This window comes from Chelon labrosus (genome assembly GCF_963514085.1).
Source record: "Chelon labrosus genome assembly, chromosome: 13".
Taxonomy (NCBI): Eukaryota; Metazoa; Chordata; class Actinopteri; order Mugiliformes; family Mugilidae; genus Chelon; species Chelon labrosus.
In genome coordinates, this window is record NC_140346.1 from 4,903,408 (window position 1) to 5,191,765 (window position 288,358).

At 40.8% G+C, this 288,358-nt stretch overlaps 9 protein-coding genes and 1 pseudogene across 22 annotated transcripts in view; 7 read left to right on the top strand and 3 right to left on the bottom strand.

Moving 5' to 3' along the window:
• Positions 1–12,776: 12,776 nt before the first annotated feature.
• On the top strand, positions 12,777–132,889 carry dscamb (Down syndrome cell adhesion molecule b). 12 transcript variants are annotated; one of them, XM_084558362.1, is made up of 34 exons: positions 12,777–12,955; positions 30,615–30,932; positions 31,641–31,787; positions 92,317–92,463; positions 93,232–93,510; positions 94,399–94,674; positions 96,108–96,404; positions 97,302–97,574; positions 99,969–100,247; positions 100,456–100,575; positions 102,605–102,784; positions 112,674–112,870; positions 113,347–113,443; positions 113,699–113,827; positions 113,925–114,092; positions 115,538–115,608; positions 115,972–116,215; positions 116,973–117,119; positions 118,162–118,317; positions 118,412–118,545; positions 118,725–118,878; positions 119,038–119,155; positions 119,250–119,416; positions 119,621–119,719; positions 120,884–121,072; positions 121,456–121,746; positions 123,059–123,235; positions 123,666–123,696; positions 123,935–124,050; positions 124,135–124,344; positions 126,637–126,837; positions 127,252–127,554; positions 132,090–132,143; positions 132,273–132,889. In XM_084558362.1, the coding sequence occupies exons 1-34, from the start codon at positions 12,913–12,915 to the stop codon at positions 132,620–132,622; spliced, it is 6,162 nt and encodes a 2,053-aa protein (XP_084414488.1). In that variant the 5' UTR covers positions 12,777–12,912; the 3' UTR covers positions 132,623–132,889. The 12 variants fall into 12 exon arrangements, with proteins under 12 accessions (XP_084414488.1, XP_084414491.1, XP_084414490.1 ...); XM_084558365.1 differs by having other exon boundaries at positions 124,135–124,299; positions 132,090–132,170; positions 132,300–132,889; XM_084558364.1 differs by having other exon boundaries at positions 124,135–124,299; positions 132,255–132,889.
• Positions 132,890–210,573: 77,684 nt separating this feature from the next.
• igsf5b (immunoglobulin superfamily, member 5b) lies at positions 210,574–221,458 on the bottom strand. The gene is made up of 5 exons (XM_084558269.1): positions 220,411–221,458; positions 217,709–218,017; positions 214,249–214,376; positions 211,300–211,465; positions 210,574–210,774 (listed from the first exon to the last, which is right to left on the bottom strand). Exons 1-5 carry the CDS (start codon positions 220,457–220,459, stop codon positions 210,602–210,604), a joined length of 825 nt encoding a protein of 274 aa, XP_084414395.1. The 5' UTR covers positions 220,460–221,458; the 3' UTR covers positions 210,574–210,601.
• Positions 221,459–223,691: 2,233 nt separating this feature from the next.
• Positions 223,692–235,213, bottom strand: sh3bgr (SH3 domain binding glutamate-rich protein). Its single transcript, XM_084558121.1, has 10 exons — positions 234,922–235,213; positions 233,564–233,749; positions 233,253–233,333; positions 231,948–232,013; positions 230,007–230,219; positions 229,443–229,472; positions 228,421–228,444; positions 225,753–225,788; positions 225,146–225,208; positions 223,692–224,226 (listed from the first exon to the last, which is right to left on the bottom strand). The coding sequence occupies exons 1-9, from the start codon at positions 234,964–234,966 to the stop codon at positions 225,191–225,193; spliced, it is 699 nt and encodes a 232-aa protein (XP_084414247.1). The 5' UTR covers positions 234,967–235,213; the 3' UTR covers positions 223,692–224,226; positions 225,146–225,190.
• Positions 235,214–236,113: 900 nt separating this feature from the next.
• Positions 236,114–242,655, top strand: LOC311498014 (annotated as a pseudogene). The gene is made up of 8 exons: positions 236,114–236,342; positions 236,422–236,696; positions 237,897–238,139; positions 238,254–238,391; positions 241,534–241,603; positions 241,683–241,810; positions 241,919–242,024; positions 242,193–242,655. The product of its transcript is annotated as an uncharacterized misc_RNA (transcript).
• Positions 242,656–242,796: 141 nt separating this feature from the next.
• get1 (guided entry of tail-anchored proteins factor 1) lies at positions 242,797–245,363 on the bottom strand. Its single transcript, XM_084559170.1, has 5 exons — positions 245,177–245,363; positions 244,572–244,737; positions 243,661–243,728; positions 243,321–243,435; positions 242,797–243,151 (listed from the first exon to the last, which is right to left on the bottom strand). The coding sequence occupies exons 1-5, from the start codon at positions 245,264–245,266 to the stop codon at positions 243,078–243,080; spliced, it is 513 nt and encodes a 170-aa protein (XP_084415296.1). The 5' UTR covers positions 245,267–245,363; the 3' UTR covers positions 242,797–243,077.
• Positions 245,364–245,794: 431 nt separating this feature from the next.
• On the top strand, positions 245,795–249,007 carry hmgn1a (high mobility group nucleosome binding domain 1a). Its single transcript, XM_084558564.1, has 6 exons — positions 245,795–245,961; positions 247,018–247,047; positions 247,853–247,882; positions 248,004–248,054; positions 248,151–248,273; positions 248,361–249,007. Exons 1-6 carry the CDS (start codon positions 245,947–245,949, stop codon positions 248,412–248,414), a joined length of 303 nt encoding a protein of 100 aa, XP_084414690.1. The 5' UTR covers positions 245,795–245,946; the 3' UTR covers positions 248,415–249,007.
• A 4,649-nt stretch (positions 249,008–253,656) lies between these two features.
• Positions 253,657–275,612, top strand: brwd1 (bromodomain and WD repeat domain containing 1). The gene is made up of 44 exons (XM_084559224.1): positions 253,657–253,843; positions 253,955–254,013; positions 254,133–254,162; positions 254,367–254,426; positions 255,051–255,201; positions 255,456–255,554; positions 256,626–256,786; positions 256,933–257,154; positions 258,459–258,559; positions 259,241–259,311; positions 259,478–259,578; positions 259,700–259,740; positions 259,865–259,966; positions 261,755–261,908; positions 261,999–262,133; positions 262,537–262,665; positions 262,854–263,002; positions 263,249–263,325; positions 263,432–263,659; positions 263,790–263,973; positions 264,867–264,948; positions 265,102–265,224; positions 265,315–265,382; positions 265,609–265,834; positions 265,990–266,106; positions 266,521–266,628; positions 266,774–266,898; positions 267,122–267,204; positions 267,433–267,544; positions 268,309–268,370; positions 268,484–268,639; positions 268,799–268,919; positions 269,082–269,207; positions 269,312–269,378; positions 270,157–270,207; positions 270,342–270,467; positions 270,551–270,703; positions 270,823–270,977; positions 271,381–271,550; positions 271,904–272,029; positions 272,110–272,262; positions 272,355–272,678; positions 272,776–272,919; positions 272,997–275,612. The coding sequence occupies exons 1-44, from the start codon at positions 253,807–253,809 to the stop codon at positions 274,457–274,459; spliced, it is 6,732 nt and encodes a 2,243-aa protein (XP_084415350.1). The 5' UTR covers positions 253,657–253,806; the 3' UTR covers positions 274,460–275,612.
• Positions 275,613–276,156: 544 nt separating this feature from the next.
• Positions 276,157–277,875, top strand: LOC311498573 (bromodomain and WD repeat-containing protein 3-like). The gene is made up of 3 exons (XM_084559229.1): positions 276,157–276,476; positions 277,296–277,346; positions 277,488–277,875. Exons 1-3 carry the CDS (start codon positions 276,432–276,434, stop codon positions 277,620–277,622), a joined length of 231 nt encoding a protein of 76 aa, XP_084415355.1. The 5' UTR covers positions 276,157–276,431; the 3' UTR covers positions 277,623–277,875.
• Positions 277,724–279,542, top strand: LOC311497752 (uncharacterized protein; the record flags this gene model as incomplete). Its single annotated transcript, XM_084558124.1, has 6 exons — positions 277,724–277,849; positions 277,969–278,056; positions 278,262–278,558; positions 278,911–279,036; positions 279,117–279,269; positions 279,362–279,542. The coding sequence occupies 6 exons, from the start codon at positions 277,724–277,726 to the stop codon at positions 279,493–279,495; spliced, it is 924 nt and encodes a 307-aa protein (XP_084414250.1). The 3' UTR covers positions 279,496–279,542.
• A 2,951-nt stretch (positions 279,543–282,493) lies between these two features.
• The window catches only part of LOC311498571 (mitochondrial intermediate peptidase-like), a 30,033-nt gene continuing 24,168 nt past the window's right edge, over positions 282,494–288,358 (top strand). The window contains exons 1-10 of one of the 2 annotated variants that reach the window (XM_084559226.1): positions 282,494–282,991; positions 283,146–283,319; positions 284,647–284,735; positions 284,833–284,919; positions 285,071–285,134; positions 285,259–285,441; positions 286,023–286,179; positions 286,765–286,813; positions 287,372–287,432; positions 287,610–287,740. In XM_084559226.1, coding sequence (XP_084415352.1) covers positions 282,845–282,991; positions 283,146–283,319; positions 284,647–284,735; positions 284,833–284,919; positions 285,071–285,134; positions 285,259–285,441; positions 286,023–286,179; positions 286,765–286,813; positions 287,372–287,432; positions 287,610–287,740 — 1,142 coding nt within the window. In that variant the 5' untranslated portion in view covers positions 282,494–282,844. The remainder of the gene's footprint in view (positions 282,992–283,145; positions 283,320–284,646; positions 284,736–284,832; positions 284,920–285,070; positions 285,135–285,258; positions 285,442–286,022; positions 286,180–286,764; positions 286,814–287,371; positions 287,433–287,609; positions 287,741–288,358) is intronic. The other variant, XM_084559227.1, reaches the window with a different exon arrangement.

Consider the following 288,358-nt stretch of genomic DNA (forward strand, 5'->3'; position numbering starts at 1 on the left):
AGAGCTGATTGTGAGATTGTCTGTCTGCATGTGTATATTAGTTACGAATAAAATGTTTTTCTCAAGAAAGTATAGTGATGATCATAGAAGTTACCTTCTAAATCTGTGACCCAGTTCCATGGTACTGGCTTCTTGCCATGACCCATCAAAACTTTTATTTGCATTGCAGCATTGTTATTAATTGTTATTAAAGTGCCTCTCTCTCATCTGTGGATTCAGGGATTCTAATGGGGCCTTGCAGCATCATCCTGCAGTTCCACCCTCAGCCACAGCAAGGCGCTCCATACCATTCCTGTGCATTTAATCCAATCTGAAGGAGCAGGAGCATCTGTGGATGAGCAAATTAGGCAGTTTAGGGGAGCCAGTGGTCCTACATTTGGCTTTGCAAAGCTCCTTTACTGGGACATCGGTACTTAATCCTCACAGCTCTGATCATTACTTATGATGAGACTAGGAGAGTGCTCCACATTGTCTCATATGCCCCTGCTGATACGCGCCCAGACAGATGCAGGCAGTGCGGATTTGGCTTTGTGGTCACTCATTATTGCAATTATGGCTAAGACGTGTGTCAGCCCCATGTAGTGTGGGCTGATTTTGAAGCAGCAAGGTGATGATGTAACAACACAATATGTATATATTTATCTAATCATATTAACCTGCTGACTAGGACCAAAGAAAGTAGATCACTTCCTTTACTGATTTTTATTTTATTATAATAATATTATATTTTTTAAAGTTTTATTTTGTCTGACCAGCAGTCAAATGATAATAATATCTACTTTATACAGATAAGGAACAGGGGTAGTCTGTAAATACTAATACACCATTTTCGCTAGTGCACCTAATGAATTGACAAGTGACTTTATGTTGGTACAAATGAGAGCGAATGAGTGCCTTCTCTCTTAAGTGGCATGCAAATATAAATTGAAACATGTGATTCCATAAACATTTTTATGAAAATGTCTTAAAAAATTAGTGTGCTGTTTTACAATTAACAAAAAAGATTTCCGAGTTTATTAGTAATGTTGATCATACAAATAATGTATAATGATGTTATGAATTAGCTGTATTGCTTGTTCAGTGACACCAGCTCTCACACTTTTTTTTTTTAGCATCACTCAGAGCTATGATAATCACCCCCACAGACAGCCCAATCACTGTAAGTCTATAATGCCGATCAGAGATTTGCTGAATCTGCTAGCATTTTGGATGCAGTGTAATTACAGCACAGACGTGATGGAGCTGGATGAGCAGTGAATGGGGATCACAGCGAGGCAGATCATAACGATCAGGGCCGTCCGCGTGTCTCTGAGGCCAGTCGCGTTTCTGCTTTCCAATCCACCATACTGTTTTATTAGCAGAATGCCTCCAGTCAATTAGCAATTAGAGGATTCGTGTGGATTTTAAAGAAGATCTCTTGTTTGTCTGTTTTGTGTTTCTTCTCTGCACAGCAGAGATTGACATATAGTTAGCCTGTTCTTCATAACAAGCTACTTGCCTGTCTCTCGCTCTGCCAGAACTGTCAGCCCCCTAACAAGGTGTACATATTCACAGCTGCTGCTGCTGCTGCAGGAGAGGAGCCCAAATGAGGAGAGTCGGGATAAGATGAGAGGGACGAGCCAGACAACAGGTGCATGGATACATCACTGCTCATTCACTGGTACCACACTGAATGTTTCCAGCCATATAAAAGACAGCTGGTTTTGATTTATTTAGTTTTTTTTAGATCAATTACTTGTAACTGTATGGCAACTCTCACTGCTCAGACAGGCGGGAGTATGACTAAGGGTGTCTCATCCCAGTCTCTCAGGCTATTCACACTTACTTTTCCCCCCGCGGTGGTAGCGTTGCCTCTCTGCAGTGTATCTGTATCTGTTTGTTCATTCATAGGAAAAGCATTAGTGACACGTAGATGAGTCATAGAGGCTAGTGTCTAAACAGGCCGTGGTGGGAGTCAGAAAGCCTGCCACCCTTCTGCTCCTCGCCTCAAGGCTCTACTCATACCCTCACCCAGTCTCCCTAGTTACTTGCAGACACGTACATATGCCTTCCATGTTTGTTCAAACACCATGAATCCCACCTGGTGCGTCGGGTGCCACGCAGCAGATGCTGCTGTGGTCGTGGGCCGGAGAGCGGCAGTAGGCTGTGGACGTCCTCATTAGCGAGATGCCGTTAGGGCACAGCTCTCCAGTGGGATGTGTTTAATGAAGTGGTTCTTATAATCACTCACTACAAGACACACATGAAATCTATTAAAAAAAATACCCCGTAAAAAGATTCATCTGAATGCACCCAGAGCTAATATTGCTCTCAGGTGAGACGACGTGGCTTAGACAGAGATGTTTGTTTGGGTGTGGAAATTTGTTTTAGACTTTGTTAAGACAGAAAACATTTAACTACCAACAATTTTGCTAGTTTGTGGTATTTTTTGTGCACAAAACTAAACAAACTTCCCAACTCTTCAAATCCACAGCTGAATAGATGATCTAGAGTTTCCAGATCTTTGCTCTGTGAATCCTGACATACTATGGCCTGGCGGTGTTAATTGTAGCACAGGCAGATGGAGCGTGTGTGTGTGTGTGTGTACAGTATGTGTCACACTCCCCCTGTGACTTCCAGAGGTTATATCAGGTGCAACACCTGGAGTTTGTTTCCTCATTAGGATGGGCATCTCCAAGGTGATACCCAATTAGAAAGGCTGAACCTGGCTCTCAGGACTCATGAGTGGCTAGAGATCAGATACATCTCATCTCTCACCAGCAAATTGCTTTCACAAATATACCACATTTGTGATGCTCATTGCGGAGATAAGCCTCTTGTATTCCTGTTGTTTCCTTGTACAGTGAAGCACACTTTCTCACACTCTGGCATGTTTCTCTTCTCCCACAGCAGCCTGAGCAGACATTCCACTCTGAAAGAATATTATCATGAAGGCTGGTGCACCAGCTCACCTTGCGGTGTGGTATTGAGTCTCCTTTGCGCTTGACTGTGTCCCTCTATTCTTACAGCTATCTATCAGTTTCATAGCATGCAATCTTCATCCTTCCTGCCTCCCACTACCCGCCCACCAGTGCTGTATCTGCTGTGTTCTGCGTGCATACAACCGCATTGTGTTTTTGCAAAAGGCTCATGTGTGTTCACGTCCCCCTGACTCCTCCATATGAAAAGAGAGGTGAGCTTCTGGACAGCCCACCACAGAGCTGCCCTGGTAAGGGTAGGAGAGTGTGGAGGGTGCTTGCTCCCTGGCTGGATGCTCCTCAGAAAAAAAAGCTGTGAGGTTGGTGGTGGGGTTGTAGGAAGGACTGAAGGAAAGCAGGCGAGGAGGAGGTTGGAAGGCGTGTGTGCGTGTGTGTGTGGGGGGGGCTTCTTCTTCATACATTTTTATGACCACATAGATAAGGTCAGTAGTGTGCCATCGTTACTAGGCAACACTGCGACCCTGAGTTGGATTGAGTTGTGAAGCTGAGAAGTCAGATATTCTTATTACAACAGCCCCGCTTAGGTTCGGCTGTGTGCATTTGTTAACAAGCATCCTGTCTCCGTGCGGCGCTGTGAGAGTCAAGGCTGGAGGACTGCTTTAACTGGACGATTAACCAAGGCACTGAAATAATTAGAAGGCCATTGATTGGGTTATTACATTGTTACAGCTGGTACGGTGATATACTGATATCTGTGGGCCGTTGCGTTCAGAAACGTGATGATGGTAATGGTGATGAAAAATGACGACGGGGTGTTTGATTATATATTTTTAATGATCCAGTTCATGTGGGGATACACTAGACTGTGGGTGTATTGATTTTTCCAGTTTTCAAGCAGAGAATGGAGGAGATGGAGACCAGGCGCATATGCAGCCGGAGTACAAATCACCCAAACCCACCCTATTCTCTCCCTCCCTTTACTTTCCTCCTCACCACCTTCGCTCCCTTCTCTCGCCGCTGCTCCTTTCTCTGTCCCCTCTTTTCCATCACCCTCTCAGCTCTCCATCCTCACTTCCTTATTCCTGCCACTCCTCCAGCAGCTTTTCATTACGTTCCCCCCCCCCCTCCTTTTGCTCGCTCTCCTGCCTCTACTACTCTCTCCTCCCATTTCTGTCCCCTTCAGCGTCCTAGTTTAGCACGTCAAGGTTGGCTACAGATATGCTCCTCTGTGCCTTGGGGCTAACCAATGGGAAACTGGCTTGGGTTGCTGTTGCAGGCTGGGGTGCGGGTATCATGAATTGAGAGGGAGATGAGAAAAGGTTACTGTAGTGCATGTGCTGTGGTCCACTCTGCAGAGTGGAATTGAAGCCTGCCCTGAAAAGCTGCAGGGTTAACAGGAGATATCTGGAATAATAGCTGAATCATGTGTTCAGAATTTATATATATATAAATATATATATAAAAAAATAGCAACAAAAAAATAAACTTTTTTCACCAGAGGTGACTCTGATATCTCCATGAATCACTATAGCAACAACAAATGCATCCAAGTGAGTTCATCACTTTTTAGTGTCCCCTGGAAACATTCTTGTGTTACTTCTACTTACTACTGCTACTTGCACATGTTTTGTCTATTTGCCCATGTTTTCATAAGCTGCCACGCATTGAGCTCTCAGGGTGATCTCAAGGCCCCCGACCCATCGACCCGACATCAAAGATATATGGAGGCTGATGGGATTTTTACCTCACATCGCCTGTGCCTGGATAAAAAAAAGTTGTACTTGAGCACACCAGCTGGCACATATGTTCTGCTCCTGCATGACAGCAAAGAGCTCTTCAAACCAGCAGTTGGCAGTAGTCCGTATTTGCCACTCAAAAGGGGAACGCATAAGAGCTAGGACTAGCTTGTAGGCTAGGAAGTTAGGTGGAGCTACAAATTGTTGTAAAGAGCTGGCCTCCGCGAATCACTCTGATAAGCTGGTCTACAGCTTATTCATTCCATTCATTCTTGGACCATTGCCGCTAGCCATCGCAAGGTAGTGGTGTGGAACCCTTGCAAAACAAGGATCATGGGCAAACCACTGTCATTTTAGAAAGCAGTAACTCGGCTCTTTCCATCGTTCAGTGTGCAGCTGTGTCCTGATTTTATACGGCACATGCTATGAATTTGGGAAGGGCAGTAAAAGAAGATGTTTGCCTCACCGATGCCACTTTCACATCACGACAAACACCGTTATAAAAAAGCCAAGCGTGGCCCCCTGCAGTAACTACTGAAATGTTCAGAGTTGGAAATGTTGCTCAGCTCCTTCTTTTTCTATTACTCAAACTGATCAATCGTCAAAAAATGACAAAGATTACCATCAATGAACAAAAGCACTAAGTACCAACTCACTGACTCAACACATATGGTGAATACATACATTACAATAAAAGTCGACTCTTGTTTTTCCAGTTGGATGTTGTTAATGTGAAGCTGCATTCATAATCTGTTTCTGGGGATTACATTAGCAATTTTTCCCAGTTTATAATCACTAAAATATATTTTCATAAGGGCCATAGTCACCATGACTTAACCTTTCATGACTCAACAGAGTTTTAATTAAATGAAAATCTTCAAGATTGACATTTTAAATATTTGATCCGTGGCTTAAAAGCTTTCTGGATGTGGGTGGTCGCCCAAAGAAGGTAATGAAACCCCTTACCCCTACCTCTTTGCTCTATCGTTTGACCTCAGCAGAACCATCTTAAGTGTCTTATCATTAGTTCCTTTGACTTCTTCAACCTTGATGCCACAGTTGGCACATTCTCCAGTGATGGCAGTCCTAATTTAAAGGGTGTGCATGTGTCCTGATGCTGATTGACCTGCAGGTGTCTTTTCATCCCAGTGGGACCGGCAGAGAGTAAGAGTACACTGCCCTGAACTCTGTTTAGGAGTCACATCACTCTGGCCCTGGCAACATGTAACCTTATACACACTTGTTTCAGGAGCCACGAGCGGTGGCTTGTCTCTTATCAATGTCATTGTCTTAGCAAACAAAAGGGATCATTATACCGGCACTGAGAATGTTTCTATTCTGAGTTAATGGGTCGCATAGTGTAAAGGCAACCTGATCCTCCTTTGGGTGACGAAGGAGTGAGCTGAGGGCTGACATTTTGCTGATGATAGGCCAGTCTGTGTTTTGTTGTAAGAGACACTGGGCTTCACAGGAGTTGTCAAAACAAGAGGCCCCATCCCGAGGGATTACCCTGCCTGAGTGCACACACGCCAGGGACAGGGTCGGCCACAGGGACAGGGAGGGGCGCGCGTGTGTGTGTGAACATGGGTGGTGTGTCAGTGCCCTGCGGAGAGGAAGACACTGCATGGATGAGGAGACGTAGTTGAAGGAGTGTGCTCTGTCTTGTAATTGTTAATATATTTATATAGATTATATAATTTTTAATATTTTGGATCGACAGCAGTTATTACTGAGAGGCAGAGTTAATCAACGCAGAGCTGGTATATGTTTCAATTACTCACAAGAGGAACTGACTTGGTGCAGCTATTGTTGTGATCATAATATGGTTACCTACCTACTATTTGGAATAACAATACCACTTGATAAAAAGTAGTGTTTCAAGAATATTATGGAATATTGCAATACTCGGGACCACTTCACTGGAGTTTCCTTTTCTTTTTTATATCTATCTTGCCTATTATGATTATCAGAACTATCTAACATTTGTATTTGAGATTTAGACATTCAAACCTAGAAGAAAACATTTTTAATTTCAAGAAGGGACAATTTTATTATTTTTATCTCTAAAGCTTGTCATGAAGTCCAAGTGATCCTTGAAGTTGAGTTGAGTGAGTCATCATGACCAAACTTTTAACTACAAATGCTGATCATTTAATGACTTCTACTTAAACTTAATCTTGATCCAAGTCATAGACGTATCCATGTACGGTATATATAAGACTAATATGCTAATATTTCTAGGATAGACTCCAACCCGAACACAACCCTCTAAGGATAAGCAGTAACAGAATGGATATATATTAGTGGTGGGACTTTACCGTGTTAATTACGATGAATTAATTACAAAAAAAATGAGCGCGTTAAAAAAGATTAACGCATTTAATCGCAGTTTGCATTCCAAACAACGCAGAACTTTTGTCAGTGCACGATTTCCTGGTACACCGATTTCACTGATGCACACGTCAGAACTCGGCTAATGGCTATTGAAATGGAGGAATCAGATAAAAGCACATTGCTAGGACTGATGGAAGGCAAATTTTGTTTCAAAAAAACTACCTGATGGAAGCCTTGATAAAAGCGGGGTTTTGCAAAAGAGTTTGCATACCACCGAAGCACTTCAACCCTACGGTACCATCTAAATATATATTTAAAATCTAAATATATATATAAATGTAAATATCCAAACTAATGACTGAAATGAGGTACAATAGTGTTGTTGAGGCATCGACCCTTAAATTGTTAAATTGTACCTCTGCCACCGAGGCACAGGTCATATCTCAGTTTAAAACCCTTCTTTAACTCATCTGCTCCCATGTGTCAGTCTCCTCCTCTTTAAAGAATTCTTCTTGGATTCATATACCTAGAGTTGACAGCATCCTGCATCTATAAAGTTGCTCTCTGATGTTTTTGTTTCTGAAGCCTATGAATGGCCTGTTTCGCTTGTATTGAGAGCTCCTTTGACAACAGTTTCCAATTTCAAATGGCACACTTAGGATCAACTGCAGACGTTTTAGTTGCTTAATATAAAAAACAAAAAAAAACAAACAAAAAAAACCGAATGAATGAATATCTCGCATCTGTCCATGTCCTTGAGACTCTGCACTTTAAGCCCACATTACATGTATTTAATTTTAACTTGAATATGTTTTAATGAACAAACAAAATAACAAAAGATGTGTCAGTGTCCAAACATACATGGACCTAACTGTATATTGTAGGAATTCATCCACTGACATCAACAACCACAACAGTATAACTCAACAACTGGGACAAGACACATTATAGTCCTCAGACTGCTATGTGTGAGATAAATTATAATAACTTTCACTGGCATAACTGCTACCATGACTCCGATGAATATCTAATTTTATCATCCACAGCGCGGTTGGCAGCAAGATAAAGAGCGTCAACAGATCCCGTGCCAGTGTGAGCATTACGGTCGGAGGAGTCACGACCTTGGCTGTGTGGCGTTCATGAACTGTCTCGTATGTGCTCCGCTTCCTTCCTCTTATCCGCACACAGATATGGTGGCGCATGCAAACACACCCACAGGAGGAGGAGGAGGAGGACGCGCACGCATGGCCGCACAAGCAAAGCCAAGACGGTCCGCAGTGGCTCAGGGGCCTCATTGTCACATTCGCTTACCGCTGTTTAGGCATCGCGCTGGGGGGCTAAAGTGAACTACTCTCATTTCCTCAAAACTACCCACGCAGTAAATTTAAACCCCACCAAAAATCCACACTGCTATAGATATTGTACTTACATGTTTATGTCATATATTCTCATCCATGCACGAAAGTCATATGTAATGAGGCTTTTCTTTGTTGTAATTTATGGAAGACTGCATAAGTGGCAAAGTTACATGGTCGAAATGAATATCATAGTGATATACTGAAGCTTTAACTTCAGTATATCAGCCTTATAAGTACATACACACATTGGTTTGACAGTTATACAACATGTGTGTCTCTCCTACAGGCCTGAATGGAATCTATTATGGTTGACCACTGGATGCCTCAGCTCTCTGGTCACAAGGTCACGGCTCTTGTCTTCAGAGTGAAAATCAAGGTATTGTCTTTCACGTAGCAAGTAGCCTGTTCAGTCGTACAGCTGTTGGCCTGGTGTAAGTGATCAACTCTAGCACCTGTTCTTTCATAAGGATGGTGTGCCACCAACGTGAACATTTGATCTGTGTGTGTCTCTACGGCCCGCGGATGCAGTTCTGTGCACTCAGATGCTCAAACTGGGATCTTTTTGTCGTCTATTATGTCTCGGGCGTCCCTGCACTTATATTAGATTACATCGTAGTGCAAAGCTCCACTCTCAGATTCCCCCATTTTTAAAAATAGACAAGAGCGAGGAAATTACTTTTTAATTATGGTATTTAATGTGAAAGAGCAATTAGCTGGTGCTAACCAAATATTAAACACTATAAGGGAATCATACATAAAGTGCTGTAATTATAAAGACCAATGTTATTGCTTATTTTAACCGATAATCCACTACTCGGGTCAGACGACTGCGATAGGAACCGTCCACCCACACCTGCTGTCAGCGGTTCGTTGTAAGGTCATTCTGCGTTTGTTTGCTGTCAAACACGCTTTGGGAAACTGCGCTCATTCTGGAAAACCCCCACACGTGGAGTGTGTGTATGGTGGTGTGACGGTGTGTGTACTGTACACACACGCCACGTGCAGTGGCCCCACCTTGCAGATGACAACGTGGCCTGCGCGCCGGGGTGAAACGAGCCGTCGCACCACCCTTATATGACACCGAGCATTAGTTTTCACATCCCATGCAAACAAATATAACCTTTTGATTTGCATTCCTTTATTTATTCCACTTTTTTTTTTTTTTTATATTTAAGCTTCTCATGAAATTTTGTTTGCTGAGCTAGATGACACCAGTGCTTCATTTCCCCTAAAATGTCAGATGGCTCCCTCTAATGCCGTGTATCCCTCTCTCAATCCGTTGAACCAGTCAGATCTTTTTTTCCCTCCATCTTTGGCAGTGGCAATCCTGGGTTCTGTGGGGCCCCAGGCAAAGATGTACGTGTGCTATCCCTCTAGTCCAAAATAGCTAAATCAGTCACAAGGTAGATAGAAGGGGGCCCGGGGAGGGGGGTTATTAGCCTGGCGTAGACTCTGGTGACACGTCATTTGGATTTCATTATGGGGCGTGGTTCAACCGATACAAAGAATAAAATAGCTCTGCACGCTGTCGGATTTTCCTGCAAACAATCAGAGTCATTTTGTTGTAAACAAATTCAACTCCACTGCGATCAGATGACATGTATGACGTTGCTGTAACTTTTCTGTCCATCACCACATGCAGCCTATGCGGGGCATAATCAGGTCCCAACGGTCAGACTCTAGACCAGGTCCCCCTCCAGAAATATTTTGTGTGCAAGGAAAGTTCAGGCTGGCCTCCAGGCTTTATGGTGGTTGGAGTTTATGGTTGTCATTGTAGAATGGCAAAAGGTAGCCTTTTGTTGCCCCCTCCTCTTTTCATTTTATTTTCACTATGCCCCAAACTATTGCTTTGTTTGCCTGTCATGATGGTGTGCCCCTGCTCTTTGGGGATTGTTTGTCTCTGCAGGTTGTGAATGTCACCTTTAGTTCCTTTTAACACTGGCATGAGAAGCTACATGCAGTTCTGGTCTGTTTGACTACCTGTAGGGCCAGAATGGGCTTTGCCTTTGGCATCACACACACACACACACACACACACACACACACACACACACACGTACTCCTTGAACTTTATAGAGAAAGTGAGGAAACAGAGATACCCTTGAGCAAGGCCCCTCACTTTGCCTTGTAAAATTTCTTAGTGGGAGCAGAGGCTTTCGTTATGCAAAGTGCAGTATGTAACCAGTGGGACAGGGCAATTCTGAGAATGCTTGCATATTGGGAGGGAAAAAAACAAAGCTCTGATGAAACTGCAGTCAGGATGACGTTACAAATGATCATATCTCACAGCCTGCAGCAGCTAATGAACTTACTCACTAGTCAATGCCAAGACTTTTAGAGTCTAAACAGCAGCACAGTGCTCTTAATCCACTCTAACTGACAGGCAGGATCTCTGACCCACTGCCCTGATTCACCAATGCTTTCTCCTTACCACCATGAAGACTTCAACTTGTTTAGGGTTTAACTTACAGCTTAGGCAAAAGAAAGTAAGCAACATTATCCTTTTACTGAATTAAACATTTTTTATTTTTTCACTATACCTCAAAGAGCTGATGAAAGAACATTTTCATTCGGGGAAATTGCCGAATAAATCAAACAAAAGTTAAAAGAAGGAGCCACTTAAATCATTTTGAGGCGAGCGAGAACAGTGTGTTCTGGTACAGACTTCAAGCTAATGCAGAGCAGTGTTCCTGTTTGTCTGCTGCACCGGAGTGAACGCTGAGAGAGACAGGCAGACAAGTGGGCAGAGACTGTAGACAAACATACAGTAAGAAAAGCAGGGAAATGCACTGATCAAAACCTCGGCATAGAAGCCACGAAACAGTACCGAATAAATCATGCATCCTCACCAAAGAAACACACAATTATTGACTCACTTTGAAAACACATATACTGGTATGTAGAACTATGGATTCACCTGCATAAAAATGCTCTCTTTATTTTTCTTTGTACACAACCAAAGTGGTAAAGATATTTGCTTATATCTAAATGGAACAAAGCCATTTAGATATAAGCAAATACATATCAGTATCCTGGGATACATAACCAGGATTTCACTCTTAGTATATTCTGTCATAGAGAATGAGCTGCACACTGTGCTGCTGGTTATATCACATTCAGTGTAACCCTGCTCTGTGGACAGGCCCACAGGCTTCCACAGCCCACTACGGCTCTACCCTTGACTTCAAGGCAGGCATTAAAATGGAGGGGTGGTGGTGGTGGTGGTGGTGGTGGTGGATTATGGGGTTGAGGGAGGCGATATGAATTGTGTACGTGTGTGTGTGTGTGTGTGTGTGTGTGTGTGTACGCGCCTTTGGGGTGAGGGACGCTTTATGTTAACCCTTTTCTCCACCCACTCACAGTGGAGTGTTGCCTTTTCTTTCCGTTTTCTCTCCTCTACGATTATTAAAACCATTCGATCAATTCAAAAGTGTGCTTCAATTAAACAAAAACTGCCTTGGCTCGCCCACGTCAGTGAACACAAAACGTGCGTCATTGGATGTCCTTGTGGATTTCCATTCCTACTGGGATCTCTCATCTGTTGTGATCCAGAGGAGAAATGCCATGTTAAGTCAATTCAAGCTAGATCTGCTACCGAATGCTTCTTTTCTGGGTACACCTGCGCACCGGCAGACAGCGCTTTCTGTTTGAGCCGGCGCAACTCCGTGCGTAAAAATCCTTGGTGCCTCGGTGCGTCAGGTGCAGCTCATTTCCTTAATGCAAATGCTCCACTCGCTGCGTGCTCTCGCGCTCTCCCACCTCCTGCCCTCAGGACCGACCGGTAGCCGCCTCTGCTCCTTTAAGGCAATGAGGAATTAAAGCGTCTGCAGGGGCAGGGGAGAGGGTTATTCTGTGTAATGCTCAGAGAGTCAGTGTGGTGCGATTAGAGAGCGGCAGCGGGGAAAGATGCGCTTGCTCGCCTCTTGCTGGACGCTCAGAGGCGATGAAGATGATCTGACTTTGGAGTCTGAGAAAAAAGCGTGTTTTTCATTCTTATTCTACCACCCTCTCCCCTCTGTTTGCTTCTTTGCTCTTTTAGTTATTTTAATTTCCTAAAGAAATATCTTTTTACTCCACAGGATGATCCGTCAGTCAGTGTTTTATTTAGGAAATCGGAGCTTTTGACATTTTCATTTTACCAAAATTTTGTTTAGCCAGTTCTTTTTTTTTTTTTTCTTTTTCGGAATTTATTTATTTTTTTTGGTTTCAGGATCCGCTTTCACCCGGCTCTGACTCAGCATCACACACACCTGGGCTTCACCCCTTCAGCATCCTCTTTGAATAACGGGGAGAAGCAGCAAGACGCGGAGCAGAGGAGGAGAGTCTGAGCACAGCTCTCCCCAAGACAATCACTGAGGATCATTTATGGTCCGAGCGCAGAAAAAGACAGCTGAGAAAGAAGAAAAAGTAGGGAGGAGATATTAAAAGTAGAGACTCGGACCGGTTTGCTTCAAGACAGTGGCAAATGTTTAACCTTACCCCAAGCGCTCAGAAGAGAAACCCAGGGAGGCACCGGTCGGAGGAAGACGAGAAAGCATAGCTTGGGGGGATTGAACGGAGCAGGGCATGTGGATATTGGCTTTTATCTTTTTCCAGAGCATCTTGAATGGTAAGTTTCACCTTTTCACATTTATTTATTAGCGCGCATCCCCTACTGCGGAATGCAAATCACTGGTAGACAGCTAAGTGACTGGAGAGGGAGGATGGAGGTCACCTGTGACCCACATGAAATGGATTTTATATGGTTGTCAAAAGGCTGACACCCTTGATAGAGGGAGAGACACGGGCGAGGCATGAATTGCGTTTTAAATCCTTCAGGCTCTCCCACAAACCACTAAACACATCCCTGGCCTTCAGATATACCTCCTTAGCCAGATTGAAAAAATACATTATGTTTGTTTTTAATTAATTACTTTAATTAAATTGGTTAGATTTGATTGTTTGAATTGTTTTCAGTTTGCATCAAATGAATGTGATTTGTTTTCATTTTCTGTCTAATGATACTTATTCTGTCACAACCTTGCTCCTCTGTGGCCCTTAGTAATAAGTGACGTCTTGGATATAATGGACATTTGGTTTAACCCTTTCCCCCTCCCCCACAGCGAGCTTATTTTTCAAGTTCAAAATGGCCTAAATGAATGGAAGGTATTAAAATGGCCACTTTATATACACATTTTCAAGCCAGTAAGCTGCATTTGTGTTTTGGAATGGATTTGATTTCAAATTTTGCATCGCACTCAGCGCTCTGGCAGTATTTTTGCATCAACTACACAACCAAATTTGAACACGGCTTTACGTTAGTCACCTTTAAATGGAGACAAATCAGAGAATCATTGGTACAAACTGTAAAAAAAAAAAAAAGAAAAAAAAAAGTGATGTCTTTTGATGAGACACATTCCACAAAGGTCACATATTTGTAAGGAAATGCAAAAGAACTTCATAAATACACGCACACAATAAATGTGAGATAAATTTTTGAATTTTCCATTCAAATAGCCAGAAGACATCCACCATTCAAATGCAATAGCCCAACACATTTGATTGTGCATCTTCTCCTGTATTTTCTTGCACACTTGCGTAATTGCATGCATGTGCACCGCTGCACGCATGCGAGTGTCCACACGCATTTTGTGTGCTCATACAGTGTATCCATAATCAATAGTGGAAAATTGATACAGTTTATTGCATTCACTTATTGGCCAGAGTCCCTTCTACAGGGAGGGATTATGGCTGACTGGGTGTGTACGAAAACAGGGAGAGTTGGGGAAGGAGATGGAGAGGGAAAGAAAATGGAAACATGTCTGTAAGGAAACACGTCGGGGTGACAAGATGGGGATTGTTGGCGTGTTTAGAATTCAGGCGGCTGGTTGAATTTGTGTGAAAGGGTAAAAAAAAAAAAAAAAAAATGCGGAATTCATAAAGCAAGAATTGGGGAAGTGAGGATTTACAGGTACGAATACATTTAACCGCATCAGGGGGTTTTGATATGATATGGTGTGTCCCCAAAATGGATTTTCCCTTCTGGCCGGATGATAAAATAAGGCTTTGGAAATGGATTTTTGTTTCTGTGTCGACGCTTTTTCATTGCTGAGGCAGCCCTCAGCCGGTGCCGTTTATTGACACTGACTCCATATAAAATGGTATCTCCCTCAGCCCAGCTTGTGCTGAAACTCATAAAGGAACAATAAGGAATCCTCATTAATCATAATCATCTGACTCTGACATTAGATCAACTGCCATGCAAGATTGTGTCCGTTTATTGCATAAGGGATTATTGAGGAGGCCTGTGGCAAACAACCGATAGGGATTAAGCAGTAGACGGCGTTGAGTACAGACGCCACACTTTTTTGTGTTCGCCATTTGTATGGCAATCTTTTTTTTTTTTCTCTACACGTTCTTTTTTTTTTTTTTATCTTTTGCATGTTTTTTTATTTGATTCCTTCATCTCTGTACCGGAGCTGTAGCTGTACGACTTTGTCCTCTGTGGCAGGATGTTTTGTTGATTATCATGAAAATGAGGTGTTCATCGGCTGAGCAGTCGTTGTCAGAATGAATGAATGACCTTGTAGATAGAAGCCGGCGCAGAGATTGGATTCCAGACAATTCTTGCTGTTTCAGAGTTAGGCCTATCACGTGTTCGCTGGCCTGTCTCTATGGTAACCTCCTTAATGGATGTCAGGGGCTGCGTCCTAAAACGTTCGCCCATTCACTCTTCGCTACGTGGGGTAGAAAGCTATATGTGGGGTGCTGCTGTCTGGTGTCAGAATCTATGACGGTGGTTGGTTAAAGTCTGGTGTTTGTTTACGCCATCATTTTTATCTGTTATGTTGAGAGTAGTAATTCTTCACAAACTGGACATCTCTACAAAATGGCAGACCCACATGACTCCTGACATGGAAGTGTGAGTTTGGCTGCAAACTGAGTTGGCCCGGAAGTACTTGATCTGGAGCTAATCACATCCTGTTCCATCAGTACGTCCACAGGTGTATTAAAGCGACCAAGCGACAAGCGAGCTGCTCAATGGATTCTGGGTTTTCCTTTGCATTGTGGTTCTGCTTAACGAACCCTGCAACCAATTATAAACAGATACACACCTGCACAATGCTCGCAAATGTCAAATTTTTATTTTCTCTGTGCAAACCGTTGAAATTGATTGTTCATTATCAAATGAAGCAAAAGACCTTCTCAGTCCTTAGATTACTCTGTTGTAAGAATCTGCATACTGAAAAATTAAATGTTGAATCTGACAATTATTATTTTTTAAATTCTATTTAAGACTAGTCTTTTGCACTTATCAAAGCAGGATCTATAAATTCAGTCATCAGAAACAGGAGAGGAAGCATTAAATATCACTGCCTGAAAGCTGCCTCCAGGCAAAAACCACAGCGAGCTAAACTGGCCTATTCAAATTCTCATTGCAAAGCTGTAACGAGACAAGTCTTTCCCACAGCGTCCCCTCCAAGACTGTGATGATTTGTAGACATGCACACTGTGGCTTAACCTGATGCTTGTGTCTTAAAAGGGACTTCTCTCTTAAATAAATGAACATTTGTGCAGAGGTCAGGAAATCACGCAATCAAATTCTGATCTCAATTAGCTGTGACCTTTCTAAACACACATCCAAGTTGAAATAAGGAGGCACCTACGGAGCATCTCGCCCAGTGTAGCTTACGGTGCAGCGAATAGCTGCCAACATCAGTTAGCCTGCCAATTTTACATGACCCCACATTATTAGCAACCTGAAACACTGGATGGAAATGCTACGGGGGCTGGGGTGGAGAGATAGATTGAACTTGGCTGCAAGTAGAAATGGGGAACTGGTGTTTGCTTGGTAATAAATCTACATGAAGGCGATGAAGGCAGTGCACTGATGAGAGCCTCGTTTGTAGGAGCTGTGACGCGGATCTCAAGTCTGTGTGGGGATGTCTGAAGATCAGCGGCCTCCCTGGCCGTTCATAGGTTGTAAAGCAGAGGAGTGAAACCCGACCAGCTTTCCAGCTGCACTCAGCCATTAGTCTGTTTACTAATTACCAATTAGGGTTTGGTTGCACAAGCAGTATCGTAGCTCATGAAATTAAATTACCCCATGAAAACACGCAGCGTACAGTCAAGTGATAGATCATCTTGTGCAGTCTTACTCTGATATGAATATCTAATGGGCTAAATTAAGTTTACAAACCCACTTAACTCTTGCTCACTTGTGTGAGTTATAAGAGGGTTTGTTGGGTTACATTTTGAACTCTGAGCGTGATTCCAGTTGAAAGGGCTGCTAATGTTGGGTAATGGATACCCTGATGTGTGATCATAATAGATATCCCCTTGTTCATACATCCTAGCTGTATAATGAGGGCTACTCTACTGTACCGTACCTCCTCGAGCCTGTCTAGCTCTCTAATTAGGAGCAAGCTTTGGTGACTTGTGTGCGTGCCTGTGTGTGTGTATGTGTGTGTGTGTGTGTGTGTGCTGTGTTTCACCCGATGTAAAATCTAATTACCGATCACACAGTGTCTGTCTGGATTTCACTGAATCAGAGGTGTAATTGCGCAAGCCGGCGTGTAAATGTCTCTTGCATTAAAATGTTAACGATATCATTTAGCATCTGCGGGGAAGAGCAGAAAAGCCCTCAGCACCCAGATGTAGGTGTTTGATCATGCGTGCAAAGTGAGGTTGTAGTACATCTGGCGGGGGTTTCCCTCTCAGACAGGGTTCTCAGTAGAGAGGATGTTTTTAATTCACTCAGCACCTGTCAAAGTGACATGTTATATTACTGTGCTGCGCTGCACAGGTACTGTAGTGGAGGAGCTGCTATAAAAGCTGCATTTGACACTTTAAAAACAGACTAAGTCAAGTTGAAAGCACTTCTGATCTCCTGTGCAGAACGCATCTATTTAGATTTGGTTTCAAACAAGTTTAGAATACGCCTACTTACAACATGATTTTTGAGATTTTTGACTTATGGCTTTCTGCATGACTTCTCAACAATTTCATAACTCCTCCCTTCACCCAAGAGCCAAGGTGTGAAGATGTGCGCAGATTCTGATATAACAGACCACTTTCACAACAGAAACTTTGACTTGGCACAGTAGGGAAAGCACGAGTACTTTAATGATGGCTCAGTTCCATTAAGTGCCACAATAAGCAGTAAGTGAACAAGTATGCACTGACCCGTGTGGAATCTGGCCACCATTAATATACCTGTGCTTACTGTTCAAATTTCCTTACTCCAAAGCTTTTGTCTCCATTGAATTGATTCCAAAACTCAAATACATATTCTAGTTGCAGACAGACTGACTGGCTGAACTGGGGGCTGGCAATTTGGATGTGGCAGTTGTCTGCCATTGACATGTAATTTTATCCATCGTGTTATTGATACATATGAGAAAAGCTCAAGAGAGCTCACTAGTGGTGTGTCAGTTGCGAACGATGCGGGCAGGGGTGGGACTTTGTTTTGATGGGTATTTGATACGGTGACCAGTGTCATAATGTTAACACTTTCCTGTATTTACTTGATTTGTTTGCCGTGGTTCAGTTGTAAATTTTAAGCTTTGATTAGAATGTTAAACAATAGTGACTGTATTTTTTTTGTATCAATAAAATGAGGATTTTATGAAAAGAGCAAATCGAAAATTGCTTAGCATCACACACACCATTCATAATTGCTAAATTAGGCTAAAATTGAAGGCTCAGAGTGAAACTGAATGAAGAATTATTTGGGAACTGTTTGGGAGCCATAAGAGCCGACTCTTCTAAGGGAGCCGAGCCAAAAGAGCCGAATCTTTGGAAAGAGACGAAACTCCCATCACAAAGCTCAACATGCTGCCACTTAAGAAAACACATGCAAATAGATAAAACACAAGTAATGGGTAAATGCCCTGCACTTATGTGATTTGGCATTTGGCAACATAGATGCAGCCCTTCATTCAGAAGAACTGAATGATTATGTTTTGGTTAAAAACAAAACTGCGGACAAATAATATCAATACAATATAAATGTCATTTCTAGGAGACATTAGCTGCTGCTACCTTTTTTCATTCCAGAAGAAGATTTCTGATTAACTGCTCTCATTGGATGCGGTCTGAGCTTAAGGTTTACATCCACAGGCCTGTGTAATCAGAACATCTGTGTGATGTGCTACAAAGCAATGAATTTATCATTGCATTTGTCTTCCTCATCTCATGCCTTTGGCAAGAGTTCCTATTATTTCTTTCATTGAAAACAATCTTTCTGCACACGACCACTTCATCTTAGATGGCGCCATTTTTGGGAATTGGCGAAACAGGATGTATATCTCACGCCTTCAACTAAATTTCTGTCTGGTATCATTACATTTCCCCTGTATTCTGATTTAGGCGTCTATACGGATCATTTTCATCATGCATAATCTGAATATTAGACTTCATTAAAATGTTACATGCTACACTTGCCAGTAGTCCATGCTGCGTTCCATCTGTTGGATGTCTGTTGTACGCTGTGCACCAGGCCACACTCCTTTTGGTGAGAGTCCCACCAGAGCTTTTGTTCATTGTGGAAGACAGGTGGCAGAGGTGTGATGAGTTCCCTATCCATCACCCCCCAAGACAAACATCCATGCTGGACCTCATAAATACTGGCTCTTAATCCAGTCCTCCACATACCAGGGCCAGGCTTTGAACTCGACACACTCGGTGGCCCAAGGCTGAATTGATCCTCGCGACTCCGGCCTGAGCATGATGCATGCGCCTGATGTATTGTGGCTCGCTAGCAGTCTGCCAGCCTGTCTCTGTCTCTGCCTTTGAGCTTGGCTTTCCCCTCCCGCATTTCATGGGATTTTCTTGTATATGCCAATGTTAAAAAAAAAAAAACAAAAAAAAAAAACACAACACATCTCTTTGACCTCTCTGCTATTTTCCAGCCCTTGCGTCCTGCTGCATATTTCCCATCCGCATTTCAATCAGACTATTCAAGGCTGCGTTTCCAGTAGACATTTCACCATCAAGTCTGCCCCTGAGTCTCAGGCTCCACGGTCCGAATATTAAAGTAGGCTAAGGGATAACGAAGGAGGCAAAGCTGGATAGACAGAATGACAGAAAGACAAATGGGTCCAGCTTGGTTTCTCGACACTGCTCTTTATTTTTAAACCAGGCACAGATGCTAAGATTTAAGACCAAGTTAGTGGCGGTTATTTTTAGCCGGCCATTTTTAAAACGCTGTCATCTTGTTGGTAAGGTGTGTGTTTATGTGTGTGTGAGAGAGATGTGCTTTATTTGTGTGTTTGCTGGTGTTTGTGTATCTATACGTGTTGGGAGGCTTTACAGAGTGCGTGCTTTTGCGCCCATTCGAACTGAAGTGCGTGTGTGTTTAATTGGGGGAGCTGGGTGGGTGGGTTAGGGTGTGACATGGAGTGGAGCCACAGGAGTCTGATTTATGCCCTTCCAGCCACTCATCGATCCCCCGGCCCGGTGTGAGACTGAGTGCATTGTCAATAATCTTAGCACTTTGTGGTATTCCTAGAATTCCCAGACCTGCTCTGCCTAGACCAAGGTGCGATGCTGCAGTAAGCCATCTTGTCCAAGATCAAATAAGAGGGCACAGGGCCTGGCAGCAGTGCATTTGATTGTAGGGCAGTCTGGCAGTGAATAGATCATTCTGCAGAGGCTGCGCTGTTAAAGAAAAAGAGAATTGGCTCCATTGTTCATACAAAGGGAAGTAATTTGGACAGAATTCTGCATGGGCACCTGGAAGCATGTAGCAGTTTTGTATGTGTTGCTAAGTGTCCCGTAGACACTTAGCAACACGTAGATGAGGTCTATTATGTGTTGCTCTGTGTCTCTCTCTATCTAGACCATCCATCCCCACAAGTGATTATGCTAACTAGTGTTTGATCAGATGATTAAATTAAAACTCGATTCATCCAAAGTGCTAAATGCTCAGAATACATTTGTGCCTGCCTAGAGTCCCCCGGCGTCCCAGCCATGGGAGGAAAGGATGACCGGAAAGGAGAAGGAAGAAACTGTACAAAAATGCCTCTGCTTTTTATCCAGGCAGCGGCACTGAGGTTGTAATAAAGCAAGCCGGGGGGCTGAGGGAGAGAGGAGGAGAAACGGAGAGAAACGAGAAAAGGAGAAAATAAGGATGTGTGTGTGTGTGGATGTGTGTGTGTGTGTCGTGGCGGTGGGAGCAGGGAGGGTGGGGCGCTGAAAGGAGCCGTGCTGTGGTTCCCTAAGTGTTGAATAAACATGCTTGGTTTAGGGAAATGGCTGCGATAAATGTTTAATATGATAAGTCCATAAAGACGGTCAAATGAGTCTGGAGTATTAAAATGAGCATGGCAGCAGTTGCAGCAGCTTTGGAGGAGGAGGAGGAGGAGGGGGAGGAGGAGGAGGAGAAGGAGGAAGGGGGGGTGGGTGATAATGGCAGGCAGAGCTAACAGGATGAGAGCAGCCAGCTGCTGTGACATCAACATTAACACACTCCACCAGCTGCTGGTCACAGACGTCTCTTGTACAAAACAGGGACAGCGGTGCGTCTTCAAAGAGCCACTGTGGCTTCATAATGGTATTATTACCTGTACAATGTTAACAGCACATTCACCAAGCACTTTTCAACACAGAGTTCAAGAGTGCAGTGAAAAAGGTAGAAAGGAACCAACAAACAGCTGGAAGAAAGGGAGAATTATGCCGGCAACACCACTCTAGCCAGCAGCTCATTAAAAGCAAAGAATAATAAAAAAAAATCTAAATAATAATCAAAGAGAAAGCTGGGATATGATGTTTATGCATCAAACAGTTAAATTATTTGGAAATTATATTAAAATTCTTTAGACACCAAACCAGCATCCAAAACCTAATAACAGCAAAGGCCCGCTGTGACGTTGCCTCACGTTGCCTGTTTCTGGAGCAAAAAAAGTTGCACTTAAACACACCGCAAAGGCAACAGCCAACTAACAAATACCTTTCCATAGCAGCAGGTGGCAGTAGGCTGAATTTGTCATCCAATGAGGAAACTGGACTACTATGCGACATACAAATTGTTGTACGTCGTGTTGACCTCTCCTGAGTGATGCTGATCAGTCGGTTTACAGTTTGTTCATTCTCGATCATGAAGTTGTAAAATATCCGTGCATTTAAACGTTCAGAAGAGATGAAGATGAAAAATGAGAAGAGCCTCTTATGTGTGCTCTTTGCTCTTTGTTCTTTTTGCGTTCTTGTGCACTGGTTCACTTCACAGCCAGTCAAAGTGATTTCTCTGACTGACTCATTCTGAAAAGTCAACATGCTGAATGGTCGGAAAAGCCGGCAACAGACGTCGTGTGGCAATGGTCACGGCTAGGTGTGTCACAGCCTTTGGCGAAAGAAAAGCTAATACAGACTTAGTTTCAGAGATAAAATGCCTCATGTAACCACCTCAGTTGGGACATACCTGTAAGGAAAGAGTGGTGTAAACCAGATAATCCAATCAATGGGGAAATGTTTGAACCTAAAATCCACGTAAACCCTTGATTTGGTTGTTTCTCTCAATGATGCTTGGGGGGAAAAATCTTCTTCTTCTGTAATATTTCTGCCAGATTTGATGCTCCAGAGCTGGTCGAACCATTTTGCACATGTCAAAATATCTGATTGATGTTTTGGGACATGCAAGGCATACAGTATATCTTTATCATTAGTGTCCATGTAAACGGTTAAGATGAGTTTTTTTCGTTCTTTTTGCTTTGGCCTATCAACAGAAAAAGTTCTCACTGCCACCATTTCACCAAGGTGTGCCGTGTTTACCAAACTGATTCAGGTAACACAGGTGAAATCAAATCCAAAGCCAAAGACTGTTTGTGTCGGGTCATTCTGCCTCACAGCTCTATGAACACCAAACAGCCTTTGGACGTAGCGTTAGCTTACGCGGCATGCAGGTGGACAGCGGCCGCGTTAAGATGGCCGACAACAGAAACATCTCCGAGGGCCCTTAACCTTAATGTCTGGTGGCATAATAAGGTTGGTTGTCCAGCATGTGCCACGTCTGCTCGTCTAACTGAGGTAAGGCCTCTGCCAACAGGCATCTGTTCAACGAGAAGGCTGCTGCTTAATCATATTATGAAGAGAGACAGTGTATGCTGACCATTAGATTAGTTTGGAGGCTATTCGATTATGTCCACTCAAGTCTCAATCAGACCTGTTTAAGTATAATAGTAGAGAATCTTAAAGGATGTCTTAGTGTTCAGAGCTTACTGGCAAAACTGAGCTACTGTATATACTCATCATAGCCACTGGTGCATGGAGCAGAGCTGAGTCCAGCATCTGAAATAATTCTTTGTGTGTGTTCAGTGGGAGACCAGGTTACTTAGACACAGAAATATTTGTTAGAAAGTAGTAGCTAGTTATTGTTTTCAGTTCCGTTCATGCTATGTGCTCACCTGCCAGTTCATTAGGTACATTAGTGGAAACAAATGCTTTCTAATATAGCAGTCTACATTAAAATTTACCTTCATGAAGGTTGTGGTGTTAGTTTCAAATAACTGACAGAGCTGTTGATTCAGCTGTGTTTTCATTTTGTAGGCTGTGGTTTGTAGAACTATTGAATTATACTGCGTTGTACCTACACGTGTTTTTATTATTTCGGCAACCCCATTTAGTCAGCAGCTAGGTTAAATAACAAAAACACTTCCAGAAACACCTTCCTTATGCTGATTTATGCTGATTCAACATAAACTGTACAATGTAACAGTTGAGAAGGACTGTAATATTAGAATGCATTAATTTTCAATAGTGTACCTAATAAACTGGCAAGTTGTTTGCCACGTATAGTGATCACTCTGTTCTTACTGCAACACAGATGACTTAAAATCACGAACTTGTTTATCTGACAAAAAAAATACAGTTTACCACCACCGCCACTGCCATACCTACATCACGCTCACTTCTTCTTCCTAGCTGTCTCTGTATCACTTTATGTGGAACTACCGTTGCACCTCACCCCCAAAAAATATATTTATAAATGTATTCGCCTAGGCCTGTTTGTCAAAGGGATTAGCATTAGCTGTCTATAAATACACAGTTTTTATTCCCGTTAATTAGGTTGAGGAGAGGCAGCACCGTGGCGCTGCTCTCTTCAGTTCCTGGTAAAATTAGAAAATGATTTTAATTAATAGGTAAAACTGCGGGTGTTGAAATTTTAAGTGTAATAAGCTCTTTCTAATTGCAAAGGCTGCTGTGGTTCAGCTGCAGCGTTGTTTGGGTCCACATGGGGGAATCTAAGTCATCGTAAATATGCAAAGAGTCTATGTGACAACCTTGTTTTATTTACTTTATTAAAGACATGGGTTTCCCTCCACTTTCTTGTTACATCACATAGCAATGTCAGATTAGTACGAGCGGAGGTTTTTATTCATCATTGGCAGCAGCAGAGGGAGCCGCTATAGTTTGCCACATTATAATCCCTCATCAGATCCACTCTCATGCACTCATCATCACCATCAGCAGCAGCATAATTTAGACATCACAGTCTTTATTGCTCAGTTTTACTAACTGAGAAACAGACCAGGGTCCCTGGCTTTCCCCTTGATGAGACAGGCAGCCACACTGGCCCATTTAAGACATGAAAATAGACCGGGGAGGGGGAGGCTTCATCTGCCGTGGGGGCCTCGTTTTAGCGGTGCCCTCCCCTCCTAGACATCAGAGGACAGATCTGTCGGTGTGGATCAGCAGCTTGCGTACAGCCAGCCCTTTCTACTGTCACAGCACTGCTTAATATTCATGAGAGCAAATTGGAAGACAGTCATTTAACTTCCGTGCATGCTGTATTGCCTCTGGGCAGATAGGATCAGTGGGAATGCTTACTCACACTGGACTCCCCGGCCATAGCTGGTTATCGTCCGCCTGCATCAGAACTTCTAGCCACTTTCAAGTTAATGGACTTTGATATGCGACAAATTCTACTTTGGTGAAATATGATTTCCACATTAAATGAAAGTCAGTAAACCTGTACAGTGCATTTGAAATCTGGGTCATGCACAGGTCAAAGTCATATTTTTAGCTGCTAGGAACACAGCTTGATCACATGCTTTAGCACTGCATACATCAGTTCTGCTATCCCTGAATCTGCAGAGCAGGAATAGGAATTTGTTAGGGTGGAAAATTGCTTTAGCTACTGTTAGTCTTGAATGTGAGTGAGCCAGGTATGATCTCCACATCCCAGGCAGACTTGCCCTGAGGGCACAGAGCAGAGAGCTGCTTTAATTACCCAAGGTTCCCGCTGTCACATTGTCACTGTGAGGCACCCGGTGCCACGCTACCGTGCGGTGCAGAGTCCCCCTGCCGTGGTGGCGATGACAACTCAGACAATGGATCTGCTCGCTCAACAGATGCAGCACAAGTGCCCTGTGAAATATGGGAAGCTGAATCAATCCCACTGTCTCTCTGATTCTCTCTTTGCCTCCTCTTGTTTGCTCTCTGCTCTTCTCTTCCCGTGTCAGGAGTGTTCAAGAAAAAAAAAAAAGCAGCTGCTTGAAAGACGTAATATGCAACTATGAAATGAACATTCCCACATGGCACCAGGACCATGCATTCAAGAGTTAAATGTCTCACAAACTCCAAGAGACACTTATATGTTTTGATGGGACATTTGACTGGGAATTTCCGTAAAAATTCACTAGACCTTAATTGTTCTCATTAGCTGTGATCGCTGGTTTGTTTAAATTAGGAGACCCAATGGCTCTGAAAACCCACCTTCGTGGTTGGTTGGTAATCATTCAGTAGCCAAGCAGTACGACATTGTCAGTTAAGTAATGTATTGTAAAGCAGCATTATTCTTATGCACATCTTCAGGATTGGTAGTCAGAAGTCAAATATATTAATCGCTGCTGGATTATCCAAATGTCAGATTATTTGTCTTTGATATTAAAAAAACAACAACAAAAAAACGGTTTATTATCCAGTAAATCCTGGCAGCTTTAAGTCATGTCATTTACACACATTTTGTAATATTCACAGATATCTGTTGACGTGGGGGCTTGTGAAAGGTTACTGGTTCATTCACTGGAAATGACAAATGCTGCCCTTTTAGAACAGCAGTGCCGTTAAGCAAGGCACTGCTTGAATTCTATAACTGTACACATATGTAACAAATAACACTGACCTGTTTTGTGTTGAAGGCAATAATTAACCCAGTATTCGGCAGATTAAAAACCCAGTCTGAACAATAATGTATCATGTGACCACCTCAGTTGGAAAAGAATAATCATAATACTCCAACCATTTCGTGTTGAAATGACGTCTGCCTGCACACATTTGCCCCATGTGGGTTAAACATTGATGACGTGACAAGTGTCTGGAAGGGACAGAAACATGGAGGTAGCAAAATAATCATTTGCTGAAATAAGTGTTTGAAAAGATGAACGGGGACGAAATTGATGTGGGCAGTGTTGTTGAAAATGTGGGCCTGTCTTGGTTGTGTTCTTCCACTGAATAAATTCAGTATTTTTCATAAAGTTTTGGGAAAAGCAATCCTCTTTTCCTTGTCCTGTTATAGTTCCAGTGGATTAAACTCTCCAGGTCATGTAAATACATATTTCTTAACCAATGATTTTTTTTTACCGTCCATGTAAACAGTAAATTTGGAATCTGTAATCAGAGCGATTTCAGTCAGGGTGAAGAACCATTGTCCATGTGTTGTTTGTAGAAAGCAGTTGTTTCCAGCACAATAAACTGACATAAACACTTTTTTTTCCCTCCACCTGGCCAGTATTAAACCGAAGTCTGACTTAAGAAGCAACTATGGTGAACATGGTGAGAGGTGTTTAGCAGCTGGAAAGCCAGCCAAGTTGGTGGAGACCAAAACAGAGCAAAAAGAAAGCGAATGACGTACTTACATTCATAAAATTTGGCCCAAAACAACTAAAACTTAATAATAACAATAAGGTTCCATATTTCTGTTAATGTAAAGGATCGTAATATGTAATTTTCAATACATTGAAGCTGCTTTTTTTGTGATAGAGTCCTCTTTGATCTATCAATGTACATCGCCTGGTTGTTCTGGTTGTTTCTGATCTTAAAGTTCATTAATAATGAATATGAGTGGCAATTAGTTTTGGCCATTTGGTCAGAAGTAGCTACTTCTGTGCTTCAACCATTAACAGTTCTTTCACCAGTATCTACAATCTATCTAAGCCAACAGAATGCTATCGGAAATTGGAAACAGCACTAAACACAAATGGACAGGATAAATTAAAAAAAAGCAATGATTTCTAGCTCTTCATACAGCCCCCCTTCTTCCCTATTCTCCCTGAAGATATCCTGGTGGAAAAAAATCATAGTCAATTATAGATGCATATAATGCATTATTGAACAGTGTCATTTATTTCACCTTTGCAGTTGAGCTCATGAAAAATTATGCCAATTACTGATTTTCTCCCGGGCAATGTAGTAAGTGGTTGGGCCCTGAGGCCATTTGTTGGGGCATGACATGGTGCTCTTTGTGAGGTCTACGGGGGTGATGTACCTGCGTCACTGGACCATTTGTGGTCTGGCTCCTGAGCTTAGTCAATTAGGAAAACGAGTAGCACAGTGATATGCGCCCTTCCGCCAGAGTCCGTTTCTTTTTTCTTTTCTTTTTTAATTAAATCAATCTCGCTATCACTCAGCCGGTCTAAATTGAGTTGCTCTCGCGTGCTTTTCATATGTGAAATAGACGAATATCAAAACAGCCGCAGCATAAATCCTAATCCAATTTCTCCGATGCTCGCACAGAATAGAAGCTTTCAGAGCAACCACACGCTTCTTTGATCTATACTTCTCTCAAGCCATTTGCTATTGTAGCACTGTAATGTTCAAAGTATCAATTAACTAAGTAACCAAATAGCATTTGCAGAAAACTTTGACGTGTGCCAGTTGTGTGCTGGATTCTTTTAATTGAAGAAAATATTGTGGTGTTTTTTAATTTGTGAAAATAATTTTTGTCTTTTGTCTTCACTTAGTTCCCCAGAAAGTACAAACAAACACTTACCAATAATGTACAAGCCACATTTATTCTTTAGCATGCTCAGCAGCACATTTCAGGTTTCACACAAAGAATTCCTCTGCTGGATGGAAATCAATAAAAGCTGTGTGATTTAAAAAATATGGACATGAGTGATTTCAGTGCGTCTTCTCCTCCTCGCTAACCTTGAGCGCCATCCATCCACGAACAGGTGGGGCTTTGACCCCCCACCACCCCCACTTCCAGTCTGTATTATCAACAGAGCACTGAGAAGATTGATACTCTCTGTGCCAGCTGAAAAAAAAGAGAATGAATCAGAATTTAATATGACTTTGATGTATTATTTTCATCTCGGCTGGGGCCACAGATTCATCGAGAGCCCAGTACGCTACCCTGCTGCATTTTAAAAGATTCAAATCGGCTAAAACTTTTTTATGTGAAAGACTGTATGAGAGTGTATTCAAACATTTCTCTCCTGGAAGACTACAGTCTGTACTGCACTCCTTTACATTTTATTTTGAACAAACAACTAGTCTTTTATATCCAATATGTGGAATTTAGGCTGCCTTGAATGGGGCAGAGGCCATGTATCAAACACGTATTGTTCACTGATGGGAACATTTTGTTAAAAAAAAAAAGAAAAAAAGAAAAGACAGCAGTAAGCACAGTGAAAAACTTGTTAAGACTTTTAAGTCATAAAAAGTATACATTTAATTTATTCTGGGACTAAATCTGTTCAAAAATAAATGTCACTCTGTTACAGTATATGTACAGAACTGTACACTTAATTCATGCATTATATAGCAGCATTCAGTGCTGACATTATGCAAAAAGATATATCTAATACACTTTTCTATGATTGAAGAGTGCTAGCATCTACAAAAAGTCATACATATTAAGGGCTGCTGGATTTCTCAAATTATTGGTCTTCAGCATCAAGAAAATTCAATATATGGCCTCGCTTCATGCACATACTGACAACTGCAACGTAAACACATGCTTAGCATTGGTATAGCCTATGTAATACAGACACAGCCTTTTTGAACAGGTTGCTGATTCAAACACAACAAATGAGTAATGCTGCTCTGCCCTTTTACAGCAAATGTTATACGACCTGTTAAGGTCGTTTAACATTTTAGGCAATGTGTTTCCCTCTTAAAGTAGCCAACCCTGAACATTGGATGTGCATAGCTTAATAAATATGTGGCTTATGGTACTCAAAATTTACAGCCTTGAAACAAACTCAATACTAAACATGGCTCTGATAGATCAAAAATCTGGAAGAATTTCAACTGGCTCTGGCTAAAAACTGTCAGGGAACCAGAGGTACTATACTGTCACAGACAGGCTGAGTCACAGCTGACATGTTAAAGAATATGATTTTATCACTGCACATAGATCTAAAAATAAAATATGGTATGGCATTGTATTATGTGTTATTATTATTATTATTATTATTTTTAACCCATATGTAATTAGAAGAAACTGTACTGCCAGCTGTTGATGGTACTCAACAACATTTAAATATAAAGTTGTTGCTTAACTACAAACTACGTATAATGTTTAAAATATCCTATACTAATATAAAATAAAAAAATAAAAAAATAAATGATAACATGATAAAGCCTTTAGTTCAGTAGTCATCCTTTACAGATTACATTTCTAAACAAAACGTAAGCTGTTTAATTAGCCACAGACATGCAGCTGTTTGCTAACACAACGTCGTCCTTCCCAAGGAGCGACTGTTAATTTAAAACAACTACAGGTTTGTTTGTCTCTTTCACTTAGCTACTCTATAATAAACCCAGCAGACATTTTAGAGCTCGAGACGCTAAATACAGATTAACGCATTTTCAGTTTTTGACCTGTTTTGGTTGAAGCTAAAGTTAACGTAAACTCGTTAGGTTTTAAGCTAGCGTTAGCCCAAAACGTCAGTTTATATTTTCAGTATTGCTCGAAAAAAATAGTCGTACTTGCATTCTCTTTGCACTACTACACCTTAACTCGTAATATTAGATAGCTGACATATGTAAAGACAATTTTCAACCCATACTTTAAACAGTAATGACGTATTTGCACAGCATAGTACATCCACTCAGGCGTTTTCACTCATTGAGAGTTTTGTAGTATTTGTAGGATAATTTTCAGTACGCCTTTCTCATACTATTAAATAGTTTCAGAGTCATCACTGAAAACTTGCAAGCCTAACAGTGGTAATTATTGATCATGACTCTGTTTTCTGCTGTCATTCGAATGAAAACACCCCACGTTAGTCTAATATTATTATTTATGCCAGAAGTGCAAAGTATTTCAGAAATGGTGCAGTTGTCCAGATCTCCAATATGTCAAATAAATCTTCTAGAAAATAGTTGCTGTATTGATCTGTAGCCTGCTAATAATTTTCTCTGAGCATTCCTAATCTGTGACAACAAATAAGCATTGTGTGGATGTGTGTGTGTGCAGTACATGAGCAGGTCACTGGAGTGTCTCATTGCTGGTCTAGAGCTGCTGGAGCAGAGAAAAGGGTGGAAACGTCTGCAATTTGAAACCTTGTTAGGAATTTATGAAGTGCTAAAATGTTTTCTCCCCAGGGAGGGTCCAAGCCAGCTGCCAGTGCCACTGTAAGCCATTTAGTGCAGAGCCTCATCACAACGCTGTGATGGCAAGCGAGATACACTAACATACAAAATACCAACAAACTATGGGTCCGTCACGCACTGGCCTTCAGATTACAAACATCTGCTGGGATCTTCAACCTGAAATCAAACAGCTGTAGATTTCTATGAGGCTAATTGCACCGACATTGACATTTATTACCCTCGTCTCCTCTAGAGAATGCTCCCGCACAAACTGCATTTAATGTCATTCGCTTTACTGTGATACTGGCTTAAATTGAAGCTCGAACATAATCAAGGCAACTGACCTTATTCCATAATTGATGGTAGTTTATGTTAATTTAATGTTCCCAAGATCCCAGGGATGGGAATACGTTGATGAATCCAAAACGACTGATGATCATCTATAAATAGAAGCACTTACGTGGAACGACTTTTGAGGAATACTAATTTGAGCTTTTCTAAATTTAACTAATCAATTTTCTACTCAAATACCAAAATACCATAAACAAGAAGAATTTTTGAGATGTTAACATCTCAAGGTCTCATCAGATTTTCATTGAGAACTTAATTCATGGTGTTGCATACAAACTTTATTTGCTGGAAAGCAGAGGTACAAATCGACTGAAATATCAGTCCAATGTGTAACTGTGATAATAATAAAAAAAAGTCATAGTTCTAACAACAAACCTCCTGTGTTTTCTCTTTTCCAGTTTTCAGTGAGGACCTACATTCCAGCTTATACTTTGTCAATGCATCTTTGCAAGAGGTAGTATTTGCCAGCACCACAGGGACCTCGGTGCCCTGTCCTGCTGGGGGTGCTCAGCCGGCCTCGCTGCGGTGGTATCTGGCTACCGGCGAGGAGATCTACGATGTCCCAGGCATCCGTCACGTCCACCCTAATGGAACCCTCCAGATCTTCAACTTCCTGCCATCCAGCTTCAGCAAGCTGATCCACGACAACACGTACTACTGCACTGCCGAGAACCCTTCTGGCAAGATTAGGAGTCAGGATGTCCACATCAAAGCTGGTGAGTCCGGCACATACAGTAGTTGTACTAAATGTTGTTTGATGTAACAGTTGCAACACTACCAGGATTAAAGTGGTAAAGTCTGGTCAAAACTGATTAATCACCACAAAATTAATGTGTGTAAAGTACAGTATGTCTGTCCAAAAATAACTCTGGCATGTACCAAATTTTCAGTGGAAAAGTGTACTAAGTACTAAAAGTTTTAAATTTGCAAGAACCAGAATATTATAGACATTATCTGATGTACTATATATATTTTTATCGGTCCGGTAACGCGCCATTTGGATTTCATTATGAGGCATGTTTCAACCAACAGAGGAAAAAATATAGTCCTACAACCAAGCAGAGCCATTTTGTTGTAAACAAATTCAAACACCCATGTTACCTTTTCTGTCCATCACTGCATAAAGCCCGCCCAAATGATTTGATTGGTCAGGCAGATCTTTGCTGGGGAATCATTTACCTGACCTCAGACCAGTTTTTGACTGCCAGAATTTTGTGGGCAGTGGAAGTTGGACTGGCTTCTGGACTAACCCTTGTCTCCCCCAAGTTTTGCAGAGTCTTGAGTAGATTTCCTCACTGAGTAAACTGTTTATGCGGCTGGTGCTGTAAGTTTCCATTTGTTTTCGGAAACTGGGTCCCTCCAAAAAAGTGTTCAGTAATGTAATAAATTTTTCTGTGTTCTGTATTTATTTATTTGTTCAACAGTTTCACGGGAACCCTACACAGTGAGAGTGGCAGACCAGAAGGCTATGAGAGGCAGTGTAGCCGTCTTCAAGTGCATTATCCCTGCTTCTGTGGAGGCCTACGTCACTGTTGTATCATGGGAGAAAGACACCGTTTCACTCAGCTCAGGTATGACTTCAATACTTCGCATAAAGACATCAGTCATGTGCTAAAGGTTCTGTCTCTAGCACACAAACCATCCAACCTGTTAAAGAGCAAGATGATGTGTTAAATCTGAAGGTAAAAAGCCAAAGCCGATGTTAAAATGAAATGAAACGTCCATATTAATGTGTTTTGACAAGGTTTTTTAGTTATTAAAGAGCACAAAGTGAAGCCTTTTTGCGCCCACTCTGGTTACGACAAATTTGCAGGATTAAATTTGTCGAAGGAAGAAGTGTGCTGCCTTTTTTGTGTGTTTATCCCAGCCCCCCTCCCTGATTTGCTCTGCTCTGCACTCTTTGAACACTATGTTCTGTTTAACTGTGAGTCATCTTCTTACCTGTTTACTGTCGTAGTCTGCCATTACTTGGGCTCTGCAGCTCTGTGCAGCTCTGTTCCCCCACTGGCCAGAGGATGTTGATAACTGTCACATTGAATCACTGGGCTTCTTTTACCCTTACACTCTCCACCTCAGCCAACTCCATTTTGAGTCCAGCAAGGGGTAAAGTGGAACAGTTTACATAGCATTATATAGCATTGACCTAGTTACCCTCCTTGTTTGAATACAGGGGCACTAGATACCAGAATGTTCTCTGGGTCCAGTTTTTACTCAAGTCAAATGGAATGGTTATCTGTTTGATTGCTCGGTGTACTGCCCGCTGGCTGATTTTGCTTCATACTGGGCGTTCAGGGACCTGTAAGTGAGCACTTGATGTCATTTGACTTAGGGCAGAATCTGGGACGGTGTTTTGGTGGCATTTTAAATGTGTCTGCTCAAGCATGAAGATGTGTCTTCTGATCCATGCCAGCGACTTATTTACTTGAGGTTACTCGAGTTACTTGCCGCGAGCTGCTGGTCGAAGACATCGCCTAATGTCATGGAGAGCGAGCAAATATGTAGCATGCAGATATGATTAGGTTGTGCAAATGAAATGAATCGTGTAGACAAGGCTCAGAAATTACGTTTATCTCAACTGTGGCTGAAGACATTGTCCATTATGAGGATAAAATAATTTAACACATGTCCTCTTTTTAAAAAACAAAAGCCTGTTGACCTGAATTATGAAATGCAGAAAAAAATATCTCTTCACACAGGTACTGTAAGTATTATGTGGGCCATTTCTTTATACTGTAATCCAATCATTGCTAATCATCTCTTAGACAAGCTCTCATTGTCCTGTATATCGTGATATCTTTTCATTTTTTCAAGCAGGCCTGACAGCCTATAGAATATGCAGTGAAGTTTTGATGGATTATATTGTATGCTCGACGTTCTTTTGAGTTCTTTCGCAAGCGTTCAAAAGAACAACGATATTGGATTGTCCGTGTTTACTCCAATAAGTATTGCAGCAGGCGAGTGCTGTCAAAAGCATGAGCACACGGTCAAAATCACTGCTGCTCGGTGATAAATATTTGATGGTAGATTCTGATGCATGAGCGGATTCACCTCACACTGTTATGGAGAGGGTATGTTTACTCTAGGAGCGAGGGTTAGAAGGAGGTGTGTGTGTGTGCTTGAGTTTGTGCATGAACAAAGACACTGCAAGGAGTACCAACAGAGCTTGACAATGGCAGCTGGATGCAGTTTGACCCAGCCTAGTTTTTCTGACTTCTTTTCCAGACCCTCTTTTCTTTTCCTTTCCAGTTTTTCATAAAAAAATGTCTTTGGTCTCTATGGACACAAAATAAAGCTATCCCACAGCCACACTGAATTATTAATCTCAGGTTTTTGTTGGGAACAGTAGCATCAAGCACACGCCGCTACTCTTGCATTGTGCATCAGAATGAGACGAAAACAGGTCTTGAAATATTTCTCTTAGTAGACACCGAAATAACCAGGATGGCTAGAAAAATATCAGTTGTGGATGTCACTTTCTTATTGAGCAAACGTTAATAGAGAGGTAATGGATTATGTGCCTGCTTGATATTGTCAGGTGTAAATGTGATGTGAATGTGAAAACCAGCAACATGTAGAGAAGATAGTAGCTTAAATCACAGCAGCTGAAATCTCTGAATATCCAGTGATTCACATTAGGGTCAAAAATAGATGCATAATTACAGACTAGGGCCTGTCTTAATTAATCAGCTGTGATTGAAAAGTTAATTACAATATGAATTACCTTTCAGAATGAGGACTGCTTAGTAGTCATTTGAAGCGGCCTGTTTTCAATGTGAATGAGCACGATGCAAGCTCACCGGGTCCTAATGTTGTCACTAACATACCATTAACCCGTCATGAATTTTAAAATGGATCTTGCAGCACAAGCTTTCAAATGCCCGGCACCGATCGCCTCCACGCTGCTTTTGATTAACAATTGACAGAGCTAATAGAGAGATGAAAGAGGCGAGGGAGAAAAAAGAAAAGAATGAAAGTAGAGAGGAGAGGGGAGGAGTCGCTCCGTGTCCTACTGTGTTCCTGCCAGGATTTTATATGATAAACCTTTATTTGAATTCATGTGTGTCACACTCACCTTTGTGTGTCAGTGTGCACTCGTTTGAGTCTATGTAGTTGTGTTTTTTTTTTACACGCCCCTGTGTTTTCATGTCAAGTGGTCATGCTTTTGTAAAGGGATGGAGCTGGCATGGTGTGTGTTTTTTAGTGTTCTTCCATCTAACTACCTTTTGTCTCTCATCATTCATGATATGAGGCAGCGTAATGAGCTGGACGGCCTCGGATGCAGACAAGAGCTTCAGCAAAACCAGTGCTTGGATATTGAATGAGCTGCAAACAACATGCTGTCACAGAGACCTTGTACTCTTCTTTAAGATACATGCTGCTGAATGTTGTGCAGTTTGTGCATAACTTTTGTGTCTTGGGATATCAAGTGTGCCATCACTTATTATTAACCCTTTACACCTAAGGCGCAGTTTGTAATTAACATTAATGTCAGTGTTTGTGCTAATTAAATTTATCAGTTGACAAATAAATCCATTTGACCACCAAGCCAATAGTCAGCTGTCTGCTGGTGTTTGGCCATTGGTGGGCATCTGTGGCCCTGACACTGGCTTTTCAACCACTTCAGCAGGTTTAATTAGCTTGCAGTCTTGCCAGTAGTTGTTTGATGGCATCACTCCCGTGATATGGTTTTATAATCAACCTTCATCATTATTATCAGTAATTTGACAGCAGAAACACAAATGGATATTTGCTGCCAGGTTGGTCATGGAAAAGACACAGACAACACGACAGTTAATATTATGTTGAAAGTATGATTACACCTAGTGTATTTAGGCTTAGATACAATTAAACAGTAAGTAAGTAAGTTGTTGTCTAATGGTAGCTAATCTGGCACATTCAATTTGTTGACAGAGCAAAAATTATTTGTATACTAGCCTGGCATAACTTTGCATATTTATTTCACTTTTGGTGTGTTTGAACCAATACAGAAACCATTACACTCAGTTGGATAGTCCTAATAGTCGGAATCTTGCTTCTCCGACGTCAGCTATTTTGTTGTAAATAAAACTCAACAGTACTCAGATAATGAGTATGACTACACTGTTACTCCTCTGTCCATCATGGCATAAAGCACGCCAAATAATTTGATAGGCCCAGCACAACTTTGCTGACCATAATGAATTCCCCATGGAGCGACCCCAGACCAAAATTTCTCCACTAAAAGTTTTTTAGTGTTATGACTTTGGGCTGGCTTCTAGGCTACATTTATACAACAGCAATGCAACATTATCCTTTTGACTACACCATTTGAGCTTCTCAAATTAGAGTGTGACATCAGAAGAAAATCGAGGAAAATGTGCAGCTGTCTTAGACCCTACAGTTTCAACATTGTTTACATTCTTGTTTTGCTCACGTGGATAACCATTCTATTAGAATTAGATTATGTGACAATTCAGAAAACTTGATCTTGTGACATTAAAGCTGTATATTTTTTTGTTTGTCGTCTAGATATGACAAATTATATTTATTTTGAGCAAGACATAAATAAAAAAATCTTGCTTCTGTTTAAGGTGACATTCTCACTCTTTCAAGTTTTGATTGTGAGATTCTCACAATTTATCCAAATGAGGAAAAAAGTTTCTCAAAAATATTTTGATGTGGGATTGATTGTCATTTATCAAAAATGCCAAAAATTGTCTGTGGTTCCACAATCTCAAATGGGAATATTTTTTGTCTCTTAGTAATTCTCATAGATTTGTATGGCTAGACAATACAAGGCATTTTAAGATGTGCCTATGGGAAGTGTGAGGGGTATTTTTACTATTTGCTGACTAAATGATATATCTATCAACCAAACTGGATATATAGTGATATGATTATTTTCAAAAGACCCATTTGGCCAAATGCTAACTGTACTTCGGGTAAGGAAACGCTGCACTAATCCACGGGGAAGTCTGACACAGCCACAGATAAGGAATTGTTAGCCAGACTGACAACTTGCCCCCGTAGAGGGCAAGAAAAGAGGGAAGAGGTAAGGGGAGGTGAGGTGGAATGGGAAAAAGGAAGGAAAAAAAGACAAATGGAATGCAGGTGGGGATATCTCTCCTCTGTCATGGAGAGATAGGGTCTCCTCCTTGGAACGAACATGCAGGCTTTTTCATCTTTTCAGGCTGGAGATTACGATAGAGATGGAGGACAGGAAGCTTTACTCTGTATTAAGACACAGGCTTAGAGCGTGGCCGAAGGAAAGGGAGGGGTGGCTAAGCCATTCTTACCCCCTGGATGCGCTGCCATCTTGCCATTCCATCCTTTTAATTGCATGTAATGATTTTAAATTTTTTTTTCCTTTATGTTTAACTAAGGTTTGAGTAATATACACCCACTCCGCACCCACTCTATGATGAAACTGAAGGGTGTAGTTTGAGATACTTTTAAACTGGACTGAATTAAACATTAAACTGTTTCTGTTATTTAGCCTAGACCCCTGACTAATATGGGGTTGTCAAGATCACAGTACAATCAATCGTACTGGAAATGACACAGTTGAATAAGCACCTTATTTGAAGCTAATGCTAAATATCATAACCTTCCTGAAGCTAAGATTTAGTGCAGGATGGTTATACTAGAATGAATTTGTTTTCGCTAGTGTACCTAATAAACTGGCAAGTGAGTGTACATTGTGAGGCAATATACATTTGCTTTGTGCATAATGACATCTAGTGTAATATTTTTATATGGCTATTGTTTTTGCAGCCATGCTTTGATTTGTTTGATATATAATTTGCTTACTGTTCTAGTGTATACCCCTTATAACTGTAACAATCAGGATTTTTTTTCTCTTCTCTTCTCTTCTCTTCTCTTCTCTTCTCTTCTCTTCTCTTCTCTTCTCTCCTTCTCCCTCCTCCTCCACTGGCCTTGCCTATCAGACTCTTTTCCTCTTGTCTCATTGCATAACCTGCTTGGCACACTGCCCCAGTCAATTTCCTCCTGCGTGGGAAATGCTGTTTTTTATTTGCTTTATGCAAATAAGTCGGTCCAATACTCGCAGCATCAGTGAAAAAAATCTGTAGTTACATTTTTCAGTCACATTTGTGCTGCCTTCCAACTGGCGAAAGTGCTTCTTCACTCTGGCATTCTGCTCACTCCTCTCTCATGGGTTCTTGTGAGTGCTTATAGAGGCTAATTAAACAGTTTGCTTGCTAATCGAATTGCAGTCTTAACCAGCCACTGGCCCAGGTCACGGGAATGTTAAGGATGTCTTCAAAGGGGCTACTGTAAGGTGTTTGGTTTACAGCTCCACTGCTCAGTGGGAATTTATCATGCCAAGCGATGTGCCACCGTCTCCATTTTTCACAGAGACTGACAGTGAGGGCACTAAGAGACAGGCAGAGATGGGGCTGTAAATTCAATACGCCCAAAGTCAGACCAACCTTGAAAGGAGGGCACAGTGTTAGAAATTAGATTGTGAGGAAAGAAGATGCAATGAAATGCAGAGAAGGACAGGGCAGATTAGAGGGAAGTGAGAAGAGAGTTGGGGAAACAAGAGAATGAGATGAAGGAGTGTGGGTGAGGCTTTTTCTTTGGTAAACACGAGACTGCGTCACGTTAGCCACACGATCCTTTTCCTCTCTCTTCCTTCTTTCCTTCTTCATACAGTCTTCCCTCACTTCATTCTCCATATCGCTCAGATTTCCGTTCTCTCACAAACATGGTTTGTTGATCTTGTTGTTCAGGGGTTGGAAAATGGGTCATGGCTCAAGCAAGGAGTGCGTGATCTCTGCAAGTAACCGCATAGCAATTCAGAGGACGATCATGTATATGTGCAAATATGCTGTACATGTATGTGCGTGGGTGTTTGTTAGTGGGTGCCTGCTTGTGTTTTTTTGCATGCTACTCCACCCATCCTGCAGTGAAACCCTATGAAAACAACACAGCCTATCATTTTGCTCCCCCCCTCCTCCCACACAGATCAGCAGTTAGTGAAATGCTGACCCTTGTCTTTCACTGCACCCCTTTTCCCAGTCCACTCACACACAGCTGCCTGAAAGCTCACGGTGATGGGGTGCTTATTGTTTGTACTGTACTGCTTCTCTGTTATTTACTTTCATTTACATGCATATTCACTGTCTGTACACATGAAAGCCAGTGTTCAACTTGTGATGATGTCAAGAAGGAGGTGTTTGGGGTTGGGGGAGCTCCTGAAAGAAATGAAAAAAAAAAAGAGCAAAGAAAGAAAAAAATCAATAGTTGTGTGCATTAATCACGTTGCTGCCACAGAGAATTATGGGAACATGAGCTGAAGGATGCATTTTGTGCATTTGCAACATATGAGTGCTGTGTGAAGGGGGATTTGGGGAATTGGAAGAGGACGAGACGAGACCCTTTTAGCAAGGATTGAGGTTAGAGCAGGGAGAGTTGGAGGGTGTTTTCTTCTCATATTGTGTCCATAGTGTTTTCCTTTTGTTGAAGTCTCAACCCTCTGTCTTTTGTAAGGCTTCCGTTCAGTGTTAATTTGAAAGCTTTGATGTCGCTTCTTTTAAAATAGTAGAGATATTAATTTTCTTTTTTTTTTTAAGCAGCAGTTTTAGGGTTTCTTTGTCTTTTTATATTATTATTGTGTTTCACGTCCTCCCTCAGCTATGAGTTTTGCATTTGGAAAGAATGTTGCTCTCCTTTGACTTTCCCTTTGAGCAGCAGTTGTTTGAAGTCTCCATCTTAGCTGCGGTGAGGGCTTGAGGACGTGTTACATATTTGATAAGGATCGATAGAAGGGTTACTGAGACTGAGATGGAGGGAAATCGATCTTGGACCGGGCTTCCCAAAAGCATCTTAAACTTAAGGTGATGTTTGGAGCATCCTTCTGGCTCAGCAGCTGTAGCACTTGTAATTTCCACAGAAATACAATTTGAATTCTTCCTTTACTGTCTCAGGCAGAAATACTGAACTATTCTCAGCTCTTAAATTTGTTGAACGTTTTAAGCTTTATGTATTATATTAAGCCATCTGACCGACATAATTGCTATGCACATAAAACAATAAAGCAATCTGTTTAGTGACGGGAGACTGAACAGCCGACATTCTGGCATGGTGGCTGTGATTCCCAGCTGATACTCCATACGGATAGACAAAATCAACAACTGTTGAGGCGGGCACTCTTCCATCAGTGTTTACTAATAAACAGTAGCAATATGGCAGCCATTAGGCTGTTTAGGCAGGGAATGATTAGGGTGGTGATGGCTGGGCGCAATGGGAGACTGAACATGCTCTCATCTTTAATAGGCAATTTGGCTATGGGGATGCCTCTTTGTTTTTGACTTGGACTGAAGTCAGAAGCTTAAATAAGCGCTGATTTGGAAGAGTGTGCCGCCAGTTTGCTGCAGACACAGACCAATGAGAGCCACTGAAATGAAGTGGAGATTTTCACCTAACTTAATTGTGGCTCACGATTTGTTATGGAATCAGGGTAAAATTGGGACTTTACACTCACTTGCGAATGCATTCTAATAGAACAGTCCAGCATTAAATATAAGTTTCATGAAGGTTATGGTATTAAGTACTTGTTTAAACTAACTAAGAGAGCTGTTAATGCAACTGTGTTTTCATTTTAGAGGCTGCAGTTTGTAGTATTATTGAATTATATTGTCTTGAACCAATGCATGTTTCTATTATTTTGGCACCCCTATTTCAGTCAGTGGACTAGACTAAATAACAGAAACACTTTTTTGTTTGGTTCAACTCAGTTTAACAGCACCACAAACCACACCCTTCAGAATGATCATAGAGTTGAATTACAACCTTTCTGACTCTGTTTCATCATAAAGTGAACATTATAACAGTTATGAAAGGGGATTTAGTACAGTGAAAGACAGGCTCATTTTTTTGCGTGTAAAATGGTCTGAGGTCATTCTGCTGGGAACTGATTATGCTCTGGCAAATCTGCTGGCCTGTCAAATTGTTTGGGTGGGCTTTATGCAGTGATAGACAGGAGATGCAGGGGTATGTTTTCTCTGTATTGGTTGAAACACGCCCCATAATAAAATCCAAATGACGTGTTACCGGACTTATATTCTAATAGTCTGTCTAAGGCAGGCTGTGGTTTGTACATTTTTTTATGCTATCGTAATAGGAGGAGGTTACTGACAACATGTGTTTAGAGAAAAGTTAGAAATGTGGCTTAATAGTTGAGGGAGGCTCAGCTGGAGGAAAAGGTCCATCCTGCCATAGCTCATGGTTTACTGTAGAACAACTGCTGAAAATGGACTGGAGCTGGGCCAGAACTAGCCTGGCATCAGTCCAAAACACAGATTAGTAATAAGCATGGTGTGAGCTAATTACAGCCGGAGCAAGCAATTAATTTCTGTTTATAAACTCTTCTGGATGTGGGCTGTAGAATGGCTGTGTAGGTGCAAACACCCCATGTTCATGCATGTTTTGCGTGTGTCTGTGACAGGTGGTGGGGTTCACGGAGGAATGTGTCCATATGTTCCCAGCTGAAGCGCTGGGGTATAGAGAGACAAACTGGTGCGCTCAGTCACATCCCATAATGCAGCAGTGTCTGATCCCATCTTAAAGTGACTGATTAGAGTAAAAAGGCACTTAATAACTCAAATCGCTCTGCTGACCTAATAAGGATTTTTAACTCCATTATTTCTCTCTCTCGTCTTCCATCCAATCAAGGATTAATACATGGTCTTATTCTGCTCCCAGGGTGGTAAATCTAGAAAAATACAGTAAATCACCCTGAGCCTCTTTAAACTTTCACACAGAGCCGCGGAGCCTGTGGCCCCATGCTGATTATCTGTAACACTGATTAGACATGATCATGGTTTTAGAACACCTGCTGGACATTAATCAGAAGAACACATCTAATTAAGTTTTACATTTGTCTCAGAACACATTATTATACATTTTTGGCTTAGTCATAACAAAAAGCACTAAACATCCTGAGAAAATAGGATCATGTGTTATGTGGCACTGGAGGGAGTTGTTCAAATCTGAAAGAATAACCCTGATCGCCATTTTATCTCAAACTGGAGACAATTTCATTTACCAGCTTGTATGACGAGCACGGAATTCAGAAGAGATGGGCACTTATGAGGAGGATTGTCATTGAGTTACATCATGGAAAACAGGATCAAGTGTTTTCAAGCTAAAAGTCAGGGTGTCTGTATATCTGGTGGATCAGTTTTTAATTGTCATGGAACCACGCCACTTTGCAGTTTAGATCAACCTCACCACACCACAGATGCTGCTGCTCACCATGTATTATGCCTACAGTGGATAAACATTTGGAATTATAGGTTAATTGCAATCACTTTCAGCAGTAACGAAATACTTGTTCAGAAGAAAACTACTTACTAATTTGGTAGAGTGAACAGCTTTGGGGTGTCAGGAACTGTAATGCACTGAACAGATGCAAGAATATGTAATGCATGTGTAAGTCAAGTGGTATTCAGTGGTACGTCAACGTGTGTGCCATTCCCTGTCTACTGATGTCAGCAAGAGAAGCAATGTGGTTCCTTGACAATATGAAACATAAATCTGTGAATTTAATCTCAGAGAATTTCCAATGCATTTCTCACATTTCTGACTTTATAATTTGAGAATGTTTAGTTCAGCCAATATCAGACCCGTTATGGCTTTAATCTCATATATCCTGTGTGATATTACCTCTCTCCCCTATCTTCATCTATATACTGTATATATACTGTATATTTTAACTTACAAAGCCGTAATACACAATAATTAACTGCAGTGATTCTTTACTTTTAATAATTCACAATGTACTTAGCTCACCATTTTACCTGAATATTTTTAAGTGTGTTGAATCATTTTAATAAGAAAAAGGAAGAAAGGTTGCCTGACTTATTTTTGCTATTTTGAAGTTTTTGAGTGTGTGATCATCTGTGTCAGCATCAACCCACAGTAAGTGAGCATTTCAAAGATTAATTATAGCTTTGATATTTTTATTTGTAATATAAACTCTACTTATTTGGTTGTGATTCATAAAGCCATCTGTACCTAGATGACCTGCTGTTCTTGTTGGTGAAAGCAGCACTTTTAGAACAATGGAACATGACTGAATACAGATTGGCTTTCCGTGTCAAACCCTAAATGCCTAAAATTAATGAAATTACTGCAGTCTTGCTGTGCTACATCAGTTTCAGTTGACTTCACCTGTAATTTCGACAAATCGTTCTCCAGACTGAACCCTTCACTAGCAAATGACCAGCTGACTTCTCGGCAAGGTGACCCTCCGTCTTTTTCTTGATGTATGAGGCATCAAGCATCATTATTTTTCTTCAAGGCTCGTTTTCTCTCCTCCTGCTTCTTCTTTGGCATGAGCCTTGAGAACACACTCAGACACACACACACACAGAGGATACTTGCAGCCTGTCTTTGACCTCACCTTGCCGTCGTGCAGCCAGCGACAAAGATCCAAACACCCAAACTCCCTGCAGACGGCCGCTAAGTGGCTGTGGTGAAAACAAGGAGGCTGGATGGGCGACAGGCAGTCAGTTCCTGCCATAACCTCACAGTGCGTTAGATGATCAGAGCATCTATGTGTGCGGGAGTTTAAAAGCAGCCTAGGCTGTTTGTTTGAGGCATTTATGATTATGCTTTTATGATGTTATTACAGTGAATTTCTCATTTAGAGATATGCCGAGCACCGTTTCCGTAATAGGTTCTTAAATCTGCGGGGATGCGTTGTGCAGAAACACTGATGGTGGAATGATGTAAATCTCAGGCTTTGTGCTGTGAGTGTGGCCAGTCAAACTGTCATTTGCGGCAGTGACGCCACGAGGTGACAACCACGAGCAGAGTGGCCTTTTGACAGACGCAGCCTGCAATCTTCACATCAGCGTAGGAGTTGAGCCAGCCAATCAGAGCCCAGCGCCCATCACTGCACACGCTTATCACCTGCATACAGCTGCTGTTGCCCCTCTGAGGGAGCGAGTGAAGAGGACAGAGAGAAAAGAAAGAAGGAGCAAGAATGAATGGTGTGCCTAAGACAGAGGGTGATTTGTGTTGTGTCGTAGCGCGTTCAAGCCTGCCTCTTTCTCTCACGCGATTACAGAGGTGTGCAGTTTGGTTTTCTAGACACTATAATCCACATTTGTCGTAAAAGGGGAATGAAAAGAATAATATTTGTTCTGATTAGTGCTGCATCAGCCTAGCAGTAGTTAAAATGTAATTGAGAGTGGAATCATGCTTTGTAGCCCTATGTGAAATGAGAAGGGAAAGAGAGAGAAAGAGGGAGAGATAAGCTCAATCCGAATTGATTTTCGTGTTACTTTCTGCTGTACTTGAGTTTCCATAGCAACGTGGTCAGGTTCCCTCGGCCTCCTAGGGCAAGTGTAATTGTTGTCTGTTTCTCCCAGCCAAACTCTCAGCTTCTCTCCCTTGCATTTTCATTTCCTTTCCTTTCCTTTCTGTTTCCTCTCAACAATAGCAACATGGTGTAGATAATCTTCTTCTCTGACTTTTCCATAGTTGGCTCAGATATTAGTAAGTAGTTTCACTAACCAGCCAAATCAAAAGCTGTCATGTTCCCTGGAAAGGAGCTTTGCATATATTGCCAACATAAAGTTTATGTTTATCCAACAAATGTGGCTGAAAATCTCTCTCTCTATAGGCAGAGGTTACGTTTTCCTTACTTAACAATTGATTTAAATGGCAAATCTGTGTATTCATTTATTTTCAAGTAAGACAAAACAGAGAAGCATCTGAGACAATTGAGTTTAGATTTTTTTTTTTGTGGTTTTTGCTTGACTTTTGGTTTGATAAATGATCCCACATGTAGTTTATCAGTCATAAGCGCAGGCCCTAGACAATCAGTGTTTCTGCAGTGTTATTTTTTTTAATGCAAAGCCAGTTCAGATTATGTTTAGCTCAACCATATATTCCATTAAAATTTACAACACCTATAATAATTATAATAGTTATGTATTCATAGATTCATTATTTCATCTAATGCTCCAAAGCCTAAAATTAAATGCTCAAATACTGCTCAATCTGACCAATTTCAGAGTAAGATCAAGGACAGAAACATCTTAGAAAACTAAGCATACACTCTGTTTGTGGGTTTTGCTTTGATAAATGGTGAATCCGTTATCAGAATTAATGAATTTATTCACAATGAATGAAGCTCAGCTCTAAATAGGTTCATGAGGTAAATGTTTTGATTGGTGTCTGAGAGTGAGTTGTGTTGCTTTTGTTTTCTGCCGCCTGTGATTTATTGCTGTTTCTACATTATAGTCAGTGAATTAATTTTTTTATCCTCATAAAAAAATCTTTGCATTTCCAAAAATAAAATGCAGCTGTTGTCCTTGGCTGACTGAATACCACTGAGTCACAAGTCCCAAGGATTTGAACAAAAGCACAAAATGTAAGTGGAATAAGAGACATAGTGGTGACGTAGTTGATAAAGAGACACAGGAAGGAGGAGCGAGGTGAAGAAGAGCAGAATAATCTTAATCTCAGTTTGTTTCACATGCAAACATTTTCTGGTGGACTCTTTTTTATCTGAATTACATATTACCAGCTCTCTCTCTCCAATGATACACCGCTGTGCGCATAACAAGGCATTCACAGCTGTTTGGAGCCTAATAGCTCAAAGAGGCCTTGCCTGCTCAGCAAGAAGAGGATGGAATGCATCTTGGGTCTACGATTAGGACTGCTGATCTAGAAACATTTACATTATGACTTTCAGGACATTACAGAAGAAAAATGGTCAGAAGGATCCAGGTGAGGGAGCCTGGATCAGCACTATGACCCTGAGTAATGGATAGTATGTTAGAAACAAAGGACTGAGGGGGACAGGAAAAGTTTGTAGTCTGAAGTCTCCCAGTTAAGTAATTGTATTAGTAACATATTGTAGTGTTAATATATGACTGCATACAATCCAGATCAATATTTCTACCTGGACATTGTTGCACCGCTGCAATGCTCTGGATGTCAGTGAGCTACCTACAATGTAAAATGTAAATGTATTCTGTGGCGTATTTCAAGTGAGCTCCTGTGTCTGTGATAGCCTTGGACCTGCCCCAATCTGCTCTGTGTTTTCTTGTTCCAGATCAATGCTAATTAATACACATCTCCCTCAGGGACGCTGGGAAGGCCACGCTGAGAATCAGAAATTGCCACGATAGGCCCGACTTAATCTGGACCATATATGTAGAAAAAGAAACCTTGACAAATATTTGCATACAGGAAGTAGCTGCGGCCTTGTGTTCTCTGTACTCACATGTTCCCACGTGTAATTTATCAGTCATAAGCTCAGGTCCTAGACACTAAATGGACAATCAGTGTTTATGCAGTGGCAGGTGTTAATTGGTTGTTAGCTTGTGGTTGCACTTTGTTTAATAATGTGCCTTAACGTAAATCCAGTTCAGATTATCTTCAGCCGCACTCTTCTTTCAGCAGCCATATATTCCATTAAAATATAATAGAAAGGTTTACTGTACAATCAGCTGAGTGACACAGAATGGCCATGCTCATACAGTAGACACACCTTTAGGTTTAGTGCATGTTTTTTTTTCTTCTCCTGTTTCTCATTCTTCTCTTTCCCCTCCATCTTCCTCTCTTAAAACAAGCACACACGCACAAAAAAAAAAAATTAAGAAGGGAGACATGTTTTTGTGCATGCCTGGCGGACAGATAGGCGCTGCATAACTAGCAGTTTCCTCTGAAGTAGGGAGAAATCTATTTGCTTGTAGAAGCTGCTTGCATAATCCTTTAGTTACACTTGCCAGCTGTGAGCAAAGATACGGCACTGTGGGATTTGGCATGAATATCATTGGGAGGACAAAGAAATGAAACTGATAAGTGTTTGTGCATGGGTTCTTTTGCATAATCCAGGATAACCCATAATCTGAGTTCTTTAAAATCATGCCCAAATAGATGTAGTGAGAAACCAGTAATGAAAGCAAACTGTTTGGTTTTATCAAAAATAACTTGAGCATTTCAGCTACTCAGAGATCAGGAGTGACATTTTTAACCATCAAATATTAAATAGAATGACTGATGGTTAATTTAATTGGAGAAAAAATAAAATATACTGAAGTCATTGTTGTACTTTGTCTGTTGCATTTCCGTATATACAGTACAGCCTGGTCTTGTTTTGGTTAACACCAAAATGAAAGGATTCTATTCTTGCTGCAACACTTCACCTCTCTCTTTCTGCTGCATGTCCTTCTTTCCTTCTGTCTCAGTCAACAGTGTGCGCAGCAATAAAGAAAAAACACATCACTCAACAGCTTTCAATACATCCCTCCTTTCTCTCTCTGCCTCTTAGAGTGTGTGTTTGCTCAGACTCCTCTGCCCCAGCACCTGCATTTTAGACCTCTCTCAATGTGTTATCAGTCGGTAATAGACAGCTACTGAAAGCTTGCATGAAATAGTTTGAATGCTACTGTGTATGAACCCCATATACTGTATGTATAACACACAGAGCTCTTGGATGTAATAAAACAATGTTATTGGCATGATTTATGAAAATCATTTAGATCCACCACATTTCTAGAAGCTCAATTTAACAATGAAGACCTGTTAGTAACAGCAGACAAAGAGTCCTTTGACTGCAAAGGTTAAATTATAATTACTCCACTAACCCAAATTACAGTCATTAAGAACAAATAGGTTGTGATATTTTAAATGAATTTTGTGGTCCCAAACATTTATTATATTGTTCTATTTCTTAAAAGCTATTGTGCACCGTAGATGTTAGTAATTGTTTGTTAAACAGGTATAGATGAGGGACATGCAGATTTTTACATTGGTGTTGGGGAATATTTAACGGCATTCACTGATGCCAGTGACCAACAACCCTATTTATGTTTGTATTTATTAACTTAAATTTTACTTTATTTCATTTTATTCATTCATTTATTCATTCATTCATCTTCTGTAACCGCTTGTCCTGTGAAGGGTTGCAGGGGGGCTGGAGCCTATCCTAGCTGTCATCGGGCGAGAGGCGGGGTTATTTCTTTTCATTTGGGTTCAAATTTACGTTTCATTTATTGTCACTTGCTAAAACATTAGGTGAAAATGAATGCATGCTTCCCCTAATGCATAATTAGGGATGCACCGAATATTTGGCCGCCGAAAATGGCCCAAAAGTGCATTTTCGGTTTTCGGCCGAAAGACTTTTATCGCCGAAACAACACGGCCGAAACAGGATGTTGTGATGATGCAAGCAACAACCGCAGCCAGCACAGGCATGTCTGCCGTGTGGATGTATTTCAATACATAAAGTATTATATAAATATATAAAGACCCACTGATAGCGATTTGCAAAACGTGTGATGCTGAAATTTCAAGAGGCGTGCATCTGCAAAGTCGGGTTTCATTTATCACCTGAAATCCAAACATCCAAGCAAGGTTCCCAGTGATGGTGCCGGTGCCCATTACGTCGATCGTGATCGACCGGTAGATCGCGAAGGCAGTGCGGGTAGATCGTGTGCCATTGGGGAAAAAAAAAATAAATAGTCTAATCATTTATCTGCTGCACTTCCAAAACAAACAGCAAGACAAATGTTCATCTTTTTGTTTAGTTTTTTCACTTTTTATTGTGACATGCCTGTTCAGCGGCACACATCCACAGCCGTGCACAGCTTCAGTTAAGACTACCGTCTTTCTTAAAGGGACAGCGCAAGTTTCCTAAAGGTGCAGTGTACCAATTTTCTTTTATAAAAATAAAAACAAATATGCTCAGTCTAACAGCACAGTGGATCGATGCAGATTTCCAGCTGCAAAAGCTTCTCCATTATTATTTAATGTACACATGAGTGGGGTCCAGTGTCAAATTGTATTTTGAATTTTATTTTATTTTATATTGTGCATTGTTGGAATGTGCTAAATAAATATTTTCATAATTTTGTAATTGATTTATTCTTTGAAACATTAATATTAATTTATGCAATTGCAATGCCTTGATTTTAGTGAGGATAGTACACAGTCATAGCCATAAATGCAATGGTATTAATAATTGTCATAATAATTTCTTTCGGTGTTTAGGTTTCTGGCCCCGGGTTCTTCATTTTCGTTTTTTGGTTTTGGCCAAGAATTTTCATTTCGGTGCATCCGTAATGCTAATATAATAGTCCTGTGTTAAAGTACGTTCATGACTGTTCTAAAGTTGTCAAAATAATAGAAACGTGTCGGTACACACAGTTCGATCAACAGCTCTCTCAGTTATTTGAAACAGAAAATTAATTTTCCTGTCAGAAAAAGGTGAATAAATAAGTATTGATAGTTACTTTGTTGGGTCTATTTTCAGAGGTGGAAAGATACAGATTTGCTGCACTAATGCCTACCCACTGCCAGAGAACAGAATAAGCAGGATCAAAACACAAATATGTTTTAGGAATGATTTTTTTCTGTTTTCTTGACAACAACAAAACCAGTGCTGGTCTGAAAGGATCTGCCCATGCAGATGGCCTTAATATTCTTGGTTTTTGCAACATGGCTGCCATGGTTTTCCTCAGCCTCTGTTTATGTCTCTCAAGCCTGTGCAACATTAACATTTCATTATCCAGAGCAAACAATAGAAATTTACAAAAAAATGGAAGTCCACGCATCCAGAAGGACTTAAATATTGATGTAGTTGCAGGTAAATGACAAAAAAATCTGAGCGAGAGGGTGAAAATGGGAGCTATGAGGAAAGTGAGCAAGGCGAAGAGGGGAAGACATCGCTTGTAAAACCGGGCTCCGAGGGGCTTGGGCGCATAATCAATGAAGTGAAGTGTGCGTTGTATCTGTGGTGTTGAGTCTGCTTCACAGAAGCCAATCCTATTTTTACAGGGAAGACAGGTCTGTTGCTATGCTCTTTCAGAAAGTCTCTTGCAGCTTGAAAAAACACAGGGAACATCCACTTAGGGTTCATATCACACCTCCAGAGTGGACAGAAGAAAAAAAAGAGCGGCCAAAATGAGGGGAGCTGCCTCTACTAGGTGACAGATTCAATTGATTATTGATGATTTGATCCATTACACACTCAAAGGAAAGTGTTGACACCAGCAGAAATAGACTCTGTACTTATTCATTTCTTTTTAGGCAGAGGTGTGAATGCAGTGCAGACGCATGCTGTCTAATAAAAGAAGAAGTATACATTAAGAGCGTGTTTTAACTATTTAGTAAGTATTTCATTATTAACAATTGAATTATTTACGTTCGAAATCCCAAACTAAGAGATACAACCTGAAATTGCATTTTAAAAACTTTGTAGTTCAATGAAAGTACATTATGGTCACATTTTTGGGTTTTAGTGAAACAAATTGATTAAAAATGTAATGCCAGACCCCTGCCAGGATGGGTCCTTGTACTGGAAGCTTGTCTCTTAAAAAAGATTGTTTTTATCTGTTGTAACATGCTGGTAAACAAAGTTACTGTATAGAGAAGATTATTGTTCCCAAACAAGTCAATCAGATTGTCTCCGGGCTGTTTTTTTTTTTTTATGTCATCTTGTCCAGATGTCGTCTATTAGACATCAGATTAGGAAGAGTGGTGTTGGATTAGCCAATCCAGAGCCAGAATCATCTTAGATTAGATTATATTATATGGACATGTGGGTCGCTGCAATGGCTCTGCTCATCCAAAATAACATTAAGTCAGTGTTACGCAGCTAGACAGTACACAGACTGTAATCAGCAGCCGAGCAGAAGGAGGATGACAGCATTAGGACATAGATGGATGAGAAATCCTCTGGTTTTACAACTTCCCAATTACAGTACAGAAACAGACTGCATAACAAAAGCGGTGGTGCTCGCAGTTGTCTGTATGAAGTCAAAATTACAAGGCGAAACGGGAGGTGTATGTGTGTGGGTGTGTGTGTGTGTGTGTGTCATCTGATTGCATAAAGCCCTGAAAAATCTGAGCTTGTGCAAAGAAGGTGATCAGGCCTCCAGTACAGACAGCCCCGTCTGCTAATAATAATGGTGATTTTCTCTTCCTCTCTCTCCTGCTCTCTCTTTGCTCAGCGTTTGTGCCCAAGCCTCCTGGCAGATAGATGTGCAGAGATTACACCTTCTAATTGGTGCTAGCGGCTGTGGGACAGTGTGGTTCACTGTACTTTAGTGCTGTGTAGACTGGTTTTTATGTGCTGTGGATTTGTAGTAATGACGATAATGACTTTAGAATGGTATGGTTGTCGAACGGCAGTGAAACGTAGTGAAGCATGTGTATGTGCTAAGCAATAATAATACAGTTTTACTTAAACACATTTCTGATGAACTAAATCTTCATTTTTAGGACAAATGAAGTGAATGTTTAAACTGTTTTAACTGAGACTGGCAGTTGCTGGCAATGACTGACTGGTACAGTATAACATGAGAGGGCCCCTGTTTGCAAGTTAAATGTAGCTTTATTGTGGCTTAAGTAGTTGTCTCTGGATTTCAGATTTGGTGCTGATATTTGGGAACTATTTAAACTAAAGACCTTACATAAACATTGAAAACAGTATGAGTTTTTTTAATGATCACTATGTCAGAACAAGCATCAGTACTTACCTTTCACTGAAAGCTATCATTCAGTTTTAAATTATAAATATATAAATATCTAACATGTTTGATTAATCATGGTAGCCCAATAAATCTGCAAGTGGTTCAAAAAGTTTAAAAGCAGATCTGTTAACCATCACATTACCAGATCAAGCAAGGTCCAGACCGGATTTCTCCATCGATTGTCGGGAGGGCCAAATTTGGGGATAAATCTTCCTGAAAGACTGTAGTGCACAGCTAAAAGAAGTTACTTCCAGATTTTCCAGCGTGTCACATATAATTATATATTAGAGCAGGTAAAATACTTCTATAGCAGCATTACGACAGTATGTTTTTACCATGACTTTCTTCTACTTCAGTGCTTACGGAACACACATATAAATTAACTTGGCCTAAATTAAAATTAGGAACTGTCATATCAAACAAACACAAAGAATCGGAAATTACCAAATTATAGTGAGGTTTGACAAGCAGTCCTAGTTAACGCACACATATACTGCGCATACATGCGTACTTAAAGCTTCAGGAATAATATACTCAGCATCTGAATGAATCAGGCTGAACAAATACCTGACACGACCCATATGATGAATGATAAAGTTGTTAATGTGTGACGTTATTGGAGGTGACAGTGTGATCTGGATGACGGTGCAGTGGGCCTGGCTATGGGAAGGCATCGCTATCTCAGCCGTTTGCATCAGTGGCTTTTCTGTCTTTCTCACAGTCCGTAGAGAAGTGAAAGAAAATTCTCTCAAAATGAAATATGATGTGTCATTTTTTTTGTATTTGCTGCACATTTTGCAAAGGCTCCCATGATGCTCATCGGCAGGAAAATGACGCCTCCACGCACACACAGTATGTCTGCTGTATGTCATTTGTGCATACAGTATGTGTGTGACAGTCTGTCTCTCACTGTGCAGCTGTATCTATGCAAGTATGTGATTCTAGTTGCATTTGTCACTCCTTTTTCCTGGGGTGTGTGTGTCATGTCTGATTAAAGTTAACCCCTGTGAGACGGCTGGTGCACCCCTCCTCTGTGTCTCCCATCCCCCCTCAGTCTCTCCTTTCCCCTCTCCCTCCACTCCTCCACCCTTCTATCACTCCATCCTCGTTCTCCTTCCTCCTGGCACTCTGACAGCACAGGAGAATATGCTCCCTCAAGGTCCCACCCTCCCTTTCTGGCTCCCGCGGGTGGCGTTTCCGTGGAAACAGTGTCAGAGTTGACTGGGCGGGTGCAGATAGATGGCTGCCCTTTATCGGACTACACCACTGGTCCATTAAAAGCAACCAGACAGGACCTGTATGCACACATGCACCCCTCTGTTCTCACCCCGAATGGACCGTTCCACCTGACACGCGTGAATATTAGCTCGACCCAGGCAGAGTGTGTATGTGTGCGTATGTGTGTGCTCTTTTCTTTTCTGTGTGTATATTGAATGTCAGTGTTTCTGCCTTTTGTGTAGCTTGTGTGTGTGTATTTGTGTGACTGACTGTCAAAATCTCTCATTGAATTAGACGTATTTGGGGAGAAATTCTGTGTAAGTGTCTTCCCTCCTCTCTGTCCTTGGGAAAGAAACAAAATGGAGACTGTTTTTTTCCTCTGCTTTGTCTCCCTCCTCTTCAAATGATATAGCTAAGAAAGCCAGATCCCTCCACTCCTAGCTTTAGTCAGAGCGAATGCCACTAATCATTTCAAACAACTGTATTACACTCCCAGATATATGACTACAGTAGATGGCTGTTTAATTATTGAAATGCAAACGGTTGAAACTGTGTCGAGGCCACACATAGACAAATTGATGTCACCGATTTCTTCATTTAAAAAGAGGTTGATGTAAATACCTCATTGTTGGATGTGATCATAATTGCCCTCAATATTAAAGCAATCTACCACAGAGAAGATCACACTAAATGTGCTTTATTTGAGAATGAGCACAACATTTAATGTGGCTCCAAACATTAATGAACAATTAGTAAACAGATATTCTGTCATTTATGAAACGATGTCAGAGATCTGGTTACTAGAGTTGCATCCTCAGTGGAAGGGTGTTACTAGTTTTGATGACAAATTCCTTAACTTTTTTTGATGTGATTTGAGAGTAATGCCTGCCAAAAATTGTATGTCTTATCAGAAAAATTTAAACCATACCAGCAAATAAAAAAGTTTGTTATCCTGAACCTACCTTCTGAAGGAGACACAAGCAAACATTAATCAAAGTAACAGTAATGTTGCTTAAAAGATAACCAATATTATTATCAGTTAAAATAATGTAAAATTAACCATAATAAAATTACAGTTGTTCCTAAATGTGTTGGTTTTAAAATTATTTTACAAACATCTTCAACTGTATCAAATGTTGACAGCTTGTCAGTGTACATATAATTATTTTACAGACTGCCGTTTTAGGAGACACATAATTCACAAGCACATGCATACATACGTGTGTTTAACCTTGCTGCAGCTGTATGTGAAATCATAGTATGAAATTGATAAGTATTGACAGGAAATATACTTATTAATAATTACCAGATCTAACCAGCACAGTTTTTTGTCATGAACATGGTGTGGCTGACTTGCAATGTAGCAATGCACATCAGGGCTGCAACTTTCGAGCCTCTCCCTCTCTCTCTTGCTCACACACCCTCACACACACAGTATTATGTATTTAAAGTAATTACCTCAGGCCTGATCCAGACTGAGTTTAGTAGCATGTGATAATCCATGTAGGCAGCATATGGGAGGAGGGGAATTAGAAGTCCAGAAGAAAATAAAGAAATTAAAGTGTCCTGGTGGCTGTCAGCAGGAGGGAACATTAGGCGTCTCTGTGACACTCCAAGGGTGGGGTTGTGTGCCTGTGCGTGGAGTCTTGTAGAGAGAGTGAGATAACTTCGATGGGACAGTTACACATCTGAGCGATCATGTGTGTGATCAGCACTTGGATGCAGGAAGAGGTAAAAGAAGACGTTGCACACCAGGTAATTGAGTATCAGACAGATGGTGTAATTAATGACATCACTGGTAACAGAGCGTGTGACTGCATGCTGCAAAAAAAAAAGGGTCATCATAATATCATCACAGGAAACATCACAGGAAACCTCATCCTCTTGATAACAAGATGATGAAAAAATCAACTCCATATTGTCAGAATCACATACTAATTTGGATAACCTCCCCCACAGAGGCTTTGTAAATTGATTGAACTGCCACAGAGCCTGTACTTTCGACAAATTCTCATCCAATTTCACCTCCTGTTTTTTTGGCACCAGGGTATCTTTTCCTGGTTGATTTGCATCAATAAACCTCAGTAAGCAAGGCATTGTAATGCCTAATTGGGCGGTAATGAGCTGTCGCATTATGCAGAGTGCTGAGGTTCAAGCTTATTAGTTGCTTGGTTGCCCATAACATTTTCCTGTCTTCCCTCTGCTACTTCAGTGTTGCATGATTGTCAATGCAATCTCCCTGTCTCTCTCACCTCCTTTTCTCTCTCTCTCTGCTTTACCCCTGTACTTACTCTTAGTCTCTCTCCCACTCCCCCCCCTCTCTCTGTGCTGTTCTAAAAATAGTCTCCTATTATCCAGAAGGCCTGGGCCATGTACAGTGAGGCAGCAATCAGCATGGCGGCCATGCACATCAAGATTCACAATAGCTGTCATTCTGCTAACGCTAGCTAATATAATTCTCTCTGCATTACTAGGAGCCCTGCTGGACTGAGCAGAGGGTTATATTCCAGGCTAATTAAAGGTCTTGTATTTTTTTGACAAGTTAATGCACTTCCCTGAGGTTGTGAAGTCTCTCTAGTGTTTAGAGGAAAATACCTCACAAATCTAGCATTTTTTGTGCTTGTCTTTTCATCTCTTTGTCACAGATAGCCAAGGATATTCTGTAGTTATTGCTTTAAATACAGATGTGCCACTGTTTGCCAGCCTCCTTACCTGAAACAGGTGGACGCAAGGGACCTGGATACCCACATTTAGGATTTCCTGAATATAATTGAAATCCTAATTGGATATAAATGGCATACGTTAACTAATTGGGAGAATTAGCTGCATGAGGATCACAGTGCTTGTTAGTCAAACATTTTCAAACCCAGAAGACGCCAGCCAGCATATTGCACAAATCTCCCAGGGCTCAAACCATCCAGCAGCCTTATGGGGCCAGCAATTAACGCTGTAAGAAGATGGGTGTTTCTGTGTTAGGGTGGCAGTGGAAGGTGTAGGGGGTGAGGGGTGGTGAGACTTTGTGAAACATTTTCATCTTGCAATCTAAACGCAGTAAGGAAGAAAAACGTGGCCTGGGGCAACTGTTGACACTGCGTTCAGAGCGCTCTGTTGTGAGCTCCTGCTCAGTATTGTTCTAATGTATTTATATAACGCTGCTAAATGGCAAGACCTGTTCCACATTCATCTACATAAAGCAGCACTGTATTGCCTACGGCTTGGAATAGACACACACAAACATAAAGACGCACAACTACACACAAGCAGATGAGATTGTTAAGCAAAGCCCTCCCATTGTAACTCCCAACCCCTCATTGCACCCTGCATTCATTCTTGATTCTCCTGCTCGCTTGTCACTCGTGATTGCCAAAAAGCAAGGCACCATATGCCATTCTGTTTGTAAGCGCGACCACCCCCCGTGTCATCTTAAATACACACACTGCTGACACATACATCTACATTCATGAACGCTCCTATGCACACACACAACACAATTTTCCAGTCGCAGTCAAAGACAGCGACAAACTGCAATTCCCCTCAGCAAACGGCTCTCAGATGATGAAAGTGAACGTTTTCTGCCGCTGATTCTTGGTGTGCAGCGTGGATGTGATCAGAGAGGCCTCACATTGCCACTCTACTCTCTCTGTCTCAGCATTATGCAGTCAGTTCCACCCCCCTGCTGTAACAGAAAACACTCACACTACAGAAGAGCAAACAGTTTCCAGCTGCTTGCTAATTTTTGATCTGTTAGTCTGGCTAGCAGGTGTTTTCCAGGGAAATGGTGACTTTTCCTCCAGCGTCAATAGGGGGTCAGCCATTCTTTCATCCATCCTTTTACTGTAATTTTTTGTGGCAAGATAAGGGATACTGTATCCATCAGCCTTCCCAGTGTAATTCCCATCTGACAGTTTCAGTGGGCTGGATGTGTTCACATGTTGACACATTCTTAAACAGCAATAAAGAAACATCTAGCTGTGATACTGTCTGACATTATCCTTCATGAGCTGGTGTTTCATCATTATCACACTGACTGGCTGACTGACAGCAGTCACTGATTAACATATTGACTGTAATTGACTGTCTGGCTGGCCATCTAAATGACTGACTTAAGTGGAGACTTACTGACTGGCTGGCTGGCCTGCTTACTAACTAATACACCCACATGGCTGCTTCACTGACTCACTAATTAACTGACTGACCCACTAAAATCCTGGCTCTCTACTGACTGACTGATTGACTTACGATCTGCAGACTGACCAACTGACAGTCGCCCTGACTCATCTGTCTCCGGATGTGTTTTCATCTCTGCAGTAGGGGAAGCCTCACTCCTGATATCAGCACCAGGACTGCCTGACTGACAGGCACATTTCCATTTTTTCCCATTAACTCTGATGTGGAAAGAAATGTGAAGAAATGATGAGATATGAAAAGAACCTGGGAAGAAATAGACTGGTAGCTCTGCCTCTGCCTGTGTGTGTGTATGTTCGTGTGTATTTGTGTTTATTCAAATGAAAGAGACCAACCCCTCAGGTCTGTTTCTTCCTTATTGACAAAGTTCTATCTAGTTCTGTTGCATTTGTCCATAATGTGCAATCAGTGTAGAAAGGATTTGGAGTTGCTGATATTGAGTTGCTGCCTGATTTGCACATTCAATTTCTTACTTGCATTCAGGCTTGCAGTTTTTTTCCTCGGCCTCATCTCTCCTTTATGTGCATCTGTCCTTTATGACTGAAATGGACCCCATAGGTAAGATTATTAAGTGATCTGCATTTTACATGAAATCATTTAGTTATACAATTTTATACAAAGCTATTCCTATAGCCTGGTGCTGAGATAGCTGTGTTTGTATATTATTAGTGCTTCAACAATAGCTTTTTATTTCAATTACTATATCAGTTATTTTTACAAGTAGTCAAATAGTTATTATGATGAATAATACTTTGTTTAACTTACTACTGAAAAGACAAATGCTTAAATTTTCCCTATGATACTATTCATCACAGACGTTTAGATTTATGCAGTGTAGCCCTAATTAGGGAAGGTGTTCTTAACTATATTCTGTCATTAGTTAGCAAAGACAGTGTTGAGTATGACACAAGTTTAGAGGCTTGTACTGATTTTAACTGTTATGCCCCTTTTTAGACTTGGAGCGTAACGTTAATGGAAAGGTTTTTTCATTTTATAGGTTTATACTGTATGTGCATAACAGACAAGGAAGCTACAAAAACACCGGGGCACTGAACACCAACCATCAGTCAGACAAATGTCACTGTGTTTAGGTTGGAAACTTTGGATGTTGTTTGTTGAGATGCTTATGCTTAGCGTATGCTGTCGTGGTAGGGCAGCATCTATTTTATTAGGTCTCTGTTTAAGGAATTTCCAAATTGTTTCCACTTTTTTCTATGTTTAAGTAATCAATTGCGTTGTCATTGCAGGCCTAATTATTATTATGAATTATGTTATTTATTATTAGTTATTGTTTTCTAATTTATCTGACTTGCCTGTCTACAGATTTTATTAGGAAGCCAAACTATACAGAAATGGGAGGACAAACTTAATTTCATACAATTCTTCGCTTAAAATAACAGCTGACTGCACAGGAAGCAGGTGTCACTTTTATAAAGAAAACAGTAAGATGTAAGGGTGTGGAGGTCACCTTTGACCTTTGCAATCCTGTCTCTTCTGTTGTTGCTTTTCTCACTTTAACCTACACTTTAGTTGACTAAAACAAACCTAAATAATACCTAATTTTACTAATATTAACATTCCAATCTCAATCTATCTCTTTCAATAAAATAGTTTCTTTACATTAAGGTCTAAGGTCTTGCCATATCATCTTTATTTTGCTTAGATGTCGATACAGGAGATGCTGTTTATGAGCATGTGAATGTGTAAGTGTATGTACAGCATGTGTTTGAACACATGCTCGTGTGTCTGTGAATGTAACCAAGTGTGCGTAGTGACTCATAAAACATGGCAATGAAAGCTGACTGTGACAGCTGCTACATAATCAGATTACTACTGCTTCAATTTGGGTTGGTTTGTGTGTGTGTTAATGTCTGGTCATTTGGACAGGACCCATCTCCGTTAGCAGTTGTGGCGTATGTGGCCAGAACACATTCATTCAGTCTGATCCTTTTACCTCCTCTGTACTTCAGATAGTCCAGAGACAGCGTCACCACTCCTGTGCGTATGCACGTGTGTTATAACATTCACGTGCTTCATGTGCTGCATGTTTGTGGGTGCACAGAAGGTATCTGACCCAGAATAGCAGAGATTAATAGGAAGCGTAGCATGTCAGTGTGTCACACAAGCTGTGCTTTTACATATTCTGCTCCATTTAATGCAGACACACCAGCCTTCTCATCTTTGCCTTTCATCTTTCATTTTCCACATTCTCTCTTCTCACTTTCTGACTCTTGCTGAATTCTCTAAAGCTAATTAATGATGAAAAGGACATTTTTTAGCAAAGTCCTGGAAATGCTTTTCGGCTTTCCCTTGGGGCCATCTTATCACATCCAGATTCTGGTTTTTCATTATTAATTTAAATTTCTTTTCCCGGGTCTTTCGTTTTTTTTTTCTTTTACTGTTGAGTTCAGTATGTGTGTATCCAGACTTACAGTACATGCATATATAATTTAATTCATCTCTGATCACTGATCAGTGCACATGCTGTTCCCTGTCTTTCAACACAAGGTCATCAGTAGTGTGTTGTTATCATTGACTGTATATAACTGACTGTTAAATTCAATTCAATTCAATTCAATTCAATTCAATTTTATTTATATAGCGTCAATAACAATACAAATTGTTTCAAGGCGCTTTACAAAATCCGGTCTAAAACCCAGCCCGACACCCCCAGAGCAAGGCTGAAGGCAACGGTGGCAAGGACAGAAAAGGAAGAAAACTTGAGCAGAACCCAGCTCATATGGTGGGACCCATCTGCCTAAGGCCGGCTGGGTAGAGACAGAAAAGAGAGAGAAGAGACAGGACAGGAGGAACGAGATAATCTATGACATACATCTGTCATGGATACATACGTCTGACTACAAGCATACATGGAGAATCTGATGATGATACAAATACAAGATATAGCTGAGAGGGTGAGGGACACACATCAGTTAACATGCTATACAGTAGTAGCGTAGAACTGTATAACTAGTAATAGAGAAGGAATTAGATAAGAAATTAGAAGATAGTAGCTCAGTGCCAGAGAAAAGAAATGAGAGGATAGGAGCTTGGTGCGAGAGAGAAGAGAGAAAAGGACATATGCTCAATGCATCGTCCCCCAGCAGCCTAGGCCTATTGCAGCCAGACTTTTTCATTGTCTGTCATTTTGACTGACAGGGTCATAAAAATCCCGTCATAATCTATTTTTACCTGTCACTTCAATTTTTAAAAATGATAATAATGACATATTCAATAGCATTTAATTTTCATTAGCTTTAAGTACTTTTTCAGAACAGGAATACAAACTGTGATTAGACAAGAGCCAATTAATAACGTCACTCGCCACCAAGTGGTCAGGGGTGTGAATTGCAGTGAATTGTTCCGTCACGGTTTTAAAAAAAACGGTCAGTGACGGAACATATTCAGTTAACGCGACCCCTGATTGCAGCATAACTAAGGGATGGTTCAGTCCAGCCCTAACTATAAGCTTGATCAAAAAGGAAAGTCATAAGCCTGACCTTAAAAGTAGAGAGGGTGTCTGTCTCCCAAACCCAATTTGGGAGCTGGTTCCACAAAAGAGGAGCCTGATAGCTGAAGGCTCTACCTCCCATTCTACTTTTTGAAATTCTAGGAACCGCAAGTAGGCCTGCACTTTGAGATCGAAGTCATCTTTTGGGATAATATGGTACAATGAGGTCTTTAAGATATGATGGAGCTAGGCCTTCAAGGGCCTTGTATGTAAGGAGGAGGATCTTAAATTCTATTCTAGATTTTAAAGATAGCCAATGAAGAGAAGCTAAAACTGGAGTAATATGATCTCTCTCGCTAATTCCCGTCAATGCTCCTGCTGCGGCATTTTGAATCAATTGGAGGCCTTTTACAGTGCTATTTGGACAGCCAGACAGTAAACAATTACAGTAATCCAGCCTGGAAGACACAAATGCATGAACTAGTTTTTCAGCATCACTCTGAGACAGGATGTTCCTAATTTTGACAATATTATGCAGGTGAAAGAAGGCAGTCCTGGTTGCTTGCTTTATATGCAATTTAAAAGACATATTCTCATCAAATATAACACCAAGGTTTTTCACAGTAGTACTGGAGGCCAAGGTAATGCCATCCACAGAAACCATGCGATTAGATAATGAATCTCTGAGATGTTTAGGGCCAAATACAATGACTTCTGTTTTGTCTGAAGTTAAAAGTAGAAAATTACGGGTCACCCAAGCCTTTATGTCTTTAAGGCATGCTTGGAGTTTAACCAGCTGATTCATTTCATCTGGTTTCATGGATAAATATAGCTGATATCTGAGTAGCAATGGAAGTTAATGCCGTGTTTCCTGATAATATTGCCTTAGGGAAGCATATATAATGTGAAGAGTATTGGTCTCAGCACAGGACCCTGAGGAACTCCTTAACTTACTTTTGTATAAACAGAAGAAGCATTGTTGACTTGGGCTAACTGCAATCTGTCTGATAGATAGGATTCGAACCAGTCTAATGCGGTTCCTTTAGTCTTGATCACATTTTCAAGTCTCTGTAGTAAAATATTGTAATCAATAGTGTCAAATGCAACACTAAGATCTAGAAAAACAAGTAGAGATACAAGTCCATTGTCTGAAGCCATGAGGAGATCGTTGGTAACTTTAACCAGAGCTGTTTCCGTACTATAATGGACTCTAAAACCTGACTGAAACTCTTCAAACAAACCATTCCTGATTAAATGATCACACAACTGATTAGCAACAACTTTTTCTAGAATTTTAGAAATAAAAGGAAGGTTGGAAATTGGTCTATAGTTGGCTAAAACATCTGGGTTTAGAGTGGGTTTTTTAAGTAAAGGTTTAAAAGATTCAGGGACATACCCTGTTAATAAAGATACATTTATCTGGTTTAATATGGAGGTGTTAACTAATGGAAAACCTCCTTGAGCAATTTAGTTGGGATGAGATCTAGAAGACAAGTTGATGGTTTAGATGCTGTAATTGTTGAAGTGAGCTCTGAAAGATCTATTGGAGAGAAGGGTTCCAGATATTGATTAGGTCCTACAGAAGTTTCTAATGCCACTGTACTTATCTTTGACAGCTGTCGAAAAAATGCCTTGATTTTTTTTCTCTAATGCCTACAATTTTATTAGTAAAGAAGCTCATGAAGTTATTACTACTGAGGTCAAAAGGAATAGATGGCTCAACAGTGCTGTAACTCTTTGTCAGCCTGGCTACAATTGTGAAAAGACATCTGGGATTGTTCTTGTTTTCTTCTATTAATGATGAATAGTATGCTGTTTTAATATTAAGGATAGCTTTTTTTATAAGATGTTAACTATCTTTCCAGGCTATGTGAGCTTCTTCAGAATTAGTGGAATGCCAAATTCTTTCCAGCTTTCGGATTGCCTGCTTTGAACTGCGCAATTGTGAATTATATCAGGGAGCTAGCCTCCACATTCATGACCTTCTTTTTCAGAGGGCCAACTGAGTTTAGAGTTGTACTAAGCAATGCTGCAGTGCTATCAACAAAATAATCTATATGTGTAGGAGTTAAATTGTGGTTGCTGTTGTCCACATCATTGGCACATGGCACTGAGGAAAATAATGAAGGAATTAACTCCTTGTAGCTACAGTTACAGATAAATGTCTACTGTAATGAAATGTCTTTCCGATTTCTGTGTAGTCCATTATTGTAAATTGAAATGTTATGAGGAAATGATTAGACAAAAGAGGGTTATAAGTAAATACTGTACTGTATGTTAGTACAAGATTTAAGGTGTGATTTAAACAGTGAGTTGATCTGTTTACATTCTAAGAAAAACCAATTGAATCTAATAATGACGTAAATGAAGAGCTAAAGCTGTCACTGACAACATCAACATGGATGTCAAAGTCACCTGCAGTAAAGACTTCATCTGTTCTAAGCACTAAATCACATAAAAACTCAGCGTAAGGAGCAGGTGGGCAATACACCACAACAAAAACAATTGTTTTTTGTGTTTTCCAGTCTGAATGAACAAGACTAAAAGTAAGGCTTTCAAGTGAATTAAAACTCTGCCTAGATCTAGGATTAATAGATAAATCAGAGTGGAAGATTGCTGCCACTCCTCCTCTAACTGTGCTTCGAGGAATGTGATAATTGCTATGACTGGGTGGCGCAGAGTCATTTAAACTAACATATTTTATCATGCTGCGGCCACGTTTCAGTCAAACTGAATCAATCTGATAGTCAGTTACCACATCATTCACTAAAAGAGATTTAGACGAGAGAGATCACACACCACATTTAATTTTCCTATTCTTCTGTTGTACCAGTGCATTTTTATTGATTTGTATAAGGTTTCTATGAATAACTCCTCTTTTGTTGTTTTTTGATTTAAAGAATCTGGGAGCAGACAGAACATCTATGGAGTTTGGAAAGTTTTGGGAGCGAGACAGTCCTAGGGAAGTGGCAGAGAAGTGTGTAAAACTGCAACTCTGCCTCCTGGTCTGAACTCTGCGTTGTCATGGGGGTTAATAAAATCAACCATATTCCTAGATATGAGAGTAGCACACGCTGAAGTGGGGTAGATGCCAACTCGCCTAATCAGAACAGGCTTTCCCAGAAAGGGTTCCAATTATCAATGAAGGCCACGTCACCACACCACCTAGATAACCAGTGATGGAATGACAACATGCAACTAAACATGTGATCATTGGTCAGAGTGGGCAGGGGTCCAGAGAAAACTACGGAGTCTGACATAGTTTTGGCAAACTTACACACCGATTCCACATTATGTTTAGTGACCTCCAACCAGCTGTCATTACTGCCGACGTGAATAACAATTTTGCCATATTAAGCCTTAGCCTTAGCTAGCAGTTTAACTACGCATCTAACCATGGTCGCTGGATTCTCTATCTTCACGTTCTGCAAAATAGAGTGGCCAGTTACCAGAGTTGGTTTCTTAGCGGGTGTGTCATGTGGGGATAACTGGTTCGAAACATGAAAAGGTTGGTGAGCCGGGTAGGACTGCGCTTCCTTCATACCGTCACGTAGCCGCCCTGGGACGGCTAACAGGAGCTGCGCTAGCAGGAGCTACTCTCGGTTGGTCCGCACCGGCTACAGGGCCAGGCTAGCTACTGTGGGCCGGAGCTGTGCTTCCAATTCAGAGAGCCTCACCTCCAATGCTACAAATAAACTACATTTAATACATGTACCATTACCGTTATAGGAGGCAGAAGAGTAACTAAACATATGACAGGACGTGCAGAAGAGAGAAGGAGAAGCAGAGGGAGACAGAGTAGCCATGGCTAACTGCTAAAGTTAACAGACCAAAGTTGATGAAGCGAGAACGAGATGTGAGGTTCAAATGCTCTGCTGAGATTGACTCGACAGCCTCAAGTGGCCATTCAAGGAACTGTAGGTTTTTTTTCAGCCACAGGGGTTGTCAGTTGGTCCTTATGAGTGTAAGGGGCTCAGTATCTTTCTTCACAGCACCATAGCATTGTTGCAGGGCATTACAGAATTAATGCCAACTATCTCCTTGCTGCCATGCCTGACCTTGAATACACTCTGCTATCGGAAAGTAAACCTGTGACCTCCGTCAAACTATATTTCTAGGCCAGCTGGTTGCCCCTGTGTGTGTTTTACCCCTGTGTATGTCTCCAGTGTGGGTATTGTGTCTACCACAAGGACATTTTGTCACCTCCCAGCTGGTCTTATCAGAGTCTTGCAGCGCTACGTGGTGTTGGAAAGGTCATCCCCGCCACAGGAGGCAGCAGACAGCAGACTCCCTGCTGTGTTGTTTGCTCTGTCTCTTCAACTCCTCACAGGCCTCTGAAGATCATGAGGAACCTCTTTTTTTGATGTAGATTTTCCTGTGAAATATGCGTGTTGGTTTTTCACTCAGGTAAAGAGACAGCCGAGGTTAGGGGTCAATGCCACAGTTCCAATGCTCCAAGGACATTTCTTGTTGTTTATTTCAGTCCCTGAGAGAGAGGAAGGATTGCACAAAATGTCCTCAACTTCCTCATTATCTCCTTGACTGCTTATGCCCTCATGTAGAGCTGGCTTACTCTGCTTCATTACTGTAAGGAGACTATCTTAAGGGAGGAATGGCAGGCTTCCAGTTGGCTCTATCGACCTGTCAATCACTCTGGTCTAATCTTAGCTCTGCCCCTCAGTGCTGCCCATCATTTCCTGGCACTGTGGAGCAGTGAGCAGATTCTATGTGCCTAATTCCCCCTGAAATAGATAAGGACTTTAATGGATGGCCTACTCAATTATGCAATGGTGTTTTGTTGTGTCGCGTCTTGCTGTTTGCCGTGGTGCTTCATACTGCGCCACTCTCTTCTCTTCTTTTCTTTTAACTCAACTGATTAAGTGTATTTTTGGACAAAATAGGTGATGTTCACCACTGAGCTGCAGTCAACTTCCAACACATATACTGCACAATACACATACAATATTGGTTACTTCTGAAAAGCTTCCTGTAATCACACATATGCACAACTGCACAAACACACACACACACACACACATAGGCTGCTCTCTGCCACTCTGCCCGTCATTCTCTGCTGTTGTCACAGTAACCATCTCACCTTGCCTTCACAGTCCCGCCCTAATGAGACCACTGGAGGACAGAGAGTGAGAGAGAGAGATAGAAGAGCAAGGGGGTGGAAGGGAGATGCAGCCACAGAGAAAAGCAGAGATATATCACAGGGAAGATAGGCAGCATGGAGGCAGAATTGCCATTGTCTTGTATCACACAAGAAACCCTCTCTGTCAATTGGCCAGGATCGTTCTAGAAACAAAAGCCACTGCCCTGCCAGCAACATCTGCTGATTACACTGTCTGCTCATGACCACACCGCAAGTTCAGTTTGCTGCCTGCGCATTTCCATATAAATCCAATAACATTATCGTTAATAGATAATTACCCTGCACTGCATGATTTGTGACCGCAAACACAGATTAAAATTCAATTAAAGGTAAAAGAGTGTGTGGGTGCAGCCTGTTCCGCTTTGCTGAGTGGCTCCATTTAAACCCGATGAATCAGTGATTATATCTAATGTACATGTGTGTAGTGAGACTAAAAACGTGCTTTCACGCAATGGAAGTGTGTTTTTAATATCATGCTAGTAGGACTCTGCCACATGAAGGTTGATAACCAAATAGATACTGTACAGCATGTAGACATGAAGAGAGAACAAGGCAGCAGTATGACGTTAACATCTGTTCCTTTATGTACGTTTAAACTCTCTCCGTCTGCTGCAGCGCCATAAAAGCTCTAAATGAAGTGAACGAGGCCTCTGGGCTCGGCACAGATTGGCAATTATGCACCTCAACATTTCAGGAGACCTTTACTGGTTCAGACCTGAGTATTTCATCTGGGAAAACACATCTGCCAAATGTTAATAGGTAGGCCACTTGGATTAGAATATGAGTGTGCGCAACAGGTTAAGAGACTGTTGGTTGAAGACATATGGTGTACTCATTTGAGACCAAACATAGGGTGTGTAAGTATATAAGGATGCATGTGCCTTAATTGTGCATATACAGCGATCAGCCACAGCATTAAAACCACCTTCCTAATATTGTGTCGGTCTCCCTTGTGCCTCCAAAACAGTTGTGACTGGACAGTTGTGAGAATGGACATGGGTCTTCTGAGGGTGTCCTGTGGTGTCTGGCAACAGAATGTTGTTAGTGGGGGCCTTTGGGTCCTATGAGTTGAGGGGAGGGTTCTCTGTGGATCATCCCACAGATACTTGATCAGTTTGGGATCTAGTGAATTTGGAGGCCAGGTCAACACCTTGTGCTGTTCTTCATGTTTTTTGAGTTGTCCCTGAACTGTTTTTGTGCTTGTGCCTGTGTCAGGCTGCATCCTGTTGGGGATGGCTGCTGTTTAGAGACTGGGTAGCTCTTGCATGTCTTTTAGCCAAATTACTGTGTTTTGAGAACTAAGCGCTAAGGAACTGCCTGAAAAGGAAGATGCTAGTACCAGTCAGTGCATGACTGTCAGCTAACAAATAAAGCAGAGTTGTTAACTGTACAGTATGTAACTTTAATTCAGTTAGTTGAAATGTATTGGTGTTAATAAATCCTGCTTTCTTATAACGTTTTATGAGCCTGTGGTGGAGCAGTTCATATTAAGGGAGCATATGGTTATACTCAGGTGGATGTTAGAAGTTAGGTTGAGGATGGTTTGTTGTTGGCAAGTTTGCATGTAAAAAATCACAAAAGTTGAACTTGGCACCAAATACCTGGATGGATTTTCCTTCACTGGTTACAAAAGTAACCTGCTGGTCTCACAGATTCTATGAAAATGAACTGATTTGTATCTGATTCAATTTTTTCATTTTTAATGTTAGGATAACTGGGACTATACAAGGTCTGATACCGTAAAGCAGCAAAATCATTTATTCTTTAGGACAGAGACTCCAGTCTGTACTGTCATCACATCAAATCAAAATAGAATCACAGCTAAGCTGTGGATGAACGAGCTCTCTAATATTTTTATTGGCTCCCTCCCTGTGTTTCAAAATACGGTCTCACTTGAAGCTTTGAAAATCTACTAATGATATCACTTCACACATGGTACTTAGATTCATTTAATGAATTATCACATTTCTGAGTATAACTCACTTGTCTCTTCACTTCCAAAACGAGGTGCAAAGTCATTTGCACATGTATGCCGCAGACCGTGCTCATACAACACGACACATGCAGTGCATTCACACTATCTGCAATGAATGATGAATACCCTTACAACCCTAACAGGCCTCGTCCTGTGATACGTTCGCTCCCTATCAACTTCTCTTGTCAATATTTACTATCGTCTTGCATTACATCAGCTGCTTTTGCCGCTCTCTCGTTTCTCTCCGTCAACTTAATTAGTCACATCTCTTGGTTTAATTACATCAAGTGGAAGGAGGTTGCAATCTCAAGTAGATCAAATTAAGCCCTATGCAAATGCTGGAGTGTCTCGTTCCAGGTCTCTGTGGCAACAATGTCTCTATCTCCCTTATTTCTGTTGGGAGAAGTCACGTAAGGGTTGTCATCAGTTTCTAAATGAAATCCTACACTGGAAATCACCCCTATTAGACTGGTTAAGTGGTTGACTGTCTGTTTAAGTTCCCTATGAGAAGTGACTAATCCCCCGTGTGTGCGCATTTGTGTGTGAATGTGAGTTAGAGAGAGAGAGAGAGAAACAGGGGCACAATTTAAGAACGAATCTGCTTAAATTTGTGGGTTGAATTATGTTTGGTTAATTTTGTATTGACATGCAACCTGTATGCTCATCAAATTCAGGAGCTTGAAATATCACCGGCACGTACACTACCGGTCAAAAGTTTTAGAACACCCTAATCTTTCCAGTTATTTATTGCAATTCAAGTCGTGCAAGTCCAATGAATAGCTTGAAAAGGTTTGGTAAAAATGTATTCCGTATTTATACATTTATTTATTTATGTATTATTTTACCAGCATATTTCCCTCAGATTGATTCCCCAAATTAATTTATTGCTCTTTTTCTTTTTGCTTTCTTTATGCAGTTTTCCTTTATGCCAGTGAGGGGAACTGTCATTCAAAGTGTGTAATGGGGTCATCTTTTCACCTACTTGTTTATTAACATCTGTTGATACCAACAGAAGACGTTGTCTTTAAATAGTAGACCTGTAAAAAATAATTTTATCACACATGTATAACATACTGTATGAGCATTCATGTGATTTACATTCATTTCAGGAGACAGTCATAATTATAAAACTCTCAAAATGTAATTCCTGATGGAAATGGGGAGTGTCACACAGCTTTATAGCCCAAAACTGAAAATTGTGACGGCTGCAAGACAATGAAACATGACCTTTTGTTTCATGTACACCACCCCAGAAAGCAGCCATATTTCTTAAATGCAAAGCTGTGACCTTGTTGCATGTGGATTTCTTTCAACAGTCCCATCCACGCCGTCATTAAAATTCCAGCCAGCGTCTTCTTTTTTACCTCATCAGCCGAGGCCCTTTCTCCCTGTCCCACCCTTCCCATTCTTCTGTCCTCTCTCCACACATGAGAAATGCATTAACCATGTGATACCGGCAGCACTCACAGCCACATATAAAGATTATTCCCGGCCTTCCTCTGTTTAATGCTTTACAGCATTTTAAAATATTTCATGACAAAGGCAACATATACAAGAAATGCCATTTATTTAGAAAAATATAGAGACACCAAGGTAATTATGCGGCTTATGCTTCTTAACCTTGCTTACATTGGGATTAAATTATGCCATGTGAATTTACGTTTGTAAATGTACACATCATGTATGGGGCTTTAATCTCCACCACATGCTGTGTATTAATAGGAAGATTTTCATTTTCATTTGTAGCGGTTGCTGTTTTGTGTTTTGGTGGACATGTGGTCGTCTATAATCCCGTCCTATGAAACAACTGCTCATTGTTCACTGGTACCCCTGGATGATCCCTGAACATTAAATAATGTATTATAAGGCCAGCTGTACAAAACATCTCTGGAGGTCAGCAGTATTTCTGTGTACCACACATTGGACCAGAGATAGAATGGAGGCTAAAACTGACTAGCCTTTATTTACCTGCCTAATTGCGAATCTCAGTAAAGAGAGCAAGAAAAAAAGTACAAAAAGTCATAACTGTAGCTGACAATTTGCTATACATAAAAAGCCACTGAGGCTGTGAGTGTGTGAACTGCCCTATTTATCCATAATGAAAACCTCAGATTTACTATTATTGTTGCTTCAGCTCATCACTAAGCTTTAACAATGTCCATGTAGCCGTGCGCATGAATCAGGGGAAATTATCACACATAAAGCACAACACAAAGTATTCGACAAAGATTAAAAACTGGGGCACTGTGTGGAGCAAAAAACCCCCCAAAAAACTGTATGCCTACAATTCCTTTGTAGGTATAGTGTGCGACTTTTACATGTAAATGAATATTCTCTACATTCCAGTAAATCTCTTTCAATATCACGCTTTACTGGAGGTTTAAATCAGTTTGCAGTGGCAACATTCCTATGCTGTTGCACTGTATTTTACATAAACCATGAATGATTGTCACTATAGCAGCTATGGTATATGGTGAAGCCTATGGCAGAGAACCAAGGGTTACAAATGTAACCAAGGTTCTATGACTTCACTAACTACTGGTGTGGCTTTTTGTCATTGGAGAATGCTGAAAGAAGAGAAACGACTGAAAGACTGTAGAATCTAGGCATACGTCATTTGTTTGCGTTGACAGTGTATGTGTAATTATTTTTTTTCCCTGCCAGGAGGGGGGGACAAAAGTTCTGCACCGTAGCTTTGATTAAATCTCCAAATTATCCATGGCGTAGCTATTGCTATGTATCGTGCAGTGTGCATTAACCAGTAGCCTGTGACTGACAACCTGTCCACAATGTACAGAATGCCAGCTGAAAAAGGCTCTTCCCCCTTTGCAAATCTACAAGAATAATTGCACATAAAAAATGGATATGGACTGATTGGTGACAGATTGGTGATATACTATAAACCTAAAGAAATATGAACTGAAATGTGAAGTATAAAAAGTATATACTGTGTAGTATAGTGTAATTTATTTTATTACAGTAGTGCTGTTAAATGTTTTTCCTGCATTTATTTAAATTAAAAGTTGACAAAATCTATAACTTTGCATAGAAAGTAAAAAGTGAGTATACAGCTTAGTATGAGTTCACAAGTCATGCATGCTGTTTTTATGTATATTATTATTAAGTACAGCTTTTGCCTGGTTTGATGAGTAGCCTCATACTTGATTGTGAACACACAAATGTTAATATAAATTAGTCTATGCAGGGTAAAGCTGAAGCGGCCACTATGGAACAAACCTGATGAATAATTTTTCATATGAATTTATATAGTAGTTAATATGGTGGTAAACAATAGGTGTTTTTCAATTGTATCTGCATATTAAGGACTACTATGATCAGTACGAAGCTGCATATTCCTTGTTGCTACGGGATTATAGTTTAGACTGAAGTTAAAATCCTTCAGTGTAGCATTGGTTGACACTAAAAGGCTTCCATTACCGATCAAATAGAGGTAATTTGTGTCACAATCTGACATCAGTGATGGGCTGCATCTGGCTGCACCCTCTCTGTATATTCAGATGAGAGGCAGAGGGAGGGCAGACAAGGAAGGAGGAAGGGAATCAGACAGAGGAAGAGGAGAGAGAGAGTGCAGCTTTCTCAGACAGCTGGTGATGTGCAGCTGTCTGGGAGGCTGGATTACTCCCTAAAGTCTGCCCTCTGAGGGAGAGGCGAGAGGGAGAAGAAAAGAGGGAGAGAAAGTGAAATAGATAGCAATGGAGACTGAAATGGGACTGAGAAGGAGATGGATGGAGAAAAGTTTCGGACAGGCGAAGATGAGGAAAGCAGTAGGGAACAAAAGAAAATGGATGTTGTAAGGTATTGAAATGGAGGACGAGAGTGGGAGAGACGTGATAAGGGAGATCATCAGATATAAAAAGCAGACAGAGGAGAGATCAGAACTCATCAAATCAACCCTGCACCTGATGATCTTTGAATGTGTTCAACCTTCGTCTTGTATTTCAGTGAAGTTACACTTTGTTACAGCATACTTATAGTTAGATAGTTCAGTGTTTTTATTGTTTCTCTGCACTACAACCACCAATACTATGGAATTAATACAATTTTACCTCAATATTATTCCTTTATTACAATAGTAATGCTAAGCAGCAATCTAAAGTGCCACTGTCTGAGTTAAAGGTCACCCACCCGCGGTCACAATGGACTATCATTATAGGGATTATAGGGAAACCTTTCAGGCTGTGACCCATATGGTTGTCCATTTTCCAGTGTTGGGTAGCTGATGAGTGTTTGTGGCCCTAGTTTTTTTTGTGTATCTGGCACCATTGCCACTACTCACTGTATGCTGGCTTTTCAGGAGATTCAGCATTTTCAATAATTCAGTAGGGGCCAGCTTTACGATGATAGCTTGCAGCTCCTCCTAGTTTCCTAGTCTCTTAGCTAATAGTAGCTCTTTCAGTTTCACGTTTTTTGCGGTGTGATCAAATGCAACTTTTTAGTTCAGACTCAGGTGATGTGAAGTGACGTCACAGTCTGCCTTTGTTGCCCATGGTTCTTTGATTGTTGGAGTGTTTTTTATTTGAGGCTAAAATGACATTCTTGAGCGTGAAAACCGCAGTTTACACAATAATCTCAACACATTATTCATTAGGAGCTTGTAATTATGTGACTGGAAATTTCCCCACAGAGCCTGTGAATAGCGATTGATTGAGAAGTTCATGTAGAAGAAGAACTTCAGAAAATGGATGCATCTTTGTTCTAAGTGATACAGTTATCCACTTTAAGCAGCAAAGACCAAAGCATTAAGGATATTACATTAGGTTTCTAGGCCTACAGATCTATACAGCCTACTGAATGCTGAATATTAATATGTGGAGTCACTTTGTGTCATTGCACTGCTCATATGCAAGGTTGTGTTTTCTTTGAACCAGTTACCCATTGAACCACTGGTCTACATGATGTCTATTTCGGAATATTACTCTGCACCATGTCACCAGGAACATTTCCTGTGCCTTTGCTGTCAGTTAAAGTGATTTTTGATTCTGATCAAAGTGAACATGGTATCCTGTCTAGCTCAGAACATAATAGAGGAGTGAGCGAGGCCAGTAGCAGCTGGAGATCAGTTGCAGACGCTGCCAAAGAACAGGAACAGTAGCTGGCTGGCTGGCAGGCTGGTATAATAATCAGACTGCCTTCTGCCCATGTGTTCCCCTCAGACTGAACTAATATAGTTTTTGCTGGGTAATGATACTGAGACGCAAGCTCGCATTCCCCCATAATTGATCCTGCCGGCTACCGCCACACACTAACGAGCTAAACGAGGAGGAAAACCCTCCCAGCAACTGGAGGGCAGGAGAGGTAGAGAGAGAGAAGAGGGATGGTTTAGACAAGCAAATAAATGCATGCGAGTCAAACTAAGTTAAAAGAGGGAGAAAATCTTCTAATACAAAGACACTGAGATTTTGATCCGTTACTATGACGGCGGCATGCTGTAAGGAGATCAAAGCAGTAGTGTAAAATGGTTGAAGAGTGCAGGAGCTACTTGAGCATTCACTTTCTTTTTTCTCTCTATTCCAGAGAGAATGAGCAGAGAGAGAAAGAGAGAGCAGTGCGGACAGAGCACCAGAGCATGCTGCCTCTTTCATCTCTGACAACATCCATGGGGGGATTGGGCTATTGTGAATTTGGAGTGAAATATTTCAAAGGGGTGTTGGAGTAGAGCCGGGGCTGGGCTTCTTGGCTGGGTTCAGGCTGTGTTTCAGAGAGATGAAACACACCTGGTTCCCAGCCTTTCCTCTGATTAGACGAGGGTTCGTACCCGAAGCCATGGACGCTCACTGATTAATCTGCTCTTTATTTAATGACTGACTGATAGTAACAGATGATATGCTCCAAGTGCATTTATCTATGGAAAAGCCATCAAAGGCAGACCATTGTATTTTTAAATTGGCTTGTCTTTGGTTTTTAATGGGTTAGGTCTTTCATAATTTTACTTTTTAGAAGAACAAATGGTTTGAATCTGACTTCTGATCAGTTGATTTCAGTGCCAAAGGTTGCATCCTATAAACATAGCTTAATTAATGTTGATGGATGTCAAGCACATGAGTGATGTGAAATTATAATCAATATGCCTACATACTGTATAAATATACACTACTACATGGGTCTGGTACTGCAGTGCATAAATCTAATCTTTCTCCCTCTCTCTGTTTCACGCTTTCCCGTCCTGGATCCAGGTAAGTGTTACAGATACTCTAAAGTGAAAAACGTTGATTTGGTGTCCGCAGAATGGGCGAATATCTGCGCATTGTGAGAACTGCACTGCTGGTTCTCCCCTGGCTTTTAATCAATATCTCTCAGATATACACTGTTCGTACTGTAGCAAATGAGGGGAAAGAGACAAACGAGCTAAACTCAGCAAAGCGTAAACAATGCCCGTTTGGAAATGGTGGGTGCAGAAGAAAGGCCATATCTCTGTGTGTGTGAATGTATATGTGTGTTTATGTGTTCTCTCTGCACGTGTGTGTGTGTGTGTGTGTGTATGTTGGCAATTGCGTGCATGCGCCTACTGTTGTCTGCTGAAACGGAGATGGAAGCTGCTGAATATTCATGGCGTCTGTGCTCGGTTGGGGCCGAGAGATAAGACGTTTATGTTCTGGCAGCCTGAGAGGAAAAGACTGTGTGTGCGTGCGTGTGTGTGAATGGGGCTGTGGGGGGGGGGGGGGAATGGGCGCGGCGAAGATGTGTCGACATCAGTGGTTTAATGGTTCGAATCTAACTTGGGCCAATTAAAAGGCATGCCGCGTGCACAAGGGTGGGCTCCCATTCATTTCGGGGGAAATTGAGGTTGAAATGAGCCATTGTCGGGCCACGTGGCCACTGTGCATACTGAGTGGCAGGCCCGCAGTGGCTCTCCAAAACGGTGGATAGAGGACAGAGGAGAGTCTTTGACTCTGGACAAGGAGAGGCAGTGTTTGCTTTGAAACCAAGAGGAAGGAGAAAGGAAGGCATGCACGGAGAGAGAGAGAGATGAGACAGATGAGGTGAGACAGAGGGAAAAAGGAAGAACTAGGGAGAGAATGACAAGAGGCTTCAGAGGAAGGCGCAGAATAAATGACAAATATATACTGTAACAAAATAAGACAGAAGTCGACAAAGAGAGTAGAGGTAGAAACAATTAGAGAGGCAGTGGTGATGAAAGAGGAGGGAAAGATAAGGATAGAAAGAGGCCGAGAAAATCTCATATCAAATGTAAGGAAAATGAGACAGAGCAGAATGACAGAGCCATATGGATGCAGACATTGAAAGCTTTCACAGGGCTGTGGATGGGGGTTGCCTGGCTGGTACAGTAGCTCTTGCCCTCCTGACGTCAGCTGGACAGCACCGTGTGGAAGTGCTGACTGAGCCCGAAGCACACACAAAAAATGCCTGCCAAGACAATGCCTGAATATTGTACATCACAGCATATCAACCAAATGTGTACGTGCATATGCTTGTGTGCCATAGACGAGGAGCTCCAAAATAACAGATGCCTGATCAGATCCCACACACAGACAGCATTCCTATTCGTGCCATTGCTCTCTATCTTCAGCAGTTTACAGCATACATATTCCCAGATGAGCACGCATTTCTGACAACTAACAAGCCCCTTGTCAAATAAAACAGCCCATTTCTCATCATCATCATGAGTCCTTGGTATCCAAATCCAGATTTGAGCTGCCAGAGGCGCTTATGTCACAACACTGTCCAATCGAGATAGAGAGCCACACAGCTCAGAGTGTATCACTTCCTGTTTGGCTTTCCTCCCGTCCAGATGATTGGATGATAGCACGTATCCCTTTGAGGCTCATCGCCATTCTGGCTGTAGAAGGAGTCTACATGCGACCTTTGGTTAATGTCACACGTCACTGAGTTTTATGTCACTGCTGGATGACGACGTGACTTGACAGGAGTCTTTAGAGTGTGGTCTCCTTCACAGAGGAACGCAGGGCCTCATCAAGGATATTTCAGAGCAGCCCGGCAACATTAATTATCCCTGGGAGTGCTCTTGATGGAAGAAGGTTCGTCGTACATTCACAAGCGACAGTGGTCAACTGTGTTCTTATGAGTTTATACACCGAGGTCTACTCTGGAGAACATACACATCGGTTTGAACTTTCAGCATCTCAGAAGCTTTTGTTTTCTTCTTTCTGACATGCATCTCTTTGAGGAAAGTCTACCAGATACGAAGCACTTTGCTCAAAGCACAAAGAAAGGCCCTCCTTTATTGCAGAAGCTTTTGAGTGTGTTTGATGAAGAAAATGGACAAAACCCACTGAAGTTCACAAAAAGCTGCATTAATATTTCAAACCTGAAAACTTTGGGAGAAGAGACTGAGGGCAGGAGGAGGAGGAGGAGGAGGAGGAGGGATGTGACACGAGGGAGAGTGAAGGTGGATATGATATTAAAACTAAACCTTGCTCAGGAATTCCTTCATGTTATTGTAAGACTTGTCATGTAGACAGACAGATAACGAAGCTAACCAAGAAACTATTACCTTTTATAATGGAACATTTCTTTTTAGGTACAAAGTTAATATGGATAGACTTTTAATGGAAGCGTTCAGTATTGTGGCTAGAATACTAGCAAACTTAACTTGGTTGTGACTGATATCTTTTTATGTGTAGTGTCATCTGTATCTTATGAGACTAAATGTAACATACTGTGCAGAGGGAATTTTGTCAAGCTTTGGCGTTAGTTCTGTGCTGTGCTATGGGCAGTTTCTGCACTGTGTGAAATAATCAGGGGGCGGCACAGTGGCGAGGTGGTTAGCACTGATGCCTCGCAGCAAGAAGGTCCCAGGTCCTGACTGGGCATTTCTGTGTGGAGTTTGCATGTTTTCCCTGTGTCTGCCTGGTTTCTCTCCGGGTACTCCAGCTTCCTCCCACTGCCCAAAGACATGCTCATTAGGTTCATTGGTGATTCTAAATTGGCTGTAGGTGTGCATGTGAGTGTGAATGGTTGTCTGTCTCTCTGTGTTAGCCCTGTGATAGACTGGAGACCTGCCTCTCGCCCAATGACAGCTTGGATAGGCTCCAGCCCCCCTGCAACACTTCACAGGACAAGCGGTTACAGAAGATGAAGATGAAATAATCAGGAAGTGCTTATTAACATTTAGCATATAATATAGTGTTGAGAGTTGTTGAATTGTTTGCCCATTCAGTGCAGACAAATGGTACAGTGAAATACTAATGATGTGTTTGGGCACCTGCAAAACTACTACTAGTTAGAAGGCTAGGAACCTAAATCGAGTTATGAAACATCTTTAGAGAGGGCCCCTCCTGAATCATGCTGATCAGTTTGTCTGTAGTTTGTTCATTCCAGATGATCAAGGTGTGGATTTGTGGATTTGAACGTTCAGATTAGATGAAGAAGAAGAATGAGAAGAGACTTTGGTTTTGTTTTGTTCACTTTTGTTTTACTTGTTTTTCTTTTCTAAGCTGAACAACTGATCAGAGTCATTTCTCTGTGAGTGACTTGTTCCAGTGATTAGACATCATTGTCTAAAAAGCCTACTACAAGGGTCCAACTAGTGACGATAGTGCAGGACATACAGTAAAAACTACAGACTTTTACGGATGTTCTGACGCTGGCTTGGTGTGTCATGGCCCTTAAGGGGAGCAAACTTTGTGTATTCCCACTTGTATATTCAGCATATGTAATACTTACACTGAATATATTATTCTGTTGTTATATGTTTTGCTTATTAAAAAAACAGAATCTACAACTACAGAACTGAAGCTATCAGACATTGCATGCACACTGTCACATAGATTAATTACAATGAATATTGTGTCATTTTTCATAAAATAATGCATCTTCTGGCACTTACATGACACAGATTAAACTTAATACGGTCAAAGTACAGTAGTGTTGGCTATAATCACTGCTTCTCGTCAAGGGTAGAAGAAGCATCACAACATATTCCTCTTGGTCTGTTTTCACCACGTCATTGTGAGGGAAATCATTCCAGCCATGGATGTGTATTGTCCCTGTCACGGACTAGCTATATCTGTATAAACTGGTGTTACAGTGAACAATGAAAATTCAGTGCGTGTCTTTCAGTTTAGCATTTAACACATGCCATCTTACAGCAGAGACATTAAATAGAGGTTAAAGAGAGCCAGCTTCATTAGCCGCTTACATCAAAGGCCCCACGCACGTTTGGTCCACCCACACAGGTGTCTTCATCTATTGTGTCTGATTACACCTTGTGTGAGGACTGTGTGGGTGTGTGCAGACTGTGCTCGACTGACAGCTGCGTGACCATCTTCTTGTTGCATATGTTCGTAGAGGGACTCATTCATTTAGGACTTTGTCATAGCAGATATATTGTCTGACTGATAATGTTACCTTAGCTTTGTTCGGAAGAAGCATGCAGCCACCATTTGTTTTATTATTGACACTGTGCATATCCTTACAGTAGTTGGAAAAATGTCTTGCATGAAAAATTCATATAGGTGGTGACCTCATGTAATTCCAGTCCTGAGCGGAAGCGTAATTGGCAAGAGTAAGTGAAGTAAAGAGTGTATACAAATATTGATTACATGGAAGTCGGTTTTCTTATTTTTGCTACTTTCCTTTACCTTCTGTGTCTACGTTGTACATCTGTGGAAAGTGTCAGACTTTTGGTCACGGTGGTGCAGGGAGTGAAATCCTGTATGTCATTTGTCATCTGTTTCTATGAGCTCTAATACTCGCCATTCTGTTTTTTTTTCCTTTCTCTGCAAACACTGATTTTTATTAGCGCCAGCCCATAATAGAGCACACTAATACTCACTCCTGCAGGGCCTGCCTCTTCCTAACATCCCTGAGACCTGATCACTCAGGTAAATTAGGCCCTGAGGCAAATTTGCAATCCAGAGCAAGTTTCTGACCCTGTTACATGCTTCATTAAGTCATTCTCGTTAAGAACAACAGGGCCGCATTGTGAAAAGGATTTTATTGTTGCTCCTGTTGCTTAAAATCAAAAAACAGTCATGATAGTTTTGCCGGTGGCCACATCCGTCAAAAGCGTGATATGTGGGTTATTTCATGTTGTCATGTTCTGTTGTCGACATTTAGTTTAGATTCTGGATCATTCATCTGGTTTCACCCTGTTATTGTTCCATAATGTATGTGTAGTAAACTCATGTCCTTTTTTTGTAAAGGAATGACTGTGTGTTGTAGCCGCAACCAGAAATGAGAAATTTGTCACAAAAAAAAGCAACAGAAACGTCTTCATCACTTGTGATAATCACTTGTGATAAAGCTGCATAAATAGCCTTGCAACTTTGAATATATTGATTAATATCTTTTATTACTACGTCTAAATGTGAACTATTCTATTGTTTTGTATGATCTTAACGCTGCACACAGTATGTGCTGACCTTTTCTGAAAGCTTTTTAACGGGTAGCCATCAATAACAATACGTTTTCTAATCTCAGCCTAATTTATGACAAATGCTGTCAATACTTTTGATAGCATTTCTTTTCTCACCGAAACAATCAATAGACAGATTTATATCCTGTTCTACTTCATGGTGCACAACTTGAAATCCATTCTGTTTACCTCTTTGTATCACAGAGGCGTATGTGCAGTTCCTTGAGAATGTCTGTATTTTTAGAGGTGCTTGTTTGTCTTGTGCTGATCAGTGACTAATCCCATCAGTTGCTGCTGTATTATTATCTCTCAAAATGGACAGCTATTACTCACGGACGACTCATGCTACTTTTGATTATTGTCGTTGTTGATTTTTGTTGACATGGATTTGAAAATAATGGAAGATTGTGTCGGGGACTGTGTTGCGTATTGTTGATGATTGACCAGCAGCTTGATAGTGTGTGTGGGTGGATCGATGGTATTGTTATAGCTTGGGGCAGGCTTACGAGGTGTGACGTTGTGTGTGTGTCTGTAAAAACTAATAAGTCTGCATTTTGAATCCCGCTCTCAGAGACAGATGGACAAGCTTAACAGTGTCATTAAATAATTCTAAATAAAAAATGATGCACCAAATTCTTTCCTGCCATATTGGGTTTGGTTAGCTGCACTGTAAATACATAAGAGTTGCTCCTAGCAATTGTGGCTGGTCAAGGTCTGCTTGCTGCAAGCAGCACTGGGTCTTAAAAATTAAGTACCACAAAAGTGCAGCTCCTCAAATAGCCGCTTGAGGCTAGCTCCAAAAGTGATCAAGTCCTCATAGACCTTCTAGTTGAAATGCACAGCTTTACAGCAGGAATAAATGTTTAAAACTTGGTACAAAAACAGTTCTGGTCTCTATAGTTAATTTTGACATTCGTGACAACCCATTTTGATTATATTAAGGCCTAAACTTTTTGTAATTTTAAGGCGTGGCCAATTTGCACCGTCTCAGGTTGCTCATTATCAGCTTTGTCATCACCCACCCACCTCAGATCCAAGAAGACTTGAACTCTTTGCCCATTTTTGAATTAGCCAGCTGTCAGGCACTGCCAAGATGGGCACTGCCAGTCATCCTATGGGCAGGAAGAGCGTTTAGTCAACTTAATACATGGTCAGTAGTTTGCTGCCCTCAGCGGGTGACAGGTGACATTTCAAGCAGAATCTACAGTATTAAATTCACTGACCATTATTGTCAACAGCCAATGGTATCATCAAAGCAACTGACATCTTAAAGATTATTTTAATGTAACACTATGACATTGCATGTGCACATACTTGATTTAAACCTGAAAATGGGTATATTCTCAAAGTCTTCAAATGTTTAGTGCGTTTCAGACACTAAAATTACAAAAGCTGTCAGAAGACCTCACTGAAGCACTATAGCTTGCACAACTGCATTTTGAATGAATCGCTAATGTGGATTCCTTTTAGAAAAAGGCTCAATGAGATGGATTGGAGGGTCAAGATCTTGGCATTGCTTGTCTCCCCAGCAATGAGTGAGGCCTGCACTCCTCTCTCATTAATATATTTTTTATGCTTCCTACCCTGCACCCTTGCAGACTTGATGTAATGACACTGACTGCTTTAGTTGTGTCACTGTAAGAGTGAGGTTTGTAAGTGTGTACCATCTCAGTATTGGAACTGAAGGTGGGCTTTAGTTGTGACATTAATGTACTGTAACTGCTGGTTGAAGCACACATTTATCTTGTGCTTTGTTGCAGATATATGTGTAAGTTTTGCATGCACCTTGAATGTTTATAGGTTGTGTTTGCATGTCGTGTAGCACTGCACCACATTCAGGCGGTGTATGTCTATATTATAGTGTACTGTATATCAGTATGTCATAGTATGTGTGCTTTTGGCTGTGCAGAGCAACCCAAGGAATCGATTACTGAGGGGGCCTGACAGCTCTGCACGCCGGATGCAGTAGAATACATACTGTAGCAAGGGAGCGCCATCAGTTGCCCTGACAACACCAGTGCCTGTCAACACCTCCGTCTTAATAGTGACAAATTGTACTTATTACATCAGCGTTAATTCCCCCCGATCTCCCTCAGATGAAGATACTTAGCCCCGCGCTGATCAAATTGTGTCAGCATAATTACTGGGAACAGAACCCTATTAAAAACCAGGGCCTCAGACGCACTGTCCAGACTCATCCACAGGCCTATCACTCAACATGCATCTCTGCGTAGGAAGAAAGGGGGGGGGGGGGGGGGGGGTCTGAGGGTGGAGGAAGACAGGGAGATGGGGAAATGAGGGGGATGAAGAAAAAGGAGGGGTGCGGAGTGTTATTCAGAGGCAGTTGCATACACAAAGACTGCTGGAGTTGTTCACCTTAAACAGTTTTTGACTGATGTTGGTGCATCCACAAGGGAGATTTCTTCAAAAATCCCAGAATACTGAGAAATATTAGGGCAAATTATCGTTGTTGTCAAATTTTGGCAGTGCTGTATATCTTTAAAGCAGTGAATACGGCTTCTAGTAGAGATACCTGCATTGTCCACCTCTACTAGCGTGTTTTTAATAAACATTTTCAAACCTTGAAGGCACAGGCCAGCACAGTTTTAGGTTACTGAAAACAAGTCTTTGGGGTATCTCATCTCTTTCCAGAGAAGTGCTATTCAGTTAGCTTTATGTCATCACCTATGTTCATGCTTGTGTGGATTGTGAGTTTTATGAGCACAAAGCAGGAAAAATATCTTTTTAAAAAATTACCATTTACCCGTGGACTACAGGTCGGTTGATTGCTGGTCCCCCTCAGTCAGAGTTTTTTTAGCATCTTTTACTGGCCGTTGCAGCTTGCCTGTCATGTTTGTTCACTCTCAGTTTTTTTGTTTTCATCTCCTGCGCATATGTGTGTGTGTGTGTGTGTGTGTGTATGTATATATATATATATATATATATATATATATATATATGTGTATATATGGGGTGTGGGTATTGCCAAAATGGGATTCTCCATTCCCTCCAGAGTGAGATAGAACAGTTTCATTTATCTCAGGGAGCTGTCGGGGAGAGCCATTTTATTGGGAAGTCAGATGAGGAAACATGGAGTCCTTCGGGGGAGCAGTCAGTAAATGCGGACAATACAAAAAAAAAACAAATGATTAAAATTTGAAATTTCATTAAAGCGTCAGCCTAGTTTTACAATAACTGCAATTACCATAAGCAATTTTCACAGCTCTATAGATATGGATTTAGCATTGCCAGTAGCTCAACAGTGAATTAAGTCCCTCTCTTTCCCAGTGTGTTGGTCCTGAATGGAGCTGGAATGGAATTCACAAATTAGTGTCGTCTGATGGAAATGTGCTAATTGCTGTTGTTAAGCTGCTGCAATAATTAGGTTATGACGGCAGACTGCTACACATGTTGCGTACACGAACACATAGACACACATATATGCGTGCACACTACTGAACAGCCCAAAGCCAACATCCCCTCTCTCCAGTATGGAGGAAATAGAAGGCTAGATTTAATTACTCATTTTACTATCCATCTACGAGTATAATTTTCAAGAGTCAAACACAGAGTGCATCAGTTGACAACAGTTTCTCCTGCTGTGGCTTAGAGAGACTCTTTTTTTTTTAAACTATAGTACTGTAATGTAGTAACACTAAGTAAATGATTAGATTATTCTGCAGGCCATTTGGCTGTGGAAATATCTGCGTAGTAAGATAAAATGGACATCTCAGAGGCAGGAGGATAAAGGTTGGTGTAATAAGAGCTGCGATTGTCTTTTGGCTTGAATCTTTTTTTGTTTTTTTTTCGCAGATAAACACGTGCTTTAGTAGTTACATATGTAATAGAGCTACTTGAGCGATGTGCCACCTTACTGCAAACAGCCTGGTTACTTTTCTCAGTGACCACTGTCAAAATTTTAATGTCTATGACTATATTCGCATTGCAGGCCATTACGATTTGTTTCTCAAATCATATCTTCAGGACACACTGTCAGCACTGTTCAGATTGTATTTACAGAGCATATCCAGGCATCAATAATTTATCTACCTGGGTTGTCGGGGTAACAATGTGCTGTAGGCATCATTAACTACTTACTTGCACTAGTGTTGCAGCTTTAAATTGTCTTGTTCCAGTTGGTTCCTTGCAGTTTTACCTGCGCAGAGGCCTCCCCCTATGTGCCAGTAGAGAAATGATTGCTAATCATGTCATTCTGGATTTTACGGCGTTGTTTTGTGTGATGTTGCAAATGAAATCACCATTGTTTTAAAAGATACAGATTTGTGTGGCAGTAGCATAAAACGTGTTACGGATACTGGATTTTTACTTAACCTTTGGCGCCTTGTCAGTTTGATTGCAATTCACAAGGTCCTAAATCGATTTTACTCAATTCAGTTTGCAGCAGATTCATTTAGAGATATTTCAGTTTCAAAACAACTTTGCTTAGTTATTATTAGAGGGATTTTCACAAAGCTGATGTCGGTTTTGGAGATTTGTGGTATTTCCACAATGTTTTACCTCTATTTGGCACATCTTGCACATGACTTTGCTTTTGTCCAGCTCTTCTCTGATATCATACGTTTTAATTCCAAAATGTTGCTAATCTTGTTGTCCAGTTTCGTGGGGTTTTCTACATTGAGAGGATGCAAGAAATGGCACATATCTAAAACAAAATGGAACCAAGGTTTCAAATGAAGACTTGTATCAGACAGTCAAATTTTTAAACCCCGCCTTGGATCGAAACACCAGTAATATTAAATAAAAATTCTATCACCAGTGTGAACACTCTGCTCAGTCCTTAATGTGAATAAATATGAATATAGATGAGACTTACTGGTTTCATATTACCTGCTTTTTGCTAGCAGTTATTATCTCTATGTCTGGATACCATCATGTTTATCCTCTTCCTTGCTGAACAACTGCCTCAAACTTGTGTTGCTATTTTGATGCTGCTGTCCTGACATTCTTCAACGCACAGATCTGCTTATCAACATGCTGTTTAATGGCTCTGTGCTTCAGCAGAGATTACTGGATTGCTAACCTCATCAAAGACATCAGCAGCAGCAACCCCCCCACCCCAGACTCTTTAACCTTGGAGACCTGACTCTCTTTTTCAGCAGTTTTTGTGATGTGTGTGTGAGCAGGTGCATACCTGCAGCCTAGCTCAGCAAGCTACTATACATTAATGTAAAATTAATCCTCTCTCCATGCAGTCTTGTACAAAGGTGCTCTCCTGTCGTGACATAAACCTTCTCTTTACTGCGGTGCAGTGTGCTGCTCCTTCTTTGCCTCCATCATTGTACCATAATGTAATTTCACATTGTGGGCTTGGATTTATGTTGAACATAATGTTGATTTTGGCAATACTGGTTCAAAACATGCCTGTTTGGAAAAGGATGTAAACAAAAAAACAAAAGTAAAAAAGAAAAGCTTGCAGCTTTCTTGAGAACTCTTCATCCAAACATGATGTACCATATGTACCGAAAATAAGGTAATGATGAGATGCATTGCATCTAAGTCATTCTCCATTTTATACTTATTTTCTAGCCTGGTAGAGCCAGACGCAATTCTTATCAGAATATAAGTGTAGTAACACACCACTGGAATTTCATTATGGGGCATGTTTCAACTGTTAGAAAAATACCTCTCCACACATTTGCCCAACAACAAATCAGAGCCTTTGTGTTGTAAACAAATTCACAAAGATCTCCGTTTTATTCTCTTTGGCAACCCCTTTGGCAATATGTTTTAATTGCAGGTGTGTCTTTGAACCTACCTTGTCAGACGGTTTAATTTCATTACTGGGGTCGTAAGCTCAGTCACTATTTTGTCATCTCGTTTGGCAAGTGACAGTGAACATTTTATGTGCAGTTTTGAATGTCCTTTGTCATGATATTGCAATAAATGTTTATTTATTGTGTTCAATTACAACACACTATTTTCACTAAATCTGCTGCCTGATACAGAAGCAACCTGACCAGCACATATTCTGAAGAAGGGTAGGAGTCATGATTTATTAAAATGACATCTTTCACTTGTTAAGCTGTTTATTAAATATGAATTGTTCATCTCATGGCAGTTGGCCATTTTTTGCATGAATTGTAATGCACAAATTATTTATGATAAATGAAAATCCATGTTTAATTAAAACCAGTGGTGGTATAACGCTACCAATCACTGGCTTTCACTCTGCCCTCCTTGTAACAGTTCCCTACTTGGAAATGCCTCTTAAAGGTAAAGATAAAGTGGCTGGCATTTGAGTGTTATTTTAACAGATTTAACAGTTTGAATGATGGATCCAGACTCATGGCATTAAGTGGTGTTTTGTTGTAGCCGCAACACCAGGAAGTGGAGCAAAATAATGCCAACACACATAATGACACATAAATTTACATTTGTTGTTGATGCTCCAGTGACTCTTTGACATTAGATAACTGATTAGATTAGGCATGATACAAGAAGAATGATACAATCATTATGATAGAAAAACAGGTGTTTTTCTATCATAATTTACCAGAGAGCCTTTAATTATATTAAAACGAATATTCCTAAAACGAAGATTTTTTGTTCACAATCCTTTAATCTCTAATCTTTTACAAGACACGATTACACAAAAGGATTATATAGTATATAACTACACATTTCACAAAATTGAAATGCTGCTTCTGTGTAGTTTTGCCCTGAAATTCATTCATTCATTCATTCATTCATTCATTCATCTTCCGTAACCGCTTGTTCCTGTGAAGGGTCGCGGGGTCTGCTAGAGCCTATCCCAGCTGTCATCGGGCGAGAGGCGGGGTACACCCTGGACAGATCGCCAATCTATCGCAGGGCTAACACAGAGAGAGACAGACAACCATTCACACTCACATTGACACCTAAGGCCAATCTAGAATCACCAATTAACCTAACCAGCATGTCTTTGGATGGTGGGAGGAAGCTGGAGTACCTGGAGAGAACCCACGCAGACACAGGGAGAACATGCAAACTCCACACAGAAAGGCCCAGTCGGCCCATGGATTCGAACCTAGTTTTGCCCTGAAATTTCAGGGAAAAATAATTACATGTTTTCATTATCATGGTTATAGTTCAGTTGCACATACTATTTCTCTTACTGGCAGATTTTGTTGCACTTGCAGGTATATTGAACACTATCATCATCAACACATTTAAGGTATAGTTTAAACCTCGTTTCATCTGCTCTGGGAATAAGCATAGAAGAAAGCATAGAGAAAATCCACACACAGATGGATGTTTTATATGAATTATCAGGAGTAATAATTAGTTAAAATCTTATCATTTGTGGCATAACAATCGTTAAGTTCAATCGTTAAGTTCAATCGTTAAGTTCAATATATCGGAACCAAAAATATTGTGCATCCCTACATTTGGGGTCAGTGTCTTGGTAAAAGAAGGAGTTTACTCGATGTGGGCGTTTGAGACTGCAGGATTTCATTGCAGTGTTCTGACACAGCCAGCCACTGTTTTAGCATTCAGGACACAGAGGGGGAGAAAGAGAGAGACCGAGCACTAGAGAGCAAAGAAGCAGGAGAGGAAGTAGAATGAGCCAAACAGGAACACAGAGGTTTTTGAGGCTGAATAAGAGACAGAGAGTTTCTTAGCATTCCAGCTCTGATGCCAAAACTTCCACTGAATCAAGGATGCCTTCTTCACAGAGACTTCAATGGCAGCTCTGTCATTTACTTGTATTCTTGAAATCTATTCACACTGCAGGTGCATTGAGAGAAAGAGATTTTTATAGGTGACTTTTACAGGTGCTGAAGATTTGTCCTGAGTTTAATATAAGCTCTAGCTTTTGCAAGCTAATGCATTTTTTTGTCCGATGATAGTCCACGTTCTAATGCTTTGTTTCAGAACAACTGAGTTACGTTATGAGTTAGTTGATGAAAGATGACAATATTCAACTTTATATTTTAACTTCTGCCTTGTTGATGTTCTTCTTCTTCTTCAGCTTTCGGGCCTAAAGACAAATCCTCTCCACACTCTTTTGTGATTATTATCTCACGTCTTAGGATTTTCTTCAATATTCATCTTTTTTGTTTTTCCCACCAACTTAATCAATTCTTCTTAAAATTGTAAACATGATAAAATGCAAGGCAAGGCAAATTGACCACAGTTTTAATCAAATGTGTTGGGTGTGAAACAACACCATAACTTTTAGGAGATTTTAGCTGAGCACTTTGAATTACAGATAATTCCTCATTACACACTGTACCCCCAGGGCCTTAGTTCACCTAATTCCCTGCACTTCCCTTTATCTACCAGATTATGTTGCTTCATCACACCTGTAGTAACCTACTTAACTCATTCTGTAATTTACTTACTGGTACTCTTCACAGTAGAAAAATCCACTGGGCGTCCCATCTGCACTCTCCTGTATGTGACTACATTTCCATTTCCCTTTCAAGTACACTGCGGTAGTTAGGATAAGGAAGCTTTATTCCCATTTCTTTGTCAGGCTAAATTTGGAGACCTTAGTTCAGTTCATTGTCATTTCTTTTCTTGATGTCATTATTGCTGCTGTGTACGGACATTTAAATAGCCGGAGAAGCTGATTAACTATAGATATTTCCTGGTTTGGTGTGCTGAATAGTCATATCAGTGTCTTCAGTTTCTCTCCATGTAGCCATGCAGCCCAGAGGAGCTCTGCAGTGGAGAGTTCAGTGCTGCGATCTGACCTCAATCAGCTCAGATTAAAGCTGCGATCCAACGTCCGGACCCCTGCGACCTGTTTCGTGATGCAGCGTACCCGGACTCTGAACAGGCAGAAATTAGTCTGAGAACACAATGTTCACTTTTCACCACCACAGGCGTCAGTGCAGTGTTTCCCCCCCTCATGTTTTTAGTGTAGGGAGTTTTTAATATGGGTAGTAAATGGTATTGTTTCTTTGTCAGATCCCACCATATTTGATGAAAATAATTAGATGCATCTTTTTCAACATACAATAGGTAGTGTGCAGCAAGCCAATGACAGAAAGCTGTCTGTTTTTAATTTTAATGTAATATCTGCAGTGACACAGGGGAGCTGAAGTGGGCCAAAGAAGGAACCACACAGACCTAGAACATTCATAAGCCCATTCATCATCCCTCTGTCTCTGCTGACCCGACTAGAACTGGGTCCCTTCTCAGTGTGTCTGACTCACAGTTTACTGAGAGCCAGTCCCACCTTCATCTTTAAACAATAACAACACTGACTAACCGAGTCAACCTTTTTAGAAGCGAATACCCACTACTAAACATTGTTAACCCTTTACATTCAAACCAGGAGCACATACAGCATAGACTGTATGTACATGCGCATCAGTATGCCTGTACTATCCTCTTTTGATATGACATTTACATAGAACACAGAGAAATCTGATATTCATATCATCATATAATGTACATGATAAATAATAGTATCCTCGTAACTGATTCATGGAACTTGTTTGTGCAGATGCAATGAAGGAGTGAAAAATAGTTGAGATGTATTCTGCTAACAAAAGCAAAACTAAGCCGCTTACCAGCTCACCACTCTCTTCTTTAGCGGCCAGTGCGTGGTGGCTAAACATGTCGTCCAGAATCTGGTATGATATTGAGGTTTGTGGATCAGAGCTACAGTACTTTTTTGGTTTTGATATTTGGTCACAATAGTGATTCTTTAGTGTTTTGCGCCATCAAATCAATGAGACAGCACCATCAGAATTTGGGCTGTCACAGTGAGTTTTGTCTTCAGTGCTCAACTCGCAAAATGAAAAAGTAGTTTAAAAGTTCAGTGAAGTTTCTGATATGTCACTTGGCTGAAAGCGTAGTCAGAAGTTGTCAGAAACTGGACTAACACACATACATCGTCCTGGTTTCTTTATGAGTACTTTAACTAGCATGACTGGGTTTCTCAAAAGCAGGAAAGGGTTTATCCAGGCATCTCAAATCAGGATATGATGTCTACATAGGCGAAGAAATGCCCTTGTAATGTCAGTTTTGCCGTCAGTGTAACATTAGAGTTTAAGAACATTGTTTCTTTTATTTCTATGTCTTAGAGTTGTCTTTTACAGTGCTTGAAAAAATAATAGTAATCTGCTATTTATGTGGGCAGATGCTGACTGCATGTCCATTTGGAACAAACTAGTTCAGTTACTGAAATGCGCACTGTCCGCTAAGATCCGACCAGCTCGGGTCTCATTTAAATCACAGCGACTCCAGAGCGCGTGGATGCTGTGACACTAGCTCATCTGTACATCAAGGCTTATTTAGCCTGCTGAGAGTGAGAGCCCGCTGTTGGTATTAGATTCTGTGTCTGGCAAAGTGGGGATGATTAGATAAAGTGTGTCTGGTGGAGTGGAGCACTTTTTCACTTTACAGTAGCAGTGCCCGTGAATGAATGGAGAGAAGGACTGTACTTTCTGACGGTAACAGGAATCTCTGTCCACGGGATGTTTAATGCTTCTGGGAACTGAGGCCTCAATTACTGCCTTTAATTAATCCACAGCGGTTTATATACTATGCTGCACTGCTCTCCACTATAAGTTTACAGTCGTTACATTTTAGTGTTTAAATGTCATTGTACAAAATTTCTTACTTACTGGCTTTGTGGACAGAAATGACTCCTAAAGATGATGCAGTCAGCGAGTCAAAGACAAAGCAGAGGAATTAAAGAGGAGCAGGTTGCAAAGAAGAAATACAATAGAATACAATTCAATACAATAGCTCTCATTTTGAATCTCCACCCTCTGTAGTGTCCCCTTTTCTTGCACTTCATTCTGTCATAACACAATAACCCAGCTCTGATGTCTTAAAAGGCATTGCAGGAGCATAGAGGTGCTTGAAGAGAAAATTGCAGCAGCTCACAGCGGCTGGAGTGAAATACCATTTTGTCTCACTCAAGATGGATTCCACAGTGAGATTTCAGAGGACCAGTACAGAATCAAAATGGAGAAAGCCAGAAGGGAGGAGAGAAAAAAGGGAGAGAGGCAGTGTGTGGAGTGGACAGCTTCGGAGGAGATGTCTGAATTTTGTTGTTGCGTTAGTTTTCAAGGTTTTCACCATTTTCAGATGCGTTGTTATTTATTGATGAAACATATCAAGTCTTTTTCCAGTCTTTATAACATGCAATCTGTGACAAAAAGAGTTTAATATTAACAACCTAGAGGAGCATTTATAAAATAAAGATGCACAAACGGTCAAATACCCACTGCAGATGTTTACCCAACAATGAATGCAAAAGTAGCTAAAAAGCAAAAACAGTGATTAAAAAACAGTTCTGTTTTTTCTTTCTATTTTGCATCTGGCCTCCTCGACCTCTGAGAAGATTTCTTCTTTCCAACCGTCTCGCATACCGGCATACATGCATGCATGGCTGCCGGCGTCTCCGTGCATACACAGTTGCACCCTCCCTCCTTCTCTTTATAGATTCCACTTGCTGGTTGCCCATCTAGCAGCCCTGTATGTAAACCCGTGAAACCCCTTCAGGACATCAAATCCGTGGAATCTGTCTGTCGTTTCTATCTAGGTCAATGCTTACAATAGCTGTGCAGTTTTGTTTTGCTTCTCCCGCCTCTCTCTGTGTTCCCCCCGGTTTCCTTAACCCCACAAGGTTGATTTTCCTTTGCTTGTATAAACATCAAAAATGCAAATAAAATGTAAGCATATTACGAATGCTTTGCTTTTTTTCCATACATATTAGTCTCTAGTGGAATATTAAACTGTAGCGGCTTGATGTTGACATTAGTGTGTAATCTAAAATTACATTTAGGTTGTTTCTCATACATTTTTATTTACAGCTAATAGGTTTGGACTGACTTATTATCAAACAGTTGGGTCTGGTAGCACAGTAACTCTACGCGACACTGAAGCCGAGCGCTGCAACATGAAATGTAGGAGAAGGGCCGCAATTATAGTGTGACATACCGTTGTTTTCTCTCTGATCTATAGGGGATGATGTTACGTGACCTAAGGGAGGTTGCATCTAATTTGTTAACCCACACAGAAAAGAGAATCCTCTGCACCTGCTGGTCCATGCATTTTTCATAGGGTTGTCAGATGTACTGTGTGTTTGGAAAGCCGCTTCGGCCAAAACCACAACAATAAGTATTCTGATTCTATTGTCCAGAACCTTCTAATTATTTTACTCTTTTTATCATAGATTTAAAAATACATCAAATATAGGGATGCTGGGTTTTACACAAGAAAACACACACTCCCCCTGTTCAACTTAAATTAATTATTCGCTGCTAATCTGCTAGCAGCTCCCACACAGTTGGTTCTACTTTGGGATAAATTGCTGATATGTCTGCCTTCAGACATGGGATGCAATCAAAGTCGGATATGCAAAAAGATTTTTTTTTGGCTAAACCAGGCAGTTAAAAACATGCAACTTTAATCAGAGTCACTCTGGACTATGCTATACAGTATTGTAGGTTGCTCTCACTTTTAATAATTTCCATGCACATTTATAAAAAAGTCCCCGCTTGATAATTCATCACAGTATTCATCACACAAAGCTTTCAATTGCTTTTGTCTAAGTTCCCCTGTTCATTATTATTTTCTTGTTCCAGTGTATCAAATGTGTAGATCTAAATAACACACAGCAAGTAACAAAGAAACTCCCTCCAAGAACTATATGTGTATATCTGTTCTGCTTAGCGAGCAGGTCATTTAAAACTAGAAGATCTTTGTAGAGGGAAATGATGATACGCTCTAAACTGTAAGTGCTTGAGCACATTCAATTTGAAATAAAATTATCAATAAATGCCAGTGTATCAGTTCCACTGACAGCCAAGCATTCATAAACACACTGCTACGTTTGACAAACAAGTTGCTTACTTTGGTCAATCAACCATTCTTTGTCTTCTCTTTTCTCTTTCCTCTTTTCATCATTTTGATAGAGGTTGCTTTTTATTGCATTAGTCTATCAGTGTTTGTACCATAACTCTGCATTATGTTCTCCCTCCTGTTTCTGAGGCTTAGCAGGCTTTGCATCTTGTGCTGAATCATCAGAGATTCAAATATTTGATTGTTGACAAAGAAACATGTATGTCTGCATTCCAGAAAGCATTCTTGACTTTCTGTAAAGTCATAGAGGTTTTTTTTTTTTCTTCTCAAGCTCATCCACAACATTTATTTCTGTCCTCTGTCTGTCAGTTCTTTTGCCATTTTCTAATTTCCCTTTGCTGACCAGTGTTTTTTTAAGAATGAATCCAAACCAACTCTCAGTCAAATCTCAGTATTTTATTATTATTAAATACCTTTGATTTATTGCAATTTTGTCTCCATATGTTTCAAGCTATATCTATATATTTAATAAGCTTACTCAAATTAAAGCTGATGATGAAAGAAAACAGTCCTAATATTTCTCTTTAAGTTCTGCTCTTTATATTTACACACATCGTACATGTCACAATCAGAAGAGGAAAGTTTTTTTTTTTTTTTAAATGTGCCAAACTCAACAACACAATTTCCTCAACCCTGTGATATGACTCTATGATATTTTGCTTCTTCCCTGTCAGCAGTATCTATGTATAGTTGTGTCTGCTCTAGCCTTAAGGGCTCCCCATGTATACGCAGCCTTTGTCTTAGCATGCCCACCACTGCACAGAGAAGACAGTCTCCTGTAAATTGCTTTTTCAATCAGTTTTGACATCAATCTGCTCCCATGGGAATGTGGCCATCCATTTGATGGCGGAGAGGAAGGTTTCCTTCCTTATGGATGTTGACAACCCCACTCAGCCTGGTTTGATCTGCAGAATTAACATAATATTACCGTACTTACAGAACTGGCTGTGACAGCCAAAGAGGGATTGGCTTTCTGTAGCAGACACTGGCGCCAGTGAGGTTACTGCAACAGCACAAAGACAAGACAATAAAAGCTGTTAAAGGTCAAAGACGTACATGATATGCAGATCTGAATGTATTAACACGATTTGTCCACTGTATGTTTGTTTATGTTGTTCCACTGTGATTTCAATTCAGTGGTGCAATTATTTGTGGTACAGTTAGCCATTTTGTATCTATTGTCTATTTACATGAGATATGGTGTCTTATCTCTTGTAAACTCTGCTATATGTTTAATTAACAAATAATTATGAAGGTTTTGTGTGCTATGAGCTTCAAACTTCACCAGCACAGTAAGGAGAAAGAAATCATTCAGTTGTGCTTGGGGGAGTGAATTCTTTATACTGTAAAAGTCTTTCTATATAACCAATACACAACTGCCGCCTTTCATGTGTTTCCACTCCCTCTTCTTATCTGCTCCAGGACAAAGATATCTCATCACATCCACGGGAGCCTTGTATATTGTCGATGTCCTGCCTGAGGATGGGTTGAACAACTATCGCTGCACCACGCGCCATCGCTACACTGGTGAGACTCGCCAGAGCAACAGTGCCCGTCTCATTGTATCAGGTCAGTGCTGCATTCATACTGGAATTGAATTGTAAATGTTCATGTACAATACTTTTTTTTTTCTTGGATACTTGGCTGAGACCATCCTTACATATAAACTTTTGATTTGGATTTAAAACCTTAAGAAGATTAAATCTCACTATCTCACTTCCAGCACCTTGCTGACATAGTTTTGCCAATTTTTTCATTTACACTCTATTAGCCTTCAGCTTTTTTTTTCTCACAGCAGTTGCAGATTTACAGAAAGTTGTTTGACCACAGTTTCTGTTTTGTTAACATTTACTTCCCAGGGTGGTGCATTCAGTGTTCCCTGTCATGATAATCTAAAAAATATCCTATACTGTTCCTATATCCTATATCCTATAGTATCATTTTTAAATCCTGTACTGTGTGCAAGTTTGGGATTAGATAGAATAATATCTGTGGATTTCAGGTGCGATGCAACCTGATTTAAAGATTCATGCAGTCCCTTTTTGAGGCCATAGCAAGTAAACAAACACTGCAGAGTCAGGTAGTTCGACAAAAGAAACTCATTTAGCACACGATGGATAGAAAAGGACCAATCCATGGTGCCATCTCTGATTTGACTGTAGAAGACACCCTCCTGAAATTACAGCAGCACAGTCTGTTTCTGTGCTCTCCCCCCACATAACAAAATATACAGTATACAGAAGTGAATGTTGACCCCAAGAATCAATATTGGATTATACTGTCAAGCGCCTGGCAATGCTCACCGCTAATTAACACTAAATTCTCTGCTCCTTCCAGACCCCACCAATGCTGAGCCAGGCATCTTGGATGGCTTTGACCACCGAGAGGTGATGATTAATCATCGGGTGGAGCTGCCCTGTAAAGCTTCAGGCTACCCAACGCCCAAATATCGCTGGCTGAAGGACAACAGCCCTCTGGAGCCTGACAGCCGCTTTCGCCAGACCATCTCAGGGTTGCTGATAGAGAGCGTGCAGCCCAGTGATGCAGGAATATATGTGTGTGAAGTGTGGAACAGTTACGGCAACGCTGAGGTCATGGGGCGCCTCTATGTCAAACGTAAGTCTTTTATTAAAAGGGGAGGCTCCTCTAGAATATCTATAAATGAAGCTGCTGTACTACAGTAAAAAATGCTTGTTAAAATAGTGACGTTTGTGATTATGTTAAGAGTAGATGGCTAGCATGATTTTATAGGGGTGAAGTGGGAATGACATGCCAGCTAAATTAAGCGATGGATTTGGCTGACAAACATGTCTTGAGGATTATGAAGCAACTACAAGAAAGATCCTTGTAGATTGTCGTAACTTGAACTGAAGCTACACTATTATATACATGTGAGGTAGAAATGACAGACATCTTTGAAGGTCAAGTTTACAGGCAGGATACATGTGACCTTGTTCAGGAATTGTAATGCTCTATCCTCAGTTGGGTCAACAGCAAACCCAACCCCAAAGTTGTACTGTACATTTGCAGAAAATGATCATTTAAAATTGATTTTCCTTTATCTCAACCATCAACTCTTCAGTGGGCAATGTGGTGGTGCAATGGTTAGCACTGTCGCCTCGCCTCACAGCAAGAAAACTCAGGTTCAGTCCAAAAATGTGTTTAATTGATGATTCTAAACTGGCTGTTTGTGTGCATGTGAGCGTAAATAGTTGTGATGCTCCATGGTGTACCTTGCCAGCTGGGATAGATTCCCTGTAACTCTCAACAGGATGCAGTTTGGGATTACAGTTACATATGGGATTGATCGATAAATCATTAAACATTTTCAGCTCTAACCTAGAAATAGAGACGACAACCTCTGAAATAAAGCCATGCTGGTCAAATCCCACGTCGTGAACTTTCCCTCCTATCTTCCCTAATCTTTGACAGCATTACTGTTACTATAACAATACAAAATACATACAAAATCCTTCTTTGAAAACAATATTTCTTTGTCCACAGAGCCCTTGAAAGCGGTGATCAGCCCTCGAAAGGTGAAGGGCAGTGTGGGTAGCAAGGTGTCTCTGTCCTGTAGCGTGAGCGGCTCAGATGAGTATGAGCTGTCATGGTACCGCAACGGGGAGATCATCTACCCTGGCAACAATGTTCGTTTCACTGGGCTCAACCGGGAGAACCTCATCATGGAGGGAATGTCGAAAAGTGACGGCGGAGCTTACCAGTGCTTCGCCAGGAAGGGCAAGATGTCTGCACAGGATTTTGTGCAGGTTATCCTTGAAGGTAATGCAGCTGTAGTATAAAGTTATCCTTGCACACAAATGCTGACCAAAAGCCACAGTGCAGCAGCTGTTCTATGCATAATCAGTGAGTTAGCAGAAACACATTCAGGCCTCGAAGATCAATACATGGTTTATGCATTAATGGCACGCTGCTGTGCTTCTCTGCCACCACTAGTATGATCGTCCCAGACTTCACAAACACGTACAAAAATACACGCACACACTCTTTAATCCAATAGCTTACCTTGGCAGCGTTGCTTAGGCAACTGTCTCCTGTGGCCACAGAACTGTAAAAAGAAGATATTGATAATCTATAATCATGTGGAATAGACTTAGATTATCAAAGAGCAGCAGCAGGCAGCCATAGACATTTCAAAAGAAGAAAACACTCCCTGTGTCTGAGAGGAAGGCTCCTGGATCACTGTTTATAATGAAAACTCTCGTATGGTGAAGCCAGTCCTGACAAAAGTCATGACCATTTTCCTTTCCTTTTGATGCCACACTATTATTTTAATATATACATAAAAAAGAGAAAGACAAAATATTTCCCCCACCAGTAGATACACTGTAACATAACTGTGTCCATTCACAAACTGCCTGTCAGACACTGTGATGAATAACTGCTGAGCAAATAAACTAGTTTATGACATGGTATGACATAATTTCATCAGGGTGATCTAGCCATTGATTTTACTGTTATTATATGCAATCCAAAACCTTTATCATTCTTGTGGCCTCAACAAATTTACACTGCAAATTAAGGACCAACTCCCTGAGTTTGTCTCAAAACACCATACCTTACCCAAAAAAATCAGTCCTTTGCGGAAAGGAATCACTTTGATCAAATGCCAACTGAATAACCGTCAATGTAATGTAAAATCCACCAACTGGTTTTGCAGCTAGAAACAAAATAAAGCAACCCACTGCATTTGTTTAGTGACATTTAAGGCATTTAATTTTTCATTCAAGTTATTTTTTATCCCTAATAATAAATGGGAAGCCCTCCGCTATCATCTTGCAGTGATGACGCAGCTGATGTTTTGTTGTTTTCAGCCAGGGAATTGTTAGGGCCAGCTTTTCTCCCTGTGGTCGCCCACACTTTCAGTCAGTCTGGCCATTTATGCTTTACTGCCAAAGTTAGACTAATTAAAAACTATATATGTATATATATATATATATATATAACACCTTACTGAACATTTTACTGTGAATAAACTGGGACTACCAAAGCCCGAACATAATAATACCAGGCATCTGATATCTTCTCCTTTCTATGTTCAGTAAAAAGCTACAATGACCATCAAATTCTGATATTTATTAATTTACTCTACCTGTCTCACTGTAAAACTATGAATTAATGCTTTCTCATATATATGTGTTTTTAGTTTGATTTTGGCTTCTGTTTCATTCATACCACCTTGTCCCCAAATGCAGATGGTACTCCAAAAATCTTGTCCTCCTTCAGCGAGAAGGTAGTGAACCCAAACGAGCCCGTCTTCCTGGTCTGCAATGTCAAGGGCACGCCGCCTCCCAGGTGCAGCTGGTCGCTGGACGACGACCCCGTCATCAAAGACAGCCACCACCATCTGGGCCACTACGAGACCCACGAGGGCCATGTGGTCAGCCAGCTCAACGTGACCCACACCCAGGTGCCGGACGGCGGGGTGTACCGGTGCACGTGCAGCAACTCGGCCGGTGTCGTGTACCACCAGGCTCGAATAAACGTAAGAGGTGCTTGTCAAATCAGCTCCTCCAAGAACAACAATACACATACCTGTCTGTCTCTGTGTGTGTCTTTGCAGTACATGAGCGCTGGGTGTTGTTTGCCTGAAGATTTATGTTTTTTCGTTGTTTTTTTTATGTTTAGTTTTATACAGAAATTTTAATTGTAATATGAAATCTTTAATAATAGTTACATCTCTTGTTAGGTTGTTAGTTTATTCCTTTTTATGCATTTTTGTCTTTTTTTCTCTGCTCCTTGTAGAATTTTTAACATTTTAGCTTTTTTATTTCAAATTATCTCTGCGCCTTACCACATTTGCTGTATTTTTAGGTCAAACAAATTATCCTTGCTGCTCATAAGCGTATCTGGATAGAGTTTGTAAATAGCCAGAAGAAAAATATATTTTTTTAGTTTGAATATATTTATCCGTAGCAAGCTTGTGTGTGCGAGTGAATGTTCATGTGTGTCTGTGTGTATTTACTCAGGCAGCCAATTCAGCTCTTCAGGATCAGATGTTAAAGCGATTACTGTGTTTCTATTTTATGAGACACAGCACGTATTACAGCCCAGGTATAAGTATCACAAGTGCAGTGTTATTTTAGTGTTCTGTTTTCCTTCAGAAGGTTAGTACAGTTTAATCTGCTTGTCAGTTCACCAGCTTCTACTTTAGATCTAGCAGTAAAACAAACAGAAAGAGCTTTAAACAGCAGTTTCCTTGCATATGTAAGTATTCTGGTGGCAGGTACCATATGTGAAGCTGTAGAGAGAAACGTTGTTATGTTTAAATTCAAGATATAGTTTGAAAGTTATAGGCCTATTTATAAAAACAACAAAGCAAACATCACTTCTCTTATCATTTAAATGTTTTTATAGACAATCCCTTCTCAATCTCTGTCCCTTTTTAGGCCGCGCCAGCATCCGTCCAATGAAAAACATCACAGCTATTGCAGGACGGGATGCCTTTGTTCACTGTCGTGTGATCGGCTACCCTTACTACTCCATAAAGTGGTACAAGAACTCTGCACTGCTGCCGTTTAATCACAGACAGCGAGCGTTTGAGAACAACGGCACACTGAAGCTGACCAACGTGCAGCAGGTTGACGCTGGCGAGTATAACTGCAAGGTGATGGTCCAGCCTAACAAGATGGACTCCCAGAGCGTCCATGTTCGCGTGAGAGGTAAACTGGCGGATATTAACACTGAGACATTCAATACTGAGCATGAAATGTGTAAATCTTTACAGATAATATTAACATTTAAGGATGCTGGTGGAATATATGGAATATATATATTGTATTTTCTACTGACTATAGTATTATTAATATAGTGCAATTTGAAATATAGCATCACATCTGGTTATTTTATTGAAAGAACGGATTAGCACTTTGTGAAACGTACCTGATTTCTTGTTAAGAATAGGAATAATTAGTTACAGAGAACAAAACTATTTACTGTACCCGTAAACAAGTTAACATGGAGGTCTGTGGGGATTGACTCACTTTTGAAGCCAGCCTCAAGTGGCCATTCGAGGAACTGCAGATTTTGGCAGTTAGTTTTTCAGCTGCAGAGACTGCCACTTGAAAATAACCCTAGAGACACAGTGTCAAGTAAATATATACTCCTTCTACCACTGAGTATGCAAGACACAGAGAAAAGCTTAAGTTTGGCCTCAATAACTCTACTCAGCATTCAGAGGCGTCTCATCTGGACATTCATTTTTACCTTACTGAGTCTCGAAGTACAAATTAACAGTGAAATATTTCACTTTTTAGTCCTGTTGCACAAATTGTATGCTAGCTAGCAACAGTGCTCTGATAACTGACTACGTTATGTTTTTATAGCCTGGTTAGCCTATTCTGAGCCCCACCCTGTAACTGTTAGTAGCCTAGAATTAGGGTCACACTGGAAAATATCCTTTATATAAATATAATTCCTAGGTTCCAGGAAGCTATCAAGTTTTGTACAAAATTTGTCATTAAAGTTATTTCGAGCTGTTTAATTCCTATCAAAACAAGGCTGAAGTGTGTTCCAAGTTTCTTGATGTGCCAGTGTGTTGTATTTTACTATCCTCACTTTTAATATAAGGTTATGGCTAGCAGTCTTTTAGCTAGCTTAGCATAAAAATTGGAATAATGGTGAAAAAAACTAGCCTGAATTCATTGAGAAATAATGAGTATTGGCACCTCTAAGGCTCACTAATGTTTATGTTACCTAAAATATTTAAAAATAAGTACTTTTTTACTTTTGAACAGAGCTATCCAGCTGTTTTTATTTAATGCAAAGTCAAATCCTTATCCTGTGTGTGTGGTGCCAATCTACTTATTTAACATTTAGCCAGAAAGCAAAGATTTGTTCCCCAAACATGCTGACATAAACTGTCCCACTTGTAACTTTGATTTTTACAGATGTGAAGAAAATGATAAATGATTTCATGCCAAAGTCAATTAATTTATAGTGGTGGTGATGAAGGTTTAAATGATAAATGACTTGCATCCCCCTGCAATATATATATATAAACACATCCCACCAGACATGTGAATGAATCTAATATTCCTCAGTACAAAAGTGAGGCCTATGAAAACTGAAAGATTGCCAGGGATGTTACAGGGCAAAGTGACTGATCTCCATTGAGATCTTACAGCTGTAATCGGTAATAATAAAATAGGGCTTCCCCATTATGCCCTTATTTCCTTCCCTTCATACGGTATGTTTGGTTGTTGTCACTGTATTACACATTCCCATGGAGGCAGGGAAACAGAAGGAGACAGAGAGTGAGAACGAAAGAGGGAGCGATGATATAGAGCAACACTTCCCAGTGGTGCTATAGTGAGTGAGTGCATTTGTTAATTTACTCTGCTCATGCTTAAAATGCGGAAGTGTCTTTGGGGATCCCTGGAGTCCATTATCTCCACTTTGTTGTGAATTAAATAAGCCGCTAAAGTGCTGCTTATTTCAGTGTTATTTGAACTCACTGGACACTCACACAGATGACTTGTGTGATGGCTGGAGATTTCCCAGAGAATATAGCACAGACAATTTGAATAGATATGATTGTAAATGTGTCATGATATTATGGAGGCTTGTTTCTGGATTTAAGTGTTTTAAACCAGGAAGAAAACAAGATGATGCATCTCAAGGAGCTTATTCTGTATTTGTATTATGAAATACATGAATATTCCTGTAATTAATATTTTAGGACAGTAATTAAAATACTAGACTTCCAGGATGAAAGAAAGATACTTATAGGTTATAAGATCAATAGATAATAATTTAAAGATAAGCAAAAAAAAGTTCTGAACAACCTGAATGAGTCACCTTTTCTGTTGTTCTGTTTCAGTATGCTCATGTAGCTTCTTGAGCTAAAAGGACAAAATGTTGAGGCTGACAGGGAGTTATTGCTGAATGTTTTGCTATTCAGGTCTTTTGTGTTCTTTCAGTGACCTCTTTAAGGATTGTGGGACACTTTTAAGATTACTCTGAAAAAAGGAGACAGTACCTGCCACAGAATCCAAGGAACTAAGATGATCCTCACTAAAATCACATTTGATCCTTTTTTCTCCTCCTGTCTGCAGTCCCTCCCTACATTCAGCCCTTTGAGTTTCAGCGTTTCACCATTGGTCAGCGTGTGTTCATTCCCTGCGTGGTCATGTCGGGTGACCGGCCGTTGGACATAACATGGCAGAAGGATGGACGGCCAATCCCCGCCAGCTTGGGCGTAACTGTGGACAACATCGACTTTACCAGCTCACTGCGAATCTCCAACCTAACGCCTGACCACAATGGCAACTACACTTGCATTGCCCGCAACGAGGCCGCTGCTGTGGAGCACCAGAGTCAGCTTATTGTTAGAGGTGAGAAAGCACAAAGAAACTAATCACAAATGTGATGGTACCTAATGGAGTGCTTTAAACCTTCCAGACAGTTCCTTCTGTCTGGCTGAAGGTAAATCATAGTGCTGGGCTGGAATGAAACCCATGAAACAAGTGCTTTATAGTAAAGACACCACAGTGTCATGTATCACTGTCAACTGCTTATTTGTATTTTTGTGTCTATGCACAGTTCCTCCTCAGTTTGTGGTTCAGCCTGAGGATCAAGATGGGATCTATGGGAAAACTGTGACTCTTAATTGCTCTGCTGAAGGCTATCCACCACCCACCATTGTCTGGGAACACTCCAAAGGTACTTTAAGCACAGTGGAAGTAAAGTTCTTTCCAAGTATACTTACATACTGTAAATGAAGTTTTGTAATACCACAGCACAAAATGATGTTACATGTGAGTGTGTTCTATTTGGTTCAGTGTAGATGTGTGTGAATTCACAAACACTCACATCCATCTGCACTGCAAACACGGGGGCTGGGGTATTACAGGGTTTCCACCTGCATTATCAGAGAGGGAGACACAGACAGACTGAAGCAGACAGACATGCACAAGGTAGCAGGTGAGTTCATCCACTTGAGCAGGGCAGATGAAGAGGGGCCCCAGGTGTTTGCTCCATCATCCATATAACCAGGGATGAAAGCTTCACCAACTGAAGGACAACAACCAATGAGGAACAGAGTGCATCTGTGTGTGTTCAGCCCCATGATCAAAGGAATGAAAGAATCAGATCTGTTTTTCACCCTTTAATGGGATTTGTGTGTGCGCATGTGTGCGGGTGTGCGTATGTAAGACAAGCAGGCCTCATGGCTGATTAGCGCTGTCTGACCAGTCCTGATCAGTATGTATGGAGAGATCAGGCTGAGCAGCGTGTGTCTACTCACTTGTTGTGTTTGAAACAAGCTTTCGGTCCAAAGGAAAGCACCACGTGGTTCAGCTAAGCTGCAGGTCAACTTTATGGCTTTTGGACCTCCTTCACATATTTTTACAGTATATTCACACCCCTACAGCTCTGTAATATGCTGTTGCACTGAATATCAATCAGAGCAAAGGGGGCAATAAAAATCACCTCAGAAAAAAAAATGTTTCCAGGGCAGGTGGCTTGGGAAGCTAATGTGTAATTTGTTGTAAGGCAGAGTGCAGTTTGTCCAGAGAATAGCTGCGTGGCATGCTTTTAATGCAACAGAAGTAGCTAAGATGAGTGTCTCTGGGAGATATGAAACAGTAAGTAAAGGTCAACTGCTATTAGCATAACGACTAGCACTATTTGGATATGCAAAATCCATAATTCAAGGAAGAGCACATCTGCCTCCCTCTCTCTCATTCTCAGAGCCAGGGGAGCAGGAACAAAGTCACCACTTGACCCTTCGCTAGCAACGGCCACTTGACTGCATTTTAATTAAAAAGCAAAAACCCACAGCTCCCTAAATGGCCTAATCGCTACACGCTAACTTTAACACAAGCTAATGCTCAGTTCATATGTGTTTAATACTAAAGGAACAAGGCGGAATACAATGCTCTCAACGCTTTGAGAACACTGAGGCTACTCTAAAGACATTATTATTCAGTGTTGGTGCCTACAGATTTAGTTGCCAGATGATATATTGTTTAACTGAGAAAAGGATGGTTATATCCTTTACTGTTTAAAAAAGGATAGAGATTATTTGCAATTTTAACATCTTCACTGACAGATTTCAAATGTGAGTGATATTGAACTTTTGAGAATTTAGAATAGTGCAAATCATTACTGCACTTGTTCCCAAACCAGACAAATCCATGCCTTTAGGATTAGTCTGTCCTCGACTTCGATCATATAGAAATATGTTATAAGGCCATTTATGAATGCGTTATTTTGAATCTCAAATCACACAAAAATAGAGAGTCAGAGAAAACCCTGGTTTGACTTAAGTGGACATCTTGGACTCTTTGTGGACGGTCTGAGGGCTGAGTGACAAAGGCCTCTCTGCTCTCCTTCTCGACTGCACCAATCTGACATCTTGTTAAACATGAGCATTATGTCTGTTCTGATTGCATCACACCAGCAGCTCAGCCTGTTTTGCTCTACTCAGCAGCTGTTTGGCGATTTAAGGATTTAGGCCTGGTGTTAAGAAACATGTTTACAATCCTTCCTAAATCTGACGGGCTTTGTCATCAAATCCGTAAACACAGACGCATGGTCAAATGAATGCACACACAAACACTTTAGGTCTGCTGTATGTTGTTTTAGCTTTGTACATATGTTCCTCCACTGAACATTACATACATGTAGTCACATACTGTATGAGTTGGACATTAAAGTGTTTATTTTCTCCATCATCTACTTGCGCCAGGTGCGGGCGTCCCCCAGTTTCAGCCCATCCTCCTGAACAGCGGCTCTCGTATCCAGCTGCTGAGCAATGGTTCGCTGCTCATCAAACACGTGCTGGAGGATGACAGCGGTTTCTACCTGTGTAAGGTCAGCAACGACGTGGGAGCTGATGTCAGCAAGTCCATGTACCTCACCGTCAAAAGTAAGAGCCTGTGTCTGATGCGTTATCAATAACAGCTGATGTCGAGCAATCGATTTGTATTTCAGTGTCTGGCCTGGTGCAAAGATGGGGAAACAATTACAAGTGACTCATAATACATTCAGTCGATGCGCTCTGCAGATTATGTGGAAAATGAGTGTGAGAGTTACAATTTTTGGCCTTTGGTTAGCCAGGTCAATTTGAAAACACGTTAGCAGTAATCATTTCTATAAAACAGGTTACAGAGACTTCTTATCCACATCAGCACTTATAACCCTGACAGTAGAAACACTAATATTTTTCCGTACAAATCTATTTGTATAAAGAAAATTGCATCCTTATTCAGACCTCCATCATATACTTGTACTGAGGACATGTGACTGCGTTTTCACTGCTCTCTTCAGTCGGTATGTTAATGTCCCTGACTACAGGTCTCCAGCCTCCACTGAGCATTAGCATGTAGCTCCCCTATAGCGCTAGGAGTGGCTCCTCATTTTCATGGTGCTTAGATGTGAGTGGGGCTTATTTTCCCTTTGCCACTGTTATCAAACTGGAGCACAAGGTTCCCCGCTGATGGGCAGCTCTCTTTCTGTCTCTTCCTGCTCTGTTTCTCTCTCTTCCTCTTTCTCACTATATATGGAAACATGCACAGTACGTAATTACAGTTCAACTTAATTTTAAGGCAATATGATACGACATGACCTCTAACCTCTTTGTCGAAGGGGAGCCAAGTAATTTTTTTACCCGGGACTGTCCTTCTGGGTAAATCAGTATTTTTTATTATTAATATCAGCAGACACGTCATGGATATTCATGTGTCACTGTAATTAAGCCTTGCAGTGTACCAGGCTGAGAAGCTGTCAGTAATACAGCAGCAGCCTCAGACAGGAACATACTCTGTTTTCATAGGTCAGCTTGCTGACTGTGGCACCCAGTTGCTATGCAGCAAGTTGACCTATTGCTGTGCTAACCTTTTTTTCTTTCATTTTCTGCCACGCAGAGAGCAAACACTGACTGCAGCTACAGTAGACTCAACTCTCAGTAGCAAATCAAACTCCACACTTTTTAAGAAATAGATATAAAATTACGTGGGGCCAATACATGTGGCATATAGCATGTTATAGCTGAAAACTACAGATAATAAATTGGACTTGTATTTGTTCATGATGGGCTTGTGCTGTATCTGTTGGACTCCATTATAAGTACCAATATGCGTCCTTCAGGGTCAAAGAGAAAGCTAAACAGGTTAGACTAAGATGATATAGCTCAGTAATCTAATCAGTGCTGTTGTTGCATTGAACAACAGTACAGTTCCTCTCCTTTTCTCTCCTCTCTGACCTTTTTGTTATTGGTCCAGGAGGCCTGTTAGTCCCTTTGTGAGGTCATCTTACAAGGACAGGAGTCTACTAAGAAAATGCACAGCAGTCAGAGGAGTGTCACCTACATACTGTATACCGGTGACTATGTCGACATGAACTATTTCTTCAAACTGATTTATATATTTCTGACCAGAGTTTCCAACTGAACTGTTTACATGTACACTAAATAAAATCATCCCTTAAGATGTAGGTATTTACATGTCCCAGAACAGAACATCCCAGTAAGAACAGAATTGTTTGACATATGCAAATGATAATTTGTGCAGATTGGACCGGTCAGTTCAGATTGCAACGGTTACATGAGGCATTTTTATTCATATTTGAATATTCTGCCAAGAAGATTATTGTCCGAATACTAGTGTTAATGTCAGTGCAGCAAGAATTTAGCAGGTGTATGTGTGTGGTCCATGTCACAGCATAGAAGGGGTCAGTAGAAGCATATACCAATACATATTGGTATTTGCATGAGGTTATAGGCCCAATCATCTAGTATCGTAGTCCACTTTCTCCTGATGTGTGTGTATGCACTTTTCACAGATGTGAAGAAGATGAGATGGATGCTGAAGCGTATTTTCCTCACTCTGCCGCCATTGCCATGACACCAATCATTGTGTGATCCACTCTGCTGAGCCCCCTTTGCCGTTGGACATTCAGTATAGTGTATGTGTGTGGGTGTTTGGAGGGGATGGACAATAAATAATAAATACCCATACCGCAGGATGGAAAGAGCAGTGGTTTGTTGATATAGCTTTACTGGCATGCATTTTGTAGTGATGTAGGAAATGAGTTGTGTGGGAAAAGTAAACAGAGATTGCACGCATAGTTTCAGTTTCACTGGTCAGTTGTGTCATCTTCCATAGTAGTCGTGGAGAGAGAGAGAGAGAGAAGAAAGAAAAGAAAGAAAAGAAACTGAAGGGAGAGAGAGAGGTTTGACCTATCAGATGCACTCTGCTGTTGCTCCAGGCTCCAGTTTCATGTTGTACTCGGCTCTATCAAAGGGAATTTTGACAGCCTCTGTGTTGAATTATGTACACTTACTCCTCAGAACTAGTAGTTTCACCAGCATGAATGTGATAGTAATATTATTTACAGCTTCCATGATTTAAATAACAAAAAAACATGTTTTTTCAGTAATTAAATGAAAATTCATTTAGCTCTCATTTTCATTCAGATTCCTAAGTTGATGGTGAACCGTGCAGGTAACTTTTATTCAGTCAGTATCCGTAGTTAGATGCTAGTCACTGGATTAGACACATTAACTGGTGATTCTGAATTAGCTGTAGCTGTACACAAAAGTGTGAATGGTTGTTTGTCTTTCTGTGCTAGCCTCGTGATTGACTGATGACCTCTTACCCAGTGCTGGCTTGGAGAGGCTCCAGTCTCCCACAGCACTCATAAAAGGAGCAGTTATAGATAATGAATGGATGAAATAAGATGTATGTCAAAGTTACCAGCATATGTACTTGCATATTTACTTGAACATTGTTGAATGCAATTATTTGCTATACTATGAATTCACTTTTTCGTCAGTCTTGACTGCCTTTGTCTTTTTTCCACCTAGATCAGAAAAAAAAAATCTTTAACAATTTGGTTCTTTTCTTTGTTGATACTATAAGTGCTAACCACCTCACACTTAAAAATGCAATGGTTTACATAAACATCTGAAATTTTTACTCAGGGCCAGATGATTTTTTGGCCAGAATGGACATGAATTTTTCATTTTTCATTGTACCTCTAATAAATAATAATAACAAAAAGCTGACATCATGTGAACATGCATTGTCACATCAAATGTAGGCACAGTTCTCTTTAAATGTTTTAAATTTTTATGTTTTTCTTTTGGCTTATGACTCAGTTGGCATTGATGCATCATCTTCACAGTTTACATTACAGAAAACAAATATGTTCTCTGGGCCTATGATAATACTTTGTTTGGCTATTTTTCTGCTGCTTAGTCATTATATGCTGCCACATATTCACTCTTATGTCACTCATCAACAGATCACATTTCACATTTTAAGCTCCAAAATGTACTCGTACACTCAATATGCTTTCTTAAATGCATACTTACTCGCATGAGTGCTTTGATAGTGAAAAACTCACTATTCACTAACACCGTTATGTCCGTAGCTCAGTGTTTATGTGTGCTTGTGTGTAATTACACATTTCATATACATTGCATTTATTTTTATATATAATGATGCCGTATTTTATTACGTGTGTGTATTTGTGCATCCATGCATGGTGCATTGTGGGCATTCTGCTTGAATGCAGCGGGTGCAGGTGTGTGCATGTGTGTATTCGTGTGCGTGTCTGTGAGAGGCGGCATTAGAACTCTTGAGTGCATTTCTGCCTCATTTAAATCCGTCAATACCTCAATTACAAGCCGAAGTGCAGCTTAAGAAAAGAGCAGTGTGCACGTTTCTCAGCTTTATTTGCACTCTCGGTCTGTCTTTGTTTCTTAGACATTCAGCACTGAGATAAAGATTAAAAGCATAAATTAAACAATGTATTTATTTCAATTTAAACACTTGGTCATTTGCAGGCAGCTGTGTACATCATCCAACTGTCTAAATCCGCCGTCACTGCCAACAAAACATTCAAGTTATTTACTGTCACAGATCGACTGCTAACTAGATTGTTTATATCTGATTGATATTTGACTAATACATGATATTTCAAAATCAGTATGCATCATTTGACTGATAGTCCTTTTTATACATCTGAGCTGACAATTGTTGTACTAAAGTGTATTTTATTGTATGAAATGATACTATAAACATCATAGTGTCTAGTGCAACTGAAGAAGAACTATGCAACTCACAATTATTTGTTGGACAATTATGTTCTTGATCAGATCTTTGATTACTGAGTCTATGAAATGTCCAAAAAATAGTTAAATATGTCATGATAAATATATCATATACCATTTTTATTTGATATAACTTATTCTGCAAAAATTGAACACGCTATTGAACTAGAATGCAGCATTATAGGTAAATGGCAGTTAGGGACATTGTATTCATATAATCCCACTTCTTTGTAATAATTAAAATGATCCACGCAGAAATAATGCGAGGTGGACCAAGCATTTTTGCTTGAAGCTTCACTTTTATAAATTATTAATCTCCTATTAACCAGTTACTAGTTACGTTCTCTAAAATCATCAGTTTGTTTGTGTCCAAGGGGACTACATTAAGAAGTGCCCATTTTTATACGGAAGATGTTGTGAGAGACTAACCTGACACACCATCTCAGAAACCATATGGAAAGGTAACTGCCATTTTCAAAAGAATTGATGATTTGACTCATTTTAAGCAATAAAGTCAGCAAACCGGACGGAAGAAGAAAACAATACAATCCACTGTCTGAGGAGCTTTGAAAGCTGGCAAGCAGGCCAGTAGACAATTCTTGCCATCTTTGTATGGACATTTTTAGGTTTAAAAAGTTTACAGCATTGTTACTTCTGAGCAAAATTTCTTCTCACCATTGTCATTATAGATCGTCCATAGAAAACATGCGCATGGCTGTCAGGGATTCCACACAAGATGCTGTGAGCTAGCATGAAGTTTCCATGATCTCGTGAACTTCACGCACTCTGACAATCCAGCTGCCTTCCAAGCAAAATGGCGCCACTCAAATTGTTCATACTGTTTTAATATACAGCATTTATCTTTGTAAGAGTAAATTCCACAATGTCTGGTGGCAAAGTCTGACACAATGAGGAGAACATGACAACATTGTCAAATGATCTGAAGGGGTCCACTTCTTTTCACTTCTTCTCCTATCTCTATACCTCCCATTATTCCTTTTCTACACTTTGCCGTCTTTATTTCCTCTCTTTTCCTCCCCTTTCTACCCTCACAGTTTTCTCTTTCTCCCTGTCTCCCCTCTTCCCACTCACACTCACACTTTCTCCTCTGCCTGTCCGTGTTTTATTGCAAGGCCCCTGTAATATTGCTGGATATTAAAAAATATACATCAACCGAGCAATTACAGGCTATCAAAAAGAATAGGTTTAGCCCGGGGCCCTGCAAGTGCTGCACGGTAGATGCATAGAGATGAGAGAGGAAGCGAGCGAGAGGTCTCACCATAGCTCGGGCTGCTGAAGCACATCCATGATCACTGAAGGTTGTAGAAAATTTTAAGCACTGCAGTCGACTTCACATGCTTTATTCACACGCATGCACAAACTCACTGATACAAGGTCAAAGACAGATGTACTATTTCCAGCTACATACAGACATATTTATATATGCATATTCATAGACAAGAACATACTGTTCACGTACCTATGCAGACAGTCATCTGCTCAGTCTTACAAACATAAATCTATCATTGTAATTTCATACAGAAGCTTTACACACATATACAGATTCACTGTGTGCCCTTTCTGAAGCTTTTTTAATGAGCAAACATGATCTTCGTTGATGTAAACTTTCTTTGTCAAGGCCTCAGATTTAGGTGTAGAAAATAACCCCTGTTAAGGAGCAATAACATTTAGAGAAGGAGCTGAGGAGACTCTGTTAATAGGACTCACTTAAAATTCATAGTTGCTATGCAAAATAAATCAGCGGTTTCCTGCGCGGGGGCAGTGGGTAGGGGAATGATGGTGTGGGGAGCGAGGGAGAGGGAGGGGCTGCAAGTGAATAAGAAATGAGGTTTAAACGTTGGCAGTCCCAAGTCTGACACACACAAAGACGCACAGACCAACGTACACACCCGTACACTCACACACAAACACATGCAAGCAGCTCCCTCCTTCTGATTGTTGCTGGCTGCTTCAAAGAGGGAAATGTACTGTGAGAAAAAAAGACAGAGAAACATGTTGAAGGAGTCTGTGTGTATGCATTTATTTGTTTGTGTCGGGGGTTACTGTATGTGGGATGTGTTAGTGTGTATGTGATTGTTAACTCTCAGTTTGAATCTACAAGATATGAAAGATACAAACTAGAAATCATGGCTGATTTTACTTCCAAATATTTAATTATCATATAATCAAATATGGGCATCAACATTCATATCTCCTTATGGTTTATTACTAGATCCATTTGGGAAGAAGTCCTTGAAACAGTTTGGAAAAGCCAAGAAATACTTGGCAAGTGATTCGATGCACCCATCACCATCTATCATGGGCTGACTTCAACCTATCTGATCAATGAAAGATATGAAAGATAGAAGTAGGAAAGGTTAAACAGGAAACGCAACATGCTGTTAGCTGAGGAGCTTTGAAAGCTAAAAAAACTGTCAGTGTAGTTACCATGATGGCATGACAGCCAAAAACGCAAAGCTTGAAGCCTGGCAAGAGTGATTGTCATGTGATCTCAAATTTTGCAAGACTGTAACTGACTTGCAAGCAGCATGGCTTAGAAATGGTGGCCTATTTGTGAAAGTATTGATGTGTAGAATTTTACATGAAAGTTTTCAACAACTATTGGATGGATTGCCATAGTGTTATGTCCGGATGTGCAGACACTCCTCAGGACTAATTCTTATTAGCTTGGTAATAACTTAACCTTTTCATCTAGAGCCATCATAAAATCTTTTTTTATATATTATGTTTATTCTTCCAGTCTCTTAAAAACTAAAACTCTTGACATTCTTATCCACTATAGGTTGCTGTTTATTGTGTTTAGTGCAAAATGAGTAAAGTTAGCATGCTAGCCTGCTTTGTATCTGTTAACTACAAGTATTTTAACTTTGGTATTGTTAGCACATTAGCATGTTGATTTTATTTAACTTAAGGACCATTGTCACTGAAATGACTATATAGGCTTAAGCCTTGTTCACATACTATATAAAGCTATTCACTCATTGCCCAATTTTTTCATAGCTAATATTTAGTTGCTAAGGTTCTAGGCCATGGTTGTCTGGCTACCGCTTTATATTGCCAGACATGTATTTGTGGAGTTGGGGTTAGCTGAAGACCATAATGATAAGCTGCTCTTCCATTTAGATGTGGTTAAAATGGTAGGAACCAAAGGAAATTTGGGAAAATTACTCTCTGGTCTTTAAAGTTTCAGATACTTTCAGTTTCAAATACTGACAGAAATTGGTCAGGCTCTAATATGTGTTTAGGATGTAGCTCCATCTATACTACATGCACCACTAAATGTTAGATAACAACTAAGAAGAAATAATCTGCAGCATTTGTCAGCCCGTTTGAAGTTTAACACCATCAGGGTATTTCAAACAGGCAAATTGCCATCCACACAAGTACAGTATGAGAAATGATTAATTATAACTTAAAGTCCTTTAATTGACTTGTGATGGTCTAACCTTTCTGGCACTCAATCAAAGCGGATCAGTGCTTTTATGGAGCCAAAACAAATGATTACAAAGTTATCTACAGATGCTGTTTGACCCAAGGGAAAGCTGTATGTGTGGGAGGCATGTAACTGTTGCTACGCTGAGTTTTCTGTGGCTTATGTGTGTCATTGGTTCTATTTTGCATTTGTTTTTGTGAACATGCATCCCTTTTCTTTCCAACAGTGTGTACAGATGAATGTGTGTACAAGGCCAGAATCTCTGTTTTATGTCTTGACTTGTGCATTTCTGAATGTGAATGTGTGTTGTTATGTGTGTGTGTCTGTATATGTTTGAAAGCGCGTGCTTGCCCGTGTGAGACAACAGCACGGCCAGCGGACTTGTCTGCTGTGTGTGAATAATCAAAGTGGTCTCTCTCATCATTAAATCATCGCTGTCCTGGTGGGAGCCTGAGGAGGGAGATGGAGTGAGAGAGCGAGGGAGAGAGCGAGGGATCATAGTTAGCGCTGCAGGGGTACATGCTCTCCCTCTCTCCTCCATCGTGTACTGTGGCTGAGATGTGTCATGAGCACAAGTCTTTTCTGCTCTCTGTGCTCGCCCACTTAGCTCCCCCAGACACAGCCGCTCTCATTCGCACACATCCTTACATATGCACGCACAGTAAAACAGTCATGCACACAGACATGTTACACGGGAGAAGGTACAGACATTCGCACACTGACTCAACACACAAATTGCATATCTTCTCAGAAGAGAAACCCTCCAACCTCTGCTACACTAAGTATTTGCCACATGACGCTGCCATTACTGTTTGGTTCAGTGACACAGTGCTGCCTACACTACAGATGCCATAAAGCTTATAATAAATGTCATGTTCTGTCCAATGTAAGAAGATTTGTCTTTTGATAGAAGAGACCGTGTAACTGATGACTGTCTACAGCTGCCCAAGACTATTCACGGACTCTGACGTTTCCCTTCAGCTTTGCGTAGCTTTATAGCATCTTTCCACATATTGTTTTGGTTGTAAACCCACTATTTTCCTTTTATTAGACTGAACCGACAAAGTTAGCTCTTAGCCAGAGATCTCAGTGACATTTAGCAGCTGAAGGGCCAAACATTTCCATCAGGATTCACTGAAAATCAACAAGATCCAAATGAAGAGTAAATATTGGACTTATGGATATGTTTATGAGCTACTATTTAATACACCCATTCAAATTGTTTCCAAAATTGTCTGCTTATGCTTGTGTTTTATATTCCTGCCTAAAAGCAAATTACAAACCATAAGAAGGACATTACAAGGGTTGTTATAATTGCATTCCCTGCATGTTGCTTTGAAAGGACTCCAACAATTGTTTTCACCTAAAAATGTGCCTAGACTCACAGAGATATCCTTAAGATTAGAATGACACAAGTGGCAATCAGATAGTTTGAAGCTGAATTAATTGCATTACAAGGTATGTAATAATACCTGAGATAATGTCTACAATGATGAAGATTAACATACTCATTCAGTCTGCTTAAACTGCAGAAGTTAATACAGTGTAATCCATTCACTTCCACACTTCCACACTTTAGAGATCATTATACAGTGACTAGCACATGAAAGTCTCTGTGAGCGCTATGATGGGGAGACAGCTTCATGTAGAGAGAAAAAGAATTAAACAAAGTGTGAGTACGAGAATAGCGTGAGTACACACTGTGGGTGAGAGACGTTCACAACATATACCCGTTCTGCCGAAAGACCCACTCTTGCACACGGGCTAGATGTGTTGCTAATGAGCCTGGTGTGCGGTTACGGCGTAGAGCCAGACGGCTCCACACTCAGACCGATGGGAGTTCAGTTAGGAGTCACCGCTTTTTTCTCTTTTCCTCTGCCTCATCTTCAGAAAGCAGCACGTTACCGTTCGCTGTCGTTATCAAAGCAGGCGCAGGCTTACCTGAAGGGCTGCTTTGCAATCTCAAAGTATTGAGGGAGACAGGTAGACTCAAACATGAGTTCATGATGCTCCCTGGAGTCTTTAAGCGGTTGTCATAATTTTCAGAGAAAAACAGAAGTGGAGTTTCCTCAGAGTATGACAAGAAATAGAGTCGTATGTGTCGTTTTAGAAAATATTATTCAATTTTGCTATCAACTGTCATGCTATCAACTCTTTTTTTTTTATGTAAATGTGTGCCAACTACAATTCTGATATGACTTAATAATTATCCAATGTCATTTATTGCTGTTTGTCATCTCTGTCCAGTCCCAGCCATGATCACCTCCTATCCCAACACCACTCTGGCCACACAGGGTGAGGAGAAGAGGATGAGCTGCATAGCTCACGGGGAGAAACCCATCATGGTGCGCTGGGAAAAAGAGGAGCGCATCATCAACCCAGAGACCAGCCGATATGTAGTCACTGTCAAAGAAGTGGCCGACGAAGTCATCTCTACTCTGGTGGTGAGTGCTCGGTTTCACTGTAAATTGAAGGCATTATGAATCTTCGGGGAGCTCGCCAGCTTTCAGTCATTTTTATCTACACAGACAGATGGAAAGTAGAGAAGGAGATAGAATCGGGGAGGCAGGGCAGAGAAAATTCAGCCTAGAATACATTCACATAATATTAAAATCTGAAAGTAGAGTATGAAATATTAAAGAGGAACCGTCCACTTCAATTTAATGGTGGTTAAAACACAGTATGGGTACATATGTAAAGCAGTAAATTCATGAAATATGTGCCAAGAGTTAATGTAGTAGTTAAGTGTCTCACATGGTTTGGGACAGTTCTGTCTCTCTCTTTACTTCATCTCAAAGTAAAGGATGAATGTGTTGAGTGCACTGTCCTTCCTTCTTTTTTGGAAGAATCACTTGCAGTGAAACAATATTTTATATTCCTTACTTATTGTGAGCCTTAAATATGGTGTATTTCTCCGTAGATTATGCCAACAGTTCGTGAGGACTCTGGGTTCTTCTCCTGTCATGCTATCAACTCCTTTGGCGAGGACCGAGGCATCATACAGCTGACAGTGCAAGGTAAGCCTCAACTCAGACTTAGCTTGGCTTTTTTTTTTTTCGACCAGTCTGAAAGAAAACGGGGAGTGGTAAAGTTTTCACTCATTTATTAATTTACCTGCTGCACAGTGTGATTCCTGATCTTTATCCTGTCTCTCACTGGGGAGGAAAACCAATACACCAGCCTTGTGTGCCTGCCATGCAGTTCTGTTTTAAGATAACCACTCCACAGTCTCACTCTATCTCAAACTTTCTGTTGTGTTTACGTTTCCTCAGAACCTCCCGACCCTCCAGAGGTAGAGATTCGGGAGGTTAAAGATCGAACCATAGCTCTGCGCTGGACAATGGGCTTCGATGGCAACAGTCCCATCACAGGATATGATATTGAATGCAAGAACAAATCAGGTAGACATGGGGCTAAAGCAAGAAGACCCAAAAAGCACGAAATCCAGAAATGTGTTGCTATCCATTGCCAACTATTCTCCTGTTTTGTTTCCTCTAGCTTCATGGCTATCAGCGCAGGTAACCAAAGATGTGTCACCACAGCTTAACCAGGCCACTATTATTGACCTCCATCCTTCCTCCACGTACAACATTCGCATGGTTGCCAAGAACATCATTGGCAATAGCAACCCTAGCAATGAGCTCACCATCACTACTGATGAAGCAGGTCAGTGAGCTTCTAACGATGTTATATTGCTCTCTGACATAGTCCTGTGTTATGTTCCCCAATTGACTAGGGATTAATCAAAATTAACCAAAAGGAAGTCCAACAATGTATTTTATTTACAGTGAAAACAGCTAGCCAAACAACAACTAAAACCAAATAAAAAACAATCTAAACACCAAAACCAAACTGAAACAGCCCCCTCTTGTAATATTGTAGCTTGTAAGCTTGTAATGTTTTCAGAATTAGCAGAGCTGGATGTTGATTTAATTTCATCACTTCTTCAACATTTTATATTATGACTGAGGAAAATGCTGATATTCCCAGTTGCCTCATATTTTCATTATGACTTGGCATTTCCCACATTAAGTTTTGCGGCTGTTAGCTTGCTAAACTGTTTGCCTCATTGGCTTCTAGACGGCATTTGTCCAGCAGCAACATTTTGCCGACTTGATGTTACTACTTGAATGCCAAACATTTTGTGTACATGGCTTCCTAATGATTAAACACAAAATTACATGGCAGTATGAGGTACAAAAAAACACACACAAAAGCAACTTAAGTTCGGCTAGACATTGGCAATACATCAATTGCCCAGAATGGTCCACTTGGCAAATCACTGTCTTCTCCCTTAGCCTTAATGCTCCCTTTATTCATTTCCCTTCATGAGAAAGTGGCATCACCTGCTGAAGCATGGGAGAATGGCAGCAATTAAAAGCAGAATGGAGATACAGAAACACTCAGCACGTAACAATTTGTAATAGTCTTCAACAACTCAAAAGTAAAAACTGTGTAAATTATATTGTTCATTGAAAAATGTGTAAATGAATTAAATCATTTTGCTCACCTGTGTGCTGATTGAACTCTCATTGATTTAACATTATCATTATAAGTTATTTTACCCCTTAAGCCTTACTCTCTTGATAATGAACACTACAGTAAATGATAGTCTAAAAAGAAATTCTTTGGATATAGAGTCTGTTTCCTCCCGGCCCATATACCTGTTGAGTCATCTCTGACATAATTATTATCTTGTAGTTGTAGTAAATGGAAACCATCATGTTTTATATGTCATCAGTTCGCTGTTGCAGCTCTATCAGCACTATCTGGTGTTCGCTTATCTTTCATTGCCTATAATGGTCTGACCGCAGGCATTCCAGCACATTAAAATGGACCATTTTATCAAATTCATTGCTAAAATAAAGTAATAATCTTCGAGTGTCAAATTATTTAAGGTTAAACTTGATGATGTTCCAAGTTTTTTTTCTTCATAATTATTAAGTTAAATCGAAACATCTGCAAGGCTCCCAAATAGGCAAGAGCATGAAGGCAAATAAATTCTCAGCTCGACAGCACCATCTAGTGAATCTAAAAGATCTTTATGGTGGATCATCTCTTCCATTTTAAGCACAGAGGTAGTCATGTTGAATGATACGGTTCATTTACAGCTCCTGATGGCCCTCCTCAAGATGTCACTCTGGAGCCCACCTCCCCACAGAGCATCAAAGTTTCCTGGAAGGTAGAATCCAAACTTTTAAATGTCACATAATGAGCCAAAGCATTGAAACAGTTATTAAAAAGGTATATTAAATCCTGATACACAGAATTGATTACAATGGTTAGAAACAGAGAAATAAGCATGCTTATTCAATTTAAGCTCCATTTAAAAAAAAAAGAAAAAAAAAAGGTGTTATATCTCAGTGTATATGGTTCTGGTTTGTTATACATACATAGAGCTGACAGAAGATAAAGCATAAAGAATCAATAACAATACAATCAAGCTGAATAACTTTACATAATTATCCAATACCAGCATTTCTGTAGTCCGCATATTAGTTATATTCTTCTGACCATGTTTCCTGTACTAATCCTCATTTTGCAGCCCCCCCACAAACACCTTCAGAACGGTGTGATCCGTGGCTACCAGGTGGGCTACAGAGAGTACAGCCCTGGTGGGAGTCACCAGTTTACCATCATCAGCGTGGACACTACAGGAGACACCACAGAGAGCATCGTGCTGGACAACCTGAAGAAGTTCACTCAGTATAGTGTGGTGGTGCAGGCTGCCAACAGAGCCGGCACCGGGCCGTCTTCACAGCAAGTGGTCACCAAGACGCTGGAGGACGGTAAGCAGTGGATGTGGATGGCTCAAGTCTATTATATATACATATACAGTGTATTTGTAATATAATTGTAGACTATATGCAGTTTAGGTTGTTACTTTGAAATGGTTGTGCTGGGCCCTTTAGATGCAGTGAGCCTGAGAAAGCACCACCATATTTTTGTGAAAAGGTTTCCATCTCCTGGATATTTTTTGAACTACAGTGTATCATATCAGTAAATTTCATGCCGTGGAGCTAAAATGGATGTGTATACAGATTCTCCAAGTAAAAGGTGTTGCTTTTTCTTTTAAAATTCAGATTTTGTCACCAAACCACACCATATTATTCATATTGAAATTATAAATTGAACCCTCTTATCAGTAATTTTGTAGTGTCTACAATAATGTCTTTCATTTGTTCTCATTAATATATTTGACTTCAGGGAACTTTTCAATCAGAATAATGACATTTGTTGGTAAATGCGAGTAGCCATTAAAACATAGTAGAATTAAACTATACCTTTCGCTGATGTTGCTTCTATTGAATTTAAATAAAGTTTTCCTTTTAAAGAATGTGCTTTTTTCAAAGATAGTATTCGTTATTAGTTAAAAATTATTCACAATTTAAACTGAGGCTTGACTCAATAATTGATGTAACTCATTTTGGGTTCTCACTAAATTGCCTACATGAGTGTACTTGGCCTGATAATCACTGCTATTGACACTGAAAAAAATCCTCCATTAAGCCTCCTCTCCAATGCCTTTCCTCTTGTCTATGTTAGTGCCATCGAGGCCTCCTGAAAATGTCCTGGCCGTGGCCAAGTCTCCAGAGGTCATCTCACTGTCCTGGATGCCTCTGCCCAGAGAGGCTCTCAACGGAAACCTGCAGGGCTACAGAGTCATCTACTGGGCCAACCTGCCAGATGGAGGTATTAACAGATAGACACAAACATTGATATCACTTGTTAAAGGATGCTATCTAAGCCAGTGCTCATTTATCATTAATGCTTTATTTAGTTGCTGTTCCTCGTTCATCCATCCACTAGGGGAAACTGTGCTTTTGTGTTTCTGTTCTCAAGAGGGTCACGGGAGGGGGCTAGAGCCTATCCCAGCTGCCTTTGGGCAAGAGTCAGGGTACGCCCTGGACAAGTCACCAGTTTATCAGAGGGCTAACACAGAGAAAAACAGCCATTCACAATCCCATGCACACCTATGGCCAATTTAGAATCATATTGTCATGTCTTCTTTATTTTTACTGTTGTGTGTGGGTTTTTGTTGTTTTGTTTTTAATTAATGAAAAATACCTACAACAATTCCTACAAAAAGGGACAATTGTAGCTGATTCACGACTGTGAATTAAACTTTATGTGACTCATCCTGTTTGAAGTTTACAGAATGAGACACTGGTAACATGTTTGTACATTTTTCAAGGTTTAAAAACCACCTATTTTGCACTTACAGTATTGATGGGTTTTTAATTGCAGGTTGTCTTTTCTCACTGGACCATATAAGCTTACGTACATATTTGGTAAACATTTCAAACTATACGAGCCGCATTACATTATAAGGTGATTGCTTTCTAATGCTGATGAGCAGTGGAAATGCACAGAGGGAATATTTGTGGTTGTTTTTCCTTCGACTGCGTAGCAGCAGTGATCCAACCTGCAGCCTGGCTGGTCTCCATCAATAATTCACAATGCAATAACCCCAACCAGGCTCGATGCTTCAGCTCTGAGTGACAGGGCATAAAGAGAGTGGAGGAGAGGAGTAGGAAGCAGAAAGTAAAATCCCATAGTACCTGTTTTGTTGGGTTAAAATACTTTATTGTACAGTGGAATGTTAACCACCATCTTTTGTGCTTTCATCAAATGGGAAACGTGAATATTGGAACTTCTCATTTCTGAATGAGCTGTTCCTCACTGATCCCGTTTGATATCTAGACTTATTTTGATATCTCCTTTTCTGTGTCAGAACTGGGAGAAATTAGAAATGTGACGACAAGTCAGCCTTCTCTGGAGCTGGATGGCTTGGAGAAGTACACCAACTACAGCATCCAGGTCCTAGCTTTCACAAATGCTGGAGATGGTGTCCGCAGTGAACAGATCTACGTCCGCACTAAAGAGGATGGTATGACAATCATTGACAGATATCACAAATTGGTACTTTTTAATTTTATTTGGGATAGACACTAGAAGTTTTGATGTATTCATTTCCTCCATAGTTCCTGGTCCTCCAGCAGGAGTGAAGGCCGCAGCCTCCAGCAGCTCAGTAGTGTTTGTCTCCTGGCTGCCTCCACTCAAACTCAATGGCATCATCAGGAAATACATCGTCTTCTGCTCGAACCTGCATCCGATGGTAATAGTATTTGTATACCACAAGATTTTCACGACCTTCTTCTTCAAATTTACCTTCAAAATTTTCACAGTTGGTCTGTCAGTTGTGACCTGTATCACATAAACAGCTCCATCTCTGCACTTCTGGACACTGCTGCTTCCCAATGATACATTAATCCTTTCTCTCTCTCCGGTTTACAGGTGATGAGTGAGTTCGAGGCGTCTCCAGATGCCTATTTCTACAGGATCCCAAACTTGGCTCGTAACAGACAGTACAGTATTTGGGTGGTGGCTGTGACTGCTGCAGGTCATGGCAACAACAGTGAGAAGATCACAGTGGAGCCTCTTGCCAAAGGTGCAACATCCTAACTCTCCTCCAGCTTTTTCCCTTGAACAGAGATTTTCCCAGACTTTAATAGAATTGCAAGGATCATATGCCTCAATATTGATACTAAAATCACATAACGTCTTTGCTTATAAGGATCGCAGTGAACCTGTTTTGTGCTGCTTTTAGCTCCAGCTAGGATCCTGACATTCAATGGTACAGTCACCACGCCCTGGATGAAGGACATTGTTTTGCCGTGCAAGGCTGTTGGAGACCCTCCTCCTACCATTAAGTGGCTCAAGGGAAAGTAAGCCACAACGAACATCATGTAGTGATCATCATCATCTCATCATCAGTGAAGATACAAAACCTTCACATACATTTTCCTGTTTTTTTCCCAGCACCAATGGAACACCTACACCTGTGCTGGTGGATGGTCGACGTAGTGTCCATGGCAATGGCAGCTTCATCATCCGTACAGTGAAAGCAGAGGATTCTGGGAACTATAGCTGTGTGGCCAGCAACAACTGGGGTTCGGATGAGATCACACTCAACCTGCAGGTCCAAGGCAAGTAGTCGTTGTTCTGGAGATACTTCACTGATCGCATTATTCTGTGAAAGAAGCTACATTATCTACAGGAGAAAAAGAAAACTACACAGTGAACTATGTGCAGTACAAGTGTCTGAAGTGAACCTTGACAAGGAGACAAGAAGCAGTATAACACAAACACCAACCATGCAATGACCTTTTTGTTTGTCCTCACATTCACAGTCCCCCCTGACCAGCCACGCCTCACAGTTACAAAGACTACCACCACATCTATCACATTGTCCTGGATACCTGGAGACAACGGAGGGAGCTCCATCAGAGGTGAGGCTGTCACACATGCACATCCAACCAATGAAACAGCAAAGTGGACAGTTTCATCACAGTTAAATGGGACGTACGCACCCACACTAACTACATATATTATCCATTGTATGAGAGCAATCACCTCCCTTGAGCTGTTTGTGATAGCCAATGTCACCTCCTGCGTCACTGCGGTCGATCACCGCTGTTCTTGTGCTAGCGTCTCATTATCCGCCGGTACAGCACAATACTCGAGACCAAAAAGGTAGATTAAAAAGCAGCAGGGAAGATTAGGTCTGTTTAAGTGAAAGATTAAAGCATTCCATCTTAAAGAAAGCACAATCACACTGAGACTGCTTGTGGTGATTTATCATTGCTCCTAATAAAGCTGTTCTTGTCTCTGGAGTTATAGTCACTGTAGAAGCTTTGTGATATTTATTTTGCTTCCCTGCTTACAGCATCATCATCATCATCATCACCGGAGCTAAGCATTGTCTATTTGTAGCCATGCTGGCAGCATGCTCAAGGGATGCCCGTGAGGGCGGGCTGTCAGACTGTCACCACAAAATTTATGAATGAATATTTTGTATTTATTCACATCATTCTTCCTGTAAAAGAAAAAAAGAAAAAATAGTACCAAATCTATATGAAAAAAAAAAAAAATGTTGCCTTCATTGCTGGCTAATAAGAGGCAACTTGATTTGTACACCTCTGTTTAAACTGTAGGTTATTTTGATGCATAGGTGATGTCTTCACCATCTGACACATCGGGAACATTTTTGAAAAGTGGGAAAATATTCCAAAGTCAATGTTTCATAATATAATAAAACCAACAGACACTTAAACTAAGTATTAGTTAAGCAGCGCACACACTAATGTAATTTTTCAAAGTTCATTGGTTTTTTTTTTAATTATTTCTACATATCTTTTCTTCTCTAAAATGTTTTCATTGTCTTGACTTAGGTTGTAATTTCTTTATGTTTTTTCACAAAAACTTGCTTATTTAACAAGCATTTTCACTCTTTTTATACTCATTGTTATAGATGCTTATTATAATCATGTCATGTTAATCTAATGTCTGAGCAACATTTTGGACGTGGAGAACAATAAACTTCCTCCTTATATGTGTTAAAGGACAGATGACTAATGGCTCCAAATTTAATGACCTCACTTTTCTCCCCACAGGTTACATCCTGCAGTACTCAGAAGACAACAGTGAGCAGTGGGGCAGTTTTCCCATCAGCCCCAGCGAGCGTTCTTACCGTTTGGAGAATCTAAAATGCGGCACCTGGTACAAATTCACCCTCACGGCCCAGAATGCAGTGGGGCCGGGGCGTATCAGTGAGATCATTGAAGCTAAGACCCATGGGAAAGGTAAGGAGAGCTGAATTAGTTTAGTAAGTTGTGAGCCTTAGAATGAGACAAAATACAGTGCTGTGATAATAACTGTGATCAATCAAGGCAACTTTGTTTGGGAGCCAAACTCATATATGCACAGTATATTACTGTTTGTCTCTAATAACTCTAGAGAGAGAATCAAAGAACTTAGATAGGGGAATATTTTATTTTTTCCAGCTAGGTCAAGATTACATTTTCATTGATTTAAGAAACTCATAAGCCAAGAGAGTCATTTTACATGTGTTTACTTGTAAAACTTACTATGTTGCTATCAGTTTAACCGTGACCTGATTGTTTGGCCTGTTTTTGTGATCTTTTTGAAGTCATAGCTTCAACTTTCTGTCTATTTTTTTCCTCAGAACCACAATTTGCCAAAGAACATGAACTCTTCACCAGCATAAACTCCACAAGGGCCAGACTCAACCTGGTTGGCTGGAACAACGGTGGCTGTCCAATCACCTCCTTCATACTGGAGTACCGAGCAGTGGACTCGGCCACTTGGACCACAGCCCAGCGCACATCGCTGACCAAGAGCTACATCCTGTATGACTTGCAGGAGGCGACCTGGTACGAGCTGCAGATGAAGGTCACCAACAGCGCCGGCTCAGCAGAAAAGAGGATCACCTTTGCTACTCTCAATGCTGACGGAAGTGAGTTTGGATTACACAGAACGCCTGCACAGTTACTGAAGATATTTGGATCAGGACAGAATACAACTGACAGTAGAAACTCTGAGATCATTTAAGATCATCCAAATTGAATAAAACTAGATCCTATCAGATTTAAATAGGTGTTAACATTTTTTATTTAGGGCACTGCAATGTTTCACGTCAACACAGTAACAGAAAGAGTTCCATTTCTGTTTATTAGTTTAAGTTAAGAATCAGTTCAAGAAAAACAAGTTATTGTAAATCATATTAAATGGTAAACAATATAAACGCATGCATAAAGAAGGATCATATCTTAATAAAAATGGTATCAGTATTGCATCATGAAGTGCCATTTAGCAGTTCTACCTGCAGCACAGTATGTGTTTAAAGATTATTTGTGTACCTGACATCCTTTAAATAAACTGAATAGTATTCTGACGGCTAAGCTGAGTAAGAGAATGGGGATGGTGTTCAGATTCTACACAGGCCAAGGTGTAGCACTGTTTGTGTTGGGCTACAGATTGTGTCAGTCATGCACAAAGGAAGCGTATAATCTGTGAAGAAGGATAGGAGCTGGTTAGGGCTCTGAGCTGCACTCCAGAGTGTTAATTCATCTCCTTTTAAGAGTTTTACTGGGATGTGTAAGCTGCCTGTCAGCAGATGATGTGTTTGTGTGTGTGGCCAAGCAAGCATGTGTGGATGCTGTTGTCAGTGTAGCTCATCTCAGCTGCTGAGCCTCAACCCTGGAGACTAACAGCACACATTCAGTCTCCTACAAACCTGGTGCCCCAGCCTCAAACCACTACAGGCTTTTCTGTTATAATCATTGTGAAAAATATGTAGTTTAACCATCAAATTGAGAAAAGAGCAGCCATTAGGAAAAAAGTTTAAGATCATTGGAAATCATTTTTTCATAATTCAAGAGTGTCAGTAAAGGTGGTGTGGGTTTAAATCTAAAAGTTGGTTTGTTATTTCTAAGTCCAGGTCATCTGACATCCTGCAGACTTTCTGTAGAAGTGAATGTGTCTGTCTACATGTTATGTGCTAGATCAGATACAACCAGATAGAATTGGCTAAAAATACTATAAATATCACTGCTAATAGTATATGTGTATTCTACTTGCTTTGACTTTGTTGTACAAAACTAAATCTTCCATCTTTTTTTCACAGGAATACACCATATTTTGGTGTTGCATGAAATGAGCAAAGTGTTGTGATTTTGAACGAATGTTTAAAAAAAAGTGTCTGAGCAATATTCAGATGAGTGTATTAATTACCCAAAAATGACTACATCATGTTAATTTCCATCAAGGTACCATCCCTCCCCTGCTGAAAACAGGAGACCCCATCTCAGACAACATGTCAGGCAGTGGAGGTCTGAAGATGGTGGTGACCATTACCTCTATTCTCGTGGTGGCCGTGCTGGTTTTTATCATGCTTATGGTGCTAAAGAGGAGAAGGAGGGAGCAGAGGCTCAAAAGACTCAGAGGTGGGTTGTAAATTAAATTTTGTTGTTAGTATATTTTGTATAAAGAAGCCCAAACTTCAGCTTGTCCCTAATGTGTGAATCATTCCCTGGATGAATCACACATCGAGTGTATAAACCCAATATGATTGTGTGCAAACACACCCAAAGCACAGAGACAGCAGGGGAGAAAACATTCAGAGTACCATTGGATTAAAATCTTGTGATGTTCAAGAACATCTGAACCGATTAAACTCTATTATGCACAAAAGAAAGGCTAAAGTGTGCTTTTGTAATTCACTAGTTGTCTCTGTGTGTAACATCCTTAAACATCCTTTAGTTGCCTTATTTGTAAGAGGAATTGTCAGTGATTGTACAGTCTTTCCACTGCTGTAGCTTATCAACTTGGACTTGTGCTATTATGGTATTAACTACCTCTTTGCTGACTTCACAGATGCCAAAAGCCTGGCAGAAATGCTGATGAGGTATGTATTCTTAATTTTAATTTATGAACACTGCTTTCCTTTAAGCGGGGGACATAAATCACAGCGTTGCTCAGAGTTACGGTGCCTATCAGGAAAAATCTAATATATTGCACTCTTGCTGTCCCTCTTGCCTTTTCAGCTACTTATCAACTTAAAAGGAATTGAATTAGCATTTCTGCGATGCAATGTAAAATTGCACAGCTGAAAAGTAATGAATTCTTCTCATTAATCTCCCCAGTAAGAACACGCGGACGCCGGACACAGTGAACAAGCAGCAGCAGACGTTAAGAATGCACATCGACATCCCCAGAGCCCAGCTCCTCATCGAGGAGAGGGACACCATGGAGACAATCGGTAGGATACTCAGAGTGATACCTTGCCTTATCAGTTACCATATCCGGGATACTTACAACTTCATTCCTGCGTTCCCTCTCTCAGATGACAGGTCCACTGTGCTTCTGACCGACAATGACTTTGGTGAGACCAATAAGCAGAAGTCCTCCACAGTGACGCACACAGTCCACTACCAGTCTCTGTCCCAGGCCACTGGACCGCTGGTGGATGTGTCCGATGCTAGGCCTGGAACCAGTGAGTCCCACCACCGTCAGTGCCCAACATTTATTTCCTTTACTACTAATACTAATGCTAGTACTGTGTTACTAACAATAACTATATAGCTAAAGGTTTAACTGTTTCTTTTTTATTCTGCAGCTATAAATCTTACTCTGCTAATTTTCTTCCTGAAGATGTCACTTTAAAAAGAAATCTGCCTGAGCAGAATTAAATACAAACACTGGAAACAGCGTTTCATTGCACATTCATCTGATTTACAGGCAAGGCAAATAGCTTTTCCACCCCATCTTAGTTTAACTGTAGGCAGCCCGTCATACAGTATGTGAGCCAGAGATCACAAAGAAGCAGCAGCTGTGCCTTAGAGCCGCTTCCGGGCTTCTGGTGTTTGAGCTTCAGTGAAGCAGAACTGATGAAGAGTAGTGATCTCTGTGCTTCTTCTTGACACATTCTCAACTGATTGCCCTCCTCCAACTGGCCATTTGGGCCTGAGCGTAGATGTAGAGTACAAGTGATGTACTCAGATGAGTTTGTGCAGACAGCTGGTCAGTACACATTCAGATAACATGGTTAATTTGCATTTTTACTGCTCATAGACATGCAGTTGATCTGGTGCTGATACAACGGCTTGAACTTTATATCCTGCTTCTAATTACAGTATGTGGTTAAAAATATCACTGTAATAGCTTTCAAATATCAGGGCACAACATTATATAAACAAATAGAAAGGAATTGAATGCATAGAGAATTATCTGTGCCAATGCACACTTTCATACACAAACGTTATGGATACAAGCATAACGTTCATAACAGTGAAACACACATACTTTTGCGCACAAGCAAACTGTCACACGATTGGTTCATTTAACCTGACCAGTGGAGCATCAACCCAGATTGCTGACTCAGACTTTTTTTTTCTCCCTGCTGTTGGCCAAACACCTCCATCATTTCATCTCTCCACCCCCGCTGATAGAATTACTGTCTGACCTACTACAATTACCAGCGCCATTCTTTTCTGCACAGATCCAATCCCGGCCTTTTCTAAAGGGTCTCATTCTGAATTGGCCCATCAGAGCACGGAGCAGCAGCCTGTCTGGGTCAGGCTGAATGTGATACTATTTATATGTCTGTGTGGAGACAGTTGGAGTTTGAGATTGATGGGAATGTTCAGCACTAACAGAGAGAGAGAGTAAATTGTTGATTTGTACTTCAACACAGCAGGAAACCCTCCCTTCCTTCAAATTTAGCTTCAATCTGTGTAGTTTTGGTTTTTGATAGTCCACATAAATGCAATTTCAACTTTTCTGATTGTGTGAATGATCGAGAAACAGTATAACTCTTACTGTTGTCTAGAGTTGTTTGTGTGTTAAAGATTAGACTGCATCTGTTGGATTTAAATGTGTCCCTGTGGAGGTTTATTTCTTCAATTCTTTCTTTATGAAAGAAATTTTTATGTTATTCTGGTATTGACAGAGATTTAGAAATGAAAATCTCTCTGAGAGACTAATGTCATTCTAATTTAAAATTAGATTTCAAGAACAAATCTCAGTGGGCACTTCATAATAACATCCCAGGTACACATTTACTCTACCAGCAAACACTGATCTATAGTATACTGAATGGATTAATGATTTACTCTTTTGGTCAAGCAAGATTATCTGTTAATTCACAGAGAGGAAGCTCTCGTTGAATCTGTTGCGGAGTCATTACCAGAACCCAGATCAAGATGGTAAGGCTTAGTATCATGATAACTGACAACTGAATGAAAAAATAATCCAGTCAGACCACAGACTGTAAATGAAGATGCACACACTTTGAACCCCCTGAAGAGTGGTTTTGATGCTCAGCAAGGTGGCTCTGGCTGGTGCCATCTTGGCCGTGCCTGACTCCACCCTACTCCTGGCTAATTCAAAAATGATCATACAGGTAGAGGCAGACGGAGGACACTCTGCCAATCTGTGAGACCACTTATCTGTCACTCAAAGTGGCTGATGCTAGTACTGAACTATACTAAATTTAAACCTTGAGATTACACAGATGTACATAGATGAGTGGCATAATAAATCTCTACCATTCAGTTGCCATGAACATGGAAATTAGAAACCTAAATTGTTTTTTATTAACCTGTAAGCGGATTTTTTCTGTCCTCTAAAGTTGGACATTTTAACATTGAGGTCACTTTTAGAGCCATACACAAGTGATCATTTGAGGAACTGCAGTCTTGACACTTCTTATTGGGCCTCATTTCTCAGCCCTGGAAATCTGCTTGAGCCAGACTGACAAGTAGTTAATGTTGCCTAGAAATTAAAGTAAGTTATTTTATGTTATAACCTCGGTTCACAAACATTTTGCCCACTCTGTCTCTACTAGATCCCACTGCCAGACGCACTGCCAAAGCTGGTCCTGCCGCAGCACGGAGCCGCTACGCCAGCCAGTGGACTCTGAACCGGCCACACCCCACCAGCTCCTCACACACCCTGACCACTGACTGGAGACTCCCCACGCCACGTGCCACTGGATCTGTGGACAAAGAGAGTGACAGCTATAGTGTCAGCCCCTCACAGGATACAGGTAGAGGAAGGGGTTGCAGTGGGTTTTTTTTTCTCAGGTTTCTAAAGTTGGTGAATTTGAAAGAAATCATGTTGTTTTTGTGAGTTTGTCAAGCATGAAGAAAGTCTCCATGTTTCTAATGCTGGCTTCTCTACAATCCAAATATGTTGGCCCTAGTTTTATCCTTTCAAAGTCTAACTGGGGCATACTGTAGGCTGAAGGCTCAACACTATAAATCCAGCTTTAAAACACATGCCATTCGCCTTTATTTCTCCCATGCTTTTGTATCTCTCACTCTGCAGTGCTATATGAAAACAAAATGCACCAAAACGCCACAAAGTGTGACTGTATTTTAAAATGTATATTTCAACTGTTGTAGAAACACAAACTGCAGGATGCATTACAATAATATGTGTCACAATGTGTAATCATCAGATCGTGCACGGAGCAGCATGGTGTCAACAGAGAGCGCCTCCTCCACCTATGAGGAGCTGGCTAGAGCCTATGAGCACGCCAAGATGGAGGAGCAGCTCCGCCACGCCAAGTTCACCATCACCGAGTGCTTCATCTCTGACACCTCATCTGAACAGATGACAGCAGGGACCAACGACTACACCGACAGCCTGACCTCCAGCACACCGTCTGAGTCGGGCATCTGCCGCTTTACCGCTTCACCGCCCAAACCTCAGGATGTCAGCAGGGTCATGAACATGGCCGTGCCCAAGGCGCACAGACCTGGTGAGGAAATGGACTTTACACCAAGCACGCACACAACTCATTTGTACTTTACATGCAATAATTGATTCCCCCCTGCCCTTCTTTTCCATTCCTGCAGCATATTGTATAATTAAAATCATAGAATACTCTAGGTTTAAAACACCTTTACACATCAATACAGTTGAGGATCTCTTCAGGATGCCTTCACCTGCACCTTTCTCAGCTGTTTTCTCAATGATGGACCTGATTGGCCGAATCACATTTGATTGGGCACATTTATGCATAACATAACATAAGAGGAAAGTGAGATTTTACTCCAAAATAGTTTGGTGTACATTAAGCATATAACAAGATGTGGACAGATAATCTAAATCAGAGACATACAGTAGAATTGGAACTTAGAAAATGTATTTGTTGTACATCATTACTCTTTTTAGTACTCATCAACCTTTATTTTCTCTCATGTAATGAGAGTGTTATGTTTTTCAAATTTGACAAAAACATTTAATTGGACTCTACAATGGAGTGATTTTGGTGGTCAAAGCTAACAGCAATATTATTATTGTCCATAACTCAAAACATTCATACATTAATTATGAAAAGAACATTTTTGCACAAATGTTCTCAACTAAATCTACATACATACATTATAAGTCTGGATAGGAACAGGAACTTGACCTGGTAGCGGAAGCTTTCTCAATTAACCTTTTATCTAAATTGTGTCTCAGTTAAACTTTGGTCAGCTTTCTGTTCTGAGTTTTCATCCTATTAGTATTCACATTGCTTCAAACTAAACCATTTCACAGTATATACTAGTTTTGTTCTTGTTCTTGTGTGGAAGTAGCTGCTTGTTTTTAATAGCCCATCACACGTCATGAACAAGGATTATGAGTTGCACCATCTCCTACAGCACCCCAGGGATGCTCTTTATTGTTAGAAAACCGAAAACTTTTTTTGCAAGTAAGAGATTTTATTTTTTTGAACTCTATAAAGAGTGTCTCAAAAGCCTTTCGTCACATCTGCAATGTGAGGAAACTGTGCTGTCTCCTCTCAGGTTGTAGTCTTACCTTACATGACCCTCTGCTCCTCCTGGTAGCACTGTGGATCAATTACGAGGTCTAGCAGAGCACGCTGACGGCCTGCAGACCACACACGGAAGCACAGACACCATTCTCCTCGACACATGTACACAACTCATCCATTATCTCTTCTGCTGTCAGGTTATAGTGTGTCAGGGCCTCTAATAATTAGCAATGTTGGAGGTGTCTGTGCGAGTACCAGAAATGTGGGTGTGTAGTGTGCTCAACAAGGGTAAACTGTCCCAGAATCCTCACTTTGAACAGACCAGAGTTGAGGCCATCAGATCTTCTTAAGTTTCAGACCTCATTATGTTTTGAACAGTTGTGTGCTGGACAGCAGACTCATATCACCAGTTGGCCAGGCAGAGGGGGCAACTAAAGGCTATCTGTCTGAAACTATTGTCAGTCATTACAAAACAGCACCTCACTGCTACAGCAGAGACCTTTCAGTGTAATACCAGACTAGTCTTTCAGGCTGGTGTTGCAGAGTACTGAATGCTCTGACCCTGGTGTCAGTTACACTGGACATACAGTACAGGCATGAGAATCAAGCTGTGTTAGCTCAATGGGAATCAGTTGGCTGAATATTAAATAAAAGACGTAATATGTACTTGTATAGAAAGTGAGGTTCAAGCAGAAAATGTTGCATATATTTTAGAGTCAGACCTAAATGTGTATTTATGTATTTTTTTCAGCTGCGTCAAACTCTGTGTTTTTCCGCTGCCTCTGGAGTTAGTGGGCTGTAAATCTGTGAATGTGGTTTTCTGGAAGGCATACAGTACAACTAACAGATACTTGTCACAACTTTGATAATAAGCAGGTATTCGGATAAGGAGGGACTGCTGGATGAATTGAAATATAGGACTTCAGTGAAAAGCCTAAACATATAGTACTGTATATTGCTGCTCTGCCCAGTGTTTGTACTTGTACTAAGAATTAGTTTTTGCATATCACATGTTGACTTGTACTTCAAGCTACTTGACCAAGTATGTTACTTCTTGCCCCTGGCAGCTCTGTGGCACCTTGTGTCAGGTGGAGTGATGTGGCGCCAATTCTTGAAGACTAACTGATCTGTGGTATCACAGATTGTTGCCTATGTTTATGTTGTCTGTAAATATTAACGGGAAAGGAGCAACTGTTGTAAACTAGTATAGTTGCCAGATATTATGTTCTATAGCATTAAGAGTGCAAATTCAGGCTGTATTTGGAGTACCAAGAAGAAGTGGTTTTACATTCAGTTGGGGATGTTACAGACTGGTGTTGCCACCTATATTTATGCTAAGCTAAGCTCATGCTAGCTGCTTGTCCTAGCCTTATATTTTGCACACAAAGGAAAGTGGTGTAAAGCTTCTCATCTGACTCTCGAGAGAGTGAATTTTCCAAAATGTCTCCATACGTGTTTATTCCAAGTGGGGTGCATTACAGTGTTGACACCCAGGCCCAGTGTGGAGGCCAGTGTGCCTCACTTCAACCCCATGTTTGTCTCTATTACATCCAAGTGACCTGAGCTGACCTCGTCTGTCAGTCACAGAGGTCAGAGGCAGAGGTGCAGCCTCTCCTTTTGTAGCTGAGAGAAGAGTTTATGTCTCTTCATTGGCTCATAGGAGCACATCCATTGAGCCTGTGTCCCATTACAACTCGTTCATCAACGCTTACAGGGCCGCAGGCAGGAGTCATCGTATGATAGTCCTGTAAATATGTTGTATGTCTGGATGTGTGTGTCTCCCTGAATGTCGCACACATTATAGAAATACACACAAAAGGCAGAGCTGATGATGCAGCAGACACTTATACAGATTAATGGTTTAGCAGAGAGTAGCTGTTGTATTCTTGTTACACACACTGTCCCATTACTGTACAATCTGCAATTTACTGGCTGATGAATTTTCAAACTACGTTTCTAATGAGCTCCTGCAGAAACACTTAAATCTATATTTAATTCAATTAACACTCCTAGCCATTCATCATCTTTGCTGGCACTAATAGGGCTTATTATTAAACACAGTGAATTATTCATCCTCGCCCGGAAATCCATTCTCCAAGGTCACATGTTGGAGGGACTCTGCAGAGATCACCTCGTCTGTGCCGGCATTATTGGGCTGGCAGAGAGTGAGTGTGTACATAGAGTATGTGCGTACGTTTGTGCATGTGTGGGCTGTGTACATGTGAGAGTGGAGGAGAGAAAGAGCATGTGTTGAAAAGTGATTTTAGCAGCGGATCGTATGTACACCTGTAGACACTTGTCGATCTCTGGAAAGCTGGATGTTTCATTACTAACAAAACAATACAGATGTTAGTCCAGCAACCATACACTCTCCTATGATGTGTTTATTTGCTCTGTTAAATATGTAACCTGTTCAGTAGAATAGATACAATAGTTGTAAACTCACTGAATTTCTCCCTCTCATCTAACACCTGAGAGAGAAAGACAGCATATAATGATGGTTTATCTATCAAATCTGACCTTGTTTATCTCTCTAAAGGAATTTATAGGTTATTTAACTAAACGTTCAGAACAGAGAGAGAGAGAGAACTGGCAATTGACAAATGTAATCAAGAATTTATGTGTGTATGGACTGGTCACAGAGACATAGAACGTCATTCAGGAAGAAACCATAACACATCACTGCAAACGTTGTAATATTCAGCTTCCCATTACATTATGTTCTGCACATTTGTCCTGATAGCAACTATTAAATGAAATGGATCCACACTTGGGGAAGATTGGTATTACATTAAAATAATAGTTATGTGAATCATAATTCCAGAAAGGCCCGAGGTGCACAAATGAAACAGTGTGCATGGGAGTTAAATATGGATTTTCAGCTCTCCATGCAGTTAATTTAAACTGAGGGGAAGGACAAATATAAATGGAGTCTGTGGAGGACCTGTTGAGAGCACACAGTGTACCCACAGTGGGACCACAGAGAACTGCTACACTGTCTCAGGGGACGAGCAGGAAAATCTCCTGAATATTACTATAGCACCAGGTTGACCTCAAAGGAACATTCGGATCATGTTTGCAATCACATCGTATCCTTACAGTCAACAACTATCTGAAGGCAAGTTTTCAAGGTTAAAATTGAATAAAGTTCTGTTTTCAGTATTGTTATTTGCAGTGAAATAAAAGCTGCACAAATCAATATTTTTATATCAACAATGCGTCAAACATCAGTGTGTAATGTTACAGGGGATGCATGGCAATGAACCAAAGACAATAAATACTCAACTTAGTGTCTCAGCGCTCTTAGCTTTATCTCCAGGCACGCATATATATAAAAAAATGCATTGTAAAATATCTGGCTAGTACCATCCTAGTGACTAGTTGGTGAACACACAGAACCTTTAGCCGCTAAAAGCCAGATATTTCTCAGGAGTTGGTAGAGAACAAAAGAAAGCCATGTTGCTATCGCCCTGGTTGTAATGTAACTACAACTAATGTTTCCACCTGTTTCTTCTCTGTGTTTTGCCTCCCAGGAGGAGAGCTGGTCCACTTGCCACCTTACCTCCGTATGGACTTCCTGTTGAACCGTGGCGTGCCTCTGCCAGCCCGGGGTGGTGGGGTCAGCAGCAGTAGTGGCAGCAGCAGCAGTGGAGGAGGAGGAGGAGGAGGAGCAGCAGGTGGTGCAGGAGCGAGCGGAGGTGGCGCTGGTGCTACAGGGGAAACAAGAGGAGGTGCTGGTGGAGGAGCCATGGGCCAGACCTGCCTGGAGCCCCAGAGGAGTCGCACCTTGAAGAGGCCACCTCCCATGGAACCCACCCCAATGGAAGTGCCCTCACCCAGGGAGGTACAGCAGTGGCAACCAGGAACTGCCTCCACCCTCCCCCACAGGGATGTCCGGGAAAGGGGAGAGGCCCGGGGTGAAGTCCGGGGAGATGTCCCTTCCACGGGAGATCTAGCCCAAGCACAGGCTGCCAAGCTCAGCACCTCCCAGGAGTCACTGCTGGACTCCAGAGGACACCTGAAACAAAGCAACAACCCCTATGCCAAGTCTTACACTCTGGTATAACACTGGGACACACCGGACTGCTTCAGACAACAGGACTGCTGCAGACAGACTGGAGGAGGGACGACAGCAGACAGACGACACGCACAGGATGGACAGTTTTCCACAACAGAAACTGTTGTATATAGAGCCGTTTCTGACATGCGTCTGAAGTGGATGCTTTTCTTTCTTTCTTTCTTTCTTTCTTTCTTTCTTTCTTTCTTTCTTTCTTTCACTCTTTCTTTCACTCTTTTCTTTCTTTCCTCTCTCGCTCTTCTCTGTTGCTTTCACACTTTTCATTCTCTCACACCTCGCTCCTCTTCTGATGAATTTTCTCTCACAGTTTTTATTTTCTACTTGAGTATTCTTTTATTCTAAAGTGATAAAATATGAGGATTGCCAAAATGATTTATTTAAAATTTGAGAAAGATAAAAAAATACTATTAAATTTATATCAAGGACAATTATAGTCATTATTATTATTATTATTACTATTATTATTATATAAAAACAGAAAATATCTAAAAAAAAAAAAAAAACAAGAAGGGAAAGGGAGGAGGACTCTGGAGCACTGTGCAGGAGAACGTTGCTTTCTTAATTTATTTTTATTTTATTGTCGCAGTGTGATGAAATCTGTGATTGGGAAACCGAGGGGGTTTTTAGCACTACGGAGAGCCAGTAGAAGAGAAGAAGAGCGACGCCGGACAAGAGCGCCAATGCTGACCAATCGTAATGTTTTTCAACCTTTCTGACGACTGCATGGCGACTGATCAAATGACATTAATAGGAATGGCTGGAAATCCAAAAAAAATAAAAGAGAATTTTTGTCACACTATGAAATTATACAATGTGAATATATATAAAGAGATCACTTTTATTTGTGGATATTATGGGGAAAATGATTTGGTTAATAAAGTCCTTAGTCATGTTTGCACATATCTGAGTTTGATTTATATCGTTCCTTTCACTAGTTTGTGTCTTCCTCCTCTATCCTACATCTCTGCTCTGCTTGGTCCCAATTTCTTCAACTTAGATTTCTCTTTCACTTTCCTCTGTGACTGTCATATACCAATGAACCCATGCTATGGTTGGTAATATTTGAATGGGACCAGATATTTAACTGTGAAGAATCACACTGAAAATTGCTAATTAACTACAAAATAACTGGTGAAGTGCCTGATTTTAATGTCGCCTTTCATGTCATCAAGTAGGTATTGGTGTCCCTGTGTTATGAGCGCTGACAGATAAAGTGAACAGTTAAAGTGACAGGGAAGGAAAAGAGGTGAACCGGCGACAGGATCATGGGTGGCTAAGGCTCACTGATGCACGTGGGGAGTGAATCCTGGCCCATGTGGCCCAATCCAACAGACGAGCTACTGCAGCTCAACTGGCTGAAGAAGTTAATACTGGTTCTGATAGAAAGGTGTCAAAACACAGTGTATTGCAGTTTGTTGCGTACGGAGCTGTGTCAGACCAGTCAGGGTGCCCATGCTGACCCATGTCCACCACCAAAAGCATCTGCAATGTGCACAGAAACATCAGAACTGGGTCACAGAATAATGGAAGAAGGATGGACTGGTGCATGTACGCTGCTTACCTGGGGATCCCATATAGCAATACTTTGCTAAGACGACATTGGGTTCTATGTCCATTGACGTAGATGTTACTTTGATACATACCACCTACCTAAGCACTGTTCTCAATCAAATCAAGCATCTGTGGGATGTGCTGGACAAACAATTCTGATTCATTCGAGCCCCACCTCGTAACTTGTAAGCCTTAGAGGATCCATTGCTAACCTCATGCTGCCAGATACCACAACACACCTTTAAAGGTCTACTGGAGTCCATGCATTGATGGGTCATAGCTGGAAAGGGGACCTACACAACATTAAATGTAAATTGTAATGTAATGTAAATAATCTGTAGACAGTGCTCTCTCTCGCTCATTAGAAAATAGCATAGAAAAAAGAGCAATGTTGCAGTTTAAGTATTTTTGCCTGTATACGGTCATGTCCTGTTATTTGCATCCTCAAATGCCATGTCATATCTCTAAGGGGGCATACGTGCTTATGGCACTAAAAGTCAGGATTTTTTTTCTTCTTTACATGGATTTTGAACATTATTATAAAATTTATTATAGGTTTTCTCCCAAAGTAACAGCATAATATTTGTCATTTTTGCTTGGATTTCCAACACTAGCTTTCATTTATAAAATGCAGATTTTAAATGCTACTTCAAAGTAACAAAAAGGTGTCCTCAGCAAAAACAGATCCATCGCTAATCCTTTAACCTGGGATGTTTGAGGGGATTATATTAAAGACTCTATTTCTATCATCTTTCTTTCAGTGTCAAGTGATTGGCACTAAGAGGAATTATTTTCTTATCAACGTGCCACAAGACCAAACCTGTGCACACAAATAGACAAACAAATAATATGAGAAATGTAATATTTACTGAAGATTATTCTTCTCTGAGTCACGTTCATGCATACATGAATTTCATCAGCTGGAAGATTGCTCCTGGTCATGTCAACCAACCAGCAGGAAGCATGTAATAACCTTGGTCTGGCACAAACATAAACTAACACCCCAACAAATAAAAAGCAAGTAGAACAGGTTTATATTGATGCTGTGTCTTGGTTTTGATCAACAGATGGCACTGTGCCGTCACTGAATTGAGTCCATTTGCTGCTCACAAGTAGTGAGTGTGTGGACTTTGAGGAGGTGGAAAGGGACGGTTCAGCACCAAGACTATTTGTGACAACCTGGAGGGAAACATCAAGGGCAACCCAGCGGTCTATTCCAGCGTGTGTCTGCCATTTGCCGGAGCACACCGCCCTGAACGCGGTGAATTATTCATGCCAGAGCTGACACTGGGACCCAGATCGGGTTTACACTGTCAGGCTGATCCCCACTGCACCCCAGAACGTGGATGAATCGGCAGACACAGAGAAAAGATTGCATACACATAAATACACATGCACTATAATGTGCACGTGTAAGTGTTTCTGTTGCTTGGCAGAAATTTTTAAAAAACAACAACAGTGGGATATGTTTGTGTGCATCTGCTGTGTGCTCACAAATGAACTGTCATCCTGCTAAACCACCAGGAAACCTTAATGCACTTCCTATAAAGGAGTCAAGGAAGATGGTGACACTAGAAACAAAATTTACAGCGAGTGAATGACAATAATTGCAGTTCCTTTTAAAATCTGTGGACTCCCCTCGCTGGTGTGTGGTAGTATAATGAAGACGGATGGCCCACCTGCGCACTGAGTATACTTTATGGCTGCTCGCTTGGCCTCATACATTAGGAAGAGGCAGGATTGGAGTGCTAGAGTGTGACTTGCCTCCTGGCTGCATGCCACTATCTCACCTCCCACCACGCTCAGCAGCCAGAGAGGAAAACAGTGATATAGGGGAAAAGGAAGAGGAGCTTTCAAAGCTCGATCCACAGTGAAATGGTTCTTTGGTTCTTCAGTTTTTTAGGTGCACCCTTGCCCTGAAGGAAGAACTCAAATACGTATTCAGCCGCACAACCCCTCTCATTCAACTCACTCAAGTTGTATGTGATATACTGTTGCAACCTAATTATTGATTTACTATACAACTGAATTGTTAATATAACAATTAAACTATTATTAATGTTAGTATTCATAATAATAATAATAATCATATATACAAATTAATATGGTTTCAGTGGCTATCTGGTGCTAATTTTACTAAGTTATTTTACAACAACTATTTATCCATTTTCCACTACCTTCAAAATGTGTCCATTTTAATTTATTTTAATGTGTTTGCTATATAATATAATTGTATAATAATTGACTTTCTACACAATTTAACTATTGTGCTAGCAACAGTAGCAATTGTAGCAATTAAAGTGGCCGAAGCCGAACATTTAATTTTAGCAAGTTAGCTAAATTTAGCTAGCAGTTTTACATTACTACTGTACTGCCGTTCTTAATTTAGCCAGTTATTTAATCTGTTTCTCCATATTTTAAGATATTGTATATTATTTCTGCACTGCTATTTGACACTATCATACATGCGCTTATTAAGCTTAGCTACTAATATTTATTCATCTGTTAAGTTTAGCTAACCTAAGCCATGTGGCCATTTGTAATGCTAATATTAGCTTTTTTCATTCATCTGGTACTAGATACTGCATCTATTCTGTCTAATTACTGTTGCGTAACTGTTTAAAAACATCAAATTTGAATGCTAACCTATACATTTAAGTATTTTGTCCAAATCTTTTAATGAATTATACATTAGACAATAAATATACATAAAGATATTTCTACTTTCTTGCAAAATGTAGTTGATACAGTGCTATCATGTGCTATTAAAATAAATAATGATTTAAATTTTTTTCAATGAATTGAAAAACTCAACCTGTCCACATGCCCTGTTAACTGCAGTGTCCTAGGGAATCACTGATGCAGTATGATTGTAAATATTCAGTCGCACACCCCTCGTGTTCTACAGTAAAGATTTGTGTAAGGATCTTTATTTTAGCAGTTAGATGAGGACACCGTAGCGTGACGTGCAGTCAGTGAGCAGAAGCAAGTTAGGAATATCCCTGCTGGCTTTCATAATGAGGTGCCTGAAGGGTTGGCAGGAGACAGGGGGGCAATTTAGAGAGCATGAGACGGAAGGACTTTCCCCCTGAGTTCACACAGCGCTCCCCTAATAAGTCACACCCTCACTTCTCTCTCTGTGGTACTGCCATCTCCTCAGCACTGTGCTCACTGTTTATCTCTCTTTCAGACCCATTATTTTTCTGCTCAGTTTTGACCTCTGTCTCTCTCCTCTCTGTGTCAGATCACTCTATTGATCCAGCAGCTTGCCCGTCCTTGTCCTCAGTGAAGGACTTCAAGAGCGCAGGATGCTTCAAGAAAACTGTTTCCCAAGAGTTTCCTTTGTCAGAAGGAAACTGATGTGTTCACAGCAGCTAACTGGCATCTTCTAGTGGATTAAGCATGTGGACACTGATGAAGGAAATAAGATGACAGAGAAGGACAGTATTGGTGTATTAGTTTTAAATGTAATTATATAATGTTTTATGACTTAACTGAAGTAATGCCAGTTTAAGAGATTTTAGATGAATGGAGGATATTGATTGACGTGTTTCAATGACAGATCTAACACATTATAGACTACAAGTCTTATTAGGAGAGGTGAGTGCCTTTAGGGTTTTTAATAATACCATATTACATACCAATAATAACATCATTATTTTTTGACACAGATGAGGAGTTTGTTAAACACATTGCATCACAAGCAGATTACCTATGATAGTGTGCGGCATAATGATTTTTTGCTCTTTAGTAAAGCTGTGTCTCGATCAGGCCACTAATAGAGCCAGTGTCAGGGGTCTAATTCCTGATGGAGCTGCCATATTAACTCTCAGTGTTGTAATGTGCATCAGATAAGCTTCCACCAACTGCCTCAATTTAGGTTTTGCTCAGATCACTAATCTGATTTGATCTCCAGCTGTCATTATAAGGAGCACATAGCTTGCATATCTGAATGAAAAAGTCACCTGACAGCCTCTATTTTTGGACTTTCCAGTGAGACTGTGTTATTGGCAAAGCAAATTACAGTAAACCTTTCAGTCTTACATCATATTTCATCACTCATCAATGAAAGACATGTCTGCTCAATGATCTGCTTGTGTGTTCATATTGTGACTTAGCTCTGGAGAGTCTCAATGAGGACCTACAGGAGAAATTATCCTGGAACCATCACACTTAATTAGTGTCATTCAATATTTATATTAATCAGCCACAACATTATGACAACTGACAGGAGAAGTAAATAACATTGACCATCTTGTGACAATTCAGTGTTCTGCTGGGAAACATTCTGACCTGACATTCATGTGGATGTTACTTAGACATGTAGCACCCACCTAGACCAGACCAGACACCCCCACCCCATAGCAATGACACTCCTTGATGACAGCAGCCATCCTCAGCGGGATGCAGCCTGACACAGACACACACACAAAAACGCTAGGAACCACTCAAAAAAACATGAAGAACAGCACAAGGTGTTGACCTGGCCTCCAAATTCACTATATCCCAAACTGATCAAGTATCTGTGGGATGATCCACAGAGGACCCTCCCCTCAACCCATAGGACCCAAAGGCCCCCTCTAACAACATTCTGTTCCCAGACACCACAGGACACCCTCAGAAGGCCCATGTCCATTCTCTGATGAGTCACAACTGTTTTGGAGGCACAAGGGAGACCTACACAATATTAGGAAGGTGGTCATAATGTTGTGGCTATTTGGTGTATGATGGTTTTCTACTGATATCTACAGTAAAGTATATTATTATTATTTTCACACCATAACCTTTAGATTTAAAGCGTATTGACAATCATTTTTATCTCATTTAGACAGATATAAACCATTTGAGCTCCACCATGACTGTCTATCACATTTTCTTAACAATGAGGCATTATTTAGAATGTATTGCGATGCAGAAACAAGAGCACAATGCCCCGCATGAGCCACTTTTCTCATAATCCATTATTATTATTAAATCAAAGCATCGTATAGTTCTTCTTCTAGCCTTAGAAGCTCTGTTAGGTTACAGGACATGGATGTAAACTGCAGTCCCATGGTGACATGGTGTATCTGCAAGGGAAATGTTTAAACACACAATGTACACAATGATTAGGTACATGAGGTCAGTCAAATTGTATTGTTTTGGTTGTTAAAGAGTCTAATGTGCACACTAATAACACGACCACCATCCTGTATAGTTAGTTTTACAGAGGGCAGGATAGATGGGTGGAAGTTTGATTACCAAATGTTTTGCACTCTAACCTGCTCCAACCCTTTTCCTTTGAGATATGTAAATTGTGCAGTCAGAAATGCAGGCCTGTAAATATAAACATTCTCCTCCGTCCCTGTCATGTTTTTATCTCAATGCAAGAGTCTCTGAAGATGTTGCCACAGGTTTTGAGACTTAGCTGAGTGGCACTGAAAACAGTAACACAAGCATCTTTACAGAACATGTGCAGTGCTGATCTGATCCACAACACCCAAACAAAATTGGATTAACTTAAGTTTGCTATTTTTAAATAGTCTCCACCTCACTTTAGGATAAAGCCTTCACAGCTCCTTTTCCAGTCGGCTGCTACTTTGTGGCCCACGTTAGGATCCTCAGCTGGAGTCATCACATGTTATCTATCAGCTTCACTAATAACCACATCTCTGTAAAAAAAAATGGAAGCTGAAAGCTTCATTTTCATCCAGAATGCAACCTGAGATAAGAGAGAGAGATCATTACTGTATATAGTATACAGTAAATACTATATTAACATATTATAAAAATAGTCCTTTGAAGTAGGAAACAGGGAATGGTGAAGTCTCATTAGTGAGAGAGAGAAATCAGGTATAAATAGCACCTGGTTTCTGGGGTTGATTCACAATCACAAGGTCAGTGGAGCAGCAGTACTGCCGGGGGATAAGGTTTCTAGGACAGCGTTCAAAGAGATGAGAAAATATACTCCACTGTGCACAGAGACAGAGAGAGAGAGAGTGAGATGACAGAAAGTCTGGAAAGCCAAGAAGAGTGATCATCTTAGACAGTAGTGGTCTTTAACTTTTCAGAAATGGTTTCATAATGGGTGATTTTTATAACATTCAAAACCTGGCAAGTAGATATATTCTGATGATCTCTTAATTGACATAGGTATCATCAGCCGGTCCCTCTCTGCTCAGAGACTTTTCAACTGCAACTGCTACAACTGTCACTGTACAGCATCCATGCTTAAAGGCATGGTTCACTAGTCATCAGCTGTTTCTCTATGTTCCCTTCGCCTTAAGGCTTTGATATTGATGAAAATGTGATTGTTGCTCACAAGCTTGCCAAGACCCTAGCGAAAACGTCAACAGTTGCTGTTGGACTCTTTCACTTTATGTTGGCCTTTACATGGAACTTGTGAGCTCCTGATTATGACATCGGAAGTTGGGTAGATAATATGCTTTGCGTTCAAGTGGTAATATCAGCAGTAATTCATTTGAATATCGTTGCTTGGCAACTGTTGGCATCTTGAAGCCACGAGACCAACAGAAATGCAACAGTATAACGAAAGGATGTGGCAATTGGGAATTTCAATATTGTCCTCAGATATGTTGCAAAACTGCAAAGACAACTCTACAATACTCAGGTTTATTCACTTGACTAATAATGTAATGCAAAAATGTATTGTCCATGGTTACTGTGGCTACCGTACTTCCATTACAAACAAATTGAGCGGGAAAGAGGAAGACGGTGAGATGGTTTGCACTGGGTTCTTGTGACAGTGAGTCAGAATATCCGGAATGCAATCTCAGTGGCAGTATTTCTTAATATTTTTTTCCAGGATTGCTTCCAGTTCAACGCTGCTGAAAAAAAAAAATTTTTAATAATGTGACAACATTCTAAATGTTTTAGTTAAGTTCACTAATTTTGACACTTCTGTCGCTAAGCTAACTAGTGGCCAGCCTAATTAGCCAGATACAAGTCAGTAATGCATGTTTGCCTCTTTCAAAAGAAACACTTAATGCACCCAAAGCAAAAAATACCCCGGTCTTGTGGATACAGCAGGAACAGGTGCCAGACCTAGTCGAACAAAGGTCACATAAGACATGTTGTTTGCTCTCTTTCCTTCCTGCTGCTGTTAGGCTCCACAACTAGCACTCCTAATACACTATATTACCAAAAGTATTCGCTCACCTGCCTTTACTCATTCTATGAACTGAAGTGCCATCCCATTCCTAACTCATAGAATTCAATATGATGTCGGTCCACCTTTTGCAGCTATTACAGCTTCAACTCTTCTGGGAAGACTGTCCACAAGGTTGAGGAGAGTGTTTATAGGAATTTTTGACCATTCTTCCAAAAGCGCATTGGTGAGGTCACACACTGATGTTGGTCGAGAAGGCCTGGCTCTCAGTCTCCGCTCTAATTCATCCCAAAGGTGTTCTATCGGGTTCAGGTCAGGACTCTGTGCAGGCCAGTCAAGTTCATCCACACCAGACTCTGTCATCCACGTCTTTATGGACCTTGCTTTGTGCACTGGTGCACAGTCATGTTGGAAGAGGAAGGGGCCCGCTCCAAACTGTTCCCACAAGGTTGGGAGCATGGAATTGTCCAAAATGTTTTGGTATCCTGAAGCATTCAATGTTCCTTTCACTGGAACTAAGGGGCCAAGCCCAGCTCCTGAAAAACAACCCCATACCATAATTCCATAATTCCTCCTCCACCAAATTTCACAGTTGGCACAATGCAATCTGAAATGTACCGTTCTCCTGGCAACCTCCAAACCCAGACTCGTCCATCAGATTGCCAGATGGTAAAGCGTGATTCATCACTCCAGAGAACGCGTCTCCACTGCTCTAGAGGCCAGTGGCGGCGTGCTTTACACCATTGCATCCGACGCCTTGCATTGCACTTGGTGATGTGTGGCTTGGCTGCAGCTGCTCGGCCATGGAAACCCATTCCATGAAGCTCTCTGCGTACTGTACTTGGGCTAATCTGAAGGTCACATGAAGTTTGTAGCTCTGTAGCAATTGACTGTGCAGAAAGTCGGCGACCTCTTTGCACTATGCGCTTCAGCATCCGCTGACCCCTCTCCGTCACTTTACGTGGCCTACCACTTCGTGGCTGAGTTGCTGTTTTTCCCAAACGCTTCCATTTTGTTATAATAGAGCTGACAGTTGACTGTGGAATATTTAGGAGCGAGGAAATTTCACGACTGGATTTGTTGCACAAGTGGCATCCTATGACAGTTCCACGCTGGAATTCACTGAGCTCCTGAGAGCGGCCCATTCTTTCACAAATGTCTTGTTTCACAGTCTGCATGCCTGAGTGCTTGAATTTATACACCTGGGGCCAGGCCAAGTGATTAGAACACCTGATTCTGATCATTTGAATGGGTGAGCGAATACTTTTGGTAATATAGTGTATGTGCAATATTATTACACCTTATGGTGTAATAACACCAGTCTATGCAATATATCTATTATATCTCTGTCATTTCTGCATGCTGTTGCAAAGTGCAATTCCCCCATTGTGGGACAAATAAAGGTTTTCTTATTCTTATTCTTATTCTTATTCTTAAAGAACTTACTGTTGTGGAGGAGAGAAATATTAGCAACTGTGCTAACCTCAGCGGACACTGGAAATATTTCTAGTCTAGTCTCTTTTATATATATATGATATATTTCCTCCGCTGTACCCACACTTGTTTGACTGTACATTATTGAGGAATCACAATTACAAGTTTCAGCGCTTTTATATTGGAATGGACCCCCTCTTGATTGTTTATCATAGCAACAGTAGCATAGGAAGTCAGGAACGGTCAGTTATAAATGTAAATGTGATTTCTCCTTATTACTGATTAAAGAGAACAGCAGAATATGATGGTACGGCCTGGATTGTGTTAACAAGTAAGTCTACAGTGTAATTATAAGTGGGTTACCTTTAGTAATAGGAAACACCATTAATATATTTATGTCTTGAACATACTGAGTTATGTCTCTGTAGAGGACGTCATCTTAACAGGATCATAACTCTGTGATGGAGAGTGATGGACTTACTAATTACCTGAGACAAGGTGACACAGCAAACCTTATGATGTATAGATGATATTAGACAATTTAAATTTTAAAGATAAAGGCAAGTTCTGATCAAGCCACTGTATCATTGTACTGAAGAGAGACCGAAAGGAACTCAGTGTACTGAAATAAACTTACCCTTATACACTTATAAAATACTTATAACTTTGTTGTTGGATTTTGCTCAAACAAACAACAAAACATGATTCCAATAGTACGTTTAGATCCACAAAAACCAGTGGTTAGACAAGAAGAACAGCATAAAGGTGTGTTTTATGTGAAAATATTAAATCTAACTCCTCTCTCTGTGTTTCTGACAGCAAGGCTGCAAATGTAAAGTTTCACATCTTTAAAAGTTTGTCCAGCACTGTCAGAAGTAAGTTTTTATTTAATCCATCAACACTTAACTTTCTGTTTTGTTGACAGAAAAAACAGTGTTGTGTAAAAGAAGACAGCTTTAGATGGAAAATGCTGCACGTAGCCAGCAGAGATTTGGCTATGCTATATGCCAGTGGAATGAGGTTAGTGGAGAGAACTGAAAGATGTAATTAAACCAATCCCACTGGAAGCATCCGTCATTTGTACACACAGTTGGCTGTTGTCTTTGACAGTAAAATTCCTCACACTCACAGTCACACGCACTCACTGATTAGATCAAATTCACGTTACTGTTAGTGTGACAGGCTACTAATGACTAATGTCATTTTAATGAATCAAACCTAGTGAAATCATCCATCTCCATGTCTACAGTGACTATGAGGCTACAGCGCAGGAAATACCCATGTCTCCGAACAACGAATGGAGCAACGCAAGATGAATGTGTGAGATGGCCTCCATAATGCCATAATTCCTTCCGAACAGTGGTGGAAGAAAGCAAAGTCAATTGATGGATTGTACAGTATATCTACAATGCAGCTACGTTATGTGTTGCGTTCACTAACTTTGAGGTGTAAAGTAAATGCTCCATCTGCCACCTCCGGATATTCAAGATTTATTCTGCTGTGTGCATGAGTGATATTCGTATCTATAGGCGGAACAGAAGGCGCGCAGCAAATTTCACAGGCCCATTCTCTGCATGCAGAAATTGTCAGTGCATGTATCACCATATCATTATCACTGCAATGTCCCCAAAATGGTCTACAGTATGTCCCTGCTTTAGCCACTGTTGTATATAAAAAAAGGTACCTCAGCTGACTGTAAAATCCACACTACAGACATTAATTTCAAAACGGTACAGCTCCGTCTGGGGACTGTGGGACTGGAATCTATCTCCTGTTTCTAAGTGAGAGAAGTACATCTTTCAGACGCACTCAAGGGATGCAGTGTTCATAGAAGTGATGACACAATTCACTGTCATCCTCCCATTCGGCCTGTCCTCATCAGCTAAGGGGAGAGGAGAGGAGAGGAGAGGAGAGGAGAGGAGAGGAGAGGGACTTATCACAAAGCCAGATCAGAGCAAGAAAAATCTCCATATGTTAATGTTTTGATTTAAATACTATTAAAATACGCTTGCACGAAAAACAAAAGAGGAGTCTGCCAGAGCCTTGGGAGGACTGCTACTCTCTGATGGCCTCTGGATGACATGTCAGGATCCTTTTTAGTAGTCACCAGGGTGACTGTGGGGTCTGTTATTTCCACAATGACCTTCACTGAAAATCTAAAGGTGACTGCACTGCTGCTTTATGGGAGCAAGTCACCAAATCTGCTTTGTATTGATTTCTCTGCAGGAAAATAAGACATTATCACAATTGACACATTTGACAGCTTTTAAAAAAGTGAATCTAGATGTACGATGTAATGGATGCACTGGCTATCTATCTGTCCGTATACACTGAGAACTTTGGCGTACTTGTCTCAGCAGTTTAATCCTCTCAGGCTTAAAAAGCTGATCTGCAGTGTGGATCAATTCCCTGGGGCGCAAAGGTCATCACTGACCTTGATATGGGTATAGCATAGTAGCTCACTATTGTGTCTGATTATGAGAAAATGTGTGCCTCTTCTACTTAAGCTTTAGTCTTTTAACCTCTTTGCATGATTCAGCGTCTTGTAACGTATAAGTCAGCTTTTTCTACATTACGTTATCGTCACATATTTGTTGTTAAATAGGTTTAGATTTCACAGGAGCCTCTATTGATTTATGTTTTTAGACCATACACAACCTGGATGAAAAACCACAGTATCTCTGCTAGCATATAATAAATGACTCAGTACTAACATTAGCAATGCTAACACAGTCAGCGTGCCAAGCTAACATGCTGATGTTTAGCAGATTGATCACAATAGCTCTTCATCCTCAGAAGGACATGAATGTGTTTATTTAGTTTCTTGGCAGTCTGAAGAAATTACATGATTCATCTGGTTGGAACCATGAACGTCTGAACTTTTTTTCACTAGATATTTCAGTCTGAACCAAAATGGTGGGCTGGCTCTGCTGTTAACTATAAATATATAAATATAAGGCACAGATAAATTGCTTGCTAAAGCTGTGTGTTTTGTGTTATGCTCAGATGCTGTACGTTTGAAGCAGGACTCCAGACTTTGACGCACGCAGTGTTTTTGCCAGTGTTGGCTTGCGCTTTCATCATTCAGACTAATGAGGCAGACCACATAATGTGCTGTGTAACGATGGAAGCTTTGTGCTGTTCTGTTATCATCTTTAAAAGGAATGAGGATGGTTTGTGACAGCTGCTTGCTGCTGAAATCTTGACCGCCCAGTCATTTACACAAGGCTGAAAGACAGTCAGCCAGACTAAGAAAAGAATCAGATGTCAGTGCTCGTTTAGATTATTTTTGCATAAATTTATATTGAAAACCCAAAGGCAGATAGCGTTTTCTGATTATTCTGTACTTTAAAATAACACGCTATAATCCTGAACCAATATATTAACACGTTAACCTGTATTCAGGTTTATTTTACTGGGTGGTGCCTAAAGCTGAGAGCAGCTCAGTGGGAATCAGTCACTCACTTAGGCCGACTCAGCATGGATAAGGTCATCAAGCTGAGAAGGGAATAGATTCAGCTCATTCAAAAGCATTTCTATTTATAGTTTGTCATCAGAATATACTGTAAGTCTCCTGGCATACAGTGCATCCTGCTGAAATTCAGCGGCCACATGTTGCTTGAAGTGTGTTTGACATATTTTGGTATTTCCATACACTGTACACGGTTTCCACACAGAGTTTTTTATTTATTCAATGTACATTGACACACAGCTTGATAGTACCATGCAGGTAAGAAAAATGCCTCCGGGTGAAACTTTCTGTTCAGGATGAAAAGCTCCAGGCTAAGTTTCCTAAAAACAGCCTTCACTCTAACATCAGCTTTCATTTCATCAACTCTCAAATTACAAGTGCTTTTGGGGAAACATAGACCTAAGCAGGACGGAAAGGGACGGTGCAGGTGTAACTATTTGGATAAGTACAAAAACATATTCTAACACCAGCTAGACTTGATGATATATGGAACATATATGGCAGGACAGAAACCAGATCTTTATAATGCCTACTGTTACTTATTTATTGATACAGGAGTCAAACAATAAATAATAGTAATTATAATAATAGGAGAATGAAAATTCACAGACATGTCATATGGTTAACAGGCTATTGCATTCTCTCCCTCCCCCAAAACCCCGTCACAACCCCTGGAGTTCCAACAGGTATGAATTTGTTTACATGCAAATGTCACACCATCATCACTGTGTCGTCAACTCCACTCGCCGTCCCCCCACACAGTGGCAGAGCAACGTGGCGCTCACTAGGACTTCTCAACACGCTTCTTCTTCTGGAACTTCCTGAACTGGGACTGGATGGCGACCGCTGCCTTTTCGGTCTCTGGGTTGTCCATGTCGATATCAAAGTCCTCTGGGACGTCCGTCTTGGATGCATCTGGAAAGAAAGTTATTAACATGGCCAGGTCAGGTGAGCTGACATTCACAAAACCCCTCCCCTGGACAGGAGTTGTCCAATTGTAGATTAGCAGGAGGAAAGAAACTCGGAGTTGAGATTAACCTTTGGATTTCTCTACATGGAGCATGTATCCAGGGCTGTATTTGCATATAAAGATTTTTAAAGGTGATTTATTTTTGAGCATTTCCAAAACCAATATCTTCCCTAACATGCTACATACCGCAACAGTTAGTTTGTCAAGCCAATTAGTCCAGCCCATCATTGCTGATACTTATGTTGCTAGTAATATATGTATATATAACATGTTGCTAGCTATTTGGTTCATCTTCAAGATGAACCAAATAGCTTTATTAGGCTGTGTTCAGACTAATTGTGAAAAAGTGGCAGACTACAAGTAATTTTCAATGTAATGATTTCTCGACATGGGGTTTATTCCACGTCTGCAAAGTATCGATCTGCCTGGGTTTGATCAGCAGGGCTTTCTGTAGAGACACACACGACAGACAAGGAGAAAAGCTGAGAGGCGACTCATGTATTGACTGTGGAGCTAATCCTCGGTTTCCCTTGGGGGTTGAGTTTGAGTACCTCCCCCTAGCTGTTCAAGGAGGAAGCGCTAACTGCTGTGTCAAGCCGGGCTCTGAGTCCTGCATTAATTGATATTGAATTTTCCAACGCTGTAATGCCTGCCCTTTTCATCCTTTTGCTTCTGAGTACCAGGTAAGTTATTTATGATCTGAACAAATATTCTAAGTATGACCGCGACCCTGCAAAGTAGCACTGATGCCTCACAGCAAGAAGGTTCAGGTTCTCAATTCCATCTGGGGCCTTTCTGTGTGGAGTTTGCATGTTCTCCCTGTGTCTGCATGGGTTCTCTCCAAGTACTCCAGCTTCCTCCCACCATCCAAATACAGTACATGCTTGTTAGATTAATTGGTGATTCTAAATTGTGAGTGTGAATGGTTGTCTGTCTCTCTGTGTTAGCCCTGCGATACACTGGAGACCTGTCCAGGGTGTACCCTGCCCTCCAGAGGATAAGCGGTTACAGAAGATGAATGAATGACTAAGAGCCTGGAAAATAACAACTTTACACTGTCGTTTTTTGTATAGTTTTATTTCCATAGTTAAAGGGTAAAAATGATGGTCAATCCACGCACTTTCTCAATCAGACTACTTCAAGGAACATGTTTGCACCTGCTTAAACTTCCCAATCACCTGACTGCCTCGTTCACCTGTCCTGACTTTCTCCGCCCATTTCCACACCTGTCCCCATTTTCCAATTAGCACTGCCAGTATATTTATCAAACCCCGTATCAGTTTGTGGGTTTGTTTCTTCTTGTTGTGTTCTAACTGAACCCTGTGCCTCTTTGCCTCAAATACCTTCCTCCTTCTACACAGTGTTCATCTTTGAAACTGCCACTGCTGTAGAATTTATTCAGATTTCTAAAAAACAAAACAAAAAACAGAATAGATAATAAAAATGTTGTTGTCAACATTTAGTTTTTGTTTTTTAAGCAGTTTAAGTTCCGATGTCAATTATCAATTTGCTGCCAATGTTTTTTTGGAACCACTGTAAACTTAGTCCAGTCTAATATTTCTGAGGAGTCGCATGTGTCAACCTAAAAGAACCAACATCTTGCTGAAAGCTTGGAGTCCTGAGGGCTGATTTTCATCAGTTTTCATGAGACAGGAGGCTGAGAGGAAATGTGACAATGACGGATCATTCCTCTCAGTTTGAGGATACATCTCCTCAACACACACACAAAAGATTACCAAGCACATTACCCCTGGCAGCACTTTCAGTGTCTCTGTCTTGGCCTAATGGGTGTGTAATATTTGCTGTCAGAGTGCCATTCCGCATCATCTAGACTGTGCTTTCAGCTAGGCGAAGAAAAATGTATTTATGGTGTTGGTGTGTGATAGCTGCTGAAATCCCCCGTCCCCCACCGTCCCCTCCCCTGCTATCAGATTGAGGCTCAGGATACTGGCTTCTTCCATGATTTAACTTTACTGCATGTTGCCAACTTTTTCTATAGTCCTGATGAAATGGATTTTTAAGTGACATTATAAGACCGTTACTGGTTGGCCATCTTTCAAAATGTCTTTTAGAAGCTGCTCCGAAGCCCGGGGAGAGCTAAGGCGTCTTATTGATGTCACTGCTTAAAACCAGTTGAGCCATGAGGGGGATTTGTGTGAGCAGGGGACGAGACACATAAAAGAAGGACTTTTATACCTTGAGACAACAGAGACAGATTGTGGAAAGTGGAATGAAACTTCTGTAGAGCTTGTGGACATCTTTCTGATCTTAAGATCCTGCAGAGTGAGAAATGCTCACTCTGTGCTCACACAGAGAGACAGACAACCATTCACACTCAGATGCACACCTACGGCCAATTTAGAATCACCAATGAACCTAATGAGCATGTCGGTGGGAGGAAGCTGGAGTACCTGGAGAGAACCCACGCAGACACAGGGAGAACATGCAAACTCCACACAGAAAGGCCCCAGTCAGCCTGGATTCAAACCCGGAACCTTCTTGCATCAGTGCTACAGACTCGGTTACGTCACAGGTTATTAAAAGTCTCACAGGTTGTCTGTCCTATGTTAACAAGCTTGTAGATTATCACTGACTGTGTGTAAAGATGGAGGAATTCTCCCTCACGTCCCCGTTTTGGTTTGCCAAAGACTAGTTTTGGAGGTCAGTGTGGGTGAGTCTAGCCGTCCCCATCTTGTCAGTGCGTGACTTAACTCCTGGCTGATTCACGAGAGTTTGTCTGTCGCTCCAAGCAGCCACACCCTAAATTATGCATCATTTTAATGATATAATCTAAACTAGTGAGTTATATAAAAATCTGTACAGTTCTCGCCCTTTCCCTCCCCTTTCTCTTTTTCTGTCTCTACCCAGTTGGTCTCAAGCAGATGGGTCTCTCCATATGAGCTGGGTTCTGCTCAAGGTTTCTTCCTGTTGAAAGGGAATTTTTCCTCACCACGGCTGCCTGTGCTTGCTCTGGGGGTTTCAGGCCGGGTGTTGTAAAACATCTTGACACAACATATGTAATCATTATATGAATGTGTTATGGGATTGTTTTGGCCATGGTGCACATCTAAAGTTTACACAAAAAACTAATTTCTTCTTTATAGTTCAGTTTAAGAGTTTTGAAGACACAAGTGTTGTTGCTCAGTGACCACAGAACAGTATATGGATTTAAAGGCATCTTGTATGTTTAAAAAGAATGTCTGAGCGTCTGCATGCAATGTGTATTGTGAAAGTGTGTAAGAATGTGTGTATGTGTGCATGATGTGACTGCCAGTTTTTGTTTGTCTGCCAGTTGAAAGTCAGCGTGTGAAAGTCAAGGAAAGGCCAACGACCCCTGAGGCCTTGAAGCACCAGAGGGGGCAGCAAAGCGTGAGAGACACCACAGCGATCAATAAACAAATACACACGGAGGACCGGGGTCTCTATTGATTGGCACTGTGTGTTCACTGGATGTCAACCTTTATTTCGCTTCGGGTGGAAATGCCTGAGTAACCTGCACAGACGGGGTGGCAGATTTTTAAAAGAAGCCAGAAAACATGGGAAGTTCAAAGAAGTGCAGAGGAAAGATGTGGTTTCAGCTCGTTTTAGCTCTGAACGCTTCTGGAAAACCAGTACACTGCATTCAGTTGCAGTATCTGACAGGATAGGATGGATTCATTATGGCTATAATTTTAGCAGAGTAAAGCTAATTAAAAGGTGTATGTCTAGAAAATGGGTCATCTTCACTTTGAGAGCTCGTCACAAGCTAATTATAAAAGGATGACTTTGATCTCTAAGGTGAGCCTGCTTGAAGTTATGCCTGTGTCAGTTTAAAATGAGGAGAGCGGTGGTGTCGGTGTAGAAGTTTCCGAATTGTTCTTAAACAATTCTCTGCTAGCTTAACCTTTATAGTTCAGACATGATGAGCATCTTAACATGGATTTCCTCGTACTACCCTTTAATGCTGCTGTTAGCGCGGCTTGTTCGTACTGTTTGCTGGATCGTGTGAAGCTGTAGCAGCAGCTGCTGTAGGGCCAGGAGAGTCTGTGTTGTACTTGGACTCATAAGGTCATCAGAAATGGAGCGTATGGCACACACACACAACATATGGACTCCAACCTTGTTGACCAATGTCACGTAGGACCTCTAAAAGGTTTGTACATGTGGTGGAATGTAACAATGATATTTGTATTTTTCTTGAGTATTTACATTTACAATTTAGGTATTGTTGCAGTCCATTTCTAGCGACTTCCCCCGCTCACAAAATTTAGCAGTGTAAAACTGATATGGGATTGTGCCTTTGAGAACCGGAAGCCCTGCGAGGCCAATCAATGATTTGGGTGGGCTTTATATAAAATGGCTCTGATTGGTTGTAGGATTGTCCAAGTGCACGCAGATGCATTTTTTTTCTGTATCGGTTAAAACACGCCCCATAATGAAATAACATCTGTGCATTCTGTGTTGAATATCGGTGATGGTAGCTTTCCAGTGTCATGGCATAGCAACGGTTATACTGTGATTATGATGTGATGGAATTAGTGCTGTGGAAATGTGCGTTATTCAGACTCAGATTTCAAAATTCGAGGCAAATACGAAGGAATCAGTTTTGTCAGGAGACAATTAAAGCAGGAGCACATCAGGACCTTTAAGTAAAATATGATTAAATATGCTTAGGACACACCAAAAATAAAAGTCTCTTATATAAGCCTGTTCCTAGGTAATAATTTGTGCGTCTTTTCATCAGTAACAACATGAAAATAATGATAAACCAGTAATTTAATGCAATAATATAGCCGTGGAAAAGGGAACGCTGTGCATAAAGAGTATCGTTAAGTATGTTTGCTTTGGTTTATCTTACTGTTACTTATGTAATGATTTCATTTTTTCCTGTTTCCGCACTGTTTTGATATTTATGCAGCTGAATACCAGTCGGCTGTAATTTTTTTCTCCCTCTCTTCTGTCTTTTCTTATCAAGCCTAAACGCCACAGCTATCAACAGAGACTGTCCCGTGATTCTGAATGTCTCGATCGCACTTTGTATTTTGAGGATGGATTTGATTTTATGCACTCAAAAAGCATTCAAACTCATGCCGTTATCTGTAAACAATAAATATTTCGATCCTTCAACTACCCTCTTGCTGCCAAACAGCCTCTGCTGCGTCGCTGGCAAGCAATCACAGCTGCATTTTCTCATACCTACCCAGTGCAAAATGAGTTCCCATGAATATGAATACTTGTGTTTGTGGCCATCCTTGAGAGCTTGTTTCTAAAGACTGTGTGTGCTGGGGGATGTGGAGTGGGCGAGAGTCAATAGCAGTGCTACTCCCTCCTCGCCCACTCTCAGAGCGCTCTTTCTTTCTCTCTCTCTCTCTCTCTGTATTAAGATACACACTTCAGACACGCTGGGAAAGCAGTTTTTACAGGCTTCAAATTAATTTTCAAGGTCAGACAACAAAGAAGCACACTGTGTTTGTGTGTGTATGTGTGTGTGTACTGCAGCCTGTGTAGTTTCCACCACTTCTTTTTATCAAGTGAGCGTAAAGGTACACCGGAACTGTGCAGGCAGTGAAGAATTAGCTTCCTGCATCACAAAATTTCCATTGCTTGAAATAATCTGGAGCCCATTAATTGCTGTTGGTTGAATAATGGAGCTGACCGGTGACTCTGTTCAATAGGGCGATATATTTTTTTCAAACAGGGTCAGTTACAGCATGAGCCCAATTTAAATCTTCTTTTAGTCACAAATGATGCTGCATATTTTCCAACACACCTTCTAGTTTTCCTATTTCTATTAAACAGTCATCCACATGTCGACTGAATAAAGTACGGCCCTCACTGTTTTATAATATCGAAAGTAGCTCAAACTACTTGCTGCCATCTCAAACAGAGATCTGTTGCTGAGTCATAACGACACATCAAATCACTGGCATGATTTACAGGAGGTGAAAGCTGGGGGGATATTAGTTTTCTCGTTGAAGCCTTTATTTGCCTTGCTGTGATAGGTTTAATGACAGAAAGCTCAACAATAAACATGATTTGTAAGGCGCTTGGTGCGGGGAGCTGATCTTTATTTCCCCCCGGACTGAACTGATACAGCCGATCTGTCTCTGTTCAGGGAAGCAATCACCAGAGAGATGCATCTGCAGAAGATGAGGGTCATCTCAGTTCTTTGTGTTTTGTTTTACCCAAATGAGTCACAGGGCAAACCTCAAATTTGCAAGCGATTTATAAGCAAACTGTAAACCCCATACGGTATAAAATCTCTGGGAAACGCACAAAACCAAGACGTTTCAGATTATTTCACTGTTAAGTGGGACATCTGCTAAAGTTGTGTACAGTACCTTTCTGCTGGACAGTGAGTCATTGCAAATAACCAATAATGTCCAGCTTCAGAATAAATAGCACCGTTCTTGGGGTCATACGATCATGACTCAACGGTGTCAGTTATGATGGAAATGCATAGAATTTGATCAAGGATGATAAATCGAACTGATTCAAATGCTCTCTGAAATGTTCTCCATGTCATTTAAATGATGACATGACACCTTGAACTCTTGTAAGAGAATGATAGGATCTGACGGCAAGCCCTGAGGTTAGACTGTGTTTGTACATGTGTGTCCTTCAGGCCTGATTACTGTCAATCATTCGACACGCGCCTTTTAAAGCTCATCTTAGATACATGGGCCCTCACTTAAACCCCGTAAACCCTATTACCCTCCCCCTCTTTTACATGCTATATTAATTCCAATCATAATCTGCCCCTCAGATTGATTTATATATATATATATTTATTTTTTGGATTAAAATTAACATCTTGAATTAAAAATGGGATAATGTAACTGAAGGTTGTTGTTGTTTTCTTTACCTTGTGCCCCAGAGGTCTTGTTGTTGCCAGCAGCTGCTCCAGATCCTTGTCTCTGCAATGCAAAAACAGCAAAACAGATGAGTTAGTGTTGTGCATTTGCATCTAAATTAAACAGAAAATGATTTTCCTTAATCCTGTCATCGTATCCAAAAGCACTGACTACGTGCCACTGCTCTGTGCCCTTTAGTAATTAAGCCATGTCCTCATAATTGTTCTGACATCCGCTGAAGGTTGAGCTGGCACGCTCTCTAAAACCTCCACTCTAGTATTTCAGCCGTCGGGGTCCTTATTCTGACCACATTAGCTGGCCCTGCAGCCTGAGCGTCCTGTGACAGTAAAAAGGCCTGAATGCAATTTACAGCATGAGCGGGAGTGACACAGTACCTGAGGTGTTGCTCTGTATTATACCTAGGTCACAAGAGTACTGACATGAAACAACGCTAGATCCCACTGTGGGATATTTTATTGTGCTGATATTTACAGGCGGGGAAAGAAGAAAAGGTCCAAAATTATGGAAGCTGCATCATGTGCATCATGTGCATCATTGTGTGTGATTGCATAAAAATATGTTCAACTTACTTTTCCATGTTTTCAAAACCTAACCACAAACCATACAGGACTTGGGGATTGCTCACAGTTGGAAAGTAAACTCTTTAATAATTAATACATTTTAAAGGTTCCCTACTGACCCCTTTTTGTCAAGTAAATTTTAAATTGTATCTAGAATGTGTCTGTCAAGTTTAAGCTTGAAATACTTTTACCCTTCACCTACACCCCTGGTTTTAGTACAGTTCCAAATGAGCTATTTCAGCGTGTGCAGCTTTAAATGTAAATAAGCTGGTTCTGCCCACAACCCTTTCCAGAAATGGGCCCGGTACTCTGGCAAGAGGCAGGAGGACCAGTGGTAATAAAAACGCAGGGTGCATAAAGAAACACACAAGGACATGGGGCATGGGGCCTTTGTTTGTGAGTTTGTTTAGATAACACATAACACATCACCCTGTCATATAAAATTGTATAACATAATCGAAAGGTTAAACTAAGGATACATTCATACTTTCATATTTTTTCTTTGTATGGGGACATGTATCCAAAAATCTGTGCATACTGATTATGAAGTGTTGTTTTGTTCTGATTTGATGTGATAATAATTTCTCTCATTTAAATTCACTTCACATCAGACGTGTTAAAATGGGCAGACTGATGGACATAAACACGAAAACCTCAGACCGTACAGATGAACCAAACATCTTGTCTACACAGCCTGAAGGATGCTGTCAGCCTCTGTATACAAATGACTTTTCAGATGTGATGCTACATAGCCACCCTTGGCTGATATAACATAATTATTATATCCATACATACTAAATGAGTAACCTTTATTTAAATGTCAACTTTCATTATCCTGCAGTGACGCAATATTACCTCTGAATTCCAAACACAGGGCTTTCCGCAAATTGGAAGCTGATCTCCAGAGGAATAACACTCCAACTTGACTATGATAAGGCGTGTTTTGCCCATTTCTTCTTGTGGATGTATACTTAAAATGACAGCAAACACAAGGGAGCTTGAAAAGATTCACCTCATGATGAGATATTGACTTTCTGGCTGACTTTATGGTGCAGCTGCTTTCTTGTCTTCGCTGAGAGAATAACTGTTCATCAGGTTTAGATGTAAATTTAAGAGTCCAAGTAAACAAATTTTACAAAGCAAGATTGAAATGAAATCCCTCCATTTGTCCATTCAACCCTTTTGGGTTGACAGGTTTACTGACAGCATTAGATGTGTGAAAAGGGTAAAGCAGATATTGCGTTCGAAAAGAGTACAAGAGTGACACTCCACGGTGAGCAGATTAGGCAAAGCTATTCTTAGAACCACATTATAGTCTTGCTTTTAATATGCAGCAGAGTAAGAAAGAGAAGGGATATCAGAGGGAGTGATAAAGGAACATGAGGAATCATGGAAATAAAAGGAGGGACTGAGGAAAAGAAGTCTGCAGTGAGGAGTTACATCACAAGCTTATTAATACCCTGTATACAATAGACACAAGGGAGAGAATTTCTAAAATGGTACAATTCATTCATTCATTCATCTTCTGTAACCGCTTGTCCTGTGAAGGGTCGTGGGGTCTGCTGGAGCCTATCCCAGCTGTCATCGGGAGAGAGGCGGGGTACACCCTAGACAGGTCGCCAGTCTATCACAGGGCAATGGTACAGTTTTATATGGCAAATACTTAGTTTACAATTCAGTGTGCATAACCTCCTCATGCTTGTAGAGCATGACATGGCTGAGGATTATCGCTACCAAATAATTATATTTATATTCTATTCTGTTCAGAAAAATAAATTCTGCCATGTCCTGCTTTCTTTTAAGGAACCATTTCACATTTAGGCAAATATGGTTCTGTTACTGAAAGAGAATTACAGTAGGTGACACTTCACTATCACTCATACACGTCTGTTAAACCATCTGAACCAAGTGTTCTTGCTGCTAAACCTGACCAAGTATTCTTTACAATAAATCCACTGGTACTGACGCTAAACCTAACCAAGTGTTCTTGGCACTAAACCTAATCAAGGGTCCTTGTTGCTAAACATAACCAAAAGTTTGTTCTTGACACTAAACCGAGCCAAGTGTGCTGGACACTGAGCCTAACCAAGAGTTTGTTCTTGATGCTAATCATCACCCAGAGCTGCTTTTAAAATATGTGACAGTCATAAAAGATACTGCCAACTGAAATACATTATCATCAAAGGTTTGTTTAGAAATGTCTAGAAATGAAGGAAACATCTATCATGACTCTGTTTAAAGGTTAAAATATCTACCTTTTAGTACCTTGAAGCTCATTATTTTCTAGAGAATGATCCCACTGAAAGCACTGTTCAAAGTAAGTGGAGCTAAAAACCTGATAGCATCAGATGATCCTCTTATTTGCTCCTCTGTATCATCCCATACTAATTAATTCAGTATTAGTTATCCCTGTCCCTGGGCCTGTGTTTGGGACCGCCTTGGTGGCCCATTTATCTTACAGCCAACTATTCAGGGGAGAGAACAAGTGCAAAAACTCTAAGCTCCAACACTCTGTCACTGCCAGAACAAACATTCAGTATGTACATACATTTTACAGAGTTGATGCCCTGGAGGAAAAACTCCCCTATGGAAATACCCCAATACTGTCAAAAGTGTTAAAACTGATGTTGCTGGTAACATTTTGTTACAGTGTAATTTCCATCTCATACCACACACAGTGGACTTATGAGTCGCTGTGCAATCAGTGTTTCAAAGTGTGTGTGCAGAAAAAAAATATCCCTCATATGAAATTATTGCAAGAATTACGCTGTCACCTTATCACCAACTTACACAGTTTATTCCTAGCTGACAGACCATTTCTCAGTTCGGGTTTTGCATAGCCACGTTGAAGCAGTAATAATTTTTCTTCTCTAGTGAAGTGGAGGGGATGAAAGACGGGAGAGCAGGATCAATACCTCCCTCTGCAGTTAAGATGTACTGTACAAACGTTGGCACTGGGAAGATAAATGACCAGAATCAACTCTCTGACTGCCTCCTTTGGTCTGGAGGAGCAAAAAAAGAAAATGGGGTTTGGAAGAGAGTTGGCCTTCCAGTCCTTGCAGTCAAACATGTTTCTGGAAGCTAGTGGTGGCGACCAGAAAGCGAATTATCAGACCCTGGAATGCTTCTCAACCTCAACGGAATAGTTTGACATTTTGTGAAAATCCACTTTCTTGCGAAGAGGAAGGTCAGTCCATTAAATATGCTTCATATTTAATATGAGCACACATCCATCTACTAGCCCCACCGCAGGACTCTAGTTCAGATTTTTGTCTCACTTCTGCTGCTGATTGGCTCACAGTAGGGCATATCAGCAAGCTGCTGCTAAGGCAGAAAGTTGTACAGATACACCCAAAGAAGACACATGATCGATTTGAAAGCTGGGCACACTGACCAGCTAAAGTCACGCGTAATTAAGGGTGAGGCCACTTTGAGTGAAAAGTGAGTGCCGTTACTGTTTGCTGGCTGTCTGCATGAGCATCAGCCACCCATCTCAGCTACATTCACACACCACCTATTTGATCATTTTTTAATTGAACAGGAGTTAGACGGAGCTATGCACTGACACCAAGCTCAGCTTCAAAATCACTCTTCAGGAAACCAATGGATGACATCACAGTTCACCCATCTTTACTGATTGTTTGGTAGCTTATAAAGATGCTCCGACGGTGCATGATAGACAGATGGTTTATCCAGTCACTTGCCAAGTATGTTCCTTGAAAATGCTTGCCCTTTCCAAACAGTTTCCAAGGACGAGTTACCAGATGGAATCCGTGTAACAAACCATCTGGCGGGGCAAGTTAGTGTACAGTAGTATTTCCCATTTGACATAAACTGGGTGTACTTTTTGCACATGTTGATCTGTGAGTGGAACATACAAAATAAGTAAGATCTATGGCTTTTGTACTTTATTTCAGTCAACATTGATTGTTTTTCCACCTTGAACAAATTCAAAAGTGAAGCAGTGGGGAGCAGGCAGGGTAACAAACAGAGAAAGGAAACGGTTTCATTTAGGTAGAGTGTTTTATGGCTGCCTCCTGAGGGATTTAGCGCCAGCTACTTTCACAGCAACCTTTCCACAGCTATTCCCCCCGCACGTTCAAAGGTTTCCTATTTGGCCATGTCAGAAGGGTTTCCATGCTTTAATAGCTGAGGAATTGAGAAGGCATCATGTTATGTGTCCTCTTTTCTGAGCTTCTCTCTCTGCATTATTAATCCAACGCTTTCAATGAATTTCAAACAGCGTGCGCTGCTCTTTGATGCTGGGGAGAGGCATGGGTGGTGAGAGAGTATGAAGAATCTGTGCTAGCTCAGAGCACATTTGTGCCTTTTGGGGGAAAAAAGCATCTAATTTGAGGCTGGTCTTTGATGCAATTCTGAAAAAAACTCATTACTCAAAGCATGTTAGATATGCTCATTCAATACTTCAGCTGATGTTTACCTGCCATGCATCTCAAAGTGATGCAAGTTCTCTCTTTTCATTCGTCTGTCAGGAAAAACTTGAAGCGACTTAGCAATTTTCTTGGTGGTGTTTTCCATTACAGTAACACCGGTTAAGCTCTCCTCCAGCTCCTCTGTAGCTCCAAACAAATATCAGAAGCAGATAAGAGCAGGGTTTTGTTCTTCTCTGTTGCTAATCCCAGTTCAAAGAGAGAAACTGAGTCTCTCCGGCAGCCATTTGTAATGGCCATGAAATTAACTGGTTCCTGTGTTGGAGCTACTGTAGCTGCTCGACACTAATGTGGCTCCCAAAATCTGCTATAACACCAACTTAAACATACACACACACACACAGATGAGACCAGTCAGACCGCACTGCATCAGTGCTCTCTGCAAACAAACCTGCCCTCAAGTTATTCATGTTTGCTTTTGGAGCTTTAATATCAATGTAACATTGCAGTTTTGTTGCAGCAAGACCAAATGGTTAATAATATTTTTACTTTTAAATTAATTCTCTATTTATTGACTCATCTGTTGCATTGCTGATAAAACAATTTTATTCAGTCTAAGGATATAAAAAACTATTTTTATATATGTAGAAACCTCAAGACCAAAAAAGCTTGGTTTATACTTCTGTGCTGAATTGACCAAACACTGTTAGGAGCATTTGTACTATTACACCGGTGCCAGATCCTAGCTGTCAGTCTGGTTCTTCTGTCACTGTTTCTTTGTGTATTTCATGCTACAGGGAAACACTGTTAGAGTAGGAGGTAATGCTTGTTGAGTGACATTTTACACAAGAGAGAAGACGTCACTGGAGATGGCGTAAAGGGCCACAAACTGACTGAGGAAGGAAGAGGGTGAATTGTTTGCGAGCTGGTCAGTCAATGAGACACGTGGACGAGGAAGTGCATTTTTGTACCAGTCACAGTTGTTGCGGTCCGTGTTGCCACGTCGTGTAGTTACATTTCCGATGAAGTGCACATCAAGCCATGGTGTATAGGCTACGCAGCTGTGGCATACATGTGGCTTAGATTTGACAGAAAGGCGTGCAGTGAGCTTGATCACATCACATTTAGTTTCATTTATTGCCATTCTAAACACACTAAGAGACTGGTGGCACTTTTAGTCATTAGTGAAAGAGCTCACATGCAAAAAAGAATTGATTTGGTCAGGGCTAATAAATCACTGAATTCTGATCAAATTTAAGGGGGTGGGTTGTAGAATCAAATATTCATAAAGTAAAAGTGCTCTAGAGCATGGTTTACTCACCACTAAAAAGACAATGTCACAGTTATGAGGTGTTTGCATGTGGTGCTCTATGATACCAATCAGCAAACTTTAAGACTCTTGGATAACACTGTAGATGTAAGCTCCGCCATTCTAATCGTGTTCTACGCACAAGAAGCTCAGCACTTTTTAACAGGTGATAACTTGAGTGAAATTCAGACCCAGGGTCATTGAGTTTATGGTGAGAGTGCTCAACTCTGTGCAGAGGTGATGAAAAACTGCTCGCCGGGGAAGCGGGGAGAGAGAGGAGAAACCATTACGGCTGAGCAGCTCTGGAGCTGAGCCAAGTGTAAATTGCAATAACGGCAGCTCCATGAGTGAGATTACGGAGGGGGAAAGGGGCTATCCTCGCTCTGCAGATAAACCCTGCACACGCTCACACTGGTTAACAAATCAGTACACCTGTAGACACATCAGGATATCCAAGCACACAGGCTCACAACGCTCCACACGGCAAGAAGGACCAGCGAGTAGATGAGAAACCAATCAAGCAGAAAAAAAAACAGTAATTACATGACGCTGACAAGGGAGATGGAGAGCAGAGAGATACATCTTTGTGTCTCTCGTTAATCATTAAGAGACTCTGAGGGACACAAGGTCAGTAAACAATGTTTTGATGTGTGTGTGTTTTTGTGCCTTTAGGTGAAACTACTGTCGCATACCGCCTGCAAACTCCTCAGAGGCTGCATCAGAATGTGTACCTCCAAGCTTTCAGTTAAGATACTATAAGGGGAAGGCACACAAACAAACAAACACATACAGGGAAGACAGGGACTAACAGAGAGTGAGTCAAGCAGAATAACAGGATCCAGAAGCATATACTGTAAGCACATTGCACATCAGAGAAATGTAAATATGTTTTATCTCTGATCGGGCATTCATCAGGGGACGGAGAGGGAAGGGAGCGAGGAGGTTTTCAGAGAGAATCCTTTAAAACAGCTTCCTCCTTTTTTTTCTGCTGAGAGCATGCCTTTATTTCCCTCACCCCGAGCCAAACTCGTTTTTCTGACCTTGCATATTAGGATGCTAGAGACAAGCTGCCACTTTGAACCCGTTTTTTGTGCGATTCCTCATCGTGTTTTTGGTGTGTGGTAAATGTCAGCGAAAATGCAAGTCATTAAACTCCCATTTTTCTAAACGATTTTCAGTGGATGTCAAGATTAATATGGATTCATGCTCAAAAATTAAGCCCGGGCGCTCAGATTTAATCCTCGTGTTGTTGCATCTTAATAAAACTGATCCACATGCACACAAAGCCTTAAATGAGGGCGTTTATTCCACTGTTTATTCCGCTGTAATCCTGCGTTTAGATGCTAATATGACGAGTGACTGTTTTTTGTACCTTCTCACAAATAACATTTTAAAGGAAAGAGGAAAGCGTTCAATACTTCAGGAAACACATTTATTGTCTCTCTTGTGTTGAGTTGTAACCCCTCATATCTGTATAATTAATATACAGCCACTGAGCTTTGCTTATCATTAAGGCTGGAAACGGGGAGAAGCAGCAAGCCTGGCTTAGGTCAAAGGTGACAAAATCTCCACAACAACTATCACAAGTAACTTTCTATAGTCTTATAATTGGTTTCCACTGGTGCCTTCAAATGCAGTCGCAATCAGACACCAAAGACACCAAATGAACCACGACCACCATGGACACAGTGGATCAGGATGCTATATGTAATGCTAAGTTCTACTGTGCTACTGTTTTTCTGAACTATATAAAAATGAACTGGTGCTTGATTGATGCCTTGCTGCATCTATGTAGATGAAAAAAATTGAGGCCAGCTCAACTTTGATGTGCAGTGCACCAGTTTGTAGCTTCGAATCGCTGGCTTTCATTGGAAATAACTTGTAGACTGTGCCAGTGTTTTCAGGGTCAGAAACTCATAAAGCATTAAGTTCTGTAGCACCCACCATGTGATGTATTGTTCCTGTGCTGTACTACTTTAAAACATCACCATGTTGAATAAATGTTTGTGTTTCACTGGTTCAGTACATAGCAACATATCAGCACACACATATATGAGGATGAAGACTGTTTCCACGACATGTTCATACCATCCACAGAGCCCCTGATCTTGCCTTTTGTTGTTTAACGTAGCAGTGTATGTGAGAATGCAGCCTTCACAGCAGAACACTGTTTTCCTTTTGATCCTCTGACCTCACCCTCCTCCTGCCTCTTCAGCTCCTCAGAAATCAGCCTGCTCATCTGCCGTGTGCACGCAGTGGGAGTGGGTGTCTGTGTTTGCTCTTTACTATGAGTGTGTGTGCATATGTGTATGTGTGTGTAAGATTGTGTGTTACAGACCACTCATCTGTATGAGCTCCATTGGCAGTTACATAAACCATACTGTCATAAGGGCTACAGGGCATGCTGAAGCATTGCCAAATCAGTGCTGGGTCAATAACTCCCCACTGCAGATTTTTTTGGATTTTCTTTCCTTTGTTGGGCGGCCAATGCATGTCTGCTTGAAAGTGAGGAGGAAGTGGGTGGGTTTTTACTCCTGCAGTGCATCACAGAGGTCACTAATTACCATGGAACCTAATTACAGAGTTTCCCTGGGACCTTTTTCGTCTGAAAAGACAGACTTTAGTTTGACCACAGTAATTAGAATATAAATAAAGTTATTTGTGAGGCACAGAGAAGCGTTTATTAAGGCTGAAATGTATCTAAGCTGCCAGTCCAGATATGCACCTGGCATTTATGCTAAAATCCACCTCTGCAGCCTCCTTCACTCGGAAAATGACAGCATGCTATTTAGAGGTGACACCCCACATTTAGTTTGACTTCTCTCATTAAACTATTTGAAAATGTTTGCTATGCTAAAATGCTGTTTTCTACAGTTGCTTCAGGGAACATACCTACAGTGGGTTTCAAATATTCCCAACACTGTGTCTGGAAAAAATAAGCAAAAACAAAGGCAGATGGACATGAACTAAAGATGCCACTTTGATGAGTGGTGAAACGTCTTCAGGAAAACTTAAACAAGTCCAGTTGCCTTTGTTTTAGTTTTGTTTCTAACATACCATGACCTGTACAACTAAGACTCTTCACGGACTTATTTCAACACAATGGTTCCTGTTAATCCTCATGCTGAGCGTGGGTGTGGGAATGACTCTGAGATGAAGGCAGGTTGGTGTCTTTTACTGTGTACAGCTTAAGTCTGGAGATGTTTTTTCTTCTCCTCAGCATTTGGGAAGGTTAAGCCCATACACACTGAAAGTTTAGTCACTAGTGGATGTTCCAGGTTCTGATTACCATGGTAACACTGCATGTTTCTCACCCCAAGTGCAAAAAGAAGAACATAAAAATATTCGTAGTGTATGAATGGAGCTAGCTGTCCTTGGCGTCGCCTCTCGATATCAAAAGAAAATAGTCGACAGTGCTGCAACTCCATCACTCAGAGGCCGATGGTCTTGAAGTAAACGTTCGTGTCCTCCACCATGGCTTCACCTCAAAACACACATTTGTTCAACCTGGTACCTGCTCACTTCTCGCCACCAATTTATTTTTTTCCGCCTATTTCATTAACATTCCTCTTGTCGCAACATTGCTCTCATAGCATGTTCATGCTACGAGCTACAAAAACAAAAGCAGAGTGGCCATTAGAGTGTCTCCACGGCACTTGGTGATATCATCAACAGGGAGGTTTGGAACTGGCATTGATTGTATGACTATAAGTAAAAAAAACAAACAAACAAAAAAAAAGCTAGTTCAACTTTTAATGTCACGCTTCTTACCTGAGACGTGGCAACAAGAGTCAGACGTCAGCTCGTTCATACCACTGGTTTCCATTGAAAATGTGTTGCGTCACTCTCTCACTGCCAGTGTGAACAAAGCAATAGTCTCTTCCTGTTCCATTCCCCTTAAGAGCGAGTCGGCACGGAAAGGATGTCAAATGTACAATATTTATTCAATTTGCATAATAATTTCACACTTAGCTGTAAGCTAAATTGTTTCTACTTTTTTTTACATTTTTTTGTGTGTTATATTCTGAATTGGAGTGTGGATAAGGATAGTTTTATATTGTTCTTATCTCATTCTAAGGTAGTAAAATATTTATTTTATTGTGTCTGAGTTTATGCATCTCACTTTCCTGTTTCTTTCCAGTCGTTCATGCCTGTTGTGATGATGCATGTGACAAGTTACCTTTCCTAAAGCTGATAAAGTTAGCATGTCATTTCATTCAATTATGACACTAATTGATTAAGAAACACTTGCATAGTATATGCCAGCATTCTTTAGATTTTTCTCTTAAGCAATGCACATTGAGTTGAAGGTAAAGTCATTCATCTCAAAAAAGTGTTTAAGCCTGTTCTACCGGTTATAAAAATATGATAGTTGTAAGGTTTTTGGTACGATACTACTAAACATCTATCTAAGCTGACAGTCTGCCTGGTGAACGGCAAGGCACGGAACCTCAGCTGAACACATCCCATTTAATCAGTGGAGGTGATGATGTTGAAGATGAGCTCCCCTTTTAGTCTGTTAACTAATGAACTGCTCTACTGCTCTCTTTTCTCTGCTGTCGTTGCTAAGCCACCTCGACGTGGAGCACATGGCTGTCAGTGTGAGACAGGCGTTCAGTAGTTCTGCTTCCTTTGTATTCCTCTGAGCTAAAATTATGAGTCTAAGCAAAAAGCGGGCCAGCTGTCATGCAACCAACGAGCCGTCCCCTGGAAAAGCTCTGATCAAACCTCTCGCACTGAGTCACAATTTTGTCTTCTCTTTTTTTTTCGTAAATCTAACACATTTTGGAGGATATTTGCTCTGCAGCAGTGAAACTATCGTCTCGTATAATGTGATCGACACCAAGCCAAGAAGTGCTTATGTCTCTATGGCCCAGAAAAAACTACAAATAAAATAAAATAAAGAATATTTTTCATCTTAATATAGTCGGAGTTTCCGCAAAGAGAAGAGAGGGAGGGAGCGAGTGGAAAGGGGGGGGGGGGGGGGGGGGGGGGATACATTACAACCCCACTTCAAATTATTTTTTCAAACTCCCGTCTGTTACACAACTTAATGAGCCTTGAAATTGGCGAGATTACATTTTTCTGTGTTTCTTTCATTAGTGAGGGTGTCGCAAATCTCAGGGGATTGGTTTCCCCACTTTGGGATTGCGAAGTGTGTACACGGCAGTGATGAAAAGAGCAATAAACTAACCAGCAAGCCAGTAAATAAATGAGGGGATCCCTGTGATCAGCTGGTGGTTTGGTTCAATCAGCCAAAACTGTGCAGCGACAGAGTGAAAATAGGTTCCTGCTTAATCTTCCAATGAGGTGAGGTAGTAACACTTGTTTTCACAGCATGGTCCCTGAGTTCAAGGACATGGCTGAGTCACATTTCGTTGTTCATTTAAAGGAGTAGCTCAACATTTTGGAACGTACGCTTTTTCCTACCTGGTCTTGAATTACAGAGATGATTGTTATTGTCATGTCAGTGCTGTTTTTCTTAGTAGAAAGACAGGAAAAGGGGGAGCCAGCTGCTTTACAGCTCTCTAATGAACACATTATGTCTTCATCGAGGTGAATCTGTTCAAACCACACATTCAGCATGTGAAAATGTAAAGAACTATTCCTCTATGACTGGGAGAAGAAGATGATACTGTGTGAAAGTAAGGCTGGTTTAAAGCATTCATCAACAGAGCCTGCACCTTCATGGAACCTGCTGAAAACTAAAAGTTTCCAAAATCACTGTCTAACTGTCTGGTTACTTCACTGTTATCAGACTACATCTGATGGGTGTGAAGGAAAATGTGTGAATAATTTGAAGAGCACTCATTTTGAGCTTCTCTGTCTGTTCTAGATCTGACAAAATCCCAACTCAACGTTAACCTGTGTGTTTAAACCAAATTTGCATCTCTCACAGCTTGGTTAACTACTAATCATAAAGTCAAGACTGAACACTGGCAGAGAAGTCCTGGAGGTGCTCAAAATAACAGAAGGTTTGGACGCTGATGATTGATGATCGATGAGCTCAACGTTCGTGTTTTCCAAGCAAATCATATTTTAATCTGGGAAGCAGAAGTTCTTTTGATATGTCTCTTGTACTTTCCCAGATTAACTCTGTTGTGTGGAACAGTATTTGTAGCAGATGAGATGAAAATCAAAAAATCAATATGCCCGCATCCTGGAAGCTTCTTAGTTTGTTAATCTCTGATAGCTGATTTATAGCATGGCAGCCATAATGCGATGATTGATGTTTTGGCTTCTGTCGATTTCTCTTCTGGCTGAAGAGCTAGGACTCTCAGGGACTGTCTTGTTTAGAGGTGGGCCAACCTGTTAGCTGGCTCCGGCTCCGTTGTTTCCGACCCGATACGAAGCCAAGCAGCCAATCAGCTGTGATGGGGCTGTGGGGGCGTCCATGTGTCATATCAAGTGCTCACTACGTAACCAGGCGACCCAGATAGCACTCCAGCCTGCGTTTGTGGGCCAGGCAGCAGGAGAGTAGGTTTGCAAATGAACTGAGAAGAGCAAGGTGTTCAAATTAAGACTCTAATTATGTACAATGATAAATCTGGCCTCTGCTTGTGCTGTCCCACCAGACACTGTTGGATAGAAACGTCCCACTGAACAACTTCCCAGGGAAGAGACGCTGTTTGATGTGATAATAATGTGAGGAATCATCTCATAGTTTGAACACCTCTCAACTAAGATCATTTCTCCCCGCTCTTCATGATTCCTAACCCCCACACATTTTGTACACACAAGTGTACTCCTTCTTTGTAAAAATCAAAGCAGAGTGGTGGATGAAAATGAAGAGTGAGGAACTGGCAAAAATAATTAAATGGGACTGTTCATTTGTTTCTGAGGTTATTTTAAGACTTGGCAGCTTGGTCTGTCCAAGAGTCCCTGCCACACTCAACGGCCATTAAGAATTTAAAAAAGCAAAAGTAGGCCACAGAGAGCTCAAGCAGAATGAACATACGGCCAAACCGACGCTTTTTTCTTTCAGCTCTTCAACTTTAGGGCAAAGACAGATGAGTCGTTGGTCTTTCAGTGAGAGGAGAAGCCATAGAAAGATCCGGTCATGAGCAAATTCAAAAGGGTTCAGTCCAGAAAGTTTCTCTGAAGTGGCAACGACAGAAGTGACTTAACGCTGTACGATGCCAGCAAACCAACTGCTCAGAATTTCTTCCACTGTCCTTTATGTTCAAAACAATCCCTCAAACTTGGCTGAGGCCATGTGTTGGCTTGTGTTGTCTCTGACCAATTCATTTGATCCATCCAAGAGCAATCATATATTTACTTTTGGCCTAACTTCATTTCGGTGTCAAAATTGAAGCGCATAAACAGGAGCATATGGATCGTCTGGGCATTCCTAATTAAGTGTCGAGATGCTGGATGACAGACTTTTATTGTCGGCACATTATTTATATCCACTTGTCAAATAAATCCATGTTCCATCTGCAGCGCCAACTATAAATCTCTTCCCAAACAGGCAGTTTGTCTCATCTTTGGCTTTTACTCTTAAATCCAAAGACACACAATGTAAACTTTCAGCAGCAGGCTTTGCATGAGCAAATTTAACTGCAAGAGTTAGGCACCATTTAGGCCATTATGCATAATACTGAAACAAAGCTACAGACTTGGACTCCTAGTCAATAACTGTCCTTCCTTTGTTTATTTATGTTGCCATAGTGATACAGACCATTATCTTATTAAATCTAAATATTAGTAAACCAACCTCTGTTGTCCAATTTTGCTGATTTCATGCCTCTAGCGTCTAGACCTAGTGTAACATTTGGTAGACAAACTCAATTCTTATAAATACAAAAACACACAATAGTAATTTTTTCAAGGCAGACATGGTGACTTGGGAAAGCACTGGTGAATTAAAGATGGCTCTACATCCCAGTATGCCATGCCAATGAACCAGTATGCATTTAAACATACACATTTGCTTTCCCTACCACGTGCACCCAGAGATATGATAGCTGTAAAATCTTTTTTACGAAAGATAATTGATTTTTTTATGCATGCTTTTGGCACTTCGTTGTTGCTGAAGGGTTAGTAAGATCTCACTACCGTAAAGCTTGAGGTGCAGGATTGGAAAAAAAATCCAGAGTTTGTTTCACTGCTTTGCTCAAGAGCACACTGACAGTGATGACTGAGGGAATAAAACATATTAGTAAGTGTCCAGCCAGCATTTGTCCAGATATCTAAACTGGGGGCCCCGCAGTAGCAGACCTATTTCTGTTACCTCATTACTTATTAGATTGGCCTGCAGACCCCTGCAGTCCCAGAAGTGCTCCTCTCGGTCGCAGATCGGCAGAGTGTGATGCCGTAATGATTTTGTGGGAGTAAAAATTGCAGCTTCCAGCAGTAATGTCGCTCTGCTAATTCAGCCCTTCCCCTCCCACTCAGCTCGTAAGGTGAATGACTGAAATACAGACACCAGTGCGCACGCATGGTGCACTATTGCTGAGGCTGCTGAAATGTTTGATTTACACGAGTGCTGTGTACACAGGGAGCAAAGATGACTGGAGCCTTTTTCCACATGGCAGCAGCACCTATTATCATAGAATAACACATTTTATGTTTGTCAGGCTGTCCTTTCACATTCCAATATGTCATGTTTCAATTTGAATATTTAGATCTGGTATGTTAATGTTCAGCTATAACATGCACTGTTTGAAGTTGGCCATCATTTTTCATTCACTTCGGAGGCAGTCAAGAGACAGCAACTCATCCATTAGCTTCAAGATGAAATAACCTCTGTAAACACCTTCCAAAGCAACAGGCTTAATAAAGATGTCAATTTATTTTATTGATTTACTCCACATTGTGTATTGGCAGTTCGAGTCTCAGTCCGTGAAGCCGAGAAATGAGAGCCCATCAGCCCCGTGTACGCAGCTGGTGAATTTATGAGTGCATACTAATCAGCCACACGTGCACTACAGAAACTGTTTTCATCTCAGTCGTTCACCCACCCAGCGTCTAATAGTATCACTCTGCATGCATAGATATCTGTGATTTATGTTGCTGTGGTTGAGTAAATGGCCATTCATATCTTATTCGCTGTTGATAAAGATCGTGTTGGCTGATGGATGGTTTGCTGATAACACTCACAAAGGAAACTAAACCTGACATAAATCAGCAAAAAGACTCTAGAGACTAGATAATTAGACTGTAAGACTGTTTTACAATGGAGAAAAAATAGAATGTACGTTTGGAGCTGATGGGGACACCACAGTTTTTCAAGGTATTTGGTCATAAACAGAAGTATTATATACATACATTAAATATTAAGAAGCACAAACCTACGATGGTTGTGAAGGAACAGTTGAGCTTAGTTTACACCAATCTGCTCAGAGCCTGGGTACTAACAGCCTATGCAAGAGGCCACTTTAGGGTTTCTCTGTGTCCTTCAAAAAAGGTGACTGGAACTGACTAGATCACGAGGAACTGATTAATGTTGAGCAAAGTCACGCAGAAAAGCGAGACATTGGAGTAGCTGGTGTGTACGACCATTGAACCAACTGAGGAAGAAGGAAGGTGAATTTCTGTGTTTGCCCACTTCAAGACGGGGACAAAGAAATGCATTTCAGAGCTATTGTTATTGTAGCTTGCGTCTCTGAGACGTGTAGTCACATTTCTGGGAAGGTGCACGTCAGGCAACATAAGTACCAGTTAGTGATGTGTAGTTCATAAACGAGACGGCTCTAAGAGACGATTCTTTGTAGCAAACGAGAAGAGACCTGAAGCTTCAGCCGCTCCTGAGAATCCATGCACATCCAAGCTGAGAGATCTGGTATTTCTGAATGCCAACCTGCACTAAAGACTTTTATCTAGTGTCATAACGTTAAGACTTAGACTTGTATTTATTTATTTAGTTTGCTGTGGTTCAGCTGTTCATTTTAAGCTTTGATTACGACGTTGAACAATAGGAACTGTATTTTTTTGCGATGAAAAAAATGCAGAAAAACAAGACTTTTATGAAAACAGTGAATGGAAAATTGCTTATTAACACACAAACCATTCATAATTGCTAAATTAGGCTAAAAAAGAAGGCTCCAAGTGAAGCTAAATGAGGAGCTGTTTGGGTGCAGAGCTGGCTCTTCTCAGGAAACCGAGCCACAAGAGCAGAATCTTTGAAAAGAGCCGGACTTCCCATCACTAGCTCTAGTACAAAATGCCATAGCAATCCATCAGACTATATTCCACTCTAAATTCAAATTGTGGGTTGGTTAGATCAGCAGTCATTGCAATCTATGTAGCTAAAAACATACTGTCACATTAAAACTAGTTTTACAAGACAAACATCTGTAGACATGTAATGAAAGTGTTTTCATTAAAACAGTGAGTATTCATGTTTTGAAGTTAGCATTTTAGGCCATTTACGAAGACAGCCAATTTAACCCTGTGTACCATTAGGATCAAAAACAATCTTAGCTAAACAAGGTCCATCTGCCCGTTGGACAGAGTACGAAAATCTGGCCAACGACTCAGGGGGCTGCAAAACAGCAGATCTACACAATCCCCAAAAGTCCCCTAATCCACCCGTACATGCTCTAAAGCTGCTTAATATGTGAACGTAGGGACAGACCAGTTGTAGTTTTACCAATCCGGAGAGACGGGGACAGACGTGTTTGGCTTTTGCTGAGCATAAATGCAGATTTTTACCCTCAGATACAGCGTGCATTTCAGGGATTAAGCACCCCATGGTACTCATGGTAAAACCTGCTGGCGTCAGTTTTTAAATGGGACGGAGGACAAATGCTTGAACTCCGAGATGAACAGTGTCGACAGCAACAAAAGAGCGGGGGCACAGTAATTCCTCACATCTACCCCAGATAATGAGCAAAAATGAAAATGGATGCCATTACTGTCAGAGCTTTAATAAACATGATGCATCAAGCTGGGATATGAGTTTTGACTGGAGACATAAAGACTTGAGGATTTATTACAGCTCTTGTTACAGCTCTTACCCAAAGCTCATCCTTTCTGAGGAGTGCTGATGCGTGGAGGTGTCAGACTATAGATGAGTGGTTAAGTAAGAAGTCTAAAGTCAGCCTAAAAACTACGATGCTGTGGAGAGACTCCTGATTTTGGGCTGCTGGCATCACCATTACATGTGCTGGTTGGGGTTATTTTAGTCAGTCTTTGCTTGAAGTGGATTAAACAGCTTTTTCTATCACATTTATGTTTCCGGTTCACGCTCTGATGAATTCAGCCCAGAGTGCGGCAGGGCTAATTCACAGCAGCCTGAATCACGTGTAGGATTTCTCTCCACAATCATCCACATAAGCAAAGACTATCGTTAAAAAAATTTCTCCAAAGGAGCTGGTACTCGAAGTAATGATCTGGCAGCCAATCAAGGGAAAGTTTATGCTAATTGCTAATCAAGCTAATTAGCATGTCTGTCCATTCCCATCTGGGCCAACTTGTTCAAAAATGCCGCACGTTGCAAAAATTAAAATCTCAAATTACACACACACGCATACAATTTTCTTACGATCACACCCATCCACGCTTTAAGTCACAGCAGTGTGTAACAACAACTTTGATGTTAACTGGCACAGCAGAATATGGATGGGAGGTGTCAAGAGGTGTAAGATCAATAACATCTAAGAATATCATAATTTCTGAATCTGTGCGCTGCACCTTCAAGTCTCACGTGACACAGACAAAAAAAGAACTATGTTTGTGCACGAAGCTGCAGAAAGACTGTCTGCAGCTGTACGTGCCGCTGTGGTTCGAAGGCGGCTCAGTTAGGAGTCAATGACTGCAGGTGTGTAACAGCAGAGAGACAGTTTGTGTTTCAAAAATACCTGTGAGTCAATGTTGAGTTCAAGCGTGCTAGGGGAATTGTTCCAGGAACTCATGATACAGATTAGAAGGGGGAAATACTTCTAATGAAGAAACTTTGACGTTCTTCTTTTGCAGACATACACTCCATTTTTATTTAGGTGGATGGTGAATACAAAAAAACAGACAAATCTTGGTGGTAACACTATCGAGTAAGTTCTTTCATTTGTCCATTTCATTATAAAACAGTAGTGAGCCTGTAACAGTTTCAGATCAGTATCGTTCTAAATCAAAATTGATTTCTAATACATGGGTGTGTCAGTTTGAAAAATGACTCCCACGAACGGTGGTCTCTTGTGTCTTCAGAGCAGGAATAAGCTGACTGGAAATCTCCTGATCAAGCGAGGATATATTGACTCATCAGTGACCACAGACAATGATAACCCATGTGCTTAACTTAAATTGGTATTGCTTAAACTATCTGTCTTTAAGAATGCTCTATTGTCAAAAACAATAAAAAGACTTGTTGCTAATAAGAGAATGCCGGATAAAAACCAGCATAATATTGTAATGGAAGGTTTCACCTTGTGGTGGCGGTGTAGTGTCACTGTCGCAATACACACAACTAAATACACACGCAATGACACAAACGTGTGACTATTTGGCTTATTGGGCCTTCTTCCACTGCAAGAACGTGTATCTTTATATGTGCTTCGGCCACACGAACTGCTCTTGAAGTTGAAGAGGGTGAAGAACTGCTGGCCAGGTTACGTGCTGATTGGTTGATCTTGGAACTGATATGTCTGAAGCTGTTGCAAAATGATTACGTCACCTCTTGAGTCTGGTGGAACACAAGCAAAGCATAAAGACTGTCATGACTAATTACGAGGTCAACAACTCACGACCGGCTCCAGTTCCTGCCATTAAAGAAAAACGTTATTGTCGCGATTACACGGTGGACACGATGGCGCTGTGGCTGGTTAAGGGTTTAGTTCACAGCAGAATGTTTTTGAGGACAGTTTAGATGACAACAGCTCTGCAAACGAACCATTCACGAATCAGATCATTTAAATCCAGAACTGGAGCATGAAAATCACACAGCCATTCAGGGAGCATTTCCAGCAACAGTGGAAAAATGTTGGCGTTCAGCTGCTGTGGCCACAGCTGGCCTAAAGAAAAGCCATGCCATTATCAAATGCTGATAGATGCTCTTTAGCTTTTTCATCCATCAGAGCCACTTCAGCAATATCTCCCACAAAAACGGAAAGACGCCTTATCTGTTTGGTGATTACTATCCATAAACATTTCATGAATGATAAAACCTTATCATTATTCATTATAAGCAGTTCAAATAATTGTATGACTTAATTCACCTTCTATATGTGATATGTAACAGTGGTTAGAACACAGCACATGCATTTAACGTTTAAATGCAGCTGAACATTACATTCAGGTGAGATGTTTCTACAGTAGAGCTGCCTCACGAGTCAGACTAATGCAACATTTATCTCATTTATACATTTATACTAAAATGGTCGTGTTAGCCATTAAGTTCAGAGTCGGATACATTTAGAATTAGCAGGTAAAAAAAAAGCCAGGAAGTGTCAAAAACTGTTGGTGAAGTGGTAACAGTAACAGTAATACAAATGATACAGGCACTTTAAAAGGAGGAACTACAGAATGTAACACCACAGCGGTCATGAAGAGTGTTGCTAATGTTTTTTTGTATCGTGAAAAGCTATATTTTCATATTCTGTCGGGTGAATTTAATATTTATCGTACATTCTGCTTATTATTTCTCATGCAAACATTCGAATGATGCTGTGTGATCAAGGAGAGTCAAAGCCATGTCAAACAAAAAAAAAAAAAAACTGTCAGAAACGCAACTACAGCACACAACAAGTTCTCAGGAAGTGGAACACCAACTGTCATGGTGGTTGGCAGCTGTGATAGTAGCTTAAATCATGCTCTGTATCAAACAGAAACGTATTAAAGCCTCCGAGTCATCCGTTTTCTCCCATCAGGAGCACCTGACAGTTTTCAGTCCCCCTCGTCAGCCTGTTCCTTCCTGCTTGACATGAACACACTGACAAAAGTAAGGAGCTTTAGGGGCTTACAGCGGCTTGTTCCACTGGATTTTTAGCTTGTTTATGTGGTTGATTTACTGTGAGACAAAGAGAGAAGGGTGGAAAATCAAAAATGTACTGTAACTCTGACAGTATTGCCTTTGCACTTCTGAGCAGGTGAGGAGAGAAAGATGGTGTGAACAAGGGCAGAGTGTGGGGAGGGGATGAGGGAGGGAGCACTGCAGTGCTGACCACTGCGAGACTCATCCATCCAGAACATGCTGAGCTGCTCTGCTTCGGTTACTGGCTACAAGTCAGCATCAGAGACTGAATACGTTCATGACTTTGATTGAGAACAACTTCACACAGCACTCGACAAAACGCATCAACCGAGCGCAGAAGTCACTTCACATCCTCACCAACACTGCCCGTGCTGCGTTCTCACATTCATACCACAGAGCTATGTTCTCCCCTGACTTTCACCTCTTTCAATCAACAGGACAGCTTCTCTTTACTTTGAACATTATTACCAAACAGAAGGCTTGGGTCGATTTTGCACCCGACAGAGGATTTAATTATTCAAACACTGTTGTGTGCCTGCACCCCGAATTCATCTTTTATTGAGGCAGCCAGTGAATGGCTTGTTATAAAGAGCTTGCGGCGAAGTAAATGTGATGTGTGCCGCTGATCCATTTCAGGGACTGACAGTCTTGCAGCGTACCCACAAGTGCAGGATTGAACCTGGACAAAACTACAGCCTTCTTAACCTCAAGGCTACTGTTGGTGTGTTTGGATAATATTCTTAGTGCCTCACACTCTTTAAGCTAATGAGAAACCAAATGACTTGACATCTCAGACTTCCAACTCATCCTCAGTGCAAACAAATGTGCCTATGTAAATGCACAAGTGTAGCCTTTAAAAGTAAATAGACAGAGTGTCTTCATATACAAACAAGAAGACTCCCACAACTCCAAGAACACTTAAATGTCCTTTGTAAATACTTCAATTAATGCTGTTCTCTCTGTTCCCACTGTAACGTGCAGCTCAAAGTCACACTATGTTACAGAACATATGGTTAGAAATCCAGAATTAATTCAGTCAGTTGAGGTTTATTATTAGACATAAAAATATAAGATTTTCTTTTTCATTCTCCATATAAAAATGCAGCACAAATTTTGCTAAGCTGATTGAACTAGAGGTGAGTTTTCTGCGTCTCTTCTGCACAAAATATGTGATGTCCCACAATCTGCTGACCAGGATAGGACATTTTGAACACCGGCAACAACTGGATGTGTCACTTGAATGCACATTATGACAATGTCCCTGGTCTGACAAGCAAAAAGAAATTCAGAAGCAAATGAGGAGAACTGTCATAGGTTCAGTGCTTTTTAAGAATTGGTGTACTCATGTTATACGAGTATCTTTTAGTGAAATAGAATGTCAGAACTGTGGAAATATTACCCAAACCTAAACACAAGTGGTGACATTGTGCATGATAAAACCTCTCCATTAGAAAGAGCTATTTATATCCTCTTTCCTCCACTTTCAACTGAAACATCTGTGGGGCGCGTAGAGCGCGCTTTGGGAAAACCTAACAGCAGTTCTCCACTGCAAGCTGTGATGTTAGACCTCTTTACACGGGGCTGCTTTTTAGGAGGCGAACCTAAAATATACACTGCGTCCACCTGGGCTACAAAGCACACATAGATCATTTGCAAAGTATTCCAGCAGCCGCACTATATCCCAACAATATAACATTTAAAATGCATCCTTTACACTCTCTCTCAGAATTGTTCACTTTTGTCACAATAGGCTTGTAAACCTGTGATCAGCTCTCTCCAGAAAACTGTGTTCCCTGCAACTGTTTTCACGTCTCCCTGTATATTTCAAATTAAAAGTCTTATCCACAGTAGTAAAAAAATCTATCATAAATCCACTGTCACTTTGGGGGCAGTAGCCCGCAGCACCTTGGTGCGCCCTGGTGTTCCCCACACTTTGCCGGCGCAGCTGTGCAGCATCTGACTTTCTGTAATAAATCATAACCGTAACAGCCTTAACAGCAAATGTGGAGAAATCTCATCGTTTAACAAAAATCCGTCGCGATCAGTGGCTTTCCTGCCTGCTAAACCTCTCATTAACGATGTATCCCTGTGCGCTCTAGTCTAAGGAACGCGCGCAACTGGGTTAATCCCCCTTTGTTTCAAATCATAAAACATTCCTACCTCGCTCATGATGGACAGTAACGCCGAGGTGTCTCGCCTGCTTCCTTGCGCGGTGAGAAGTTTCAGTCACAGTGGTCTTTAAAAGAGTGGCTCGCCGCGGACAGAGATGCTTTATAAAGTGTTAAGCCCGACTCCTCCGTGTCATCACGTCACTAATAAACCAATAGGAATGCCGTGGGCAAATGTGTCTCCCAAGTCACCACCCAACTTCCTCAAGCATTCATACGCTGTGTAAGCCCTTTTCGCGATGATCAGCCAAACGGAGCAGCGTTCTCCTGTTGATGAACACCCACTCACAAATGTGAACATTGGGAGGCATTTTACGCACCAGTCATCATGTCATCAATAGAAATTGTTATTTTGTATCAACACAATGTGCAGTTGTTATTTCCACCTGAGTGGGTGTGAGCTAGATAACAAAAGCTCTAAAGTGAAATTATCTATTAAGTGTTATACTCTTCCCTTTCAAAATCAACATTTTACAGTTTCTGTGTGGTACTTTACTGTAGCCTAACGCTCTTATTTGAGCTCACAGATGCACTGCTCTAATATTCATATGAACAGTAATTTTATTTTATGAAGTTTGCTCTGGTGTTTGCCTAACATTCCTTTCACATTTATTATAGAATAAATTATGTCTAGTAAAGGTTTAATGTGGTACAACAAGCTAATAAGATTTTCTCTGGTGCATCCCTTAACAACAGCACATAAAATCTATTGCATCAGAGCACTGAGCTTTCCGTTTTCTAAATTTCTTGGCAATTTTTCAGAAAGAATAGTGCCTATTTTAGGTTGTCTTGTAGAAACCTTTTGTTTCAGTCTAACTGCATCCAGACTCATCATTCCCCTCTTTTCATTCGCTTTCAACATCAATTTCAAACTGTGGTTGCTAATTATCAGTTCTCTTCAATCCATGGATCCATCTGTAAAATTAATGTGTTTGACCGTGTTTGTCAAATTTAGCGTTCAAATAGCAAGCTGCAACTTCAGTCCAACATCCAGAAGGAAGCCTGCACGGTTCCTGCACATCTAAATGGAAATTGTTTCAGACAAAGAGAAGCAGGACCAGTGTCCACACGGCTCTGATGTGAATGCAATTTGAAGGTTGCTCGGCTTCCTTATGGACTTATCACTGGAGCGCCATGAAATCCCAGAGGAGCTTTGATGGATGGAAGAAGAGGAAACCGATTACAAATGAAGCCTTACATCTCTTGCTGCTCTGACCTGACCCGTGTGTGTTTCTGGGTAACTGTCAAAGCGCGTGACAAGCTGGAGCAGATTTATACTGAAAATGGCCGTGGGGGTCTTTGTTCTGCAGGAATAGTCCTCATATTTCTCTGCTTAAGATAGTTGGAGGGAAAGAAGTCGCTTTGCTTTGCCAAGTGGAGCAGATGGTATTGAGGTTTTTTGTGGAAGCTTATGAAGTTAGCTAGACAATCTGTGATGCCTGCAGTGTAGCATTACAGCTGAGATAATGTTGTCCTTCACGGTGTACAGGACACAAACAGTACAGTTAGCTGCAGAGAAGTTAAGGAAGCTGACTGACTCATATGTGAGATAAAGGCTGGACTTCTGCAAGCTGCAAATGAACAAAGCCTAAGGGCTTCTTTTATAGTTGCACATATTCACTTTTTACATCTTTCTTGACGTGCAGTTTTCCATGATGTGTTAATTTTTTAGATTTAAGCACATCAGCTCTGTGGCTAACACAATTAATTTCAGCAAGCAGTAGGTCTGCAGAAATGTTTAACTCCTACTGTCTACACATACAGACTGTCTGACAACCTCAGTTCATTAGCGGACTTCTTTTTTTCAAACAATGTGGTTCCAAAATGTGTGAAAATATTTAAACTTGTGCACTGAGGAAAACAAGCAGGCTTGATAAGGATGTTTACAAGTCAGTAAAATCGTAATCAATTTCCTGTGCACTCAGACTCCTTCCAGTAAATCAAGCCATGTCCTGAAAACAATGCACCCAGCAACATAACCAAATGTTAAAAGTAGAAACTGCAGCAATTAAAAGGCAAATGATCAGAGTTGAAACAGCGAAGACAAAATAAAGAACCGTTTGTGTCCACAGGGAAGGTAGCAGTGAAACATTTACGAGCAGGGACATATTGTTGGTCCGCTACTGGCGAGTAGATGTCAGATGTACATTTAGGGAAACAGCTGGTAGCCCCACAAGAGTTAGTCACCTTAAGGCAAGGAATAATTGCATATTACATAAAATGGGCACTGCAAAAAGAGATTTGTACTGACAGTGTGTATGTGCACGTGTTTGGTTTTACTACCTGAATAAAACAGCCCATTACTAAAGGGCTATAATGTAAACCAGTCGAGTTGCACCACAAGTTATGGAAAACGTGTGTAAAGAAAAAAGGACAATATAGTGTACAAGAAAACTACAATCGAACTGCACTTGAATTACACACAGTGTCCTAATGCAGAGGTTATTGTGTTTTCTGCCTATAATTGTACAACACTCATATAATATGGTGCTAATGATATTTTGTTGATATTTTTAGGTTTTTCACTGATCTGATCTGAACGTTTTTTGCTTTGTTTTGTTGCCGCCCTCAGAGAGTTGCTATTTTTGCTATTTTTATACACTACTTTGTTGCATGTGGTTGCTGTGGTGTGCACACGCAGTATATGTAACTGTACGCTAACTAGGCCTTTTGTAGAGGTTTGCTTTATTTTAGAAACCTTGAATACTGGCTTCTGATCTTAAGTCCAAACTTTTACCTTTTTCTATTCTTACACTACATAATATTTCATCTTATTTTGTACTATCTCAAGAGCGGTGCAAGATTTTGAGTACACAAGAGGTGTCTTTTTCGCATCTATATTTATGAATCAATCTTCTTTTCTTCAAATAATAATAAAAAAAAACACAATTCCATTCAAGCTGCTGTATACGGTATCTGTGTTTACCCAGTCCTGCTTTGCTTTGTCTTGTCTTCCCTGGTGGAAGAACATGAATAAGACACATCCTGAAAGTGTGTTGTTTTACAGTACACCAAACACGCAACCATCAACAAACCGTCTCTGTGTTTGAACATGTTACTCTTCCAATCTCATCCATAAAGAATGCGCTGGCTCTTGTACACAGGAACAAAGAAAATGTCCTCTGTGCCCTTCTTGCTGCTGGGTGATGCTGTGGATAAAAATAAACACCTTCGCAGAACCACTTGAAACAGACTGTCAGTATGAACGATATGTAGCTAAACTCCTGCAAAAATTCTAATATCACTTTTGTTATGACCACAATAGTAACTACTGGTTGACATATTACTGTATTTTTCACGTTGAAAGGAATGAGGTGGAGCAGTTGACAGTGTGGTGCAGAGCCAACAACTTGCTGCTAAATGCAGCTAAGGAGATTATTGTGGATTACAGACAGAAGAAAACAGACATTCAGCCCTTATTGATAGGTGGGGATTGCGCGGAGAGGGTGTCGGACTTCTGCTTCCTGGGAGTCCACAGTACAGAAGAACACTGTGGAGCTGGTGATGATGGCCCATCAAAGACTTTTCAGGGCTTTTCAAGAAGAACAACATCCCTCAAAAACTGCTGGTGTCCTTCCATTTCTGCCCAATATAGAGCATCCTGACATACTGTCTGTGTGTGTGGTTCTCCAGCTGCAGCACCATAGCACAGAGCAAAGCGCTCCAAGGGATCATAAAGGCTGCCCAGAGAATCACAGGCTGCCCTTTTCCCTCTCTGGAAGAACTGCACAGCTCACATTGCCTCAGGAAAGCCCATAATATACAGAAGGACTCATCGCACCCTGGTCACAAACTCTTTGAGCTGCTGCCATCAGGCAGACAATACAGGTTGATGAATACTAGAACTAACAGACTGAAAAATTGTTTCTATCCGACAGCTATTAGTGTATTAAACGCTGCTAAATCAGAATTCATTCATATTCATTAAGGGATTGTGTAATAACTGGAATGTAGATGTCTGTGTGTGTTTGTCTTTCAAGTCTTAACATGTTTAACTTTTGAATGACTGCACTTCATTTTGTTGTATATGTTACAAGGACAATACAGCTATTCTATTCTATACATTCTGAACCTGTTTGTTCAGTGGGTGTTACTCCGAGCATCACAGAGAGTTTAGGGAAGATGGAAAATATTGAGAGATGGATTCACGCACTGGATTTGCTGACTACAAGAATAATACACAGTCCCAACAGTCTGAGAAGCCAGGCAGAAAGAGATCAGTCAGTTAACAAGGACATATTTATACTGTAATTTTCCTCATGGTTGCTATGGTCTGTTTAAAAATTGCATAAGTGCAGAGAGCAGCAGATCTTTGCTTTGACTCTGAAAGACTTTTCATGCATGCTATTCCTATTGTATATTAGAGCCTCGTTCAACCCCAGTGAGAATAACGGTCATCTCCTATTTGCAGCAGAGGCAAATCAAGTGGAGCCACATGTGAAATGCTGAGTTAGGGATGTGTACTGCAAATTAGTAGGAAGAACATATATATTTCTAGTAGAAAACAAACTGAAGATGGAGTAATCTGAAGGCATGCCTGTTATTCATTTCAAAACGATAGCAGCATTTTTTACATTTTAACTAACTTTATCTATTTGTAATCACATAATATGTAAGACATCAAGGTGCAGCTCAAGCAACCTATAAAGAGTCCAGCAGTAATAGCAACCAGCTGGAATGTTAGCAGCATTTAGCATGATCTCACTGACCAAAAGAATTAGCCTCCAATGATCTAAATAATGAAGACAACCACAGCTGCAGCAGTGTAAAGACATTTCACCAACAGAAAAGTAAAACAAAACACTGCATTGCAATTGTACTCAGTTGCACATGAAGTGTATATACTGTGTATATGCCTTTGTGTGTATATGTGCATGTTCTTATTAAGTACTAGAGTTGCTAATTGGTGTTGACGAGTACCCAATAGTAAGCACTCGGAGTTGGTCTGATAAAAAAGTAGTATCAGGACATGGAAAATCACCACTTCTCCCAAATTTCATGAAGCCTCATGGACAGTGTGAATATTTCTAATTTAATCATTTCTTAAATAATATGATATCAGTCTTCAAAAGACGGGGCTTCTGGCTCAAGGCATTTTTTTCACAGGTGCTTATAAAGCAGCTATACTCAGATTGAGTTTGGAGATGCTGAATGTTTAGCCTATGGCAAGTCCAGAGAAGGCAGCGGTGATTGGCAACAATTCCCCCAGCAGCTGAGAGAGACTGAATGATGAGACTTCTGAACAATGGTCGAGATTTAAAAACTAAATTTCCAAAAATTGTTGCATTGAAAGAGTTTCGGAAACTACTTTGCATCATCCACATTCAGGAGGATCTACAGTCCTTGAATCAATCTGAGCACAGTAGACGCACACAGATTTGTCTCGGTGACACTGGTGCGGACTCAGCGACAGCTCACACAGTTTCACAACAACAGGAGCTAAGTGTAAAGTATAATTCACAGTCACTCTGCACTGCAGGGGACATCACCAGATATATGATACACAGCTGAGTACTCACTACAAATCGCCCCTCGCGCACACCCTGCAGCATTATATAGTAGAATGAGGTCTCACACTGTGTGCCACAATATGATCGCATCTGCAGGAAAAAGTGATTTATCTGTATCATTATATGATTTCAGACTCCATGGAACTAAGCTGAACCCCTCAGTGGCAGACTGCAGTTAACCACAAAGAAGAAAGAAGAAGAAAATGCCATTCACTCCCTCTCAGATAGTACTGTTTTCTTTGGCTGGCAGCAATTTCCTTCCGTATTAACTTCATATGTAGTCAATTCATATTCAATGCATGTTCCATCCAACATTTCTTATCCATTACTGAAAATGTCGAAAAGGGTTAAGAGATGAGAGGACTGTCAATAATCATCCTGCTGTAACAAGGGTTTCATCTGTGCAGCTAATTAAATAACACATTTCTTAATTTCTCAAATCTGTTAAAAATCTCCAGCTCAGTTCAATAAATGACAATTGTGGTCACTTGGGGATGAGACCATAGCAAGCAGGAAAGCAAAGGACCAGAGCAGAGCTTCTGAAAAGGAGACGAGTTTTAAGTATCAAAGGTAGATTGGAACAGCTGATGAAGGACATAAGAAGATACTGAGCAACAGATTATACAAAAAAATAAAGTGAAAGAAGTGAAGCGAATGAGGGGGCTAGAGAATAATAAGAGCCTTATGGCCAAAAAAATGTGAGGCTTGAAGAAGATCGTTAATGTGGTGCTCTGGAGAAGAGCTTCAGGAAAGAGCTGACTGAGGATGAAGATAGCTTGAACATGAAAGTGGAGGAGGTGGAGAAAGAGATCAAACTGGAGATGGTGGAGCTTGCAAACGAAGATGAAAAGAAAAGCAGGGCTCAGTTAAATGGCGGAAATCAAACTCCTTATTGTTCACACTCAGCTTCAGATACGCCGCGTCAGCTCATAATTCTTCTGCATCAGATCTCTTCAGATCAAGTGTTTGAAAGTAGAAAATGAATAGTCTTTGTCATATATTTTTTATAAACTGGTTGTGAAGTTTCAGCTGGACAGGGGAAGATCATCCTTTCAGCCCCAAGTCTGCAGATAAAATGCATTCATGCTGGACACTTATGAATCCCTACTGATGTGCACCGCCAGCGTTCATTGCCAGCCCAGGAGGTAGTGTTTGTAATGAGGCTGATAGTAATAGATTAGGCTGTGCTTGCTGTCTGAAATAAAGCTGAAATAAATGGTCCTATATTCTACTGACCATAGTCACAATCTAACCTCGCCTCAGTGCTTTAATATATTTTTATTTTACCCATACCATAACCAGCTTTAAAACCAGATGTGACAAGTTTCTGTTCAGTTTTTCCTCAGTACATCAAGCAACTCTGTCCAAATTCATTGCTGCAGTTTGACAAAATTAGAGAACTGGGTTTTCACCTGGACATATTGTAATTGTAATCCATACTGAATTTCAAAACTGGTAAATTCCAGACCAGACCGATAACTCAAATGTTTGTTTTGCGGGTCTTGTTCCACTACAAAGCTAGAATGAACAGAGAGGCACCATCTTTTTTCTTGTAGAGGGTTGTTGTGTTTGTAAGCCTCGGGCCATTGTATCAGCACTACATCTCTTGTCTCCACACGTTTGATTAAATGAACAACCACCCAGCTCTCAGCAGTGGCTCATTACAAGAACAGCTCTTATAATTCTTGTCTGGGATGCTTGGATGTGCAATGTGATGTTAAAATTGTGCTGCCGGAATATAGTATAGCTCATATAGTCAATTTATTGGGCTCATAACTAGTGTGTGTATAATTTATTTTTTTATAGTGCTCTGCAGTCAGGACAGAAATCCTTATGTCTTTGCTATCATTAAGGAACCTGTGGAACGTTCCTTCTCTTTAATGCTCTTTAATTTGCATTAAAGGTCAGCAGCTGCATGCATCTTTTCATCTGAGCAAATATGTGGTATTTTACAGCAACTGAGGGACGGAGCTGCTGAAGTGCTATTTTGTGACAGAGGCTGGTATTTTATGATATACATATATATAAAAGACAGAGTTAGTCATTACCATCTCTTCTTATGAGCTTTACTACATACTGCACTCTCATGTGTTACCCACTGTCACTGATTGCGTGTGCCTCCTCACACTCTCCACACAAACATTGTGTCAAAAGAGCCTGGAGACATTCTCCTTGTTTTTATGACTGTGGCTGGCAACTTAATCTAATCCTGCGAGCACAGCTACCACAGCTACCAGAGACAGCTGCATAATGAAATCTCACACAGGGAAAACCTGACAGCTCCGCCTGCCTGGGATCCTCTTCTTCATGATCTACAGCTATTGTCTCTCTCTCTCCCACCTCACTTTTCTTTTGTCTTCCTCTTTATGTCCTTTCCTTACAAACCCCTCCTAAGCATGGCTGCTGTCACACGGCTCGTGGTCCATTCGCGTGATGCTCTACGTCTCTGTTGCTGTGTCTGCCGTGGACAGGTCCCTGCGTGGTGAAGCACTACTCCTCATCCAAGTGTGCAGAACCATTTTTATAATAAGAGCTAGCTGCTGGGCCCTGAAAGCCACAGAGCCAATCAGTTTTTATTAGCACACAGCTCGCTGAAGACAAAGTAGGGTAGAGCTAATGAGATGTATGCTGTGTGTTTGTAAAAACAGCGCTCACCCAGTGCTGGAAGAAGCCAGGAACCAAATGATGTACTAATATACAGAATATATGTTCAAGTATGGCGATCAGTGTCAAATGAGTGCACTGTCTAGAAAACACTGTGAGTTCCATGAATGTGGATTCATAAAATCAATGCTGCAGAAACAGACACAGAGTGCTGTCATCATTATTCGCTCTATTGTCTTCCTTTTTTAAATCCAGTGCCTTCATTACCCACAGCGCAACTCAACCACCGACAATTGTAGATTATTATGCTCTGTTATACACTTAAGCCTCTACCCCAAGAAGCCTCTGGGTGCTGAAATCAGAAGCTAATGTGAAAGTGCTTAAAAATGCAGTTCCTCAAATGGCCACTTGGGGGTGGCTCCTAAAGCAAAAGTCTACTGCCTCTTCCTTCCGAGAGAACCCACACAGACACAGGGAGAACATGGAAACTTCACCTCCAACCTTTTTGCTGTGAGGCATCAGTGCTAACCACATTATCCGCACATTATTAAAGTTCATTTCAAGACACCACCCTCTCTGGGTAACTTTCAATCCATGAAACTACCATACAGGTTGTCAAAATAATGATGTTGTAAAATATTTTAGCATAATTGAACAGCTGCCAGCACCAGGTAAAAACAGCTGGATAAAAGCAGTCCTTGTAATGTAAAAGCTGTTTAAACACGTCTGGCATCAAAGGAAATAATTTTGTGTTTTGTAAGAAGCTGACACACATTTACCTGATACATATGACTTTAGAGGTGATCATCTCATCAAACCCCTGGCAAAAAAGCCTGTGGCCATATTTCCCAAAATGTGTTTCTATTTAAATGTAGGTTTCTACTAGTAGGAAAAGACATTACCAGATATGGAAAGGTTACTCATATCTGGCCCTACAGCATGGTGGGAAAACACTCATGCATGCACACACTGTATAGTAGGTGCACATATGTTTTCTTATGCCACCTCATCCCTTTTCACATTCAGTTTTCCAACTGCATAGTTTTCCAGCTGCCATGGCCAGTGGGGCTCTCCAGCAGAGCACAGACAGTTCATTTCATGTCTCAGCTTTGCACGCTGCAGTTATTAGTGACTAATTACTAGGACTGTTGCCCGTCAAGGGAAAGTTATGATAGGCAGTCTACATGTCAGGCGCCAGTTGAATGTCTGCCTGTGACTGTCAGAGAGAGACAGCGATGAATAAAGTGGAACTCACTGACTTGATGTCCTGAGTGCTCTTTGCCTACTGGTGAGGTCTGGACTCAATTCCTCTTACCCTGTCTGTGCTGCTGATCAATACCAATTGTATTACAAGTGGAGCATGGCCAGACCAATGTGCGCTGTCAGCACATGCGCACAGACAGATTGGTGTGTGAATATTGGCAACACTGCCATTTATTCATATCAGGGAGAACCACATTGATAGTAACTGAATCAATCTTAAACCAATCCTTCTCATCATGTACGTCAATAGCAAAATCAGGATAACTGTATTGTCATTTGATTGCAAAGTCAATCCGTGGAGTTTTGTGACTCATGACAACACTGCAGGAAATTTGAGAGAATTAAGACTATTTGTCTTCTTGCAGTAGGATAGATGATAGATAGTTAATCATCTCCATCTGTTTGTCAAATATAAAGCCACAGTCAGGAAATAGTTAGCTAAGTTAGCTAAGTCATTTTTTGGGCACTGTTACAATGTCAATGAAAAATACCAATGTGCTTGCTAAAAACTGTGTTTTTTCTTGTTTTCTAAAAACATTAAAATATGACTTAGGTAATTATGCTATGAGGCTAACGATATGTGACTTTCTTGGTGTCTCAGCTCCAGCTAGTATTTGTAAGAACTGAAAGACATAATATGTTAATTCGTGAAGTTCAGGTAATCTTATTTTGTATGTTTGCCCATTTCCTCCTGTTTCAAATCTTTCTGTTGAGCTAACTACGTCGTAGACGTGAGATTGGTGTCGATCTGCTCATCTAACTACAAGAAAGTGAATGAGTGCCCTTTTTTTAAAATTCTAAGTTATTCAATTACCTGTAAACTTAAATAAAACATTTTATCTTACATTTTTAAGGCTTCTTGTACCTTCGTGTTAGTGATAACATGAAGATACAAGGTTTGTTTGCAGATTGTTCGTCCTTACTATACTTACGTGAATCAACCGCATTCGTGACGCTATCAATGTCTCATGGTGCGTTCACCCTCCCAGTGAGAGAGCGAGAAGCTACTGTTTCCAATGGAAGCCACTGATATAAAGCACCAAGCTGACATGCAATATGAAAGTTGAGCAAGCTTCAACTATTTCTGTTGCTCCCCTAATGCCTTGACGCGTCAACCAGTCATATGCATTTGCCTTGTTATAATATATGCAATGACTATACAGTCTATGGGTGATCCTGAGTCCTAACTTCCCCTTGTTGATAATGTGCTTGAGTGACATTCCAACAGCCAAGTTGTAGCTTTTGTCGCTCTTAGTGAATTTGCCTCGAACCTCCATTTCAACTCAAAAATGAAATGATTAGTAGTTGGTGGTCACAGGTCAAAGGTCAAAGGTCAAGGTCACCGTCTCAACAAAATTTCACATAGCAGAATAAAATGATGACATGAGGACATCTTATGTCCAAAGCATCAAAGGTCAACTTCACTGTGTCATGTTTTCTGTCATGGTTTGATTAGTTTCTTGGGTTTCTGTTTATTGTATTTTGTTAAGTTCTCAGTTTATTACAGTCATGGTGTTTAGTGTTTAGTTTTTCTGTTCTGTTTTCTGTTTTATTTTGTTAAGTTCTTGATTTCCTGTTTATGTGTTACTCCATGCTTTTTCATTTTGATTAGGTCATTGTTTTCTCCTTGTGTTATTTCTTGATTTGTTTCACCTGTGTCTCGTCACCCCTCTGTTCCTCGTGTGTGTTTATATAGCCCTGCCTTCCCCTTTGTTCCTTGTCGTGTCATACTGTTTGTTTGCCATGTTTGTGTGTTTCATGCCGTAGTTTTTTCATGTCTTGTCCAAGTTTTCATAGTGTTTTTTTTGTGTATGTGTTTTTTGGATAACCTGGCACGTCAGCAGCGCTCTTGGTTTTTGTCAGCTTTGTCTTTTTTGTTTATTAAAAACCTTCTCGCCTACTCCTGCCTCAGTCCTCTGAGTCCTGCATTTGGGTCCTAACTTCCTTACCCCGCTACCCCTACTTGACAAATCTGTAACTTGACCTGCTGGTGTAGGCATATGAAAGAACAGTGGTCTTTTTAGTTGGCATCGCTTTTAACAGCAATTTGAAAAAATACAAAGAAAACTTTTATTATTTTTGTATCATTTATATCAGTATTAATATCTCTACATTATTGCTGTTTCTGAAGTTTTTGTTGCTTTAATAGTTTTTATAAATTTCTCTTGGTCATCATTTCTTGTTTTTAAATGTACCTTGATAAATAAACTGGCGTCACTGTATTCCATCAATCTTGACCAAAAGGCCGCAATAACCACTGGAAGTGCCGTATGTAAATGTGCCACAAATACAGAATAACAATTAATATATTACATTTCAAACAACCACATACAACTGTCAGGATTTCATGTGTTTGATGATTCTCTGGCTGGCCTCTATGGGTACTTAAAAAATAATTCCAGTACAGTTAAGCAGCTGACACAAAGTGAGATGGAGGGAGACGTATGAGGCTTTTAGCAGAGACAGGTGGCATAAGGGCTATTGCCATATCTTTGCCATCATTTTGTACAAGAATTATAGATGTGCATGTAGAGAAATGTTTAAACAGCTTTTATATTACCAGGACTGCATTTATGGAGCTGGTAAAAGAGCAGTTCCATTATGCTACTGTGCTAACGCTAAAGTGTTTTTTCTGCATCATAATTTTGACAGCCTGTGTGGTAGTTTCATGGATTCAAAGTTACCCAGAGAGTCTGGTGGCTTGAAATGAACTTTGATAACGTGTGGACATGTTGTTCTGAAACTACGATTCCTTGCAAACTGTTGGAAATTACCTCTGAAGTGTTGAGTGTTTTCTGTCCGAGTGAAAGAAAATACTGTTTATGTCAATGTACATCAAAAGCACTATAGATATTCTGTGAGTGAAACTGTCTTGGGTTCTTTTGCAATAAACACAATTTTGACTCACATGGGAAGAGCGCGAGACTTTTTGCTACCACACCTGAACAGTGCTCTTTCAGAGAGCAGACAAACTTTAAGCTGAAATCGTTACATAACAGAACCTCAACGCAGTGAGCCTGAAAATGTCAGCCACAATCAGACAGCACAGTGACACTTCAGAGAGTTTCATTTGGAGGTAAACAAACTTTCTGATTGTCTGAGAGCAGCTTTTATGTCGCTGGAGGACAGAAAGAAAAACAGATCCGAGGAAATCTATTGGCTCAGTGAACGGATGATTCTCTGTTGGTTTTCATTTCCTCAAAAGAAACAGTGTAAAATCAAGATGTTCAAGACCGTGCACAAAGAAATTCATTCTAGCAGAGGTGTGCAATTATATAGTTTCACACTATCCCTGTCATTGTCCTCCATTCTGGCATTAACTGAATAACAAAGTAATTCAGCCAAAGAGCGTAGAGCGGTCCTGAAATAGAGAACCAGTCCACTCAGCAGCAAACAAGCCGCCATGATGAGTCAGTGTTTAATTACTGCACAGCCAGAAGACCTTGGTTTCCAACAAGTTCCCAATGACATTATTGGAAACTGATTCTGAAGATTACTGCAAGCTGTATTTTATGAGACATGAAATTGCTGAACGAAGCAGAAGACCTTCGTGAACACGAGCACAAAAGACCCTGGCAGTGCATGTGGGTACATTACTGATGGCCTATCAATACCCATTAGCTTGGAAAGCTATTAATTATTTCTTGTTCACCCAAGTGCCCTGGAAGAAAGAAGACGACAGAGGCAGATAGAGACACACATTCATTTGGGGCGCAAGAACATGTGGAAACATTTCTAACACCTGGATGTACTGTGACAGAAGGTTAATATTAACTGTCTGGCGTGAAAACCAAATTAACAAGGATCTTGTCAGCAAAGATTAGAGATTTAAAGGGTCTACACAGTCTCTACAGGACTAATGAAGAACCAACTGAGTGTGTGTTAGTAAGTGAGGTCAATGATAACACGAGGAAAGTACCACAGTAGATCCCTGGTAGAGCAATACCTCTTAGGGTATAGACACACCAAAGCTACCGGCAACAAAAGCCGTCCAAAAAGTTAAAACCAGTGATCTTTTTGCCTGAGTTCTCCAAGTTACAGCCAATAGCCAGCTGGCACATATGTTCTGCACCTGAAAGGAAATAACTATCCATACCAGCTGGTGGCATTAGTCTGTCATTCATGAGGGGAAACCAGAAGAACAACTACCTAAAAGAAGTCCACAGTTGCTCCACAGTTTAGTCATTCTAGATGATCATGTCGTTCTGAAAATATTTGTGTATTTGAATATTCAGATGAGATGGAGGTAAAAAAAAAAAAAAAAAAGGAAGAAGAAATGAGATGAGATGAGCCTCCTGAGCCTTTTGATCTTGTTTTGCTTACTTTCATCACTTCCATTTCTCTTCTTAGGCTCTGGTTCTCTGAGCTGGCTGTTCAACAAGATCTCTTGCTCCAAAAAGCCTTCAACTGGGGTCCAACTTCTACGAGGGAACAAAACCAGGGTCACAGACACTCACTGATGGCCCAACACTGGCCAATGGCCGACTGTTAACTTGCTGTGCCATGCCCCTTATTTTCATATCTATACTTTTGTTCTGTCTGTGTTTCGTTCACAATCAGTAACTCTCGCTCTTCAGGAAGCGACAACAGATCACCTTTATCTCATTATCCATACCACACTTCTATTATGTTTCTGTTATATTTTTTTTTAACTCCATGATAAGTCTTTATCCAATCAGAGCAGCTTCCCCTGCAAGTTTATTTCTTACAATCACTTCCAGCACACGAACTGCAATCGTCAGCATCAGGGCTCAACTTAAAGTCCATTATCTCCCTGTACAAATGCACCTGATCCAGTGCTCACTCTTCTGAGAAGTAAAATGTGTGAGGTGCAGGGTTTATCAGGGTCTACACACATACAGGACATAAAGTTAATAGCTTAGGAGCCACTTTTGTGACAGATATTGGGCAGTGATTGTTTTGGTGTGAGTTTTTGTGTGTATGTGTGTTTTTTAATCAGCTCTCTACATCATCAGTATAAGTCAGCTTAGTTTGATGTTGACATTTGTTGTTCAATATTCTGTCATACGCACCTAAAAAAATTAGCACACAGTGGTGGTTTGATCGTATTTAAGTTTGTACTAAGTTAATCACACAGCTTGAAAAATAAAAGTTTAAAAGGAACTTCCTGTTTATAATTCAAGGTGAACACATTTATACTTCCATTATCACCTGAAATAGACTGACTGAGACTGCAAGACTGCAGAATTAGACTCTGTAATGTGTCAGTGAAGGGCCCAACTCACTACCTACCTGGTTAAAGTCTGCAGCCAGCACATAAACTATTCGTTCACTATTCAAGGTGTTTTTGTCTTTTTTTTGTTGTTGTTGTTTCTGTGTTTGAAGAAGAAGAAGAAGAGGATAAAATCAGAACAATACAGACTGTTTCTTGCTGTGTTCCAGGAAACTCGTGATACATCTCTATGATATTGTGAGTCCATATTTTCAGATACACGGAGGACGTCAGTTGAGTTGATGATACATTCACGTTCAGACTGCTAAAAAAAAAACCATGGTCATACATTCAGATCACCTCCTAACGTGGAGGTACTGGCCAACCCACCTTCTCTCTCGCCCGTCAAACCATCTACTCATCCACCCTACCACCATCCACTCCCCTGTTCCGACTCATGTCATTACCTCCTCTATATACATACATATACCAGCCTTTCTCACTCTTGTGTTTACCTTGCACTCTTGCCTTGCCGTGTTTTCTCTGTCTGGTCATTTTGTAAACATCCAGTAAAGATTTAACCATCTTTTAATTGCCACTCTGAGTATTGTTGTGCATTTCCGGGGCCTTGTCTGAGGCTGTTTGTAATGCTGGAGTTGTATTAAGCTGCATTGTGAGGTCTAATGCATTCCTCTGGTGTAGAGCACAATCCAATACAACATCTCAGACTAAAGCCTCAATATACCCCACAAAATTAGTCAACACATAATTTAATTATTCTTTCCAAATAAACATTGTGGTAGTATACCTTGCAGGGCTGTTAAATTAACCGTACTTCATACAAATGTTTCTGTACTCTCAGAATATATGCAGGTTTCTTGGAAGTACTTTATCTCTGCTCTTTGCCTCAAACACACCTTAGAACCAGTTGTCTTAACACTGAGTTGAAGAGCTTCTTAAATATGCAAAGCTTCTTCCAAAGCGCCATTGGATAAGTCTTCTCTCTTGTATTGAGGCATTCAGCATATCTCTTTCTCTCTCTCTCTCTCTCTCTCTCTCTCTCTCTCTCTCTCTCTCTCACCATCGACTCTCATTGCTTAACTTTCGTTTTATCTTTATGTTAGTGATGTTTCATGTTTTTTTTTCGATCACTGGGCAGGATCATAGTGGAGGTGGGGGAAGATGAAGGGTACTCACTGCACGGAGTTCAGGCTCAGGGAGTAAACCCACCCACACTTTATGTGCTAACACGTCAAAATAGTGGAAGAGAAAGAAATCAATGGTGTGCTTTACACACTTGAGAATGAAAAGCAGATATATTTGTTGCAGAAAAGCTTTGAAGGGGTGACATGAGAGTTGTAGTCAGCAATCTGGGTCTTCAAATGCATCTTGTATGCTACTATGTCACACACACACAGTATGGATACACATAAACAAGGACTGCAGATGGTGTGTCTTTGTGTGGAGGGATGGTCAGTTTGTGTTAAGATGTTTATACATGGTTCATAGCCTAACTTCTTGTGAAAAGCTGACCAAATCAAACAATTAGCTGCTATATTTTGAGGGACACACATAAGGAAAGATCATTTGGCGGTGAGGAGGAAAATTTACTGAAACAACGAGAGCTTGTGAGAATAATTTGGGTGGTTAGACTCTGAGAAGCACCTTCACTGAGCGGAGTCCCAGATAAAGGAAGGAGAGAAGAGTCTAGAGGCTATTGGGGGTCGAGCAGATGGATGATGGACACTTCAGTTGAGACTCCTTGTCTCCTTAACCAAGATGAGGTGGAGATGGGGAGAAGGAGTGCTGAACAACAGATGATCTGAAAAGCAGATCAGAAATGCAATAAATTTAGGTAAAGGGGATGTGGGAATAGCGGGTTTGAGAACTGAGGCAAAAAGATTATTAGACAAATGTAGTGACGCTGAATTTGACACCGTGGGAAAGGAAAAATGATGGTGGGAGGGGAGCAGCAGAAATAGCCTAAACTGAATAAAGACAGAACAAGTGAACAAACCTTTCTTATTGAACTTTTGCCTAAACTTCATCATAAGTGGCAATGTTTGGCCCCTGATCCGCTGTCTCAGGTGAAAAAGAGAGAATGTAGTTGGTCCTATAAGAGGCTTTCACTTCATCACAACATGCTGTACAGCTTAGCCCACTGCAGCAAATTATCAAATGGTGCAGCTGGCCTTTTTTGGATGATCCCCTTATAGCCCCTAGCCTGGACACCACGTCCTAAAATTCAGTGTTTCGAAACATCTACACACTTCTAGCGCTTGTTGTCTGCTGCACTGTGCATTAAGGCTTGTTTTGCCGTGTAAGAACTGGGGCCTGCGGTAAGCCATTAAACTGAGGCTGACATTTAAGATATGTTAGGCTTATAATGAGCATTATAAAGACATTTAGTAATATGTCATCAGGTTTATTAATATCTGGATTTCATTCATTTATTCCAACCTCTGACTGGCTCATTTTTCTTATTACGGAAAAATTTTCTTTTTATACAAAGGACAAAAGAATGATCATCTTTGGATTCTGTCTGCAAGAACAGAATTAAGACACAAATCATGAATACATTCATAGTTTTTCTTTGTATAGAAATCAGGGAGATGTTTTTCTTTCCATTTATATGCTGTACGTTTTTGGGAGCCCTTTCAATGATCAGATCACATCCCACATTGATTACCGTGTCCTCTGGGCTTTCAGGGAGCCAACTGAACAATGCCCTCAGTTTAATTGAAACACACCAGTCAATGGCAGTAACATGACAAATGCACTGACAGCATAAAGGCAGTTTGGAAAATTGCAGTGGCAGCCTTATTTGTCAAAGTCTGCTCATTTCCTTTCTTGTTTGACAAACCACCCTTATAATGGAATTCCCTTTGACTGTTCAATCTGTTCAGTACATTTTCAAAATTCGGATTTTATGTTTACATTCTAAAACTAATGTGACAAAACATATTTGTTATGTTGATGGGAAACCTTCTTCATTTTCTTTTTTACATGCAGACTTTATTTGTTCCATAAACCTTAGCAATAGTAGCAAAACAGGATGTTGGTGTACCTGACGTTTAGTATTTTCTTCTGGTCTGCTATGACTCCAGACCAAGCCTGGAGCAAGACATGATCTTCTACAAAATGTAGTTCTTCACAAGACCGCTGGCTCCAAATGTGAGTTACTTTCCAAAGACCACCCTTTTAAAATGCCCAACTTTTCAGCAGAAATAAACATGTCCTGGTACAACAAAAAATGTTTAGTCAGGACCACTTCAGTTAAGGAAGTCTTATTTGCATTTGCAATCAATTATTTAATAATTTAATAATATAGTTTTATGGCTGTTTTGGAACCTCCTTGCCCTTCCCCTTGCCTACACGGAAAGTCTAAGGCAGGGAGAGCAGCAGCAAAGACACCCTGGATACAGAAAATAACATTGATTATGTCTGAAAAAATAAAATAAAAGCAGGAGCTGTGGTGGAGGTGGTGAATTTCTTCCCCTCTCTCTCTTGTCCCATTACTTCCTGTTTCTTTTCAACAATGACTATTCAATAAGGGCACAAAATGTTAGAGAATGATGAGAAAAAAGAAATTCAGAAGAGATTCAGAAATGTGTTATGGGCAACCAATTCAGGATTAAATCATCCATACAATAATGGGCCTGGATTAAACGATTTAAGGCTTGCCTTCATTTGCATGTGTCCACTTTCCAGCATTACATTAGTTTACAAGTTTTAGGTTAGTGCACCAGTGATGTTCAGTATATTACAGAGAGTAAGTCCTTTGTTTCTGTAGGAACAGCTTACCCGGGTATTGTACAGGTTGTCAGGTTGAGCAACGAGTCCATACTGGATTTTACGAGAAGGACTTTCTGTTACAAGGGAGCTAGTGCGTTATTCTTTTTGGGTGCCCACACGATGACACCTGAATATCATTTATCAGGACAGCACTATCAGGGGATGTGGTCTGCAGAAGCGCTGACGTGCTGAACTGCTCCCCCACTCACTGCCAAAGTTGTTGCCATCTGAGCCTGGCCATGATAGATGGGCAGGTCTGGGCAGATGGAGGAATGGCCTGAGAGTTTTAAGAGTCTCTGTCCCTTTGGGATAGACACAATGACTCCTTGTCCACTAGGAGCACAGGTTTGAAGTGGGCTGGTATCAATTCATCTTCAGTTTGGTGCAAAAATGTGTGGAATCCAAACTTGGTATGTGAAACTAAATGTCTCTATAGCTGTAAGAGATCCTTAAACTGTTGCAGTTCGTATACGTCAATGTGCAACTTTCCAGTTACTAGGTTAGTGCAGTATACAATACTTGAGTAGCGTGTTAGTGTTATGGTCAGTGTTGGGCACGTTACTTTTAAAAAGTAATTAGTTATAGTTATTAGTTACTTCTCCCAAAAAGTAACTGAGTTAGTAACTGAATTACTCCACTATAAAAGTAACTAATTACCAGGGAAAGTAACTATAGAGTTACTTTTTAAAAAAATAAATATATATGTTTAAATACGTCTAAGAATTAGAATTTTTGTACACTTCAATGAGGTTAAAGTAGTGCCTGTACTTCCACCTTGAAAACGGCAACTTTACCTCTGAATGCTCCGAACTCGCCATTGCTGTCTATCTCTGATCGCTTGTGTGAGATACTGCTATGCGTGCGTTTGTATGTAAACAACACCCGCCCAACTGAACACTGCCCTGCCGCTGATTGGCTTACCATGAAATTTTACCCTACCTTAGCCAATCATCATCACTTATGCGGCTACCCAGTCGATAGAGATTGCATATCCAGTTGGACCTCTGCATAAGACTGGATAGTCCAGCCATTTTGTTGTTAACAAATCCAACTCCATGGTGCTCAAATGTTTCTATTACTATGTCCTTCACCGCACAAAGCCTGCCCAAACAATTTGACTTGCAGGTCTTTGCAGGGACATAATCAGTTCCCAGCAGAATGACTCCAGACCAACTTCCATACAAAAAAATTAGGTATTTAAGATTTGTAGGTGTGTCTGTCTTGGCTACTCAACCAAGATGGCTACCATTGAGGGTGAGAAGTGTCCATTGCTTTACACTCACATTTATTAGGAGTGTAATGTGATTCAGTTGCGCATTGTTGTGTTGTGTTGCACCATGGGATGTCGCTGTGTGCATTGTGGGCTCAGAGAAGCGGGGGCTTCTGGGAAAAAGCTAGCATTGTTGTACTTTACACATTGCCTGTTATCGTGGTAGCTCCTTACTAAACGTGTTTGTGAATTTCATGACAAGGAGTATACCATCTAGGTACTTATAGTGGACCACATATTGAAACACTGGTCAGTGTGAACACAAAATATATAATTCTACCAAAATGGAAGACTGTAGATGTAATCAGTCAGTGTAAAAACTACAAATAAAAATAAAACCACATGCTAAGGTGTCTGTGAAAGTTCCCAGTCATCCAGGAAACAAAGGCAACTGGACTTGTAGAGTTTATATGATGAAGATGATTCACCACTCAACCAAGTAGCTTCTTCATTTCAGAAGATGTGAAGAAGATACTGGTGATACTCTTGGTTTGGCCTGTTTTTCTTTAATATACTCTAAGGTGTGTATACTGTATAATGTACACAGAGACAAGACATCAGTCACTGCTTTTATTTTAAATATACAGATACTACAACAGAGCGTATATGTCTTCATATAGTGAAAATCTAAAAAAGTTATTTCACATTTTATTGACTACAAGCCACTTTTAAAGCATTACCATATTTGCTCCCCTCTCTTACTGTATCAGGTTTTAAAGATAGACTGTGTCTGCAGTACTCTCCTCTGCTGCTGTTCGTATTTGTCAGTGCTAATGAATGAAACGGTTTTCCAGTTTTATTCATTCATTCATTCATCTTCTATACCCGTTTAGTCCTGTTAAGGGTCACGGGGGTCTGCTGGAGCCTATCCCAGCTGTCATCGGGCGAGAGGCAGGGGTACACCCTGGACAGGTCGCCAGTCCATCGCAGGGCTAACACAAAGACAGACAACCATTCACACTCACACGCTCACCTACGGCCAATTTAGAGTCACCAATGAACCTAATGAGCATGTCTTTGGACGGTGGGAGGAAGCCGGAGTACCCGGAGAGAACCCACGCAGACACAGGGAGAACATGCAAACTCCACACAGAAAGGCCAGGAGGCCCATGGATTCGAACCGGTGACCTTCTCGCTGTGAGGCATCAGTGCTAACCACCTCGCCACTGTGCCGCCCACTTTTCCAGTTTTAGTCTATTGATAATGTTGGACAATGTTATGTAACTCTATACTCTATAGTCTATGTGACTGTGTTTAGAAGTTTATTTATGTGCAATTTTGGTCATCACAGAAAGAAAATCCAACTTATTGAAGATAAGATACAGTGATTTTTTGAGTTTTTAATAGTGCTTGTAGTTGGAAAATAAAAATATAATCCCACCTACAGCACTGCCCATCACAGCCACAGTGATCAGAGACCCAGTGCAAAAGACAAGTATCACCATCTGTTTTATTGACCGCTGAACTGCTCTTCATGATCACTGTGGTGACTGGCTTGTGGAATCATTTGCTGAGTTGCATTAAACAGCTAATAAAGAGAAGCCGATACTAACAAGGTCAAGGATTTTAACCTCAATTGCCGTTAATGGCTCCGGACACATAATACAGTGGCACTGAGTAACTTTTGAAGGCATTTAATTTAGCTGGAGCCCTGTGCCATGATGCTCTTAAAAGCATTGGCTTTCAATAATGAGTGGACGTGTTAAGTTATTCATCAGTGAGGCTTTATGGGTGCTGGCCCTTGAGAGCCCAGACAAAGCATCTACCCCTTAATTTGCCCTGACCAGTGCCAAAAGCGTCCATTTAATTCAAGTCAATCAACACCTTGGCATTTTGAGGCGGCCGAGCTTTTAGGTGTCGCCATGGTGTGTGCATGGATAAATATTTATGAAGCCGAAGATAAAGTGCTCTCAGGGTTTATGTTCATTATCATACTCATGTTGGAGGGGAAACAGAGGAGTCCTTGTGGCCCCTTGTATTTAACTAGAAATGAGGACTTTTAATCCACAGTCTATAAACTAGCAAAATAAGCCCTGATTCTTTTTACCTGTCACACATCTGAGCTTATAGCTGACATTTTAGAGACATTGTTTGAGCTTCCAGAGCCTGTTACAGCTTATTTGTCTGAGCACACAACTTAATTTCACTAAACTTATTAAGAACACAGCAGCGAGCCGCGGCTTTGCAGCTCTGATATGTCTCTGCTTTATAATGAACATGGATGCTTTAGTTTATTTTGAGCCAATCCCCCATGTGCCATTGTGCCTCTGTGAATTTAGAATGCCAAATGTGTATTAACACACATCTTAAAATAGTCCCAAACTATTTTCTATTCCAAGTAACATTTCATAAAATCTACACAGTCCACATACTTGGTTTTGGCCCTTGGTATTTTTGACAGCAACAGGAATATTCCTGACTTTTTTTGGTTTTATTTCTTTACAGTTACTTGAAATAAATTTGTATGTGTGCGCTTTTAATATGCTCTTCTGAGGGCCTTCTCTTCCAGTAGCAGTTCAGTGACTGGACTGTTAATAGACCCACATGAACAGGAAGTGGGAAGCAAAATATAACAAGCCACTGGAGACATCACATTGCACTCCAGAGAGCCATTAACCAAAGTTTCCATTTATTTATCCATACACCAAAAAAGGGAGTGCAGTGGCTTCTTGCTAATTGCCAACACAAAACTGTTGAGGCAGCCGGGGAGCTGCACCTTAGCAGCAGACTCCTCTCTTGTCGTCCCTGATGGTTTGGTTCCACTCAGTAATTTTCTGTGATGCATGCAGCGAGGAAGGAGATACCTGTCGCACTGACACACTGGAGGTAGCACGGTGACGTAGGAGTTTGGTTGCAAGAGTGGCCCTTGAGACTGAGCTTGTGCAGTGTAAGAGTAGTGTCACTAAATGATGCGAGGAGGAGATGAGCTTGAAGCAGACAGGAGAAGCAGGACACAATGAGTGACAGGTACTCCAGAGGATGGTTATGAGAGGTGAAACTGAGGGACCTAACTACTTGAAAGGCAGACACTGACCAGACTTGGCTGTCTCTGTGAGCTTTAGAGGCCTCCAAATGATACGAGCGCACCATTTTGTGAAGCGTAACTGACACCCACAGAGCACCCTAAGTAAGCCCCAGGGAAGGGTAAGGTTAAGCTGGAAAACAAAACACTAAAGCAGGACATGTAATAGGCCTCTCATTTCGCTGCCGTCTTTGTCAAGCTCACTGGAGGAAACCTAATTTATTTAATAGCCTGTCGCTTCAATGCCGAGCGTTTGGTGCGAGAAAACAGAAGGCAGCGTCGATGAAAGCATAGCGGGAGAGAGAGAGAGGGGACAAACACTTTCTTCACATTCGCTGGCGAGATGCGATTTCCAAAGCGAAGATCTGTGTCAGCCATCTGGTGATGGAGAATAGCAGGGAACTATGTCAGCGTGCTACTTTCAATAATGCAAGCGTGCATGCTGTCACTACATAATTGACAATTCAAGGCGAGATGTCTGTGATTTGCAAACTTCTGTGTATTTATTATATATGGTATACCATCTATTTATACCTACAGAATAAATCTGTTTCTCTTTAACTGTTCTCTTGGTGAAAGATGAAGAAAGACAAAGACAGAGCTGCGTTTATCACAGAGTCCTTCACACCTAAATCTTTCATACTACTGAATATTCTCAAATTATTCTAGCTCGATGCAAATGACTGCATTTGTTTTCAGTGGCATTTGCATCTGCAGGGATTTAGCCGGCATCCCATTCTCTTATGTGTTTGTGTTCACATTCAGCCAGCAGAAATAAATCTAAAGCTTAAAGGCCCAGTCAGACAGTACACTAGCCTTAAGAAAAACAAAAGAGTGTTTCCCATCCAAGTAAATATAAGCTGCTGCACTGTAAAATCTGACTTTACTCATTGCCTCAAAAAACATTGTAAAGTAACAAGTAAAGTATGTAAAGTAAACGTAACATGGTGAATTAGAGCTAAGTTGTTCAATTTACATACTACCCATTTAATACTACTTGAATATTTAGAACAACTAACATAAAACTCATAAATATATGAATTTGTTTAATTAATTTAATTTAGAGTCCACTACTTGACACAAATTGCACCCCTTTTAAATCTGTTAATTTCAGATTTAATTATACTCACTCAATAGTTCCGATTCACTTAATTATATCAAATAAAATGCTTGAATCTACGCAGTCCTTTAAAACAACACACTGACATCTGCGGAAGCCCAAAGTGGGCGGGGCCCGGGGGTTTCCATGTTGGTTGTGCTATACTCCTCCCAGATTCTGATACTCCAAAAATAGGGCATGGGGGCAGCCCGAATGAAGTGCAGTTGTTGAAACACACCCTCCTAACTCTCAGTTAACTTGTTAGCTGGACAGCTGAGTTAGGCTAACCGCTATCCAAGGCGCTAGCTAATGCGTGATTTATATCAATTTGACACTGTGGCCCCGGACACTACGCAGGCTCTTACGTCGCCACCTAACGTGCACCAGAGGTCACAGTAGGCGACTAGTAACTTCTGACAGGTCCCATCTATCACCTGTCACTCAAAGCGGGAACATTCTTTAGGATTTAGTTGGAAAAATGCTTGTAGCATATTTTCTTGAACATAAACAACATTTAACTAATTATTGTCCTGAACATAAACACTTTAATCATTTGTTTAGTTGTTTGTGGGCAGGGCAGGTGTCAATGCTGGCTACAGTATGGTAGTGAAACAAGAAACAAGTAAAAAAGCTGCAAGTAGAAATGGAGAGATCTACGTATGTCCAAATGTTGAAAAAAAAAGCTATTTTTTTCAAAAACATACTTTTTCTAAGGGAACTGAACTTAAAAACAATGAACTGGTCCAATTGTTAGATCCCAAATTGCTGCGAACTTGTTTTTAGTAAGTGTAGATAACAATTGACAAAAATAAATAAATAAGTTAGGGCCACTAAATTTATTTGATTTAATACCATGTCAGACTTTACAGTATGACAACATGTTTCTCTGTTTCTTCCAAGGCCTTTGCGGTTGTGGGAGGTGAGAAATGATGCATTAACACTTAAAAAGAGCCTGTGATACAGATATCCATGTCATATTACGATATTATAAAAATCAGGGCTTCTTATGTATGAATTATTTAAGTGGCATCCTTTTATCCACTATACATATGATTCTTCTAACCAGCTGTATGGATATAAACAGGACAATGAAACTGCCAGACACTCTACAGTGACTCTATAGAGAGTCTGGCAGTTTCATGTACCTCTATCTCCACCGCTCCTGCCCCCTCCATACTTTACTATTATGAAATGCAAATGTTATGTCACCCACTACACACAGAGATGAATCTGTTATCCTGTTCGTGTTATTTCGAACCTCGCTGCGGCAGCGTTCTCATTGCAGCTCCAGTCACGATGTTAATTTACTCTCCAGTCTTTACCACTGACCCTCCGTCTCTAAGCCATTTCGTTTCCATAGCTGTGGAATTAATTAAGATGCTACCAAATATGCTAGACGGCAAAACTGGATAATAATGGATAATAAATACTGGAACAGGCTGAAATTGATATATCTTTCTTGGTAGACAGAGAGTTCATTTGGATCAAATAATTAATCCGTCAGTAGTAACAACTTGGATATCAGTTGACTTGCAGCATCTTCATGAGATCCCTTCCTCATCCTCTTGCAGATTTCACGGTGATTAGATTGCTGGACAGTTACTGAGAAGATGTCCCAAGAGTGAGGGTTAAAACAGCCATCACCTTGCCCCCATCCAAATAATCTCTGTAAAGCTATTTTTGGACTATTAAAACTTGAAATTTCATTTTTGAAGTTTTAGTCACTCATTAGTATGTGTAACAAAAACACAAGACTGCCAAGTTCCTTGGTGAGATTTTGGAACACAGACAGACACACAAACGCTGGCAGTTAGACGATCAGTTTTAAATAAACTGCCAGGTTGGCCAAGGGTATCTGGGAGAGAAAACAAAGGCAGATAATATAATTAAACATCCACCAGACTTTACACACCGACTTCCTGGTTAAACTGTGACTTATTCTTCCAACACAATGAGCACCAACATTTGGTGTGTTTTGGGGAATTAGGTTAAAGTTTCTTGGAATCTGTCTGTTGATCTGAGTAATTTGTGCAAAGTTGCTGGTATCACCAACTTAAGCAATTTGTTGAGTACAATAAAGTTATTATAACTTCAATTCAAGAACAAAACCTCTCATGTCCTCTTATGTTATTCCATTTCCCATGCTTACCTATAAAGGTGTGTCTCATAGACTGTATATAAATATTAACAATGTGTCCCCACTTTCTTGCACTGGCCAAACTGGCGTCAGTTTCCCGGGGATAGGGGTGCCAACATCGTGTGAGTTCGGAGCCAGAGTCTATACCTCTTTTTAAGACCTACTGTATTTTGTTACATATTATACCTGAACGTTATTGGTCATTGTAATCCTCCCATAACCACCGTGGCCTTAGTGTCAACACTCCTATATCATGCATTTATGCAGTTGCCATCCCTCCCAACTTAAACCTGATTCAAGATTATGTCATCTTTTAACCTGTCACATCCCATCAACCAATCAACTTCCTTGAGTCAATCAAGTCGTGATCTTAGTTAGTAAACTGAAAGTACTGTTGGCCAAAAATAGACTCAAAATTAAATTGGACCATCAAATCTGTGTATGAAAATCTCATCTCTTCTTATATTACAAATTACTGTGGCACACACAAGCAATTTAAATACACGAGCCAAGAATATGAAAGTAAACAAAAGAGTATTTATTGAAAAAAATATAATGTGTCTTGAAAGAGTTGTCAATTATTTTAGGGATTCATTCCATTATATCCATTAAAGTATCACATCATAATATTTGTTTTGCTAAATAAACACATTAGATGCGTTCAACTCAGGATTACAAAACCTTTGGTTGCAGCTTTAAGAAAAAATGGGAAACATTGTACATATAAAATCATGCAAACAACATACAATAAAAATCTCAAACTGTGGTAATTCTCCTGATGTTCTGGCTGCTCTCCTCTGACTGGCTCTCACTGGGTAGAGACTGGCTGCTGGAGTGCACAACATCAGGGACCTGGAGAACAACCATCGCAGCTTTGGTGTTAGTGACAATGCACAGGTACATCTCTTCAGCAGAATACAAACATGTTTCCAGAGGGTGGGATGCTGTGTAAATTGGAACTTATTAAGGCCCACATTTCATTTAAAATGGTCCAAAGACAAAAACTCAAGTGTGGAAACTGAGAAATTGTTATTTTTTTTTTTTTTTTAAACTGCACGCACTTTTTGAATTGAATGCTGATAACACATTTCAGATGGTCATCAAAAGACTGGAAAAAGTTGGGTAACAAAAAATACCTCAGAGAGCATCTCAAATAGATTTTCAGAGGCAACAATAAAGAAACTTTACACTGTGTAAAATACTGCCTGGCCAAAAAAAAAAAGTTGCCACATGGATTTAACTAAGATTAAACGTACGAGCCTCCTGTTGGGTAATTAAATATTAGAGTGTGTGACCTTTTTTTGGGGGGGGGGGGCGGCTTTTTTTTGGCCAGGCAGTGTAGTTCAATAATTTTAGTAAAAAAATGCTTCTCAGTGAATTTGCAAAGAAATTAGCAATTTCATTGTCTTCATTCAAAGAACCCGGAGCCTACAGTTTCAGTGGTGGAAATTTCTGCATGGACCCAGGAACACTTCCAAAAACCACAGTCACTGAACACAGTTTGTTGCTGCATCCACAAATTAAACAGTTAAAATCCCACACTCATTAAAGATGCACTGAGATGAAATTGAAAAAAAACTGTGATTTGACCATTTCAAATTCTAAACTCCTTTTGGAAGTCATGGACGCAGCGTCCTCTGAGCTAAAGAGCAGAGGGACTATCCGGCCCGTTATCAGCACACGGTTCAAAAGGCAGCCTCTATGATGGTATTTTTGCTTTGGTAAAAAGGTTGCAAAAGCAAATGGAAAAAAAAAAATACAACAATGGATGCCCTGAACAGTTGAGCTGCTGAAATCCAACAAGCCACGCAGTGGTAAATACTGCTGAAATGTGTTTCTCACATCAAATTCAAATATATGTTTTTGTCACAAAACAATAAGATTTTCCAGTTTAACATTTGATCTACTGTCCTTGTACTGTATCTTTTAAAAAGAGACTTTAAATTATTTGTAAATCACTGCATTTTGATTTTACAGCCTCCTATTTCTTAGAAACGGGGTTGGATGAGATTTAGATGAACTGGCTAAAACGGACTTTCCTGTCTCTTAAGAAGTTCGACTACCCTCCAACAGATTTGAAAACAACTGAAATACAATTAATGCCCTAAAGGCCTCAGAGTGATTGTCCTCCACTTTCAGTACCTCCAGATGAAGTAATCCAATTATCAAACTTAAAGCACTGGTTCATTACTTCAAAGACAGTGAATCAGAACTGAACTTGTGACCTCCAGTCAGAGCTGCTCCACGTCAGAGGTAATTGGGAAAAGGAGCCACGTTCCCCAGCCCTGAGGAATGCAGCTCACCGTTCATTACTAGACACGGAGATACCACACAGGATATCAATACAGTCTGTAATCAATGTGACAATCAATTAGTCGTTCCCAGGAAAGCCTCTGAGACTAAATTACCTCATCAGCACTGACCGGCTGGGATCGAATGAGGGCCATGAAAATAATTAGAGGATACAAATAAACAAAAAGCATTTTTCTGTGCTTGTGTCACTTTGAGGGGTCACAATATTAACATGTACAACTGCAGATCATCACATAGATTCATTGTACACCACAATGATGAAGATGGAGCATCTTAGAAGGGTGCTATATGCTAAAAAACTGAGTTTTTATTGAGTTGTTACCTTTAAATGTGGATGACCAAAAATCGTCTTATTCCACATTTCATTTCTCCTCATGCTGTAATGTGCTCAGATTTCTGACATAACGCTACGTGATGGGAGGCCAGCGGGGGTACAATAGTATATCAGGGCTGTTCTCTTACGCTCTCATCAACAGAGGAAGGATGTGGCAGGAAGTCCAGCTGCAGAATGACTGGCTGCATTATTCAGCTCCAGTTGATCTTTGTCTCTATTGGCCTTTCTCTCTGTCTCTGTCTCTGTCTCTCTGTCTCCCATCCCCCCACCCTCTCTCTTCTTCTCTGTCTTACCTTGCAAAAGGTGACAAAGTCCATCTGGCTATGGGCTTCCATGGTTAGCCCATTGTAAACTGCATCTGCAGGGTGAAAAACATCCTTTTAGCTTGATCTAACCTAACAGCTCATCCAGCCGTCTGCAGCCCACTTTGGACTTAAAGTAGACCTCAGCCACATAGTAGGATTCAGGAGATTTTGTGTCCCTGAGGTTTCTGGATGTGCACCGAGTAAACACTCCATCCGGAGTTTAAATCCGTCTACTGTCTCTAAATGAATACACATTGGGGTCATCTGGCTATGATGTTATTTGGAAGAGTTGCAGTTGAGAATTTTTAGAGCAGGTTCAGCAGCATCTGTGTTTACTGACGCGCTGTTAAAAGGCTGCTATTTATTCTCTGATTTAGAATTGTGATTTGGCAGAAGAAAAAATGTAGAAATGTCCTTCCAACAGATCTCACTCTGGTCTGCTGATGGAGACAGAGAAACACACAGCTGTCATGTGCAGGGAATTTGACTGTTTATTAAATGTAAAATTTAAAAAAAAAAATAAAAAAAAAATAGATGTTTCAGTGAACAAATCATATTTTATTCTTTCTTTTCCAATATGTAATATGTGTTTGGATCCGGCGTTTTCCCTACTATTCCTGACATCCACTGCCTTCCTTTCGGTTCCATACATTATAAATATCTATTAGCAGACTCGTTCATGTTGTGGCTTTATGACAGTATGTCTGTTAAATGTCATACATTACACAACTAATGATAATTTTAAGAGTTTTAGGAGAAAGCCAGCTTGCAGAACCCTACATCAAAAAAACACCAAATGTCCTATAATGTGACTGAAGCTATAATAAATAACATAGTACATGTATTTGCATGTACTGACCTCTGTCTGTGACAAGTTTGAGCAGACATGCAGACATAACAAATGTTCCCTTTAGACTGCCATGTTAAACTGAAACAGTTTCCAGAGCAAAACAATTGTGCATCTCATTGAGAGACTTTCAATTCAGTGGTAATGAACAAAGCTGGTCCAGAACATCAATAACATATTTTATCAATACATACAATCCGGAGTACATCAATGCAAGTGCAAATGAGAATGGAACTTTCTGGTACTCTAATAATAAAATCAATGATTTTCTGTCCAGTGTATTGTGGTATTGAGTTGTTTTCTGGTGAGATTAGATTTATTTTGGATTTTTTTTTTAACAAGGAAAAGATGAGGGGGATTGATATGATATCAATGATAAAAATGAAAAGTAGATACTACTAACATGCGGGACCTACTCACAGATGTTGACAAAGTTTTCCCTTGGGCACTTTGGGGATAAAAATGTAATAAGTCTTATTATATTGCAATATCACAACAGACGTTTTAAGTCCCAACAACAGTCCCAGCATCACATGGCCTCTGGTGAATTCCACTCCTAGCAATGAATTAAAAGTCATTTTTCGTTAAACCCCACCCAGTATTACTATTGTGGTCAATGAGTCTGAATTTAAACGAATACCAGTAGAGTAAAACCTTTATATTGTGACCTAATGAAGTTGACTTTTACAGTTGAGTCACGGTGAGCCATATGTCACTCTCTCACCTGTGGGGCCCTCACTTGAGTATCCCAGGTTGATCTTCCCCCCTGTCGCCTCAGCAACCGAGCTTCTCCCAAACACTGATTGGTCGAACCTGCAAAAGCCCAAATGAACAGTCCAATGGAAAAGATAACCTTTAGCACACAGACGCTGTCAGAGTCTGTTGTGAACAGACAATTTTCTTTTCTCCCAAAGCCGCACTATATCAGAGTCCTCCTCGTTGTGTGTCTTGACAGATAAAAAAATGAGCATCCTCATTGCTCACTGTATTTTATGATACAACTCTGTATCCCCGCTGCATGGAAAATGTGATGTTTCGTTTATGCAAGCCTCTTGAACGAGCTAAAGACAATTTAAATCTTAATCAAGCTGTTACAGAATATAATCACTGTTTAATGTATGTAATTTCAAATTCGAGTCTTAAATTTTATTTTATAATTAGGATCAAAAAAGCCAATTTATTCCCAGAAATAAGCTTTATGTCTTAACTAAGATTCATGCTGAGTCTTCATATTAGCTTCTGTTAAATCTAAATGGAGCTCCGGGCTCCGGACTGTGCTGTTTGTCTCGGATTACTGGAAGCTCCACAACAAAATCATTTTCTTGTGAGGCGCCACAATTTAAAGTTCTTTTTATGAAGCAACAGAAAATCAGAAGTTGTTTAAAAATTGCTGCATAAAGTAAAAGGTGCTCCGAAGAAGAGTTTTTCAGTCTTACCTTATAGTCTCCCGTGGCTTTGATTCTGAAAGGTAAACGAAAAACGAAGTATGGAGTTTATTATTATTATGAGCTGCTAAATATATCATTCTCACTGCACTGACCACAGAACCAAAAGAGCAATATGAAAGCTGTAAGTGTCCTGCTGTTTATTAGGTTTGGGTTCTGCACTAATATCATAGCCCCCAGTCAGTTTGCAATTCAACAGTAAAAGCTGGAGCTGAGTGTTAATGAGTTTTTGTTACATGGCTTCGTGGTCGCCTTTGCCAAAAGGTCCTCCTGGCCACAGAGAAAACACAACAATATTACAGATGGCGCTAGCCTCGAGAGAGATATAAACTGTTCCCTCAACATGGAGAGAAATAGCCTTTGTCGTTATATTTTAAATCCCCGCTGTCATGCTGGCGACTGTATTAGACTCCTTCTACTTTCCCAATAATTACAAAGCATACATTACTCCCCATTGAGGTGGATTACTCAGAGAGGAGCTTAGTGACTTGGAAGTGCGCCACATCCTCATGAGAAACATGAGAAACATCCTCGTGAAGTTAATTTAAGTTGCTCAGGGATGGTACATTAATGCTGTAAGACCCCAGCGAGGACAATGGCGTCGGCGGGTATCAGTCGCTTCAGGTACAGAATCAGCCGCCGCAGGAGAAAGGTCGCACCTGCCTTATGATAATCCCTCAGCTCCAAAACACGGCCATGATTTGAAATGGTCCGAAATCAGTCATGGGGATTACGCTGACTTAAAATGTGTGACTCAGGGCCCCTTTTTGTTATCGCGGGCACACAGGCCTCCTCTGCCTCTTAGGCCAGGAATGCACTCAGAGAAGCCTTTTTCACCTATGGACTTTGACTATGATCTGCAACAAGAGTTGGTGATTAGATTGATGCCATGTTCATGTAAGTACAGTAAATATGAAGACACCAGTGAGTCTGAATAGATTAGCATAAAAACTGGAGAAAGGGACACACGATGGCTCCGTTCAAGGTGAAATCTAATTAATCAGTAAGATATATCCAATTTGTTCAAACCCTTGAGCACTGACTAATAAAGCCGAGCATAAGTTCAATCAGGAGGACCATCTTCATCCTCACTCATTCACAACCCTCTCTATCTTCCTGCTGCTGTAATCAGCTGACTGGGAGAGTTTCAGGTTCAACCATTCCCATTTTGCCACAATCTCTTTCAGCCAATCACGTCTTTGCGGTCAAACTGAAATGCGTTTCTCCTCTGCTGCTTTCAGTTCGAACTGCTGCGACCCCCTTACACAACTTTCACCTCCAGTGTTTACATCAAAGGTCCAAGTCCAGCTCATCAGAGTCCACTCCTCACCCACCAATGTCTTGACCCAAGAGAGATTTCCCACTATAAGCACTGCTTTACCTTCTACGCTAGAAAATATTTAAAGGACTTTCTTGTTCACTCAGAACAAAGTCTCTCCGGACTGAAATAAGTTGTAATATCTAAGATTTAATATTTGAGTTTCCTTTGGGCACTATTTCCCCTAGTTTCAGATCCATTCTCGACGAAGCTGATTTGCTTAATTATTCCCTAAAAGTTGCAGGATAACCTGCGTCTACTCTGTGTGGCTACAAATGTTGTATGCTTAGTCAAACACACTGACTCATCAGGCAGGAACCAGGTGTGATCTCATATTCCCCGAGGTACACTTTCTGCTGTTGTACCAACATGTGTAATCCTTTCGGCAAACAGGTTGATGGCCTGTCCAAGGTCACTACAGTCCCACCAAACAACTTGTCAGCTCTTCCTTCACATCTGAGGGGCCTTCATCAAACTCCCCCGCTGACTGACAGGGTCTAGATATAAGATCGAGATCAGGACAAGCTCCCTTTGTCTGTTCAAGGACCATACACCGAAATTGCAGCCTGTGTTTCTGCAACATCCTGCAGCCTTTTAATGAAAACATACTCCAGTTTACCACTATTTGTCTCATTAAAGTGAAGTACTCTGACTTGCCTGGTGTTTATTATTGGATAATGGAAAAGCAAAAAAAATAAAAAATAAAAAATCACAAAATTAGGCGCACAAACATACCCAACTTAAAGATACAGCAGAAAATGCACTGACAAAGAGAGGAAATTATAAGATAACTCTTACTAAAATAAATAAATAAATAAAATAATAATGATACATTACACATGTCCAATTAAAATGTTGTCTTCAATGTTTAAAGACATGTACACTGTTAATAATGCCTTGCATGGGCAAACTGACAGCTGAGTGTTTAAAGGGATCTCATAAAGTGGTCTCATTAAAGTTTAGTTTTGAAGACCTGGCTATATGTGTGTGTAGGTAGTTACATACAGCAGTTACTGGAAATATGATACTGGGTTTTTCTGTGTGTTTTTCTGACTCCGAACACATCTTTTTAAAATACCTTACTCCATTTAACACATTAATCTTATGACTATATACTTATTAAAAATGCTTTTATTTTTATTGCATTGTTGTATTCTTTTGATGTTTTATGCATTGCTGTTTTTTGTAATGTGACCTTGAGTGCTTTGAAAGGCACCCACAAATCAGATGTTTTATTATTATTATCATTAATATTAATATATTTGTGGAATGACAGAAATTTGTACGGCCGCACCAGAACTATGTGGATGGATAAATAATACGGGAGGTCAGAGGTCAAAAACATCTATATTAGATTTTGGAAACGGTCCCTTTAATGTGCATACTACGTATTTCCGAGCCAGGGAATCCATGTCATTTCTGCATGTCATTTCCCTACTCTTTGAGTTTCCTGTTTCTAATCTCTATCTCTATTAAATAAATACTAAAAAAGTCCAAAATGCCTTATGCAGGTGCACGTCTGCAGTAGCTGGATGAACACTGATGGTCATTAGACCTACCTTTCCAGATTTTCAAGCTACCAACCCTGCAGCCATACTCCTCTAACCTTTGCAGCTGCTGTTTCCTGAGAAGTAAAGCTTTCTGCTGACAACTAATGTTCTGCTTTTGTCAGAAAAAATACTGCGTGCCCTTGTTGAAGGCCACCGTGGGGCAGTGCCGAGTCACAGCGTGCAAACACCAATCTTCCTCATTACACTTTAATCACAGTTTCTGTAGTGGAAAGGTGTGGGGCGAGCTGACGCTTGTTCACCTAGAGCAATTTAGCGAGGAGAAAAAGTGCCTACTTGCTTGTCTTCTTTGTCTGTAACAGAGGACAGCGCCGATGCAGAGCAGTGCGAGCAGAAATAGAGCAGCGAGGGAGGCGGTTACCGCCAGCGGGGCTGTGCAGTCGTCATTGCCTTCCTGCAGCACCTCTGCAACTGAGGAGAGAAGGTCACGTCGTTGTTTTAGTAAGACATGCAGCAGCACTCTTGTTACTTTGCAATTCAATTACACATTTTCAGAGAGCATGTAGAGAAAGCAGTGTTTAATTTCGTGTTTTTCATTTGGAGTTGTAGGCATGAGGGTGTTTTGCTGAGGGAAGCTGCTCCAAGACGAGAAAATGTTAAAACCACAAGAATAAATGAACCTTACTACAGCGATAATACATTAGTTCTATTTTGAAGCTTTGGGCTTCGGAGAGGTTCGCAACCTCAGCTGCACGCTCACGCAGTGTTGATTTGGCAGCCATTTTTTATGCCACTCTCCTTTTTTGTAATAATGCTCAGTGATGATTCACACACTTCCAAACAAAGCGAGGCACAGAAAAAAAGCAATTAAATTAAGCTCAAAGAAAAAGTGTAGAAAACTAGGACACAGCTAAGAGCGGCTTGACAGACAACTCCCACTGTGCATCTGAGTACATGTATCCATTAATGTAAAACATGACGTCTGTGTGTTCTCACCCACTGTCAGACGAACACTGCTCTTAAGTGGCGTGGAGAGGGCAGGCACAGAGGCCAGACATTCCACAGAAGAACTCTTTGCTGCCGTCACATTGATCTTGCTGGTCACGGTGAAGAGGCTCTTCCCCGACTCTTCAGTGATGATGCTGTATTCGCTCTGGCTCACCTCCACACCAATCCCCAGTGAGAGAGAATTATTATAATGTGCAGTGTACTAATTTGAATGTTTACAATATGAATCACTATTCCAGGTCCAAAAAAAAAATGTTTGATTTGTCCCAGTTTTATAAGAAAAGCTTGAAAAAGCTGAGCTCTTTGACCGATCTGTCGCAGGTTTGTCACCAGATTATTTGATCCAAAGAGTCGAGGAGCTGGATTTGTTTAGCTGCATTCTCAGAAGTAACCTTAAATGGAAACACCATCAAATTCAGAGATGGATCAGTGTTTCCACCTGCTAACTCAGTTATTGTTCACTCCATAGATACATAGCCAAATGGGAAATTTCTGATGATTCCTAGAGTTAAAAGAAAGATTAGACACTGCAGCATGTAAATTCAAATGTAATGACATGATGACAGGCTGTGATTTGAGCAAGTGATTATCGCTGGATAATAGAGCTCTATTTTTATGAAACAAGGAGCAAACAATATCTTGGATTATTTTTTCCATGTTAGTGACTAGACGCACCACGGCATAATCTAGGAAAAGGGTCGGAGCAGGATGAATTTATTGTCCACAGAACAATTTGTAAATGGGATGGATGGTCAATCAAATCATCTTTTTTCATCCTATCTAAAAGCAGTACACTATTCACCATGACACACAGACTATTTCCTAAACAACAGACCAAACCAACATTAAAGAAGTTACTACATGCCGCCTGTGTCTGGACCAAAAGGTTGCATTTGAACATAGTGCAAAGACTTCCAACCAAGAGCTAGCTGGCACACTGTATGTTCAGTGTCAGTGTGAAGCAGTCTGAGCAAGCAGCCAATTGTCAGCTTGGTGAGTCAAGTCCTTAGGCCTTTCTCCCCAAAAAGTAAAGGAAACAGCATGAGCTAGAACATATGTGACACGGTGTAAGTTTGATTTGTTAGACTAAATAGTTGAATAACTACTAAAGGGAAAATGGCCTGGGGCCTGTACTATGAAGCAAGTTTAATGTACCAAGGAAATGGTTCATTATCTTGCTTCACTAAGACTTACAACTGTAATCACAATGAGTAGTCACATGACAATGGTTATCAACTCACTGTATGTAATAAATATTGTTCAAAGGAGGAGCAAACTATATTAGCCGAATATGAGCAAGTTAAACCCAGTACACGCATGACTGAGAAGAAACCACAATCAGGGTCGCTCCTTGATGGAGGAAGGGGGTGTAACATGTCCAACTAAAAGGTTGTCTTCTCTGTTTAAAGATATCTATACTGCTAATAATGCCTGATAGCTGAGTGGTTAAAGGTTTTTGTGTTATTTAGAAGACCTTGCTATATGTGCATGTAGGTAGTTAGGTAGACATACAATAGTAATAGTTGTTACATGAAACTGATCACAACAAGATATTGAGATTTGATGGGATCATGGTTTCTGGACAGACGATATTGGGTTTTTCTGCGTGTTTTTTTTTTTTTTTTTTGAGGCACTTGTCTTCCCCCAAAAAACTAAAGTGTAAAATCATGTATTGAGTACAAGAGCATGCTGCTTACATTTAAGGCCCTTCACAACCAAGCTCCACCATATCTGTCTGAATGTCTCCAATTATATACAACCTTCTGTACTCTGAGATAGTCTTGGCCATCCAAATTATTGTACCATGTATCATCTGACCCTGTTAGAACTGGACGCGTATGGCTCAAGAAGCTGACAAAGATGAGCAGTTCCTTCAGCTGAGAATCTAGATCCTTCATGTAGATGCTCCTCGTCAGGAAACACCACAGGGTTTAGATAGTCTCTAAAGACTGCTGTCTGCCTAAGAGACTGACGCTATCCATGCCAACAGGAAGGGCAACAAAACAGATTGATTAGTTGAAATTGCTTTTTTATTTGCAGATAAATTATCTTGAGGACAACTTGCTCCAGATCAGGTTATGTTTGCAGCATAAGTTACCATGGTGATGTGGCGTGGTAAAAAAAACTGTAACCCGTAGTTATCTCATTAACCTCATATCCTGCTTCATAGTACAGTCCTCTGGAAGGCTAAGGAGCACGAGTCATGTGGATCACTGAAAACAAATATTTGCACTCTTTATGACTGCACAGCCAGACCCGAGGACATACAGTAGGTCAGCAGTTCTCTTTGTCAAGACAAAACTGGACCAGAACCTCGGTGGATCCAAGCCTCTGGCGATATGATTATTGTGTTTTCAAAGAAGAAAGAAACCAATGATCAAAAAAGGAGGAGGAAAAGAAGGAGCCCTTCACGCACCAGAGCGCCCTCTTATCTATCAAACTAATTGGCGCTTTTGTCATGGCTATGACATGTGTGAGTTTCAACTGAACTGGTGCAGGGGCATTTATTGATGATTTTCACTGCTGACACAACAGGATGAATACAGGGGTATAAAGGAGCATTCTTTGCCCTCATGTTCAGCCACATTCGTCAAGACTCACTGAAGGACATTCCACCATTCAGCATTCCTAAACAAACATTCACAGCCACCAACGAGCTTTTCAGGTTGAAACTGTGGAGCCTGACATAATCTGTCAGAGCTGTAGGAGGTGAGAAGTTGTTTGGCACCACTGCACTTCAGACACTGAAATAATAAGCAATAAACCCCTTAACACAAAGAGTAAAAATGTAAAACTGTTAAAGTATCAAACACATTAAATGTCTTATAGTAATTTTTAGTTGGGTTAGTTTAATAAACAGATAGTAGTCCAGTCCAAAACTGGTTTCTGTTGTATTTCATGTTGAAGAAACAGGTCTGATTGCAGTTACATATTTACCTTTTTGTCATTCACCTGCCATTGAAGAACGGGTTTAGGGTGCCATCCCGCTGCTTGACATTCAAACAGGACCGACTGCCCCTTAAAAGCCAACTTGTCATCTCCCAAGACTTTCACGTTGCCCTTTTCTGCAATAAGAAAATAGGTGTGCTTACAAACTTGCATGTTTTACTTTTTCCGCATATGTGTCTGCACACATGTGCAGTATGTGTAACTGGGAGAGAATCTATGAATTTCATCAACAGTCTGCTTTGAAATTCATGCATTTGGATGCACGTAGCTCTATCCAAAGATGAGCATCACCTCTTCAGTTGGCCTGATCACTTACAAAAGCCGGATTTCATTCGTCCCGGGTGATTGATCACATGTCTGCAAGTCTCAATTGGCTGACGAATGCCTCCCCCCTTTTCCCCTTCATCTCCCTCCCTGCCGCCCAAATAAGCCACTTAAGGCTCTGGGAGATACAGTATCTCATATGTGACGTCTATTGTCTGGCAGAATGAAAGGCGGCGGATGAAACAGACAATTGCTATAGACAGAAAGATAATTGCAGACGTTTCGGTTGCGTTGTCTAAGAGAATGACATGTCTGTGTTGATTTAGGTTCAAATTCTCAGATGTTTTGGACGCATTATTGGCTGTCCCTTTTCTCCAGGAGCTTTTTATTTGATGCCTGATTTGGTGCCATAGGGAGCCACACCTTCCTATTCTCATTGCAGCAGGTTCTTAGTCGCTAACTTAAGCTGCTCTTGCAGAATCTCAGTGCCAGTGAATAAAGGCTGGCAAGGACCCAGCAGCCTCATTTGCACTGACCGATGAGGGGCTCTTGGCGATCATGGCTGATTGATACATCTGTATAGAAAACGAATGGCATCAGCACTCCTTTACAAAACTCCAGCCTCAGTGATCCCTGAAATAAGGTTTCGTATGGTTTGTTAATCACTATAGGGGAAACCGGTAGTGTGCTGTGTGAAGCAGCGAGCCTTCAACTAACTCTAATTCTAGTGATTTTTCAGCAGGGATCCTTGGAGACTAAATTGTTGCTTCAAGGGCAACTTTGAATAATTTGTAAACGTCTGAATGTAGAATTGGTGCCTATGCAGTTTGTATTAATGGGATTCAAATGCGTGGGAGTAGTGTGTGTAGCTTTTATCTAAAGAGTATTTTCCACTATGCCTCTACATCCCAATTACCAGATGCATGTTCGACCATCTCTGATTTCTATTAGAGATCGTCTTCTCTCCAGCTCTTGCCTTCACTTTAGTCCACAGTCAACAGCCCATGCAGCCATATCGACTTGCTCTAGTGAAGGGTTTGTAAAGACGCACTGCATTTGTGATTGAGTGAGCACAGGAAATAAGCGAGCAGCGCGATTGTGTGGTCATATTTACATCATCTTCATATGGAACAATTAAAGCAGGGAGAGCGGATGATAGCGCACAGACTCAACCAGCCTCGCTGTAAAATTTGTGGCCCTGCTCTAACAGTATATTTGAGGCCGCAGTGCACAAATCACAGGCAGAGTTGCTGACTGTTAACAGGGCGTGCCAGGATGCACAATTAATTCAAAGGCTATGTCAGACCTTAGTGATCCTCTGCATCCAGACTGGAGGGCCTGATTCACCATACACTACTGTTAATGGCTGCATATGTCAGTGGGGATTTGTGGCTCTGGCAGCAATGAGGGCTCTCTTCATAATATATTGGAGGCGACGGGTCATTGGTTTTGTTTCCTGTCGCTTTGTGCGTAGGAGATGTTTCCACGTATTTTTATTTTTTTTATTTTTTTTAGCTGAGCTCTCAGTTCGAGTGTGTGTACCGCAGATGCAAATAAACTGAGTGATAAGGTCAAGAAGCACACAGCCAAGCAAATCTTAGAGAATTTACTGACTTGTCATTTTGTTTGCGGTTCTACTTCGCTGTGAGCTGAAACTGTGCTATCAGCAGCACTGAATGATCAGTGTTGTTTTGAACTACTGATTTTAACATTCGTAATAGTCTCCAATGGGAAAATAAGATGGTTCGGATAGTTCCGATTTTCCAGCAAAACTTCATAATAATAAATATTTTACTATATTGTAAAATAAAAGAGATAAATCCAACCTCAGTTATGATATAGACCAAAACTATTTAGTGACTGACTATTCTGACTTTCTGAGTTGACAACAACTGTTGGAAGAGGTAACATTTAAATAGTAATATCAAAGATCCAGGCTCTGTTTTTCTCAAGATGGGTCTTCTAAGTTAATGACTAGTAATGAAATTTAAATTTGGAATGGGAAAATAATTAAAATATCCTTCCCTGTGCTACCAAAGTGTTCAGACTACCCTCCTTCTTCAAAGAGAAAAACTGCCCCTTATCAGACTACCCCTACAGCTCTTAAATCTTTGTACAGTTGTTTTTTTATTCTCACAGTATTGAATATGTTTGCAAATGTTACGGCCATTTTAAGTGCAGAAATTGTGCTAATTCGCCTTTTTTGCATGTTTATTTTCTCTGGCAAATGGTATAAGAGAATTCCCACATGTTTAAAAGTCTGGTTCACGCTGCAGTGCCGTCCAGCTCGAGATAACAACTGCATCAGAACTGCAGAGATATACCGATTCTTATCAACTCCTGAATCCTCAGCGAATGAGCATCCCAGTCCTCACACAACACCTTTTTAAATATAGACAAAAAGAGGAGAGGAGAGGAGAGGAGTCTATTGCTGCAGACTGTAAATCCTGCTGTGCTGCCTGTTCTGACTGGCATGGAGTCCAGCCGTTTCCAACATTGTATTTATATCTGGGGGCCAATCAATTCCTATCCCCAACACCACCCACGCTGTCATTAACAGTGTCACAGAGGCCATCAAACATGCCTGGGCAACTTCACTCCACCACACAGGCCCTAATGATTTCCCACCTTTGGTAGACCCTGTGATTGATAACTCAGCCGCAAGTTCAGCTGCTTTCACAGAAAACTTTTACTCTTCAGTCCCTGACTTGAAAGCAAATTAAGACAGGGCGACTTAATTAAACTGTGCACACTGAATGTTGAGGGGAAACGCTACTTCTTTTGTCTTTTCTGAGTGGGTGGACGGGTGGGCAGAATCCAAGCAGCTACACAACTTTTGCTTAGTATCTGCATTTACCTCTTTTCTATTTTTTTCATGCTGCTTCATCAAGGTTAAATTCGGTGTGTTCCTGCACTCTCTCACACGGCAATGGTTTTCAAGAGATTTGCCATCTGCTTGGTTATTTTGGCTGGTTTGTGTGTACACATGCGTGTGTGCACAGAAAGAAATTGAGTATCCTTGAGATGAGCTGGCTGCACAAAAAGTCTTTGAAAGTCTCTGCAGCAGAAATAAACAGTTCTTTGCTGCCTTCCTATTACAATGAACCAGAGTAACAGACACACATACATGCATAAGGGAATGTGTCTCTCTCACACAGGCAAGAACACATATGAATGTACAGACCTTGCACAAACAGAGTTGCTGTTTTCCTGTCAATTCCTTGGAGGTCACAGGTCACTTGCCCCTGGTTGTCCCTCTTTGTGGCTTTCAGGACAAAATCCCAGCTCTCTCCTTTAGGATTTTTTTCGGCCGTCACATTTGAGCTGATGGAAGGTAGGACGCCCCTGTCCTTGGAGATGGTGAGCACTGCTGCACCATGTAGCAACCATATCATAATAGTCCAGTCATCGTTGGAGGGACTGCAGGTGAAACGGGCCGTTTCCCCTTGCAGGACCGTTAAGGTTATAGGTGACAGCGTCACCTGAGCGCCAACTGAGAAAAAAAGTATTTCAAACTTGAATTCAGTAATAAGAAACAATAAGAAATTAGACAGGAAAAACCCAAAGAAACCTAATTAAAGACCAATGGTGGTGGTTTTATTTACAATAAGGAAATGACTGATAATGCAAACTACCCACTAACCAACCAAAGCACTACAAATTCTGATCCCTGCACATAGGCAACACGACTGCTGCCCAAATATCCCCCTTGGCACAGTGTGTGACTTCTCTCTCAACCTTTGAACTACCCACAGTGGCCAGTAAATGGGGCCAACTGTGCTCAACTCTCCATGAAAAGAACGAGGAAATACCAGGAGGAAACACGAGTGAAAGAGCAGAAGCAAGACGCAAACAACAGATAAAACTTTCCCAGCATGTTGTTCAATCCCCACAGAAAAACTGAGCATAAAAATAGTAAGCTGTGGTTTTACAAGCGGTCATTTGCTAGTCTATTGTACTATCATATCCATCAAGTTGCCTGGCAACCAGCAGAGGGTCTGTATTTCCCCAGAGGTCAAATTATTCCTTTAGAAAAATCAAATTAAGAAGTTGTCTGATTAATAAAATGTATCCAGTGTAGGTCATGTGTTTGAAGCGGACAAATAATAATAATAATAATTATACTGTACTGATCCCCGAGGGGAATTTTTTTTTTTCCTGCATTTGACCCATCCATGTGTTCACACAGTAGTGTGACAGGGGCTGCTGCCTCTAAAGTGCGCCCGGGGAGCAATTTGGGGGTTAGGTGCTTGCTCAAGGCACCGCTGCCATGCAGGTGGTGGGAGGCGAATCTGTTACCCTTCGGTCCCAAGGCTGTGTCTGTAACCACCTATTACTCCACAGCTCCCCCAAACTGGCATAATGTGATAAGGTGTCACGTGGTGTATATATTATCTGAGAAGAGACTTTGTATTTCATTTTCAGGGGATGATATGAAGTGTAATAAAGGTGATTGGAAATAACAAAATAAGTGGATGTGTTCATTCACTTTGGCAAAATAACACACAATGGCCAGATCAATATGACTCTAGATTCCAAGTGAATTTGGGTTATTGATTTTTTTATGTGGGTGTACCAATCATTCAGTGAGAGACAGCCCGTTTCATGTTAGTCTTACACAAACTTGCCAAAACATTCAGGACTCAATAGGCAAACACATGAAAGCAAGATGCAGAGAAAGATAATGAGAACTACCCCAAATCTGTTTCTAACTGCGGCTGTCCAGATGGAGATTTGTGATTTGGCCAGATGCATGAATGAACATAACTAAATTGAATTTAAGGAAGAAATAATGAAAAGGATGGATTTGTAATCTGTAGAAGTCAGCAATAGGTCACTGCATCATTGTGCAGATTAAAGTTTCTGTATTTATTTTTTCGTTTTGTTTTAGTGTCTGTATTGAAGCATGTTCCTTTTCCTCATTTTTTTTAATATCTCCACATCTCCTTGAAAACCGCGTAACTCTTATAAAATTCTCCCCGTTAATATGATTTGATAAAACAGAACAGAACAGAACAGAGACATAACGAGACAGAAAGAAATTGTTGGGTCTCAAGTACATGTCCTCTGAAGAAGAAGAAGAAGACATCAGGGTTGATATGTGTTACTGTTTGATAGAGAATAATGCCCCGGCTCAAGGGAATATCACAATAAAAGTTAAGATCTTAATTTCAGTCTTGAATAATCGGAGACTAAATGTTGTAACACTAACCTGAAGAAACCTACAAGCACTACATGAAGAGAACAAATGAGCAGACTCTAAGAGTAAACACTGATAACACAATGGGTCTAAATATTTGGCTGTACTGTTCATAGAGACATAGAGGCACATAAATGTACACTTGAATTCCAGCATATGTTTCTGGCTTTCCATAGCTGACACATGAAGGCAAAAGGGAATTGATATTAAACCCTGAAATGTAAAGTAGCAGGTTTATGGCACAGTGTTCAGGGTGATGTATAACTTGTTTGCACTGTGTTACCTTCGACAGCCAGCATGCAGAGCTGTAAATTATGTATCCTTTTAAGAAATTAGGTCTGAGAAATATCTAGGCCAGCCTATACAGCAATTCCTTCTCATTGCTATCAGAGAAAGGCAAACTAATGAGCATAATTTGTGCTTCCTCCTATTGGGACCGTGAACTAGTGACTTTGAAGTCCCCTGACCACTGGATACGTCTAACTGTTAACTAGATAGGCAGCCATAGTTAAGAAAATTAATTATGAAGCGCAGATAGATCATTAGGCCCCCTAATTACTGAATGTGAGTTTAATCTGAAGGGTGCCGTTATAAAGCGCGCCATGGCACTGAGAGTACATTACTGGCCTCTGTGTCACATCTCCAGTTAAACAAGCTGCTGTCTTTGTTTCCAGCTGAACTCTCACCTTCCGCGCTGTATGAAAGTAGGAGCACTAACAGAGGAAAGAGTCCCATGCTTAATCAGTCAGTCCATTGTCCAAAGCTGAATCTTCCTGGAACACAGATAATTCAGTTATTTCCTACATAGATGCATGGTTGATCATAAGATTATATTCCTTTTTTCCAATAACTTTTCATAGACTTCAATCTAACAGTCTGCCACATTGGTTTAAACTGAAATATCTAAACAACTATCAGTCATGATTTGTGGTTGCCAGAGGATGAATCATATAAACTTTGTGACCCAGTTCTTTTTACTCTTTATGTCATGTAATATCTCCACATGCTTAATAAGTTGGCACAAACACATATGTGGTGCCCAGAGGATCCATCCTATTAATGTTGGTGATGTTCTTAGTTTTAACTCTAGGACCAGCAGCAGGACAATTTTTCAATTTATGCTATAAAATAAATCAACATGCTTGATTAGTTAGCACAGACATGTCCAAGGTTCCTAGTGGATGAATCCTATTAATGCTGGGGACTCTGTTTCTCTCTAGTGCCTGCAGCAGGTTCAGTTTTTAATTTATGTTGTATAATATTTCAACATGCTTGATAAGTTGGCACAGACACAGTCGTGGTTCCCAGAGGTTGAATCCTATTAACTTGATGATCTTGATGCTTTTTTACTGTAGTGCCAGCAGCAGAACAAATTTATCATGTATGCTATAAAATATCTCAACATGCTTGATTAGCTGGCACAGACAAATTCATGGTTCCCAGAGGATGACTCATATTAAATTGGTGACCCTGTTTCATTTACTCCAGTGCCAGCAGTAGGATAACATTTTAATTCATGCTATAAAACATCTCAGCATGCTTAATTAGTTGGCACAGACATGTTCAGTGTTCCCAGTGGTGCATCCCACGAACACTGGTGACCCTATTTCATTTACTCATTTTCCAATTACGCTATAAAATATCTTAACATGCTTGATAAATTGGCACAGACACATTCATGGTTTCCAGTGGGTGAATTATATTAATGTTGGTGACCCTGTTTCTTTTACTCTAGTACCAGCAGCAAGTAAACATTTTAGTTTTGCTGCATAATATTTCAGCATGCTTGATAAGTTGGAACATACACATTCATGGTTCCCAGAGGATGCATCCTATTAATGTTGGTGATGCTGTTAGTTTTACTTTTAAATTAAATTTGTCTGTTTTTGCTATAAAATATCTTGCTTGCTTTTGTGTAGACACATTGCTCCTGGAGGATTAAACCAGATTGAGGTTGCTGTTTGTGGTATCAAATGAAATTCACATCACATATTCATGTCCCCAAGAGGATGAACTATGTGAACTTTTGGAATACCAGAGCTTTGCATCTAAGGCCACACGCTGATCAAAAACTGAATCTCTCTAATATGTAAATACATAGTTTAAAACCAAATAAAACTACTTGGCTGCAAATGTTAACATACTAATATGTTTGCATCAACAATGTGAGCATGTTAGCATAGTGGCTGTAAAGTGTAGTTCACTGCCTTACAGGGCGACTAGCATGGCTGTAGCCTTGTTTAAACATAAGCAGATCTGATGAACATTGTCCAATTCAAGATAGATTTGGTAGAAGGAGCTTGTCCAAAATATACAAAGTTTAAATAATTCTAAAATAAGTCTCAATAATTCCTTAATATATTAATTCTGAGCTTGAGTCATTCTTGTGCATTTATGACTTTTAAACAGCACACATTCAGTGCTTACTTTAATTAAATATTAAAATTAAAAATAATTTAAATGCAACAATCCAAATGCAGTCTATCCAACGTGAAGCGCCAAAGCAGATTACAACAAATGTACTGGAACCTGAGGAAGCATTTAAATACACCATGAGCCATTTACTGTATGTTTCTAGTTTCTGCGCTTGTTAATATTTAGTTAATGCAGAGAGATCTTTTACTCTCTGATTACCACAGATGTACACAGCAGGCTGTTTCTGCATTGTGGTCAAAGTGCAGAAATTTCCCTTCAGTTAAACTCAGGTCAGAGGAGTATTACATGCTTAGAAACACAACAAGTTACAGAATTAAATCACTGAGATCTTGTGCATAAGTAACTCGATGAAACCATCTGTCTCTGAACTGTTAATTTCCCATGAAGTCAAATACAGTTCTAAAGAATTAAATTAGAATCCAAGTCACAACAAATATCGATTAATGTGTCCGTTTGACTCACCTCAGTCTGGAGTCCCTGTGGATGAGGAGGAAGTGTCAAGACACATTGGATACATAGCAGCGATGTTGCTTCTTCCTCATGCCAGGACCTCAGTCAGTCACCCAAAACTGTCCCGTTAAATATTACCAAACTCTGTGGGAACTTTGCCCCATGCTACACACACACGCATGTAAATACAGAGTGTTACTCAGACTGCAAACAATGACCCTTGTCAAGTCCCTACTTCCCAGGGGCCTCACACAGCCCTCCTCCCTCTTCAAATGAAAGGATTTGGACACACAGGCTAACGTATCTGAAAAACACAGAAGATATATGGCACAGGGAAGACACGCTTTGGTCGTTTTTTAAAATTAGAGGAAAGAAAACACACATTTGTCAAAGCCAGGAAGCTGCCATATCTGATTTATGTTCAGTGTTTTGCCAAAACGTCTTTTGTTCATAAGTACACCTTTGGTGTACATGTACTTTGCTTGGGTGCCTTCAATTTTATGTTGCCTGATACTTCCGCTCCACTTCTACAACAGTTCGCAGGCTAAAATTGTGCTTTTTATGCCTCTACATTTATTTGACAGTTAAATTTAGTGGCTCTTTAAATTTTAATTTTGCATTAAGAGACAGACCAGTAGCTTATAAAATATAATGTTTTGTTAACAAAGTGTTCAAACGTTTATTTAACTAAAGAATCTAAGTCTTTCCTTCACCACTGCACCTTCAATGTCAAAGTTTCCATCTATTTGTGTCTTGACTCTTAACTGAAACAAAGAGTCAATTCCTCCATTCTTATTTATGGTTCCTGCACGGTGGTGGTCCTGCACAGATAAGAGGCCATTGTACATATATTCAGCATATTATTAATGCTTAGGCAGTATTGTTCTCTACCTGCCTGACCATTAGTTTTTACCTGATAATAATAGTGCATGTTACCCAGAGTCTCTTGGGACGAGGCATTTACTTTCCTGTAGGCGTCTGCGCTGCTCACTGTGCACAATGCTCTATTGATCTAAAAATACACCAACAAAAGAGTTTAAAATAAAACAGAATAGAAGCGCTGGGTGTTTTATGACCAGTCTACTTTATTTCATTTTCCATTGCATCCGAGTCTTAGCCACATGTTTCACTCTTCGTTCAACAAAGTGCATTGATTAGACAGCAGTACTGGCAGAAGTAGTTGTAGTGGTGGTGGACTAGTTTGCAATAGTGCCATATGTGCGTATATTCTTTCTCATGGGTCCATTACAGGTCTGAGTATTATACGTTTTTACATTCACTTGATAAAACGAGTCACTGCCTCTTTGTGTTACAAAACTAGAATTTCCAAAAGTTACAAACAAACCAGCACCACTAGGCTACTCTGCGCATTTTTCATTACAGTACGTCTCTACACAAAAAATATATAAAAATTAAGTCAACATTGCAGTCAAAAGGAAAGGGAGGGGGGCACATGTGGGTGAGGTGTATTCAGTTAGGATGTTGCCTTCGAGCATGCGGCCAAACGTATTTCCAGTACGGTCCGGTGCAGCCTATTTGGAGGGGCTGTGTGACAGAGCAGAGGGGGTCAAGCGTCAGGAGTCAGGGAGAGGCGGATCAGGGGGAGCTCCTTCAGGCTGGAACACAAGACAAGCAGATGAAAAAAGAAAAAAACGAGGCCACACATTTCCTAGTTGTTGGGGGTGGCTAAGGCTGCCACCACCACCACCACCACTACGCCTGTGCCACCCAGCGTGCCCCCTCCTCCGGAGGCACATCTGAAGCTCACTTAGCAGCTTCCTCTAACAAGGCGTGACAGGGGCTCACAGGGGTTGGGACACAGCTAAAGGGAGGAGGGGGACCAGCTCTGCCATTCCTTCAGAGCTTTCTCCTGCAGCTGGCTGTAGATGCCTGACACGCAATGAGGAGCTATAAGACAGGCTTTGAAGATTAGGAATATTATCAACACAATCATCATCATCACTGGCATTGCCTTGGAGGGCCAAAAAAAGGGAGAAATGAGAGATGTTTCTTGTTGTGGCTCCAAATGATCCCCAGGCAGCCTATGTGCTCACTGAAGCTGTTTGCAGTCGGAGCCAGCACAGTGACGGTCTCTTCAGGCTTAGTTTCTGCTGATTGAACACCTCAAAGTGCAGATCAACGGAAAACAAAAGAATAACTCCATCCGAAAGGGAAAGCAGGGAGAGTCTCACTGTTAGTAATGTGAGAATTACTGCAGTAAATACACGCCACTGCTTCACAGGTTCAATATGTAATGTAAGACTGACAGGCTGAGTAATTGTCTTGCTGCGCGTTCACCTTTGATTTGATAGCTGGGTCAGAAGGGACACACATCCAGCAGTTCTGAATTCAGGTTTCTCTTTTTTAATTAATCTGGTTACATAAATGCAGAAGCATGGACTGTAGTGCCGAACATAAAAGCAAAAAGAAGAAGTCCTTTTAGTTCTTCTTTCAAGCCACATAATGTCAGACTGCCCTCCTGTGGTTACACAATAGCACTGATTCACAGCAGTGAAACAAAACAAAGCGTTTTACCTGGACAGTAGTAAAGTCAACATCATCCACGTCATCTGGTTTCAGCTACTCAGCCTCTTCCTCCTGTTAAAACAAATAATCTCGTATTGATAACACAGACTTAGTAAGAGGTGAACGAGGTAGAAGGTCAGCAAGAATGTATTGTAATGTGTTTAAAGGGATTATTTGTGTTGATTATGGAATACACGTTTTTAATGATGATCAAATTCTAAATGGTTTTATGTGTAGAAAAATGGGACAATCCCAGCATGGCTATGTGTCTTTTTTGAACCCTTCATCTCAGTGACCTGGATTAGATCCAGTGGAGGAGGATTTAAAAGAAAAATGTTACAGCTGGACCTGCTTAGTTTGTTCAATTAATAACAGCAATAATTGTTGGTCTTACAAAGCTGTTATAAAAAGCCAAGCTTTTTACTATAACGCTAAAAAGACCCAGACTGCACCAGTCAGACTGGCAGTACTGGGAGTGTGCTACCAAAATACTGTTGTGTATTTGCGTCCGACACAGATCTTCCCTCTTAACAAGACTGGAACAAGATATTTGTTTTGCAGGCATGTCAAGCACAGGCGACAGAGTTTCAGACGTGACGAACTGCTGTAATACTACCTGTGTCTCTTCCAAGTCTTCTTCTTCTTCTTCTTCCTTTGACACATTAAAAAGAAAAAGAAAGAGGGAGGTGTCGAGTGAAGTCCATACGGCGAGAAGGTGAGAGGACTTCACATGTTAGTGGCTGCACTGGGGGTGGGTTAAAAATGGAGAGGGAGTAATCCGAGAGGGGTCGAGAGAAGCTGAGGAAACTAACGGGTGTGTGAGATGAGCTAAGTGAGACAAGAACGGTGCTTAAGACGGTGCACCGTTTGAGAGGAGGTTTTCAAATCTTAAACTACATGTTAATTGTTATCAGTCAAACTGCGTGGCTGGGAACTGTTCCCTCTTAGTTGAGTTCTTGAAGTAAACAACACGCTCGCTGAGGGACAAAGGGAGCTGACATCATTATCTATAATAAGACGCCACAATCACTTGATTCTATTCAGGCCCTCTACTTAAGGCGGTGATTACCCAAACAAACTGGAAACAAATGAGGCAGCAAGTCATAATCCAGAGGGACATCTAATTTGAAACACATATTGTTTTGTGCTTTGCTTTCTTTCTTCTTGCCTACTGTGTTGCACAATAAAATTGTGTGCTCCAGCTTCTCCGTCCTCTTTCAAACTTGTCACTTAAGCTCCACGTCCACTTTGTCCAGAGCGCTCTTGGCAAAAAGAAACAAAAGCCACGACTGCTTACAAAAAGAGAAAGTCTTGTCACCCTGTCAGGTCGGCGCGCCCCCCTTCCCTACGTGCAACGTCACCAAACTGAAAGCATGTCCGAGTTATGCTCATGTGCACACAGGCAGAGTGGAAGAACACAACAAAAACCTTTCCACCTGTTCTTCAGACATCAGAACAAACACGTGAAAAATGTCCTGGCAGACTCAGCAAAAGTGCCTCTATGGATATTTTTGTCACCATGTTCGCCACAACACCGATCGAATACTGTGCCATCCGTGAAATAATGCTCATTAATAAAAATATGATCTGTGCCACATTCCCACATTGTGCACCGGACTGCATGACATACAACCGCCCTTGAAAGAAACAGTAGAAATGTTCGCATCAACTTGCGCATACAGTCTTTGTTTTTTAATCAGATCATGCGCATAAATCCCAGCCGCAGCATGATTCACTCCATGCAAATCCATGGACAAAGACTGTACGAATATACCTCTTGTGCGTCAGCCTCTTCTTCTTCCTAAGCAGGATGAAATCGGGGTTTGTGAATATCAAAAAGAAGCAAAGATCTACATAATGGTCTGCATATGGCCTTGTGTTACAACACTAAATCCACCTTTAAGGTTTAAGCATCATATTTATCATGCTGCACACCACCAGGCATCTCCGTGGAAAAGAATCCATGCATCACACAGAAGTGGAAAGAGGGAGAAAGAGAATAGGAAGTCTAAGAGGCCTGAAAAATACAAGACACCACAAACAAACTACAAGAAACTACCTCACTGCTTTGTTTGTCCTGCTCCTGCAAGAAAGGTGGGACAACGACAAAACAGGCGGAAAGGAAAAGAAGATAGGAAAGAAGGAAAAGCAAAGCAGGGCTGCATAAGCGATAGAGGTTCAGGCAGAGGTTGGAATGTTTCAGAGAGGCAAAGCACTTTTCAGACAGCAATTACAACTTGGGATGGGTTTTTTTTTTTTTTAGCCTGGACCTGTTAATGAACTCAAATGGAGGCAGATCCTGATTTGGGATTTTGTTAAGTCTGAACTCTCTAGGGAAGTTTCCCCTGAGTTGAGCAATGCCGTGTGAAAAGTGGACTGAATGGATAATGGGCAGACTTGTAAGTATGTAACTTGCAACCCTGCGCTCAGGGCTTTGTGTGGGGGAACAGTATGAGAGAAAGGACATGGGTTTGTTTTAAGGGTGTGGGGCACAATGACGTATGAGGTCCTCCTATATGTACCCTGAAATCTTGAGCAAAAGAAGCCCACAAAGCACTTTCTGTATCAAAAACCATTATCAAACTAATGTTCTCACATTAGTGAAGAAAGAGACTAATAAGTACTAACTCCACTATTTTTATATTGGCAATTTCCTCACAACAATACCTGGTTATCACAGTTTTATCGTCAAAGAAATTGCTTAGACAGCACACACAGATTACACTTTACTCTTGTTATCACAAATTGAATGGTACTAATCCAATGATGTGATTGGTCCCTTTTGTTTAATAAATACTCATGACATGACGTACTAACAACTAGTCCAAGAGAAAACTGAAGGAATGACTTTAAGTGATATGTGACTGGAAAAAAAGGCAAGACCAAGTCATGAATGCTAGGGGCAGGTGAAAAATTCATCACGTCAATCTACCTCAAGCTGTCGTAGCTCTTCTTCCTCCTAAAAGAAATAATAAATAGCAGGTCAGCGGTCTGTGTGGGGAGCAAAAGAGCACCACATGCATGCGGCATACAGAAGATTTGAATTGGAAACTACGGGGATAGTTGAGGTTGTCAGGAAGCAGCTAGAGGACTGGGAAGAAATGAGGAAGAGGATGTTAGCAGAAGGAGAGGAAAGAAACGTGAGCAAACTACACTGAACAAGACCTCCTCCCACCCCAACCACGACCACAGCAGCCTTCCCAGATCTCTGCAACATCAAAGCCACACTGCTGATGACTATACGGAGGAGCCGCAGAAAGAAGCGATCGCCGGTGCACAGTTACCTCTGACTGCAAATCCTCTTCCTCCTGGAGGGAGCAAATCGAGAGGACATGGACAAAAGGGCAAAGAAGGGGTCAAATGGCGTATAGTGTGTGTGCACAAGGAACGTGACTGGCGCGAACATCAGCAGACAGATGTCTGAGAGTGATGCATGTAAGTTCTAAATGAGTCAGCGGATGGATGGGCTGCAACATGAGCGGAGGAAGCATGTCAGTTCCGAAAAGCTAAATGAAATGAGATGACTTAGTGTAGCGTGTCAGTGAATTAATGCATGCATCCTATCTCTGTTAAAACTGATGTATGACAGTGAGAACTCAATAAACCCCCCTTTGCCAGGGAATATAAATTAATAACACAGTCTGTATTTTCTATCACATGAGTCTGGCACACAGGGATAGACCTGAAGATTCTGTTTTTAAGTGAAATTAAACAGTTCGGCAAACACAATAAAAAGCAAAAACTCACACTTAAAGAGGGACCCTCGCTAATAGGAATTAAAAACCTCAAACAAGTCCAGCAGCCTTCGTTTGAGCTTTCTTTTAGAAGTAGAAATCCCATTTTTATCACTGAAAACGACAACGACAATGAGCACAACTGTGCATTGTCCAATAGCGTTTCGGCAGAATATATGTGCTGCTTATTTCGATGCAGCTTTTGGGGGAAAATAATAACTGTCAGTTAATGGAAATCCTAAATGTTCAGCCTGTGTTAGTGATCAGCAATTTATGCAACATTTTAGGAAATGGATGGCCGCCGGCAAGGACTGGTCAGAGCGCTCACTCTGAACCAGGAACGCCAGCTATGGAAGGAAAGAGTTAATGAACGTCCGTCCAGCTGATGGATTTTGCATGATATGTTGTTAAAATGTGTTCTATATTTTCTGGACTTAATGACAATGAAACACAAATGATGTTTAATAGGTGAAGACATTTCTTATGAGTACAAATGTTCAAACTGCTGGTATTAACTGCCATTTGTTGTTGCTTTAATTAATGAGTACTATGAAAACGTTTGAGACACTCACCTGCTCTTCTTCCTCTTCTGCTTGGGCCTGCTAACAGAGGAGATAAGACAGCAATTAGAGAAGTCAGAAGACGGAAGCCGACACAGTCTACATACTTAGACAAAGCAGCATCCACAGAATTATTCAGTGGGTTCTGTTTGCAGGACCCCCAGTTAATAGTGAAGGAATATGCAGAGTAAGGAGGGTTGCATCAGTAAGGCGAGTGATAACAATGTCATCAACCAGAAAAACAACAAAACAAATCCATTAAAAGTGTCAGAAATGCAATAACGAAGAAATAAATTATCCACTGGTACTGAAGAATGGTGGAATGTAGCAGATTGTGGGTTAGTAAATGTCTGAATCCAGGGAAAGACTTGAGATGCAGCACAAGGATGACAGGAACTTGAGAGGGAGGCAAACCTTAAAGTATTAAAGGAAAGGAGGACATTAGAGGGAAAGTGGAGGAAAACCAGAGCATTCCAGGAATGATAATACAGTGTAAGAGTGAAAATTCAAAGCATTCGTGGGATGGAGGAAGAGGCAAAGCGGTAGGAGGTTGGATTCTAGTTAAGTGGCAATTACTGTGTCTTCTGTAACCTCGTCTGTTCCTTCCACTGCCTCCTCCTCCTCCTCCTCCTCCTCCTCCTCCTCCTCTTTTGCGGGGGCCTGGTCTCCTGCTGTTTCTCCTTCCGTGGCTTCATCATCTGCAGCCTTTCCTTCGTCTGCCCCCTCCTCCTCATCAGCTGCCTCCTCCTCTCTGTGCTCCTTCCCGTTACGCTCCTCCACTGGAACCTCCTTATTGTGAGGCGAAAACAACAATGTGTGATCAAGGAAAACAAATGGTGTAGTAAACCAAATGAAATATTTGTTCAGGCATGACGCTAGGATGGTCGGCTCATCGGTTGGAGAAGTTTAGAAACTTAAAGTGTAGGTGTTAGTTTAACAGGTAGAATGAAGTGGAGGAGAGAATTTAAAGGGGAGGTTTGAGAAGCAAGAGCCAGCAATGAACTTAGCTCAGTTTAGCAACAAAGACTGGAAACAAAGGGAAACACCTGCCCTAGATCTGTTCAACGGTAACATATATTAGCCTTAACCCCGTAAATTTAAACATTTGGTCTTGTAGTGTTATGAGCCAGTCTATTATAGATTAAGCTACCTCGTTTTTGTGTGTGTGTCTGTGTCAGGCTGCATCCTGCTGAGGATCAAGGAGTGTCATTGCTATGGGGTGGGGGTGCCTGGTCTGGTCTAGGTGGGTGCTACATGTTTAAGTAACATCCACATGAATGCCAGGTCCAAAAGTTTCCCAGCAGAACATTGGATTGTCACAAGATGGTCAATGTTATTTACTTCAACTGTCAGTGGTCATAATGTTATGCCTAATCAGTGTATGTATTGTATTACTTCATCCGGTGTAATTCTGTACATCTATACCAATACTCATGTCATTTTTGGTGCAATACTGACTCCATAGTCAATGTTAGCGCATCAAGTCATGTGTTCAACAAGGTAAAACGACTGATTTTGTCAATAGAGTCTTGTGCCTTTGAAGAGATCATAGAAAGGCTACCTGACTGCAAATAATGATGTGATAATATTCTAAACAGATTATTGTTTTGGGTGGGTCTCGTTTTAGGCAGCTAAAATAAATTTTTGCTGCTGACCCATATTATCACTCAATACGCTGACCGTACTTCTACTCAGCCTAGCCAACCAGGTTTACTGAAAGAAAAAGCAGGCGGCTGAGCTCCTCCTGGAAACAAAATGCAGCGTAGATTAACTGAATTCGTGTTTTCTTCATGCAGCTCCGTATTGCAACCTGTGGGATTAAAAAAATCACATAGGTTCAGCTGCTTAGAGGTCTTCTGTCCTCGTAAAAACCAAAAACTATCAGATCCATTAAGTCCTCTTTTACTTGGTCATGTCTGAAAGAAGTTAAAAACATAAATAAAAATGCTTCCAAATTCTGAAGCCATGTAAATATGGTGTATAATACTTGTATCAGTGGCATAAAATCTTACTTAGTAGGAATTTTTGGTCATGTCCTCACATTCCAAAAATGTAATTTGATCGTAAATATAGTCAATGCTGAACTTTCTAAAACTGAATGTGTCTCTAAGCTGTGGTAACTGGAGATCCAGTAGGACCTTTTCTCTTTTTGAAGGAGGAGGAAAACTGTTACATACAAAGGCATTAAAAACATTAACATTCACAAATTAAACCAAACACACTGCACTTTGTAAAGCACTACGTGTGGAAAGGATTCACAACAGCCTGAACAAAGTAATGCAGTGACACAGTGTTACAACAAGAACTCGGACTATTGTGTTACTGCGAAGTGGAACGTCTCACTCATGCAACACAAAGATTAGTTGATGTGATGACTGGGGAGGAGTGGGGAAATCAAATGTCTGTCGACAGTTACGGACAGAAGGAAAGTTGTACTGGATGGAAAGAGGAGGAAGTGAGACAAAGGGAAAAGAAACAAAACATGAGGGGAAAATGGGGCTAAAAAGACGGCATTACTATTGAGTCATCGAGGTTTCCCTCCGCATGCGTCCCATTCTCCACGATGAGCCCCTTGTCAGCTTCCTGTATGAACGAAAGGATCAGGCTCAACAACAGCATTGTCAGGGATTAAAATGTACTCTTGGGATTACCTGCCAATCATACAGTATACCCTGATGTCATACAAGCACTTCAAATTGGTTCCTTGAAACAACAGGCATGCGAATGAAAATAAAAACTGGGAAGATATAACAGAAGTTTGCGATAATTATTTGGTGATATATCTTAAATGAAGCCTGGAATATTTGTTGGTTAATGCAATTTCCAATGTCTGAACAGATGTTAATAAGAAGTGTTAACGTTTAGTTGGATTTTGTGGTATAGAGAGCCGAAGTCCCGCCCCCTCTACTTCCGGGTTATGGGACCTATCTTTCGAAAAAATATGAACGGCAGTCTATGGCGAAAGATAAATTATTTTCTGGTCCCGATCGATTTGTGCCTTGGATTATACATATGTTGTTTTTCAGAATAAAAAATGATTTTACATGTCAAGAATGTCACAGTTTGTCGCAAGATAGTTAAGTAAAACGCTATGGAAAATACGTAATTAAATGAACTACAAGTCCCGCATGCTGGCGTGTACAGAACCGACCAAAACTCCCTTTGTGTAACTACAGCTCTCGACATGACCCGATTTATAATGATTTTCACCTCGTTTGATGCTTCTGCCTTTGTCCTGGAAGAAGACGGTAAAGCTCAACAAGGAGACAGCCATAGTTCTCTAGTTACGTACATTGTTCGAGACGAGAGATGTAGTTCACTAAGCGATCTCATACAAAACCTAATGTTGTTCAGCTTATTTACGTCAAATAATTTATCTCTTGACGTGAAAAATTATCTTTTAAATTCACACACATCATATGTGAAATTCATGCCACAATTCGATCGGGACCAGAAAATAATTATTATCTCTCCATAGACTGCCGTTCATATTTTTTCGAAAGAAGTAGAGGGGCGGGACTTCGGCTCTCTATAGGCATGAAAAATGAAGTTATGGAAATTGGTATTCTTTGCAACATTTTTGGGCTCTGTTAGTTTTTACTGTTGGATACACTGTACTTGTACATATCACTATATATAATATTATATGTAACACTGAATTAGAATTAGAAAATTCACAGCAAAAAGAAGACTTACTGCAGAGGGGTAAATTAGAATTTGTTCAACTGAGTTTAATTATCTAGAAAGGCTGTATCAAGGATTTGGTTAAATAAATTCAAGGTATGTGGTTTTACAAAGTAGAAAATAGACAGTAGTTCTAACCTTTGACCCAGGAGGAGGGGGAAGCCCCAGGAAGGAGTACACCAAGTTGTCCTCCTTGGCATCAAAGAATGTGTCATAGTCCTGCACAAAAAGAGAAACATTCCTTGACAATGAACAACATCGGTGCTGTTTGCTCTCAAAATGTCTAAATGAAGAAAGATTATCTGATTGATTCAACTTTCCATGGTCCATGACCTACATTTAAGTGTATTTTCTGAGCTTTGCTGCTTAGGAACCCACATTCTGCGGCCAACCACAGGTTAATAAACACCAGCATAATGCGTCCTCGTTATGAATGCATGAATACTCACCCCACAGTAGTTCTCTTCATTGAAGATCTGTGGGGGGAGAGGGATGCCGTTGGCGGGCTTCTTCTCCGCAGGGACGTTCTGCCTCATCCACATGCGGTTGTCCTCATTGCAGGCGATGTCCAGCTGGGTGTAGTCCACTTTAAGAGCCTCCAAGAAGCCAACCACATCTTGCTGCTTCTTCTTTATCTGGAGGGCAGACAAGTTAACAGCATGCGATTTAAGAAAACTACCACCCACTGTGCAGGGAGTCAAATTTGAGTTTAAAGAAGAAAAAATCTGCACTCTGATGTACCGATTAGTAAATTTGTACCATTTAAATCACAACAGGGGTTCACAATCGGTTGACGACGCACCTCTCCTTTCCTGTTCTGTTTCTCCTGTACTACCAAATAAACAATTACAGGCTTTCTATTAAAATAATGATTCGCTGATCAAGAAGAAATGCCAAATATTTGCTTTACCCAGGTTCTCTAACCTCCAGACATGTTGCTTATCTTATTGCACATTGAATATTTTTGTGTTTTGAACTCTTAGTTTGATATAAAAAGATCATTTTGGGCTGTGGGGAATTTTGACACTTTATTTTTCATTTTCATCCCCTAATTTTCTGACAAATCAAAGTCTAAGCAATAATCTAATAAAGTTGAAAAGAAAAATAACCGGGCATTATCCACAGAGCTAATAACTGTGAATTTGATTTGAAAAAGCAAAAAGACATTATGAGAATATAAACACTGCTGAATTTTCTAAGACCCAACCCAGTCAGCCATTAAGTGTCATCTGCTAATTTGGGCTGCAGACAAACTTGGGACAGGCCAGCATGCAAACAAGTGTACTCAGAGGATAAAGCCAGAGTCTTTCTGCTGTGAGACAACACTACAAACTGGGCCAACACGGTTCAAACTGCTTATTTAGCTTTGCCAAAAGTAGATCTAAGGGTTGAATCCACCCTCCCCTCTGCACTTATCACACCACCAACTCAGTCAACAGTTACGTCAAGGTTTATCTGATCACTAATAAAAAAATAAACCCTTTCTAAAGCAAGCTGAGTGGTCTAAAGAGCCTTCACTGGGGTCCGTGACTTGAAAAACTTTGGGAGCCCCTGTTCTAGAAAGCTCTGCATGTGAATCACACCGACATGCGAGACAATGAAACAAAAGAAGTGAAGCAGCTCAAGCACCGATCTGAACGTAAATCAAGCCACACACTTGAAAGTGGGATTTAGAGTATGAGAAATGAAAGGCAAGTCACATTGATTTCGAGTTTTAGCGCTCTTGAGTCAGTGCGGGTGACAGTCCGGTGAAGATGCAGGAAAGTTCGGTCTAAACAAAAACCAGTCGGTGTGGCTGAAAGCTTACCGCCGTGGATCCCGATGAGGAGGCGAGGAATACTTTGATAACCATTTTGTTGCGGTATATTTTGTAGAGTATGCAACAAGTAGGCTCTTAAAGGAGCAGGCAGTCGCCTCTATTATTAGAGCGAACCCGGGACGGAGTCATAGCCCGGAGTTCACACACACGCGCGCGCACACACACACAGTGCTGGGGGTTATTTTTGTCTCCATGCCCCATTAGTGAGGGATTGGAGGGTTGGCCCCATGGGGACGCAGCGCCACACAAACTGATTGGCAACTTCAGCTGTCTGTCGGCGCAGAGGACACTGAAGTCGGTGTCCAACTCCTCGCCGAGTGCTTATATGGACAGAAATAGCACTGACCAGCACTATAGGCTGTAAATCTGTCCGGTTTTCAAACGCAAAAAAACAAAAAACAAAAACGAGATGCTTGCTACAAACTAGACCATGCTCCCGCTGAGCAACATCCAGACTGCCTGGGCACCTGATCCACACTTCATATAATCTCTACAGTAATATGGTCAAGCCGAGTGTCCATAGTCTAAATCTGTCACAGAGACTGTGATCTGATCTATGCAACAAATGTCTGGAAGTTACACCGCTAACACGGAAGCCACTTTATTGTCACTGCAAGCATACAACAAAATTATGGTGCTCCCTTTTGCTCTTATGCCTCCATATAAATGTGTTGTTGGAGTATAGTTACTGGGAAAAGGGGCGTTGACAAACTCGTGAAAGGTTTCTGATTTTTCAGAATGCGTCATTAAAAAAAAAAAAAAAAAAGAATATTCAAAATATTACAAAACTAATATTTAATACGGCAATATCAGATTATCTGGCATTAATATCAGTTTAATAGTGTTAATTTACCATAAAAATGTTTTTCCTTATGTTTTGAGTCTTCATCCATTGTACCGCTGGGTGCCATGGCAACCCTGAAAGTATCTTTACAAAAACGTTCCTGGCAACCGATAGTAAAGTAAATAGGAGGTATTTACTATAGCCTATAACAGTCTGTGGATGCAATGGTCTGTTAATAGCGAGCAAACATAGGTCATCGGAAACAATTCAGGTTTGTTAATCAATCTTAGTCTTTTGTTTTATTTAGAAAACTGATCTTTTTTTTTTTTTTTTTTACCTTATGTGTGCACATTAAGCCTAACCTGTCCTTCTTGTCTCAAAGTGGATGAAGGAGGGATGCTTGTGGAACAGCAGAGTCTGATGCAGCGGGACTTCGGTCCCAAAAAGGAGGGTGATGGTGATGCTGTGAGCTGCAGCAGTGACACCTCCGTTTGGTCCACTCCCTCCAGACTGTGCTCCGAAAGTCCACAACACTCGTGGGACTGTGAAGACAAAGCTGACACTCTTACAGACAGGAGTCCAGGTGCCACGCCGTCACTCAAGAAGCATCCTGGAGGAGACAAAGGCAGCTTATTTAAAACTACTCAATGCATTTTAGGAGCCATTCACATGAGTAAACGTACATCATTTTCTGTTCTGTTTAGGTAAGAAAGCTCAGGGGGCCTGCAAGCAGAAGACAAATTACACTGCACACCATCAGATCCTGAAGCTGCCTCCAATCAAGCAGGCCATGCAGGGGCCAAAGCCAAGGACCTCGTCTGCAGAGTTGACCAGCATCAAGGTGCTGAAGAGCCAGGTTTGGGATGTGCAGCAGCAGCTGAAGGAGACCAGGACTGAGAACAAACTGATGAAGAGGCTGCAGTATCGCCACATGATGGCACTGCAGCACTTCCAAGACTTAGATGGCAGTGTTTCACAGGTGGGTTGGCTGGTTGGTTATCTTGGCCTCTGTCATGCTCACTCCGTTTTGTGTCATTGTCAAACGTATCATTGTTACTGCGTTTGGTGGGTACCTATTCTCATATCAAATCAGCTTTATTTGCAGTGTATATACAGTGCCACTTAAAACTTTTTGCGCCCCTCAGAATATTCTACGAGTCTGCACAAGAATGATTTAAAACAGTAGTCAAAGAGAACCCAATCAAACAAGTGAGACAGACATTCATTCATTCATTCATTCATTTTCTATACCCGGTTATTCCTGTTAACGGTCGCGGGGGTCTGCTGGAGCCTATCCCAGCTGTCATCGGGCGAGAGGCAGGGGTACACCCTGGACAGGCCGCCAGTCTATCGCAGGGCCATGAGACAGACATATACTTGTGTATATATTTATTCAAGAAAGTTACTAATTTGTACATATTTGTGATTTGCAAAAGTTAGTGAACCCTTGTTTTTAGTATCCTGTATGAACCCCTTTGCGTAGCAATAACAGCTGAACTAAATGTTTTTGGTAACTGCTAATCAGTCATCTACAGTGGCTGGGAGGGATTTTAGCCCATTCCTTAGTTCAGAACCACTTCATTTCTGAGATGTTGATGGGTTTCCTCACATGAACTGCTCGCTTCAGGTCCTAATACAAAGTTTTTATTGGATTAAGGTCAGGACGTTGACTTGGCAATTCCAAAACAATTCTTTTGTTCTTCTTTAACCATTGTCTTGCACAACTTGTGTGCTTGGGGTCGATGTCTTGCTGCATGACCCAGTTTCTGTTAATATTCAGCTCTTTTTGAATTTGCTGGTATAATTCAGAATTCATTCACAGACAGGATGAGGTTCTTATGCAGGAATGCAGTGTTTCTTTGTTTCCAATTATGACAGGAATTCTGCATAAAACCTATCCAAGCGAACACAGTGGGCAGCAATGCAAGGCACCCAGGGAACAGTTTGGGGTTTTTAGGCGCTTGCTTAAGGCACCTTAGCCAAGGACATAGAGGGGATTCAACCAGTGACATCACAGTCCCAAAGCTGCTTCTGTAGCCACTAGCTTCTCCTTTCCATTTTCTCTGGGCAGAAATCGACTTTTGGTCAACTGTGCATTGTCTCAAATGATACCTGCATATTCTTCCAGCACCAGTAACATCAGCTTTCCAATTCTTCCTCACGTTATATTGATTTCCAGATTTTAACCAAGCACAACAATGAGACCCGAGCTCTTCAGAGATTGCTTCGCGAGACTCGCACCTGTCGCGACAGCCTAGCAAGGCAGCTACAGGCCACAGAAAACAAGCTGCTAAACACCAAGGCCACACTCCAGCACCTGCAGTTGCTCAGCCAGGACCACAGCCTTCTGGAGAGAGAGGAACTCACCCTGAGGCTGGCTAAGGCCACTGCCCAGCTGGAGGAGAAGGACAGGAGGATACTGGTATGAAGAGTAAAGGGGCGCTGTGATTTGCGAGGGACACTGTTTGTGAGAGTCAGTGTCACATCCCTAAGAAGTCATACTAACAATTTCTTTTCATTTTTCACTGTATTCTAGAACATGGAGAAGAATATGGAGTTGTGCAAGGCCTCTTTCAATCGCCAAATAGTCACTGAACAAAGAAAGAGCAACGAGGCGAAAAAGATATCCTTCTTTCTGCAAGAGGAAATATATCAGCTAGCCAATGAAATCCAGGTGAGCTAATAGGTGGTAGCAGTGTCTCCCACAATATAATTTAATTCCCAGTCTATAAGCATTTCCAGTTTGCAGTCCCATGTTAAGAATGCTGGAATTTCATAACTGAAGTCTGACTGAATATTGAAGATGATGTCAAGATCAGTTTGTTCCACAAACGGCAGACCATTAGTGAGGCAAAGGTGAAAAATAAGGAAGTACATTTACTCAAGAGCCGTGCAACACCGATTGGGTGAACAAACTAACTCATCATTAAGGCTGGCAACATTATTGGACAGAACATGGAGACATCCCACCCACTCCACAGTAGACTGCATAGACAGCGGAGCTCATTCAGCTTCGCTGCCTTAAAAGAACGGTTCAGGAAATCCTTCCTGCTGTTTGCAATAATGCTGTAGAACAGCTCATCTCTAGAGGTGAGCTGTTCTGCACTACTGTTAGCTCACTCTGTTATACTTACACAATTACACGCTGTAACATACTTTCATACTTAAGTTTTTTATTTATTGACATATTTACTATGTTCATACTTCCGACGGTATATACACTACCGGTCAAAAGTTTTAGAACACACCAATTTTTCCAGTTATTTATTGCAATTCAAGTCGTGCAAGTCTAATGAATAGCTTGAAAAGGTACAAAGGTAAGTACTCAACAGCCAGAGGTTAAAAAAAAAAAAGGTTTGGTAACCCAAAACTGAAAAATAATGTACATTTCAGAATTATACAAAAAGGCCTCTTTCAGGGAACACGTAGTGGGTTAACAATTTAAAGCTGTTCTGCAGCAATGAAGGTTGAATCAGCCTTGAAAGCTGGTGCTACTAATTCCTACAGGTGTTCCAACTTTTCTTGGTTACTTACAACCCTCTCTGTCTGCATAAAAGCAGTGTTGGAACACACTGTGGTAGCAGACCCTCATGAGCATCAGGTGAACAGTATTGTACTGCAGAAAGTAGTGTGTTGCTACAAAAATGGCGAGAAAAAGGCAATTAACAATGGAAGAGAGACAGACCATCATAACACTTAGAAATGTAGGTCTTTCCTACAGGGAAATTGCAAAGAAAGTCAAGGTGTCAGTACAGTTTTCTTCACCATCAAAAGGCACTCAGAAACTGGGGGAAACTCTGACAGGAAGAGGTCTGGCAGACCCAAAGCCACAACTGAATCAGAGGACAAGTTTCTGAGAGTTAACAGCTTGCATGATAGGCGGCTCACAGGACAACAGCTTCAAGCACAGCTTAATAGTGGTCGTAGTAAGCAAGTCTCAGTTTCAACTGTGAAGAGAAGACTTCGAGCTGCAGGTTTGACAGGATGAGTTGCAGCAAGAAAGCCGTTGCTAAGATGTCAGAATAAGACAAAGAGGCTCGCCTGGGCCATGAAACACCGCCATTGGACTATTGAAGACTGGAAGAAGGTATTATGGACTGATGAATCAAAATTTCAAATCTTCGGTTCATCACGCAGGATCTTTGTACGCCGTCAAGTAGGCGAGAGGATGGTTCCACAGTGTGTGACATCAACTGTCAGACATGGAGGAGGAAGTGTGATGGTCTGGGGCTGTTTTGCTGGATCCAGGGTCGGTGACTTGTACAGAGTGAGAGGCATCCTGAACCAAAACGGCTACCACAGCATTCTGCAGCGCCATGCAATACCCTCTGGTGCGCCTAGTTGGTCAGAGGTTCATCCTACAGCAAGATAATGACCCAAAACACAAGCTATGCCAGAACCAACTCAGGAAAAAATAACAAGATGGTAAGCTTGAAAACATGGAGTGGCCAGTGGTCTATTGTAGAAAGAATGCCACAAGCGTGTTCAGCTGTTATATCTGCCAAAGGTGGCTACTTTGATGAGTCAAAAGTTTAGAATACATTTTGGTCTATAAATTGATTCCATGATTTCTTTTTCAACTCAAATGGCTTATTTGTTCTATGCTTTCATTTCAGAGTGCAATGAGACACTAAACTGAATAATTTTCAGTAAAAAAATGGAAAAAGTGTGGTGTTCTAAAACTTTTGACCTTTTTGACTTTTGACCGGTAGTGTACATAAGATATGTATCATTATACTTACTTAAATATAATGGTACCTATGGTATCATAGATGGTTCAGACATATATATATATATATATATATATATATATATATATATATATATATATATATATATATACACATATATATGTATATATAACATTTAAGAGCTGTTTTTAACTTTGGTATATATTTTCTTTGTATTTTATTGTATTCTGCTGTTGTAATGTAACATAACAATTTCCTTTGCTGGAGTAATAACATCTATCTATCTATCGATCCATCTATCTGTCTATCTATCTATCTATCTATCTATCTAGTATTCCATCAAGTACAATGTTGAAGTACTTGTACTGTCTTTAAATGTTGCCTCTAGATGTCCACTCTACAACATTCCAGAGGGAAATATCTTATTTTCTATTGCATTTCATTTATTTGACAGCTTTTGAGATGGAGATTTTACACAACGGAAACACAACAACATCCAACATATTGTTAGAGTTAAAACCAGTAGTTTCCAACCTTTTTGACTTCTGATGTCTTATAAAAAGCAGGGTGTAGTTAGGGTCCCATTTCAGATTTCTATGAGTCGTTAACAGTTTTTCTCTATTAATTCTTCTTTCCTACCTTTTGGACATGGTCATACTTGCATAGACACTGTTGCCCTTCCACAACCACAGTACAATTTACTGGTGATACTGTGTGTATTTCCATATTTATTGTACAGATGTCATATTGCGAACAATAACAACATTACAGTTACTTTCTTAGCACATGTCTATAAGCACTTTACTGTCTCTTTATTTTTTCTGTATCTTATCTTAATGCTACCGTGTCACCATGAATTTCTCCTACAGGGATCAATAAAAGTATATCTGATCATACTTAACTACATTTTGCAGTCAATACTTGTGCTTGTAATTGTACATAGACTTCTTCCTGTGAGTTGGCGTAGTTACAGGGATGCAGGAGTAGTTTCTAAAATATGTAGCATGTACTGTATATATATATATAATTTTAATGTTATTCTGTCTCTTGGTTACGTGTCCCATAAATACAGTACATCAGGCTTATTAAGATAAGTGAAAATATATTTTGTTTTTCTTAATGCAGGACAGAGAGAGGGACCTGGAGAAACATAACATTTACTCTCACAGATTCCTAAAAGGATCAAGCAAAAAAGGTGCAGATAGAAAACAGGATTATTTGACACAGCATGTGAAAAGCTAGTCTGCTGTCTGAGACCGGTTTCTGCTTTCTAGCTAGGGAACACAAGATGGTTCAGACAGAGGGAATAGTTCTTCCCCCCACTGATGCTGCAAGTGTTTTGGAGACGGAATACTTTGAGACGGAGGAGAAGCTGGAACAGCAGGAGAGCCCTGTGAATGTGGTACATAATTCTGGGATTTTAGTAGACCAAAGACCTACTCTTTGTCTGGATTCACTTTAGTGTCATCCATCTAATGACTCTCATCTGATAATCTTTGCATCTTTTCAGTGTTGTTACAGTCCAGTGCAAGAGTCTCTGGTTATAGAAAATGCAGAGAGAAAGGATTTTCCAAATGCCACATTTGAAGAGAATCATCAGGAGGATGTGGAGATATGTGCAGGCAAGATCTTTTTATATACATACAAAGGGGTGCTAATCCTGCTATAAATCTACCTGGAATATGCAACCACCATAAATCTTAAGGTATTTTTCCAAATGAAAATATCTAAATATTTGTTTTTAGACACCAGTGAAGAGAGAAGCTCTGCAGACGAGAGCCCAGAACACCAAAGTGAGGAAGACCGAGCCAAAGAGGAGGAAGCATCAGAGACTCCACAAGTGTTAGAAAAAAATCAGGAGACACAACTTGAAACTGAGGTGCCCTCCATTTTGGAAAAATCACTGAATGCAGCAGAACTTAAGAGAGAACAATACAAGCTCCCAAAAATCCGACGCAACTACGCCTTCAAACAAGCTACTGAGAACCTGCACAATGGAATACCTGCCTTCAGCAATGAGGACAAGAGTCCACGTCAAAGCACACAGAGCACGATGAAGCTGGAGATCCTCAGCACTGAGACACATGACCTTCATCTAATAGATGGAAACTCCATGAAAAGACTGACATCAGACTGAATGAAAAACAGAAGATCTTCAGTTTAAGTGAGGTCACTGAATGGGTTAGTTATTCCTTCCTGCTTCCATACAGATAATGGTGGTTTGAACCACTGAATAAATTTTCACTGTAAAACTGTAAGACTTCTTTCTCAAACTTTTCCTAAAATGTATCCCCTTTACGTTAATCATTTCTGATTTTATGTCATCAAAGCTAGTCGTCCTAATTTGCAAAGTTCCAATAAAAACAAGATTTTCTCACATTTTCTTTTATTAAAAATGAATTTCAACATATCAAACCCACTGTTTTGAAATAATATACAATCCAAACATCTGTCATTTTAGAACACAATCATCTCAACAAAACAAGACAATTCAACACAAAATGACAATAATAAATTAATGAAAAATGCACTGCATTTTTACGTTCTTACATTTAGGTAAGCTGAGAGAAAATGAAGGAACAAAATTGTAACTTTCATCATGAAGAAAAATCTGAGCGAAACTTTAGCAAAGAAATGTGTTTAACTCTTGTAATCACTAGCCGGGGTCTCTAGCTGAAGGCATTAAGTCCCAGTGTGACTACTTTGTTGCAAACCACCAGCCAGCATGTGATTCCCACTCCACCTGAAAGAAGACATTCATGAGCTTTGTGTTTCAGTTAGTAAAACAAAATAATCTATAAAATAAAAAATATGTGTATTAAAAAGTTATAAATTAGTCGTTATGCATGCCTTGTTTAGGAATCATCTTATATTTTATAAAATATTTAAAAAAAAAAAAAGAGAGAAATTACCTGCCACTCCTGTAGGGAAAGCCACGAGCCGCTCCACAGGGGCAATCCATTTACTGGGTACCACAGTCACTGGATCAGAGTAATACCTCCATATCAATGAGATCATCAGAGCAGCCTGACAAGTAACAGAAACAAATACGTAGGTTATGAGTAATAGCTACTTGTCATGACACTGTCAATATATATATTATTTTTTTCTAAAATAATCAGAATAAAACATTTGTTATTAAACATTCAATAAAATTAACTGGAGGTTTTGGATCCAAGAAATAGCTTGTGTTTACATGTTATGGTCCCATAGCAACATGAGAAACTGCAATGAAACTGTACTTTGACTTACCTGCAGTATGTAAAAGACTATGTTCACGACCCACTTCATCTTGGCTTGTTGAGCAGTTCTTGATTTCACTGCAAAATGAGGAAATATGGAAACGTAAGTTTCAAAATAGTGACTATTTTGTGGATGTACAGCCTCAGGGTTTTCAGACTGACCCGGTGCAGGGTGCGTTTAATCAGATTTGGCTTTACTTCATTATTTGAAACACTGAAACCATCTGAGATTTGAGCAGTTGTTCAATGTGTGCCACCCAGTTACAGGGTAACACGGAAAAGTGACAACACCGTGTAAGATCTTGTCTATTAGACATTATGTCATCTGCACAAACTACACAAATTAACGCTTTAGTACGTTTTGGGGAGTTTATTACAAAAAATGTGGGAGATATGAGTGGTATAATTCATATAGAGAACAACACAGACAGTGAAGGTTGTTAACAAGAGATTCAAAGTAAAATTAGCATGCAGTTTTGAGAACAGTTTTTTGACACAATCAGCCTTTACACTGCCGTGTACTGTACCATCGCTCCATACACTTCCAGTTCATTCACAGGCTAATTCTGAGGCTGTGGATGAAGAACAGCAGCTGTTCCCAGCAAACCTTACCAAGAAAGCATCCAAAACCACCAGCCACTTCCTTCTGTTTTAATGTATGAATCTGATGTAGTACATACGCCATATGTCCCTTTTACAGCCAAAGTGACAGATTATTGTCTTGTATTTTCTTAAGCTATGAACATGCAGGGCTTTGAGCAAATAACAAAACTAAACCGTCCTGCAAAGAAGCATAAAGTTGGTCACGTTTCAACATCAACATCAAAGCTACACTGCATTGTAATTAGCTTCTCAATGATTTCCTGGCTTCATTTTGAAGTCCTCCATCTTCTGGATGTCAGTCATTACATTTGTTCTTACCGTGTGTTTTCAGTTTGTCTGTTGTCTTGTTGATCTTGCGCTCCAGCCTGGCGTATCTAGCAAACTCATCCATCATGCTAATGGAGGACTGCTCCTTCTTCATCTCTTGGATTTCTGCCCTCATCTCACTCTCCTGCTCAGCATCCTTCTGCACCATCTTTGTGAGCTGGAGAGGAAAACAAAGGGCACTACTAAGCAAAGTGGACTGCAATGTAGACAACTGAAGCTCAATCACAGTTCCTTCTAGACAGGAATAAGTGAATTACCCACGAATGGCACAGTGACTTTGTAAATAGGCTACGTCAGGTGGCTAAAGCTAGACTGTTAACACCGTTAGCTTATCAATTTCCCCAACGTACAAATGACAAGATAAAAAAATGTATCTCACGTATGTGTTGTAACTATTCATAAAACCCCACCCTTTGGCTAATGTTTCAAGCTAACTGGCTAGCTAGAATTGGACATTTAGCATTAGCTGTTAGGCTAAGCTAGTAAACAACGATCTGCTATCTGTGATAGGAGACTAAAACTATTACAGTAGCATTTAGAGTGCATAGCTTGGTGATTTTACATGCGAATTATATGCAAGAGACCCCACGACTTACGAACGAAGATATGGTCGGAAGTAGTGTTTTCATAAGATTGCAGAGAAAAACCGAGCCCAGCACCAAAAACCACGCATAACCGGCCGCCATGTTTTTTCCCTCCTCCTCTTCCTCCAGTCAGCTTCCTCCTTCTTGCAGCTGTGGAGCTGCTGGATTCACAGTTACGTGACCTCAAGACAGGTTATACTGGTAATCGCTGATGTTACACGATGGCCATCTTAAAAAAAAAAAAAAAAAAACACCTCGGGATTACAACGCAAAGTAATGTAGTGCATTTATAATATATTAGACGTGATTGGAGGTGATTTATATCCACTTTGGTGGTGTTACATGACACTATTTTTGTACTCGTGTTTGTGTACATTCTTACACAACAACCCCGTGGCTGTTGAGCATTCCTCAGGTCCTGCACACACCCATGTGTACAGCGGAGCGTGATTAAAAAGTGAGAGCCGTCCGCGGTGACTGATTGGCACGCTCTCCTGCCCACACAGGTAAAATGTTATGGTTCAAAAATATGCTTCGTCGACCTCGAAGCCAATCACTGGAAGTAAGGGGCGGGGGCTCACTCTTCCTGGTAGGTTGGTAGGATAGGGGATCCAATGTACCGATAGGGGGATCCAATCCGGTTTGAGCTAGTTCTGGTACTGGAGGGAGGTTTATGTTAAGTTACAGAGGCTGCTGTTGAGGTGTAGGTGCAGGGCAGACCCACATTTCACTTAGTTTCCTAACCCGTACGAGGCTCTTTAATCTCTGCAACCTAAGCAACAATGGGGAGAAAGAAAGTAAGTTAAAACGTATGCTTTTCCCGGAACATGATGCATGTTGCATATTTAACATTTTAGGATGGTAAGACTTAAAGGGACACGTTGTTCTATGTGTGTTTTCCCGCTGTGTGGGAGCTGTTAATGTAAGGGTTAGAAATGCTGCGGCGTGTCCATGTGCGCGCATGGAGTCCACCTTTGCTGCGCTCAGGTCTGCTGATGGTACAGGGAAGTGGCGCCTTTTTACTTGCATGCTTTCATCGAACAAGTCTGTGGATTGCACGGTCTTGTCTAATGCGACTGCTGCGTCAGCTGAGTTGATAATATCTCCGTGATTAATGTAATAAATCTCCACTATGTGCAAAGATCAAACAAAGGGGTGTAGCCATACCGTCGATGCACAGGTTGCCAGTTAAGAGTATATTCTTACGTTATTGCCTTTGGGCCTTTGACCTCTTCCTGGATTGTACACCCTAGTATATGGTTAGATGTTTGCACTCGTGATATGTCGACCTATTACATCGTTTTGGTAGCGCGCACTGTTTGGATTCGGTCCTCTGTGCGCACTGGAAAGCTGGTGCGCGTCACTCTCGAGGTGTACGATCTTTTCTTTAAGACCGTCATGGCAGCCGCTATATCCTCGAAAAGACAGCGACACATCTGGTCAGTGTTAACTCAGGCTCGTGTTATAATGGCGGATTTCCTTAAGTTTAGCCACGTTGGGAACCATAAACGGATTTCCCCTAACTGATGTTTGGAGCGCATGTGGAGATGGAGCGACCCTGCGCCCCTCTTCTTCCAGCACCACGCTTGCATAAGGAAACACACCGTGAATGATGCGCCGCTACGCTTCGTTTGAAAATGGTTTAAAACTAGGAAAACATTCTCAGTCAGGTTAGAAACACATCCGATGAGACCCCTCCCCACCTACAGATTGCATAATGTCTTTGTGACTTAAGGGAAGGGAGAGGTGCCCATCCCCCCCCCGTTTGCGTTACACACCCACTTTAGCTCACTCATGAATGGTTATTCCTCTTGGTTTATTAAACTCTTTCTCCCTCTCTCTGTCATCCACAGGCTACCAGTGATGGAGATGCCAGCGCAGAGGTTAGTATTCAGGTTTTGACATCCAGGCTGGCCTAAACCTATGCAGACTCCCCAAATGGACATTTTGTTCTACTTTTTGTCACCACAAAGCGAAAGTCTTGATTGATACAAGTTGCCTTTAAATATACTTTAATGCTGCCCAATTTTAATCCTGCAAGCGAGAAACTGGAGTTGTAAGGATAATTGTGTCAATTATTGTGGTTTTAATGCACAGGTAATTACAGTCTGCTGGGGTTCATGCGCAGCACAGCCTTTAGGGGGCGCTGGTTAATACTATTCTATTTACCCTTTTAAATTAAGGACCCTGGCACTCAGTTTAAAAATTCAAAAACAAAACCTCTCTCAGTGCAAAAACACATTTCAGGGAAATGGTAAGAGTGCTGCATAAAACTCCACAATGCAATGTTCATCTCTGACCTCAAGAGGCCACTGTACATATATGGTCCAATTATGCAGCATAAGATTTTCCCTGGACTTCCCTGCTGAGTGTGCATTATTTAGACTTCATAGAATGAGCGTGCTCAGAAGTGATTCATGTTTCGGTCTATAGTAGTTTCAGTGAGCTAGCTTGAAAGTTACACTGTAGATTTCCTGTGTTGGGGGTGTTTTGTTTCCACCTCTGTGATTTTTATTTTGGTTGTTTTGGTCTGTCAGTATGTGAACTATTTTTGCTCAGACATGGAAAACGATTCTGGTGTATAGATTTCTGAACATGTGTAGAGGCGCATGGTTGCTCCCTTTTCTGCTCATAACGCAGCATTAATATTTGACTGAACTGAAACCTAATTCTGTGTCTCTTTTTCAGCCAAGGAGAAAGTCTCAAAGGTTGTCAGATGTAAGTTCTACACAGTCCAGCAAAGATCCTTGCATTTTTAATGATTTAATGATTCTTTGCACAATCTGCAATTTGTGTTGGTGTAGTTTGGCTCATAATTGTATCGGCGTGTGTTTTACAGAGAGAGACGCAGCCAGAGACGCAGCCAAAACCACAGCCGGAAAAGACAAAGGTAAAAAGAGAAATCTTGCTGGTCAGCACGAGTGCTGTGTCCGTTTAAGTTACACTTCTCTGTTTTCTGACACTCGACTTGTTGTTGACATGACAGGCACCTCCCAAGAACAAAAAGGTGAAAGAGCCAGCGAAGGCTAAGGCAGAAGAGAAGAAAGAAGAACCCAAGGCAGAGAAAGAAGAGGTTCCAGCAGAAAATGGCGAGGCCAAAGCTGACGAGGTATTTTCACTTTGCCTTTTTGTGAAAATTTGCTCTTTGCACTGTGGCAAAAAAAGAACAGAACATAAATGTGTTTTCTCCCTGCAGGCTGCAGCGGAAGAAGAGGAGGGAAAGGCTGAAGATGACAAAGCAGCAGAGTGACATCACTCAACTTACTTGCCAAAGCTCCCTTTTCCTCCTTTGTTGTAAAATGCAGAGAATATTTTTATCTACTATTTTCTTAAAATGGCAATGTTTTTAGGGATGTGATTGCATTTTTTTTAATACTAAAATTTCCATTCAGTGTATGAGTTCTGTGAAGGGAAAGCTTCTGTCATTGTGGTCTTTGTGTCTTTAGGTTGTAGTTTTCTTGCTTTACATGCAATCATGCTTTTATGAGGAATGGAAAAGTTTACCTGAGACATTCCTGAAGCATCGAGGGATTTTTGTGTCCTGTACAATTTTAAATACTTCGTAATGCTATGTGTTTGTTACATAATAGGACGATTTGAGAGTTGTGTTCTATGCTTAGTAAGGCCTTGTTCACAACCTGGTTGGATTGATTTTTGTTTTTATTTTATGGTACATTTGAGGACAATTAAATTGATCCATGTTCTCGGCTATGCTCAGACCAAAATACATTACAGTAGTTAGCCTGTATGGTGTTGGGATTTCTCTACCAATGTACAGTGTCCTTTAAGAAAACTTTGTTGTGGCGAGTATAAAATGCCAATTAAAGTGGGAATTTCTTTTAAGTGTTTGTTTCTCATCAATTATGTATTGTATTCGTCCAGAGTACAGTGGTTGACCTAAAAGGATGTATTTCAGATGGTATGACTTGATGATGATAGGCAGAACATCAGTACACTAAAACTGGCCATTACATTTAAAGCTGATTTTGATTTAAACCTCATTTGTGTTTATCTGGTGGATATTATTGCACAAAATTAATTAAATGTGAAAAGAAACTTGCAACTTAACAACGGTGGTCAGATTGATATGCTAGAGGAAGTGAAAAGGCCATTTGACTCTTGCTTTGTCTTTCCTGTATATTTGTGCCTGGTGCTAGATTTGCTAGTCATTTGACTAAAACTATATTTTTTAAAGAGGCCTCATTTAAGCATATGAAATAATGCAAATTATTTAGACTTTGTCTAATAGCCTCAGGGTGTGATTAAAGCAGAGCCATTCAGTTCAAGACCTTTTAGGGTTTTGTTGATAATCCAGGTTTGTCTTGCTGTAGTGACATTGTATTAATAGGCAGTAGAAAACGAGAAGAAAAATACCTTCACCTTGCGTTTCCAGATAATTTATTGAAGTCTACAGCTCTTTAATGTGCACACAGACAGGTGATCTGTTATGTCAAGAGTGTTTTTACCTCCAAGACGCACAAGTTTAAAGAGTTTTTTGAGGGCTGGAGATCGAATTACCCAGGAACAACAAAATAGAGAAAGGGTATAATGGTCAATGACGGTCAAACAAGATTAACTGCCAAGATTTTTCTGGAGCTTTGTGTTGTATCTCAGTCTCTTCATCTGAAGTTAGCTTTGAGTTACATACAGTACGTTCCTCAGTTCAAGAACAAATATCAGTGCTTTACTGTTGAAGTGAAAATTGTTTTCTACAAAGTCATACTAATTCATTAAAAATATATAATGTAAAATAACTGATTGTGTAAGTATTCACCCCTGCACCTTTGGCCACGATAACTGCACTTGGATTTTCTCCCAGGTCGTAGTTCTCTTGCAGACTGAGTCAAATCGTAACTATATTTTGCTGCATTTATTATATTCTCTGCATTTACAAGCTGTGCTGCCTGGTGTTGATAAGCAAACCCACAACATCACGGTGGAGATGATGTGTTTGGTGTGATGTGCAGTGTTTGGTGTCCGCCAAACGTAGTCTGATGGCCAAAAGGCAAACTTTTGATCACAAGCGACTTGGTGGCCTCGCTTTGTAGGCAGATTTATACAAATGCCATGTTCCTTCCAATTGTTAGTGATTGATTTAACTAAACACATTTTTTTTGTAGCCATCCTGTTTTTATTTGAGTACAAAGACATTATGCCAAAACTACACTTGACACATGTTATGTTATGCAGTCATTTCCAGAACCACACGCTTTCCTCAGTTCTTTTCATAAACACTGTCCACAGGTTTCCTGGTATAAACCTGCATGTTCCAGGCATAATTTGTCCTGGCATCACATGTTGCCCATATCTCTGTGCCATTTTTAGATGCTTCCTTGGCATATACTGTTTGAAAGGGCAGCGTCCCATAAAAGCGACCATACGCTCATCCAATGTGACGTTTGGACTTGGGTTATAAATGAGTGGCAGGCGCTCCACCCACTTGTCCCAAACTTGTCTGATCGCTGTCAGTTTGTCTTGTAAACGACGGCCTGGTCTTGTATGATGGTTGTCAAAGCGAATCACCCGTGACAACACGCGAAATTCCAGCAGGTGACGTGGTGGCCCAAAAATTGTCCGACCAGACTCTGCATCCCATGAACTGTTTGTAGAATCGTTTCTGGATCTGTACGCACCAGTCAAAATCAAAAGACCCATATATGCCTCAATGTCTCTGTAAATGTGTTTCTCCTCCAGGTTCATCATGTTTACCACTATGATTTCAATGGACTCAGTCAGGAACAGTCTAAAGCAGGATCTGATGTCATCAATCCAGGTTACGGCATATTTTGTAGGTCCTGGGGTCATCCTCATCCTCATTTTCAGTTAAAAGCCTACCACGATAGTCAGGTGGGTATAAAAACACAGCAGCCTCAGCATGGCCATCCTCTCCATCACTGGATTCCTCCCCATAAATTATTTCTTGGTCTGGATTATATTCTGTGTCATCTTTAGCTTCTGACACTTGCTCATCTAATCCATCCTCACTGTCAGTTCCCCAGCGTCTCTCCTCCTCACCAGTGAAGTGATCAAATATATAATCAAGAGCCTCACTTACTTAGACTTAGACTTAGACTTAAGACTTAGACAGACTTTAATGATCTACAAGGGAAATTGCTTGGTCACAGTAGCTTAGTTGCACATAAAACACACTTGTTAAGTAAAATGAAGTAAAATCTAGTAAAATAACATAAAATAGTATAAGCAAAAAAAGTACACAATTAGCATATGAACAAATGTACAAGAAACAAAGAGGGAAGAATATATATTAGATATGCAGGAATGATAGTATGGTGTAATAGTGTGCATTAACATGAATAACATGGAGTTATCTGTTGCAGAAAGGTGAGTTGTTGTACAGCTGGACTGAGAATGGTATGAAAGAAGTCCTGAAGCGCTCACTGTGGGAATCAGTCTGTTGGAGAATGAGCTTCGCTGCCCCTCTGTAGTCTGGTGTAGTGGATGAGATGGACTGTCCATAATGAAGAGCAGTTTGTCCAGTGTCCTCCTGTCCCTTCTGCCAATAACGTGACCAGCCTTTCCGATCAATTTGTCGATCCTATTTATGTTCTTTATGCTGGTACTGCTCCCCCAACAAACCTCAGCAAAGTACGTAATTAGGGTATATCAATCTGCAATGGTGCTGCCACACAATTAACTGCGCACAAGGCCTCAACAAAGCATTATATAGCAAAGCTATGAGAAAAGTTCAATATTAATGAAACGATGTTGTAACTTTCTGTGAGAATTGCCAACAGGTGTTGTTCGTGTGGGAAAGACACTCTACTGGTCAAAGGTTCCCGTAGTGGTTGCTAGGGAACCCAAGGTGTGTGCATGTTTCCATCTCACAAAAGAGGATGTACCTGAGCTCACTTTTTTACACTAATTGTGTCTCCCCCAATCATTTCTAATGACCAATCATTTTCGACCAAGAACACCAAGAGTGTACAAAAGTTGAATAAAACACACAAAATAATAATAAATATAATAATAATAATTTATACTGTATTGATTCCTGAGGGGGGTGTTCCTGCTGTTTGACCCATCCATTCATTCACACAGTAGTGTGTACAGTCGGAGCAGTGTGCTGCAGACACTAAGCAGACCACGCACGGGGAGCAAGTTGGGGGTTATGTGCTTGCTCAAGGCGCCACAGCCATGGACACGGGGGGATCCGCACCTCTGACCACTACTTGGTCAGTCTGATCAAATTAATCATTAATCATTTTTCAGAGATAGAACTTTAATATTGGTCAGATTTGACCAGAACACAACAGTTAGATTATACTGATCATGAGTCCATTTAAAAAAGCAAAAAAGCGGAAAACATCCACAGGGAGAATACTTTATAGGCACTTCCCTTTTATTTAATTGTGTCCCGTCAAAGTCTAAGACAAAATATCTGAATTAACATATTTTTCTAGATTCAACACAACAGTGTATGTCTATGGAACCTTCTCAGAATAATGAATTAGAGTTCCAAACTAATGATTTGGTATCTCAACATAATGAGAACCCTTTTCAATATAATGAGTAGATATCTCAAAATAATGAATGATTTTGCATCGTAAGTTGGGCAACCTTATCAATAAATATCATATTCATATCATATTATATTCAAATATTATTAGTATCAAAATAGTGTACAGTATCTCAAAAATAATAATAATACTGAATTTACTTCACATAAATTGATGCAGTTTGGTTTCTGCTTATTTTGACACTGGCTCCTAACTCGTGAATCTGAGAGTAATCACTACACTTATAGGATGTTTTTTTTTTTTCAACACATAGGCAAAAATGAGAAGCATGCTTCAGTTGGCATTATTCGTTTGGTGTGACACTAAAACTTTATTATTATTTTTTAAATATCACCACGTAAACAAAACTGTAATCTGATCCAGAGATACACACATGGTCCAGACATTTTACCAGACAGGTCCAAAGCATTACGCAAAACAATTTCTGTCTAATAGTGATCACAACATTTGCATATTCTTTCATTGTACAGCAGACATGAATTTGAAATTGCGATAAATATTATACTTTTGCATATATGATATAAATTCATTATCTAAAATATATTCCATTCTAGTAACATACTTTTAGGAAAGGACTTGCTCCACACAAATTCATAATTTCACTAAACTAATAAAAAGCAAATTTATAAATTAAGAAATTGACGAAGCACTCTGGCAACCATTACATATGACGTCATGTGCAGAACTCACGACCTTGGTCAGTAAAATGGGGGCGGACAGTTGAATACCGCATTGTGCACATTTATAAAAATAATTGTGTAATGAATTACTATTTTGCATGGGTTTGAAATAATTTCAATAGTTGTTATTACACTAAAACTAGCCAAATGTTGCTAGGCTACAAGCTAGCGTACACTTGTCTTTTGTTGAGCGAGCACACCTCCCCACCCCCTTTTTCCTGTGTTACTCCGCTGTGGCGGAAGTAAGTCGTATCGCTGAGGCCTCATCCTTCCAATGGCGACTGCAAACAGGCTGAATAGAAAGCGGGAGCAACCGTGGAGGGGGTCAGAGCTGTGTAACTGAAATTAAATAAATATATCCTATTCTCCGTAGCCATAAAGTTATACTGAATTTGTTCCACCTCTCCAAATCACGGCCGAGTCAATGGCCAAAAATCGGAACATTTCGCTCCTTGAGTCGGGTAAGCCGCAGAAGTAAACCCAATTGATAGCTTCATTTACAACGATTGCTCGTGCTTATTGATATCCCGACTGCTTTTCTGACCGCTTATGTACTCACTGTTCAATTTCAGAGCTCTACTACTTGATTTCTCGTTTCCTAACAACGGGTCCATGTCGGAGAGCGGCTGAGGTGAGCTGGCGTGCTTTGGCTGGCACACTGTGTTGTATTTCTAAATAGTTGACTAGCCACTTGATAATAGAGTTAATAGGAGCATTCAATTCTGAATCGCCTTTTTTAATCATCTGCAGGTCCTGGCTAGCGAACTAGAAGAATATCAGGTGTGTATCCTTGTTGTCTCCGCTTGGTAACTGCTAACTAGCTGCTATCCGTCGGTCTTCGGTCTGGGCTTAAAACTTGTTTCACACACTTTTAATACCCCCTTGTCTCACTCCTTTGACATCACTCGTTTTTTACTAGCTTAATGTGTACCTGCTGGCATTTTCTGAGCTGACTCCGCTTTACCAAACTCTTGTTTTCCACAGCTCTTACCCGGGAGATTGGACTGGCAGGGATGCGAGCACCCGAGAACATATGAAGACGTGGTGAGATTTAACTTCATATCTGTTGTTAACTTCATTGTCGGCGGTTGTTATTGTCTTGTGACAGGGGGACTGTGTGTCCATGCTCTCTGCTTGTTTACGGTCTTTGTTCTTTTCCTTTCTGTGCTGCTGTCGGAAATCTTTGAGTTTAGACAATTGACAAAGTGGCAACTCTCTCCCACCAACTTAATATTTCAGAGTAAGCTGTGGTATAGTCGCTGAAAATGGTGTTTGGACGGGGAGTTTAATATTATTTAGTCCCGACTGTTGTACTGCAGATAGGGTGGGTAGTTCGGCTTCTCTTGATGTCGAGACGGCTCTCTTGGCCAATCAGAGGCCGAGATGCGCTGTCTCTGCGTTATTTTGCATGTGACCTGCGCTGTGATTGGTCCATAAAAAAGGACATTTTGCATAAGAAGCCCCGCCTTTCGGAAAGGAGTTGAGAACCACATGAAATATCTAACTACCTATATTTCTTTCGATGTATCCATTTTTCTAAACGATAAAAGGTTAAAATGTTTAATTTTTGTAATTCTTATAATTGCTGTCAATTCAATTGCCCAAATCCTTTTCCGCACTGCTCTGCTCAGTGTCACTTCACTTCTTTATTTTTGTTTGCCCCGACAGGTTGCAGCCAACAGACATATTGCACCAGACCATTTGCTGCAGATATGTAAGCAGATCGGACCACTTCTTGACAAAGAGGTGCCATCATGTGTCCCAGGTGTACACTCGCTCCTGGGCTCTGGAAAGCAGTCAATGCTTAGGACTGCAAAAGGTACGCAGTCTTCAAGGCACTTCAGGGTGTATCTTTGGTCTGAACTGTGCCACAGGGACGTGTTTATGTTTCTCCTACTTCTCTATATAGTCTGTTCTGTGGCAATTATTCTTAAAGTTAAGATAATGTAAATGTGTCTTGGTTCCAAAAGCATTTCCTGGCTTGTGCATTCACCAGGACTGATGAAATCCGTTTCCCTCATGCAGTTGATAATCAGCTGAGTCATTCATTGAACTTTTTGTTTTGATTTGCAGACTGCGACAATGTGAGGTTTAAAGCTTCATCATATGCAGCCCTTCACCGGGGCAGACCACCAGAGAGGCCTTTGAACTGCAAGAAACCCCCACACATTGGTAGGTCTGGCGTGACTCCCTGTTCCTCTGTACTGTGTTTGAATTATTCTTGAAACAATTACATATCATTTCTGTGATATTTCCCTTCATAAGTACTCTGTGTAGCCTGAAAAGACTTCTGAACATCATGGTAATGTGCACCATGTTGTTTGTTTGAGTATAATTCAGTGTTAATTTGTCTTTTGGCTGACAAATACTGCTATAATAGTTTTGCTACGACTTCGCAAAATTGCGTGCCTCGGTGCAGCCAGCTACATTGCATTTTTGGTTGTTGTATTGATCACTAATCATCATTTTATCTCAAGATTTTTGTGAAATCGTGTTTATTATAGTTTTCTTGGCTCAGATTTCTGATAATCGCTGTTTGATCCTGCAGTTGATACATCATTTTGACACCAAATTGCAACAGTATTTTCTGTTTTAAAACCTGAAAATAATACTTGTCCTTAAGGATATTTTGTGTTTTAAAAACAAAAAACTATTATATAGGCAACATAACAACAGTTTCATATGATACCGGTCATAAGGCATGAACAGAAACTCTACCTCATTAAATGCATCAAAACAACTTCAGTTTGAGGCAGTTGGAACTTACAGCAAAACAAACCTTCAGGAAGATGTTTATGTTTCTGATATTTTGTCACCCGTAGCAACAGATGGAAACCAGATGCAGCCGATTTAAGAGCAACATTGATGTTATTGTTTTACAGATGAAATTTGAATTAGGGATGACACTTGCATTTTATGCTTTTGTGTTGATGACATGACTGGTGTAAAATGACAGTAATTTAGTATGAAAAGGAAACCAAAGTGAAACTTATTTGGTGCTATGCTGAGTCATACGGTTAATTGGACGATAATGCATGTACTTGCTTGGTTAAACCGAATCATAATAACAGCCTCTTGTATTTTCATATATTTAATTTCATCCTGTGATGTTAATACCCCTCCACTCCTGCCCACGTTAGAGTAAATATATCTCACGCCCACTGTATTTGTGTTGATCCTGCCTGGTTATAGCTCCGTAGTTCTAGAAGGGTTTTCTGATGGTTTGCGTTTAATGATCAACAGTGAAGGTGCATCGAGGGAGAGAGCTGACAGGAGTGCAGTGCTTCAGCTCCATCAGTCCCGTCAGCAACTATGAGCACATGCGTCTGCACAGGCGGATCCTGGGGCATCTGTCTGCAGTGTACTGTATCGCATTTGATCGCACTGGTCTCAGGATCTTCACAGTAAGTTGGAACTTATCCCCCACAAAAATAAAATATAGAACGTTCTGTAATCACGCTGATTTTAACATGATTCTTACGCATTTAAAACGTCATAGATTTGGCCTCTTGTGTAAACTAAAGCAGAAGTTACTGTTGTTCTTTTCCAGGGCTCAGATGACTGTTTGGTGAAGATTTGGTCTTCATTTGATGGAAGGCTTCATTCAACGTTGCGAGGACACTCTGCGGAGATCACAGACTTGGCAGTCAACTATGAGAACACACTAATTGCTGCAGGAAGCTGTGACAAGACCATCCGTGTGTGGTGCCTTCGTACCTGTGCCCCTGTGGCTGTGCTGCAGGGGCACACTGGTTCCATTACCTCCCTTCAGGTAAAGAAATTTCTGCCATTATAATGCATCATGTTTTCAGTGTTGGTTAGGATGCTGTCTATAAATGACAAAATAGAGCAGGTTCCTTTTTCTCTATTTTGGTACTAAAAATAAGTAATATATCAACAAAAGAATAAGTGTCATCGGTTACTTTGGGTATAATATTACCCATCGGTCCTCTTGACATTTCCTTGATTTCATGCACCCTATTATCCAAACAATCACTGCCAGAATTTTCTTTCTCTGTTTATGTACTCACTTACTGGAACAGAAAGTGTGCAGCACGAGTTCCACCTGGAATATTTTGGCAGTGCACAAGCTGCTGTCTTTCAGCTATAGCATGCCAGAAGTGCTAGACTTGTAAGACTGGGCAGGCACTGCATGATTTATGTTAACTCACATGTCATATTTTAAAAGGCTTTTCTGTACAGGCTTAAGCACAAAGGCTCAGCTCAGTTTTGTCCAGTTGACTATTCCAATAAAATTTATTCAAACAAGATGACTGAGAGAAAAGAAGCTAAACCTTGAGATGTTCTAAAGCTGAATTTGCACTGCTAGCTTTAATGGTTAATTATGAATGTGTTGCGCTCATTGTAATGGGAGTTTTTTTATTTAATAGTCGACAGCTTTATGTGGCTGCACCATTTGGATGTAGTTGTTATTGTTTTCCCTTTATTGTCCCTGTATTTAGCAGGAATTAGAATTTTCAACAAAAAAAAAGCAAAACAGAGAACAGCCACAACAAAACATTGTTGTATACAAAATATAAGTCAAGCAAAGAAAATAAATCCCAAGAACCAATGCATATCACTACAAACTAGTGCTATACAAATATTCTTAATGAGCCAAAAAGACTACAGCACTAAGAGACTTTTACATTTGCATCTCTTTCCTCCACCTGTGAATGTATTTGTTTGTTTGTTTTTTTCAATTAGTTATTTTCATTTAGCGTACCTACCATTTTTAATGGGGCACTGACTGCGTAGTTCATTGCATGACATAAAATAGCAGAACAAACGCCTTATTTGAGAAGATGTGTTCCCTGTGCCTTCATTACATCTTCCGTTTGCCCCTATGACCACTCACTCCTTGGACTTGTGTAGAAACACGTTGTACTAACAATGATGCAGGGTTGATTGAAAATATACTCCCTGTTGTCTATGCTCTAATGCTTTCTTTCTGTTTACTCTGTTTCACTTCTTTTTAATTAAGATAAAGCCAAATAAATCTTTTCATTTGGCTTAATATTCAACCCAAGGCAAAATTTATGACCGGTGTCTAATCTGTGAGTGTTTTGTTTTCAGTTTTCCCCATTTGCCAAGGGCTCTAAACGTTACATGCTGTCCACTGGAACTGATGCCACTGTCTGTTTCTGGCAGTGGGATGTCAACAACATCAACTTCAGGTGAGTCCTGTTTGTTAAATAACAGCATGTGATGGAAATCGTGACATTCATTTGCTGTCTCAAAAGTTATGATCAAATTAAGATAAGATAATCCTTTGATTTGTCACTTTTATTAAAACTAAACATTGTATTAAGGTTTTAAATGAAATGCTCATTGAGGAAACAAACATGCCAGTCTTTAGGATGTCATGAAAACCATTCTCCTAATGAAAATTAGCTATAGTCCTATGGCATAACTGGAAAAGATAATGGGTTGAAAGTTTTTTTCTGTTCTAGTACTGGCCAGTATATTGCTATTACAATGCCTCTAATGAAAGTGCATGAAACATGCTTACTTTGCCTTTAGGGAAACAAAATTGGAAACATATAGTTGTATTTAGGAATTTTTGAGCATTATGTGACAAATATCCCAGCGTATGTACTGCATTGCTCATCGTGAAGTTGAAATACCAGTTGCTTTCTCGGAAACATTGACAGGTTTGCTGAAGGATGGGCCAACAAGCTAACACTAGATATAAAGTTTAGCTCTGGCACTGGTGCGCTAAACGACTCGGTGTCTGTCGGAAAGAATGTGCATGTTTTTCACTGTTGATTGGTAAATAATCAAATTATATTGGAGACTTCAGTCATGAGGCCGATTTGGTGCAATGTCAGTGACATTTGTTTCTGCTCTCCTTCAAGTGATCGGCCACACAAATTTACAGAGCGGCCGAGGCCTGGTGTTCAGACTGTGTGCTCCTCATTCAGTCCAGGTAATTATATTTAGGGTGGGTGTGTGTGTGTATATATACATTATAGTTGAACAAACCGGTTTGTACTGTGTGCTACTTTGTGTTACTTAGTACACAGTTCTAAGAATTATCACCTTGTTAGCATACGTTTGGGTTAAACACTTCTGTTTATAAAAAAAAATTTCAGGTGGGATGTTCTTAGCAACAGGAAGTACTGATGATGTCATCAGGATATATTACCTGGGAAGCGGGAGTCCAGAAAAAGTCTCAGAGCTCCATGAGCACACGGTAATAACTCTCACGAGAGTCAAGCTTTGATGAATAGCATTTTTTTCTTACAACAAAATATAAAGTGTAATATTTTTTTCTTTTCGTCATTCTCCATGTTTCTCTCCGTGTCTCTTTCTAGGACAAAGTTGATAGCATCCAGTTTTGCCACTCAAGTGAAAGGTATGATAAAACATGTATATATTTAATCAAATATGCATGTATGAATCAGTTGAGGTAATACTGAATTCAGTTTACCAGTCATTAAAATGACAGAGCACATTCATTTGTCGCCGTCTTTTCTCAGGTTTGTGAGTGGAAGTCGCGATGGAACAGCGCGGATCTGGAAGCTCCATCAGCGACAGCAGTGGAGGTGCATCTTACTCAACATGTCCGCCACTCTTCCAGGGTAAGAACCGGCTTTGTAGCTGTAAACCAGTTCTGATTAAAATGATCTTATCTTAATGTAGACGTATTTTGGACTGTGAATGTCTGCACTCAATAAGCAGCAGGATATATGAGTGCAAGAGTCAGACCATTGAGATTTTAAATTATTTATAAGAGAGTTGGTCAAAACCGGAGGAAACGACTCCAGATGTAACATGAACTAGCTTAACTTTAAAAGCGCTGGCTAGCAAAGATTGATAGATCAACTGTTTACTATAAATTAAAATTATTCGCAGATGCTTTATTTAATGTTACATGCATTTGTCAATAGAATACCATGTCTCAACACCTTATGTTTAGATTTCCTATAGCTGAACTATTTGTCGCTAAATCCAATATTAGTGTTATTGCATTAATTTAAAGAAGACGCACTGATAAAAACCTCATCTTATTTGATATGCCATAAATAGTTGTGTAATAGTTGGATAGCATCATAATTAGGGGCTTTAATTAAGACAGTAGACCCCACCCTCCAAAAAAAACCAAAAAAACACCAGGGTCTCAAAGTTTGTGGGAAACACTGTAATAATATGCCAGTAAGCTAACTTTGCTCAAGCTGATTAAAGACAGAATTTGTGTTCTCTGTTTTGTAGCCAAGCATTCATCTGAACAGTTTGTTCAGTCCTAGACTAGGAATGCTTCCAAATATTCAGGCCTTGTTTCACTGTTACATTCAAATGTGCTTTGTATAAATGCAGAAAACATGCAATGCAGAGTTTCAGCTCCCTTTATGTTTTTTTTTGGAAATCAGAAAAAAAAAGACATTACTCGGCTTTTCTGTCTTAGGAAGAACTATAAAGGAGCCTCACTGATAGTTTCTAAAATTGTCTCAACTGCTAAACATTGTAAACTGAAATGGAAATTTCCCTTTCACAATTAACTTTAAATGAGAAAATTTTCAACAATACAGCTGTATGTCATCTTCTCTCAGGGTTTCACATTTTACATTTGGCACATTATGCTGATGCAAAAGGGAATTAAATGTGGTCACTGTGAAATGGAAATGGCTCCTGTCATAAAAGGGGCTTCATATATGAATTTTCATCTACATTGTAGCAGTGTGAAAGCACACGATGAGGACAATCATGATCACAAAGGGTCATTTACACCGATCAGTCAACATTATGACCACTGATAGGTGAAGTAAATGATGTGGACCATCAATTGAATTGTGACAACACAATGTTCTACTGTTGGACCTGACATTCATGTGGATGTCACCTAGACATGTACCACCCACCTCGACCAGACTAGGCCCCCCCACCCCACTAACGACATTCTGTTGTCAGACACCACAGGACACCCTCAGAAGGCCCATGTCCATTCTCTGATAAGTCACAACTGTTTTGGAGGCAACAAGGGAGACCTACACAATATTAGGAAGGTGGTCATAATGTTATGCCTGATGGGTGTATTTATGTTGCCAGAAGTCCTTGATAGATCACATAAAATCCTCCCAGTCTGTTCAGTATTAGAGTAAACAAGTTTTAATATAGAGAAGAGAAACCTGTTAACAATATTTGGCAAAGTGAAAGAGAAAGCACAAATACAGATAATATTTCTGTAGAAAGGGCTCATGCAGCTGCATGTGTATTGCAACATATAAATATGGGCCTAGTTTTTAGAAATATAGCATCAGATATAAGCTTGTGGTATTTTATCGAATTTGTGTTTCGTAATTAAGCTTCTTTATCACTATTGGTGAGTAGTAGTAGTTTTAAGATCTCTTTCTAATCCTTTGTTCTCTCAGTGCTGAACCAACAAATGAAGAGGAGAGCTACTTCAAACCCAAAGTCACGATGGTAGCGTGGGATCGCCATGACAATACAGTCATCACGGCTGTTAACAACCATCTCCTCAAAGTGTGGAACTCCTACACAGGGCAGCTGCTACATATCCTAAAAGTAATTGTTCAGCTTCTATCACTGGATATAGTTGATCCACAGATTGACTCATTTTAAAACGGAGATTAATCAGAGTGTTATTTTTTTCAGGGCCATGAGGCTGAGGTGTTTGTCCTTGAACCTCACCCCTTTGACCCCAGGATCATCCTGTCTGCTGGCCATGATGGGAATGTCTTCATATGGGATCTGTTGCGAGGGACAAGCACACAGCACTACTTCAACATGGTACAGAGACAATGCCAGAATCTGGTGTTTACAGAAGGATGAACACCAGGGATGCACACTAACATCGGAACATACCATGAGGCATATCTTGATGGATGGCAACATGCAGAAAGTTGGCTCAAAACTCACTTAGTTCAATCTGCTGTTTGCCGCGTGGTTCAAGCAGTTTACCTACCACGTCACATAGTCAAGTGTTTTTTTAATTGTGTAACTGTGAAACAAACACGATAGAATTTTAATAACATTAATTTTGAGGTTCTGCAAGATCGCATTACAAAAAAATAGTGATGACTACCTGAAAATAAAGTATTTGTACTATTGTTAAAAATTCTCCTTTTGTGATGAGTTTCTGTGCAGCTTAATGAGTTTCTTTACCTTGGGTGATTTTGTGTTTTTCATCCAGATTGAAGGTCAGGGTCATGGAGCTGTTTTCGATTGCAAATTCACTCCTGATGGCCAGCGCTTCGCCTGCACAGACTCCCATGGCCATCTGCTCATCTTTGGCTTCGGCAGTTCCAAGCCCTATGACAAGGCAAGAATAAAAGAAGCGTTTAACAGACTGAGATGGAACATTATATCCCTTTAAATGTACTGTAGCACTTTGTAAGCCCAATGGCGTCCTAAAATAAGTGTCTGAATTATCCCACTTCACATGAATATAACATGTCAGCAAAATGAAGTAATTTCCTAAATAACCTCTTCTCCTGGACATCTATGCAGCTTCCAGACCAGGTGTTCTTCCACACAGACTACAGACCACTGATTCGAGACTCCAATGGTTTTGTGCTGGATGAACAGACCCAGCAAGCACCTCATCTCATGCCACCACCGTTCTTGGTAGACGTGGATGGGAACCCTCATCCACCAAGGTAAACAATGCCTTCTTTTAGATGCACAGCAGCAAAACCATCATTAAGTGTGCATTCGGACATTTGAATAGTAATTTGAAGGTTTCTAAGAAAAACAAAGCTGATTCTTTGGTTTCAGCATTTACCTGTCTTTTGGTTCCTGAAGTCATATTGTCTGTGGACTTTGTGTTGGAGTTGGCTTTGTTTTCTTAAACCTTGGTGAATTCTGCAGTTCTCAGAAATGCAATTTTTCCTCTTGGATTTTAGGTACCAGCGTCTTGTTCCAGGACGGGAGAACATCGCTGCTGAGCACCTGGTTCCTCAGTTGGGATATGTAGCCACTAGTAAGGCCATTATTTGACCATAACCAAAGCTTTATCATTTTCAGAACTCAGCGTTTGTGAACCTTCTTGGCAACACTTCTCATGTTATTGCTCCCTCTGTCTTCAGGTGATGGTGAGGTAGTGGAGCAGGTGATCAGCCAGCAGACTACAGAACATGAAGAGGCTGCTGTAAGACGCAACCTTCTTGACGAAGCCATCCGACAGCTCCGGGAGCAACAGGACCGGAATCATCGGCCCGGGACAGGGGCAGCACCAGGTTCTGGAGCAGCACCAGAAGGGCCAGCTGAGGCACATGGCCCAGTATTGGCTCCAGCTCTCAGCACACCACGCAGAGGTATCAATACACCATCAGTGTTGCACTGGATTGATTTAGGTGACATATTGATATAATGAGATGCTGGAGGCTCGCTATGGGATTCTGGAAATACCTAGAAGAGAGGGTGAATATTTTCCCTTCGCTTTAGTGTCTGTGAACGACCGAGCAGATGTGCAGTCACCCCCCAACGTGGGCCTGCGCCGCAGCGGACAGGTGGAGGGCGTTCGGCAGATGCACCAGAACGCTCCTCGCAGCCAGATGGCAACTGAGAGAGACCTGCAAGCCTGGAGGCGCAGGGTGGTGGTTCCCGAACTTGCATCCAGCAACTATAGGTAAAATATTGACGTTAGTACCTAAATATATGGGTTGTGTGTGTTTTTTATGATCTTGTATATTAGATATTTTTTTCTGGTGAGGCTGGCCCTGTTCACACCTCACATTATAGTGCATCTGGAGTGATCCCATCACAAGAGGCATCTGAATGCGTCATCACATTTGTCGTGACCACTTGTGATCCGGTCTCAGTTCACTGCTCTGAAGATGTATATCATGTGGAAAACATCCCTAAGCTCAATAATGTTGCTTTTGCAAACAACCTTCTGCGAGAGCAGAAGTTGAGCAATCATTTAACAAAAAAAAATGAATTTGGCAATACAGAAAAGTACTTTGACTTTAGTAAACAGATCAGACTTAAACAGTCAAGGGAAAGAGTAGCTGAATTAACAGCTACAATAACAAACGATATTAAAAAGCTTTTTACTAAGTGTTATGTTGTAGAGCAAAGTGAATTTGGCTTACAGAAAAACGTCCGTTCAGTGGATGATACTTCCCTGTGCTAGAACACATTCAAGTTCACATTGCTAAAAAATGTAAACGTATGTGGTCATACCTGTTGACACTTGTACTTAGAGCTGTCCACTCACGCATTTTGATGCCAGGTTTGAATATTTAGATTGCAACAAAAACTAAACTAAAAAACTAAAAAAAAAAATTGAGGTGTCAAGATGTACAAGATTATTTTCTGCTTGATACATGAGTTTTAGAGATTGTGAATGTAGCCTGCTTTTCAGTTCACTTAAAACCTAGTATTTGCACCATAGGCATGGAATGGCATTGATATCAAGAGAAAGATCTTTCCCACCAAGAGTGTGTTTCACATACCCACATAGCTTATGAGATTTTATAGCATTTAGTTTGTTCTTAAATTTTAAACATGATTTTTCAGGGACCAGGAGGACATACGGACTGCCAGAGGAGATGAGGAAATGGCTCAGTACAATGCAAGGAAGAGACGCATTATCTGCCGTGTAGGTTTCTTGTTTCTCAGTCGGTATAGATTGTTTTAAATAGCAGCAATGTTTTGTGTATCATAGATCAACATTCATGTTTTTCCCCTCTTCACATCAATTTCAGTTCTATTTATTGCCCTGTTGTTGAGTCAGTCATATTTGTCCCTCCAGGATGATTCAGACGATGAGCCTTCCTCTGCAAAGCGAGCTAATGGCCGCAGCGATTCGCTGGAGTACATCGACTTGTCATGTGAAGAGGGAGAGGAGACTGCCAGTTCAGAAGTACACTCTGAGGTATGACATTCTCCACTCTCCCAGGACTTAAAAAGAGAAAGACTGCAGAGGCTTTCAAGTGACAATTTTATCATTTCTTTGTCTCTCCAGGACAATGAATTGGATGGCAGTGACCTGGATTCCTCCAATGATGAGGAGTGGAACAGTGACAGCTCAAGGTATGAAGCCGTATAGACAAGTGTTAGGTGGAGTCATTCTTAGTTTAAACTAGTTTGATCTGAGTACTTGTTAAATGAGTTGACACAAATTATATTATTGACAAAAATAATAATAATAATAATTTAGTACTCCAATAAGGTTAAAAAAAGTTGGTTAAATTTTGTGTTGCCTGTTTGTGTCTCTACACCTTAAAATGATATTCATAAGTGCTTTTTGATTGGGCAGCCATACATCCAGCGAATACTCTGACTGGACAGCAGACGCTGGCATAAACCTGCAGCCCTCCACCCCCTTGTCATCGAGGAAAAAAGTTCGTCGCAAGCTCAGTAGCTCCGAAGAGGAGGAGGAGGAGAACGAGGAAGACGAGGAGAAGCACCAAAGCGATGAGGAGGAAAAACCTGGGAAGAAAAGCAAAGACAAGACCAAGAAGGCAAAGAACAAGACACCCAGGGTGAGTTCAGCAATCCTACAGAATTACTATGTGAATTTTAACTACTGCTCAGACACTGTTTTGAATCATGTACTTGACAAAATATGAGGCAACCTTTTATTTTTAAAATGGTTTGATATTTACTCAGTTAAGGATTTATATCTTTCTCCAAACAGCGTCCAAAGGTCAGGCCATCCATTAACAGGGAAGTGTCCAATGAGTTCAGACCATCACCGTGGATCACTGACGTCATTCCCAGAAAGTCTCCTTTTGTCCCCCAAATGGGCGATGAGGTAGGTAACATAAAGAGATGCTGATGGCCTTTGGTTTGTTTTCATATCTTAATGCAACAACAGTCTGACAGTATTTCCTTTTTGGGAAAAAAAAAATGAATTGGTTTCATTTTCTGTGGTCCTTTTCCGTCTGGAAACTCCTTCTTTGCGGATTGTCTTTTATTTCTGTCTTCAGTATTCAGTTTCCAATACATGAAAAAAGAACAGACACACTGTTATGGACAAGAATACATCATGTTTAGTAGACTTTGAGCATCCACAAAATGCTCAAGGGGGTGCGAGGGGCTGATCGTTTCAACACACAAAATTAGAAAGAACAAGGGCTGGTATAAAGATAGTATTTCAAATGATTCGAGCAATTTTTCATCATACACGACACTGACTTCTAAGCTTTAAATCTTCTGTTTCTGTCAGGTGATCTACTTTCGGCAGGGACACGAGGCCTACGTTGAGGCTGTGAGCCGGAACGAACTGTACCCCATCAACTTGGAAAAACAGCCCTGGAGAAAAATGGAGCTGCGGGTAAGAACTAATCAAAATTTTTATGAAGTTGTACCTGTTCAACAAAGTCTTCCCTTAGGTCCCAAATCCAGAACCTCAGATTTACTATTTAATTATAAATCTTGGAACTGTGTATTAAATGGAAATCCTTCTGTATGTTTCCCAGGATCAAGAGTTTGTGAAGATCACTGGAATCAAATATGAAGTCTGCCCTCCGACACTTTGCTGTCTGAAGTTGACTCTTATTGACCATGGCACTGGCAAAATCACAGACAAGTCATTCTCTGTCAAGTAAGCACTCAGTCACATTAACTTTCTCTCTGCTGAGAAGTGCGTTAAAGGTTGATGTTTTTCTAAACATTGATTTTCTTTCTCAGCAAATCTACATGAAGGTGGTATTAGATTTAGGTATTGGTACAACATTTTGTTCATCAACTGTATGTCGTTTTAATTACTCTGTTTGTGTTGTCATTCGTTATTTATTAGTGTGATCCATCATTGTTTTCTCCTGCAGGTATCACGACATGCCAGATGTGATTGATTTCCTTGTGTTGAGGCAAAGTTATGATGAGGCACTCCGTAGAAACTGGCAACCAAGTGAGTGAGCCCAATACACCTTGCTGTATTGGAGCTGTCCCGTGTGGATAAACCTCATTTGTAATATAATTTTAGACAGACGTGTGGGAAGTATTACACTAGTTTGCAAATTCTTTTTATTTCTCACTATAGGAGGTAATCTAATAGTTAATCAGAACAGTCACTACACAATCATGTGACATTTTTTTTTTTTCTCCCGTCACCTGAATATTATTTTCTTTGTTTCAGACGACAGGTTTCGCTCAGTGATAGATGATGCTTGGTGGTTTGGGACTATCGTCTGTCAGGAGCCCTACCAGCCAGAATATCCAGACAGTCTGTTCCAGTGCTTCAAAGTCAGGTGAGAAAACACACATTGTTGTCAGGAGAGGAGCAGTTCTAGACAAACTGTAATGGGAGCTCCAGTAGAAAAAATTCCTGGTTTCCAAAATATGCTGCTTTTGTGGTTTTGATACCTAGACTGTGTGAACAAGGCTTGGAGCGTACGCTTTTTCCACACCGCCACGAATAAAATTAAATTTCGGTCTGACACCATCACGATTGACCGAGGCAGCAGCTTTGGCATTGAGAAATAAATGGAAATCCTGCATTATTTTTGAAAACTGTGTTTGAGGTTTCATATGACGTTTTTAATTATTTTTTGTGTATTTAGTCCTGTCTGACTCCTGTGGTTTTTAAGGACTCTGACACATAAGGCCACGTTCTGTGCCTCCACGAGAGGAAATCTTTCGCCATGCCAGCAGGTGGAAGTAGTGTGCATTTGTCATTCAAAAGGGGAAACTAGAAGAGCTAACATTACCTAAGCGAGGAAGAGCTGCAAAGCCTTATACAGAGCCAACTCAGCTCTGCTGCTGATTCAACATGCTCAGTTGGCTGAAAAGCAGCTGACAGGGGATCGACTAGTGCCAGCGGTGCAAAAGACACTGCAAATACTAGGGCAACAAATGCTCACCAACGGCCCAACACTGGCCAACAACAGACCATCTCCTTAGTGTATCTGGGCCCTAAGAAACATGACAGTGTCAACGTATCAAATCGGTTAATGTGTTGACTAAGATCAAATATTTAATAGCTAATTTCTAGTTTTATTTCTGTTATCTCCAGATGGGACAATGGTGAAACTGAGAAACTGAGTCCTTGGGACGTGGAACCTATTCAGGATGACGGTAAAAAAAAAAAAAGACATCTTACTACCTTATTGCTGTACACAGTACTGCATATATAACGTATGGTTTATGGGTAAGGAAGGATTTTACCAAGGCTCGTTTCTACTGTGCAGCTCCGCAGCCTGAAACGGAAGGAGGCGGTGTTCCTGTGACTGCAGAGGAGATGAAGGAGCTGATGTACAAGCCTCTGCCAGGGGAGTGGGGCGAGAGGAGCAGAGATGAGGAGTGTGAACGCATCATTGCCGGCATCGATCAGCTCATCACTGTCGGTGTGTATGCATAAACAGACATTCATTCCTTAACTTTGTTTTGTTAATTTTCATTCCCTCTCTTGGTTTTTTATTGACTCAGACGTATAGGTTCCTTTAACTGTAGAAGGGGTTCTCACCAGTTATACTAACCCACCTTCTTTTATGTTGGTGCTACAGAGATTGCAGCCCCGTTCTCTGGTCCTGTGGACTTGATCCAGTATCCCACCTACTGCACTGTAATTGCGTATCCCACAGATCTGGGCACCATCAGACTGCGACTTATGAGCAGATTCTACAGGTGAGTTCATTCACTCGTCCTTCCACCTAATAATCCAATCTGGTCTTAAATGTTGACCCAGCTCTGATTTTGAAATATTTTCAGCTGTTGAAATTCAAATAACTAATGTTGAGTGCAGTTTATGAAGACATCATATATTTACTCACCTCTGCTATTCCACAGGCGCCTCTCAGCATTAATTTGGGATGCCAGGTATATTGCACATAACGCCCGCACTTTCAATGAGCCCAGGAGCAAGATCGCCCACTCTGCTAAACTCATCACCAACGTCCTGCAGAAATTTGTCAAGTAAGTGTTACTGGATGTTTTTCTAAAAATAATCATTTGTAGATTATGTGATGATGCACAAATGACAGATGATTATAAACTGACACATGTTCTCACTGTCTCAGCAATCCAAGCTGCACAGATATCATGGAGATTTACAGTGCTGTGGAGGAAATGGATGATGATGATGAAGTAAGTCTGAATAAATGAAGATTATTATTAGTATGACATTTGTTAGTTTTTAACGTACTGCTGTCAAAATACTACAGATTAGTAAGAATTTGTGACAACATTGTTAGCGCAGTATCAAGTAAAGGAATATTTGGTGTAACCTCTTCTCTTTGGGGCACTGATGTGTATTTCCATGGTACGTTATTCCAGTCATCATGGAGAAGTTGCCACAGTTCTTCTGTGGATTTAGGCCATCTTCTGGATTTTCACGTAATCTGTTAGACTCTGATGTAGGGATCAGGGCTTCGAGGCTTGAGTTTGAATAAATTTGGGACCAGTCAGATGCCCGATCAGCCAATACTACTGCCTGATAAATATAAATATATGTAATCCAAATTGGTGTGGTGTTTAGCACTGATGCCTCACAGCAAGAAGGTTCCTTGTTGGAATCCACAGGCCGACTGGGGTCTTTTTATGTGGAGTTTGCATGTTCTCCCTGTGTCTGTGTGGGTTCTCTCCAGGGACTCCAGCTTCCTCCCACTGTCCAAAGACATGCTCATTAGGTTAATTGGTGATTCTAAATTGGCCGTAGGTGTGCACGGTAGTGTGAATGGTTGTCTGTCTCTCTGTGTTAGTCCTGTGATAGACTGGAGACCTGTCCAGGGTGTACCCCGCCTCTCGCCTGGTGACAGCTGGGATAGGCTCCAGCCTCCCCGCGACACTTCACAGGACGATCAGTTACAGAAAATGAATGAATGAATGAATGAAGTAATCCAAATTTAATAATTACTGTCTACAGGAAGAAGACACAGAGGCGCCATGCACATCTTCTGGACACAGGCTGCGGCAGGTAAATTGATATATACATATTACCACTGTTACTCTCAGAGATGTGATTGTGATGTGAGAAAAAAAATTCTTGAGAATTTGTTATAATGTCGCTATTGCATAAAAAAATTCTCCTATTTCTCTCAACATGCACAGCGCTCGGTAGAGGTGGTGCCGGACAGAGATGCCTGGAAGGAACAGTGCAAGATTCTGGTCAACTACATATTTGAGTGTGAGGACTCAGAACCATTCAGGCAGCCTGTGAATCCTCAGAACTACCCAGTAAGTTAGCACGTCACTCTGAGGCCATGTTTTGCGTGAGGAAACTTGTGTATTGAAAGTGTAAATCCTGTCTTTGTGTCCAGGACTACCATGACATCATTGATACACCTATGGACTTTGGCACAGTGAAAAGGGCCCTGGAGGAAGACCGCTATGAAAACCCTATAGAGCTGTGCAAAGACACACGACTAATATTTGCCAATGCTAAAGCCTACACCCCCAACAAACGCTCCAAGGTAGGACATTATTAAAGTCGGTGGAGGAATGTTAATCTATTCAGGCATCTTCTGGGTTCAGTTTTTGAAGCTTAATATTTTTGCCTTCATGTTTTATATTCTTTTTTTTTCTTCCTTAGATTTACAGTATGACCTTGCGGCTATCTGCCTTCTTCGAGGAGCAAATCAGAACAATCATATCCGAGTACAAAACTGCTGTTAAAAGCAGTGATAGGCTCCGCCGCAGTCAAAGGTTTCGCAAGAAAATGCTGGATCAGCCCTCTTCCACAACAAGGTCAGTTTGAGTTCTTATTCTTCCCTGCATCATTTATCATGCAATTTCCCTCAAAGCCTAGTTAGTTTCTGGCTATGCACTTTCTTATTTGTACTAGTACTACATTGCAAAGTTTCAAAGTAATCAAATTTCATTTAAAATTATTCATTCATGTCTGGCGCAACTTCATCTGCCACCAAGGAGCATGGAGGAAAAAAAGAAATGTAGAGAGATCAAGACTCTGTCCGCACTTGTAGTAAATAGTACAACTTTATTAGGCTTTATTACGCGTTTCAGGTCATGACTTTCATCAGGGCAATGCAACAACCAATCATGTACCTGGACGTATACATATAGGTTCATATGATTGTACATCTCAATGTTACTTGTCTGGTAAAGAAATTGGAATCCTCTTTTTCTCAAGTCAAAAGAGGGCCGCAGTCAAAACTCAGGAAAAAGTGGAGCCAACGTCAGTGACCAAATCTACCTCAGCCAAAGTGTCTGTTCCTGAGAGGGCCAGGAGGAGGAGTCATAGCTGCAGCTCAGGTCACAGCTCTTCAGAGGAAGACTCCAAAGCTGCTTCATCAACACCAGGTGGGAAAGAAAATTGGCCTGTCAGTAGGTTCTTTAATAGCTGTTGCATTGTGACTGTGCTAGCAGCAGAGAGGTACAGTTACAATGACAGTGTTTGCTTCAGAAAATGATTTCCTGATAAGAAAGGGCTTTTGAAGTCTGAGGATATAGCTTCCAGTTATAGACAAGTGATGTGACTTCTGTTTGTCATTTATTTGTGGTAAAAAAACAAACAAACTGCAAAGCCACAAAGGGAAGTCTCAATCTCATTTCTCACTTGCATTCCTAACTCTTGATTACATCTACATGTGTTCTTTTGGGGGTAAGATGCTAAATAAATGGAATGAAATGTATGAAAACTATGTATATTGCAGAGTCTGACAGCGAGAGTGAGGTGAGTGAGTCAGAGGAGGAGAAACGGCCAGGATCCTCAAGACACCATCAACGCAGACAAAAAGCAAGGGTTACAAGAGGCAACCGCGCCAAGCAAAGGAGCAAAGGTCAGGAACGAAGCAGTTTAATAGGAAAAAAATAGTTTGACTTCCTTAAGTTTTATATTAAAAAATATTATTGTTGCTAGTTGCAGAGAGCGACAGTGAAGAGGAGGAAGAGGAGGAGGAGTTTGACAGCGAAGGTGATGAGTCTTCAGATCGTCGTTATCCTAGCAGGAGCAATAACAGCAGGAGTACACGGCTGACCAGAAACAGTGCTGCTGGAGACAGAAAACGGACAGGTAATCTCTGTCCACTGACACTAGCCTCAAACCCAGTAAACCAACCAACCGGTCAGTAGGTTTAATCTTCATTCTGAATGGCTCGATTTCAGAGGGCAGGGCAGAGGTAAACGGGCACAGCAGCCGGTCGTCTCGCAGGGAGAGGCGTCGCCACCGGGACTCTGACAGAGCCACATCTCAGGGCTCTGACAGGGAAGAGGAAGTCACGGGTCGCAGGTTCCTCAAGAGAAAGACCGCAAGGGCAGCTGTGGATAAGATCAAGCTCCTCAAAGCATCTGATGAAGACTATGAGGAAGAAGAGGAGCAGAAAAAGCCAACAAGGAGCAGCAGCCGGCTTCGCCATACACCCCGGCTCAGCAAACGCACCGCAGTGATCCAGAGCAGCTCAGACTCTGATGGAGAGTCCTCGGCAAGAGGTACGAAAATACATGGATACATTGTTTTTGCATTTTCGTCTTTTGGCACGTTACAGGTCAGATTGTTATTCAGTTCTACCCTTTTTTCCATTTGTAGCCTCTCAAAATACTGCTGAATCAGGTGGTGAATCCAAGAATGAGGAGGATGGCAATGACAGTGATACTTCATCCTCTTCCCACAATAAGCAGAATGGAGACGCAAAGTCCATCAAACAGAGAACATCAAAGTCAAAGGGAAATGGTGAGAAATGTCCTCATGACTCTTTTAGTTTTTTAAAACTGTACTAGCGGACTGACTTATTTTTTCTTTCTATGCAGATACTTTGTTCCAGTTGAATGGACACAGTGCAAAGTCTGAGAGCAACTCTGAGCAAGAGGGAACTGCAGAGGAGAGCTCTGAAGATGCTAAAGAGGAGGAGGAGGAGGAGGAGGAAGATCAGGCACCTGTGTCTCAGAAAACTTCACGAAGCACAGCAACCACTCCAGCCAGGAAAAAGAGGATTACAAGTGAGGAGGAAGAGGAGGCAGACGATGCTAAACGCCGGACCACACGACACAAACCTCCTGTAAGCTCAGATGAAGAGGACAAAGACCACAGTTCCCAGAAACACCCACACCAAAATGGAAGAAATGTGGAGGAAGCCATTCACAGGAACTCTAAGAAAAAAAGTAAAGTTTCACCGTCAAAAAGCCAAGACAAACAAAAATCTGCCTCAACTAATAAACTAGATGGTGCAGAGTCAGATGAACTCAGTGATTCTCCAAAGAGATCCAGCTCACAAAAGAAAAGGCTGAAAAAAGACAAACGGGAAGTAGAAAGCAATCACTCCAGCGACGGATTTGAGGGTGAGGCTACGAGGTCGACAAGAAGCAAGAGTAAATGTAAACGGCCTCGTGGCGCCAGCTCGGCTTCAGAGAGCTCTGAGCAGGAGTACAAACCCAAGAAGAAGTCGAGGAGGAAACGCTCCACCGGCTCATCAGACGAAGAGTCGGATAATTCATATAACACACCAGGCAGACGGCTGAGCCTCCGAGCCCTACCAAAAAAGAGATACATCAGCGACAACTCTTTCTCTGAAGAAGACTCTGCCTCTGTGAATCAGGGAAGACAGAGAAATGGTAACAAAACAGGCACAGAGTCTAAAGACGACAGGTATAATAAAAGAATGTCTAACAAAACCTCTTCCAGTGAAACCAGGAATCACCTGTCTTCCAAGAGAAAACGTATTTACACCTCAGACTCTGAAGATGGAGAGGAGCCAGCGACTAAGGACAACAGAAACCTCAGGTCAGGCTCCTCTAAGTGCTCCAAAAGGGAATCCAAACAAGAGGATGGCGACGGCATTGAAGGGGGTGCTTCTTCCCACTCTGATTCCGAGGAGGAGGAGGAGGAAGAGCAGGAGGAGGAGCAGGAGGAGGAGGAGGAAGATGTTGGCCGTTCAAGGAGGGCAAAGAAAACCGCGAGGCAGCCAAAACACAAACGAAAGGAAAGCTACAGCAGCAACAAACACAGTTCAGACTCTGAAAGCGAGCAGTCATCTTCAGCCTCTGAAATCTCAGCCAGCTCAGGGTCCCACAGCAGTCCAAAGAGGAGAAGTCAGGCACGGTCTGGGATTGACGACAGGACTGCCAGCCGCCAGTTGAGGCAGCGCCGGCAGCGGGCTGCCTCAGAGGAGGACGAGGGGGGCACTGACGAGTCTTACAGCAAACCACAGCGAAGGACGCGGGTGAACACCCGGAACCGAGGGAAGCGGACGGTAAATTATCATGACAGCGAGTGAAGGACTGGAGGCTGGAACTACAGGCGTTAGAGGAAAGATGGACATTAACTGGAGACCTTAGAGACACTTGATGGCCACGTTATGGTAGCAGCACTGGAGTCCTCGAGAGAAAATGCTGTGAATCTGTTTCATTCAGGGATATTTATATTTTCTATGAAAAACGTGTTTATAGATGTAATACAAATTCAAGCATTTGACCTGCTGGTTTTCACAAGGATAAAGAGCGCAACACCACCTCCCATTCTGCTTGTGATTTGGCCAGCAGAGTAACCATTCTGGGGAATCTTGTCAGCTTGGGTGCTATCTAATATACCTCTGTTTAATCAAGCATATTGCTGGCTTGCACTAAGATACACTGTAATGAGGTATTTCATACACTAGTTTTGCATTAGAAACTCAGGGGTCAACTAAGTTTACTGTAGTCTCAGACATGCAGTTGTTTTTTGAGCTAAGGTAAGGACGAGAAACGATTCCAGGTCGGCAGATGTCCAAGCACATTCACTGGGACAAAAACATGTTCAGACTTTACAGCACTCCTTTGTAAATCCACACACTTAATGCTTGACTGTATTGCGAGTTGATATGAGCCAAATGAACGAAAATGAGTTCTTTTTCTCATGCATTTCATTTTTTTCATTAGATTTGTGTTGTATTCTAGTGAATAGGTGTAAATATGTGATTGAGAATGAAACTGAACGGCTTGGCGATCAGTCAGTAGCAAAGCGTTTATTTAAATTTGACCTTTTTTTCCTTTTCTTTTTGTTTTGTTTCTTTTTTTATTTTTACACATTTAACTGCATTGTCTTGCCATATGTCACAAATTGGTACCTTTTTTTGCCAAGTACAAGTAACCAAAAGTACTTAATGCAAAATATTGTGATTTCTCATATTGGGAAGACCTGTTATTGTTGTCCTGTGTTACCTACTTTCAGTATTAAATTCTTTTTCAGAGTTGACTTAAAAACATTTTGCCAGTCACTTGGTTTTGTTTTGTTTATGGGGAGGTTTCTAAACACAGTCGCTTTATGACATTTTGCTTAATGTTTTTCGTACTACACCTTTAATAAACAGAATTCACAGGAAAATTATTAACGCAATGTGGTCGTGGAGTGCAATGAACTAGTTATTCCTATCAATAAAGACTTCCTTTCAAGGTGTACTCTGTGTTTAATTTCATCATATGAAATCAAATAGAGTGCAGACTACTTGCTAATTTTCAATTAAAATACACAGTTTATGGGATAGGGTTAAAGGTAGTTCTGATTATACAATCATTAGATTGTATTGTACAATTATTCATACAAGCAAACGACTATATTTGTGAAAGGGCCTTTAATTTTATCACATAGTCCAGGTTTAGTTTGTGAAATCAGAGTATAGATTTCCTATTTCTGTTTCCAAGGAATTCATGTCAGGATAATTATTTTGTGTTGAAAATTTGTCACTCCCTCTCTGGGCAGGTAACCATGTAAAATATTTCCCAAAGGACAAAACGATTGATTTCTTCGTAGAACATTTACCAGACATTTAATTAATTTCAGATGATTAAAAGCGATTGTTTTTTTTTTTACGCTTAAATTTGATTTACCAGGTTTTATTCTACTGTGTCGTTCTAGTTAGTAATATTGTCATCCGAACATTTTAGACTACGTACAGTCGATGTTTTGAACAAATATTTATTTTAACACAGGGTATAGTTATACCGTTATACCTGTCTTCAAATAGCGTACTGACGTCGCTTCCGTGTGACGACATCGCGTAATGATTTTCAGTAGCTCATCGACCCCGCGAGCAAGATCGCCCACTCTGCTAAAATCATCACCAACGTCCTGCAGAAATTTGTCAAGTAAGTGTTACTGGATGTTTTTCTAAAAATAATCATTTGTAGATTATGTGATGATGCACAAATGACAGATGATTATAAACTGACACATGTTCTCACTGTCTCAGCAATCCAAGCTGCACAGATATCATGGAGATTTACAGTGCTGTGGAGGAAATGGATGATGATGATGAAGTAAGTCTGGATAAATGAAGATTATTATTAGTATGACATTTGTTAGTTTTTAACGTACTGCTGTCAAAATACTACAGATTCGTAAGAATTTGTGACAACATTGTTAGCAGTATCAAGTAAAGGAATATTTGGTGTAACCTCTTCTCTCTGGGGCACTGATGTGTATTTCCTACGTTATTCCAGTCATCATGGAGAAGTTGCCACAGTTCTTCTGTGGATTTAGGCCATCTTCTGGATTCTCATGTAATCTGTTAGACTCTGACGTAGGAATCAGGGCTTCGAGGCTTGAGTTTGAATAAATTTGGGACCAGTCAGATGCCCGATCAGCCAATACTACAGCCTGATAAATATAAATATAAACATCCATTGGTAGGAATTGTGCTCACAGAAAACTGTCCAAAAAGGGAAAACATCATTTTAAAATGTAATTGTCACAGTCAAGTAATCCAAATTGGTGTGGTGTTTAGCACTGATGCCTCACAGCAAGAAGGTTCCGTGTTCAAATCATATGTGGAGTTTGCATGTTCTCCCTGTGTCTGTGTGGGTTCTCTCCTGGTACTTCCTCCCACTGTCCAAAGTCATGCTGGTTAGGTTCATTGGTGATTCTAAATTGGCCGTAGGTGTGCACGGTAGTGTGAATGGTTGTCTGTCTCTCTGTGTTAGTCCTGTGATAGACTGGAGACCCGTACAGGGTGTACCCCGCCTCTCGCCTGGTGACAGCTGGGATAGGCTCCAGCCTCCCCGCGGCCCTTCACAGGACGATCAGTTACAGAAAATGAATGAATGAAGTAATCCAAATTTAATTATTACTGTCTATAGGAAGAAGACACAGAGGCGCCATGCACATCTTCTGGACACAGGCTGCGGCAGGTAAATTGATACATACATATTACCGCTGTTACTCTCAGAGATGTGATTGTGATGTGAGAAAAAGAAAAAAAAAATCTTAAGAATTTGCTATAATGTCGCTATTGCATAAAAAATTTCTCCTATTTCTCTCAACATGCACAGCGCTCGGTAGAGGTGGTGCCGGACAGAGATGCCTGGAAGGAACAGTGCAAGATTCTGGTCAACTACATATTTGAGTGTGAGGACTCAGAACCATTCAGAGAGCTTGTGAATGCTCTGATCTACCCAGTAAGTTAGCACGTCACTCCGAGGCCATGTTTTGCGTGAGGAAACTTGTGTATTGAAAGTGGAAATCCTGTTATTGTGTCCAGGACTACTATGACATCATTGATACACCTATGGACTTTTGCACAGTGAAAAGGGCCCTGGAGGAAGACCGCTATGAAAACCCTATAGAGCTGTGCAAAGACACACGACTAATATTTGCCAATGCTAAAGCCTGCACCCCCAGCAAACGCTCCAAGGTAGGACATTATTAAAGTCGGTGGAGGAATGTTAATCTATTCAGGCATCTTCTGGGTTCAGTTTTTGAAGTTTAATATTTTTGCCTTCTTGTTTTATATTCTTTTTTTTTCTTCCTTAGCTTTACAAAGTGACCTTGCGGCTATCTGCCTTCTTCGAGGAGCAAATCAGAACAATCATATCCGAGTACAAAACTGCTGTTAAAAGCAGTGATAGGCTCCGCCGCAGTCAAAGGTTTCGCAAGAAAATGCTGGATCAGCCCTCTTCCACAACAAGGTCAGTTTGAGTTCTTATTCTTCCCCGCATCATTTATCATGCAATTTCCTTTAAAGCCTAGTTAGTTTCTGGCTAGAAGTCTCTATCTGCACTTGTAGTAAATAGTACAACTTTGTTAGGCTTTATTACGCGTTTCAGGTCATGACTTTCAGCAGGGCAATGCAACAATCAATCATGTACCTGGACATATACATATAGGTTCATATGATTGTACATCTCAATGTTACTTGTCTGGTAAAGAAATTGGAATCCTCTTTTTCTCAAGTCAAAAGAGGGCCGCAGTCAAAACTCAGGAAAAAGTGGAGCCAGCGTCAGTGACCAAATCTACCTCAGCCAAAGTGTCTGTTCCTGAGAGGGCCAGGAGGAGGAGTCATAGCTGCAGCTCAGGTCACAGCTCTTCAGAGGAAGACTCCAAAGCTGCTTCATCAACACCAGGTGGGAAAGAAAATTGGCCTGTCAGTAGGTTCTTTAATAGCTGTTGCATTGTGACTGTGCTAGCAGCAGAGAGGTACAGTTACAATGACAGTGTTTGCTTCAGAAAATGATTTCCTGATAGGAAAGGGCTTTTGAAGTCTGAGGATATAGCTTCCAGTTATAGACAAGTGATGTGACTTCTGTTTGTCATTTATTTGTGGTAAAAAACAAACAAACTGCAAAGCCACAAAGGGAAGTCTCAATCTCATGTCTCACTTGCTTTCCTAACTCTTGATTACATCTACATGTGTTCTTTTGGGGGTAAGATGCTAAATAAATGGAATGAAATGTATGAAAACTATGTATATTTCAGAGTCTGACAGCGAGAGTGAGGTGAGTGAGTCAGAGGAGGAGAAACGGCCAGGATCCTCAAGACACCATCAACGCAGACAAAAAGCAAGGGTTACAAGAGGCAACCGCGCCAAGCAAAGGAGCAAAGGTCAGGAACGAAGCAGTTTAATAGGAAAAAAATAGTTTGACTTCCTTAAGTTTTATATTAAAAAATATTATTGTTGCTAGTTGCAGAGAGCGACAGTGAAGAGGAGGAAGAGGAGGAGGAGTTTGACAGCGAAGGTGATGAGTCTTCAGATCGTCGTTATCCTAGCAGGAGTAATAACAGCAGGAGTACACGGCTGACCAGAAACAGTGCTGCTGGAGACAGAAAACGGACAGGTAATCTCTGTCGACTGACACTAGCCTCAAACCCAGTAAACCAACCAACCGGTCAGTAGGTTTAATCTTCATTCTGAATGGCTCGATTTCAGAGGGCAGGGCAGAGGTAAACGGGCACAGCAGCCGGTCGTCTCGCAGGGAGAGGCGTCGCCACCGGGACTCTGACAGAGCCACATCTCAGGGCTCTGACAGGGAAGAGGAAGTCACGGGTCTCTTCACACAATAAGCTGACTTATTTTTTCTTTCTGTGCAGATACTTTGTTCCAGGTGAATGGACACAGTGCAAAGTCTGAGAGCAACTCTGAGCAAGAGGGAACTGCAGAGGAGAGCTCTGAAGATGCTAAAGAGGAGGAGGAGGAGGAGGAGGAAGATCAGGCACCTGTGTCTCAGAAAACTTCACGAAGCACAGCAACCACTCCAGCCAGGAAAAAGAGGATTACAAGTGAGGAGGAAGAGGAGGCAGACGATGCTAAACGCCGGACCACACGACACAAACCTCCTGTAAGCTCAGATGAAGAGGACAAAGACCACAGTTCCCAGAAACACCCACACCAAAATGGAAGAAATGTGGAGGAAGCCATTCACAGGAACTCTAAGAAAAAAAGTAAAGTTTCACCGTCAAAAAGCCAAGACAAACAAAAATCTGCCTCAACTAATAAACTAGATGGTGCAGAGTCAGATGAACTCAGTGATTCTCCAAAGAGATCCAGCTCACAAAAGAAAAGGCTGAAAAAAGACAAACGGGAAGTAGAAAGCAATCACTCCAGCGACGGATTTGAGGGTGAGGCTACGAGGTCGACAAGAAGCAAGAGTAAATGTAAACGGCCTCGTGGCGCCAGCTCGGCTTCAGAGAGCTCTGAGCAGGAGTACAAACCCAAGAAGAAGTCGAGGAGGAAACGCTCCACCGGCTCATCAGACGAAGAGTCGGATAATTCATATAACACACCAGGCAGACGGCTGAGCCTCCGAGCCCTACCAAAAAAGAGATACATCAGCGACAACTCTTTCTCTGAGGAAGACTCTGCCTCTGTGAATCAGGGAAGACAGAGAAATGGTAACAAAACAGGCACAGAGTCTAAAGACGACAGGTATAATAAAAGAATGTCTAACAAAACCTCTTCCAGTGAAACCAGGAATCACCTGTCTTCCAAGAGAAAACGTATTTACACCTCAGACTCTGAAGATGCAGGAGGAGGAGGAGGAGGAGGAGGAGGAGGAGGAGGAAGATGTTGGCCGTTCAAGGAGGGCAAAGAAAACCGCGAGGCAGCCAAAACACAAACGAAAGGAAAGCTACAGCAGCAACAAACACAGTTCAGACTCTGAAAGCGAGCAGTCATCTTCAGCCTCTGAAATCTCAGCCAGCTCAGGGTCCCACAGCAGTCCAAAGAGGAGAAGTGCCAGCCGCCAGTTGAGGCAGCGCCGGCAGCGGGCTGCCTCAGAGGAGGAAGAGGGGGACAGTGACGAGTCTTACAGCAAACCACAGCGAAGGACGCGAGTGAACACCCGGAACCGAGGGAAGCGGACGGTAAATTATCATGACAGCGAGTGAAGGACTGGAGGCTGGAACTACAGGCGTTAGAGGAAAGATGGACATTAACTGGAGACCTTAGAGACACTTGATGGCCACGTTATGGTAGATTTGGCCAGCAGAGTAACCATTCTGGGGAATCTTGTCAGCTTGGGTGCTATCTAATATACCTCTGTTTAATCAAGCATATTGCTGGCTTGCACTAAGATACACTGTAATGAGGTATTTCATACACTAGTTTTGCATTAGAAACTCAGGGGTCAACTAAGTTTACTGTAGTCTCAGACATGCAGTTTTTTTTTTGAGCTAAGGTAAGGACGAGAAACAATTCCAGGTCGGCAGATGTCCAAGCACATTCACTGGGACAAAAACATGTTCAGACTTTACAGCACTCCTTTGTAAACCCACACACTTAATGCTTGACTGTATTGCGAGTTGATATGAGCCAAATGAACGAAAATGAGTTCTTTTTCTCATGCATTTCATTTTTTTCATTAGATTTGTGTTGTATTCTAGTGAATAGGTGTAAATATGTGATTGAGAATGAAACTGAACGGCTTGGCGATCAGTCAGTAGCAAAGCGTTTATTTAAATTTGACCTTTTTTTCCTTTTCTTTTTGTTTTGTTTCTTTTTTTATTTTTACACATTTAACTGCATTGTCTTGCCATATGTCACAAATTGGTACCTTTTTTTGCCAAGTACAAGTAACCAAAAGTACTTAATGCAAAATATTGTGATTTCTCATATTGGGAAGACCTGTTATTGTTGTCCTGTGTTACCTACTTTCAGTATTAAATTCTTTTTCAGAGTTGACTTAAAAACATTTTGCCAGTCACTTGGTTTTGTTTTGTTTATGGGGAGGTTTCTAAACACAGTCGCTTTATGACATTTTGCTTAATGTTTTTCGTACTACACCTTTAATAAACAGAATTCACAGGAAAATTATTAACGCAATGTGGTCGTGGAGTGCAATGAACTAGTTATTCCTAGCAATAAAGACTTCCTTTCAAAGTGTACTGTGTTTAATTTAATCATATGAAATCAAATAGAGTGCAGACTACTTGCTAATTTTCAATTAAAATACACCGTTTATGGGATAGGGTTAAAGGTAGTTCTGATTATACAATCATGTGAAATCAGAGTATAGATTTCCTATTTCTATTTCCAAGGAATTCATGTCAGGATAATTATTTTTTATACATGTGTTGAAAATTTGACACTCCCTCTCCGGGCAGATAACCATGAAAAATATTTAGAGGTTTTCCCAAAGGACAAAACGATTGATTTCTTCGTAGAACATTTACCAGCCATTTAATAATTTCAGATGATTAAAACCGATTGCTTTTTTTACGCTTAAATTTGATTTACCAGGTTTTATTCTATTGTCTAGTTCTAGTTAGTAATGTTGTCATCCGAACATTTTAGGCTACGTACAGTTGATGTTTTGAACAAATATTTATTTTAACACAGGGTATAGTTATGCAGTTATACCTGCTTTTATTCTGAAAGTGTCTTCAAATAACGTAGCGGCGTCGCTTCCGTGTGACGACATCACGTAATGATTTTCAGTAGCTCATCGCACTTTCGACACATTTGAATTATACAATTTAGTACTGTTATTGGTTGGCCGCACTAAAAAGTAGCAGGAATTCAAAAATGTAACTACGCCGTGTGTATTTTAATTTCTATGAATTGGGTATTCTTTGATATATGCACGTTATTGTGTTTTTCACGAAAGTACCACTGGCAAATGTCATTTAGATTTGCTTTGATAGCCAGTGTGCTAACATGTGAGTACTTGTGTATATTGTATGGACAAGTAAGCCTGACAAAGACAATGACAAATAGGTGGCGTTCCGTTTCCCCCGAATAGAAGAGGAAATATTGACGTTATCTCATTAACTTAATTACATTTTGGCTTTTGCTGGCAAGCTAACACCGAAGCTATATTTTAGCATGTCCTCTGTCATCCACTGTCAGCAACATTAGCCACATTAGCCTCAGTAGACATCAAGAGGGCATAACTTAGAGCAGACTTAGTACAACATGTCTGCGTGTAAAAGGTTGCTGTACCTCGTAAAGCACAGGATCTTGTGGACGCATATTCGGAGAAATGTCACAACATGGTCACCTGTTGGCGCTGCGTTCAATGCCAAACCTCACAGGAGGCTGGATCTGTTCGAGAAAAACGTGGTTTGTATTTGTCTTTCATGCTTTATTTAAGTTACAACACTGCAATACTGAAGTGTGCAGCCTCAGTGATATAATATGTGAACTGTGATGTGGTTGGTGGCGGTTTGGTATGAAATTCCCAGTAAGTGTGTCTGTGTGTGACCTGTGTTTTTAGGGTTTGTTTGGAGTACCAGAGCTCAGCTGTCCTGCAGGTTTCCAGATAGCCACCAAGGCAGCTCTGAAGAAGACGGAGCATCTGGTGGAAAAAGCTTGTTCTAGTTCTCCGGGAGCAGAGACAGTCGAATGCTTTGACCAGCTCTCAGATGGTTTGTGTAAAGTGGCTGATCTGGTGAGTTGAGCACCCAAAATCTACTATTAGTTTGAATAATAATAGAGCAAAATATTCTATAAAACCCCAAAATCTTCAACTAGTTTTCACTGGGGAGGAACAATCAGTGTTGTGGATGCTTGCAGTGCCGCAGAATATAATAGGATATCTATGATGTCAGAATATCTACTGATGCTGGCTCATCAGAGATACACTGATGAGTCACAACATTAAAACCACCAACCTTTGAAGTGAATGACACTGGTGATCTCATTATGATATAAGTTTCTCATTTGATACCTGGGTCCTAGCATTTATGTAGATGTTACTTTGACACCTTCCACACCTAAATGTCATTGACCAAGCACGTCCCCATGGCAACAGCAAGGAGGCGTTCCTTCCATCTTGGTGCCAAATGTTCCCGAAATAAGCGGCGCACCCAGCCAGCCATGTGACGCAAGAGATAATGTGATTGATCAGACCAGGTCACCTTCCTCCATTGCTCCGCGGTCCTGTTTTAATGCACACGTGACCATTGTAGCCACTTTCAGCACTAATGTGTGAGTACACCTTTCCACCAGACCCAGCATTAACTTGTTTTCAGCGATTTGAGCTACAGTAGCTTGTCAGTTAGATCAGATCACATGGGACAGCTGTCACTCCCCACATGCATCACCCGGCCTTGGCCTCCCATGACCCTGTCACGGCTTCACCGCTTTTCCTTCGATGGGCCATTTTTGATAGATACTTACCACTGCACCATCCAGTTGTCCATTTGTTCTGTTTCTAACATCAACTTCGAGGACAAAATGTTCACTCATTGCCTAATATATCCCACCCAAATGGGTGACCCACTGACTGATGCCATGGTAACGGGATAATCAGTGTTATTCACTTGATCAGTGACTTTGACCAGTTGGTTATAATGTTATGGCTGATCAGTTTATATTGGTGTCTCCATTTAACCAACAAGTAACTGAAGTATAGAAATGGAGAAGATATGTTTGAGCCAATGTAGAAATAGTTACACTGTTAGATTATTTGTCCACCAGGCGTATCTTCTTATAATAAAAGTTGATACATTTTTAAAAGTTAAGATCTCCATAATATCAACATTAACCTCAGAGATCCAGTGATCTATGTGCGTTTTCATTCATAGTCTATCTTCATCAGCTATAGCAATGATTGATCTGTAGTAACTGTGACTTAATAACTCAAATATTGTACGCTCCATACCTTCGGTGTTATATTTGTGGTATTTCTGTGACCCTGAAGTGTCTTCTTTGCCCTTTTACTTGGCTACCGTGTCATGATTAATTTGAGTTTTAACAATTTTCTCGATATGCAGGCAGACTTTGTAAAAATAGCCCATCCCGACCCAGCGTTTCGCGAGGCTGCAGAGAAGACCTGCATCGAAATCGGCACAGTAGTGGAGAAGTAAGAAGCACACTGATCACTGTGTTGTGACAAACAGGCCCAAGAGATTTTTGCTTCAGCTCTTGACAGATGTTTGGGTTTTCTGACTATGTTTCAGATTGAACACCAATGTTGAGCTATGCAAGAGCCTAAAGACTTTGCTGGACAGCCCGAATATTGTGGCTCAGCTTGACCCTGATACAAGGTAACTTTACTTCCTACTTAGTATCCTCAGTAGAAGCTGTTGAGACCACTGTGCATAAGGGTTTTTATTGTTTACCTCTTTCCTTAATGATATTAATGTCTAACAATGATATTTCCACAGTTTAATCTTTTATTTGTGCTTGCCTTCACAGACGAGTTGCAGAGTTGTTTATGTTCGACTTTGAGATCAGTGGAATTCATCTAGATGACAAACTGGTGAGTGGGTCAAAATATAGACGGTCTTTTCTGTTTCATAGTAGCCTCAAAAGACATGTATGTGCAAACAGACAGCATTTATGATCCCAACCCTTACACTGTAACATATTCTTCCCCTCTTCAGAGGAAAGAAGCTGTTGGCCTTCACGTGAAACTGCTGGACCTGAACAATGAGTTTCTGGCCGGCTCTCACATGCCCAACAGAATTGCAAAGTCTGTGATTCCAGAGCATCTTCACCTGCACTTTGCGAAAGAAGGAAGCTTCATTCAAGTTGGGGGATTACATGCAGATTCCCCTGATGACTTGGTACGTAAAAGATTTTAGTCCAACTCACTGGGACTCATCTCACTTGGCTCAGCAGGTGGCGCCTCTGCCCAGTCTTAGAGTTTAAGACAGAACAGAAGAGCAGTTTCAAGTTAGTAAAGAGGCATTGATGCCTTTCCTTTTTTATGTAAAATAAAATAAGTGCTTGCATTTTAAATTACTGTAGTTCAGTAGTAATCACTTCTAAAATTACAAACTTGAATTCATCTTCGTCTTACCTGTGTACACTGATTAGCTATAACATTCCAACCACTGACAGGTGAAGTGAATGACATTGGCCATCTTCTGAAAATGCAATGTTCTCCCGGGAAAGCTTTAGTCTGGCTAACTAGCTCGATCGATGGAAAGATTGACCGATAGAGTAGATTAGTAACAAATCAGACAAAATTTGAAAGCTGTGTAATTTGTTGAAGTACAGTTTAATTCAAATTAAAATGCCACAACATCTAATTATCCAAGGACCTCTCAACTAACCTGTAGCTGCTGATCAATGGATTTTGTTCCAGCCTTTTCAACTTGCTTATCTTAAAATGTAATATTGTAATACTCTCTTCCACATGTAGGTGCGAGAGATCGCCTACAGGATCTACCTCTACCCCAACGCAGATCTGATGAACTGTCTGGAAGAGCTGCTGAAGTGCAGATACAAACTGGCCCAACTGGTGGGCTACGAGTCCTATGGACACAGAGCCCTGAAGGGAACCATGGCCAAAACACCAGGTTAATGCATGTCTTTTCCTCAATGGTGCAGTTACACTGATCGGGCATAACATTATGACCACCTTCCTAATACTGTGTAGGTCTCCCTAGTGCCTCCAAAACAGTTGTGACCCATCAGAGAATGGACATGGGCCTTCTGAGGGTGTCCTGTGGTGTCTGGGAACAGAATGTTGTTAGTGGGGGCCTTTGGGTCCTATGGGTTGAGGGGAGGGGCCTCTGTGGATCATCCCACAGATACTTGTTCAGTTTGGGATCTAGTGAATCTGGAGGCCCAGTGTGTGTGTCTGTGTCAGGCTGCATCCTGCTGGGGATGGCTGCTGCCATCAAGGAGTGTCATTGCTATGGGGTGGGGGTGCCTGGTCTGGTCTAGGTGGGTGCTACATGTTTAAGTAACATCCACATGAATGCCATGTCCAAAAGTTTCCCAGCAGAACATTGTGTTGTCACAAGATGGTCAATGTTATTTACTTCTCCTGTCGGTGGTTTTAATGTTATGCCTGATTGGTGTATATCCCCGTTTGATGGAGAGTGTGGTAACTGATTCATTTGAAAGAATTAAAATCTGAATCTTCTTACCCTTTGCAGAGACGGTGATGAGCTTCCTTCAGCTGTTAACAGACAAGCTGTCAGGCAGGTACGATCGTCTCGTAACTGTTTTTGATTAAAAATGATGCAACCTTCAGATTGGCACCTGGGTTTTTATTATCATAGCCGTTTGTTTTATGTTGGCTTGTTTCCCTTAATAATTAATCAGTAGGTGGGTCATTTAACATTAAATGATTTCCAGATATCCAGTATTTAATTAAAGGAGTGACTCATGGATTTATTTACTCTGATCATGTGTGATAGTGATCTGTTTAGTTCTTGTCAAGTTTCCACTAGTGATTTATATTCAGAAAGGCCCCAGGCTTTTTGTGTTCCCGTTTTCATGTGAGTGTATTCTGTGTGCTCGGGATTCCTCAAACGGTCACAAAAATAAGCATGTCAGGTGGACCAGGAGACTAAATCACCCACGGGTATGAATGCGCTAGCCTGGCAGCCTGTCCAGGGTGCTTTCCCTGCCTTCAGCCAAATGCATGCTGGGATAGGCTCTGGCCCCCTTTGACCCTGAGTAGAGATAAGTGGGTAAAACCAGGAATGATCGCCTCCAGTCAGTTAGCTCATAACTTTGTTTTCTCTTTTTATCTCCCAGGACAGCAAAAGACTTCAAGATGATGAGAGACATGAAGAAGAAACTCAACCCCCGTAATTCTGTGAGTCTTTTTTTTTTTTTTTTTTTTTTTTTAACAGTGTATTCTGTACATACACAACGTTACGGTCAGTGTATGACAAAAATGAAAGATATTTCCCGTCATCATGTAATCACTATTAATGGCCTCAAGGTATAACATGATAAGCCTTAATGTAAATGTTTTTCATTCCCTATTTAGAGCCACTATAATTCAGTTTGGTCTTTTTTAAATTCCATGATGTCACATACAAATCAAAGGCTCTCTGCGATCTTACAGGAGCTAATGCCCTGGGATCATCCGTTCCTCAGTGGTGTCTTGCGTGCTGAAAGGTGAGTGCTTGGCTGTTACAAAACTTATTTTTCAGCCTGCTGTCATTTGATAAAGTCATCCTGATCCGTCTCTTTGTGACGGGTTTAGATGTTTGTAATTTCATATTGTACCACGGTGCTAGTTCTTATTGCGCCCCAGATCTTCCTCAGGTGTCAGCTGTTACAAAAGACGTTAAAGGAGAAGCATGGGAGTTGTCTGAAATGTTCTCTCTAACTCCTTTTTTTTTTCTGATTCAGGACAATATCTGGTGTTTTCTGCCAATTATTTTTCAGTTTGTGGATATTCTCTGAGTTTCTGTAGCAGCTGCGTTTTGGGGGAATTTATCTGTCAAGCTGCACCACAGTGTGTTTACGCCCAGCTTGGACTGAGTTCCAGTGAATTTAGCAGATAAAAGATTTTTTCCCTTTTTCTCTGGCTATGAGTTGATGTGTTACCTTGACACACCAGATGGTTTGTTAAAGAGCACCGTCAGAGAAGGCGTCCTTGAAAATTATTTGGAAAACGGCAGACACTTAAAAAAAGCAACTATCACATTATTAGATGAGCCGTATGTCCATCACCCGTTATCAACTTCAACCAATCACTTCGTTTCTTACTGTTGTCACACCTAGAACACG

Excerpts from the sequence above, each read along its gene's own strand:
- dscamb (XM_084558354.1), top strand. The coding sequence starts at position 12,913 with ATGTGGATATTGGCTTTTATCTTTTTCCAGAGCATCTTGAATG. Across the intron at positions 123,697-123,934 it reads CTGGCAGAAATGCTGATGAG|TAAGAACACGCGGACGCCGG; the intron begins GTATGTATTCTT and ends TAATCTCCCCAG. Across the intron at positions 127,555-132,089 it reads GCCCAAGGCGCACAGACCTG|GAGGAGAGCTGGTCCACTTG; the intron begins GTGAGGAAATGG and ends TTTGCCTCCCAG.
- igsf5b (XM_084558269.1), bottom strand. The coding sequence starts at position 220,459 with ATGGGACTCTTTCCTCTGTTAGTGCTCCTACTTTCATACAGCGCGGAA. Across the intron at positions 214,377-217,708 it reads AGCAACTCTGTTTGTGCAAG|AAAAGGGCAACGTGAAAGTC; the intron begins GTCTGTACATTC and ends TTCTTATTGCAG. Across the intron at positions 211,466-214,248 it reads GGCAGGTGAATGACAAAAAG|GTGAGCCAGAGCGAATACAG; the intron begins GTAAATATGTAA and ends ATTGGTGTGGAG.
- sh3bgr (XM_084558121.1), bottom strand. The coding sequence starts at position 234,966 with ATGGTTATCAAAGTATTCCTCGCCTCCTCATCGGGATCCACGGCG. Across the intron at positions 232,014-233,252 it reads CCCCTCCTCCTGGGTCAAAG|GAAGCTGACAAGGGGCTCAT; the intron begins GTTAGAACTACT and ends TCGTTCATACAG. Across the intron at positions 228,445-229,442 it reads CAGAAGAGGAAGAAGAGCAG|GAGGAAGAGGATTTGCAGTC; the intron begins GTGAGTGTCTCA and ends TGCTCCCTCCAG.
- get1 (XM_084559170.1), bottom strand. The coding sequence starts at position 245,266 with ATGGCGGCCGGTTATGCGTGGTTTTTGGTGCTGGGCTCGGTTTTTCTC. Across the intron at positions 244,738-245,176 it reads TTCCGACCATATCTTCGTTC|CTCACAAAGATGGTGCAGAA; the intron begins GTAAGTCGTGGG and ends TTTCCTCTCCAG. Across the intron at positions 243,436-243,660 it reads TAGTCTTTTACATACTGCAG|GCTGCTCTGATGATCTCATT; the intron begins GTAAGTCAAAGT and ends GTTACTTGTCAG.
- hmgn1a (XM_084558564.1), top strand. Across the intron at positions 247,048-247,852 it reads ATGGAGATGCCAGCGCAGAG|CCAAGGAGAAAGTCTCAAAG; the intron begins GTTAGTATTCAG and ends TCTCTTTTTCAG. Across the intron at positions 248,055-248,150 it reads CACAGCCGGAAAAGACAAAG|GCACCTCCCAAGAACAAAAA; the intron begins GTAAAAAGAGAA and ends TTGACATGACAG.
- brwd1 (XM_084559224.1), top strand. The coding sequence starts at position 253,807 with ATGGCCAAAAATCGGAACATTTCGCTCCTTGAGTCGG. Across the intron at positions 255,202-255,455 it reads AATGCTTAGGACTGCAAAAG|ACTGCGACAATGTGAGGTTT; the intron begins GTACGCAGTCTT and ends TTTGATTTGCAG. Across the intron at positions 268,920-269,081 it reads CTTATGAGCAGATTCTACAG|GCGCCTCTCAGCATTAATTT; the intron begins GTGAGTTCATTC and ends GCTATTCCACAG.
- LOC311498573 (XM_084559229.1), top strand. The coding sequence starts at position 276,432 with ATGGAGATTTACAGTGCTGTGGAGGAAATGGATGATGATGATGAA. Across the intron at positions 276,477-277,295 it reads AAATGGATGATGATGATGAA|GAAGAAGACACAGAGGCGCC; the intron begins GTAAGTCTGGAT and ends TACTGTCTATAG. Across the intron at positions 277,347-277,487 it reads CTGGACACAGGCTGCGGCAG|CGCTCGGTAGAGGTGGTGCC; the intron begins GTAAATTGATAC and ends CAACATGCACAG.